The 251,070-nt window shown below is 47.9% G+C and overlaps 4 protein-coding genes, 3 long non-coding RNA genes and 1 other non-coding gene across 8 annotated transcripts; 4 read left to right on the top strand and 4 right to left on the bottom strand.

Moving 5' to 3' along the window:
- Positions 1–11,091: 11,091 nt before the first annotated feature.
- ATP6V0E1 (ATPase H+ transporting V0 subunit e1) lies at positions 11,092–42,972 on the bottom strand. Its single transcript, XM_058723506.1, has 4 exons — positions 42,791–42,972; positions 36,331–36,378; positions 19,660–19,789; positions 11,092–11,585 (listed from the first exon to the last, which is right to left on the bottom strand). The coding sequence occupies exons 1-3, from the start codon at positions 42,892–42,894 to the stop codon at positions 19,696–19,698; spliced, it is 246 nt and encodes an 81-aa protein (XP_058579489.1). The 5' UTR covers positions 42,895–42,972; the 3' UTR covers positions 11,092–11,585; positions 19,660–19,695.
- Positions 42,973–52,431: 9,459 nt separating this feature from the next.
- RPL26L1 (ribosomal protein L26 like 1) lies at positions 52,432–61,266 on the bottom strand. The gene is made up of 4 exons (XM_058723485.1): positions 61,175–61,266; positions 60,599–60,775; positions 53,546–53,686; positions 52,432–52,796 (listed from the first exon to the last, which is right to left on the bottom strand). The coding sequence occupies exons 2-4, from the start codon at positions 60,764–60,766 to the stop codon at positions 52,668–52,670; spliced, it is 438 nt and encodes a 145-aa protein (XP_058579468.1). The 5' UTR covers positions 60,767–60,775; positions 61,175–61,266; the 3' UTR covers positions 52,432–52,667.
- Positions 61,267–68,697: 7,431 nt separating this feature from the next.
- Positions 68,698–170,194, bottom strand: ERGIC1 (endoplasmic reticulum-golgi intermediate compartment 1). The gene is made up of 10 exons (XM_058723482.1): positions 169,977–170,194; positions 122,550–122,611; positions 115,798–115,870; positions 104,581–104,675; positions 100,889–101,013; positions 92,303–92,407; positions 87,407–87,467; positions 83,125–83,225; positions 80,230–80,352; positions 68,698–69,004 (listed from the first exon to the last, which is right to left on the bottom strand). Exons 1-10 carry the CDS (start codon positions 170,177–170,179, stop codon positions 68,897–68,899), a joined length of 1,056 nt encoding a protein of 351 aa, XP_058579465.1. The 5' UTR covers positions 170,180–170,194; the 3' UTR covers positions 68,698–68,896.
- Positions 111,360–119,715, top strand: LOC131508419 (uncharacterized). The gene is made up of 3 exons (XR_009260005.1): positions 111,360–111,674; positions 118,266–118,316; positions 119,027–119,715. It is a non-coding gene; the product is annotated as an uncharacterized LOC131508419 (long non-coding RNA).
- On the top strand, positions 125,643–125,745 carry LOC131489723 (U6 spliceosomal RNA). Its single transcript, XR_009250695.1, has one exon. It is a non-coding gene; the product is annotated as a U6 spliceosomal RNA (small nuclear RNA).
- Positions 170,195–171,422: 1,228 nt separating the features above from the next.
- Positions 171,423–175,687, top strand: LOC131508412 (uncharacterized). The gene is made up of 3 exons (XR_009260004.1): positions 171,423–171,852; positions 173,380–173,657; positions 173,893–175,687. It is a non-coding gene; the product is annotated as an uncharacterized LOC131508412 (long non-coding RNA).
- A 22,853-nt stretch (positions 175,688–198,540) lies between these two features.
- Positions 198,541–223,083, bottom strand: LOC131508378 (uncharacterized). The gene is made up of 3 exons (XR_009259987.1): positions 222,595–223,083; positions 216,473–216,554; positions 198,541–199,778 (listed from the first exon to the last, which is right to left on the bottom strand). It is a non-coding gene; the product is annotated as an uncharacterized LOC131508378 (long non-coding RNA).
- A 130-nt stretch (positions 223,084–223,213) lies between these two features.
- DUSP1 (dual specificity phosphatase 1) lies at positions 223,214–226,286 on the top strand. The gene is made up of 4 exons (XM_058723470.1): positions 223,214–223,835; positions 224,118–224,263; positions 224,616–224,835; positions 225,256–226,286. The coding sequence occupies exons 1-4, from the start codon at positions 223,469–223,471 to the stop codon at positions 225,624–225,626; spliced, it is 1,104 nt and encodes a 367-aa protein (XP_058579453.1). The 5' UTR covers positions 223,214–223,468; the 3' UTR covers positions 225,627–226,286.
- The last annotated feature ends 24,784 nt before the right edge of the window (positions 226,287–251,070 follow it).

Genomic DNA, 251,070 nt, shown 5'->3' with positions numbered 1-251,070 from the left:
GAACCCAGATCTGTTACCATAGCCTGTGCTTCCAGACTCTTTATACTTCTTAAGGGCACAGAATTTATCTTCTGAGCACAGAACAGAAATATAACTTTAGTAGCCATGGAGAAAGGAGGATAGGAGAACAGAAATGCTTGGCCAGATTCCCTCAGGCTGCCATATTTCTCTTAGGAATAATTGCCTTAGAAAATGTGGCTCCTCTTTGCACAGACCTAGGAAGGAAGTATAATGTCAATGTCAAAACCACGGACTTTGTAATTGAAAGACTTCTAAAGATCATAAACTTCAAGAGGGCAGGGACTAGCCCCGTTGTTTTACTCTACCTTTCATGACATAGACAGTCATTAAATACTTGTTGAATAACATGCTGGATTTGAATCCCTGCCTCTACCATATGTGAACCAGCACAAATTATTTAACTTCTGTGAGCTTCCTCTGTAAGTACCTCATGGGGTTGTGAGAAGTGAGTGGAAAAATTCAGGAGGTACTTACCACAGTGCTTCGCATATGGTGAACAGTTAATGAATGGTAGTATTATCAGATTGTTTCAAAGACATCATTTAGAAGATGTACTGTAAACTAAATAGCAAGTAAGGGTAACTCTAGACTTTAGCAGTTTAACAGCCACTAAAATAATACCTTTGTAAACAATATTAATAGGTGGGCATATGTAGATACCTAAGGGGAAAGTAAATCTCACCTCTGTATCCTTCAAAATACTTTAGGGTCTCAATGCCCAGGGAAGAAATAAGTCTTTTCCCTACTGCACAGGAAGTAGCAGGATTGTAATTATTTTTTTTAAGTCTAACATACCACATTCTAATTTTCCATATCAACTGGAGTTTAAACTTGAAGCATCAATAGAAAAACTGGCTTGGGAAATTTGGGCCAGTTTCCTCTCACTTGTTCACATTTTGATTCATGTATTAAATCTCCATGGAACACATCACAGACTATCCTTTCACGTAATACTATGTTTGGAAAAACTCCAGCTGATGGTTAGCTCTTCCATTGTTCCACTGCCCTTTTGACACATCATTTTCACACTTCTGCTGGGCAACAGTTCGCTGGGATCAAGGAGCAGCCTGATTCTTCTAGCACGGGGCTCTGCCATTGAAGGGGTTCACTAGTGAGTTACATTGGATTCCCGACTTTGCATCTTCCCTTGTCTTGGAAAAGACAGTTTTGACTGACAGAGACATCACGGTTTGTTAATGACCATATCTTGCTCTGAAGTGAATGAAATCACTGACTGCTAATTGATTTGTGTTTCTCTGGGTTTTATCCTGCCAGATTGTGCCACAATCAAAATTGGCAGGAAGTTGGGACTCTGGAATAGCATTGGCTTGAGGCTCAGGAGCCTCTTGTTCTAGCCACAAAGTAGAAACCAACTGCCATCACCACTTCTCAAGTGCTTAACCTTGCTTCTGCAGAATCATTTACATAACCTTAGTCAAAAAAAAAAAAATATATATATATATTTTTTACACAAACATGACACAATGGGGGACACAATGCAATACTTAGAGGACTCCGCTGAACTCTTAAAAATAAATTATTTATTTTTTGATTAGGTAACATATACACAGCACAAAATTCAAAAGGTACAAAAAGGTATTCAGCGAATAGTAAATCTTTCCCCTACCCCTGTTCCCTGGCCATTCGTTTTCCCCTCTTAGAAGCAAGCACAAATGCCCATGCTCTGTGTAACCTACCAGCGATATTTTTTTTTGGATATGCTGACATTTCACCCACTTTAAACCTTAATGTATTTGAAACATTGTTCTTGGACCCAAGACTTCAATTTGAGCCCACTTACTATAGGGTCCAAGGTGAGGGGCTGGACCTCTCTGGGTTCCGATTTTCTCCTGAAAATAATTAAAATAATTTAAATGGTTGCCATGGGTCCTAGCTTGACTTACGACCTAAAGTTTGCAATTCTTCATTCGAGCACAGACTGAGCCCTGCCTGCTGATTATGTACATATTTAAATGAGTGTTATCCTTTTGAGTCTAAGTATTTTCTTTCCAGGCCCCTGTGGACCTGTATGATACCTGAAGATTTCACAGCTTCAGAAGTGCGATTGATTAACTCAAAGCTGGAAGCTCTCCAGGAAAAGCTGTGTCCTTCTCGCACTTTTAAAAACTGATTTTATTCCTGAGGACACTGGAGCATTGCTGAGGGTGAATCTAAAAAATACTAATTGATGGTTGGCAATCGGCACCCATCCCTCCTTTACTTCTCCTAAAAAACATTCTTTGGGGGAAGAAGAGTTCAGTTCTTCCCCTGGCCTAAACCTCTCCGTAGGATGCAGTATTCTTTATGTGACAGCTCTGAGCTTTGGTTTCTTCTCCCAGAAAGCCCCCAATTCTGTGCCAAGGCTCTTCTCCACTCTATCCGTTACTTCTTTACCCTGATTCCTCACTCCCCATATGGAGAACCAGGCCTACCATGGGATAGGAGCTTAATAACCCCTTATGGTCCAAATCCTATTTATCCTCCGTGGCTCAAGATCCCACATCTTTTATGAAGTCTGTTTCTACCATATCTACTACAGCCCTCATTAATACCCTTTCCTCTACCACCCAAATGAGCACTTAATGTACTTATTGCTTTGTACTATTCATATCATGTGTTATTATGTCCTCAATGAAATCGAGGCGCATACATTTGCAGCAATTTGTGGATGGAACTGGAGGGTATTATGCTAAGTGAAATAAGTCAGAGAAAGATAGATATCATATGTTTTCACTCCTATGTGGATCATGAGAAACTTAACAGAAGACCATGGGGGAAGGGAAGGGGAAAAAAATAGTTACAACAGAGAGGGAGGGAGGCAAACCATAGGAGACTCTTAAATACAGAGAACAAACTGAGGGTGGATGGGGGTGGGGGAGAGGGGAAAGTGGGCGATGAGCATTGAGGAGGGCACTTGTTGGGATGAGCACTGGGTGTTGTACGTAAGCCAATTTGACAATAAATTATATTTAAAAACATAAGTTAAAAAAAATAAACCAAGTGGCATAAACACTAATATGTCCTTGAATTAGGGAGAATGCAAAGCACGTCACTAGACAGCATAGTCAATCAAGCCTGTGCTTAGTGGTGAGTAGGGGAAGAGAAGAGAGAGAAATAAAATGACAAGTTGAACGTCTCATGTGTGCGTGAAGACACAGTCCTAGCCCTGGAGGAACCCAGAACCTGAAGGAGACTGACATGAAAAGCTTCCAATAATAACAACAGAGTTTATAACAGGGGAGGCCGCGGTGCAGGGGTTAACAACAAGATACCTATGTGTTTCAGGGCCAATTTCTTGCTAACGTATTGGGGCAAGGCACAAACTAAGCTGACTGTTCCTTGATTTCTGGCATAACTTCCCTCAGGTTGATTTTGAAAATCAAATGCAGAACCTGATGCATAATGGTGCTCCACAGTGTTGGCTCTCCCCTCCTCCACCTTCTAGGGAGGAATGTGACCAGAAGCTTCTTAGAAGAGAAGCAGCAGCAAAGGGAAAGTAGCCTGGCAAGAGAAGGCAGCCAGCAACTCAGACTGTTTGGTGATCCCGTTATCTTCCAAGGCGGCATTCCTGTCAAAATTGTTTTGTCTGTTCCACTAAGACTGAAAACTTCTAGGACAACTAGCAGTTCCTGTGGGATTTTGTTTTTTGCTTTGGTTTGGTTTTTTTGTCAGCACTGAGCTGAACATACATTGTTAGTATCAGCAACTCTAACTGATAGCAAACCAGGAAGCCAGAGAGTGAGAACAATCTAGCATTTGTTGTAGGAAAGATTCCCAAAGGACAGGTACAACAAGACATTCTTCTTGGTGAGGCCCGAAGTAGGCCGATAAAAACAGCAAGTGGAGGAACAGATTGATAAGCAGCAGGAACCAAGACCTGTAACTCTGATAATAGATTGCTGAGCTACGGATGGAAGTGTGCTCCGAAAGCCTCAATCCAGTGTAAAACTATGAAGCTGGATTTCCACATCCAGGAAGTGAACAGTCTAGAGAGGTTGCTAGAAGACAGAAATAAATAAGAATAAAAAGTTCAGAGAACTATGGGTGAAGTGGGGGGGGGGGGTCCTGTGTATCCCCGGTTTTTTTGTTTTCCCTGCAAATTCGCAATGTCATAAATTTCCCTGCTGTGACAGCAATACCAGGGAAGGTACCACCAGTGTTTTCACCCTGGCCTCACAGGGTCCAGCCCGGGAGTGAAATGTGTAAAAGAAATGGGTGGCACCCTCTACACCTGTTCTTACACACCAGTCACAGCAAGACATAAAGCACGTTAACAAACCTGAATGCCAACTGCAGGTACTATGGGGAAGATGCATGCCTTGGCCCCCATACCTCAGTGCCCACCTAGGCCCCTGCAGGGTGCCTGCCTTTCCATATAGACCCTGAGGACATCTTAGCAACCTGGTCGGCCCACCCATCGTCACTCAGGCTAAAGCCAGGATCATGGCTGCAGGAGTCCTGATGACCTGGCCACAGCTCTTCCCTGGTGCCCCTACAACCAGTCAGCTCGACATGAGGGGGCTTCTTGCCCACTATCCAAGCATCTCTTCCCAGCATGGCAAAACAAGGGAGTCACCTTTGGGAAAACTGGGAGTCGAGGTGGAGACTGAAGTGAGATTAGGACAAAGTAGGGGGCACTTTTCCTCTCCTTCTAAAAAAGGGAAGTAATAACAGTAAGCGGCCCCTGTAAACACCAAGGGAGAAAAGAGGACCAGATTGGCGGTCTTTTCTCCCGCCTGGGGGTTGGGGGGACACAGAGGAGTTGAGACTATTAGAAAGGGGAGAGATGTGCAATACTGCTCTTTGCCCTGTCCTGCCCCAGTTACAGTCTGGTGAAGGGTGAAGTCCTTAGGGCCTGGCACACAGTAGGCACCAGGGAAGGATCAGCTATTGTTGGTATTATTTTCTTAAGTAAACTCTTTGCCCAACATGGGGCTCAAACCCATAACCCTGAGATCAAGAGTCGTATGCTCCACCAGCTGAGCCAGCCAGGTGCCCCTACTGTTGATAGTACCTAGTAACAGTGGTTCTGAACTTTTCCAGAGGTTTCATGAAAGCCATATACTTGCTCCCCGGAAAAACACAGACAAGTGTACATGCACCTAATTTTGCGGATTTCAGGTGGTAGCCTCTGGGTGAAACTGGCTAAGTCACGTAACCGCAGTATCCCCAACTGTAAAATAGGAATATGTCCCACTTACTCATAGGATAAGGTATGTGAGGAAGCTGGAGGGGAGGGTGGTGCTGACTGCTGTCCAAGCCAAGGCGGCATTTACCATGGGTGCCCTTTAGATTCCTCTTTCTCTGCCCACCGCTTAAGAGAGGATGCTCCTAGCCTCCAGCCCAGACTGCGTCTCCACTCACTCTACATGCTCTTCCTGGCCCTCGTAGCCACACTCACAGGTTCAGTTATCTCCATGCTGGTGCCCCACACCCCCACCTACAGCCTGGGTTTCCTGCTCAACTTCCAGAGCCACATAACAATTGCCCACTGGGTATCTGCACGTGCATACCTCTGGTGCCGGCAAATTCCATCTGTCTACAACTAAACTCCTCACTGCCCTCATCTCAGTGAAAGGTTCCAGTGTCCACCCAGCGGGGAACCTGGACTCCTTCCTGTCCCTTAATTACCCCCACCCCTAACATCCAATCAGTCACCCACCTGCATATGCTAGTAAATATGCGCTAGCCCCCAAAAAAACACTACTTCTCTGACTCCATTTCATTCCTATTACCATAACCCAGGATACTTCTCTCTCGCAGACTCTTGAAACAGCGGCATCAGTCTTTGGCCTAGCTCTTCATCATCCTTTGGGTTTACCCTTAAAGGTCACTTCCTTCAAGAAGCCTCCCGCTACCAGTGTTTCTAGTGCTCTTACCCAGCAACCAGTCCTGGCTACCTCGGCACAGGACCTGGCTACCTCGGGCTCCACCCACCAGGGACACCCAGTGCCAGTTGTCACCCTGCTGAATTCTAAGCTCCAGGAGCCCAGGGGGAGTTTCCTGCTTCCCACTGTTCCGAGCAGCTAACATCGGGACAAAGAACAGGAGCTGGAAATACCTGTTGAGTGTTGCTGAGAAGCTTTTGTGGCTTGCACAGTCACACTTAGCTTCTCAACTCCGGCTTCCTCAAATACATCGCCTACTTTTACAAAACATCTGCTCTGCTTGTTCTGTTTTGGAGTGGCAACCCACAGTGTAGTACCACACTTTGGACAGTGTAAAGAAACTATGGAAACCATGTCAGAATCCTGACTGGATTCACGTGGGTAGCAGTATTAGTCGTTGAGCATCCTCAGCCACTAGAATACTCCCGTTTTACGGCTGGCCGGGGGGGGTGGTGGTGGTGGTGGTGAGTATTGGGGGGGAAAATGGGCCAACACATTTCAAAAGGAGGAGGTTTTAACTGAAGCGGTGACACAGCCTGAATAAAAGACTTGCTTGGAGCACTTGGGAGGGAAAGAACAGTGGGGCTTATTTTAACGCATGTGGGACCCCAGAACATTAATACCCCAGGCTTCTACTTTTCTATGTGGGCAGAATCGAAATCAATGCTCCCCTTTCATTTCACCATGCTGTCACTGTGAACACCTATACAAAAGGAGGCCAGAATTTTATAAGCTGAATGCTCTGTACTTTGTCCTGCACAATGGAAACAGTTAATCAGAATTGCTGTGTGAACTTGCTGATTTTTATTGATTCAGAATAGCTTCAGTGTTTTAATAGAGCTAGTTGACTTCATTTCCCCTGACCCTGAATTGCTCTCAAAGAAAAAAAGAAAGTGGGTGTGTTATATAATGTTTGAAGGAAGTACTAACACTATTTTGACAATGGTCCCCTCCAAAATGCCTTCCCTCTTACCCCCGATTATGAAGTTAATACCATGCTCTTTTTGGAAAATATACAAAGCCATAAAAGAAATAATCATTATCAACATTTTGGTCTGTTTCTCACCAGGCTTTTTGCTATGTACAGAAGTTAAAAATCCTTTTTCTCTTAATATTCTATTATCTTTTGTTATTAAAATAATTGTTATTTTTACTCAAGTATTACCTTTTCATAGGAGAACATGCTAAAAAGGAAAAAGAAAATTTTAATCACTTGTGATTCCCATCCAGAAGCAATGCTAGTAGTTTTCTCTTTTCAATCTCATTTCTAGGCATATGTTCCAGAAAAAAAGAAATTAATTCCATCCATTCAACTGTTGAGAAGCAGTTGAAATAAAGGGGCAAGAAAAAAAAATACATAACTTTTGCCTAAGAGCCCATCTTCATTTTAAACACATTTGTTCTCTAGGGGCACCTGGGTGGCTCAGTCAGTTAAATGGCTGACTTCGGCTCAGGTCATGATCTCATGGTTCATGGGTTCGAGCCCCACATCAGGCTCTGTGCTGACCACTCAGAGCCTGGAACCTGCTTCGGATTCTGTGTCTCTCTCTCTCTGCCCCTCCCCTGCTGGCATGCTGTCTCTCTCTCTCAAAAATGAATAAAACGTTAAAAAAAAATACATTTGTTCTCTGAACAGGAGGGAGCAAGGATAGGATGGTGAACCCATTCTAAAATGCCTAAATATGTATTTTAAGATATAATTTAAATATAGTTAATAAAAGAGCAATTGACTCTTCAAATTTTTGGAAAAGGAAATCCAGGGCCAAATCTCCCATGAGTCCACTGTTGTTAAAAAACTGCCCAGAAGAAATGCACAAAATGGTGCTATATCTGAAGCAATGTCAAAGTAACATATGATAAAATTCTGTTGGGTCAGTAATAAGGATATAGACATCATTCTATGTTGAAAGAAAACAAGGAAAACATTGTTAAAAGCAACCAGTGCCCCTCAGATTACATCTTCAAATCATGCTGGAAATACTCCTGTCCTGGCAGAAGGGCTCACAGAACTTGCGTAGAATCTGGAAGGGCAAGAAGGATGTGGTCCAGACACTTATGCTATGATGGTTTTTAAGAGATCTATCTCCCTGCTGAGAGCTCATGCCTGGAGCCTGGAGCATGCCTTTTCTTTTTCTATGACCCAAGCACAAATGACTAATCAAAAGGTAAACCAAATGTAGAAGAAAACATCAGTTGGCTGCCCCTCTGGGGCTTATCTTAATAGGAAAGTCATCAGGGGGTCCCAGCGGTTTTGTCGTTTCTTTGCAAAATACACTTTGTGTATTATTAAAATTTACAGATCATCTTCACCACCACCATCTCATTTGGTAATAACTTGGATAGCAGAAAGGGCAGGTATTGCCCCATTCTGTAGAAGAAAAAATTGAGGCTCATAAATGATTTGTGCAAAGTTAATCCAGCTTGCAAGTGATGCAGTAAGATTGCAAACCTGGGGCCTCACCTAGTCTAATGATCATACCAGGAGTCCACACTGTGTTCACCTGGACAGGCTTTGTAGAAGGACATTTCCAATATCCTCTTAAAGGGCTGGATGGAGCTCCTTCTAAGCTGGGGTCACGGCAATCACTGGAACAAGTGAACTGCCAAGCAGAATGTGATTCGCGGCCATCCATCCATCTCAGACAATGGGCCATGCTGTAACAAAATGGGTCAGTTACTAGGAATGAGGGGAAGAGAAAGCATGTATCTGAGTTTATATACTGGTTAATATTAATATTCTCAACACTTTCATAAACAAGGAAACAGGCTCAAGAGTTAAGTGACTTCCTGGGCAAAGGGAACTCGACAAGTTTCCCTCCCGGAATCTGAGCTGATTCCCTCATTTCAGCAATACCAATAAAGCTATGAGGTGACAGAGTGACAGTACCTGGCCTTTAGGGGCTTGCGATTATCTAGGAAGTCTTTGATCTCTAATTTGGCTAGGAAAGGAGGTCCTTTCCTCTTCTTCGTTTAAAAAAAAATTTTTTTTTAATGTTTATATTTGAGAGAGTGAGCATGCGCAAGTGGGAGAGAGGCAGAGAGAGAGACACAGAATCTGAAGCAGGCTCCAGGCTCTGAGCTGTCAGTACAGACCCCAACGTGGTGCTCAAACCCACGAACCGTGAGATCATGACCTGAGCGGAAGTCAGACGCTCAACCAACTGAGCCGCCCAGGCGCCCCTACTCCTGTCTTCTTCCATAGGCTTTATGCTGAGGCCATTAGGGCCTCACTAGCAGTAAGTCCCAGTAGGGTTTGGAGAACTCTTCCAGGTTCAGGCCTGAACTATTACCTCACTAGGGCCTCTTCCTTCCCTAGAAGGCTTACTGAGCAGAATGCTCCCTTCTGGGGGACAATCAAAACCTCCCTGGCACAGAACCAGGCCCTTCAGGGCTCTCATCCTTGTGTTTCACACTGTTACTAGTGCAGCCAACATACTAATCTTCCTGACTCGTGTCTGTAGGAATTGGATCCCAGCAAGTGGCAAGCAAGCCCTAGTGCAAATAGCAATGTCATCCAGTTGGTTTCCCAATGTCTAATTGAGAGCAAATGGCAAGTAAAAAAAATGCATCAGTACAAAGTAACAGAACAAGGCAGAAATCAGGGACTTGGATCAGCCAGGGTCATGGCCTCTGCCTGAAACTAGGCCATTACATTGGAAATGTGTCAAAACGTGATCATGAATGCTGCTCTCCATCACTGCTGCAAGCACGCCATAGCTAAGGTCTGCTGTCCTAAAACTATGTAGGCTCCCTATTGGCTAATGCAGCATGCTGAACTCAAGCCACGTGAAAGCAGCACTCAAAGAAGTGCCACTACACTAGAGACATCACAAGGCTCAGCTTCAAAACCGTGGTGGTTTGCAAGAAAGCAGTGCAGGGTGGCAGTGGGAAGGTTTTAGACGGACTCCCCCGCCCCCAGGGATAATGGGGTGCAGAGCCTGGCGAGAAGAATCTGGGTGGAGAGCTGCAATGAATGGAGTCACGCTTCCCCCACGGCTAGGGCTCAAAGACTGTGGCATCCTTTTATGTGGCCACCGTAATCACCTGCATTGCCTTCTTAAATGACAGATATTAAGGGTCAAGTGAACTGCTCTAATGGGAGACAGCCTGGCAGAAGTCTTCCCTTCTACTCGAAGCTCAAAGTTGGCTCCAACTCTGGGAGAGTCAGGGTAGCAAGTGAAAAGGGCTTTCGAATAGAAATTACAAAACCAGGGATCCTACTCCCTGGTCTGCCTCTGAGCAGCTACATTTAACTAGGCAAGCGATTCTCCCTGTCTGGGTGCAGATTGCTTATCTATAAAACGATGGGGTTAGCTAGCATTTGTTACCATGGTCCCCTCCAATGTCAGATCTTCAGGGTTTTATGGATTCCATGAAATTGGCTACCCTTTTGCTGGAAATGTAAAGTGTGAAGTTGCCTCTCAGGAAAATCTGAAGTTCAAAAAGTAAAGAATGGAAACAAAGAAATGAAAGCAGGACGGTCATTTCAACTCGAAACTCTTTTGTCCTAAGAACGGCAAAGCAATGAGTTCAGATAGTCGGGGAGGAATAGAAAAGCACAAACTGCAAAACAGGAAATCCATTCTTGGCTTGGCTGGTTGTCAAAAAGCCATGCACTGGTGAAAATTTAGATCCATTTAAAATTTTAATTTCTTAAACTTTAAAACTAATAAAGTCCCCAAATTAGTGAATTATTCAGATGCCTGCTACCAAAACACAGAAATACTGTCCTATACCAGGCTTTTTAATCTGCCTCAATTTCTCCAGTGCTATTTCTGGGGGTGTGATGATACAAGGAGCTGCTGTGATACAAGGAACCTTCAATTTGCTCACCATCATGACCACTTTTTTATGGACCACAGTCAGACATGGCTTTGCATTACAGTTCTATGTATACTGACCTTATCTCTCCAAACTGTGTATCAGCTCTTGACCTTGCAGGGACCTCAATTTCCACACCTTTGATTCCTCCAGTGCCTTGCTTGGCTACAGTAAGCGCTGAAATGATTACTAATGATTCAGGAAAGTACTCACCAGTATCTTCAGGTATGTCAAACCACATGACCAGGTTTACACTTCCAACCTAGTTTGAACTACAACATCAGTTTTTTTTTTTTTAAAGGCATCATATCTAAAGATAGAAAAGCTTCCAAAAATGAACTTAACAAACACCGAAACCAGATTTCCACAGAAAGCAGAAAAATAATTTATTCCAATAGATGGCAGAAATAAGAAAGTCGTCCTGAAAATATACTTTGGTGTAATTCTGTTAGCACAGATATTCCCTCTGAACGTGCTCTCCTACGGACTGCCCCACTTGACTCTACTGGTCTCACGACAGTTTTTAAACACTTCGCAGATTCCCATGTTGTGACCAGGCAGGAGTGGTCTCCAAATGCACAGGCTCCAAGGAGAGAGCAGCACGTTTCTCAGAAGTACAGCGCCTCCTATCTCAGAAGAGTGCATAGACATTTTACAGAGCCAGCACAGTTTGGGTTAAGTAGGCACATAATTCATCAAAATGTAAAAAAAGGTGACAGGAGAAAATACTGCATTGTAGAAGGAGATATTCAAACGTGGTGTGAATGTTTAAGGCAGCTGATGGCCAACACAGGCGAGTCAGAGGTGTTCTGGGTTTGGAGTTGATTTTGCATCTAGAGGAATTCTCTTCGTGACCTGCAAAACAAAGCCGTTCTAGTAACTAATCCTTAACCCATCCTCAAGTGGGCAAATGGCTAATAACATCAATAAAAGTCAATCAGGCCAATAATTTAAAATATATAGGTGCTCAGTAAATACTTGAATAAAAAGTTAGCTCAAATAATGTCCCAGTTTGGACAGGTTTCGTAGAGCTGTGACAAGAGGTCCGATTACCAAGGACATTGCTGAACTGAGGGTCGTTAAGTAACAGTTGGACTGTGTCACAGAAAGCAGGAAGTTGACTCAGACCAATCCTACTGGCATCTAATGGGTTCACTTCAAGAATCTGTATTTGCCCTTCCCCTCCTACAGCAAGGAAGCACGGTTCCCACAGCCATGGCAAGCTTTTCTCTTATGTCAGACTCCTAAAGAGCTAGCTCCTTGGTACTCGAGGTTGCTCCTAGTTTGCTCCCCATCCTTACAGGTATAGGTGACAAATGAGATTTCTTTTTCTGGAAGCTTAAAGCTGTAATATCACCTTTGCAGAGCTAGCAAACATTTAAAATATGTATCTTCACACATCAAACTGGTAACAGTGGTCACGTCCACTCCCTTAATATAGCTTATTTTATTTATTTTTGAGAGAGAAAGAGTGTGTGTGGCGAAGGGCAGAGGGGGAGAGAGAATCCCAAGCAGGCTCCATGTCAAGCGAGGAGCCCAACTTGGGGCTTAATCCCACGACGGTGAGATCATGACCTGAACCGAAATCTAAGAGTTCGATGTTTAACCGATGGAGCTACCCAGGCGCCCCCATAAAGCTTATTTTAAAAGACTATAAAAATAAGGGTGCCTGGTGGCTCAGTCTGTTGAGCGTCTGACTTCAGCTCAGGTCATGATCTCGTGGTTTGTGAGTTCGAGCCCTGTGAGCTCGAGCCCTGCATCGGGGTCTGTGCTGATAGCTCAGAGCCTGGAACCTGCTTCGGATTCTGTGTCTCCTCCTCTCTCTGCCCCTCTCCTGCTCATGCTCTGTCTCTCTATCAAAAATAAATAAACATTAAAAAAAAGACTTAAAAATAAAGCCACATATGTGGCTTTCAAAATTAAAAAATAAAGAGAATAGAAAAATTAAGTAAATAGTGGCTTTCAAAGGCAATTTCCACACAAGGCCTGAGTTGGCAGATAAGAAAACAAGCTGGTTATGACACAGAATTTCCCAGAATGTTGAGGGTTAAGTGCAGGGGGGCAAAGGGCTAGTTAAACTGAGAAGAGACACGGTTTGTGGCAGGCACGTCTGACAAGACTGAAGGTCAAGTAGTACGTAGGAGATCTGATGGGTCCTTAAGTTTTTCCAGATCAGTGGGCACAAGCAGGAGAATCCACAGAGCAGTACGGTAAAATGATAGGTTTCCCAGGGTCCACAATGCCCAGTAGCAGATACAAGACGGCCGCTAAGTCTTACTGGTGCAAGCTGGGGCAGTCCAACCACCCTCCGCATGGGAAGTACCAGACTGCTCGACCCACTAAGGCAGGCCACTGCAAACAAAATACATTCAACTCGAGATATAATCAGAGGACTGTTTTTATAATGTACTAGGAAAATAACCACATCAGGCCAGGGAGGGGCAACTACGAGAGTTACTGGTTTCTTGTGCCTCACTGCCTCATAAAACCTTTAATCTAATGATCATTTCCTCTTCTCCTCCTTAGGCCACCGGAACAACCTGTCTGCACAGACCTGTGTTCCACGCAGATGAGAAATTTTACTTGAGAATACCGAAGCAGTGAATGCAGATGTTTCGTGTGTTAGTTTTTTATGAAGCATACAGGTTAGACCTCCTCATCGTTTAGGCCTTTTTGGACAAACGAACAATAACAAAAGTAAAAAGTAAGTCTTCATCTTTAGAAAACCACACTGAAACAGGGGCTAATTTTCACTTAGGCTCAATGATACTAGCTTGAGATAAATGTGAGTGGGCATTATATTAAATGGCATGGACTTGTGGTTTGATTTGGGGGTGAATTAAAGAAGCACATACTCTAATTGTCTCTCTGACATGAAACCGCCGTTGGGGGTGGGTGGGGAGGACCTCAACCAAAGGGTCCACATTCTCATTCTGTAAAATAAGGGAATGACTAAGGCTACTTTCAGATAAAACTGACAGTGAAGACAACATAAAAATATTAAGGCCTGAACCAGGAAATCTTTTCAGAGGAGGATGAGTGTGTGTGAGTGTGTGTGAGTGTGTGTGTGTGTGTGTGTGTGTGTGTGTGTCAAAGAATAGGTTTTATTTTTATCTGTTTTTTCATTTTATTTTTATTTTTTTAATCTTTATTTACTTTTGAGAGAGAGAGACAGAGTGCGAGTGGGGGACGAACAGAGAGGGAGACACAGAATCCGAAGCAGGCTCCAGGCTCCGAGCTGTCAGCACAGGGCCCAACGCGGGGCTCAAACTCATGAACCATGAGATCATGACCTGAGCCGAAGTCGGACGCTTAACTGACTGAGCCACCCAGGCGCCCCTCTGTTTTTTCATTTTCGATAAATTCACACAACAATTCCTTTTTTACGATTATGTGCAAGATATGTGTTTATTGCAGAGTAACTACAAGAGATATTTAAGCAAATGAAAAGTATGTGTATTTAACGAGTCAAGGCAATGTACCAAATGAATAGCTAAATACATTTACGGAGAAATGAAATCACTTTGAGACCAAGTGGCCAGAAAAGCTGGACACTCAAAGAGAAAACATCACAAAGAATTGAGAGAATGGGTGAACGGAGGGCAGAAAGAATGTCTGCAGAGTATGTGCTTACTAATCTGCGTCCTAAATTAATGAATGTCATAGGGTAGTAAGAGACAGGAAAAGCTAAGTGAAGTTAATTAGACCAAGAACACGGAAATGGCAGGGCTGGAACCAATAGGTCACGGAGGAAAGTAGCGAATAAGTAGGCTGCAAAAGTGGTCTGAGAGCAACTGGCAAGGCCTTGACGGCCAAGTGAGGAAGCTGGACATGATCTGCAGGTTAGTCATTCTTATCTTTTGTGGCTCATAGGACCTTTGGTGACCCTGACAAAAGCTGTGCTTACAACATGTTACAGAGGCAGGTACTCACTAACCTCAGAGACTTAAAGTTTAAAAAAAAACCCTACAGTAGCCTACGGAGAACTACTGAAAGCTTCTGAGGCAAGCAGTGATCTCTTTCCGGGAGAGCTGCATCAGGAAGACAAACAGGGTGGAGTTTTGTAGATACTGTGACTACAGAGCAGGGAGACCTGAGGAAGAGCCACTGTAATAACTTGGAGTCACATTGATCTGGGTCAGAAATTAGGGTGCCCAAAGGAGAAACGGGAAACAAAAACAGACACAAGAGCCATTAACAGGATCAAATGGATTCAAGGAAAAGGAGAAAGGAGTGATTAGAGAAAGAAGTGAGTGAACAGGTTCTGACTCTAAGTGACGGGGAGATCTATGACATCAGGAATTGAAACAGAGACATGACAGTTTGAGTGGCAGCAGCAAATCCGGTCAGAGAGAGCCGAGTAAAAGATAACATTTTCAAAAAAAAATTGTAATGTTTATTTATTTTTGAGACAGATAGACAAACAGCACGAGCAGGGGAGGGGCAAAGTGAGAGGGAGACACAGAATCCGAAGCAGGCTCCAGGCTCTGAACTGTAAGCACAGAGCCTGACATGAGGTTCAAACTCATGAGCGGTGAGACCATGACCTGAGCCAAAGTTGGACACTTAACCAACTTAGCCGCCCAGACGCCCCTAAAAGATACGCTTTTTAACCACAAAACACCTTGCACTGTTTAACTTTTCACAAACATGGCTTACTTTCAACCTCTCAACAAGTCACAAACTTCTTTAGAGCCCACAGCCTTCCCTGAAATCCCCACTCAGTACCAGGCACCTCGTGAGCACTCAAATATTTTTGGAATGCATAGAAAAACAGCTCCCCTTGGGGCATAGGCCTAATTACCAATATACTTTATTCCTCTCCTGTCCAGACTCTGTAAAAAAAAAAAAACAAAAAAAAACAAAAACAAGGTTTCCCCTTTAGGACTGCAGTAAGCCATATAAGTTCATCTAAAATGTTACAATGCTGTGGTAAACTAACTTGTAGGACACTGGGGCCAGGCCAAATCCACTCCAGCAAGATTCCACACTAGCATCGCACCCCCAGGGCAATAGGAAAATGGGCCATGACAAAAACAGCAATCTTGATGTGACAGTTCCAGAAGCATCTTAGGAATCTAGGAAAGGCAGACAAGGTTGGCAGGGGAAAGAGAGGGAGTTGAGCACCGTTCTTAGAAGTACTGGGCAAGATTTCCAGCCAATAAACATAATGTGCTAGAACTCAGCCTATCACCACCACATGAGAGAAAATCGTGGCAATTAAAATGACTAAAGTAGCAAAAGATCAGCTAGGTGTTTAACTGTGCTGTTGAAATCAAATCAGTTCCATCTATATAAAATTATCCTAAAGCTTTCATGGCTGTTCCTCATTTTTCTCTGCTGCATACCATGTCTGGTTTACACCTCCTACTTTCCAAATCTGGCCTCTAATCATGTACAAAATCAAACATTTTTCCTTACCAGATGAAGACAGGCCTAAATCTGGTTCTGCACTCCTTTATCATCCCACTGTTGTGTAAAAGTACAAAGTTCAAAAGGGAATTTAGCTCCATCTTTTGATTTACCACAAAGAAAAATGAAGTCTTGTCACAAGAGTTCTATTTGCTCTGTTAGGCAGAGATTAGATCTCTTCATGTGATAATTCCAAAGGCCTACAGTTACTGTACTACCATAGTCATGACCTCAAATGCAGAACAAATGTGAAGACATTCCTAATTAGAGTTTGTCTGGCTCTGCCCTCCTGCTTCCTGGTGTCTGCTTGTAAAGGAACCACCTTTAATACAAGTTTTAAGCAGCCCTGGTTTGTGCTATGGACCAGAGTGCAGACAGAAGGTATTTGTCAGTCAGGTTAACTTGAGACTGAAAATGAACAAATGAGGGACGCCTGAGTGGCTCAGTCAGTTGAGCATCTGACTCTTGGTTTTGGCTCAGGTCATGATCTCACAGTTCGTGGGTCTGAGCCCCACATGGGGCTCTGCAGCTGGCAGCATTGAGCCTGCTTGGGATTCTCTCTCTTTCTCTCCCTCTCTCTCTCTCTCTGCCCCTCTCCTGCTCAAGCTGTCTCTGTCTCTCTCAAAATAAATAAATGTAAAAAAAAAATTTTTTTTTTTTAAAGAAAATGGACAAATGAAACCTCAGATCTACACCCAGTGTTCTTCAGGTCCAAAGCGCCCTTTTTCATTACACAGGAAGGAAATGAGGCTCAGAGAAGTTAAGTGAAAGGCAATGCTGGAAGGATTGGAATGCTGGATAAAAATATATATATATATATATATTATATATATATATATTTTTTTTATCCATATATATATTATATAATATATATATAATATATATATGATAAATCAAAACCCCTTTGGGCAAAGACAGAACTCTAAGAAAAAAGAAAAAAAAGAAAAAGCTGACTACTTAACTTATCTCGATCGGCAAAAATCCAAGCTGTGAGGAAACAAGCACTCTCCTACATTGTTAGTGGAAATGTAAAAATGGTATAATCCCTATAGAAGGGAGTGTAGTAATAGCTAGAAAAAGCATACACCTTTAACCCAGAGATCGACTTTTCATGGAATCTAAGCCAAAGATTTCCAGCAAAAATAGAAAATAAAATGTCATATGTATAGGATGATACTGTGCCTCTATCGATAATAGCAAAAGACTAGAAACAATCTAAAAGTACACCAATGGCTATAAAAAGAATTGAAGAAGATCTCTATACACTGATAGGAGCGGTCTCTAAAATACATTGTTCAGTGAAAAAAAGCAAAGTACAGAATAGTATATGCAATATGATATCTTTTCTGTAATAGCTGTGTGGGGGGATATACACACATATACATATTTATGTGTATGTATTTGCTTATATACATGTTACGTATATACATATATATACCTGTATGTATGTATTTGCTTATCTTGGCAAAATGAAATACTGGAAAGACAGACATCTCTGAATGTATCTTGTTTATAATTCTGACTGTGAAAATATGTTTACATATTCAAAAATAGTAGCAAATAAAAATATTACTATGAATTGAACACAAAATAAAACAACTTAATCTGATTATGTATCACATTGATAATGATGAGAGAAAATAATTATTTCAAGTGACCTCAGAAAACAACATCTTTTCTTTATTTGTTCTAAGGACAAATAAAGCAGCAAAGAAATCCTAAATTGCATTCGATAAACTTACAGTTAGTAGTTATCTGGTGTTATCTGGAAACCATTATGTATTGCAGGATAATGAAAGTAAGTTACTGCCTGTAGGAGGCAAGATTTTCAGCATGTATGAATGATAATCAAGTATAAAACCAAAGAAGTCAAAACCATGTAATGTTAAATTTTAATTAGAAATATTAACATAAACTCATGATTTTTTTTCTTCTCAGAAGAATGTAATTCCTGGCTCTGTCCACTGTAAAGGCTTAGAAGCAACATCCCAGCAGAAATGGATGTACCTAGCAATCAGATCTTTTCTTTTTTTAAAATTTACTTTGAGAGAGACAGAGAGAGGGTGAGCGGGGGAGGGGCCGAGAGACAGCCCCCGAGAGAGGGGGAGAAACCAAGCAAGTTTCAAGTGGTCAGTGGGCAGAGCCCAACATGGGGCCAAACCCACAAAACCGCGAGATCATGACCTGAGCCGAAACCAAGAGTCAATACATTTAACCGACCGAGCCACCCAGGCGCCCTTTAGATCTTGGTTTTTAAATACCATTCCCACTGAAAGGAATGAAGGCCAGCTGGGCTTGAGGACTGACTAGTGAACCAGGTATCCTTTCAGTAGGAAACAGCTGATTCCAAGTCTGGGACAGGAAACACACAAGAGGGGTCTGGGACATCTTGATGTTGCCAGTAAGTGAGGAAACTACCAAAGACTAATAATAAAAGGACACAGAAGCCAGTTTACACAGGCTCTAGTAGGCCAAAGAAAGAGCAACTGACTACGAAAATGGTAATAAATGTAACTGATTAAAACTCAAAAGGGAAGAAAAGACAACCTCACTGGATACCCTGGAAGTAACTTGGACACCCAATATCTCACTCTGAAAATTAAAATAATTAAATACGGACACTGCTCTTCCTGTATGTTCTATATTTCAAGGTTACTAAATAACCTTAGAATGAGGGTTAAGTTCATCTTGGTAGAGACGTTTTATCTAATCAAATGTAGAAGTAATAATGGAACTAGAAAATCACCATTTTGCATTTTCTACCGAAACGTTTACTTCAGGCTAAGATTATGACAATTAACGGGTAAAACCCCCAGATAAAAGGCTGGCAGAGAACTTCACAATTGGAGGGACCAGGCTGTCATTACTTGAATTCACCGATCATCATAGCATTACTAAAGACAGGAGAGTCAGACACTCTGTGTCTCTTGCTAGGACTTCATAGTACCACATAAGCAGTACCCTTGCCAAAAAAGCTGAGCCAGATCTAGGCAAGCACTGAGTGCTAACTTCCATTTATCGAAATAATCAAGAAAGAGGAACAAACTTAATGACAGGTTTCCTGACTCTGGGCCAGTGAATAAATCTTTCCACTATACTACTCCTTATGTCTCTGAGCCTGTGAACCAAATAAAAGCTACAATTTTCATTCCAGTTTTCCAAAAGCACCTGTCTCTCTCTATCCAAAGCATTCAGAAATGCTCTTAATTTAAAATCTGCCAGCAACTCTTAAGAATCCTGCAATATCAAGTATAAATAATAGCGCTCCTGTGTCTGAAAGACTGCATGCAAACTTTATTTAAATGGCTGGGTAACAGCAGAATTGAAAAGAATCTCATGAATAAATCCTCTGGTAAGGTGAATGGCCTAAGTTCCAAATTCTGTCCTTCAGATGTTTGCTTTCGGCAGCCTGCCCTTGCCAAGTGTTAAAATGGCTGTCGTTTTCTGAGGAAGAGCCAAGGCAACCTCTAGCTGCCTGATGGACAACACTGATGTGAAAGGTTCAGGGCATAGTCACCTCAATGACTGAGCGCTGGAGAATAGGTCTTCCTCCTCAAGGCCAATGATACTTGAGGTACCAGATGGTTTCATTTTTCAACTGTGGTCCGAAGAGAGGGTTGAGCTGGGCCAGAATTGCAATCAGCCAACTAAAAGAATAATGGGGGAGGAAAAAAACAACAGAAAGTGGTGAACTCATGTGGGAACAGGACCATCTTCAATTAGGATGGAACGAGTGCTTTAGTCAAATTTAGCAGTGAGGTTTCACCATAGTCTGCTCTGTCTTTTCTTCTCTCATTACCTTAATTCCAAGTATCCAAGATTTCCTGCATTCATAGGAAACCTTTAACCCAGAGTATTTTTACCTAATCTCAATTTAGCATCATCACAACTTACAGGCTCAGGAAGAATGGGTGTTACTTTATCCATCCTCCAAATGCTAAGACCCACACTGATATGACACACCCATTTTTACTGGCACAGCCAAGGTTAAATTTCAGCCCCCCATCTTCCAATTAGACTGTAACACTTGAGCTCCCCTTCTCTAATCACCATCACCACTAAAATATGTAACACGTCTTTTGGGCCCCAGTGGAGCTGAACCAAATGGGAATTTAATTCCCCCGGCTTACTTGAGAATCTAAGCAACAAGGCATTCCTCTGTACTATATGGACTAATTATGGAGGAAGTACAGTGATGCTACATTACCTCAGGGTTAGAAGCGAAAAAATAGCACCTAAATTGTCTTTAAACTTTTGTTCTACTGCTCCCAAAATTCTGAATAAATGGTTTTGTGTCTGATAGAGGAATACACATAATCCAGCAAAGTTTCAGAATCACTGAGCTAAGACTAAAGCAAAAACAACAAGAAAGATAATACACAAACGTCTGGCCGTTCAAACCATTCCATGTTTTACTTAGTGAACAAATATTTAATGAGCACCTACTAGGTTCCAGGCACCACGGATACAGAGGAGAAAATGGAATGTCACCACCCTCACGAAGCTTACCTAATATAATATCAGGAAGGAAAGAAAGTGGGACGAAGGAATAGGGAATGATGGAGGTAGTGAGGGAAGACCTCTCCAAGGAGGTAACATTTGAGCAGAATACACATTGCCTTTCATTCCTATTTAATATATATGAAGTGATTGGAGACTCTCATTTTACGGGGCAAGGGTATGGTGAACAAGCCCAGCCTCCATGGACTGATCTGGCAGAGTGGATTTTAGTAACATGATCTGACGCAGCGATCCTCTCTGCATGGAATAGAAGGAACCGCTTTGCAAGGAAAAGGAGAGTTATTGCTGCAGGAGTCTCTTTCTAAAATTTTAGCACTTTAAATTCCCCTATTATAAGAGGGGAACCAGCCAAACCCAACCGGACTGTCAGCTGGTTGCACCTTTTTTCTTCCACTTGCTGTCGTTTTTAGAACTCTGCCAGCCAACGGCTCAAAAAGCCGATTCTGATCACCAGCGACTAGACTGCCACAGAATCTGCCAGCACCACACCAGAAGCTTGCACCTACGGAAACAAACATACCTGCCCGCCCTCCTACCCTGCCCCACCCCATGTAAGGTGGTTTTGTGACAGGAAACATGATACTTGAGGAAATGGGGCCAAAATAGATACCCTAAGCTGACTCACTTTATAACAAAAAGTTAATTCAGGTGAGATTCTCTGATCTGTCCTTAAAACGAGAGTGTTAAACACAAAAAAATGCCAAGACTTGTAGCTGAGATCGCATCTATCTGACACTGTGAAAAAAAAGGAAGAAGACAGCACAAGCAGACACACTGAAGAGCTCTGTGCCTGCAGTGAACACTAATTGGTGCAGAGCTAAGAGTCATGGAAAATTCCACAGACCCAGGACTTCCCCAATCCCAGCAGGCAAGAGAGGCTGACCGTAAAAACAGTCGTTCATCCTTTCGTAAGAGACTGAAATAACTGGCCAGTACTTACAAGTACTAGATAAAAAAAATATGCTAGAACCTATGCTAGTCTGTCTCCTTTCTTCATCAAAAACATATAGAATGAAATGAAAGCACCATCTCCCAGCACTTTGTATGATGTCGTATAGCTGTGCCTCTCGATCCTGGCCGCACATTATAATCATCCAGGGAGCTTTAAAAGATACTGACGCTACACTTCACACATAATCTTTCTTTTAATTCTCCCACGATACAGTTAAGGAAACTGAGGCAGAGAGAGGCTAACTGGTTTGCCTAGGGTCACAAATCTAATTAGGTGGTAGCAGCTCCTGAACCCAGAAATCAGGTTAGACTAATGTTCCTAACTACGTTTTGTAGGTAACTACAAGAGTTATCTCTGGAAATCTATTTTAACAGGTAACATTTCAGAAGGCATCTACTTAACTAAATTTAATCTGTCTGGAGTTAAGGAAACAAAGAATCCATCTACCGATTATTGATGAAGTCTATCACAAAAGCTTTTGTTACCTGAGGTAAAGCAGAAATATCTCAAGTCAAAAACAAAGTCCACTTTGCCTGCTCAGATCAGGATTCAGAAACTTTTTAAAATCTAATCTTACATACTATTCTTAATGTTTCAAATCCAGCAAAACATCTTATTACAAAAACAAAACAAAACAAAAAACACCAAACACACAAAAAAAGAAAGAAAACAAACCAAAAAAAAACCCCAACAAACCACAGTTCAAGAAAATTCCTTGGGAAAAAGCCCAGGTCAGTTCACTTGAAATTTCATGGAGGAATTTTCCCCCCTCCAACCAGCTGAGCTCTGTGCCTGCCCTTCTGACTACCGCCTGACTTAAAATTTCCCTTTAAAGCTGATAAACACGTTGGAAAACTGGAAGAGAAAAAAATCCACTCTGAATTGATGGAAGTGGGTGGAGGAAGAGATCATATTCCAATGAATCTATTACTTCATGTGTCCAAGAAAAGAGAACTAAGTGTACCCTTCACATTTGCCCAAATTGTTCCACATGTCTCCATAACCTGAAGGCCAGCCTAATAACTTAACTAACCATCTGAAATTATTCAAACTACTGAGGCAGCTATGGTGTGGTAACATATTTCAGAGAACCGCAGGGCTGGAATGGCCCAGAGGTCAAGTCCATGTTCCTCATTTTAATGACAAAGAAACTAAGTGCCAGGGAGCTCAATACCACACTGAATCAGTGACAGAGTTGGAAGAGGAACCCACACCTCCTGAGTCCCACTCTACCAGGCTGCTTCCATAGCTTATTAAGGACAAAACAAACCAAGCAGTCCAGGAGCTCCCAACTAATTCCACAACCAGTTACCAAGACCATGCTCCATGTCAGGCTGTGAGGACACAAAGAGGAACTGGTTAAGGGGCTAACCCCCAAGGGGCTCATGAGCTTGTGAGACAAAACAAGGTTAGCAGTAGAGTGGGCTTTAAATAACATGCAGAGAATTTCATTCTACAAATACTCCCTGCTCACTTATCATGAGCTCAGGTCTTGGTTATTAGAATTCTCCCAAGCACAAAATACACCCTCCGCACAGAAAAGACTATAGCCAGCTCTCTCAAATCTTGTTTGGTTTTTTTGTTCCACACTCAGATATGAGAACAGGGAACAAAAGGATGATTACTTCCCGGTGGCGCACAGATTAAGCGAATAACTGCTTGGCTTCCCTGTTGGAATGGGTAAGTCCAGCTAGGACTACTCTTCTGATCCACTGTCCCTCCAGTGAGAGCCATAATAGGAGTGACCTCTATTAGTGGGTTCATGAAGAAACAGCAGAGATGCAGGAGAGCGACCTGCCTTATCCCCACAGAGATGACCCCTGTCATATCCCCTCATCCCAATCAAATGACACAAATTCTTTCAAGGGCAGCAATGTTATTAGGCACTACTAGAAAATATGGCCTTCATCAATGAATGAATGGATGAATAGATAAAGAGATTGTAGCGTATATATATATATATATATATACACATACACACAATGGGTTATTATTCAGCCATAAAAAAAGAATGATGGGAATGCAAGCTGGTGCAGCCACTCTGGAAAAACAGTGTGGAGGTTCCTCAAAAAACTAAAAATAGAACTACCCTACGACCCAGCAATTGCACTACTAGGCATTTATCCACGGGATACAGGTGTCCTGTTTCGAAGGGACACATGCACCCCCATGTTTATAGCAGCACTCTCAACAATAGCCAAAGTACGGAAAGAGCCCAAATGTCCATCAAGAAATGAATGGATAAAGAAGATGTGGTATATATACACAATGGAGTATTACTTGGCAGTCAAAAAAGAATGAAATCTTGCCATTCGCAACTACGTGGATGGAACTGGAAGGTATTATGCTAAGTGAAATTAGTCAGAGAAAGACAAAATCATAGGACTTCACTCATATGAGGACTTTAAGAGACAAAACCGATGAACATAAGGGAAGGGAAACAAAAATAATATAAAAACAGGGAGGGGGACAAAACAGAAGAGACTCCTAAATATGGAGAACAAACTGAGGGTTACTGGAGGGGTTGTGGGAGGAGGGATGGACTAAATGGGTAAGGGGCACTGAGGAATGTACTCCTGAAATCATTGTTGCACTATATGCCGATTAATTTGGATGTAAATTTTAAAAAATAAAAAATAAAATTAAATAAATAAATAAAATCTTAAAAAAAGAGAGGGAAAAAAAAGAATGAGATCTTGTCAGTTGTGACAACATGAATGGAACTCAAGGGCATTACGCTAGGTAAAATAAGACAGAGAAAGTTAAATACTGTATGGCCTCTCTTATATGTGGAAAAATATATATAACATATATATATATTTATTTATGATATGTAAATAAAACAAATTTTTATATAGGTATATATATAAAACCAGATGGGTGGTTGCCAGAGGTGGGATGTAGGGGATGGGAGAGATGGGTGAATTGTGTTTTGCTTTATTTAAATAATTTGAATTTAAATATTATTACTATAGAGAGAAAAACAAAGAAAATAGGAGATTCAGCATTAGGCAAGACTGGCTTTCAATTCCAGCTACACCAAATATTAGCGGAGTGACTGCAGGCAATGACCTTACACTGAGCCTGTTTTCGCTTTTGTAAAATGAAGATAATAATCTCTGCATCAAGATGTTAATGTATGAAAGTGCTCTGTGTAGTAGCTGACACCTAGACGTTCAATAAATACTAGTTATTCCTTCATTTTCTCTGTGAGACAGCCACAGAATGAATAAAAGCCAGTTACTTTATGAAGGAGTTTCTCATGTAACAGTGAGTCATTGTCGCCTCCACCTCCTCTCTGCCCCCAGCCCTCTGTGGTAGGCAGAATTCTAAGATATTCCCCCAAGATTCCCGTCCCCTAGTGTACATGCCTTGTCTAAACCCAGGATGGTAGGTACGATGGGACAGCCGCTCCCAAGATTAGACTGTGTTAAACAGTACTGCTGGCTTTAAGAGAAATTATCCTGAGTGGACCTGACCTAATCAGGCGAGTTTTAAAACGGATGGGACTCTCCCTGATGAAAGACATTTGAAGTGTGTGCCTCACTTATGAATTTATTGCCGATCATCTCTGAACACACCCTTTAATATGTGCTCTATAATAAGCAACTGAATTCCTCTCTCTCCTTTACAGTGAACAAGATGTTAAGCTTTCTCAGGAGAGGGGGCTAGAGGGGCATTGCAGGTGTGGGCTGGAAGTTGGAGTGGGTATGAGAATATTCCGTGGAGCCTGTACTGATTCAGGCCTGGAAAACAGTCGCTCTTTGATCTGATAGCATCAGCCTGGAAATAACCTGTCTGCTGTCCCCCTGACAAGGAAACCAGAGCCCTTGCATGGCCTACATGCTTTGAAGGTCTCCTGCTCACACGGATGCAGGGAATCCCACCCAGGCCATGAACTGCCCACTCTCCGGCCTGTACTCCAGAGGGTGGGTGGCCTACTGCTTGCTCACCAACTCTAGCCTGGCCAAACCAATGAACTTCTCTGCTGTCAGGTGGGCTGAGCCATACTTTCTCCAATGAGGTCTGATTCCCTTCCAAGTCTGTCCTTCCTTGGGTACTCTCCCTCAGCCCCATGCCACATATGGCACTATGAGTGAGAGGGACCAAAGTTACAGCAGAGAGTTGACACAGATCCGCAAGGACATCATATATGGGAATGATCAGATGTGGACTATAAATAAACTGTCTACTATGTTTCGAGAAAGAAGTTTGAATATGTGCAGGGAGAAATGAGGAAGGGAGGAAGGAAAAGCAAAACTTGTAAAAGCAGCAAAACAAACACCTACAGAAATGAAAAATAGAATACCTGAAAATAAAAAAGTCAGTTGGTGCAATTCTGGTCTGGTACAGCAGAGTAACTTGTATCATACTGATCCTATAGAAAGTGATTATAAACCCTGAATAAAATATGAAAAATAACTATTTGATGATACTAGAGAATGTCCAAACACAGGCAGAACCTGGAGGGGATTCAATCCTTGAAAGGAGGCCACAGTAGTACCTTTATACAGCATTTCTCCTGAGAACATTGTCTAGTCCATGTGTGGAGCAAATAAATAACTGAAGCTCAAGAAAAAGGCTGCAGTCTTACTGGCTTGGGGTATCGAAAGATGAAGTTCAGAGCTGCCAGGGCAGCTGGAAATTAAAGAAGGAAATCTCAAAAAGGAGGTGCCAAAAAGGGGAGCCCCGAAGTCTGTGTATAAATTTCCCTTAACCCCTTAGCAGATCCCTGAACCGTGTATGCTCCGGGAAAAGGGCTGTGGAAAACACCTGGAAGTCTGAAAGGATGTTGGGGAAATTTCAGCTGCTGCCTACCACAGGAGAGAGAGGGTTCGGAATCTGAAGTTAGAACACTCAGATTTTCCACTGAAATTCCAGAACCAGAAGGGCCAAACTTTAATGGAGAATTCATTCTAATCTAAAGGCAAAACTGACATAGATCTGCCCCAACAAAGTATAAAACCAACCATCCACAAGTTTAAAGTGATCAATTAATAATTTCACTGTTTTTTACAAGAAAATTTAACCTCTCTCAGAGAAACAAAGTAGAATCCAGAGTCTCTGTCATCTACAATATCCCGTATTTAGTAAAAAACAGTCATGCAAAAACATAAGAAATCTAATCAGCAGTCAAGAACAAAGGGATCAACAGAAGCTGATTCCAAAATGATACAGATGTTGTAGTTAAAAGACAATGACTTTACAGCAGTTATCATAAATGTGTTTAAGGACTTAAAAGAAAATTTCTATAAAGAATGAACAGATTGGGAATGTCAGAAAATTAAAAAAAAAAATCAAACAGTCAAACATAGGTACAACTGGAGTGTCAGAAGAAAAAGAACACAGTAGAAAAAAAATAGAAGAAATACAGGCAGAAATTTTCTCAAATTTGATGGAAAACATTAACTTAACTTAAAGATTCATATAGCTTAGCAAACTTCAATCAGAATAAATTCAAAGAAAACTACACCTACACACATCATATTCAACCTGCTGAAAACCAAAGATAAAGAGAAAATCTTGATAACATCCAAAGGAAAAAGAACGTATAAAAGAGAAATAATTATTCAAATTATAGCTGAGTTCTCAGCAGAAATAATGGAGGTCAGAAGACAATAGAAAAGCATCTTTATTTTATTTTTTTTTAGAAAAGCATCTTTAAAGTCAGCTAAAAGAAAAGAAAAATCCTGTCAATTCAGAATTCTATATCTAGAAAAACTATCCTTCAAAAAATGAACATGAAATAAAGACATTTCCAGGTAAATGAAAGATTAGTAAACATGTATCAGCATACCTGTCCTACAACAAATACTACAAGAAATTCTTCAGACTAAAGGGATATCAGATAGAAACTCAAATCTACAGGGGCACCTGGGTGGCTCAGTCAGTCAACTGAGTGTCTGACTTTGCCTTGGGTCATGATCTTGCAGTTCGTGAGTTTGAGCCCCGCATCAGGTTCACTGACAGTGAAGAGCCTGCTTGGGATTCTCTCTCTCTGCCCTTCCCCTACTCATGCTTCCTCTCTCAAAATAAACTTTTTTTAAAAAGAAACTCAAATCTACAAAAATAAGGAACTCTAAAAGGCAAAGGCAGTCAGAATGGATAAAAAATAAGACTGAGCTATATGCTGCCTGCAAAAAGGCACTTTCTGAATATAAAGACAGATATAATGCACAAGAAAGGTGGTATGATTATCAGTATCAGATAAAGTAAAAATCAAGTCAAGGAGTATCACCAAGGATAAAAAGGGATACCTTATAATGATAAAATGTCAATTTACTGAGAAGACATCATCATAAATGTGTATGCTCCTAATAACTGAGCTTCAAAACATGTAAGACAAAAGTAGAAAGAATTAAAAAGAGAAATAGAAAAATCTACCATAGCTGATGACTTTAACACCCTCTTTCAGGAATTAATAATAGTGACAAAAAAACTCAATAAAGCTATAGAAGATTTGAACTACCTTGACCTGATGTTTATAAAACACACCACACTTAACTTCAAAATATACACTTTTGAAGTGCACATGATATGATTATAATGATAAACTCTTATGCTGGGTCATAAAACAAACCCCAATTGCAAAAGATTTGGAATCTTACAAAGCATATCTTCTTCTTTTTTTTAATGTTTATTTTTGAGAGAGAGAGAGAGAGAGAGAGAGAGAGAGAGAGAGAAAATGAATGAGTGGGGGAGGGGCAGAGAGAGAGGCAGACAGAGTCTGAAGCAGGCTCCAGGCTCTGAGCTGTCAGCACAGAGCCAGATGTGGGGCTCAAACCCACGAACAGAGAGATCATGACCTGAGCTGAAGTCAGGCACTCAACCCACTGAGACACCCAGGCGCCCCCCAGAGTATATCTTCTGATAAGATATCTAGAAAAGTGCCAAATAGTTGGGATGAGCACTGGGTGTTGTATGGAAACCAATTTGACAATAAATTTCATATTAAAAAAAAAAGAAAGATGGGGCGCCTGGGTGGCTCAGTCGGTTGAGCGGCCGACTTCGGCTCAGGTCATGATCTCGCGGTCCGTGAGTTCGAGCCCCGCGTCGGGCTCTGTGCTGACAGCTCAGAGCCTGGAGCCTGTTTCAGATTCTGTGTCTCCCTCTCTCTGACCCTCCCCCATTCATGCTCTGTCTCTCTCTGTCTCAAAAATAAATAAACGTTAAAAAAAAAAAATTTAAAAAAAATGCATTGTTAAAAAAAAATAAAAAAAAAGAAAGAAAGAAAGTGCCAAATATTTAAAAATTAATGAAAAATACAGTGTCACCAAAATTTGTAGGCTGTGGCTAAAGTAATGCTTAGAGGGAATTCTACTGAATTAACTGCACACGTTTTAAAAAGAACAAAGGTTTAAAATCATTTAAGTTTCCACTTAGTACTATCAACAACAGCCAAAGTATGGGAAGAGCCCAAATGTCCATCGACAGATGTATGGATAAAGAAGATGTGGTAGATACATACAATACAGTATTACTGGGCAACCAAAAAAAATGAAACCTTGCCATTTGCAACAACATGGATGGAACTAGGCAGCATTATGCTGAGCGAAATCAGTCAGTCAGAGAAAGACAAATATCATATGACTTCACTCATATGTGGAATTTAAGATACCAAACAGATGAACATAAAGGAAGAGAAGCAAAAATAATATAAAAACAGGGAGGGGGACAAAACATAAGAGACTCTTAAATACAGAGAACTGAGGGTTGCAGGTGGAGGGATGGACTAAATGAGGAAGGGGCATTAAGGAAGACACTTGTTGGGATGAACCACTGGAAATACCCCTGAAATCATTGTTGCACTATATGCTAACTTGATGTAAATTAAAAAATAAAAAAGAAGTTAAAAAAAAGAGCAAATTAAACCCAAATTCAGGAGAAGTAAGGAAATAAATAAAAGAAAACCTAAGTACATGGAAAAATACACCATGTTAAAGATTAGAAGACTTGGTACTATTAAAACGTCAGTTCTCTCCAAATTGATCTATAGATTAAACACAACACCAACTAAAATCAACAGGCTTTTTTTGGTAGAAACTGACTAGACTATTCTAAAATCTATATGGCTATTTTAGAATAGCCAAATAATCTTAAAGAAAAAACATTAAGGACTTCAACTTTTTGATTTTAATGTAAAACTAAATATTCAAGAGAATGTGGTATTGTGATAAGGCTAGACAGAGATCAACCAACAGATCATCTGGAAGTAGGCTCACACACATATGGGCAAGTCGTTTTGAACAAAGATGCCAAAGCAGTTTAAAGGAGAAAGGAAAATCTTTCCAACCAATGATGCAGCAACAATGGAGTACCTGTACTATGAAAACAAACTGGCAATAAAAATAAATAAATAAAAAATAAAAAGCCCAGGGCACCTGGGTGGCTCAATCAGTTAAGTGTCCAACTTCGGCTCAGGTCACGATCTCACAGTTTGTGGATTCGAGCCCCATGTCAGGCTCTGTGCTAACAGCTCAGAGCCTGAAGCCTGCTTCAGATTCCGTGTCTCCTTCGCTCTCTGCCCCTCCCCCACTCATGCTCTGTCTCTCTGTGTCTGTCAAAAATAAATAAAACATTAAAAAAAATTTTTTTTTAAATCTGCATCTAAGGGCGCCTGGATGGCTCAGTTGGTTAAGCATTCCACTTCAGCTCAGGTCATGATCTCGGGATTTGGGAGTTCGAGCCCTAAGTCAGGCTCTGTGCTGACAGCTCGGAGCCTGGAGCCTGCTTCAGATTCTGTGTCTCCCTCTCTGTCTGCCCCTCCCCTGCTCATATTTTCTCTCTCTTTCTTTCAAAAATAAATAAATACTTACAATTTTTTAAAAACTCTATGTATCTATAAAGTCAAATACAACCTTCCCAAATCACACACCCTCCTAGGACCTGTTTCATCTGATCTCATCTTTGGAGATGACAGAGACAGACAGTCCACCTATAAAAAAAGCTCCTGAAGGAGCTTCAAAAGCTAGAGGTGAAGACAGAGACTAACAGCCAGCTAACAGAAGGCCAAATAAAACACGTGCTTCCTCTGGCCAAAAATGGGACAATTTGAACATCAACAAAGATTAATTATACTGGATTGAAATACATCAAATATGTTTAAATGTATCAGATCACAATGATACCAACACAAAACAAAACTTATTGTTCATCCTCAGAAGATGCTAGGGAACACAATTCATTATTTTGCAAATGGGTAAGTAAAGAGAAAACCAGACATATAACCTAGCTTTCCTTTATGAACAGTTTTTAGCTATCTGGATAATGAAACAGTTGAGTAAGTAAATATTTATGGATGTATTCTAGCTAATGAATAAATAGATTACAGAAACAGAATATTGCCAATGATTCCAACAACACAAAGAAAACTGAGACGTTATGTACCCCCTGATGAAAGCATCAACACCATTTACGAAATAGACATCAAAAATTGAAACTGAATGTGATCTAGCCCCTAGATACGACCACCAACTTATAGGAAATACAGAAGAAAGAAGAATATGTTAAACAATACTACAGGTAGGTATGCAATTAACAAGGACCATTCTCTGGAGAACTATGGGACAAACAACCCAGTTTTTTCCTATTAAAACGTGCAAGAAAAAAGAAAGAGAAATGGAGAAGAAACTGACACAGACTTGACAGGCACATCTACCAGTTGCAATGCGTGGTCTTTACAAGCATCTTCATTCAAACAAAATGTAAAATAACTAATGAGACAACTAGGGAAATTTAAATATATGTGATGATATAAAGGAATTAACTTTTTCTGTGTGATAATAGTATTGTAGTTATTACATGAAAAAAGAATGATTATCCTTTAGACATATATATTGAAATACATGTATGTCTGGAATTTGCTTCAAAATAATCTGGGGAGGAGAGGGAAAGTGTGTGGGGATGAAACAAGATTGGCTGTGAGTGGATAATTTTTGAACGTGAGTAACAGGTGGGTAGACAAATGAAGATGCATTGTTCTATGCCCTTAATTTTTGTAAAGAGCATACAGTACGTTTTAAAAGTTCAAGACCATGTATATATGCATTATATATATATATATATTATATAAGGTATGTATATATAATATATATAAAGTATATATACAGTATATATATAAAGCATAAAGTATATATACAGTATGTATAAAGTATATATACATACAGTATATATATAAAGTATTTACATGTATATAAAGTATATATGTACATAAAGTTCAAGACTATATATATATGTGTGTATATATATATGTGTGTATATATACACACACACACACACACACATATACATACACACACACACACATATATATACATACACACATATATATATATATATATATATATATATATATATATATATATATATATATATATAGCACATCCCAGAAACTGACCAGCTTGTGGCTACTTGGTTGGAAACCAAAGTGGAACACTTTGGGAGGTGATCACATCTTGTACTCAAACTGGCTGTACAGCCAGGACCAAAGCAAGGCTATGCTCAGCTGTGGATGTGCACATCCCTGGACAGGCTGGGCAAAGCTCCTGTAGGCTGTGTAGGTCCTTGTGCAATGGGCAGTATTAGGCGGCTGGGGGAGTGAGTGAGGGCGACTCGTCTGAAGTCACAGAATAGGGGCTTGTGGGAATAAGCAGATGAAGGAACTACTTTGGTAAGTGACTGGGGTCTCTCTGGCTCTTTAGTTGTTTACAGTCTCCCCTCATTAAAGAGGGCAGGGGGATATGTCTGTCTTGTTTCTTCACTGCTATACATCCAGTGCTTGGCACACAGTAGGCTCTAAATAAACATGCTGAGGGGGCGCCTGGGTGGCTCAGTCAGTTAAGCATCCTACTTCAGCTCAGGTCATGATCTCATGGCTTGTGAGTTCGAGCCCCGCATCAGGCTGTGGGCCAACAGCTCAGAGCCTGCAGCCTGCTTCGGATTCTGTGTCTCCCTCTCTCTCTGGCCCTCCCCTCCTCACGCTCTGTTTCTCTCTCTCTCAAAAATAAACAAATATTGAAAATAATAATAATAAAAATAAAATAAAACTCACATAACCATACTACCACATAAACAGGCCACATACTATTCATCCTAAAAAAACCAAGGACTCCTGCCTTTTGGTCACTATTTCTTTTTGTGTATCACTCTGCGGGTGAGATGTACAATTAGTCAAGTGCTAAAGATATAGCATGTTTTCCAAGAAGCAATTGTATCTTCATAATACAGTACTGAATTTCTAATTTACCCTGAAGATGTTAAGTTTTGTGATTCTGGGGAAGCTACATGCATAAGTCAACATTAAAAACTAACCTAAGACCAAGAGAAAGTATGGAACAGCAACTAACAGGATTGTATGCTTAAGGAACAAAAGTGACCTTGTGCCTCAAAGAGGGAACCAGATGTATAACATTCAGACATTCCTCTGGTCAACTGTTAGCACAAACTGGTTGTACTGGCAGAGATCCTGATTTTTCAGAGCTCAAACAAGTCACGCCCCATGAATCTAACCTTAAACCATAAACAAACTGGAAAGAGAAAAAAAGTGCCATAAACCGAAGGCAATGTAGAAGTCCATGAACGTATTTCAAAAATGTGACTTCGCTTAGGAAATCCAGTTTGGGTGTCTCTTATTTCAAGAGGTAGTTTCAAAAACATATACAGTGAAGTTGTCTTTAAATTTCAAATTTATTACAGAATCCTGTCCCTTTGTGGAATAAAGTATTTGGGATTTGAATTCAAGTTATTCATGCATGTTCCAGGCAGCTATTTTGCTAAATAGGATATATGATCGGGTTTCAAAGAAACAAAGGAAAAAAAAACAATTTCATAAAGTCTATGCTATACAGCTCATTTCCCCATACAATGGCCTCCTTTCTGGACATTTCTAACATTTAATGTTAGAACACTGTGTGCTATGTTTAATACACTGATGACAGAACTAATCCACTGTCAACAGAGAAGTCACCCATATGTTTGGGACAAAGGAAAAAATCTAGACAGCAAGAGGTAAAGGCTCACAGATACTTCTCACCTGACTCACTAAGACTCCCAAGATGTATAATTTCCAACCAAGTCCAGTTATTCATTTTACACTTGAAAATGAAAATAAGAGGCATGGAAATGATTGGAAAGGCTTCTTGTTTGTTTTAAAGAAAATATTATGAGAGGCGCCTGGGTGGCCCAGTCAGTTAAGCGCTCACCTTGGGCTCAGAGTTCGAGCCTGGCACTGGGCTCTCTATCAGCACAGAGCCCACTTCAGATCCCCTGCCCCTCACCTCTCTCTGCCCCTCCCCCACTCATGCTCGCTCGCTGTCTTGAAAATAAGCATTAAAAAAAAGAAAACATTATATGAAAATTAAGCAAGTTTCACACACGACGGAGGACCAGAAAGTTATAAAACATTTCTGCCCTATCTTCTTAATCCCCAGTCTTTCTTCTGTGCAGTAATTTTCTCATTTTTAAAACCCTACTACCAAGCTTGCGGCTCAAGTAACAGAGATCTTCAAAGGAAGAAAAACAAAGGACTTTTGACCATTCCTTGGCTCCTGGACTGAAAAACAGCTCCCTTGTTGAGATTGTGATAGGAGATTCAGTGGTATAGACTGAAACTCAATCACCTTTACAAAAATGAGAAATTCTGATGACGTATGTACTTCTTCACTCTTTAAAGCTAAACACAGCTGGTATAAGAATTCTCCATTCTTTCATTCTGGAAACTGAGCTATATCACCTAAAAAAGCCTTTTACCTTTTTATTTTTTTTTTAATTTTATTTTAGAGAGAGAGAGCACGAGCAGGGGAGAGAGGCAGAGGGAGAGAGGATCTTAAGCAGGTCCCACACTCAGTACAGAGCCTGATATGGGGCTCAAGCTCATGATGGTGAGATCATGACCTGAGCCAAAATCAAGAGTCGAATGTTCAACCAACTGAGCTACCCAGGCACCCCAAAGCCATCTACCTTTTTAACTAGAAAAATACAGACTAAACAAGCCAACTGTTGAAAGCCTCATCACCTACGCCCTAAGGTTGAGGCAGTCAATACCATCGTCAATTAGCAAATGAGCTTTAAACCTTCAAGTTGCACTCCAACAAGTGACTGAATGGCCACATAGCTAAAATTCATGGTAATGACTTGTTGTCAGGAGCAAATTTTGACCTATGCCAACAACTAGAACTGGGTCATCCCCACAAACCTCTTTGAAAAACCTTAGTGCAAAAGCCCTAGGAAATAAATGCACAGATTCAGAGTCACAAAGAACCATGGCTTTTCGTCACATGATCAGAACTGCTGTTTCCTCCCTCTTGTGGGAAGTTCCACCAACACTGACACTTCCCATATAAAGAAGTCTCAGGAAGCTACAGAGATCTTTTTGAGAAAAGATAACCTTTGGTTCTAAACTCTAAAAAGAAGTCAGTAAGAGGATGAATTTTATGGAATGTGAGATAGCTCTCCATGAAAAAAAAAAAAGGAACCATACGGCCTTTGAATACATTTGAAATGGTCATTCTTTCCGCAAACTGATTAATAATCAGTTTTTTCTGGGGCTTGACTCATTCCGTACTTCAGGGAAGGGGAGAATGTAGACAAGCATTGGAAACCTCTTGACAATAGTTCAATTACAGGTCTGCCATTGCTGACACTCATGAGGATTAAGAATCCTCGTTAGCGGGGCGCCTGGGTGGCTCAGTCGGTTAAGCGTCCAATTTTGGCTCAGGTCATGATCTCGTGGTTTGGGAGTTCGAGCCCCACATCGGGCTCTGTGCTGACAGCTCGGAGCCTGCAGCCTGCTTCGGATTCTGTGTCTCCTCTCTCTGCCCCTCCCCAACTTGTGCTCTGTCTCTCTATGTCTCTCAAAAAATAAACATTAAAAAAAAAAAAAGAATCCTCGTTGGTATTCCAAAAATATATGTTGAGGAATTAACTTACATACCTTAAAATAGCCTTCAAACAATAATTTATACAAACTATGTTACCTCTTCGACTAGGTGTTATTACCATACTTTGATACAGTATGTTAAAAAAATTATCTTGATTGCAATTCTAGCTCATCTCCTGTTCATCAAATAAACAAGTCATAATAAAGAATGGCTACTGGCTTCAGAGTGAGATATTTAAACAAAATGAGTACGCCTAAACTCCTCACAACAGTAAAGTATAAAGTAGTACAAGGGCAATTTCTGGCTAATTATAAGATTTCAATTTGTGCCAAATAATTTACACTTGTATTGCCAGAAGAACAAAGCATCTGTACAGTTTTTATGTAAATGTACTGAGCGGCAGCAAAGTGTGTTCTTTTCCATCTTAGGATACTATTTCTAGATGTTACATAAGGGAACAGCTCCAATGACATAAAACTGTAAAAGTTTCACAACAATCATGTTCCACAAATTTCTTTTTCTCTCTTTTTTTTAATGTTTATTTATTTTTGAAGGAGAGAGAGAGAGACAGAGTGTGAGCAGGGGAGGGGCAGAGAAGGAGGAAGATACAGAATCCGAAGCAGGCTCCAGACTCTGAGCCTGCTGTCAGGACAGAGACAACGAGGGGCTGGAACCCGCGAACTGTGAGATCATGACCTGAGCCTAAGTGGGATGCTTAACTGACTGAGCCACCCAGGTGCCCCCACGAATTTATTTTTCAATCACACACGTTATAAATACCAAGAATAACTTCCTGTTATCTTGGGAAAAAAGCTACTCACAAGAGAAACGTACTTACAAGAGATAGCAGCAAACTGAACAGGTTACCAGCATGGTGATGATAACTCTAAAAACAAAACAAAACAAAACATCATTAGATAACCAGCAAACTAAGCAGACACTGCAGGATGGTTTAAGCCTCCATCCCAAGTTATCAAACTGGCAAGGACTGTGCACAAGAAAAGTGATCTAAATCTGTTCAAACATCAATAGACTGTACTCGGTAGGGGTTTAAGTAATTAACATTTTTATTTAAAGGGATATGTATCGAGGCCAGAGTTTAGATGGCTAATCCCAAACCCATCTAAACTGAACACAAAAGGCTGCAGTGACAATTAGTTTTGACATCCAAGAAACTTCATTTTTGGTAGTTTTCAATGAAATGACCCTATACTTGTATTTTACTTTACAGGTTTTTTAAAAAACATATTCATTTACTATTTATTTTGACAGAGAGAGAGAACTTGGTGAGTAGGGAAGAGAGAGTCGGAGACAGACAGAGACAGAGAATCCCAAGCAGGCTATGTGCTGTCAGCACAGAGCCCAATGTGGGCCTTGATCTCACCAACCATGAGATCATGCCCTGGGCAGAAATCAAGAGTCAGATATTTAACTATTTGAGCCATCCAGCCACCCCGACACTATACTTTTAAAAATATGACTTTCTAGGGGTGCCCGGGTGGCTCAGTCAGTTAAATGTCCAGCTTCAGTTCAGGTCATGATCTCCTACTTCGTGAGTTTGAGCCCCACATCAAGGTGTGTGCTGACAGCTTGGAGTCTGGAGCCTGATTCAGATTCTGGGTCTCCCTCTCTCTCTGCCCCTCCCCCACTCACACTCTTGTCTTTCTCTCCCTTCCTCAAAATAAACAAACATTAAAAAGGGGGCGCCTGGGTGGCTCAGTCGGTTAAGCCTCCGACTTCGGCTCAGGTCATGATCTCGCGGTCCGTGGGTTCGAGCCCTGCGTCGGGCTCCGGGGTGACAGCTCAGAGCCTGGAGCCTGTTTCGGATTCTGTGTCTCCCTCTCTCTGACCCTCCCCTGTTCATGCTCTGTCTCTCTCTGTCTCAAAAATAAATAAACGTTAAAAAAAAAAAAAATTAAAAAAAATTATATATGACTTTCTAGGGGGCACCTGGCTGGCTCAGTCGAAAGAACATGGGACTCTTAATCTCAGGGTTGTGAGTTCAAGCCCCACGTTGGGGGCAGAGATTACTAAAAATAAGTAAACTTTAAAAATATCAGAACTGCATGGGTTCACAATGAAAAAGAGAGGATTCTTCAAAAAAATTTTTTTAATAAATAAGTAAATAAGTAAACAAACTTTCTAATGTTGACCTCTCCCCATCTCCAGTCCCGTCTGAAAATAGTTAAATCTGGATCTCTGATTAGCTGAATCTCAACATTTAAACAACTGAACTCATGATATCCTCTTCCCAATTCCCTACTCCCCAGAAGAAGCTCTGTCATTTCCACCCATCCCACCCACTCCACAAATCTGTCATCTTTCTGCTCACACCTCCCCTTCACCCTCCATCACCAAATGCTAAAAGATTCAAAACTTTCTTCCTTCCCTTTCATCCTATCACAATCACCTCAGAGTCTTCTTTCTAAAATACTCTTTTTTTTTAATTCTTTTGATGTTTATTCATTTTTGAGAGACAGAGGGAGACAGAGCATGAGCGGGGGAGGGGCAGAGAGAGAGGGAGATGCAGAATCTGAAATAGGCTCCAGGCTCTGAGCTGTCAGCTCAGAGCCCGATGCGGGGCTCGAACTCATGGACGGTGAGATCCTGACCCGAGCCGAAGTCAGATGCTCAAATGACTGAGCCACCCAGGTGCCCCTAAAATATTCTTTTCATTACATCACTCTACAGCTGACCATCTTTCAATACTCTCCATCATCCATAGGGAGTAATTTCCAAAAAGGGGGTCTCCACACCCCACAGAATAAGCAAGACTATCTTCTAGGATGCAAGAAGCAAATATCAGAATTCCCATTTATCTTATTTTTAACTCATCCTTTAGAAGTTTTGTGTGTGCATGTGCACTTTCTGTGGTTAATATTGGCACATCCATTCATTCATTCAGCAGATTTTCAATGAGAATCCGGTATGTACCAGGCTTTGGGGAAAGAGGAGTAAACAAAATGGATGACAACCCCCATTCTGGTAAAGTTTACATAATAGTGGGGGAGAAAGACAACAAACAAGGTAAACAATAAACAAGAACTATTTTTTTTCATGTTTATTTTTGAGAGAGACAGCATGAGCAGGGGTGGGGAAGACAGAGAGAGAGAGAGACAGACAGAATCTGAAGCAGGCTCCAAGTTGTCAGCACAGAGCGGGGCTCGAACCCATGACCTGAGCCGAAGTCAGACACATCAAGAACTATTTATTTATGTACCATTAGTATGCCAGATGGTCAGTAAGTGCTAATAGAGAAAACTAAAGCAAGAAAGGAGAATAAGGGTATACAGGGGTTGGAGGCTGTGGTTGCAATTTTTTAATTTTTTTAAATGTTTGTTTATTTATTTCTGAAGAAGGGAGAGAGCGAGCGTGAGTGGGGGAGGGGCAGAGAGCAAGGGAGACACAGAATCCAAAGCAGGTTCCAAGCTCTGAGCTGTCAGCACAGAGGGGCTCGGACTCATGAGCCATGAGATCATGACCTGAGCCGAAATAGGATGCTTGATGACTGAGCCACCCAGGCACCCACTATGGCTGCAATTTTAAAGAGGGTAGGACCCGGCAAGTCAGTCCTGAAGGAGGTGAGGGAATGTTCCAGACAGGGGCAATAGCGAATGCAGAAGCTCTAGGGTACCTGGAGTTAAAACAGGACAGAGGCCCGAGGGGCTGAGCAAAGCCACGGGAGCCTGGTAGGAAGTGAAGTCAAGGGAGGGGAGAATATAGACAAGAATTGGAAACACCTTCAAAATAGATCAACTGTAGTTCTGCAATTTCTGACACTCAGGAGGATAAAGAGCAGTGTTTTGGTAGCTTCTAAAGGAAAAGGAAAGCTATTTGGAGGGATCCAAGAACAGGACTGACAAAATCTGATTCCGATTCTAAGAGAATCTCTCCAGAGTGGAAACAACCTGGGGGTAAAGAGGCAGAGGGAAAAAGCTGAGAAACCAGTTGGGGAGGGAACTGCAATAATCCCATGGACCAGGCTGGTAGCACAGGTAGGGAGGACTGGTCAGACTCCGGATATATTTTGAAGGCACATTCTTCAAAGTAACTGATACATTATGCTTCTAATACATAAATAAGTATGCATGAGTTTGTGCTACAAAACTTTGCCAACTGCAGAATAAAAATGCTTGAAGGGGTGCCTGGGTGGGGCGGGGGGCTCAGTCAGTTAAACATCCGACTCTTGGTTTCAGCTCAGGTCATGATCTCGCTGTTCGTGAGATCAAGCCCCCACATCAGTCTCCTTGCTGACAGCGAGGAACCAGCCTGGGATTCTCTCTCCCTCTCTGCGTGTCCCTCCCCTGCTCGCACTCAAGTACACTCTCTCTCAAAATAAACACAAAAACTTAAAAATGTGTGAAGATCTACACTATCAAGTCCGGCTCCTCACCTGTCACCAGTTCCCTCCACTCATCCTCACCACTCTCCACTTTCAAACAGCAACCTTTCATTCCCAAACGCAGGGGGCCTCACTGTCCCCCAAAACACGTCAGGTTTACTATTCTCCATGCCAAGCTTTTGCTCATTTTCTTCCATCCCTCTGCCTCAACGTGGAATCCCTGTATCTTCTGTCTTCCCCAAAGACCATTTCAGAGAGCTGAAAACAGCTGAGTCTCTTCTGTGTTACCTGCTTTAATAGTTTCATAGCAAAAGCCCCCCCCCCCCACCGCCCCGCCTTCAGGGGTGCCTGGCTGGCTCAGTCAGAAGAACGTGGTGGAACTCTTGATCTCAAGGTCATGAATTCGAGCTCCATGCTGGGGGTAGAGATTACATACATACATGCACACATAAAATATCGTCTCCAAATATGCCACTTAGTTGTTGCATGCTGAAGTGTTTAGGGGTAAAGCATCGTGATGAATGCAATTTACTTTCAAACAGTTCAGCAAAATTATATATGTGTGTATATACACACACATACACATATTCACAGATATAAAGCAAATTTGAATGTTACCAATTGTATCTAAGTGGTGGTATCCAGCAGTCTCTCTATTCTTTTATGTTTGAAAATGTTCTGTATGTTTGAAAAAATTGGAGCTGACTGAAGTCCCTATGATCTAGCTCCAACCACCCCCCCACACACACCTACTGCTAAAGGAGCCACTGTGAAAAACCGAAGCTTTTAGAGCATCTGTGGATTCCTGAAGAGAGTGAAATCATAAAAACATGAATGGTCAGGAAAGCTGATTCCAAACACAAACTTGGTTTCACCTGGCCCTTTTTCAGTGTCGAAAAGAATGAGAACAAGGGGTTTGATTTGGGTTTTACAGAGACTTTTCTGCATTCTGATGTGCTTGGGACTTACAGGGGGAAAGGATTTAACATCAAAGTCTCTCTTCTTCCCTTGTCACACAGCCACCTTTACTTATCTCCTTAACAAAGATATTTTTAAATCCTTCAAATCTGAAATGCTCTCCTGATTATTCACCTAGTCCTTGAAGCAATCAAACTTCACGGCACTAAAAAAACAAAACAAAACAAAACAAAAGAAAACCCATTTGCAGCCTTTCAGGAGACAAAGGGGAACTACTACTAATTCAGTACTAATATTTTCATCTTAGAATAAGGAAATGGGAACATTGAAAAGTTAATTAAATTGTCCAAGGTCACAGGGATCATCCAGCTAGGAGCAGTGTTTCTCAAAGTGTAATTACAGTAACTCCTAAGAGACACTTTGTGTTCTAAGAACTGCTCAATCCTGCCAAGAGCAGGAAACACAAGGATTGGGGTAGAGGCTGTGAATTAGGCCCAGATAACATATCACTAGCAGGTCAAACCTGAATCATGACACTACGGCTGGAAACTGAGTAGTTCAATGTACTACAAGAAGCATTTCATTACCCTGGATAAGAGCAGCAGCATGAAGTCCCAAGGTTGGGCATGGGGAGTCCCAAATGGGGGTCTTTCAGAAAGGAGTGGTCGTTGTTACCAGCACATTAGTAAATGCTTTTTTGAGTATTTAGGCTGGAGAGGCAGACAGTAGAGTAATGAAATAACTGAAGAAAGAAACACAACAAAGAAGTACTTCGTTGTTCCTTAACTCTAGTAGAAGAAAAAAGTCTAAGAAATTAAATTTGGTTAATACCAATTGTTTTAATAACCCAAGAACTGACACGCTGCATCATTTATTATAGGCTAGAGAGATGACCCTCTATAACTGATGTTATGGGGGGGAAGGGGGAAGGGGAAACCCAATACCACCAAATGGTAGAAATTCATCTACCATTTTAACTCTTTAAACAAACTGACTGACTTTCAAGGTAGATATAAGTACCAAATATAAGTACCCAGACAGCAAATGGGGTTTGGGTCACAAAATATTAAGGAATAATGGCATTTTCTTTCCTTTAATAAAGGCAATAGACTTATCCATTCATTCAATGGATAGTTACTGAATGCCTCCTATGCATGCAAAGCACTGTAAAGCCACCGATTTGTTTCAAAGAATAAAGCAAGAGATGGTGTTTCTGACAAGCTCTGTCTTCAGCCTAAGTTTCATTCCACGTGATTTTGTGCTGAGAAAAAATGACTAAGAGGCAAAAGAGGAACCAGAAAGAGGGTGTTCCAAAGCTCCTATGAAGATAAGGCTCTATCTCATGCTTATAAAATAGATTACAAAGCTCTAATTAACAAAGAAGTCTAGGAGAAAAGTCTTAGTCCATCATTCTAAGAACTTGGTACATTCAAAATACAAGCGCAGGAGCGCTCTCCAAAAGGTATGACGCAGGGGTTTCTAAACAATACCTCCTGCTCTTCGGTAATTAATCTCGCTTTAGATCAGGCCCCAACTACCTGGCGCCCACTAGATGCAAGGCCTGGGCTCAACGTTGCTGCACAAGCTTGTCCTGTGCAACTGCGACAACATGTGAGGCACAAAGGGCATTTCTGTCTTATTTGATCCTTTCCTTTAAAGTTTAGGCAAACGAGGCCTCATTTGAGTGGAGGGCAGGGCTAAAGGGGCGAAAAGTCGTCTAGAGGCAAACCCCAACTTCTCCTTGAGTCGATATAAACCTATTTCCGATGCGCCCTCCCCAGACAGGCCCGTGATGAGAACAAATTTCCCTAAAACCCCTTGCCAAGGAGGGTCCGTCGGAAGTCACCCTCCTCACCCTCGGCCCGGCGAACACGGAAGCTGCTGCGACAAGACGTCGGGGGGCTGCAGGAGATAGGGGCCTGACTCTGGAGTCCAGGGCCGCCCCAAGGTCTCTGACCGGTGCAGGTCGCCCCCTCCCCCGCCCTGCCTGGCCGGTCCTCGCCGCGCGTCCCTCCCAAGGCGGGCCTGGCGCACTTACCCCCGGTTGGGACCTTTAGGGATGAACCAGGGTACCAAGAAGCCGACGAAGCCCCAGAACACGCTCATCACGATGAGAGGCACCGTGAGGCCGTTATACGCCATGGTTGTCGCGGAACCTGCCAACCCCTGCCCAGCCGCCTCACTTTGGTCCCACCCGGAAGTGTCAACACCCGGCCGCGTGACCAGCGCGCACACAGACCCGCCTCCCGCGCCCCCACGTGACCCGCGCGCCGGACTCCGCCCCTCCCTAAATCCAGTGTATTTTTATCGTGGACCACCGTTTCCCTGCACTAGCCACGTTTTCTTACCTCGAATTGCCTCCTGATTTCTTTCTTCACTTAGCAGAATAGATTCTTGGATTAAATAGGAAGTTGGACCAATAATCTTTAACATCTGTACCAACTCTTCAAACACGATTCCAAGCTTTTGATCTGACCAGTAATATGGGAAACTAGGTCATCGTTGTGTATATACTGCTCCCGGAAAACTTGCTAGTTAGAAACTCTGTTGTCCTTAAGTTCCAGTCCAAGCACTGCCTTCTCCGAGATCTATTTCATTCTATTAGTGTTTCTTTTGTGGCCGTGTATCTTAACCAACACTCTAGTAGAGGGCAAACTCCTTCTTGAGGACAGGCACTGTTTAACTGATGGTTGCTCCTCAGGAGTACTTATATGTAGAATGTGCTCAATAAACACTTTGTATAACTGAACTGAGTAGTTTAAGGGTGACGTCAGCCATAACTAAATTAGAGAAAAAAGTTTACTGCTTTCTTCCGATTTTTTTCTTAATTTATTTTTAATCATGGTAAAATATAATACAATTCACCCTCCTAACCATGGAGGGTAAAGCCCAGTAGCATTAAGTATATTCACATTGCTGTGTGCCCAACCTCCAGAACTTTTTCATACCCATTTAACAACTCCCCATTCTCCCTGCTCCCAGTCATTGGCAACCACCATTCTATTCTACCTTGTTTCTGTAAATTTGACTACTCTAGATACCTGATATAAGTGGAATCATACAGTATTTTTCTTTTTGTGACGGTCTTGATTCACTTAGCACAGTGTCCTCAAGCTTAAGCCATGCTGTAGCATGTATCGGAATTTCCTTCCTTTTTAAGGATAACATTCTACTGTGTGTATTTGCCACATTTTGTTTCTCCATTCATTTGAAGATGGACATGTGAGTTGCTTCCACTTTTTAGCTATTGTAGATTTTTTCCTGTTTCTTAAATAAAGGCAAATATTTTCTAAGTTGATCCCACTAAGTCTGATCTTTTTTTTTTTTTTTTAATGTTTATTTCTTTTTGAGAGAGACAGAGACAGAACTTGAGTGGGTCAGGGGCAGAGAGAGAGGGAGACACAGAATCCAGAGCAGGCTCCAGGCTCCGCGAGCTGTCAGCACAGAGCCTGACGCCAAGCTCCAACTCAGGAGCCGTGAGATCATGACCTGGCCGAAGTTGGACACTCAACCGACTGAGCCACCCAGGCGCCCCAACATTAAGTCTAGTCTTTGCCTCACCCTCTTGGCAACTTCTTTAAAAAGCAGGTGTTGGGAAGCACAGGGATGTGGCTCTTCAGACACCAGTTTTGTCTAAATCTGTTTCACGCTCTGTGAAATGAGAAAATTCCTTAATCTTGGTATTACAGTTGTGGGCTAGCATTGGCCAATAGCTCCCTCTATCAGTCAATCTGTCAAACACATTTTATCACCCACTTTAGATAAAAAGTGGTATCGAAGGCCAGGAACTAAGATTCAGTGACCCACCAAATGAAGAAATACTCTCTGCCTTCAAGGCACTTAAAAGTCTACTTCTGGAAATAAGTCAGTATAGTTCATGGACCCCAGGGAAGTCCCTGAGACTCTCCCAGGAGACGTGCAAGGGCCTCTCTATTCTCCAATCTGTGTGAAGCTCAATTTTCTTCCTGTGCTTTACCCAAAACATGTTGCAACACATTGAATGCAGAAGCATTGTTAAGAATCCATTTGTCTTGCACTAAGCCAGACTTTAAGGAATTTTGCAAAAATGCAACACAATGTCACTCTTCCCACATTTTCAGATTTTGCTTTGGAAAAGATTTTCCATAAAAATGTTATTTAAGATTTTATGTTTATTATTGTTATTTTAAAATGAATCTAAAATATGTTAAATTTCTGTTCTAATTTATAATGTAGTAAATAATATGACATAACTCATATATAAGTAAGATTTGGGGTCCACAATAATTTTTTTTTTTTTTTTCAGATGGGGGTGGATGGGAGAGAGAGAGGGAGACAGAGGATCCGAAGCAGGCTCTGCACTGACAGCAAAGAGTCCAATGCCGGGCGTGAACTCACAAATCTTGAGATTGTGATCTGAGCCAAAGTCAGATGCTTAACTGACTGAGCCACCCAGATGCCCCCCACAATAATTTTTAGATGTGTAACAGGTATTTAAATGCATAAACAGGCTAAGTGTCCAACTCTTGATTTCAGCTCAGGTCGTGATCTCAGGGTTCACGAGATCAAGCCCCACATCAGACATCAAGGAGCCTGCTTGGGATTCTCTCTCCCTCTCTTTTTTCTGCCCCTCACCCCCCTTGTGCTCCCTCCCCATCCCTCAAAATAAATAATTTTTTTTTAATGTGTAAGCAGGTATATTGAGACCAAAAAGTCTGAGATCAACTGCTAAAGGAAAAACCTCCAAGACAATCCCAAAAGGATAAAGTAAACAAGAGCTGACTAAAATGCTCTAGTGCAACCCCGAGGATCCCTTTTCCTAAACTCGACCCTGTAAATAAAAACAGGCACGCAGAGTCACAAAGCCATGCAATCATAAAGTTCCTTTCCTGATCTGGAAGCTTGGAGGTTAGTGGAGGAGCTGAAAGCCCCAACATGCTTCACAGTTCATTTGCTCAGCACATATGCGTGGGCAGCCACCACTGATGACAGGTTTCTTGAGTAGCAGCCATATGCCACTGAACTAGGTGCTTTAAATTACCTGTCACTCAATAGTCATAGCACCTTATGGACCTTATTAAACCCATTTTACATATTAGCAAAGAGAGGCTTAGATCTGTAACGTGCCCAAAGCCTGTTTTAAGTAACAGAACTGGGATCTGAATAGAAGTCTTTATAGCTTCTGTTCATCCCACTAAGCCATACTGCTTCTCCAATTTCAGACAGTAAGTCAACCCAAAAACCCTGAATTCTACACAGCTTAACAAGACAGAGACATCTAATTCCTAAGATGAGAACTGTGAAAACCCTATTTTAGAATTAGTGGCTCTCCAGCTAGGGGTAGGCGAGGATGTGGTTGACTTAGTTATTTCTTTTTAGAGTTTTATTTTAAATGTTTTTTATTTATTTTTGAGAGAGAGAACATGAAGGGAAGGGCCAGAGAAGGAGAGGGGGACAGAGGATCCGAAGCAGGCTTTGCACGGACAGCAGCAAGCCAGATGTGGGGCTTGAACTCAAGAATCATGAGATCATGACCTGAGCCGAAGTTGGACACTCAACTGACTGAGCCATCCAGGTGCCCCCCAAAATTTTAAGGAATCTCTACACCCATCGTGGGAATCAAACTCAAACCTTGAGATCAAGTCAAAAGCTCCACTGACCAAGCCAACCAGGTGCACTTAGTTATTTCTGAAGACCAAAGAATATATGTTTATGAATGATCATTTATTTTTGAGAGACAGAAAAAGAAAGCGTGTGAGCAGGGAAGGGGCAGAGAGAGAGGGAGACAGAGGATCTGAAGCGGGTTCCGAGCTGATAGCAGAGAGCCAGATGCAGGGCTGTAAGTCACAAACCATGAAATCATGACCTGAGCCAAAGTCGGATGCTTAAAGGAGCCACCCAGGTGCCTCAGCCAAATATTTTACTTAATATTTGTGCATGTTTATATTGTAATTATGTGTTCAAACAGTAAATCAACCTTATAGTATAGAGCTATTTACATTTGGATGATCTGTCTTTCTCAAGAAGACTTCTTCATAGATCAGACTTCTTTTTTTTTAATGTTTATTTTTGAGAGAGAGAGAGAGAGAGAGAGAGAGAGAGGGAGGCAGAGCTTGAGCGGAGGAAGGGCAGAAAGAGAGGAGACACAGAATCCAAAGCAGGTTCCAGGCTCGGAGGTGTCAGCACAGAGCCCAACGCAAGGCTCAAACTCACAAGTCGTGGGATCATGACCTGAGCTGAAGTCGGATGCCTAAACGACTGAACCATCCAGATGCCCCACAGACTTTTAATAAGCGCCCAATCATATAGGCACAAAATATTTCTGGAAAAATACAAAAGAAACTGGAAACAGTGACTGCTTCTGGAGAGAACTGAGTAACCGAGAACCAAGGTGACAAGGAAACTTAACTTTTTCACTGTATGCCTTGTGTTATCATCTAATGTTACACCATATGTAAGAATTACTTCTTTTTTAAAAAAATTTTTTTTTCAACGTTTTTTATTTATTTTTGGGACAGAGAGAGACAAAGCATGAACGGGGCAGGGGCAGAGAGAGAGGGAGACACAGAATCGGAAACAGGCTCCAGGCTCCAAGCCATCAGCCCAGAGCCTGACGCGGGGCTCGAACTCACAGACCGCGAGATCGTGACCTGGCTGAAGTCGGACGCTTAACCGACTGCGCCACCCAGGCGCCCCAAGAATTACTTCTTAAAAAAAAAAACTAATATAACAGGACAGTGAAAAAAGACACACGCTGTCAGATGGGAACTGCTCAGTCTGTAGTATCAACAGAGGACGTTAGAGTCTCGGTGAGTAGAATTGTCTGGTTCCCAGAATTTTCAATCCCTTGCCTGCCCAGCTCACACTAAGAGCTCTGTAGCTGAACATGCCAGAATGCAGTATGAAAACAGACATTTGGAAGCAGTTATCTGAAGTTTAAAAGTTTGGAGGCTTCCATTGGGGCACCTGGGGGGACCAAGCAGTTAAGCATCCACTTCAGCTCAGGTCATCTCACGGTTCGTGAGTTCAAACCCCACATCAGGCTCTGTGTAGACAGTTCAGAGCCTAGAGCCTGCTCATATCCTGTGTCTCCCTTTCTCTCTGCCCCTTCCCAGCTTGTACTTTTGCCTCTCTTTCTCTCAAAAATAAATAAAACATTTAACAAGAAAAGTTTGGAGGCTTCCCAAAATAGCACAGGGGACTCACTCAAGTGAATGGACATCTGCATAATGAGGTCGGTAGGAAACTGCTTAATTCAAAGTCATTCCAGGAAACACGCTAAAATCCTTGGGTCTGAACCTTGATAGGCAGGCCCACCCATGTGGCATTCTCCAGTCCCCATTTCCTGCAGCAGCCAAAACACATTACTGCCCGTACATCTCCCCTCCATTCAAGAACCAGCATTTGGAGCACCTGGCTGGCTCAGTTGGTAGAGCATGTGACTGTCAACTTCAGGATTGTTAAGTTTGAGCCCCACGTTGGTTATAGAAATTACTTAAAAATAAAATCTTAAAAACAAAACAACCAAACCAACCAGCATTTATCTGAGCTCCCCTGAGAAAACGTTTTCCCTCAGCTCCTACAAACAAACCTACTGCCCATCTCCTTTAAAAGAAAAGCTAGGGGCGCCTGGGTGGCTCAGTCGGTTGAGCATCCAACTTCGGCTCAGGTCACGATCTCACAGTTCGTGAGTTCGAGCCCCGCGTCGGGCTCTGTGCTGACAGCTCAGAGCCTGGAGCCTGTTTCGGATTCTGTGTCTCCCTATCTCTCTCTGACCCTCCCCCGTTCATGCTCTGTCTCTCTCTGTCTCAAAAGTAAATAAACGTTAAAAAAAAAAAAAAATTAAAAAAAAAAAAAGAAAGAAAGAAAAGCTAAAGTTTGCTGAGCTCTCTGCGCTCTACACGTGGTATCTCGGGTATTAAGCCTGACAACTCAGTGAAGTGGGCACTTTTTACTTCCATCTTGTAAATGACAACACTGAGGCCCAGAGGTTGAGCAATTTGCCCAAGGGCGCACAGCTGGGAACTGACAGCACTGGGATTAGAACTCACATGTGATGCTGAGCTCCTGCTCTTCACCATGCACTATTACTCACATGGCTCAATACAAGCATTCTGGCATGATCTGGTTGCCCGTGGGGGGCTGGCGGTGGTGGGAATGACCGCTCTCAAAGCTCTGGTCCGTCATTTGTAGTGAACAGGTTGCTGAAAACAAGCAAAGACCGACTCCTAGGAAACACCATCACTTAAGTTTATTGATGAGAATTAAGGCTAGAGCCGAGGGCCCAGACCAGGTATCAGAATATGTCGTCCGTGCTATAATCTAGTATGGAATCTTACTTTTATGCAACTTCTGGGTACTAAATCATGTGTTGTTTGAGAATAAAGACAAAACTCAAATTCGGAAAAAACTACAGATCTCACTAGACTACTAATGGTAACATAGCTGCCATGTATGAGGCACCTACTCTATTTTATGTGCTGTGTGTATATATATACTTTACACGTATCCTAATCCACAATCCCCAGAGTTAACTGGTTGTAAATATCACACAAGAGCCACCTCAGAAATACACATTCACATAAGACCTGAAGAGGTCTCTCTCCATTCTTACTGCATCACGGAACCTCCCAGCAAAGGGGTAGAAACTATTAGTAAGCATCCAAGTGACTCCTAAGGGCAGAAGAATCTGGTGGACCACTACTTTAGTTTTCACGTCTGATAAAGCATTTTCACAAAGAGAAACATTTTTAGCTTCTCACCTATACGGGGAAACAAGCTCATACAAATGGCTGCCCAAAAACCAGAGCAGGATTTGAACACAAATCTCTCTGGCTTCAGAGCCAAGACAAGTATCATTCTGCCTACTCTTAAATCAATGCCTGAGTCAGAGAATGCATACTGAATTTTGTGGTTTGTGCTTCCGCTTCCACGGACTTGTTTGGTAAAAAAATCATTACCTCTTTCGGTGCAAAGCAAATCTTAGATTGGAAATACAGTAAAACAACAATAACGACAAACAATATTAGCATTTGTACACTCACAGCTTTCAGGGTCCTCAGAAAGAGCCTATTTGATCCTGCCATTTTCCATGAGGCGGGAAGGCAGTGCAAGTATTAAGTATGATGCTTCACTACCGGGAAAACGGAAGCACAGAGCTAAGTAACTTGCTCAAAAGCTTACAGACTGTCCCGTGGAGAAATGGTGACAATGCTTTTCCCACCAGGCAGCACTACTGCTATAAATGTATAGCTTCTTCTCCCTTGTACACTGATGTCTAGTCTCTTGTCAGACTCTGGGAATGGGAGTGAAAAATGACAGGGTGAAAAAATGACCACCAGGGATGGATGGTTTGAAGTGGGATGTGAGTGGTCTCTGACGCAGTGAGGTCTGGGTTCAAATACTAACTCCATCTCTTACGTTCTCTGGGATCTGGACAATTAATCTGAGCTCATTTTTCATCATTCAAAATGGGAAATAATGGACTCAATCAACATTTACTAAGAAACTCAATGTGTCCAGCCATGTGTCACTAGAGGCATTTTATCATTTTATGCATTTTTATCATGCATTTTAATCAATAATTTTTCACAGAAGCAAGGGAGGATTTTAGAGATGGATCTGGTGCTAAATCTTGAAGGGTAAATAGAAGTTATGCAAGCAGAAAGAGTTAGGGGTGCCCAGAAAAAGAAAGAGAAGTCATTTTAGGGGTGCCTGGGTGGCTGTCGGTTAAGCATCCAGCTCTTGAATTCAGCTCAGGTCATGATCTCACTGTTTGTGAGTTTGAGCCTGTGTTGGGCTCTGTGCTGAAACCACAGCGCCTGCTTGGGATTCTCTCTCTCCCTTCTCTGCCCCTCCCTTGCTCTCTCTCTCAAAATAAATAAACGAAACAAAATGAAACGAAACGAAACGAAACGAAACAAAAAGAAAAAAGAAGTCATTTTAGGTCCCAACTATTTTCTATGATATATGCCTAACCAGCTCTTCTTCTTCTTCTTTTTTTAATATTTATTTATTTTTGAGAGAGAAAGCCTGAGCAGGGGAGGGGCAGAGAAAGAGGGGGACAGAAGATCCAAGCAAGCTCTGCGCTGACAGCAGAGAGCCTAATTCGAGACATGAACTCACAAACCATGAGATCCTGACCTGAGCCAAAGGTGGACACTTAACCCACTGAGCCACCCAGGTGCCCCCAAGCATCTCTTCTTGCTCTAGCACACTTCTTGTAGAACTTACAAGGTGTCAGAATTACAAAGGAATGCAAAAAACTCAATAGCTAAGGACTTTAAGGGAAGAATAAGAATGCAAAAACTAACAACAGATTCAACTAGGCCAGGAAGTAGCCTAACCATATCAGAGATAATAATGAATCAGTGGCAAAACTCCCAGGGCTGTTTCAAAAGTAAGCAAGGCCTTTCACTGCTTCCCCAAGATAAGGAGCCCAAGACCCAATCCAGTTTATGGCTCTTCAGCAGGCCCATAACCCCTTCCCCAGGTCCAACAGTTACCTCTGCTTCATTAGAATGTTAAAATCTTCACCCACGGCAGAAACAAACTTCATTAACACAACAGACGATGCTAAATCAGCAGGTTTCCTTAAGACAAGTGTATGACCTTATACCCACCTCTACCTATAATAATGACTGAAACTCCCCTTTCTGAATATCCATCCTAACCCTAAATGAAAGAAACCCATTCACCTTTACTCAGGGGTCACAGATTTCAAAGTGATTTCCTTATTTGCTGCAAATAAGTTTCTGTTGTACAGCAATTCCACCTTGGGACGCCTGGGTGGCTCAATCGATTGAGCATCTGGACTCTTGATTTTGGCTCAGGTCATGATCCCAGGGCTGTGGGATCGAGCCCCGCATTGGGCTCTGCACTGAGCATGGAGCCTGCTTAAAATTTTCAATTTCTCTCTAAAAAAAAACAAAACCCAAAAACCAAACAACAAAAATCAAAACCACAACTCCACCTGGTATAGTCTCTATGTGTAACTCACCAAGGAGTGAACTCATATTAGTTTGGTTGCAGTTAGACCAGGAGTGTAAAACGCAGATGCCAGTGGGGGCCAGGCAAATTGGGCACATGGGCAGAGCAGACTGGATAGAGCAGCCAGCCCCGGGCTCCACACAAATGACGCTATGCAGGATCAGGGCCCCATGCAACCAGATGAAGCAAGATCCAGATTTCTCTGTGGAATGTCTCAAGTTTTAAGTGTTAGAACTTGGCTTCTAAGAAATCATGAGAACAATAGAAGGACAAACATAATCTGTGAGCCACATCTTGCCTACAGGCTGTCGTCAGTTTCCTGAGTTAGCCCCAGGAGAGAGGAAGGACACTTCAGTTACTTGGAAATACACTTACAAAGTCAAGACCTTGGGAAGGGCAGCTTGGTCAGGGAGCTGCATGCCATTTGGCTTGGTTGGAGCACGAGGGACAGGAAGCTGGCCAAAGGGCAATCCATCGAGACCTGAGACATAAGCGTGCAAAGCAGCACCAGCCACTGAGTGAGCTCAGTCCTGTATGTGCCAGCTCACGTAATGACCATCACTGAGTGGGACACACCCCTGAATTAGGGACGAGAGCCCTGTCCTGTCCACCCCATCAGCATGAGGGTCCAGGCAGGAGCACAGCCATCCTACCGCTGCTATTTTGCTGCTCCGTACGTGATAAACACATGAAAGAATGGCATCAAGGAACTCACAGTAAGATGGATTTTATCTACAGAACAATGCAAATTCCCTCTGCAATTAGGAGACATTTTCAACGATTATTCATAAAATTATTAATCAAAACAGCAAAACCAGATTTACAAAGCTACATTATCAACAACAAAACAGGAAGGAAACGTTTGACAGACATCTTGAAAAGTTTCAAAGGAATACACACCAGACTAAAAATCTACAGTTAAACCGTGGTTGCGTAACAGGTTATATTCACTCCTGCATTTTCTCGGTAAGTTCTTCCTTATATTTGCCTTTCTCTTTTCCAACTTGTCGAGACTTGGCTTTGCGTTCAAGAATTTTTTTCCGGTCTTTGTCCAGTTTTAGCCTGGTGATAACTACCTGTTAGGAGCGAGAAAATAAATCTTTATTTATTTATTTTTTTAAGTGGAAAGGATTTATAACGATGTAATTATTCTGTACAGCAGAACTTTTCCCAACAATAGCAGTTTGGTTCCTTCCGCCGCCCAACTCCTGAGGATCTATGAGACCAGTTAGTTTAGTGATATCAACTATCATTTGGGCTGGGACAAACAAATTATACTACCAACATGTTTCTGGTTTGTTTATCATCCCTTGGCCAGCAAAACGCATTGCTTAAAAAACATCGTTTAAAAAGCGCATTGCTTAAAAAAGCATTCCCACCAGCTACTAGGCAATAGACATCGTAAGGATAAGACGACCGCAACCATCCTGCCCTCATCTGAAACTCTGGAGGAGAAAGACCCTACAATACAGTGCATGGAATGGAGTGCAAATGAGGAACAGCATATTCCGCCAGGTGGGTGTGAGGGCCACAGGAAGAGATATTCCTTCCCTCTCCTCCCTCTGGATGTTATCTAGTAGGAGAGGGATGCCTGGAACCCTCCTGCAACCTGCTGGAAGGCAGAGCCTTCACCGAGGATGATAAAACAGGTAAGAAAACAATACGGATCCTCGATGACTAAGCCAGTGAATCAATCAAGCCTGCCCCACCTCCCTCTAGAAGTCCTTGCCTGGGCCACCTGAGTAGACACTACCAACACACTGAGAACTTACAACAGCACTAAGCTACACTACCCAGCCACTACCGCCACTCAATCCCGCCATACCTTGCTGGGGTGAATGCCCACATGAACAGTTGTACCATTAGCCTTCTCACGTTGCACTCGCTCGATGTAGATGACATATTTTTTTCTGTACACCTGGACTACCTTGCCTATTTGCTGACCTTTGTAGTGTCCTCGAACCACCTAAGAGAAAATACAGAAGAGAATTTTCCCCCATTCTCATGCATGAACATCACCGTGAGGAAATTAATTATCAGGAACACACAGACTAACATACAACTTTTTGTACAAAGCAGATTAACCCTGGCAGTTGAGAGTCAGCTTTTTGGGGGGTATAAATCTGCTCTGTGTTGTTCCAAGTCAGGTGAAAATTCACTTCAATTTTTTTCTTATCTGAAAACAAAAAATTCCTTGAACTAGAATGGCTATCACAGAACTAGTCCGGAGAGTAAAAAGGTAAATCACTATACACGCACAACTAACAGAACCTTATATATCAATTATATCTCAGTTAAATAAAAGTAAGTAAAGTTTAAAAAAAAAGATAATCACTCTCAAGACCTAAATGGAGAAGAATGGTTAAAGACAGCATCCTGAGATTCTTATGCGACCATTTAAAATCCCGTGTTCTTTTTTTTTTTTTAATGTTTTATTTACTTTTGAGAGAAAGGGAGAGAATGTGTGCGCGTGAGCAAGGTCGGGGGAGAGGGGAGGCAGAGAGAGAGGGAGACAGAGGATCCAAAGCAGGCTCTATGCTGACAGCACAAAGCTGTATGTGGGCTTGAACTCACCAACCGTGAAAGATCATGACCTGAGCCAAAATCGGACACTTAACTGACTAAGCCACCTAGGTGCCCCTAAAATCCATGTTTTCAAAGAATAATTTATCACCGAGCAAAATGCTCAACATATGACCTTTAGGAAAAAAAAACAAAGCTTGATATGAAATATAGTCTGAATCTTGTATGTTTCATATATATGGCATATAACACAATGGGATAGAAATATATCCAAATGTCAATAATTGTTGCCATTAGGCCAGACATAGGATTACAGATGATCTTTTCTTTTTTCTTTTCTATTCTATTTGAGAGAGAGAGAGAGAGAGAGAGAGAAAGAGAGAGAAAGAATGAATCCTAAGCAGGCTCCATGCTCAGAAGGGCTTCATCTCACGACCCTGGGATCATGACCTGAGACGAAATCAAAAGTTGGACACTCAACTGACTGAGCCAGGAGTGAATATAACCTGTTGTGCAACACGGTTTAACTGACCCAGACACCCTAATTATACATGGCTTTTTAAAAAATGTATATTCTTCCAGGGGCGCCTGGGTGGCTCAGTAAATTAAGTGTCTGACTCTTAATTTCGGTTAGGGTCATCATCTCACAGTTCATGGGACTTGAAATTTCAAGATTTCTATAATTAACACAAATATTTTATAGTCACAAAAAACAAAAATGTTAAAATCTCTTGGGCTGTTTTCATGTACTAAAAATCTACTATTCACACTCCAATGCTATTCAAAACTAACTATAGATTATGGCTTCCTTGAAGGCACAAGCCTATTCAATAGGAGCCATGATATAGCTGATGCTGATAATAAACAGAGAGGAAATACCACATGTATTAAAAAACTAGAGAATCTCAATACTCCTGAAATGTCATTTAGATTGTTCAACTTACTTACCAAGGTGATTTTCAGGTTGAAGATCATGCCTCACTGGAACTCCAGCATACTCTCTATGATCAGAGACTTTTACATGGAAAAGTCTATGAAACAGCCTCTCTTAACCATCATCAAGATTCAAGAAAAGATGTTAATAAAACAAGTCCAAAGGAACACCCAGTTAAACAGAACTGGACAAACACTAGATGAGGAGAGGGACAAGGTAAGACTAAACTAACTGGCCTGGAAAGGGAAAAGAGAAGAGGCAAGGACGGTACCCAGAGTCTGACTGGGCAACTGGATGGATGGATATGCCTTTCCCAGAGCGGAAAGAAATACATGTTAGGAGAAAAAAGTTTAGTTGGGAACATGTTGAATTTGAGGCATCTCGTGACATTCTAGTAGAGAATTCTATACATAGCTGGAAGACCAACTGGGTCAGCAACAAAGACCTGAGAGTCATCCAGAGATGGCAATTCAGAAACCTGATTTGGTTCAGGGAGCTGGTCTTATGAGGGCAGAATGCAGAAATCCAAGGAAAAGCCAACATTTTGGAAGAGCTCATAAGGGAGACTGAAGTGGCCAGAGAATGGGCAACCAGGGGAGTGTGGGGTTATAGTAGCCAAGAAGACACTGTCAAATGCCATGGAATGGTCAACTGCAGGAAGGATAAAGGAAAAGATGTGACAATAAGCTGGTCACTGGTAATCATGGCTAGAGTGCTTTCAGTGGAGCAGAGAGACTGAAGGCATTTACAGTAAGACAATGAGTTCCCCATAGAGAAGGTGAAGGTGAAAAACAGTCCCAAGGAACCTGGCTGTGAAGAGGATGACAGAGAATATCTACTAGAGGGTGATGTGAAGGTAAGTGATAATTTTTTTTGTTTTTAAAGAGAGGAAAACACGAATGTGTTTAAATGCTTATGAAAAGGAACAAGTATGGAGGAAAAGTTAAAGGAAACTGTACAGAAAAGGGATAATGGAGAGAAGAATCTAAGAGAATGGAAGGCCACTGAATATAGTGGGTCAGCTCCAGATAGAAACAGGAACATTTCTGTCAATACAATAGGAAAGCACAAAGACGCAGGGGTGGAACTGGAGGTAAGTTAGAGGGTTTGGAACAGGAGTTCTGAAAGGTCCTGGGTGATAGTTGTAATTTCCTCTGTGAAGCAGGACAGGTAGTCCTGAGCAGACAAAGAAAGTATGTGAAATTTGGAAGATCCCAAAAGAGAAGAGGCAGTTTTAACAAACCCACTTGTGACTATTTTACTCTTCTGGTGGAGTCAGACCTGGATTCCTGGCCTAGACGTGATTTTCTTCATTTATTGAACCAGAGTTTCAGGTTCTATCTACAAGGGAAACAATTCACACCTCACAGACACTGAAAAAATGGCCACATCTTCTTCTCTGCCCTCCTTTTCTTTCTTTCACGTCTTAATTCCATCCGCTCAATAATTTTTTTCATTCATCCAACAAATAGTGGCTGTGCCCCTGTGGGTGCCAGGCTTTGCACTGAGGTCAGGCAACAAAAAAGAGAAGCTCTCTGGCCTCATCTTAATGTAATAGGTAGCAAGCAGTTAACTAATAAACACGCAAATACATGATCACTAACTGGAACAGGGCACATGGGAAGTGACTGGGATCATAATTGTGGTGACAGCTATATGGCTTTACGTGTGCCCAAACTCACCTGTGCATTTTACTGTCTGTAAATTATGCCTCAGTTTTATTTATTTTTCTTTCATTTGTGGAACCACTGAGTAATTCACCAACATGGCACAGAAGTACAACAGTAAGTGCTAAGGGGGATGCTGGGATGACTGAAGTGACAGGCACAAAAATTAGGACTACAGAAAGTTTCAGGCTTCAGAAGGGGGTCGGGGGGAGCGGGGAGCGATCTCACGTGTTTTGAGAGAAGTATTCATTTGGTGCCCAAATGGGATGGGGGAGCTCTGAGACATACATTGTGAAGGGGTGACCATAAGAAGATCTGAAAAACTGCCCTGTGTCTGGGAAAGTAACCAAAAGGTTTTCATCATTTGGCAGCAACTGGAGGCTACTACAGATTTCTAAAGAGAGTGATGTGTAAAAAGTTGAGAAGCTAGAGGCAGGGGACTCTTGAAATAATCTGGATACAGAATCCTGGGAGCTACAAACGAGTCTAGAGATGACAGGCTGCTTTAAAAAAGTGGTAAATACTGGGCACAGCGTGAGGTTGAAGGAGATGGGTTAGAGTACGTTTAAACGTGCAAGCCTTAGAGGAAGCGTGAGAAGGCGGCAGCTGTCAGGCACAAGTGGAAATTGGGTCAAGCTGAAGTGCTCTTGTGGAGATAATGAGTTCTGAAAAACCAGCCCAAAAGACTAGAGGAGCGTCAAGAAGGAGCAGGGATACAAACCGAATTGAATGTGCAGATTTGGAGATGCATGTGTCAAAATGAACGCCACAACTTCAGGGGGGTTCGGGGGAGCGCGCTGCAGAGAAAGAAGAACTGGGCAAGGGTAGATGTTCACAGGCGAAAGGTGAGGCAGCTTCACAGGTGAGAGAGAACTGGCAAAACCCTCATGAGGAGAACACGGGTGTGACCTTAACACGGAAGCCAGAAAGGACAGTATTCTGATGAGCGTCTCCTTGGCTATTAGTCTTGGCTCCTCTGAGCTTAACCTGAACTTGCCTAGAATCCTCAAGAGTTATCAAAGGCAGAAAAGATGTGTTCCTCCCATGAGTCCGGCTTTGAATCAGTGCCTTCAGAGAGAGAGAATAGGTTTCAAAATTCTGACCTTGAGAGTCAGGGTCAGAGATTGCCCTCTCCAACCGTGCTGGGATGTGGCAGGCAGTTCACATCTATCTCAAGAGGCAGCTAGGGCTTCCATCATTTCCTTTCAGTTCCATGAGCAGAGTGGTGGAGCAAAAGGTCCAGCCTGGCCGGGGCCGAAAGGATTTCCCACTGTGATGTCATGACTTGGCACGCCTGTTCTGGAACCACACCTGGATCCTGGGCTCAGGGATGAGCACAGACAGGCACTGGCACAGGTGGCTTTCGAGGAACAGAGTCCGGAGGAAGATGAACTCCAGCTACTCCAGGCTGAAGGACGCGTGCTCGTGGCCCTGTGACGCCGACGGGGCAGCCACGCCTTTGGGGGGTGCAGATGGGCCCGGTATGCCTCAGTTTAAAAAGAAATAAAATCAAATTGAGTTCACTGTTATGAAAGAAATGTAAATAGAGGATGCTACAATAGAATACTGGTTAAAGTATCTGGGAAGGCTTTTCTGAGGAACTGACATTTAAGGTAACAGTGAAAAATGAGGGGTTAGTCAGGTAAAGGGGAGAAGGAAGAGCACTTCAGGCAGAGGGACCCTGAGGAAGGAAAGATCCTGGTGCAAAAGACCCTGAGGAAGGAAAGATCAAGATGCATTTAAGGACCTGAAAAGGTCAGTATATCTGAACTACAGAGCAGGTGGGCATTAGAGAATAAGGTGACGTTGGAGAAGTAGACCACGACTGGGTCACACAAGGCCTTGTCAATGATTTTAGGTTTATAGTAACCAATCAAGCAACACTGATAGGGTTTAAGTAGAATCTGATTTGCAAAAAATACCCCTCTGTGAAGAACGCCTGATCAGGATTAAGAGTAGAAGCTGGAGAAGTCTTGAACTGACATGGAAATGGAAAAGAAGTGATCAGATTCAAGACACATTTTAGAGACAGAATCAATAAGATTAAGTGACAGAGTAGAAATGGGTCAGGGAGAGAGAGATATTAGAATTCTGAGGTTTATGGCATAGGCAAGTGAAAAAGCATTGCTTACTGAAGTGTGAAAGATGGGAGGAGAATCCGATTATAGAGGCAGTAACAGTTTTTTGATCAAGAGCACTCCCAGATTAGAAGCTTGAGACGACATGAGGTTTTTAAAGCGTTTATTTTTGAGAGGGAGAGTGCAAGCGTAGGAGGGGGAGAAACAGATGAGGAGAGGATCCGAAGTGGGCCCTGCACTGACAGCAGAGAGCCTGATGCAGGGCTCGAACTCATGAACTGTGAGGTCATGACCTGAGCGACCTGAGCCGAAGTTGGACACTTAACCGATTGAGCCACCCAGGTGCCCCTGGGACGACTATGAGATTTAAAAAAAAAAAAAAAAAAAAAAAAAAAAAAGATGTGGGGCGCCTGGGTGGCTCAGTCGGTTAAGTGGCTGACTTCGGCTCAGATCATGATCTCGTGGTCCGTGAGTTCGAGCCCCGCGTCGGGCTCTGTGCTGACAGCTTGGAGCCTGGAGCCTGTTTCGGATTCTGTGTCTCCCTCTCTCTGACCCTCCCCTGTTCATGCTCTGTCTCTCCCTGTCTCAAAGATAAATAAAACGTTTAAAAAAAAATTTAAAAAAATTAAAAAAAAAGATGTTCAGCGGATATTCATATCTACAGGTCTATGCTCAGAAAAGTGGTTTGGGCTGGGATATAAAAGAGGGAACTGTTAGCATAGGACAGACATTTAAAGCTCTCAGAGCAGGTATTATCACCCAGGCAGACAATGTAGGTAAGATGAGATGTTAGACCAGGTGCAGGAGGCCCTGACTAACTCCAGCATTTAGAGATCAGAGGAGAAACAGCCAGCAAAAGAGTCTGAGAAGGCAGAAGTAAACTGAGCCCCAAATGGTCACAGGAGCCAAGCAGACAGACTATTTCTAGAAGTGAGGCAGTGCTACCTATGCCAAATGTTGCTGAAAAAGTCAAGGATGATGAGACCAAGATGCGTCCACTGGATTTTGTCATAAACATGTTACTGATCTCAGCCAAAAACAGTTTCTATGAAGTAGTAAGAAAGAGATCAGATTGGAGAGGGTCTAGAACGGCACCTGCTCCGTACATATTCAATCCACTCCCTGTCTATTTCAGTCATCCCCCACGCTCCCTTTCTTACCACACATCCTAAGCTCTAGGAAGAACAGAAGGCTTACACTCTCTCACATGGGTCATTCTCTTTCATAATTTCATGCTTCTGACTTGCTGCTTCTCTGTTCTCTCTGCCAAATCCAGTGCCACCAAATGCCCAGCCTCCACTAAATCCAATGTTACTGAAACATGAATTACTCTTATCGTAGCACTTTCCCCTGGAGATGCTGGTTCAAAGAGCCACCACAAGCAATGCCTGGCAAACTTGGAGCCAACGGACTAAACCGAAAAGCAAAGTTTTGCTTGGCTGGTATACTATTTTCCTGAACAATCATGATTACTAAAGAATTGTATCTGAATGCTCTCGGTTAATCTGGGTAGGCACACCCTGGGGGCTGTGGACACATCTGCAAGGTTACTTGCCAGGGGCCTGGCGGCATGGGAGTCTACGACTCCCCCACGTCCAAGCACACATGGCATTCTTAGGCAAAGCCGGCACCAGAGTGACACGCTTCTGGATAACCAGAGCTCGAGGGAGACGAACCTGGACCTCGTCGTCCTTGCGGATGGGCATGGAGCGGACGTTGTACTTCTGCCGCAGCTCCTTGGAGAGCGGGGAAGACATGATCTTCCTGCGCACGTGCGAGGGGGCATTGAAGTGGCGTTTGCGGTTTTTGCTGCGGTCCGAGGTCACGAAGGGGTTGAACTTCATGCTGGCCGTCTGCAAAAAGAGGCGTGGGAAGGAGTGATGGGTGCTCAGTCGGGTACCATGGCCCGCTCTCCATCCAGGACACTCCTCCCATCCCTGCGCAAGTGCTCTACGGGAGGAGATGGCCTCAGAAGAAGGTGACGGAGGGAGGGCAAATGAGGGGTCTGGCTGTGACACAGTAAGGCATGCGTGGGGAGCGCGTGCCTGAGCAGAGGAGTCGTGGGAACAGGGCGGCAGTGGGGCCTCGAGGCTCACTGTGAGAGGAAGGTTTGGGCGGCTGGAGAAGAATGCATGCTTGGAGGTCACGCAGAGATCTCTGGGGAGACGGTCGGCCCCGCGGCACGTTGGGGAAGAATCCAATGGGGCGGAGCGCTTCTCACTCGGACAAAACACCCGCCTCTCTCTACTCACCTTGCACCAGTGAGGCTCAGACGGCGCGCGCGCAAGGCCGGAAGTGAGGCCTTCCTTGCCGCGCAAGCGTAGAGAGGAAGCGGAGTCCCTTTCCGGTCAGAAAGAGACTGAATGGCGCCCCCTGCGACTTGGGGTGGGATCGCAGTGCCTCATTCTAAGGGAACGACCCCAGGGCCAAGCAGCTTTTGGGGGTCAAGCCAGAAACCACGAAGAGTTGGCACCGCGGGGGAGAAGGGGCATATTTCTGTAGGGCCTGCAACAGAGGTCTATTGGTGTGTTAAAAATAGGTACACCAATAGTCTGTTTCTCATCCCAAACTTTCTTTGCCTGTGTTACCCTCCGCCGAGAGGCATATTGAGCATTCCTGATGATCCAGATGCAATCGGCTGACTTGCTTCTTTAGAAACACTGAGAAGCTTGTTCAAAACGAAAAAAACAAAAAAAATTAATTAAAAAACAATTTTTTTTAACGTCTATTCATCTTTGAGAGACAGAGGGAGACAGAGCATGAGCGGGGAAGGGGTAGATAGAGGGAGACGCAGAATCTGAAGCAGGCTCCAGGCCTCGAGCTGTCAGCACAGGGCCCGACGAGGGGCCCGAACCCACGAACTGCGAGATCATGACCTGAGCCGAAGTTGGACGCTCAACCGACTGAGCCACCCAGGCGCCCCCAAAATGAAAATTTTTGTGCTCCATCACAGTCGTTAGAAACCACGCAGTGGTAAGTGGGGGGTTTTAAAGCAAGCACTCCTCTCATCCTGCCCACCCAAAGAATTTGAGGTGCAACAATAGGGCATTGAGAACCAACCACCTGGTCTTGCAAAACTTTCCCCCAGTGTTTTAGCCCTGTTGGGGAGGGCTGGGGTTGTAGAGTCAGACCTGAACCCAAGTGCCTCTTCCTGTGGCTGGATCTTGGGGAGATGCCTGCATGTTTCTGAGCCTCAGTTTTCTCATCTGTGAAATGGGGATGATCTCAGTAGGTGCCTCATAGAGTTGTTATGAGAACTAAGTGATCTAATCCGTTGGGAATGTTTGGAACAGGGTCTGGCGCATAGCTCTTAATTACAGTAAGCCGTTATTCCTAATGAAAGCAGAGGCCTATGTGTGGGGCTTCCTCCAGGCCAGCCCTAAAGCCGGGCCTCACATCCATGAGTCCTCACATTCAGACTTTCACCATTAACTACCGATGACGCAAACAGTAAGCTTTTTGTGTTTGAAGTAAACACATTCAATGCACCTTGGGGAAAAACCAGCTGGGGCCTGGGCAGTCAGAGCTCGCCTTCAAGTTTGTGGCCGCTGCCCCGCCCTGCTCATCCCGGCCACGCCCCCCCCTCCCGGATTCCAGCCCCAACCTCGGCCCCCAGCGTTCCCGCCTCGCCCCGCCCAGTAGTGTCCGAGCCCCGCCTCCCCTCCCGGGCAGACTGCCCGGAGACGCGGGCGCCACCCTACGGGCAGTCAGCCTGAGACACCGCGCGCGCGAGGCAGCTGGGAATGAAAGGTTTCGTTCTGCTCGTAGAGTTTACATAGTTCATATGTATTAAGCACCTACTTTATGCCACATGTCAGAAGACGTTGTGGTGCTCAATCAACAGGCACCCCGAAATTCAGAGAGAGGGTTGTCTTGCTAGACTCAAGCAGGTCCCCTGCTCTCTCCGTTTATTAGTGTCCCCAGGCATATGGTGACGCAGTTGTTAAACACTAGCATTTTACTCATGATCAGCCAGGGCATCTGCCTTGATCCCTGAACCCGATGGGTCCTATTTTAGGTTTCACTCTAGAACCCTTGCAGTCAGTGTTGGAGACTTCTGGCCTTCAGACTTAGGGAGGATGGCCAACATCCGGGCTGTTTGTAGACGCCAGGGCATTAGGGTGAGCGGTGCCAAACTTGTTGAGGCAGTGGCGACTGGAAAGCCACCCGTTGTGTGTGCCCCAGACTCCAAGAGTAAGGAGGTTGGAGGGAGAAGCATAAGAAAGGAAGACTTTCTTAAATGTCTCTGCCACAAAGGAGAAATGGCAATTATGTGAGGCGATGAAGTGTTAACTAAGCTACTGTGGCAATCATTTTGCAGTAGCAACTCAACCTTAAACTCATAAGGTTACAGGTCCATTATAGCTCAAAGTTGGGACCAAAAAAATGTCACTCACCACGGGAAGGCAGGAATAGAAGCTGTTATGACCGACTGCACATAGAAAGTCAGAGGGTTCTTCTCAAGCAGCCCTTACAGTGTTCATCAGACCCAAGGTCCCTTACCTCCCCTCCCCCACAAGTTCATTTAGTCACTCACTGGCATAACTCATTTGCCTACTCATTTATTCCATTATTCATCCATTTGTGCATTAATTTATTGATAGGTACTAGTAACTTAGCCATAGTATGGGCCTAGATGAAGGAGCTCTGGGGAGGAGGAAGATCTATCTAGTCCCTGATTACAGTGAGGAGCGCAGTACCTCACTGGTGCAGGGCAACAATGAGGACAGATCATTACAACCCAGGATAATCAAGGTATATTCATGATCAACCAGGGTGGGGAGGCGATACTCGATACTCCTTCTCCCACGGCTCAGTAAAATTAAGACCGGTGCAATGACATCACCAGATAAGACCCTGAGAGCCTGAGGCTTTGCCACTCTAATGAGGACTTAATGGGTTTGGCTACTATCTTGCCCCATGTCCACTCTTGGTAACATGCATGGGAACTGGTATAGAAGCCCCAGGACCTAATACAGTGATAGCACAGAGGAAACGCCCGGGAAATATTTTTATGCCTCTGCGGTAGAGGGTGATGTGGTGGGGAAACATGTGCGCCCTGATTCTGACTGCCTGGGTTTGGATCTCCATCACTTCCTGGCTGTGTAGGTTTGGGTAGGATATTGAGCCTCTTAGAGGTCACTCACCTTCCTCACCTGAGGAATGAGAATAATGATAGTACTTACATTATTGATCTGGTGTCAGGATTACATGAACCCTTAGCACAAGCCTTGGCACAAAGTAAGCACTTAATTAATGGTAGAAATTGTTGTTTATTAAATGAATGAATAGCAACGGCTAATCTTATTTGGCTGCGCATTTAATGCCAGGCATTGTGCTAAGTTTTACAAACACTACCTTACTTAATCTGGTAAACAATCCCCTGAATTGGTCCCTTTTGCAGGTGAGAAAACAGGTTCCGAATGAGATGGGAACAGGCTGAACACGATCCACCATTACATACTCAACATGCTTATTGTTATCTTGTGGCCACTAGAGATCATGATGAGATCTATCAGTAACATAGGAGGATGTCTACTGGAAAAGAGTAAACTGCAAAATAATATTTACAGCATGATCCCATTTTGTTTGTGGGAGGATATGACTAAAATGTTAACAATGATTATCTCTGGCTAGTGGAATCAGGGGTCCCTTTAATTTTTCCTTTTTTTACTTTTTGCCTTTCTGATTTTCCTCCAGTGGGGCCATGAGCATGTCTTATTTGTGTAATTAAAACCATGTTTTAAGGGCCTTAAATTTTTAACAAGATCTCCAATATTCAAGTTAGCTTCCCTTGCAGGCTGTTTAGAAAGAAGGAAACAAAACACAGAGTACCCTCACCACTTTCAATTTCCCCCATTTTGGGGGGGGGGGGTCGGGGGTCAGTTTTCTCTTTTGATATGGACAAGGTGACCTTGGGGACCGAGGCAGAACCATAACCCAGAGTCAGGCGGACAGGAGTTTGAATTCCAACTTTGCCACCTGCCAGCTGTGTGACAGAGAAAAGTTACTGAGTTTGTCTTGTCCTTCGTAAAAAGGAGGTAACTTCCATGGGGCAGGACTGCTGTGAGGATAGAGAAAGACAAGGCCTGAATGATCACTCCTTGCAGGCACGTGGAGAATGCCCAACCTTGGGTAGCTTTTTCTACGTGAGTTAAGATAAAAACAACTTATTTTGGGCAGAATAAAGTGCATGGCCTCGTCACTACACGACTGACCAAAGACAACTGTTGGGGAGGGAAAAAGGTCTTTAATGAGCCCATTTCTTAGGAAGGCGTTAGGACTACCAGTGGCCTGCCACATTGAGGAAATGTGTATCTTTGTCTCTGGCAAGAATCGAGAACTAATTTGTGACATAGAGTAGTAAGAAATGCACCTGCCACTTCCAAGCCCCATTGCTACAAGACACTTCTCCCCAAACTTCACACCCACTCTGATACCCGCCCACCTCAGGCAGCATGGGCTGCGGGACTTGAGCTTCTCTCTTCCTTGATGCACCTCTGTAACCTCGCCCCTTGCTCAACTGCAAGCCCCCCCCCCACCCCAACCCCGCCCTGCAAGAAGCCATTTCTGCCCCAGCCACCATGTCCCCCAAACTATCAACTCCCCCTCTACGAGTCTGCGCTATAATCCCCGATTGAGAAATCCTCTTATGCGAAACGCTGTAATCTGCTCTTGGTTAGATAGTTGAAAGAATTGGTTTCAGAGAGAAATCATACAAATGGCACATACTTTAAATGTTTTACGTCCACTTAAAAAACATTTGCCAATCTTTTGACCCTGGAGCAAGGTTTTCTCATGGAGAAACCTCCCCATTGGAGTTCTCCTTCACTTTCCTTGCATAAACCATGTCCTTACATAAGCCAACTTGAGAGAGTTCCAGTTTTGGGTTCCTTAAATGTGGAGGGAGAATTTAGACCCTTTCCATGTGAATACAGAATCTTCAAGGACGCCCCCCCTCCCCCGCACCCCTTCTTCCCAGGTCTTTTTAGTAAGAGGTCTTGCTCGTATCTAATTTGGGAGCATTTTGAGGAGGGGGGTGGCAACTCGCCTTTATCAGGTCTCTGCAAAGTGTACAACTTAGTTGTACTAGATTCTTTCACTTTTCTTTTCTTGTTTATTTATTTTTGAGAGAGAGAGAGCACAAGCAGGGGAGGGGCAGAGTGAGAGGGAGACCCAGAATCTGATGCAGGCTCCAGGCTCTGAGCTGTCAGCACAGAGCCCGATGCGGGGCCTGAACTCATGAACCGTGAGATCATAACCTGTGCCGAAGTCGGACACTTAACCGACTGAGCCACCCAGGCGCCCCGATTCTTTCATTTTTCAATCCTGTTTCACTGGTTGATCACATCATGACAGCATAAAGCACGGCTGGCATAAAAAGGTTTGGGAAGACACGTAATTGACCACCGGCAGCCTATTCCTCCTGACCTTCAGCTTTGAGTGTCACAAGAACTCTAGTATCAGGATGTTACAGGGAGAATCCGTGAAGTTTCTTGCAGAGCGGTTCATGCTGTTCCAGGTGAGGGCCTTGAAGAGCCGAGAGCAGGGTGGTAAATAGCCATGTCAATCTCCTATTCAGAGCTGGGATAGTCTCCCCTTTGCTGAGATTAAGTCTGAACAAGGATTGCCAGATTCTTGGAAATCAGGGAGACTTTATGAAACACCTTTAATTTATTGCAGCCCTTGGTTCAAAGCTGTGGTTGAACATGTTAGTTAGCCCTGTTCCCTGTTCTCAAAGAGACTATATTCTATTTTGGAATACCCGTATGAAACAACTCTCAATTTTGAAAATTTACCACATAGCCCTTTGCCACATCCACAAGCTCCTTCTGATCCAGTGTGACTTACTTGTGCATATGATAGATTTAATTTCTGTAACAGCCCTGATTGTTTGATTACTCTCCCTATTTTCACCTGAGGAAACTGAGGCACTGAGTGGTTAAGAACCTGACCTGAGGCTACACAGCTAGAAAATGGAAGATCCAGGAATATTCTGTAGGGATTCGATAAAGAAGGGCTGGTTGCAAGAGATCTTGACTTTCCAATCATCCTCACGGATCTTTTCCACATTTCCCCATTTTTCTCCTCTAGAATTAAATTCCATTCTGACTGTGTGCCCAGCCTCTAGGCTACCCAGCCACAATCAAGTAGAAAGAAACACACAACAGTTCTGAAAATCAGCCTTTTAATCTATCTGAACCCAATGAGTGGGGAAAGAACTAAACCATTTTTTCCCTTGAGATTGTTTATAAGAATAACAGATCAGAGGTGTCTCTTCCATAGGAAACTGACATCCCCCATGTCCTCAAGAGTCATTATTTTTTTTTCTGAAAAAAAGCATAAAAGTGGAATTTCAACTCATGTGCATGCCACACATTTCCCCACCCCCACCCTGCCCACCCTCTACAGGTGCAGGTATTCACACACCAAAGAGACTCCTTTCTCCAACTGGGGAACAGAAGGTGAAAAAAAAAAAAATCCATCCAAGTGGCCACAGATACCAGAGATAACCAAATGCAGTTTACAGTCACAACATCAGTCAACTCATATGCAGAAGGGGACACTTTTCTAACTGGAATCCAGAGCCAAAACTTACAAATGGCAGAGACTTGAGCTATCCATAGAGATAATTTAAAAACTTCCACCAGACACTCCCCTTAATTACAAAAGTATGCAAACAATCTTGATATAAATGGAAAACAGGCAGGCGGCTCTCTCCCTGGGACAAAAGGGCATACCTAAAATTCCCCCGGGGTGGCATTGGTGCCTGGACCATTGTAGCTCCCTTTCTGGAGTGAAGGGGAAGGATGAGGGTGAGCAGCGGGGTAGGGACCCACCTCAGGAGCAAGTGGGGAGACAATGGAGCTGTCCCCAGGGACCAAGAACCTATATGGCCCCTGATGGGGGGGGACCTCAGTGGCAAGTGGGCCACAACTGAGCTGCAGAGAAGTCCGAGTGCTGTGCACCCGCTGGAAGCCCGGAAGGTAGATGTCCAAAGACAGGGCTGATCTGCTCTGCTTGCCCCACCTAAGGCCTTGGGACTGATGACAACTGTCCAGGAGAGGGTGAGACATGATTCTTTCAAGGCTGCAGAGAAGGATGCCTTCCATCTGGACATGAGTGCACAGACCATGTCTGGTTTTCAAAGGATGATTCCCCAGTGACAACCAGCCCCTCCACCAAGAGATGCTGCTGCCACACAGCACAGGGGCTGAGGCACATTGGTGGGGGTGGGGATGGGGTTTCAGAGAAACAAGGTGAAGAGAGGAAGGAGAACTTGCCACCCGCCCAGTTTCCAACGGGCAGACCTGAGTTTCCACCGCTGCTACCCAACAACTGGGCGTCTGCTTCTCAGGAGAAAAAGAAATGGGTGGGGGTGAGGGACTTGAGCCTGAACTCTGAGATGGACAAGAAGGGATGGAGCAAAGGCGAGGGTTCCGCCCATAGCGCCACATCCCAGGGATTTGCCTGGGAAGTACCATCCATACTGAAGGCGCAGAGTGGAGGCACCCGGGGGCAGGGTGGTCCAAAGCTGAGAGCCCTGGTCTGCAGGCCGGCTCCCCAGGGGAGAGGCCAAGTGATTAGTGCGTCCAAATGGTGGGAGCTTCGAGATTGTCAAAGCCTGGCTGTGAGCTGGTCGACGTGGATTCTGGGCTGTTCCCCTAAGAGGGAAGGAACTGCAGCCCTCCCAGGAGTGGTCCCCAATATCCCCGCACCTCCCTTGCCTGACTGTGGTGGTCTTGAGGCTCCCCAGGAAAAGGGGCACCACAACTTCAGGCAGTGTAATTCGTGTCAAATTAAAGATGGGGAAAAGAGGTAGCTGCGAAACCGTGAGCCGCCCCCTGCCTCCCCCCACCCCCACTTTGGGATGCAGCCAGATCCTGGGCCAGATAAGAGGGCAGGAGGAGATGGGGGGCCGGAAGCAGGGCTGGCAGTCTCCCGGGGTCCTTGGCCATTGGGCTGGCGGGTCATCAATGCATCTTGCCCAGCTGGATCTTCTTCCAGGCCTCCGAGGCTGTGAAGATACAGGAGTCCAGAATGCCGGCAACAGTGAAGGTCCCACCGATAATGGCACAGATCTGAAAGGGCGAGGGGGGGAGGGTCAGAGGTCAGCACCGGATGGAGCACCAGGCCAGACCCCTCCCAAATCACGAGCTCTGCCCCATAACTAATGGGGTCTGGAACATATGCAGGGTTCAACAAAACCCACTTATTGCATGATGAATTTAATAACAATAAAAGTAACCATCAGCAGCTCCTTTAAATCCCATACCAACCGTCTGAATGAGGAAGGGGATTAGTAGACCCGTTTCATCGGTGAGAAAACCAAGGTTTAGTTAGGTAACTGAATCCACACTGGAAGTAACACAACTGTGACCTGAACTCAAGTATATCTTGACCCTGGAGCCTGTGGTCCTAACTTCCACTCTAAATTTATCAGATTTTTACAGTCCCATTTGCAGATGAAGGAATGGAAGTTCAGAAAGGCAGTGGCACTGGCCCAAGGTCACACAGCCAGGAAGTGGCAATCCCGGGAATTGAACCTGGCTCTGACAGGTCCAGGCCCAGCGCTGCCTGTGACTGAGATCCGGGGTGGGCCGAATAGGCAGCATTGGCCTGGATGGACGGGAATGAGAAATAAATCTCTCACTCTCCAAAGCTTGTAGGAGATCAGTGGGATGGGTAGTAATCAAATAATCATACCAACAAATGCAAAAGTACAACCAGGGCAAGAGCTACAGAAGAGAGGGAGCCTCTGGCACTACCGGAAAGCTTACATTACGGCCAAGTTTCTTACGGCACTATTTACTTTGGGGACCAGAAAATTCTTTGTTGTGGGAGGGCTGTCCTGTGCAATGAAGGATGTTTATTTGCAGCCTCTTAGGCCTCCACCCATGAGACTCCAGTAGTACCCTTTCCTTCCTGTCGTGACAACCAAACACTGTCAAGTGTCTCCGGGGGGTAAAAACTGCCCCCAGTTAAGAACCGCTGCAGTAGGGGGCATGACAATGAATGGCACCTGTATGCTGGACTTCCTAACTCCCGGCCACACGATCAAATGCAATAACCAGGACAAAACAGCTTACATAACACTTTCTCTGTGCCAGGTGGGGTTTGAGTACTTTGTGCCTCCCTCCTCCCTGCATCCCCAGGCCAACCCTAGGAAGTACTACTCTGACGCAAATATTACCGCCAAGGAAACTGAGGCACAGAGACATTGGATCACCGGTCCAATACCACAGTGATCAGTGGGTCGAACTTGGGAGTCTGCACTCTTAACAGGACGCTCCGCTGCTTCTCAGGCACGAAACTCTCCACCTAACTGAATTCCTATCTTTGCTTGTGCCAGAACTCCACCTGTGACACATCAAAATAATGCTCTGTTTTACTCAAAATTTCCTGGCCTGCCTATTGGTTGCTTTCTGGTTCCATAATAGAATCAAAGTATGGATGATGGAAGATAAAAGAACTTCAGAGGAGATTTGCAAGGCAACTTTAAATGAATTTTTCCTCTTGGGGCGCCCAGGTGGCTCAGTCGGTTGAGTGTCCCAACTTCGGCTCAGGTCATGATCTCACAGCTTGTGAGTTCGAGCCCTGCGTCGGGCTCTGTGCTGGCAGCTCGGAGCCTGGAGCCTGCTTCGCATTGTGTCTCCCTCTCTCTCTCTGCCCCCTAACCCACTCGCGTTCTGTCTCTGTCTCTCTCAAAAATAAATAAACATTAAAAAAATTTCTTTTGATGTATTTTTCCTCTTGAGCACATACTTTATGCCACTCAAAAGAGCCAATACCACCCATCACCCAGTGTGCCACTCAGGAGTCACGTACCCATGGCGCCCAGACAAGGAAATAACTTTTCCAAGGTCACACAGCGAGCCGGTGGCACAGCGAGGTCTGCCTGCCTCCGGAGCTCGCACTCTTTCCCCCATGCCACATGCAAGAAGCACTTAAATGACCACAGGACTCCGAAGAAGCCCAGAGGAACAGTTCTAGAGGGCCCCCGGAGGCACCACTGGGTGGCTGGCCCGCCACTGACGCTCAACCGCTGGAGGACTCTGAGAGATGGCAGTGACTTAATGGATCCTCTGGGGCCAAGTGCGGGAGGCCAGGAGACACGGCGGAGGTGAGAGGGAAGTGCAGATCGAACCAGTGTTTATTTTTAAGATGATATTTCCGCAAGATGAGCTAAGCAGAGGCCTGTGAGGCCCAAGACAGAGCAGGTCTGTACGGATGGGCTCTCAGTAGAGCAGCTGGCATTCCAGTAATAACAGCCCAAGAAACCAGAGCAGCCCCCCAGGGAGTGAAGAGGATGGGGGGCGCTAGGGGGATTATTATGAAGTGTTTTCAGCAGGCGGGGCCTCTCCCTGCCAGCCTCAGAGCATGACGCAGGGCCACTTTTCAAGGAAGATGACGGCAGGGGAGCTGGTTTATTTCGGTAGACTGGATCAGATGATAGGAGATTTTACACCACAAAATGCTTTTAGAGCTTGGGTCAGAGAAGAGGAAAATGTGACTTAAGTGCAATGGAGCAAATAATAAAAACAAAAAAACCACACCCACACACACACACACACACACACACACACACAGGCACCCTATATCCGCACACACGCTTTGGAACCCAAGCGTGCCTATGATTCACATACACCTGGCACCCAGTCTGAAGTCTCCAGGAGCAGGAGGAGACAGCACATGCACTGAGGTACAAGAAAACACACAGCTGCGGGGAAGCTGAGGCCCCGGGGCACGTAAGCTACTCGGCAACTAGCCCCATCAGAGTGAGCTGCCGTGAGCCTAGGGCTAAGGGGGCGCTGCAGTGAGGCCCCCTGGGTATCCCCCAATACCCCCCACACAGCAGCACATCCCCCTTTATCCTACATCTGTTAAAGGTGCTCGTCACCGGTCCGATGAGGAGGGGCATTTCTGGCACATTCTGGGGCAGGGGGAGGCACCTCAAAAGCTGAAAGAAAAATCTAGCAGCCTGTTTGACGCTGGTATGGCTCCTGCCTTCAGGATTTTGCCATTAGCCTGCTCCGGCCTTCTTGACATGCTCACACTCATAGGTGGTGACTGGTATGAGGTGAAGCAGGGGTCACGAGGGGAGGGGTCCCGGGGCGCTCTCAGGCTGTGGTGCTCCCTGGATTCTGACACGTGGGTGGCCACAGCGACCCTCAACACCAGGAGGTGACCACATCTGGACTCTCCGAGGAGGTGGCCAGTCTCAGCCATCTTGTGTCCCGGGAAGGCCACAGTCCCCGGTTCTGAAACAGGGAAATAAATGAAGCCACGAGGCTGCAGTGGACAGAATGTCTGTCTTGGGACTCAGGCCTTACACTGGTAGTGGCAAGGTGACAGGCTTCATCATACTGGTGGGGCAGATCTCAAGAACAGGCCAAGAAAAGGGCTGTTGAAAGGGCAGATGGTGGCCTGGCATCTCTCCGACCCACGATGGGGGATGTGCCAAGATGCACACACATGACGAAAAGTTTACATAAAGCCAATCATATGCATCCTCACTGTACATGGTGCAGGGGCCCTGAGCAGAGTGGGGTGGGGATGAAGCGCGTCCTGGGGAGTCTACCAGGGCCTCCCCTGCCATGGCAGCAGAAAGGGTTCAGCCTTGGGAAGCTGAGCCATGGCTGTCGCTTACTCTAGCCATGGGAGAGCCGTTCTGGGCCTCGGTTTTTTTCATCTACGACACGGGAAAACCACCCCTACCCTGCCAATTGTCGTACTGCAGGAGATGCCCCTGGAGCTCCCAGCGCTTAGTAGGTGCTCAGTAAACAATACCTAATCTTTCAACTGACTGGAAGGCTCTGACCTTGTTGCTGAGATCTGAGATTTTCTAAATCTCTCTGAGACCCACTCTAAGAACCACAATGGGTAAAATATCACTTACTCCTCAGAGCAACCCTTTGGGTCTCGATTTCCTTTTTTTCTAACTGGCTCTTTTACCGAAAGAACAAGCCCATTCATGGAAAGACAGGACAGCAAAGGTGTCCCTGGCACCACATGCAGATTCTTTGCAGTTGCCCAGGTCCTAAGCACTTCAAGGGCCCATTCTACAGATGGGGTAGCTGAGATCTTGACAGGATATTCCCTCAAGCACATGCCAAGAGGTGTTTGTGATGAAGCATATCCCTCAGGGGGCAGAGTACCTAAGCTGGAGGTTATTTTCCCTTCTCTGGCCAGTCAGGGAGCTCTTCACATCTGCCCAGGACTCTACGTCAACCACAACACCAAGAAGATATCAGAAGTACCTGATACAAAGGTATTTCTGGTTGGGGCCCCTCCTGTCGTGTACCCTTGCATCATCCTTACTTCCCGTACCTCAGTTTCCTTCCTTTAAAAAAACGGGAAGGTTAATCCTCACCCCTCAGGACAGCTATCAGACCGAACGAGTGTTTGTGTTACACACACAGCCGTGAATGTTCCCTTGGTCCCTCACCGCTGCCATGTTCTTGTACCTCCAGACCAGGCCCCGAGGCAGTGGGGGTGGTGAAGGAGCAGGGCCACTGAGCCAGAAAGGGCCACTAGACCCAGCACATGCAACCCCACTCTGGTCAGCAGCCCTGGCTCCAGAAATGGAAACAAGGACAATTCGATATCCAGGCCCCGGTGAGTCTGAGAGGAGCGCATTACTTTGTTTTCATCAGAAGTCCTCAATAATGTGCCCCTTTGTTCTTTGGCAGAGATTTCCTGTGGTTTCACCAGCTTCCCAGCCTCCTGCTCTGGCTAGAATGAAGTCAGTTTCTCTACCTTGAAAAGAAGATGTGTGTGTGTGTGTGTGTGTGTGTGTGTGTTTCCCTTACATTTTAATTATGGCTCTTAATTCCTTACAATATGGAAAGGACGCGTTCTAACCGCACTGGCTGGAGAGCTGAATCCCTCTGTTGTTCCACCAGCACTAATGCTTTCCCGATCCATCGTCCCTCCCCCGCATTTTCTTTTCCACAGTGGGCAACGGAGGAGCACAACACATACCAACACGGGGGTGGGGGTGGAGACTGCGGGCTCTGGAGGAAACATTCCTGCGGTCAGACGCCAGCTCTGCCACTCTGGCCAGGAAAGCCAGGTTACCCACCCCCCCGCCCGCGAGCCTCGGTTTCTCCCATCTGTAAAATGGGGCCCCCTGTGAGGACCAGGATGGCCTCTGTCTGGCTGTCTGCTGTACCTCAAGTGCCTGCGAACTGTTCGTTCACTTTCCCCGTGCAGTCAGCATTGCTTGAAAAGCTTGTGGAAAAGGCCCAGAATGAGGAAATAAATAATGAATCGGAGTCCCATCAGATGCTGGTGGCGGCAGACAGACTGGAGCCGTGGATGAGAACACCAAAGCTGTGGCTACGCAGGGGTGGGGGCTGTCGCAGAAGGGAAGCTGATGACTGGGCCCTGGAAAAGTGGGGGAGGAGAGGGTGTGGTGGTCTCCATCCCGTGGCGCCATGCCTGCCGGACCCTCCACTCCCACCCTCTAGCACAGGAGCCTGGTGGGGGAACAGAGCCCTCTTCCCCCCCCCCCCCCATTCTTCCAAGGGCTGAAGCTGCAAAATACTCCCCCTCCCTCCCCCAAAAAACCCCACCTTGGTTGAGCACCTACTGTGGGCCAGGCCTGAGACGGCATTCTCTTCTGCCTTCTCATTCAATCTTTGCAACTCCTCGGGGAAATGGTGTGATCCCCATTTCACAGATGGGGAAGAAGAGGCTCAGGGAGGGACTGGCCTGTTCAAGGTCACACAACTACCAAATAGGCGAGGGTGATGAGAATTAGGTCAGGAAGGCTGCAAAGGGCCTGCTTTTTTCTGTTAGACCACCGTACTTTACCCGCAACCTGAAGGCTCCTCTCAGTCCCCGCCTTCACGCGTGAATGGCTTTTTCTCAATTAAGTTTTATCAAATGTCCTGAAGTAAGGGGACCCCATCAATGAAGTTTAGGAAGTAAGCTGTGTGGCTGTAAAAATAAGTACAGTTTCTAAAAGGGAGCTCGCTCCATTCTGCTATTCCTTTTACGTCTCAGAATCTGCCTTCCAAAAGCAAGCACCAGGAACTTCTGTTGCTACCGAGCTATCTGTGTTCAGACCCAGTTGGAGCAATCTGTCCCTGGTACACAACCTTCTGGAAGAGCTAGCTCTGCTCGAACGTCTGGAAGGATCTGAACCAAAGTTTTTGTCCCCCCCCCCCCCACACACACACACATTTCCAGCCTTCAATAACTGAGCTGCTAATGTGGATTCTGTTCCGTTCCTCAGATACTAGGAACTTGTGCTATGGGCATGGACCAAGGTGTGCACCCCTCCATCGGTTTGCTCATTGTTTGACACCTATTTATCACCTGCCTGCACTGTCCCAGGTCTGGAGACCAGAGATGACGAAGGCCCCGCCCTGCCTTCCTGGAGCTCATGGTCCGGGTAAGAGAGATACTTCAAGGGAAGTCTGAGTAGGCGAGATTCAGACCGAGCTACAAAGCTGGTCTCTTCCCAACTCATACTGCCTTAGCGGGTAAGGCACTATGCCTGTTTTAAGTTTGTCTCTTCTCAGTTGTTTTTACTGTCTCCCTCTCCCCCACACCCGAGTATCTAATGCCTTTTGTCTATGGCAAATCCTCATAGGCGTCCCAACAGATGAGTGACAGGTAATCAGATTTGGGCAGGAAAATTTGCAAGTCACCAGCCAACCAGTCTTAGATGGACAGTTTACATGTGGGTGGTGGTGTTGTTTTAATGATTTGTGTGCACGAATGTGATTTTATCACTCGTGCTCACAACGTCGCCTTGTTTCCTGCTATCACATTTCTTCCTGATTCCCAGTATGGAGTCACTGTATCAAAAGATCCTGGTGTCCTATCAAGGGCTTCATGGTTTCTGGGGACTCTGTTCCTGGGACATCCTGAAGAGCCTTTGTTTTGGAAGGCAGAGGCTCCCAAGCTAGTGGCAGTGGTGGGGGTAGGGTGGGCGATGTGGCAGAAACAGGCTCTGGCTGGGGCGCCTGGGTGGCTCAGTCGGTTAAGCGTCCGACTTCGGCTCAGGTCACGATCTCGCGGTCCGTGAGTTCGAGCCCCGCGTCAGGCTCTGGGCTGATGGCTCAGAGCCTGGAGCCTGTTTCCATTTTCTGTGTCTCCCTCTCTCTCTGCCCCTCCCCCGTTCATGCTCTGTCTCTCTCTGTCTCAAAAATAAATAAACGTTAAAAAAAAAAAAAAAAAAGAAACAGGCTCTGGAGTCAGGTCCCAGCTTTGCCATTTACTGGCTGTGCCCTGGCACAGTTTCTTTAACTCTCTGGGCCTCAGTTAATTCGTACATAAAACAAGAATGATCTCTACCTTGGAGGGCTGCTGGGAAAGTTGAAGGAGATAATTATAGAATTACACAGTAACAGTAGATGCTTAATAAGTGTAGCTGTAGGATCCCTTCTTCAAGCAGCCGTCCCTTGTATATTTCTGAGTATCGACATCCAGGCTAGGCCCTGTGCTGGATGCAGGGGACACTGAGGGGAAACAGACTTGGGGCTCATCATAATCAGGCCTGGCAAGTACAAAGTACAATCTAAAGTTTGGGGAATTATTTCGCTGGCAAGGAGCACCTTGAGGCCAGGGATTACGTGGAATGCAGCTACTGAATTGCCATTACCAACTGGTCATTTTTGGTGGGCAAAAACTGTCATGGCCAAACTGATCCAAGTTGATACTTTTTGACTTCTGGCTGTTCCTCCCCGACAGAATAAAACACACAGGGAAAGCGACGTGACACTTCTGAAGTCATCCAATCTGTCACCACAACCCACTTGAAGGCAATCCCAAAAAAGGGGCTTCGGCAAGTGGCAGGGGCAGGGGACAAATGTGCGTGTGTGGGAGGGGGCGCTTTGAAGGGGATCACTTGCATGTTGTTACAAAACATCTGTTTATTCCATTAGTGGTGACATTTTCTGGAATGGCACAAAGTGGAAGTCTGAGCAAGGTTCCCTGGGTGCCCAGAGAGAGAAGCCCCAGGCAGCCTGATGGGGACTTCCAGGAGGAAGGACCCTCCTCTGTTTGGGCTCAGGATGTCCAGTTCCTTTCCAGACCATGAGACCCTGGAGGAGCGACCTCGGATAAGCCAGGGACTTGATAGGTACAAATGCATCGGGGAGGCCCCACCTGCCCCTCCCCGCCCCACCCACACCCCCTTGAACTACACCCCACCTCATTCCAGCCCACCCACAGCTGCCCCTGCAGCCCTGCAGCCGCCACATGACGACATCCTGGCCTCTGGCCTAAGCCCTCTCTTAAGCAGCCCCTGTGAGGAGCTATTTGCAGAGGCCCCCATTTGGGGCTTGGGGGCTTGGCACACAAGTGTTTGATTTTAAAAAGAGAGAAAGAGAAGTCACGGCAGGTGCCTCCACTTCCATCCTGGCCCCACCCTACCCTGCTAGGGCTCCCGGGGGTCTTTGTGCTGGGTGTGTCTGCCTGTGAGCGTCATCCCCACATCTGCCGCCTCGTGACAAGGGGCTTTGAAGCTCCACAATGACGCCATCTGCCAGGGACAGCCGGTTGGCTCACTTGGGGCTGACCCCACGGTTGCCGGGACGACCATGATGGTGGTGCGGGGCCACCAGGCTAATGATGTCAGGAAGACCCCTGCAGCATGGTCCGTGCTCCGGTAGAGGCGGATGGGACAGAGGTGGAAGAGACGCTGACGGCCAAAGGCAGGAGGAGAAGGCAATGGGGTCATGGAGGTGTCTGGCCTCTGAGTCAGATGGACGGGCTTTTCCCCTGTGACTTCTTGGGACCTCCAACTCTTAGAAGTCCACCCGCATCAAAAGAGGCCACACGGCCTTCACAAAACATGCTAAGCGGGGCGCCTCTGCACATACTACTCCCTGTGCTAAGACCCTCTCTCCTTCACCCACCGGTCTAGAAAATGTCTCTGCATCCTTCATCCCTGGGTTTCCTTCCCCAAATTTTCCGAACAGAAGGGAGTCTTTGCTACCACAGTGCCCGGTGCATAGCTTCAGTGGAGCCCCTGCTGGGTGGGCTTCCATTCTCTGCGTGCCAGCCCCTCTTCCCCACCAGCTGGGAGCAGCTTGAGGGCAGGGATGAAGTCAAATTCAGCTCTCGCCATTGCCAGGCACAGGGACTGGCGTGTGGTCAATGCTAGCGAAAGTTTAGCAAATAAATGAAGTCGCTTCGTTTCTCAGCCACCTGCCAAGGGGTTTTCACACTGGGAGCCTCAGTCATCTGGCATGTAGGAGCAAATAAGAAGGGGACATGAAGATCCTTCTAGACCCTACAGTAAGACATGGGCACAGGGGTTTCTCTGCCACTGTCAATGCCGTAGCCCCAGGGCCTCAGAGAAGCAGACCACATCTGCACAAATGTACCTACTTGTGTTGTAGTTTCTTACTCTGGGTATGCAGTAAGAGCACTGGGGTAAAAGGAACAACTTGGGGTCCTACCCTGCGGGGCTTTGGGTAAAACCGCTTGCTCACAAGTTCCCCGGCTTTGGGGTCAAAGGGTTTGCGCCTGACCCCGCCAGCAGCTGGTCCAATCTACCTTCATACCAGACAGTGCATGCAGGACCCCTTGCTGTGCATCCCCCCAGTCTCTATTGTGGGTCTTTGAGTTCTGCTAGTCTGATAGGACCAAGCTGGGTCTGGTATTTTGAATCAAATTCCTCCAGTTTCTAGGGAATTTGGGCACCTTTTCATGGCCAGTATGGTCTCTTCTATGAATGCTCAAGTCCTCACCCATTTTTCTTCATGGTCGCTTAACTTTTTCTTACTGGTCTGTAGGAATTCTTTATATATAAATTCTGAAACTCCTGTCTCGTATGTGTGATGAATACCTTTTTCCAATCTGTGTTGAGTGTCTTAGCTTTCTGTTAGGTGCCCTCTGCTGATTGAAAGTTTTGCGTTTTATGGAGTGCGAGAATGTTGTGAGGCTCCTAAAAGCACTAGGGTTCTGACACCCTTTGTACCCACATGACATTCTAGAAGGCAAAAAGCTTCCATTTGATGATCTCCTTTGAGCCCCATGAGGCCTGGGAGGCAGGGAGAGCAGGAACTGTTATTCCTTTTTAATGGATTATAAGACAGAGATGTTGTTGTGGACATCGGACCTTTTTGCCTCTTAGTATCCACCCCTCTGTTTTCTAGTAACTGACCCCTGATTTTTCTCTTGGGGAGTCCCACCCCCTCATAATGTTTGTCTTCTTCATCTGGCTGGGGTCAGCGGGCTGGAAGTCCTTTCATTCTTTAGGCCACAAGGCTGGCATGGGAATGAGGCAGGGCCAGTGACAGCACTACCTTATCCAGGACTCAGGTCCAATTACTGAGAAAGGGGCACTTTCTATGAGTGAATTCTATTTGAAAATGAAGCCGGTACGGAGGAAAGCAGGATTTTAAAAAAAGCCTATTCTAGACAATATTTGTGCCTGGATACAGCCATGCCTGAGGCTTACTTACCCCTCAAGCCAGCTGGACGTGGGGCTGTCTTTTCTGTAACAGAGTCCTGACTAATACAAACCTAGTGGGAGCCAGAAATGAAAGATCCGGGACTAAGACCCCTGATCTTCAATCATTATTAAGAGTATAAAGAGGTACAGGGGAGAAGGGCCTCTCAGTCTCAGTCTCCAAATCTGTGAGGTAGGGATAATCACCCCATCTCTTCCACCTCCGCTGCCTCTGGCTTACCAAACATCTCCGGGCCACCTGGCTGAAGCAGGATGCTGCGAGCCTGCTTTTCTGCCCCCAAGGACACTTTGAACGGAAGGCCAGGAAACAGTATACTTAATAGAAATACTCAGTATCAAAGAAAAATGACATCGGCCTGAAGCTGCTTCACAGAAAACTGGACTTGATGGAGACAACGGCAAGAAAGAAAAGAAAAGAGAGAGGGTGAGAGAGAAAGAAAGGGAAGAAGGAAGAGAGAAAATAAAGAGAAGAGAATGCAAGCAGGAAAGAAGGAAAAAACTCGACAATATCAGCAGTTATAGTTGGAAAATAGACATGGGAAAAAAATGAGTTAAACCTTTGCTGTAAATTTTCCACAGAAAAGGATAAACCCTGCTAAACCCATAAAAAAATAAAAAACTGGATAAAATCACAAACATCTAATTGACCCATATAAAAACCTGCCTAACAAACTAAATAGACTTAGTGATAAACCTCTTTGGAAAATATTTTCTGGATGACATGATTCTGATAACATTTCTAAACATCCTGGGGATCACAACCTCCTGTTTACAGCCTAGGATCCTAGCCCTGCAGGCTGCATCCCGTTCTTTGAGAACCAGGAGTGCTGCTGAGAGAGGGAGCCCACGGCAGGCGCCCCACCTACTCACCGTGGTGATGAACCTGTACAGAGGTTGCCGTCTCTCTGTGTATTTGACCGTGATGGGGCTAAGGTCATAGCGGAACCAGATGGCGGGAATGATGCGGCCTGTGTGGCTGTAGGCTACGTACTCCTGAGGTGAAGGAAGAGAGAACGGGGATGTGAGAATCAGATGTATGAGCCATGTCTCATGGTGGGTGGGGGTTGGAATGCAGAGGGTCCCCCGCCAACCCCTAAGAATGGGCTTTCTTCTCTCCCTCTTGCCTGGAGCCAGACTCTACCAGTTCATCTCACCCCTTTTCCTAGAGGCTCTGCTCTCAGTGTCTGGATGGGCAACATTCCTGGGGATATTTTCAACCCTTTTGGCTGCTTGGAAATTGACCGTATGACCTATGGAAGCTGCACCAGAATCAGAGAGCAGAGATGTAAAAGGACAGGTGTGATTTGGGCTCCATCTGAGTAAAGGCCTACTTCCCCCTTTAACTCCTGGGTATGCAAAACCCATTCATTTACTCATTGATTATTATTTTTTTTAGGTTTATTTATTTTGAGATAGAGAGAGAACAAATGTGAGCGGGGAGGGGCAGAGAAAGAGGGAGATAGAAAATCCTAAACAGGCTCTGTGCTGTCAGTGCAGAGCCCCACACGGGGCTCGATCCCACGAACTGTGAGATTATGACCTGAGCCCAAATTGAGAGTCAGATGCCCAGCTGACTGAGTCACCCAGGCACCCCTACTCATTGTTTACTGAGCACCCTTCCTGTGTGCTGGCACCCCTGCTGGCTGCTGGGGACTCTAAGGGTGGTAAGCCCTGCCCCATCCCCAGAGCAGGTTGTCAGGGGAGGTAGGTGTCACAATCTGGAAAGGATGCTGATGTAAAAGAGTATCTCCAATACTGCCACATTACGCACGCAGTGATACAGAGACATGGAGTGCTACAGGGCCAGGAACAAATGACCAATTCTCCCCAGGGTTTGTGGAAGGCTTAGTGAAGAGGGGGCATTCTAGGTCACACAGGACATCCTTGGGTGTGTGTGTGTGTGTGTGTAAGAGATATGAGCATAAAGGCCATGTGGGGAGTGGCTTTCTTCAAAGAAGGAACACAAACTGCAAAGAGAGAGGGACCCTAAGACAAGGCTTCCTGAGACGGCACCTGGCTGGGTAGGATTAGAAGGCGGCTAGGAGCTGAACTGATGTGTATCCCCTCTGATCTGGGCATTTGCTGGACACCTCTGGGCTACTCTCATCTGTCTACAATAACTGTAGACTGGACTCAACCACAGGGGAGCCCCCAATCCCAAATACTAGGCCCCAAGCTCTGAAGCTTCTCCAGGGATGATCCAAGACCACCCCCCCCCACCCCCGCCCACTGATGGATTGCCATCGGCTCTGACAGGCACGGCCCTGTCTGTTCCCAGAGCAGGCTGGGGCCAAGGCCACAGAGAGAGCTGAGCAAGCTGTCCTGGCTGCTGGGTCTTTGCCAAAGCCTCGGGGGAAGGAGCCTTGGACAAAACAAGATGAGCTTTCTCCAGGGAGAGCTGATGGGGCAGGGTGACTGTCTGGGTCAAAGCCCAGAGATGAGGGATAGAGGAAAATAATGAAAAGTAGCAGCAGTAGGTACCATTTACCCAAAGCCTCCTTTGCGGACAAAGCAGTTTTTAAGACATTGCCTCATTTGATGGCCATCTTATCAAGTGCACCATCCCCATTTTACAAATGAGTCAACAGAGGCATAGAGCAGTTGTGTGACTTGTCCCAGGCCATACAACTAGCAAGTGACTGAGCCGGGTCTGAACTAGCAGTCTGCTCCAGCCCCACCTCTTCTGCTCAGACTGTGTCCACATTCTCCCAGCCACTGGATGTTGTCAGCACTTGACAGTTACAATGAGCTGCCCTTCAAGAAACAGTGAGTGAAAGAAAGAGAACTCGCTTTGGAAAGTTACACCAGAACATCAGCACAGGGACCCCAGGTCGCCCGGGAGAGAGCAGCTCTCAGACCAACAGACTCAAGGGCCCCCGTTCAGACTGAGTGGGTGATGGGATCAAGATGCCAGGCTCTGGAGCCAAAGGAGAACCTTGTTCTAGTCCCCACTTGGCCACTTTGTAGCTCTATAACTACATCTCAGTGCCTCAGTGGCCAAATCTGTAAAATGGGGACAAACGGAGCTGTCACGGTGACTGAAAATGATGGTGGGGGTAGAGAGCTTAGCGTCATAGCTGACCCACAGCTAGTGCTCAGTAAATGGTAGCTACTACTCTATTATTATTAGCTGAGCTGAACAATGCATCACCTATAAGGGGTTTAGCAGCCCTGGAACAGAAGAAAAAGGAGAGTCCTGGTGATAAAGGGATCCACTGGGGGTGCCTCAACTAACATGTTTCAAGCATTCATGTTCATTGGCGGGGTCAACTCTGGGGAGGCCAGAGGCTGTCTCAGCTTGAAACAAATGTCAGTCACCCTATTCTGCTGGCTCTGACCATGCTCTGCTGCCCACCAACGCCTACCTGCTTCTCCATGACTTTGAGTGCTGGGGTCCTAGAACGTTCCTGTTAACCGATGGCCAACTGGTATGATTCAAGGTCCTTGTGATCCTGGATAAAGTGCTTGTACCCTGAGAACCAGAGCATCTGTCGTGTGTTGACCTATCAGGATCCTGAGTCTAAAGGACTGGGGCCAGATGCAAGGCTCTTTCTCAACAGATCACATCCTATGTCCTGGTTAGATTTCCTCCCTTTGATTCTGAGACTGGCCTCTCATCTTTACCCAGGGACAGAGCCTGGCCAGAGCAGCCACAGGAAAGGCCCCCAGATAGGACCCAGCAGGAATTCGCTCAGACACTTGTCGCCTCTGCCTTTGGCCAGCAGAGGGTGCAGTTGCACGCAGCTGGGCCCACCAACTGAGTACCTTGTTGGCCACCGTGTACTGGTAAGAGTATCGTTGCTTGCCACTCTTGTCCTCGTAAACCGTGGGCACGATCTTCAAGATGTAGTCGTGGGAGGCGAGAGCTGCAGGAAGGACACAGCAGGATGAGGCAGGGGGACAGGCACTGACCAGCCGGCAGCTCTTTCTATGCCACTTCAATTCTAAACCTGCTTGGCATTGCTGGGAGGCTGTTTCCAAATTTTCATTGCCAAACAGCCCTTCTTCGTTTCCCCCGCTCTGGACACCAGGAATTGAGAGACTCCATCCATCAGGATCTTTACTCCTGCATTGTGTATGATATTAAAATTCTGGAAACAACCCAAATGTCCATCAACAGGGCAACCGTTGAAAGGTGGGTACTGCGAGAAGCCACGCCCCAAGAGGTATTGTTACACAAAAAGAACTAAGTTGCAGAACGGAGTGAATAACCTGTTTCCATGTACTGGGGGGCAGGGAAAACTCACTCTCTATGCAGGAAGGTATAGAATTTTCTAGAAAGACACCCAAGAAACTATTAGCAATTTTAGTCCCTGGGGAAGAAGGCAGGATTTGATACAGATCACATTTCATTGTGCACCCCCTGGTCCTGTTTGAATATTGTTGCTTTTGAAGCAATAGAAGTTTCAAAAAGAAAGAGCCCACAAACCAGAAAAACAGTATTTACGAAGAATCAATTTCTTTCCCCATTTTCAGTGAACGGAAGATCAGTTCTCCCTCCGCCTGGCCCTGTCTGACCCACCACTGCTGGATGCGGGGAGGCTGCAGAGGGCAGGGACTGTGCCTTACTCATCTCTTGTCCCGGAACCCTGCACAGGGCCTGGCTCAGAGTGCACAGCATCAAGTGCTTACTAAATGAATGAACGGATGGAGGGATGGCTGGCCGGCCAGAGGTATGAATGGAGAACGGATGAATCAGCTTCTGATAAGCATGAGGTAACCGGAATCAAACACGAGGCGGATAGAATGCTGGCCCAAAGTGGCCAAATGTCACCCAGGAAAGGTATGAATTCCCTTGCACCTTCTGGGAGGTTCCGAGAAGCCCAAAGACCCTTCTGTGGTTGCCTTCTACAGTCTCAGGTCAGGGGTCATGGATATAAAAGCGCACGGGAATTTAGCCTTGAGTTTTCGAATCCTGGCTGAATCAGTTCTGAGTCCTTGGACTCCCTTGCTGTAAGAGGGTAGGGGGTGTAGATGACAGCCATGGCCTCTTCCTGCTAATACTGCATCTTGGTGAGAAAAGGGTAGTGCTTCCTGAATTGTCTTGAGGCCTGAGCCCTCTGAAAACCTCAGAAAAGCCCTGCAGCTTCAGGTCTGAGCCCATGAAGATCCCAATACCCCACTTTCTCAAACCTGCTGTGGTCCTCGGGTATCAGGAGCAGTAGAGTTACCCAGGATTTAAAAGTTACCCTGGGCCTCACCCCTGGAGGTCCCTGCTCAGTGGTTCTGGAGTGGGGCTCAGAATCTGCATTTGAGATACAGCACTCCAGATGCCCATCACCCCAGGTTAAAAACTTGAGGGAAGGAAAGAGTGAACGCCTTATGAAAAATCACACTCGTGGAAGTTCTGTTACAATTTGTACAAAATACAGAGGATCCTAAAAAGAAAAAATAAAACCACCCACAAATCCGCCATCCACAGAAAACCATGGGTTCACGTTCTTGCGTATAAACTGCTAGACTTATACATATATTCATGTCTTCCTAAAATTCGATCATACCGTACCTTTTTTCTAAGTACTAAACACCACAGATACCATTTTAGGCCCAAGACCCAGAAAGTAAGCTCTGTAAGTGTTTCTTTTATTTGCTGCAAAATCCTCTAGCACAGGGCCTGGCACATAGTACGTCCTCAATAAACGTTTGCTGCCTGAATGCCAGCAGAGGTCTGACACATCATGGTCAGTGGCTGCACGCAACTCCCAGCGCAGACCCGTAAATGTACTCAACCGACCCCCCCCCCCGACCCCGTGGCTAGACACTGACGCTGTTCCTCATTTGCACTCTTGTAAACAATGACCTAATGAACATTATTTTCCTAAATCTGTGCACACTCTCTTAATTATTTCCTTAGCTTACTCTCCTATGAGTAGAAATGATGACTCAAAGGCAATGACCATATTTAGGGCCTTTGATACCCTTTGCCAAATGCCCACTAGAGACACCGCACCTAATTCCACCCACATGGAGTCCTCGTCAGTGGACCCCCTCCAAGGGGCTGCTGGCTCCCACCTGATCCTGTCAGGCCCACATACCCTTTCGCTCCCTCCCAACAGCTTATTATGGAAAAATTCAAACACAGAAAAAATGGGGAATCATATTATGAGCCCCACATACCTTATTCCCCAGGTTCAGCAATTAACAACACACGGCCAATTTTTTCATCCCTACCCTACTGTTCCCCCCCGACCCCATTTTATTTTGAAGCAAATCCCAGACATCACATCAATTCATCCACAGATATTTTAGTTATGTCTCCATAAAAGATAAAGACTCTTAAAAAACAAAACACAACAACCACAATGTCATCATCATGGCTAAAACATCAACAATCACTCCTCAGGAGGAAAACAGGTCACTCCAAGTGGGGGTTACTTTAGACAAGATGCTCAGGGAGGGCCTCTCGGAGGTGGTGGCTTTTGAGCGGAGACCTATATGACAGCCCTCAGTGGGAAGGTCTGGAAGCAGAGAGGGCAGGCAGCAAAGGCAAAGCCCTGGCAGGGACACCAAGCTGGAGGGCCGAGGGAAGGAAAAGCCAGCCCTACCCCTGGCTGCCTGTTGTCTGATCTAATGCATTTTCCTTCCCACGGAAGCCAGCCCGGGATGGCTTTCGTCACTAGCCCTGGGGCAGGCAGGGTTTTCTGCGCATACACTCTGGTTCCTTCCTCGCTCGGTTCTATTTCAGTATCAGGCCGCCGAGGGGTCCATGCTAACTGCAAGTGCACGTGGATGGCAGCCTTGGGACGGTGTGCTGCCCTTACCCAGAACTGCAACGACTACACCATCACCCGAAGGATCATCACCCTCACTTACAATCAGACATTTGCATGAAAAGAAGAAGGCACTGCTCACACTCATATGCTGCAGGAGGCGGCACGGAACGGGCGCGCACCCAGGGGGAAAGCAACAGGATAATGTAAATAAAGCAAATACCGCAAATATCACAGACATTACCGGAATGGTAAAAAACTAGAAAAAAAATAGACATTTTCCATGAGAAGACAATGCCTTAATAGAGCACAGCAGAGCTGCTAGATGGGCAACCATGCCTCTGTCACCACTGGAAAAACTGTACAAAAATTGTGGTTAACGTAACAATGTCAAGTACAAAAATCAGAAGGTAAACTGCCGTCTACTTGCTTTGAAAAAATGACCTCTGCTGATGGACAAGGGTTCACGGGAACACGGAGAAATGAGAAGTGTGATTTGTTGTGGGGCGGGGGGGAAGGGTAGGTCATGGACAGCTGTTTTCTTTTGGGTGAATTTCTGACTGTCAGAGAGAACAGTGTATTTTAAGAAACAATGCGAAAAGCCTTATGGGTAAAAAAAAAGTGAGCTCAGGTGAGGAAATAAGTCAAGGTAACCTGTCTTGCAGGATCCAGCGGATGAATGCATTTAAGCAGACACGCCACCTGGACCCATTCTGTGCGTGCATCCGTGGCCCTAGGTGTGTGCACATGTGCATGTGTAGGTGTGTAAACATTCATTAGATGAGGCCACAGACAGGTGTGTACATACGTGTGTCAGCGTGTAAAGACATGGAGCCCTCTTTACTTAGGGCCAAGATGCCAGAATGCTGAGGGGGTAGACAGCTCAGGGAGGGGGCACTGATGGGTGGGAGGGGCTCAACCAGGAGGAGAGTATGGGGTTGGGGGGCGGCCCAGGTGGTCAGACCTGACTGGGCCATCCACAGCCCTGTTCTCACAGTGCCACTGGAACCAAAATAAATTCTGGCTCTGCCATGACTCCCTGTGGGGATCTTAGGTGATTATATTGCCTAAGAACAATCACGTGGCATGAGAACAATAATGATGATAATAGCTGGTATTCACTGAGCACTTATGATGTTGCCTAGGGCTGTCACATACTTTCCCCGGGGGGCACAGGTCCCCTCCTTTGTAAGACGGGGCTGGTTCCACCTTCCTCACAGGCCAGCTGTGGGAACGAACAAAGCATTAACAGCTCTGCTCACGGTGAGTGCTTGATAAATAAACGTTCCCTTCTTGTCCCCCTTTCCCCGCCCCCAGTTGGGATATGGGATACATACGGTTGGAGGTGAGTCTGTCTGCTCCCCCGAGAGCGTTGAAAGCTCCATGGACATTCTGGACCTGTGGAGAAGCACAGTGAGGGGGCTGACCTCAGAATGCCACCACCTCCAGGTATAGCCCTGGCCGTGAGGGGACGGCCAGGTGCGACCTGGTTTAGGGACCTTACCCAGCATGGTCTGTCTCGTAGAGAAGCTGTGGGGAGCAACAGAGAGACACGGGACGGGTCTGGCACCCGGCAGCCACTAGCTTGCTTCCCATCTTGGGTACCTCTAATGTGCCACTCTGTCCTGTGTACTTCTAGCCATCTCATTTAATGTCCCTAATGATGTACTGTTGACCCTATTTTACAGAAGATCAGACCAAGGCTTGGAGAAGCACTGAAGCACTTGTCCAGCATCACACGGCTGATAACTGGCTGAGCCAAACTCCAAATTCAGGTATCTGACCTCAAGCCTGAGCTCTTTCCATCAAGGCACTCAGGAAATACAAGTGCAGGCGAGTCTAGGTCCCAGCACACGCCTCCTGAGATCCTCTACAGCTCACAGTTCTCTGAGGACCCAGGGCTGCTGGCCTCACTGTATCTGCTACAGAGAACATGTAGCAGTTGTGGGGCTGAAGGCCACACCCTACCTATTCCCTGATGATGAGGGGAAACCACGTCAGCCATAGGAAAATCTAAAGCAGGGCAAGGCATGGGGCACATGGGGCATGCCACCATGGGCATGGTTAACAGGAGTTGCCAACGTAGACACGCTGGAGGGCTTCTTGGAGGCAGTGACACTGACACCCAGGAAAGTGGGAAGTTAATCAGGCAAGCAGCATGTGTGAAGGCATGAGCCTGGAGACTGAGGAATAAACAGAGGCCTGTGTGGCCCCAGAGGAAGGAGGTAAGAAGCAGGAAGTAGGGAGGTCAGAGAGGTAGGTGAGAACAGGCTCCTGCAGAGAGGGCCACTTCAGGAACAGTGGGAAGTAGCTGGGTGGCCTGATCTTTGATCCTGGTCTCAGGTGGCTGACGTCTATCGAGCACTTAACAGAGCTGCATACCCTTAACAAGTCCAAAGAAAAGGAAAATCTGTCCGGTGCTGCCTTAGGGAATGACAATCTGACGACTTGGTTTCTAACCCAAGAAGATGGTGGTTATGGACACGAGAGCGAGAATGTTCCCTCCCACAGTCACGTGTCATGGTTTTATCTCACATTCATTTGTATGATCACTTGATTAACTTCTGTTTTCCCCTCTAGACTGTAGGTTCCACAAGAGCAGGGACCGTGCTTGTCCTCAGCAACGTGCACAAGGCACATCATGTGCCTAATAGGTGCTCGAGAAATATTTGTTGCATGGATGATGGATAATGGATGGGTAGATGGAGCCTCAGTTGTTTTGGGTTTTTTCCACTTAAAGAAAATCCTATTTCCACCACAACCATGACCAAGAAGAAGGCTGTTACTGCCCTGTTCTGTCCACAGCACACAACAACACAAGACTGCCCCCTCTCCTACCCATCTGTCCCCTTCCTTTCTCCCTGCTACCCAGCCTCAGTCGGCGCCCTGGCTCCCCTGGCCCTGGCTGCAGCCCTTCCGTCACCTCCACTCTGGCCTCACGGCCATCCTCCACATAGCAGGTGGGTGCTCTAACACACCAACCTGCCCGAATCTAGTAAAACTCAGCTCTCTGCTCCCATTCCAGGACACTTCCGCGCCCTCTCTGCCACCTCCGAGGAGCGCTCACTTCCCAGGCTTCATTACAGAACACCATTCTGATGATGTGGACACCTGCTGATTCATTTTTTCTAAAATAACCTTGCGGCTCTTTTATATGAAAATGACCAACTGGGCGTGTCATAGAGTGGGAGATGTGGGAGATGCCCCTTTGCCCATGAGACTTCCCTGTGAGCCTGGCCAAATCCTCACTCTCAGGGCTTGACTTACATGTCACCTGAGAGGTCACCTCCCTGACCTCCCAGGCTGGGAGGTACCCTGTCCCTGCTCCCATATCACTGCCCAGATGATATGCTCATACCTCTGCCCCTCTGCCTCTCTTGTCCTTAGCCCTCCTTGTCCTATATCATCATGTTTATTTGTTTGATCTTTTCTTCTTTTGAGAGCAAGAACCCTGTATTGTTTACCCATCATGTAACCCCAGGGCCTGGCACAGAGCAGAAATCTCAAGAGGGTCTGACGGATCCATGACTATATGGGGCACAGTGACAGAAGACCTGGGGCCAGACATGTCTGGTTTCTTAGAAGCTGTGTGACCTTGGACAAGCTACTGAATCCCTCTGACCCAGTTTTCTCATCAGGAAAAATAAATGCCATCCAGTATCCTTGAGGGGAGTTTTTGTGAGGATTCAACAAGATGTCATCTGTAATGTTGCTCTCTAGGTAAGAAAGTGCAGGCTTCCGGGGTCAAAACCTCCCACAGGGAAGGAGTGTGGTGTGGTACAAAGACTGGGTTTGAACTCTGCCGGTGCAGAGCTGAGTGACCCTGGACTCACGACTCCACGTGTCAGTTTCCTCCTGTGCCCACTAGAGTTCACAGAGACCACCTTCCCAGGGCTGTGGTGCAGATTTGGTGAGCTGGTGGGTCCAAAGGCAGCTAAGAGACTGCCTAACACCTAGTATATGGAGGGCCCACTGCCTACTACATGCTTGTGGTTTGTCAGCTACTGTCCCACTGGGGGTGGTGACCACCCCACATCCTGTCTCCTTCATGGCCATGTGAGCCCCTCAAGGGCTGGCAGCATGCTTTTTTTTTTTGTTTAATTTTTTAATGTTTGTTTATTTCTGAGAGACAGAGAGAGACAGAGTGTGAGCAGGGGAGGGGCAGAGAGAGAGGGAGACACAGAATCTGAAGCAGGCTCCAGGCTCTGAGCCGTCAGCACAGAGCCCGACGCGGGGCCTGAGCTCACAAACCGCGAGATCATGACTTGAGCCGAAGTCGGACGCTTAACCGACTGAGCCACCCCGGTGCCCCAGGGCTGGCAGCATGCTTTATCTTGCAGGGCCTGGTGCAGAGCGAGGGTACAAATAGCAACAACAGTGGTAATAGCTCATTTCACTGACCACTTACTCTGTGCCTGGCACTGTTCTAAGGGCTTTGTGTGCATGAATTTGTTTTATCTCCACTACAATCCTATCAGGCGGGTACTATTACTGACCCCATTTTACAGATGGGATAACTGAGGCCCACCAGGAATAAATACTTTGTCCAAGGTCACACAACTAGTAAGTGGTGGAGCCACGATTTGAATCCAGAAAGACAGGCTGGGAACCTCCACACGACAACCCCCTGAATGGAGAGATAGGACGATATGCGTGGTGAACCCTGTGTGAAGTGAGTCCATAGTCCTGGGGCAGGCCGAGTGTGTAGTTAGGGAGTCTGGCTCATGGCACTCAGGGAGGCCAGGATTTCTCTGTTCCTAAGCCCTGTCTCCAAGAGGAAAAATCTCTGTGATTTCCAAAGGGACTGGAAAGGTGATGATTGGGCCACTCAGGCCGGGCACAAGGGGCCACCAGGAAAGAAGCACAAGCCACGTGCAGTGGAGAGAGGAGGTGTGAGCATGCACACGTGCTTAAAGGGCAGTGTGCACTCAAGAGGGTGCATGGGGACGCAGAACCAGCAGTGTGGCCTGAAACCAGACTGCTGATTCAAACTCAGGCTCTGTGACAGACCGCACCCTCCCTGTGCCTCAATTTCCTCACCTGTAAAATGGAGAAAATAAAGTACCCACCTCTTGGGCTGCTAAGCATGAAGAAAGTCATGCTTACAAAGAACAGTGCTTGGCAGGTTCACGTGAGTGGGGCAGTGCAGGCACGAGCGTGTATGTGAGACCTTCCAACGTGGGTGAGCCTGCGCACTTCCGGGTGGTGTGTATGAGCTGTGTTTGTGCAAGGGTCTGAGTGTGTGTCCATCTTGTATGTGTGCTTAGGGATGGATCTTAGGGTGTACGTAGGAGCACAGGTATGTCTGGGTATACCTTTCAGTGTGTGTGATGCGTGTGTGCATATAAGTGGCATAATGTTGTATGTGCTGGGCTTGCGGGCCTGTGTGAGCCCCATGTGCACACCACCATTCCTGGAGGGACCCCACCCCCCAGCACCCTCAACCAGGATCCGGGATTCTCATCGAGCAAGGCTTGGGGACAGGACCTGGGGTCCCAATCCCAGCACTGTGGCTGGAGCAATGACTTCCCTGCTCTGAGCCTCAATTCCAGAATCCACCTTTAGGACCACAGTGAGCAGTAGAAAAAAGAAAGAACATCCAAGCTCCCCTGCCTGCGGCTGGTAGAGAGTCGGGGGGGGGTGGGGCGCGCCTGTGTTCCGTCCCCTCACACTGCTGCCATGGGTAGGGAGCTGCTGGGCCAGGCCCGCCGAAGGCGACCCTCTCCATCATGACAAGGACTGTCAGAAGGCTTTGTCCACTGTGTTACCCCTATTTAGTGGCCGTGGGTACTGGGCTGGAAGGCAGAAAGGGCCACAGAGGGGACCAGGCCGGACTCTGGCATCAAACAGATCTGCTGGCAGACCCTGGACAAGAGGCTTCTCTGGGCCCAGCTCCATGACTGTAACACACGGTGCCTCCTTGTGCCTCATAAGGCTGTGCCAGCACGGAGAAAGCACCAGCGCTTAGTACTTGCTCATGAAAAGCAAGTCCCTTTCCCCAGCCTCCAGGTCTCAACCCAAGGTTCCAAGTCCAGTGCACTGTCAATAAAACTGCAGTTGCACGCCCAGAAGGAATGATACAGAGGAGCTGTTTGATGGAGCAGAGACTCAGAGGAGGTGACCCCTCTACACGTCATCTCTCTGTGCCCAGAGAGGACAGAAGGCTTCGGGTGACACAGCCGCCTCGCTGTATGCCCACCCCAGTCATGTCACCTTGAGTGTGCCCTGCTCACCTGCAGTGTGTCCCCAAAGGAGAGCTTGTGGATGACATGGGTCATGTCCGGGTTCTGTGGCTGGGCTGTGGCACTGTGTGTAGACACGTGGAAGTTGCCTGGGACCTGGGGGGAGAGATACAGGTTTCAGGAGTGTCGTTGGCTGCCGCAGAGGGTGCGCTGCAGGTCTTCACTCTGGTGTCGGACAGCTCTGGATTTGGATCCCAGCCTGGTCCAAGCCATGGGACTCTGAAGGAGCCGCCGCCCTTCCCTGAGCCTCAGGTTCCTCATCCGTAGAATGGGCGCAGTAGCAGAAGCTACCAGAGGGGGCTGCTGGGATTATGGGAGGAGGAAATACATGTGAGGCATCCAGCTGGGCCCCTGGCACAGGCCAGAGCTCGAAATGGCAGCTGCCCACCAACTTCCTGGCTGTCGGCCCCATAGCAGGTTGAGGCCCACGGACCAACCGAACCTGCTCAAAATCCAAATCAATACCACCGTTCACCCCAATTTGCCCCATCACCTTAGGCTGGGGGATCCTTGAAGGCACAGCTGTGGTGGCCTCCTCTCCTCCCTGGGCCTTGAGGCCCTGGCAGAGCACAGCCCAGGAGAGGCACTGATATCCTGTGACCAGGACCTCCCTGGGTTCTGCTGGGGCATCTCTGTTGCACTAAAAGGCCCCTCCTCCACCAAGCTACTCAGGCCAAGCCCTTGGGATCATCCTGGCCCCCTACCTTTCTCTCACACCTGGCCTCCTGCTCACCAGGAAAGGCTGTCAGCTCCACCCTCACGACATGTAGCACCTGACCTTCTCAAGCCTCCAGTGCTCCCCTGGGGCAGCTTCCTCACTGGGCCCCCAGCTTGCACCCTTGGCACCCACAGGCCCTCCCCCAACAACAGCCAGAGGGGTTCTTTTGAACCCTACCTCTGATCGTGTCACTCCTCTGCTCACAACCTCCTTTGTGTACTCCTTCTGGCCGGGAACGGCCTACCGTGGAGGTCCTACCTCGGTCCTTCGTACCTCTGACCCCTTCCTGGAACCCTCTTTGACATGGCTCTCCCCTCCCTGTTTTCCCTCAGGCCTCTGCTCGGGGAGCCCCCTGACCCCGATTCCCCAAACCCTTTGGTCTGCTAAAGCACTCAGAAACACCTGCCACCGTATCTTTATCTCGTTCTATTCTGCTTCCTCACCGGGGAACGTAAGCTCCACGCTGGTAGGGAGTTGTGTCTGATTTGCTCTGCACTCCCCAGACCCTGGTAGATGCCCACTACATTAGGTACTGGATGAACGAACAAACCAAAGAAAGACATTAATTCTTAAAATAGCATTTGTGGGGCACTTGGGTGACACAGTCAGTTAAGTGTCTGACTCTTGATCTCGGCTCAGGTCATGATCTCACGGTTCATGAGATGGAGCCCCGCACCGGGCTCTGTGCTGATGGTGCAGAGCCTGCTTTGGATCCTGTCTCTCCTTCTCTCTGCCCCTCCCCGACTTGTGCTCGCCCGCTTGTGCTCTCTCGCGCGCGTTCTCTCTCTCAAAATAAATAAACATTGAAAAACTGTTCTAAATAAAAAGTAAATTCTGGAAATAGCATTTTTGATTGTGACATCTGGTAATTTCTATTTTACAGAAAAGAAAACTAAGGCTCGGAAAAGTGAAGACACTTGCTAAGAAACATGCCAAGAGCTGTGGTTTGAACTCAGGGATGCTGGCCTCCAGACTCTGCACACTGAAGCTGGACATGATACTCCCTCCCGCCATTCACCTCAGCAGCCCTGGGTTGATGGCCACACGCAGCCATCCTTTGGGACGTGCTGGTTTTGGGAAGACAGCTCAGACAAGAACCTGACCCTGGACGAGCCTCTGGCCTGTGGTGACACAGGTCTGGAATAGAAAATGAGACTGCGTGACCCACACCGGACCAGAGAGATGTAGACCGTGGGGGCCGTGGGGAGGGCCCCCAACTCAGTTGGGAGTGTTCCGAGAGGGCTTCTCAGCAGAAAGGACCCTGTTGTGCTAAGGCTGTAAAAATGAGTCTGCAGTACTCGGGAAGAGGGGGAAAGGCATCAGAGCTGATGGGTCAGCATGACGAGTACGGAGGTCAGAAACTGCCCGGTTGGTGGGCACGTGTAAAGAACTAGAACGGTCTGCAGGGGTGGTAGCGGCAGAAAATAAAGAGGCATAAGAGGGAGATGGGGCGGTTCAGTAAAGGCCCCAAATGCCATGCTGAAAACGCAGTTTATTTTATTCCAGTTCAACGAACTGCATCAGAGGAAGGAATATGGCTTAGAGCTTCTGGCTAAGCAGCAGTCCATCAAAGTCTGCTTGTTTGGTAAGCATGCCTGTTCCGAACACAAAGCTGTGGGCTGCTCATAGAAGTATTCCTGTCCTCACTAGGGCCTGGGCTTTGGACTCACCTGGAAGGTACCAGGCTGACAGGGTACGGCCTGGCCTCGGCTCACAGGTGAGGCTAGAACGGAGCCTGAGACGTGGGCCTCAGGGGCCCAATTACCCATGGTAGAATAGCAGCTGAGCTCCACACTCCAGTCCAGCCCCACTTCTCAGCTGGGGCACCTTGGGCAAGGTCAGTAACCTGTGTGCCTCAGTTTCCCCATCATCAAGATGGAGACACTAGCTGCAAAAGGTTACTGAGAGGATGAAACAAAGTGGGGAGTGCAAAGCCAATGGCAGCTGTTATTGGGCTGGGTTCCTAGCATGAACGTGTTTGTCATCAGAGCCAGGACAGAAGAACCCCCCTGGAAGACAGAACCACATGTACACAGGCAGGGCATGGGGAGAAGCCCACTGTATCTTAAAAAAATATGTTTAAACTTTATTTTTACTTATATAAATAATAAATTATACATTAATATTATAAAAAAAGGCACATGATCGGGGGGCCTGGGTGGCTCAGTCAGTTAAGCATCTGACTTGGGCTCAGGACATGATCTCACAGTTCATGAGTTCGAGCCTCGTGTCGGGCTCTGTGCTGAAAGCTCAGAGCCCGGAGCCTTCTTTAGATTCTATGGCTCTCTCTCTCTCTCTGCCTCTCCCCCACTCTGTGTTTCTCTCTCTTCAAAAATAAACAAAACATTAAAACAAAAATTAAAAGAAAAAAAAAGGCACATGATCAAGTGAGGACTAAAGGTCCCGTTGTCTATCACCTCTGGAAGAAACCAATAGCGTCCAGCACGTGTCCTTTGGCGTTCTTCCCTGAAGTGAGTGACACGGGGCCTCCAGTGGGCAGAGTTCAGAATGGGGTTTGGAGGCTGGGCCTCACGCTCCCAGAGTGAAGTGAGTCAAGGAGGCTGGCTCCCGCACCATCTGCCACCCGCTGCCTCCCCCCGAGGCTGTGACTCAGTGACCCACTCCCCCTCCACAAGGAATCCATCACAGGTGGCTGACTCATGCCAGCACACGCTGGGCTGAAGAAAGAAACGACGACGCTTTTAGAGCCTGTGACTTAGGAACCTACGTCAGTGTCTCTGATAGATTTTAGAAGCATATAGATGGAGCCAGGCCCCAAACCCGGGCCCATCCTGCCCTCCTCCTGGGGGCTGGCTGATTAAGCGAGGAGTCTGGGCTGCTGGGGGCTGCCGGGGCAGCCTGGAACACTCGAACTTGGACATCTGACTGCTGGCCAACTTCCTGATGGACAGATAAGGAAGCCATGGGGCAAGTGTAAGCCTGATGCTGGGAGATAAAGGGGTGGGGGCCAGCTACTAACCTCACCCATCATCAGGGCACACCGTCACGCTGGCTTTCTTGTCTGAGCACTGCCTGACTGAGAGCTCCTAGGAGGCAGGAACCCTGAACACAGGCAGAGTGGGAGTCTCCACTCCCTGCAAGGGTACGAGGACAGAGGGTGGCCTGAGCCGTGACCTGGAGTGAATGGACACCAGTGGTCACAGCTCGTGTGACCAAGATGCTGGCAAGAAGAAGCAACAGGGGGGCGCAGGGGGAGAGCAGGGGCCTGGTGCCAGGCTGCCTGGGTTCAAAACCTACTTAATCTCTTTGGCCTCAGTTTCCTCAGAGCTGCTGCAAGGAGTAAGTAGGTTAATACAGGAAAGGGCCAGGTAAGAACCTAATCGGTGGTAGCCATAAGGCAAGGGCCAGCTTCACACTTTCCTAGAATCCCTGGCCCTTGCCAGCCAGAGAAGACCAATTTCTTGAACGCCATCCACGCACATTTTAGGAGCACACCTGCACTCAGGTGACAGTGGGTGCCAGCTGATGAGATCACGGATGCTCCCACTGATGGGAGATAAAGCAGGCCAGGGAAAGGGCACCGAGGCTTGTTCCCATCCCCACAGAGTTAAGTGCTTTGTATTTTATTTTATTAAAAAATTTTTTTTTAATGTTTATTCATTTTTGAGAGAGAGAGAGAGAGAGAGAGAGAGAGAGAGAGAAAGCGGGCGAGGGTCAGAGAGCAGACTCTAGGCTCTGAGCTGTCAGCACAGAGCCTGACACGGGGCTCGAACCCATGAACTGTGAGATCACGATCTGAGCTGAAGTAGGATACTTAACTGACTGAGCCACCCAGGCGCCCCAAATGCTTTGTATTTTAATTTGCTCATGTCTTACAATCTGTGAGGGCAATGTTATTATCCCCATTTTTCAGATGCAGAAACTGAGGCTTAGAGAGGCTAAACTGCCCAGAGTCATTCATTCAATCAGTGAGCACTGTAGCCAGGATTCTCGACCACAGATAGGTCTGACCCCAAAGAGCAAGTCCCACTCCCCACTCTGGGGGCCCCACCAAAGCCCATCTGAGGGGAGCCGACCACAGCCTGGGCGTGTTTGCTAAGGGGGGAGGAGGGTGCGGTGCTGGGCTATCTCCTGGGTGGTGTTTCTCCTGTGTCCATCCCAGGCTGGGTGTCAAAATGGCCCCTTCTCGTTCACTGTCTGGGGCATAAATATTTGTTTAAGCCAGGTGATCATAATACCCCTGAGGGGAGGCTCCCACAACCAGGACTGCGTGTGTGTGTGTTCATCCTCCACCGTCACCCCTCAGACAGGCCTCCCCTTACACCCCAATCTCAGTGGTTTCTCTCCCTTATTCTCCACCCTAACACCCTCTTCATTCTCTTCACGGCTGCTTTACCAAAACCGCAATTTGCTTGTTTGAGTGTTTACCTGTGGGGTGGCTACCACCCCATAATAGACCACAGTGCCATCAAGGTCAGGGACCATGATCGTTCCTTTTAGCACTGCATCCCAGTGCCAAGTGTGGAGCCAGGCACAAAGCACTCAATAGCATGATGTATGAATGAATCAGCAAGGGGCGGGACGCAATGGTCCAAAGAAGTCAAGAAGTGAAATGGGGGTCAGAGGAGAGGGAAGGAGGGACTCCCCGGAGGGACTCCCCGGAGGGACCCACGTCAACGAGGTCTGTGGAAGAGCAGCAGTTCTCCAGGCACAGCAAGAGCCTAGGCCTGCCACCAACTGGCCTATCTCCCTGCGTGCCCACACGCCCGCCCGCCCTCCCTCCTCTCCAAGGCCGCCTCTCCAGCCCGCTGCTCTCTCCCACGTCATTGGCGTTCCCCTGCAGCTCCCAGGTCAGTCACCCCACCCACGCAGCACCGGCCCTTCCCCTTTGATCCACGTTCTCTTCTAGATTCTAGGGCCCGCCTAGGCCTGGTTCCCTCCTACCTGCCTGGCGGCTCCTTCTCCTACCTTTCATCACCCCCCTCATCTCCCCACTCCTCAACGCTGGAGCGTATCAGAAATCAGTCCTGAAACCACATTTGCATCAAGACTTTGGGTTCTTGCATTTGGTGCCACAGGCCCTTTGCCAGTCCGGTGACACGTGTTTTAAATGTTTAAGATGTGTTGAATATATCCAATACATAGGATTATGGAGGAAAGAAATGATGTGTAAGCAGTAATTAAAATACGAAAAAACATACTTAAATAGGCTTCTTTATTACCACAGCAAATAATAAGACCTGGTCACAGGTCAACTGATCACTCTGATTTCAAAGTAGTGATGAATGTAAACAGTATCTCAAAATTATCTGCAACTATTTTAATGTGATATAAATATCGGCAATTTATTGGTGACAAGTCACAGGTGCTGCTAAGGCTACTATGGTTTGTAGCCAACGTCCATCATAGGAGAAAATGCTGAATTTGAGTCAGAGCTTCATAAAAATCAACATGTCATTTTTTTCCCCCATGCAAGTTCATAGACCCCTTGGATTCAGTCTACACTCCCTGGGGTGTCAGTGAACTCCATGTTTGGAAAAATTTCTACACCTTCTCTCTGGATAGTTTAGCTTAGGCCAATAATCCGCAAACATTCGTGGCATTGGAATCCCCTGGAAGGCTCATTATAACACAGATTAGGGGGTTCTGAAGCGGGGCCCGAAAATCTGCATTTCTAGTAAGTTCTGAGGTGGTACTGATGCTGCTGGTCTGGGAGCCTACTCTGAGTAGCGCTGATGGAGACCTAGGACCCCAACATCATCTATTCACTGATGACCCCCCCCCACATTTACATTCCGGCTCAGAACACTCTCCCGAACCCCAGAAACACACCTCCGATGTAGTATCTCTGGGAGGAATCCCAAATGAAACACATCCAGAATTGAACTACAGTTTCCCAGCCCTACTGCCCACAGAATCCATGCTTGCCCAGACTTCCATATCCAGAAAATGGGACCTTCTGCTTGTCCAGACAAAGACCTAAGAGGTTTCTTTGATTCCACTCTTGCCCTCACTACCCATAACCAACCGATCGGCAAGTCTCGTTGACTCCACATCCCTAATCTGGCCACTTCTCTCCAACTCCACTGCACACCCAGTGACCATGACCTCTGCTCTTGGCCCCTCCAGTGTGCTCCCTGCACCTGCTCCTATCACCATGAGCTTTCTAAAGTTTTGCAGTCCAACAGAACTTTCTCTGGTGATGAAAATGTTATGTAGTACTAATATGGCAGTCACTAGTCTCACGTGGCTATTAAGTACTTGAAATGTGACTAGTGACACTGAAGGACTGAATATTTCACTTTATTTAATTTTAATGAATTCAAATTTAAATAGCATCACGTGGCTAACGGCTACCATACTGGTATAGTATAGGTCTTTATTTTTTTTAACTTTTTGAGAGCACGTACACACGTGCATGTGAGCAGAGGAGGGGCAAAGGGAGAGGGAGGGAGAGAGAGAAAGGGAGAGAGAGGGAATCTCAAGCAGTGGAGAGGAGAGGCCCCGAGACTACGTGGGGAGAGACAGGTCCAGTCACACCGGTGTCCCGGCCCAGTCTTGCAGCCACTCAGCAGGAATTGTGGGAAGGGAGGGCACATGCCCTGTCGAAAGGGGCAGCTCCAAATGTCTGTTGACAATGGGATGTGTCCCCAGTGTGGCTAGAGCCTCTGACTTTGAAAATCTGGAACTCTGGGCTCCCAGTCTTTAGCTTTTGGCTCTGACGTGTTTGAATGCTATACAGGACAAACGTAACTTGTCTTTGGGTTGGGTGTGGCCAGTGAGCTTGCAATGTCTGATTCAGATGTCGGGGACCAGAGGAAGGGTGTTCTGAGCAAAGGCTACAAGAGGGCAAGCAGAAGCCAGGAGTGGCCAATGGCTCAGTCTGGCTGGGACCGGGAATGGGAGTTATGGAACACGGGAGACAGCTGTGTGATCTTGGGTAAGACACTCAACCGCTCTGGGCATCCGTTTCCTCATCTGTAAAATGGTGCCACCTCACAGAGCTATTTTTGCAAGGCTCCGCTGTGATTAATACATAAGAAGAGCTGAAAAGGGTACAGCGTGTGTGGAGACAAGGTTGCTGGCTCCCGCCAGGGTTCCCTTGTACTCCCAAATGCACTGTGCTCACATCCTCGACTCAGGATCTGAAGTTCCTGGTTCTAGCAACAAAACCACAGTAACACCTGAACGGGTCCTTTGGGGGCCTACCAGCTACTTTCAAATGCACCCCAATCTCACTCCTCCCCTGCTTTATTCCTCGTCACATCGCCACCCACCAAAATGCTTTTCAGTTAGCGTGCTGTCTATATCCCTCTACTAGCACGGGAGCTCCGATAGCGCGGGAACTCTGCCCACCTACCCCGTTCCGTGCCACCTACTCAGAGTGGCCCCAGAGCTGACACAGAAGGTGTCCAATAAACGTTTTTCGAATGAATGTGTGATAGCTCATTTAATCCTCATGCAAACTTTGGGAGCTGGGTGGTATCATTCTATTATTACCATCATCGTATCCTCACCCTAAAGACGTAAAAACAGGCTATGATGGGTGGAGTGACTCAGAGGGCGCTGCTTGGCCAAGAGGGGGTAGAGCCGGGATGCACACTCAGGGCTCAGGACTGCAAATCCCATGGTCTTCTTAACGGCCGCTCCCTTCCCCGGCGGGAGGAAAAGCAGCCCCTTCCTGAACCAGCCAGTGGGGGCTCCGTGCCTCTGGGAGCCTGGAACCCTCACCCAGAATCTCAGCAGGAAACGCTGCCGGCCACCCTGATGCTTGTCAGGCCCTGGCTGGGTGGGGGGAGGCTGAGTGAGCGCACAGCTCTGAACACTCGGATTCTGGGAGGAAGGGGACCGAAGGGATGGGGAGTGGGGAAAAGGGGCCCCGTGCAGGGTCTCCGTACCTTGTTGATGCTGAACTGCCCCTCAAAGCGGCAGCCGGCCCCGTTGTTCAGTGGGATCTTCATCGAGTTGTCAATGTGCCCCACCTCATGCCTGCCCATCTCATCCTGTATGTCAAGTCCGACCACTGCAGGGGCCAAGGAGAGGAGAGAGTCACAAACACCCAGAGAAATGGGGATGGGGCCCAGCCCTTCATCCCTGGACCCCCTCCTCTCATCTACTCCATGGACAGGTGGGCCCTGGGCCTTCCAGGCACCCACAGCCTAGGGCCCATAGCCACAGAGAGGAAGGCAGCCATCAAGGCTGGACTGAAAGGGAGCAAGCCCACAAGGTCCCTGCCACTGCCTGAGGCTGCAAAGGAAGAGGGGAAGGAGGCCAGGGGGCGGCAGCAGCTAATGGGGCCAGGGATGGAGGAGTGTGGGGCGCGAGGGTGACGACTCTGCTAAACTCAAGACTGCAGGGAGACAGCAGAAGGTCGGGGTGAAAAGGTTAGTCTGAATCCTGGCCCTGCCTCTCGCCAGCTGTACAACCCTCGCCGAGGCACATAAGCTCCTGATGCCTGTTTCTTTCTCTGGAAAATGGGTGATAACAATTAGACCTTCCTTGGAGAATTATGAGGATCAAATAATATGTGTAGAAAATGCTTAGAACAGGGGCTGACGTATAGTAAACAGCAAGTGCTTAATGAACGTCAGCCCCTAATGGTTCTCAGTCTCTGGGTTTGTTGGGTAAGGTTTTAGGCAGGCATTCTTTCACTCATCATTCATTCATTCACACCTTTTTTTTACCCAATGCCTATTCCTGCAGGCCCTGCCCTCCCGGAGCTAAGGTACTTTTCTGGGTTCCTCAGTACACTGAATGGGAAACTTGGGACTTGGGGGTCCTGGTCTTTGACTCCAATGTGACTCTTTACCCGTGACTCAGCTTCCCAATCTGTAAAATGGGCAGGCCCACGCCAATTGCATCCTTTGAGATGGTTTAAGTGGCACGGCTTTGCAAACTATGAAAACACAGACATTTCCCTGAAAGAAGCACTGGAAAGGAGGTTATGACACAGAGAAAGAACTGCTGGGAGCAGTTTTATGTGAGCCAACCCTACAAGGGAAAAATGGGAACAAATGTATTCGTCAGTGGTGGTGGGGAAGCGAGGGAGGGCCCATCCACAGAAGGAAATATGATGTAGTCGTTAAAAACGACGCTCACAGGTCTGTAGTATGCGGGAAACGCTGATGCCATAACGTTTGGTTTAAGAGAAATGCAAACAGGACTCAGCGGCTCCACCCCTGGGAGCCTGTTGTCTAGATGCAGACATGTCCAGACGTGTGTGCGAGGCTGCTCTGGGCAACTTTATTTGAAATTGTGACGAGTGGAGGCAACCCAGCTGCTTGTCAACAAGGGACTAGTCAATGGAACAGTCCCCTCTGGAATGCGGTGCAGCAGGTACGAGAACTGAGCTAAATCCATGTGTGGGGAGAGGCAGCTCAGAGCAGGGCAGTGACTAAGAGCTTGGGCTCTGGGGCTGCCACTGTCTGTGGTTCCTGGCCTTGCCCCTTACCAGCAGTGGGACCTCGAGCAAATTCCCTAGCCTTCCTGTGCCTCGGTTTCCTCCTCTATCCTAGGCTTGTGAGGATTTCGAAAATTAAAATAGTACTAGGTGCCAGACACCCTTCTAAGTGCTTTCTACATAGGAATGCACCATCCGAGCATCCCTGTGGGGAAGATAATATTATCAGACCCATTCTATCCTGGGGGACACTAAGGCACGGAGAGGTTAAGTAACTTGCCTGGGATCGTACAGCTAAGAAACACTGGAGCGTGGATTAGAACCCACAGAGTTTCGATCCAGAGGCCACACCCTTTGGCCATTCCACTGGAGTACGTCTCATCTTAACGCACTAACACAGCCAAAGGATTCAGGACGGAGCCTGGTTTGGAGCAGGAGCAGAATCAATGGCAGCTGTGGTGATCATCTTACCAATATTATGAGTAACGTAAGAATAGCTCCAAGATATTAGCATAAAAAACAAGAAACCCCAGAAAGGTCCCACGCAGTTGGGTCCCAATTACATGAAAAGTAAAAAGAAAAAACAACACCCGCCACCTAAACATGATATGCGTTTGTAGACGGGGGGACAGACACACAAGGCAGGCACACAAACACAGGGGTGGAGAAGGGGTCCCGGCTGCTAGCACGGGCTTCCTCTGGGGTGGATGGCACACTAGGGAACACGGACTTCAACTTTTCTCTTTGTTTGTTTCTGTATTTTGAACGTGATTTTTTTTAAGCCAAAAAAAAAATATTCCTGTTATTAGTTAGCAATAAAATATCACTTTTTAAAGCAGGATAGGAGATTGCACACACAATGTGATCTCAGCCGTGTTTAGAAAGGCACAGAAAGGAAGGCCAACAGGATGGGATGGCGTCAAATGTCAACTGACGCTGTCACTGGGGGTGGAATTATGGGCGATTTCTTCTCCCTGCTGCTCTGGATTTCCCAAAGGTACAATGATGAACGTGCATTTTTTTTTTTTTTTTTTTTTTTAATAATAAAAATCTGTTCTCTTAAAGAACAGCCAGGGTGCGGAGGTCGAGTGTAAGATGCCTGGGTTCGGGTTATGGCCCCACAGAGAGGTACCACCCCGTGGGCTAGTGCAGCCCCAAGCTTAAGGTTGCCTGGCCCCTCCTGGGCCACTGCCCGTAGCTGGGACGCAGCCTGGAACCACATCCCTTCCCTCCCCTACCCCACTGGTCCCAGTCCTCTGGCCTGACTAAGAATTTCCTTGTTCCAGAGACACGACCTACTCCTGACTGAGAAGCTGCCAGATGAATTATTTTTCTAAGGGAAAAAGAAAAAATAAAAATAAAACCGACCTATTTCAACAGGTTCCCTGGCTTGGGGCCCACTGTGGATTCAAAATTGTGATGTAATTCTCACCAAAAGCAATAACAGAACTGAATCTCTCCCTATCTCTGCCTGTGGACACACCCAGTGTTCTGTCCTTCAGGAGGAAGGGCATGGGTGGGAGAAGGGCCTGCATCGGGTTATGTGCCAACCTGGGGCAAAGGGACACTAGACATCCCAGTCCAGGAAGGGACACCCAGTCCACTCAACAAGAAGTCTAGGGACCGGCTCATCAGACCCTCCCGGAAACCTCAGGCAACAGATAGCATTATAAACCCATTTTTATAGATGAGAAAACAAGCTCAGAGAAGTCACACCTCAGCCTGGGTCAGAGTTTTAGTGAGCAAAAGAGGTCTGAGGTCTCCTTGCTTTAAGATGCTTGAGAGGTTATATGACCCTGCCCCCACCCCCCCATGGCACCCTACAGCCTCTTGCCAAGATATGGGTAATAACAGCCCGGCCCCCTTGCTATGGGGCAGGATAAACTGGTTGTCAGTCACATGCCACAGCTCCCCGTGAAATCCGGCTGAAAACATGGCTACCCTCCAGAGGTAACCCCCGTTAGCCATTTCGAGGACTTTGTATTCTACAAAATCTCCAAATGCAGGCACATTTGATTACATTCCGCACCCCCCCACACCCCCAAAAGGAACAAGGAGAACCTTATGCGACCTGCTATTTGTAGCCTGCCCTGTTTGCTGACTTGTCCCGGTTATCTTGTCATCTCTGCACACTCAGCTCTGCCTAACAGAGGGGCCTTGCTGGAGCAGAGGGCTGTTGGGAATACTCACATTCGCAGTGCAAATTGGGTAAACTGATGTTCAGGCTGACGTCAATTTTGCCCCCGCTGTCCTTGTCCGGGTCATCGACATAGAGCTCATTCACGCTAAGGGAGACAAGTACAGAAGCCTTCACTGAGAGGGGGCACCCATCACAGATGCCGGGGACAGCCAGGAGCCATTTCCCTTGGTGACCACTGCTCAACCAACCATCTAGGGGAAGCCTATCTGCTCAGGCACAGGGGAGCAGGGCTCCCATCTTGAGGGCCTCTCCAAACACTGGCCTTACCACTCAGAGGGAGGGGGCTGGGGTGGTGATAACGGGCACGGCTTTTGGCGTTAGACAGATTCAAATTCCAATCCCAGCTCTGCCATTTTCTATGTGAGCTCGGCAGAGCCCGTCTTCGAGTGGGATATCACCACCTGCCGTTAATGGGGTGGTCTGAACACTTGAGTGAAAAATGGGAGTCTTATTAGGCCGCAGGGCCTGGTACCTCCAGGCATATGGTACCCTAGTCCCTACTCTCTGGAGCCATCTCCCACTCAGCTGGGAAGTGGGGATTCCCTGGGCGCTCACCCTCGATGCTCGGCCCTCACAAAGCCCTGGGGCAAACACCAGGTCCCAGATGCAACTAGACGTGACTAGTTTATTAGTGTCCTGTGGCTGCAGCATAAATTATCACAAAGCTGATGGCTTAAAACGAGTCACATTTATTATCACCTTGCACTTCTGGAGGTACACAGTATAAAACAGGTCTGCGGGGCCGTACTCCTTCTGGAGGCTCTACGGGAGAATCCTTCTAGAGGCTGCCTAAGTTCATAGCCCCTCCTCCACCTTCACACCCAGTAGAACCACACAGCATCTTCACTCCTCTCTGGCCTCCTAACTCCCTCCTACAGCAGCTCTGGTCATTTCATCTCGCCCACCAGATAACTCAGGGCCATCTCCCTGGCACAAGAGACTCGACACAATCACATTTGTAAAGTTCCTCTGGCCACGTAAGGTCACACGTTCACAGGTTTCAGGTCTTTGAACAGACAGGGGGCAGGGGGCCCCATGGACAGTCATGCCACCTTGCTATCTGGGACCAGGGCGCCACAACAGGACCTGTTGGCAACGTGAATTTATTCAACAAATACTTTTCGAGTGCCTGCTACCTGTCAGGCACTAGAGACAGTGGGTAACGCAGTCAGACACGGTCTCTGTCTTCATCAGCCTTAGAGACACCACTCGCCTCCTTAAAAAATACCTTCCACCCAACTATGATTATTGCTTGGTTGGAAAGTTGTGGGGTGACAAGGGAGGGATGACAGGACAAGTGACTTCTGGGAGAATGGGCCAGAAAGACTTCTCTGAGGAGATGGGAGCGGAGGCCTGAAGGAGGAGGAGGCTGCCCCAGCAAAGAGGTGGGGGTGGGCGTGGGGATCTTTGGGACAGAGTGTGCAGAGGCCTGGAAGTGGCTGTTTTGGGGAACTGAGGAAAGGTCACTGTGGCTGCAGCGCAGAGCGAAGGGAAGTGGGCTGTGTGATGCAGCTGGAGAATGGGCAGGGGCTGTGTCAGGGAGGCCCGGAGGCCCTGGTAAGGCCTTCACACTCCATCCAGACAGAGTGCAGCCGCATGGTCAGTCTTGCCCTTTAACAGGCTTCCTCTGCAAGGAAGACTGACCGGAGGGGCCACTGTGCACTGGGGAAACCACACGGAAGGCAAGAGATGGCCTGGATTGGGTGTGTTGTGGGAGGGGGGCGCGGGAGGGAGGGATGCCAGATATGTCAGCTATGGGCCGTGGGGGGCTCAAGGGAGGCATGCAGGCAGACCGCCATGTGTCTTTCTGGAAACATTTGTTGGGCTGGGAGCTCCTGGAAGAAGAGCAGTGAGGAGGGAAAGGCACTGAGTTGCAAGTGGCTGTGCTGAGCTCGAAGTGTCGTAGAGGCATCTTTGACGAGCCGCTGAGTGGACGCCGGGTGGCCATGTCTGAAGGCCACTTCTGATTCCCAGAGCACTCCCCAAGGGGAGAGGGGACCGAATCTAAAGGCTCGGCCCAGTGGGCAGGTATGGGGGCCGTGCTTGAAGTGGCTGGGCTATGGCTACTGGAAGAATTAACTAGGGTCCAGCACAGGCTGTAAATAAAGGCTTGCAGCTCTAAGCAACTAGACTCTAAGAAAGCCCTGTACATGGCCACATCTCTGGGAAAGAATGAGTCAGGTCAGGGCAAGGGCATTTTGTTTTTACTCAGAGCCTGTCTTTATGCCCCTAGCATGTAATATGATGTAGCTGGTGCTCAATTAAGAAACAGTGGGGTCCAGGGGCACCTGGGTGGCTCAGTCGGTTAAGCCTCTGACTCTTGGTTTCAGCTTAGGTCATGATCTCACAGTCTGTGGGGGTCAAGCCCCACATGGGATGCAGAGCCTTCTTGGGATTCTCTCTCCCTCCCTGCCTCTGTCCCTCTCCCCTGATCTCTCTCTCTCTCTCTCTCTCAAAATAAATAAATAAACTTAAAAATAGTGGGCTCCAGTCGTGAGACTGAGCCTCACATCAGGCTCGGTGCTGCTTGGGATTCTTTCCCTCCTCTCTCTCTCTGCTCCTCCCCCACTGGTGCACATGCACGAATTTATGCATTCACACATGCATGCTCTCTCTCAAAATTAACAAACTTAAAAAAAATGTGTAGGAAAAAAAAGAAACAGTGGGCTCAAAAAGTCACCTGGGGCATGTTTCCTTGCACGGGTCACAAGGATGCTCCTGAAGACAAGAGAGTGACAGATGTGGTTTGGCCTTCAGACTGTTGGGCCTCCAGCCCATGAAGTCAGGAAAATCCCAACTGGGCCTATGTGCATTCATGTTATTCCCATCTGATCCTGTGAAAATGTCCTGATCCTCATTTTACAATCAGGAAACTGAGGCTCAGAGAGGTTGAGTGCCCTCTCCAAAGTCACACAGCAGGAAATAGCAGAGCTAAAATCCCACCTAGGTCTGCATTCAGCCTGAGCCCCAGGCTTTCTAGGGCTCATGCTGTCTCCCCTCCCTCTCGCCCTCAACATCTAGGATCAAGGGAGGAAATGGGGGAGGAGGGCTGGCCCTCTGAGGCCACACACAGGGTGTGGGGAAGAGAGACAGGGGTTTGTACTTGGCAGGCTCATAGTGTTGGCCCCCATCGGAGAACAAAGAGAACAAATTAGCCAGGGGGAAAGGAGCAAGCAGGACCACAGGAGGGTATGCTGGAGGATGGACATCTCCACAGCCAAAAGGGCTCTTCCTCGGCCTTTAGTGCCCAACTTCTACCCCAGCCTTGATGTGCAACTCCAGAAGGTTGTTGAGTAATGACACTACTGGGTGATTAACAGAATGGTCACCGAGGGAGAGGGAGAGCCCCCGGCTTCCTTTCCCAAACTAGCGAGACTCTTCCTTGTAGCTACTCACCTTTCCCACCTCGGAGGTGGGGCCTCAGCACATCACCAGCGGATTGTGGGATGATGTCATCCCCTGGCAATCCTCTGGAGGTGACCTCAGTGCACAGAGAGGTGAGTGCCAGGTGTGGCACCAAGGTGAGCCCACCCTCGAGGCCCCAGGGGGCCTCTCCTAGCCCATGGAGCCCAGGCTCTCCAGTGCCACCTAGAATAAAGGGGCTGAGGTGCTGGGGAGGGGTGGAAAGCCCACTGGCCTGCAGAGCGTAGGCCAGTCTGGTTATGTAAGGCCAGAACTGGCTGTTCCCAGTGCATTCCTGAAGGGCCCCAGGCTGCAAGATAAATGAAGTTCAATCACCTGTGCCGCCTGCCCAAGGAGGCCAAGAGATCCACCTTCTGAATCCAAAGCGGAATGTTCCAGGGCTGCTGGCGTCCTCCTACCCCCAGCCAGCACCGCAAGCCCTCCTTTAGCCTGCCACCCGCAGACGCCTGCCAAGGCTAGCTAAACTGGCTGGGGCTGAACTGATTTTAAAAGGTGAACGGACAGCCAGAAATCAGCCCACCTGAAGGGACAATACAAGCTTTTTTGTGGATTTACTGCTATCTGGAGACTCTCGGGCCTGATTCCTCCTGTCACTAGCAAGGGCGATGAGAAGACTCATGGGGCAGTGGCAGATACATGTAGGCTCACCTCCTGCCACTAAGAAGCTGGGGGGCGGGGGGGCGGGGAACCTGGAACAAGTTACTTCACCTCTCTGAGCCCCGGTTTCCTTAACTGTAAAACTGGGAAAGTTTTCTATGAAGTTTGAAGACAGTCAAAATTAATCTACGGTAATAAGTCACAATAGTGGTGGTGGCAGGAGATACTGACTGGGAGGGGGCACGAAGGAACCTTCCAGGCGGTGGAGATGTGTTGTCTTGATGAGGTGATGGTGACACGGGTATAAGCGTTCATCAAGTCTCACCTTTAAGATTTATGCGCTTGGCTATTTGTAAGTTATAGATACGTCTTGAAAAGAAGGAAAGAAAACCAGGAGGGAGGGGAGGGGGAAGAGGAAGAAAGAGGGGAGACAGAACAAAAGAGGGGTCAGGATTCGGGCTGCTTCCCAGGGGTGTGAGCGATAAAGCTGCAGGTCCCCAGGGCAGGGGGGTGTATGTTCCTCACCAATCTGAGGGCCTGGCTCGGGCCCTTCTTGGTAAAGACCATAAGGCATCGTGATGCAAGTCCAGACTCTCAGTGTTCAAATCCTAGCTCTACCACCTACGAGCTGACTGACCTTATAATGCAAGGGGTTTTGCCTCTACCAGCCTCGGTTTCCCCACGTGTAAAACAGGGGCGGTCACAGGTACGGCACAGTAAGTGTCTGCTGCTTTTACTGTTCTTGTAATTATCAGTGTTTACAGAGTTGGTAGCAACAGGCATTCACCTCACAGCACTGTGGCAAGGATTCCTGAGGGGCCCACAGCTGGTGCATTACATCGAGAATATGCCGATTATGACCTGCTGAACGAGGGGGCACAAGCCACCCACACAGGGCGGCCAGGTAGCTCCCTCAGCATCCGAGCTCCCACTTTGGGGAAGTGAAACCCACAGGGTCGTTTTGATGGAAGGCACAGTTTCGATACACCCACACAAAGGAAGAAAGAGTCCCGAGATTTATTACTTACAGATCCCAGGAGTGTGTGTGTGTGTGTGCGTGTGTGCGCGTGCGCACGTGCAGGGAGCCAGGGGAGGGCAGGAGCCAGCGGGAGAGAGACAACAGGGTAGCAAAAGCACTTGTTCCTTATGATGGGGCAGAGGTCACTAACTCTCCTCCGGCTTCACTCTTCAGTAGCTATTTTGAAAGATGCCCCAGGCAAAATAAAGGCGGGAACTCATGGCGGGCATCCTGAACTCAAGTCCTTATCTTAGTGTCCAGACTGTGGGTGTGAGGAGGGTTATCACACTGTAAAATGCATAGGCAGCAACTCAGAAAAACAAAGTTCGTTCTCCTCAGAAGCTGCTTTTCTTTTCTTTTTTTTTTTTTTTAACGTTTATTTATTTTTGAGACAGAGAGAGACAGAGCATGAACGGGGGAGGGGCAGAGAGAGAGGGAGACACAGAATCGGAAGCAGGCTCCAGGCTCTGAGCCATCAGCCCAGAGCCCGACGCGGGGCTCGAACTCACGGACCGCGAGATCGTGACCTGAGCTGAAGTCGGACGCTTAACCGACGGAGCCACCCAGGCGCCCCAGCTGCTTGTCATAGGGATTAAATGTGTTCATGGATGCAAGGTGTTAGCACAGCCCCTGGTATATTCTAAGGCCCGCATAAAAGGTGGCCCTGCTTATAACGAATCGAAGATGTCCCAGCTCTAAGCAGCTGGCTGGTGCCAGGCACGACGCCGGAGACTTTCACATGTAGTATCTCATGTAATACCCACAGCAGGAAGATGTTTAGTAGGGTCACTGTTCTCTTCTCACAAGGATGAAACCGGGCTCAGAGCAAGACAGATAAAAGACTGGCCAAGATCACATGGCCAGGAAGAGGCAGAGGCAGGATCTGAACCTGGAGCCATGGAAGCCCAGAGCCATGCTCTTTCCACCGCATTAAGATGGATGGGGCAAGGAATCAATGAAAACCTGAGGGACAAGTGTCCCCCAAGGAGACCTGTGATGCAGGTGTCATCATCTTTCCGATAATCTGCAGGTGCCCATCCCAACTGCACCCATGGCCCAAGTGCCCACAGGGCAAGCAGGTGTAAAGGGTCCATCCCCTTTGTGCCCTACAAGCCTCCCTCTGCCACCTCCCCCTGCCACGCCCTGGTGGGTTGCTGCATCTGACCTCCCGACTGACCGGGACGAGGGCTCCCTGAGCCAGGAGCACAGAGCACGAGATCACCACCCCTGCAGAATGAACGGGGGGAGGTACCAATGTGTGCTGATGGAGGAGAGGGGGGCACATTCCAGTCGGGGGACACCAGACAGCGTCAGGGAGTTGGCTGGATTGCGTGGGGGTCAGTAAGCAGTGGCCATGTAGGGAGAGGAAGAGAGGGACTGGGGAGGTACGGGTGGGGGGGAGCGTAGGTGGAATGTAACGAAGGGCCCTGAAATTCTAGGCTGAGGCGTGAGTCTGATGACATCTATGGAAAACAATTTTATTTGCTTTTAGAAGAGCACTTGAATAGTTCAGATTCCTGCCCAAAGTCGCTGACCTCTGTGCTTAATAATTTGATTTAATGGAAACTTACACAGCAGTGAGGCCCACAGCAAGGGCCTGCGGTGGAAGGGGAGGGATGGAAGTTATGTAAGCAATTTCCCCAGGACCTTGTTTTAAATCCCTACCCTCCAGGTATAAGTAAGTGCATCTATTCCCTACCAGGTGGAGGGCCAAAACCACCCCTTCTCGGCCACCAAGTCCTGCCCACACCCTCCTCTCTACAGTTATTGTCCAGTCTGGCCTCCAGGGTCGCCCTGCCCCAAGTTCATCTTCACAAGAGCGGACCTCGCTGCAGCGTGAAGCCAGTCCAGTCGTTCCATGCTCAGATGCCTTCCGGCCTGTCCTTCATGTGACAGCCCTGGGTCTCTCACCGGGCCCTAGCTCACAACCCAGGCCTCAGAGTGGGTGACCGGGCTCTGAGGGAGACATCCAGGCATTCCTCCTGGTTGAGCTACCGGCCTCCCCACTGGGGGCCTGCTATGGAGCATCTGAGGACACAGTTCAAGGTAACCACCCAGTTCCCGCTAGGTGGGCAATGGCTTCCTGGAGTTCCAACTGCCTGCTCGGCCATTTCACCCTGGAAGGGTGTATCCAAATGTTCAGGTCAACTGTTCTGACCAAAGAGCAGCAGCTCCCATGCACCTGGGGGCCCAGAATGCTCTGGGCAGAAAAGCGTGGTATGACAGGGCAGGAGTGCAGAGGCTTTGACTGGAGTGGCCCCACCACTTACTAACCTCATTGTGGCTTTCGCCTCCTGGTGCCTCAGTTTTCCCAGCCGTAAAGTGGGGCTAAGACTACCCGCAGAACCCACCTCAAGGGGTTCTGTGTTGACGACATGAGACGATCACCGTAAAGTGCGAACCTAGGTGGCTGGCTGGCTGGGCATGTGGTTGCCCAGTATAAATCGTAACTGGAAGGTAGAATACATTGTATCGTACTGTAAATTATCAGTGGAGAGTTCCAGCTACTACATTTTCTTCTTACAGATCCTCATCAGGTTAATAAGTAAAAGCAGCCAAGCCTGGGAAGTCATAGACCGGAATGTGTTGCAGCCACGTTCTCTGAACAAGGGGGGGGCCTGCTCCCCTGGAAATGTGAAGCCACACAGCAACCCCTGTGGGGCCACTTTCCCAAGGATAATTAATGGCCTGTCTAAAGCCCACGTTACAGTCCAACCACCCAAACAAACAGGCCTCCTTCCCTACCGGGCTGGGCCAGAATACTGTCTTATGTCACTCACTGATAACCATGGGTCAGGGTTGGCGCAATGTGGATCCCACCAGCAGTGACCTCATTTCCTTGGGATACAGTCTCATGATGGGGGGTGTGGGGGGTTGACCCACTGTGGTCACAAACCTGCCAGGGAGGGCCCGACATCCATTACAGAAGACCTGGGACCTTCATGTGTTCCCAAACTGGCAGGCCTTCCCAGGGGTCAGAGAAACTTCTGATAGAAGGAAGACCAGGAACAATGCTTTTACCTCTGGATTCTTCGCTGAAGTCCTCAGTCCTCACCCATACAGACTCCTTTCGGGCAACTCCTGCACCGTGGTCACACGGCAGCAGGGGGAGAGGGGGCGTCAGGGCCACTGCATCATCACAGATGGAGCTTCTGGCCCCCGGGCTACCGACGGGTTTCTCTTCTCATTCCCGCCTCCCTCCCTCCTTCCGGCCACTCACACTGCAAATGGGGAAGAGCTCAGCAGGGGCCAGACAAATGGCAAACACACCATGAATGGCCCTCGTAGTCTGATTACCCCACTCCCCCCTCATCTTTCTTCCTCTCCAGGGAGGTGCTGGGACCAGAGTGTCCAGGATGCCCTCAGGGGTCAGGAAGGGAAAACCCTGGAACAGGGTAGAAGGCAGAGCGGCGGGAACATATTGTGCTCTTCGGAAAGGAGGGAGCCCTGTCCTGGGTAATGGAACAAGCTGTCCAAGCTCACCTGAGTGGCTCTTCACATAGCAGGTGGCACACGACCTGCTCCAGTCACAACTCACCTGTCAGGGGCCCATTGCCTCACCATGGGCTGAGCTGACAAACGGCTTAACAAGCTGCCCTTCACAATGTCAGCAGGAGGCGAGGGAGGCTGCTCTGAGCTCAAGGGAGGGGACAAGAAAATTAACATTCATGGAGTGCTTAGTACATGCCAGGTGCTGAGGGTGGCCTCACAACCTTTTTAGCATTAGATGGGGAATAAATGTGAAATGAATAAATGTAGCATGAAGAACTACAGACCCATATTAAAGTACATCAGGTGTGGCATTAAGTACCTTTCTGGTAAACAACCTTGTTTAAACCTCACAAATATCACACACCTTCTCTGTTTCCTGCTCTGTTTTTTTTTCTTCACAGTCTTTTTCACTAATTCATGTACGTTCTAGTTTTTGCTTGCTTGTTGATGGTCTGTGTTCACTGTTGGCATTTTCTTTTTTTTTTTTTTTTTTTTTTTTTAATTTTTTTTTTTCAACGTTTTTTATTTATTTTTGGGACAGAGAGAGACAGAGCATGAACGGGGGAGGGGCAGAGAGAGAGGGAGACACAGAATCGGAAGCAGGCTCCAGGCTCCGAGCCATCAGCCCAGAGCCTGACGCGGGGCTCGAACTCACAGACCGCGAGATTGTGACCTGGCTGAAGTCGGACGCTCAACCGACTGCGCCACCCAGGCGCCCCATTGTTGGCATTTTCAACTCCTCTGAGCAGGGAACCACTCAGCAAGGAAGGAGGCAGACCTGGTTTCTGACTTCTGGGAGCTCAGGACCAAGAATGAGGCCCATGAATACACAACAGTGTACAGGATCTACCCCAGCTTGGTCCTGGCTACTTCATATTCTACTCTCTCCACTTGCCCACTTTGCTCCAGCCACACTAGCTCTTTATCTGCTCTGTACATACACCAGGTAATTCCTGCCTCAGGGCCTTTGCACTTCTCAGTGGCTCTGTCCAGAATATATAAAGTCTCCCTAGTCCCTGGGACACAGTTGGGGCTCCCTCCTTGTTGTCACACATGTACCCCACTCACCTTGCTCAGAACACGAGGGACCTGAACAGGAGCCCCCCCCCCCCCCAGGGAAGGGGGCGCAGCCTGGAGAGACCAGCAGGTACATGGCACACAGTAGCTCTCAATCTCTTGCTGCTGTCCCTGTTTCTAATTCCAACTCAGGTGACCCCTGAGACATCCAGTGGCCCAAATTTACACAGAGCCACCCCCCATTAGGAGCTGAGTGGGGCAAAGAACATTCTCTGACCCCTGCGTGGTCAGGAGGTCATGTCTTAGGAAGCAGACAAGCCTCCCCAGACCTACAAGCTTTGACTCTAATGCACCCTCTCGTTTGGCCAGCGATACTGAGAGCCAGAGAGTTTGGAAACCTGTCCAGGGTCACACAGCAAAGTGGCAATCGAGCAGGGGGAACTGGCCCTGGGTCTCCCAATGCCTCGTCCAGAGCTCTTTCTACCACTCCGTGAGACCCTCTGGGCTCTGGTGCCATCAGGGTTAAAAACAGGATCAGAGGGACAGGGAAGGCAAACTCTCCCATACCAGTGTAGGCTACAACCAGAAATTAGTTGGCCAGAGGGTGATGGTAGGAAACAGACAAGACTGAGATGCCTGTGGATTCAGGAGACTGGTGGGCCTTGGGAGCCCCCTCCTAACTATACGACCCTGGGCAAATCCCTTCACCTCTCAGAGCCTTAGTTTCCTCATCCTTAAAGACAAGATAACTACCTCTCAGAGCTATCTGAGGATTAAAGGTGGTAACACTTACATAGCTACAACGCCCGTCTTGGGCTAAGTAACTATGTTTTTAGTTTCCTATTGTCTTGTGGCCGAGAGGGAGGCAAAGGAAACCAAGAAATTCCATGAGCAAAAAAGAAAATTCCAGTGTTGAACAGGGGAGTGGGTGGCCAGGGCCCAGCCCCATGATGACTTTCTGGGTTGTAAACACAGGAACGAAGAGCCTTGGAAGCCCTGAGCCAGTGGCCAAGGCAGGAAGCTCTGGGGTCTGATTCCACCTCAGGGCGGCCGCTGGGCTGTGACTGAATAATTCCAATGGCATTCTGTGTTACACATACCCCACAGCATTTACTAGGTTATCCGGGCAACGGATGATGCTAGAAATCGGGGATCGATTCACAATGCGTCAATCGCTGCCAGGAAGCCCACACTGATTCCTCACTAAGTGTGGGCCTGAGAACGGGGAAGGGGGCTCAGTTGAGGGGGGCTGGGCTCTGAGGTCAGCAACCCCACCCCCCTCGGGTAGGAAGCAGCACCGTTTCTCTGAACTCCTCCAGCTTTAACATCAAATGACCCTATGATGATTCAGAGGGAAAAAAGTCCACTGGCCAAACAAAGGGACAGCAGAGATGGGCAAATGATTCCTGTCATCTGCGGACCCAGGAAGCCCCCCCACAGAACGGAACCCAGATTTTCTCTTCAGCTTCAACAAAGCAATGGTTGCTTTTGCTCTAACTTCAAAACCCTTTTAAGAAACAGAGGAGCGATGGACGCCATGGGCTTGGAAATGAGAGAGTGAGAAGGTTCAGAGGTCTTGCTTCTTTTTAAAGCCCCTGTCTCCTCTCATCTGGGGTCCCAGAAAGCTCTGGAATGTTCCCTGTGGGGGAATGGAACTTACACTTCTGTCGTTATGAATCCGGTGAGCTCCGAGAGGAAGAGGAAGAGGATGAAGAGGCAGCAGCAGATAGAGACTGGAAGGAACAATACAGAGACACACAATTAAGGGTGGAGGGCACAGGCTGGGGGGTGGGTGGGCTGGCCCCTCCTCCTTCCCCTCTCCCCTCCCATTCCCATCCCTCCCCTCTCCACCCCTGGCCTCCAAGGAAAGCTGCTTAGAGGGAGGGGGAAAGAGGCCCCACCAACCGTCCAAAGCCCCTTCTTAGTCTAAGCAGCCCTGCTCCCGGAGGACTTCGTTTGGTACTGATGTGACCTTCCCATAGAGACTGACCTCCTACGTAGGCAGGTCCTCCAGGGGGCCAGACTGACTTCATTCCACAAGAGCATATTAATGCAGAGGTCAGTCAAAAATAGAGGTTGCATGGGGCGCCCGGGTGGCTCAGTGGGTTGAGCGTCTGACTTCGGCTCAGGTCATGATCTCACGGTTTGTGGGTTCGAGCCCCGCACTGGGCTCGCTGCTGTCAGCATAGTACCTGCTTCAGGTCCACTGTCCCCCCATCCCTCTGCCCCTTTCTCATGCTCTCTCTCTCTCTCTCAAAAATAAATAAATAAATAAATAAATAAGCATTAAAAAACACAGAGGCTGCAAATTGGTGGCCCACAAATGTGTTCTGTTCAGCTCCACTGAACAATCTGATTGCACATCAAAGTCCAGAACACTCAGGCCCTGGTTCCCAATGGGGTCTGAGGCTCACCAGTTTGCCACAGGCCCTACCACCCCCTCTTGACTCCCTGATTCCAAGGCCGAGGCCAACGGTCTGTCGCCATTTATCACCACCCCCAGTGGTACCATCAACGGCGTGCCCATGTCCTCATCAGAGGTCAGAAAGTGAGGAGACTGAACACTTGTGTTTCAAGAAAAGGGAAAATTCTTTATGGAAGGAATTCTTCTATAAAAGTCTGAAATGTAGAGAGTGGAAGAGAGTTCCAGAGTTGGCCCATGTCACTCATGTTTATCTGGTCAATGGCCCCTGCCAGGGTGGAAATCTGTGACCCCTGGGGCCACTCCCAGGGACAATATATAACAAGTGGTCCGGATCTGGCCTTGAACTCCAGCCCCAGCTCCTGATACTCCCCCAACATCTGACCACTCAACCACACTGAGCCACGTGCTGTTCTGTAAATATGTGTCTTATTTCTGTTCCTTTGTTCCTGTGGTTCCTGTCGGGAACGTCCTTCCCATCTTCTCTCCTCCTCTCCCTCCTCCCCCTCCTCCTCGTCATCCTCTCTGTGAAGTGAACTCCTCTCTATGCTCCCAGGCCGAGGTCCAGCTCAAAAGTCTCTCCTGGTAGGAGGCTCTTCATCCCCAGATGTGGAGCTGGTCACTCTTTCCTCTGTTCCCAGCCTCTATTCTCACACTTGCCACATTTTACCGGCTCTTTGTGGCTGTTTCTCTCACTAAACTGATATCCCTGAAGGCAGAAAGTCCACAGCTCCAGTGCCTGGCCTGGGGCTTGGCATACAGGAGGGAATAATAGGCAGGGAATACCCAAGAGCAGAGAGTGAGCATTGAGCACACCTCACCTGGGCTTATCACAGAGGCATGCAGTGGGCAAGGGTCTGCAAAATATGCCCACTGCTCACCTGCTACGGGTCTCTGGCTAAGTTACTTACCTCTCCCTGCCTCAGTTTCCTCATCTGTAAAATGGCAACAGGCCTTATGGAGCTGCTCTGAGAATTTCCACAACAGAGAAACCGGGCTTGTAATAGTGCCTGGCGGGTAATAAAGGCTCAAGCATTCGCTCATTATTAGGACTTTCATCAGGGAGTCCTTGGAGGAGTTGGTGATTTGGGGAAGGTGACTGACAAATGGGGTGACCCCTAGTTTCCTGCAAAGAAAAAAAAGTTCCTGGTCCCACTTGTTGATTCTGCTACATTCTTGATGGTTTGCTCCTGGACTGGCTGAGCAACTGTGACAAACACTGAAACCAGTCATTATCTATCTATCTATCTATCTATCTATCTATCTATCTATCTATCTATCTTAAAATGCAAAAAGATGCCTTCTAAGTAAAGAGGGAAGGGAACAAATGTTTGCTGGGCCACTACCATGCGCCCTGCTGTGGGAGTGTCACCAGCCACCGTGTCACCTCACACTCCTGCCTGACAGGGGCACGCACCCTTGCGCAGCAGGTAGAAATGGAGGCTCAGAGAGGAAGAGACTGGCCTGGGAAGGTGGGTGGGGAGACAGGCCTGGATCCTATGAATTCTACAGACAATGCCCTAAGAAAAGAAACCCCAAGATCTAGGACTCCAAGTGAAGAACAAGACAGGGACATCCCCACAGTCCCTACACCTCTAAAACCAGACCAATGTATGGGATCCTAGAATTACTCCCCAATTCTTCAAACACTAAAAGAACTATATAGGGCAGTATTAAAGGGTTTTACTTTTTTTGTTTCTTTTCAGAAGAGGTAACACATGCACGTGATGAGAAAAATCATGCAGCTGCATAAAAAGGTATAGTGTGTCAAGTCCCTTTCTCGCTCCTGATCTGCAGCCCCCTGCCCTAAGGTATCAGTGTTACGGTCTTGCGTCCTTCCACACCACTGAAACATATATGTACAATTCCTTTCTTTCTCTAAGCCAACTGCAGCATAAGCTATATACATCCTTTTCCACCATGCTTTGCTCACTCAGCAGCCTATGTCTGAAATACATGCCACATCAGTTTACAGGAGTGGCCATGTTTGCTTGCTTGCTTTTGTGGCATAGAAACTCATTTCAAATGTCTTCTCCAGCTGTTGGAAAAATCCACTGCACTCCTGCAGCCACCAATCCCAACTTCCTGGCTCATATCCTTCCCTTTCTCACCTGCAGACTGCAGCTATGATAACTGATCAAGAATCCCACTACCAGGCAGAACACCCTTCACCTGGAATCTTCCTAAACAGTATCACATAGGACCCATGTTTCAGAGTCATGTTCATCCCTCTCACACCTCTCTCAAGCCCCAGCAACCCATCACATGCTATAATGGACAGGCACAAAGTAGGGAGGCGTTTCTGAAGGTCAATGCTGACTTAGACCAATCCAGGCCTTCTAACTGCCTTCCTTGCCCTAAGCCTGCAAAAGGGCCCCAACACTCTAACTCTGTCCAGATTGGGGGTGGGAGGGGCGGGGGACAGGGATGGAAGGCTTCCTTCTGAAATCTGTGTGCTCTGTTCAAGGTCTGGATGAAGCCTGGTCAACCCAGCAGGTGGACACGATAAATGCCAAGTCTACTCAGCTGAAACCCAAGTGTCCAACAGCCCTGATCATACACCCTCTGTGACTGCTCCCCCTACCATTGTCCCATACTAGGTGGACAGAGACAATGTCTGGTACCACTATGGTCACAGGGTCTAGCCTGGCTCAGAGAAGGTACAGAAAAAATACTTGTTGAATGAATGAATGAATGAATAAATAAATGAATGAATGAAAAACACGAGGTATGAAGGCAGGTATGAAGTATTTCAACCAGAAAGGCCGTTGTGATACTGAAGGCTTGATGAGGGTTTTCAATCCATGTTTGGGCAAGAAGCTAAGGCTCTCTGACACCACACTTCTTTTGAAACTGACTCAGGCAGTGGACCATAGGAATGTGACCCCTAGAGAATGTGTGTGACTGGGAAACCTGGTGCAGCCAGCAAAGGGGGGCACTGGACCCAAGACCCGAGACCCAAGACTCTGGGAAGTCAAGGAATTTGTTCAAGGCCAAATGGCCACTTCAGTGAAGGAGGCAAAATTCAAACCCTGATCCGTGAGTGTCCAGGGCCTTTCCCTGTTCCTGCAGTTATTAATAGCACTTATCAAGATGTCATGAAATGGTGTGGCTTCGTGTCTGCTGCCCTGGTAGGCCATGTGCTCCTTAAGGACAAAGACGGGAGCCCATTCATCAACATGATCCTGGTGCTTGGTACGGGACCTGGCCCCAGGACCTAGTTAATAAATATTTGTTCACTACATGGTAGCTAAGGGCTGGTTTCCCATGCCTCACGCCTTTTTCCTCTCGTGTAAAGGAATTTGCCGTCTTGCACACTGTGGCCGGGACCGCAAATCAGACCACGTCCCTAGAGGGCCATCTGGCAGTACCTTCTAAATTTTACAACACACGTGCCCTTTGACCCAGTAATTCCTCTTCTAGGAAAAGTTACCTTACAGAAATAACCATACAAGGATATAAAAATATATGGACAAGGATGTCTGCAACAGCCATAAATCGGAATCGAGACTGTCCACTCCCAGGAGACTGGTTACATAAACTGTGGGTCGCGCAGATGATGGCAACCGTGGGCTGCCAGACGCGGCTGCAGGGAAGAATGCAGCGGGCCGTGTACGTGCTGGTAGGAAACGTGTCCAGCCTACGGCGGTTGAAAAAAGGGCCGGGAAGAGAGGTCCACACAGTAGGTTCCCGTCTCTGCTTAAAACAACAATATAGGTATATCAAAGCCTGAATGTGCTTTTTAAAAATTCCAGGAGGACCCAGACCTGATTGTTACACATCCATTAACAAGGGTGAGACTGCAGAGACTGTGAGGCAGAGGTCTGGACTACTGGTTGGTGGCAGGAAGGGGACAGGACACCTTACTTGAATTTTTGTGATCAGGCTCAGAAACAAGTCGAACCCCCTCTCCTCTCATGTGCCTTGGGTATCCTCTCCGTGGGGACTTAGGCACAAAGCATCAGAGCGTCTGCTGGCACGGACCCTCACAGGCTGGGGGCTCCTGGAGGTCAGTGACCAGAGGAGTGTAGTCCAGGCACTGAGAGCTTAGCACATACCCTACACTTGACGGGTCTGAACTCATTTATTCCCCATATCAGGAAAATGAGGATCAGAGAGGTGAAGTGAGAGGTGACTTCCCCAAAGTCCCCCAGCTACTAGATGGGAGAATGAACCCAGCTCTGCCACATGGGAAGCCTGCAGGACATGCATCCTGTGTCCTGGCTGCTGCATTCCCTTCCCCAGGGATGTGGAGACCCAGGGCTGGAGAAGGCACCCACGGCTTCAATGAGTAAGGGCCGGGCAGGAGCAGCAGGGGCGGGGGTGGGGGAACCCCAAGGCCATGCTCCTATGACCCACCTTGGGAGGCAGCAGTGGATTCCAATTTGATTGCCCAGCCCCAGGGCCCTGCTCAGGGGACAGCCCACGGGGAGGGTCCCTCTCTCGCAGGAAGCACTGGAGAGGCCGGCAGGGGGTCAGGCCTTTCGAGAGATGTGAAACTTGAGACAAGTCACTTCACCTCTCTGGGCCCATTTTCTCCTCTGGAAAATGAGGCTATGAGGTTTTCCTGCGTGCATGGCGCTTTTGGGTTTGTTTTGCTTTTAATAAACTTCTCATTGTGGAGTAATAGATGCAGAGACGGTACAGAGAGTTCCCATGCGCCCTTCATCTGGCTTCTCCTCACGTTAACATCTTACATAACCACGGTATGCACGTCAAAACGAAGTAACACCATACAGCACCAAAACTAAGCTACAGACATGACTACAGGTTTCTCTAGTTTCCCCACAAACCCCCTTTTTCCTGTTCCTGGACCCAACCTGGGATCTCACTTTGCATGTAGTCATCCTGTGTCCTCAGTCTTGAATCTGTTGACAGTTCCCCCTTCTTCCCAAGGTTTTCGAGACCTTGTCACTTTTGAAGCGTATTGGCAGGAGTTGCGTAGAATGTCCCCCAACCTGGGCCCCGATGATGCTTTCTCATGATTGGGCAGGCTTGGGCTGTTTGGGGAAGAATGTCCGGAGGGGAGGTGTCCTTCCCATCACGTCCCATCGGGGGTGCGTGACGTCCACAGGACGTCTCACTGGCTGATGTCAACCTTCATCACTTGGTTGTCTCTGGGCATCTACATAGGAAAGTTACGATTTCCTTTCCACTCTCTGCTCTTTCCATTCTCTGCATCACTGAGTCCAGCCCATACTCCAGGAGAAGAGAATTAGGCTTTACCTCCTGGAGGGGGTATTTATCCATCTACATTACTATATTACTTGGAATTCTTCTGTTAAGGAAGAGCCATCCCTTCTCTCTCATTGATTTATGTCAGTACACTCTCATACTCTTTTTTTGTAATTCTTTGGCACATAAGATAATCATGCCATGATCTGTTACTCTGACTACCCCTGTGTTAGCCTTTGGCCTCTTTCATGTTGCTCCTGTGTCCTGCTGATGCATCCCTAGCCCTTTTTTCCCCCCTCTGGGAGCTTCTTTGCTTTTTGGCCCAAGATGATCCAAGCTTATTATGCTCTCTTCCTGCCCCGGCCCTGGAACCAGCTCTTTCTTTAAGGAGACTTTAGGTCCTTTTACTGAACACTGGCATTTAGAAACCAAAATCTGGTGCAATTCTTCTTCTTCTTCTTCTTTTTTTTAATGATTAAAAATGTGCTTATGTCAAAAACTCCAGTAGTCTAAAAGGGAAGAAAAGCCCTCCTGACCCCTTGAGCCCCAGTCTCCCCTCCCAGGGGCAATTGCTACTGATGATTTCGGGTGTATCCTTCCAGAAACAGATAATGCCGATACTTTGCAGGGTTCTGGTGAGAACAGAGATGAGACGAGGAACTATACGAAGGGCTCGCAAGATGCCCATCCTTTGTCCTCTCCTCCCGTCTCTCCTTCTTTTCTCCCTGGTTCAGCAGTTCTGCACAGGGAGAGCAGGCCCGGGTACAGGAGGTGGGGAGGGGGTGAGGACAACGGCAAGAAGGATGGCTACTCACTAATGGCCCCGGTGTATGTTGGCTGCGTAAGGTCCTTGGGCACCTTCCTGTAGATGTCAAACCTGCAGAGAGCAAAGCGGACAGGGGTGAGGTGGGCGCAAGGGGTGGGTCTCAGGGCAGCAGGGAAGATGGTTTCAGCTTGCTTGCCACTTGGGCAGCAAGCCACAGCTGTTCCCAGAACCAGGTCCTCCTACTCCTTCAGGTCACCTCCCCCAGGAGGCCTGAAGGAAAGCCCTCCGATGGGACCCTGCCCCAGCCCCTGGTAGCGTTTCCTCACAACACTTAGAACCACCAGGCAGGACCCTCATTCGGTTACGTTTCTGGGTTGGTCTCCCCCCCCCCCCCCCCCATCAGAATGGAACTTCCACAAGGGCAGCGATCTTGTTGGGTTTTGTCCTCTGCCCACGTCCCCAGACCCTAGCACAGGCCTGGTGCGTAGAAGACACTCAGCAAGCCCTTGTGGAACGAACTGAACCCGCGTCTTGGGTTTCTCTAATGATGAAGGAAATAGGGAAATGCACCGTCTTTCCTGAGTTCCATGACGGCACTGCATTCTTGCCCGGTGTCACCTCTCCTCCCCCTCTTCCCTTTCCTGCCTCCCCCTCCCGTCTCCACTCCCCCCACCCCCCCCGACCCCCCCCCACCCCCAGCTCCCGCAGCTTGCCTGTGGAGTTCCTTCCTAACCCCAAGGCGTGAAGTTAACAAAATCCTGCCTGAAGCCCAGTCTCAGCGTTAGCTTGCAACGGCTCTGGCTCGTGTCTAATGGGGGTCTCCTCCCCACACGCAGAGCAGATGCCTTGATGCCTTTCTTTCATATGGGTCCCACCACAGCAAATGAGGGTTGTGGGGTGTGGCGGAAGAATCTGGGATCTGGGAGTCAGACAGACACAGCAGATTCTGGCCAGCTATTTAAGAGTGAGGATCCTGGAATCAGACCACCCTGGGTTCAAATCTTCTGGGCTGGTCTCCCTTGTTTGTGGCTACTGTTACCAGGTCCTGCCAGGCCATCGAGAGGAGTAACGGAAATAAATGTCTGTGGTGGATTTACACAGCATTCACAGAGGAGGCGCCTCACACACTTGGCTTCCTTCCTGTCACTTGAACCTGAGCAGGCAGTTCTCACAAAGCAGAGTTCTATCCACGCAGTGTTCCTAGGCTCCCGGGCAGGACTTGGCATGGTGAAGAGGCCGGCTGCTCCAGCCCTCGGGGGCTACCAGTTGGCATGTGGTTCCCCTTTGGTGATTGGGAAAAGCTGTTAGCACCCTGCTAACCTCAACGCAATGACTTGGAAATCTTGCATAAGATCTGATGCTTGACTACCGTGGGCTCGTGCTAACTGCATGTGAAACGTGCTGGGTTCCCTAACACGTCAGGGGAGAGGATATTCCTGTGGGCTGCCAAGTTAAAAGGTAACACTTTCTCTCCGGCCTGCTCAGCTACCAGTCTTCCGTTCTTGGGCCCTTAAGGGGCACTAGAAACCAGGGCTGGGAGTGTGGTTGAGCGGGAGGGGTCCACGTGACTCAGTTCTCCATACCTACTCATCTCCCTTATTTGGAAAATGCTGACCCCTTTAACCACGAGGGGCATGTAAGAGATAAGAGGCATGTATGTACTGTGGAATTAGCCCAAGTGGGCTCAAACGTGACTCCACCACTGTTCAAACTTGGGCATGTCACTCACGTAACTTCTCTGAGCCTCAGTTCCCCTGGCTGTAAAATGGGGCAACGATACGATCTCGTAGCATAGCGGTTAAGGCCAAGTGACTTAGTGCATAGAAAGCACTTAGAACTGTGCCTGGCACCCAGGAAGTACTATATGAATATTTATTTGCAGGCACTATTCTTTTTTTTTTTTTCCCCGTTACTATTGTTAATGTTTGGCTGACTAACATCTACGAGCACCTACTACATGCTAAGTCCTCTCTTAGGCACTAGGACACAGGTATAAGACTCAGCCCTTGGCCTTGTGTGCCTACAGTTTAGCAATAAAGACACAGAAGGAAATGGAAGGAGGGTACAATGGTGTTCCTTCATAAGGTTTGCTGAAGGTGCTAGGGGGACCCAGAAAGCGGTCCATGGGGTGGTCCATGAAGCTTCCGGCAGCAGGTGATGTCTGAACAGAGCAGGAGGATGGGAGGCAGGGTAGGAAGAGGCATAAAGCAGTCCACGTAGTGAGAACAGCAAAAACAGGGGCCAAGAAAGACGACCAGACCTGGCGTGCTGGAGCGTGGAGTTAGTTCACCTGCCCGTGACCCTGGGACGGGATGATGACCGAACCTGGCGTGATAGAGCGCAGAGTCCCCTTGCACGAGGCACTGGGACGGCATGGAATGACAGGCACCAGAGAGGTGGGAGGGGCTTACAATCCACCTTCCCTGTCCAGTTAATACCAGGTCGCCATCCAGGGCCCACAGGCAGAAACTGGGCCTCACAGTTTAAAAACTTTATCAACCACCACTTCAAAACTGGGAGTTTTATGGGAAGTCAGAGGTCACTCGGGGTGAGGAGGTGGGGGCAGCTGAGGGCAGAATGTCAGAATCTGATAAGGGTGAAGAGGGCAGAGATGGGAGACTGACACATGGGGGTGGGGGACAGTAATCAAATATGTAAATACAGTGAGGATAATGGACGCCTGGGGCTCACTGCTGGGAAAGGGAGGTCTATATGGAGGGAAAAGTAGAATAAACTCTGTGCTGCTAGAGTGGAAGTGGAGGTTTCGCTGTGGATTCATGATTTTCAACATCCACCAATACAGAAATACACATCCTATTCGCATGCATTTCCTGGCTCATTCCACAGGGAGGGTCCGGGAACCGTGACAGCCAGATAGCAAACAGCACATCAGGTACTCAAATGTTGGCTTCTAAATCGCCCTCTCTACTTGCAGAAATGGCTGATTCCAGGGCTACGTGAGGAAAATCCAAGATGAACTTGGAACACCTTCTTATGTCAGAAAGCAAGACAGTGTTCAAAGAAGGGTGGGGTCACTGGCCAAAGAAAGGACGATGTGAGCACTAAAATCAAAAATCACAGTAATAGGTTATAACCCGTTGGATAAAATAGGAAGCCGTGGATCTATATAAAGAAATGAATAGTGCTCGCTCCGGCAGCACATGTACTAAAACTGGAACGGTACAGAGATCAGCACGGCTCCCCGCAAGGACGACACGCAAATTCGTGAAGCTTCCATATTTGTCAATGCCGTTTGCAGCGACGTGGATGGAAGTGGAGGGTGTTATGCTAAGTGAGATAAGTCAGTCAGAGAAGGACAGATACCATATGTTTTCACTCCTTTGTGGATCTTGAGAAACTTAACAGAAGACCATGGGGGAGGGGAAGAGGGAAAAATAGTTACAGAGAGGGAGGAAGGCAAACCACAGGAGACTCTTAAATACAGAGAACTGAGGGTGATGGGGGGTGGGGGAGAGGGGAAAGTGGGTGATGGGCATTGAGGAGGGCACTTGTTGGGATGAGCACTGGGTGTTGTATGGAAGCCAACTTGACAATAAATTATATTAAAAAAAAGAGAAATGAATGAACCCAAAATTTGATGAGAAACAGGATATTTATATACCTTCAAATACCACCCCACAAAATCCTTACTAATTACAAAGGGAAAGAGAGTAACGTTACAGTTGAGAAACTTGACACCATCTTGACCAAGTGACCAAAGTGAGTGTCACCAATAAGGAGACATATCATGTGCCTCCTGGTCTGAGATATTGGGGAAGGCACACCATTACACTTGTGTGGGAAACTTGCTCAAAATGCACAACCTCAAATGAATCATGAGAAAGCCACACACAAATCCAACCGGAGGGTTCATGCTATAAAATGACTGGCCAGTACTTGTCAAAGGTATCAAGGTCATTCAGACAAGTAAAAGGCTAAAGAACTTTCAGAGATTGGAGGAGACTAAAGAGACATGACAACTGAATCATGCAGGATGTCCCAGACGAGAGAAAGGACATCAGGGGGACAATGGTTGGGATTTGAATAAGAGCCATGTATTAGTTAATACTACGGTATAGTGTTATTTTCCTGGTTTTGATAATGGTATTTTGGTTATGTAACATAGTAATATTTAGGGAAGTTTCAGTAAAGGGCTTATGGGAAGTCTTTGCATTAGTTTTGCAAATTTTTTTGTAAGCCAGAAATTATGGCAAGATAAAAAGTTAAAAAGGCTCTTTAAAATTTAATAGAATTATAAAAAAAAATTGTAAGGGGGAGATTTCACATAAAAATCCCACACAGCCTGCTTTCTTTATACATACCTGGTCCCTCTAGGCTTCTGATTTTGAGGTGCTGGCTTAACAAATGTTTACTGAGTGTGCTGGGTGTCAAGAATACATCTTTGTTGGGAGTGAGAATGGCGAGGGGAGGGTTGAATGAACAAAGGTCTAAGAGAGGAGGGTAGACTTGGACCAAACTACAGGAAGCAATAGTGATCAAAGGAAAGAGGTGCTCTAGAAAGAGTCACTGATGTGAAACCAAGATCACTGCCAGCCTGGGCACTTTTACATATACATATTTACATGTAATTCTTACAATAACCCTGGCAGACACTGATATCCCAATTTTTCAGAGAGAAAACCAAGGCTAAGCTATAAGCAACTTGCTCAAAGTCACCAAGCCCGTGACTAGTAGAGCTGGGATTCAAACCCAAGTCTGAGTCATAGGCCATGGCCCTTCCACTGCCCTATACTTGTGGGAACCAGTATAGAGGTCACTTACTGGTAAATTAGTCTCAGAGTTTTGCTTACTTTTCCACAGATGCTGCCCAGAGCAGGTGAGAATCTCCTAAAAGACAGGGACCAGCTCAAAATACATTAATTCACTCAACAGATATTTACTAAGTACTTACTGGCAGTATTCTAGATATGGGAAAATGGAAGTGGTCAAGGTAGACATGGCCCCTGCCCTCATGGAGGTGCCAATCTAGTAATGCTTTTGACTCCTTGAGAAGGGCCACCTAAACAGAATGTTCTCTAATGATTATCCCATTCCCATGCCATCAATCTAAGCTGTGGAGTGGTGGTGGGGTAAAGGGAGAGCTGAAAAAGACCCTGGGTTCAGAGCTGACCACAAGCCAAGTGAGTCAGCAGTGAATGTCACTAAGAAATGGGCCACAGGAAGACTGGTGAGAACCCAGGCATGTGACAGACAGGGAAGTGAGCCGTCGTCCTCTCTGGTTTACATTAGTCAGTCCCTCACTGCGGTGATGTGGTGATGTGATTAGCTGTGGCCACCCACTGTCAAGAGAATATGGAGGAAAGGGTAGAGGGTGTGGAAGAGGGGGAAGGGGTGCCTAGTGCATATCTGGTGTGTGCTCAGCTCATGCTATGCCTTTGGCTGGCATGTTCTCATTTAATTCTCTTGACCAGCCTTCAAGTTAGGGATTTTTAGCCCATTTTACAGATGAGGCTCACAGAGGCTGGTGGTTTGGCTAAGCTCACACACCTGTGAAGTGCCACAGCAGGACTCTGAATCCAGGCCTAATTTACGTTCTTGCTGTTTTTTTTTTTTTTTCCAACCATGTGGGGCCAAAACTGAGACCATGTCAGTGGAAAATGCTTAGGAAAAAAGGTTAAAGAACTAGAATTGATTAGCCTCAAACAGAGAAAGCTAAACTATGGATTCTTCATCACTGTCAAGCAAAAAAATGCTCTTTTCCTGCCCTCCCACCAGAGTATGATTTTCTTGAGGCAGGAGCTGGGCCTCCTTGTTGCCCAGCCCTGCCCGATCCAGGCCCCTGGAGAACTGACCTGAATGAATGAGTCAATGAATGAATCTGCACAAAGATAAGATCCACTGGCTGGTCTTAAAAACAAGATTAAGCTGAAATGGACAGTGGAGAAGCTGAGTCCTCAGGGGTTCCTTGTACTGGATATTGAGAAATCTTCACTTCAAAGCGGGGTGGGGGTGGGGGCAAAGTGGACTTAAATTAAAGTAAGAGAACCATCAATTGGACTTAAGGAAGACTGATCCAATGCCAAGTGCCAGGACAATGGCAGTAGTGACTGGAGCTAGGCTGGCAAGAGGTTTATCGTTGCTGGGACAGGATACAAACACAGAGACCCCACAGGGGCCTCCTGCCTTCAAAACCTTCCACTGTCAGGTCTAGAAGGTTCTCTAAGATCACTACGTCCAACCCAATCATTTTACAGATGAGAAAACGGAAGCTTTAAGAAGAGTGACTTGGGGCGCCTGGGTGGCTTGGTCGGTGAAGCGTCCGACTTCGGCTCAGGTCATGATCTCACGGTCCGTGAGTTCGAGCCCCGCGTCGGGCTCTGTGCTAACAGCTCAGAGCCTGGAGCCTGTTTCAGATTCTGTGTCTCTCTCTCTCTCTGCCCCTCCCCCGTTCATGCTCTGTCTCTCTCTGTCTCAAAAATAAATAAACGTTAAAAAAAAAAAAAAAAGAAGAGTGACTTGTTCAGTTCGAGGTGAATTAGACACAGAATATTTAAATCAGAAACAAGCCAATAAAAAGCTGATGAAATCCTTGTTATCTCTCATATGCTAGCAGTTCCCAACCAGGGGCAATTTTGGCCCCCCAGGAGACATCTGGCAATGTCTGGAGATATTTTTGGTTGTCGCACGGGGGACTGGGGGTGTTACTGGAACCTAGCAGGTTAAGGCCAGGGGTGCCAATGCATCCGACAATCCTGCAATGCACAGTAAAAATCCACCCCCCCCCCCACAACAAAGGATTACTGGCCCCAAATGTCCAGAGAACTGAAGTAGAGAAACCATGTTGTACGAGACCAAAACTTCACATGTGGGAAGCTCATTTTCCCACTGAGTCTGTGTTCTGTCTGAAAGGCAGCCAGTTGCCTCTGCTCCCGCTGGGTGAAGTCATGGCCACGGCCTCGATTGCCCCCACGGAGACCAGCGATCTGGATTAAGCAGTCTTTCCCTCTCCTTTGTGCTCTGTGCCTGAGAAAGAAGAGCTCACTTGGAGAGACCTGGGCAAAGGAACCCACAGAGAAACAACGAGGTCCACCTAGACTTGTGGCTTACCGTGACAGTCGAGTAAGTCCAAGGGTCACTATTTTAATAAAACGCGCTGAATCTGCGCCTCTAACACATCTTACCTTAAGATCAAACATACATCAACATTGGTACGAGGAGTTGATGAGAATATAGGATTTACTTAACAGAAACTACTCTACAGGCTGCATCTAGCCTACTGAGTGAGGAATGGCCGCATAACCTCACCCAAAATAAACACGCATACGTCTTCCTCTGCTCCCAAGCAAGGAAATTGCCGCTGGAAATCTCTGACTAATGGATTTCTTCTGTAATTTCTTTTCATAGCAGAATGCCTCAGCTTTGCTATTTTAACTTTTGCTGCTTGGGACCTCACTTCTCCCTTGCTCTTGGAGACGAATCTCAGATCACTCTGTGGTTCGCCATATGTGGGCGGCTACCAGGCAGGCAGGCGCTCGTGATGTCACTGTTTCCAAGGCTTAATGAAATTAGACGCCATTGAGGAGCAAGTCATTGGAAGTGGTGGGTCACTGGTCCCAAAAATAGCCAGCAAGGCTTTTAGTTGGTGCTGTGGCCTGGTCACCCCTGCCCACCAGCCTGTCAAGAGGCTTCAGTGCCAAATACCAGGGAGTTAGGTGAAAAGTGTGCTTGCTTGTTCACTTATTCATTTCTTCCACCTTACTGAGAACCACTGGTGTGGTGTGTGTGGGGGGGGGGAGGGTGCACGCGCACGCCTACGCACACGCGTGTGCATGCTGGAGGGCACACAGAGGTAAATGAATGTGTCAGAGCCAAGCACGGGCAGGGAAAGAACCCTACAAGCACCAGTTCTCTTGAACCCTAGAATCACTCTCACAGCCCCCTGAATCCTGTCCTTGACGTTCAAACTGCTAATAAGAGCCCACACCAATCCTTCCTCTGTCAGAAGGAAGGGGAAAAAAATCTGTCTCCCTCTCCAGCCCAGATAGAAGAGCTTAGAGGGTGAATCATGGCCATCACAGCTACTCTGTGGCTGTCCCCTTTGTGAGGGACCATTGTGCACCCAGTCGTGGACTCAGAGTTTGCGTTCATTAACTCAAGTCCCTGTGTAGTAGATTCCATCATTCTTCCCATTTCACTTGCCCAAGATGCAGGACTCGACGCCTGCCATCTAGCTTCAGGACATATGCTCTAACCGCTGTGCCACAGGCCTGCCTGAAGCACGCAGACAGGCTGGGGGCTGAAGGAGTGGAGGTCTGGGGGATGACCCTCTGCACAAAGCACTTCCACGTGAACAGTTCTCCCTCTCCAGCCCATCCCCTGAGGCTCTCTCCCCAAATCTCGGTGCCTGTGTGGAGGTCTCTATCTATAGGCTGTTCTCCCAGCTCCAAATGCCTCCACTGTGACCTTTCTCATCCCAGAATACCCTCTCTGACCACAAAGTCCTGGTCTTCCCCCTCTCTTCCTTCCCACAGAAGCCACTAAGTCTGGCCAAAGAGGAAGAAGAGCTTCTAAAAGGCACCCCCTGACACAGCCTGCCCCACCTTCCCAGACTCTGTGGACATATACATTCCTGGCACAGCCCCAATATGGCTGCAGGGTCCTCTACTCTGACTGGACCTAGTCGAGCCAGATTTGTTCCACAATCTGTGGATCGTGCACGGCCTGGCCCATTAATGGCACTCAGCAAATTCCAGATGAAAATACAAAATGACATATGTGCAGGCTATTCACCACAGCACAGCTGTAATAGCAGACAACTGGGTACCATCCAAATGTCCATCCAAGGGGACCGGTTAATGAACTATAGACCAAGTGGAGGATGATCCAGCTGTAAAGGGGAATGAGGAAGGTCTCTTTACATCAAAAGAAAAAAGCAAACGGTGGAACACTGCTTCTGTTAAATTTTAAGCATATGTTTGTGGGGGGGGGCGTGGATAGTGACAAAAAATGATTTATATCCTTGCTTACATCTTCATATTTGTGATGTTATAGCCACAGATTTAATTTGTAAGAGCCACAACGTCCATCAACAGGCAGAAAGATAGGTAAATTATGGCATATCCGCACAATGGACTATTACCCAGCAATAAAAAGCAATGAAGTATTAACGTGAGCAACAACATGGATGATTCTCAAAACAACTGTACTGCATGAAACACAAACTAGGGTACATGTGGTATGATTCCATCTATATAAAATTCTCATCAGTGTTTAACGGGGTGCTCGGTATACGGGTCTTGAACTTCTTTTGTCACATGTATCCCTAAATATGTAATATTTTTTATGCATCGCCTAAGAATGGTAAGAGTAACCATTTTGGTTACACCTGTTGTTTCTTTTGGAAGCTATAAAATTTTAGACAAGTACAAACTAATCTAGAGTGACAGCAGGCCACCAGTTGCCTGGGGACGAAGGAAGAGGTGGGCACAAGGAAACTTTAGGTTCACTATGTTGACCGTGATGATGGTTTCATGGGTGGATACATGTTAAATTCCTCAAACTGTCCACCTTAGGTATGTGAAGTTTGCTGTATGTCAATTATACCTAAATAAAGCTGTTAAAAAATGGTAATGGCTGGGGCGCCTGGGTGGCGCAGTCGGTTAAGCGTCCGACTTCAGCCAGGTCACGATCTCGCGGTCCGTGAGTTCGAGCCCCGCGTCAGGCTCTGGGCTGATGGCTCAGAGCCTGGAGCCTGTTTCCGATTCTGTGTCTCCCTCTCTCTCTGGCCCTCCCCCGTTCATGCTATGTCTCTCTCTGTCCCAAAAATAAAAATAAAAATAAATTAAAAAAAAAAAAAAAAAAAAAAACGTTGGAAAAAAAAAATGGTAATGGCTAAAACACATCAAACAATCTGTGAGTGTATAACGACACTTCAAAAAACAAAACACAACAAAAGCTTCTTTGGACACCTTTGAAGTTACTAGGCCACCAACTCCTTATTCTGAAAACTAGCAGATAGAAAGTACTTATTCCGACTTTTTTTTTTTTTTTTTTTGGTACACAAATGCATTTCTAGGTAACCAAATAGATGATGAAGGTGAAGTTTGTTTTACAGAATAATTTCAAAGAACAATGCAGAAAGACTAATAGAAGTAGAAAAATCATCATTGTGTGCCCTTAGATAAAACACTGGATCTTAGCAATGATCCGAAACTTAGTAATAGATAATTATAGTGGCTAAAATAAAAATAATAGTGGCTACAGCCCCTGGAACCCAATGATTAACCTTAGTATCTCAAAGAGAAGACAACCAGTTATTCTGTACCTCTCAATGCAATGCAATTGGAAGTACACGGCATACTTCTTAATAACTGGCCTAGAACAACCTCACATCTCACCTTCCATGTAATCCTTATCTCCCTTATCTCACAGCAGTCTGGCCTCTGACATCAGCACCCCCCCCCACACACACACACACCACTCTCTCTTCCTGTGCTATGTAAGACCACCCAAGAGTCACTAAGGGCCAGATGCCATTGGCTCTCCTCAGTACTGCCCCTGCTCTGAACCTGTTAACTGCCCCTTCCTTCCTGGATCTCTCCTGGCTGCCTAAAGTACCATGGCATTCTCACTCTCCGGCATCCTCTCTGTCTGCTCCTTTTCCTTCTGCTATCCCTGATATCCAGGTGTGCCCACAGGGGTCTGTGTTCAGGCCTCTTCTCTTTTAGGTCCCACAGCCAACTCATCCATGCCTTAATTTCCCACGCCAAGTTCCAGAGAGATGGGAGAAAGTCAACAAGACAGATGTGGATGTGGTCCCTCTCCTCAAAGAGTTCATACAGTAATGCCCAAGGAGCTTCCTCACTCCCTGGGGTGTCCTCCCTGCCCCCCCCATACTTGATATGTCCAGAAGAAAACGCAACAGCTGCTCACACAAAACCTGTTCTTTGGGTCCCAGAAGGAACCTCAGGGATTGTGGAATCCAAACTCATGCAGCTTCAAATAGTTAAAGTAAGAGAGAAAGGGCAGCAGCATTTTGTGTTAAGAGACAAGCCCTCCTGACTCTTTCCAAGTCACCATCAGTGTCCTCCGGGGGCTCCCAAACACCTGAGAAGTCGTGAGGTATGCTGTGCCGGCTGCAGGGGCCACAGCGAGGAGCAGCAGTGTCAAACTGGCTAATCGGGAAGAGGATGAAGAAATTCTCAAGGAGTGTTTTAGATGGTCTATCAGAAAAAAGGGAGTGGCCTCACTGGGCTGGACAGTGCCCTTCACCTGTTACCTGGACTCGTCAGGAGAACAAAGCTCACGCCCAGCAGGGAGGGAGCATCAGCCTAAGAGCTCTAAATCCCAATGCAATCTGTTCCTTGAACAGTCAAGCAAGCTTGCTCCCATCTCAGGCCCTTTGCCCTTGCTGTTCTCTGTCTCTGGAACATTGTTCCCTCAGATAATCTGCATGCTTGCTGCCTCACTTCATTTACACCTATATTCAAACATCACCTCTTTAGACAGGCCTGTCCTGGCCACTAACTAAAACGCCTCTTTCGACCTCCTTACTCTACTGTCTTTTTCTGTGTAGCACTTAAGATCACTGCCTGAATTTATGTTGTCTTATGTGCATTTGTTCATTGCCTGATCCCGCCTTTAGAATATAAGTTACAGGAGAGCAGGGACTATGTCTGCCTTTGAGTTCCACTCTATCTCCAGAGCCTAGAAAAGTGCCTGGCACAAAGGAGATCTATAGAAATACTTGTGGCATGGATGAAGGAAGCAGCTTTTCTCCAAGTGTGGTCCTTGCACCACTGCCTCAGAATCTGCCAGGTGGCCGATCAAATATGCAGATTCCAGGGTCCCACTGTAGAATGAATGAAACCAGGATGGGGTGAGGATGGCAGGCATTTGTGGAAAAAGTGCCCTTCAGGAGATGCGGGTGCATGCTAGAGTTGCTAAGGTATCAGCTGTGTGTTTATCTCCAACTTCAAATGTATTTCCTAAGGACCCCAGGTCAACAGAGGGATGAGAAAAGGGACTGGCATTTCCTGGGCTCCTTACCCTGTGAGCCAAGCATTACTGAGGACACTTGACCTACTCTATCCCCCTGAATTCTTCCTACCACTCACGAGATGCCATCGACAAATGTGTAAACTGAGGCTCAGAGAAGCCGAGCCACCTGCCTAAGCTCATACAACCAGCAAGAGGCAGAGTCAGTCTGGAACCCTGGTCAGCCTCACCCAGAGGCTCCTAAAAGCTCTGCACTAGCCCCTGGGCCCCTTGGCTGTCCACGCTCACCACTGCCCTCCTGTGCCTGCCCGCAGCCTGGCACCTGCTGTGGGTGCGGTGGGCACTTGGTGAGTGAGAAAGGGAGGTTTGGAACTGTGGTGTGACGCCGCCCCGAGGCTCTGGCAGAGCACAGCTGGACGGGGGGCTCCTCACCCTCACTTGCCTCCCATGCGCTGTGACAAGTCAGTGAGTCCACGCTCGCACAGAAAGAGGAAAGGCCTGGTGTCAGAGCCTCGGGACATCAGGCAGCCGGGGCCTGGCTAGGAGTCCAGCTTCCCACCGTCAAGGCCACAGGGAGCACAGGCCAGGGGACGGCAAGGGCCCCCAAAGTGTTTCCAAATCACTGGAAACAGGACGCAGCCGCCGGCCCCACACCAGGACACAACATCATCCCAAGTGTGGAAGCTATAAATGGAAATGTATTCTTAGAGGGGCAGAACATGAGTGGGGGTTTTTCAGAAATGACCCATCATCGGATAAAAATACAGATGGCATTTAAATGCTGAGCGGCAGGAGCTATTCCGGGGATTGGGTTCTCATCCCTGCGGCTCCCAGCCAGGGCATGGCCTTCAGCAGAGATTTAAAAGGAAGAAACTACTGATGCCGGTGTTTTTAAGTTTAGGAGGAAAGTATTTGGGAGAAAGACAGCCGTGCCAAGACAGCTGTGGAAGGTGCACCCTTTGGGGAGAGCCCAAATGTCACCTGACCTCCACCTGCACCCGCCCGGGGGACTCAATTTTGCTCTCTGCTATGAGACCACCTTTTGAACAACATTCTTCGCTACCTTAAGAAGTGAGGGCTGAGTTCTGGTGAGGCCTGGGGATAAAAGCCCTAAGAGAGGATCAAGATTTTAAGAGGTTGGCCGGTCAATGAAAGTATAATAAAGCCATAGCTGAGGTGGATCTGATGTCATGGAAAGAGGAAAGAGAGTATTTATTACGCCCGCCTCTTGGCTCATGAGTCCAAACCGTCCAAGACACAAAAACTAGGTTCAGCTGTTTTTTACAGAGAAGGAAACTGAGACTCAGAAAAGACTGTGTAGAGTCGCAGACTCTCAGGCTGAGACCCTGAACCTGGAAAGATAAGCAGAAATGAGGCTGGAAGAAAAGGGCAGAAGGGTGCCTCAGGGAGAGCAACAGCTTCTGCTAAGGTTCATGGCTCCAGAAGCCCAAGGTCACTCAATCAGCATATGGCAAAGCTGGGATTTGCACCATCATCGACCTGAACACGAAGTTACTGTGCCAGGCTGGGAAGCAGCAGAGTGTTTTAGAAAACGAGATCTGGCTGACCAATTAAAAGGTGAATTTTTCAACAATCCCAGGGATCAAAGTGTTCTCCTTGGTGACCATTCTCATTTGGACACGTCTCAGTATTTTTCAGTCGTTCCATAATAAACAGGTTACAAATGAAAAAATAAAGCCAGGGAGGGTCTTTAGGAGAACCGTCTTGGGCTGGCCAGTCCCCGTCTATTACCTGCCCTCCCTCCCACGCACCTCGTGTCCCCACCAACACTCTTTGTTCCAGCAAGGCCCATTCTTTCCCAGCTCTGTTTATTTACATGCACTGCACCCTCTGTCTGCGTCACCCCTTCTCACTCCTCCTCCACCAGCTCATTCTTTCTGTCATGAATGAGTACTTACTGTGGACCAAACACTGTTCTAGGTGCTAGGAATACAACAGTGGTCAGACACAAAACTCCCTGCCTTCACCTAGTTTACATCCTAGTAAAAGAGACAAACAGTGAATGAACATGTCAGTGCCCATGAGTGTCATGAAGAAAAATAAACCAAACTAGGAGACAGCATATACTATAGGTGTTGTTTTAGACAGGAGCAGGGGGATAGCTCTCAGAGAAGCCCCATTTGATAAGGTGACACGCAAATGCACATCTAAATCAAGTGGGAGAGCAGCCACACAGCTATTCAGGGAAGAACATTCCAGGCAGAAGGGATAGCAAGTGTAAAGGCCCTGAGGCAGGAAGCATACTTGGAAGGTTCCTGGAATACAGTAAGGAGCCTGGTAGAGCTGAGGGGCAGGAAAGGGCAGAAGTCCCAGTAATTCTTTAAAACTCAGTTCACACATCCCTTTCTTTGAGAATCCATCTCTGATTAGCCACAGGCTGGCTGAGGCTCCACCTTCTGGGCTGCGCACAGTCCCTGAGCTTCTCTCTGTCACCATCCGGCACATGATGTGTTGTTACTAAACATGTGTGGACCACAATCATGAATGAACAGCACAGCGCACTCTGTCTCATTAATACTATTTGTGTTTTCCCCTAGAAGTTGTGGATTCCTGCAGTGCGGGAACTGTCCTTAGTCTCTTGGGGTCCCTAGTGTCTAGCACTGAAATCTTAAGTGGGGAGCCTCATCTTTAAGTAACAAGAGGCCCACTGGGCTGCAGAAACTGGGTCTTTCCTGGGCCAAGAGCTCACCTGAGATGTGCAGGTGAGTCCCCTTCGGGAGCCACTGGCTTCCTAACCACCCACCAGCAATAGGACTTCATAGAGGGGGTCTACAAGAGGCAGGGGGGGGGGGCGGTGAGAGTGGGATGGGAAGGGGATGTCCTTCCCACCCCCAGATTTCCAATATCTGCCTCACCCTTGCTTTCCTCAATAGTCCACGGCTTATCTAAGTCTTTAAGGAAAGCCCACATGGGAAGATAAAAATGTAAATCCAATTTACTAGGGAGTGACTACTCATAGACAGAAAATGCCTTTTCCCTCTGAAAAAGATTCCAGGAAACATCCTGAGAGTGTATGTGGGGGAGGGGCAGAGAGAGGGAGAGAGAGAATCCCAGGCAGGCTCCGCACGGTCAGGGCAAAGCCTGGCATAGGGCTCGATCCCGGGAACCATGAGATCATGGCCTGAGCTGAAATCAAGAGCTGGATGCTTAACTGACTAAGCCACCCAGGTGCCCTGACACTGTATGTTAAATAATGAATTTAAATAAAAACTTGAAACTACAAAAAATAAAAGGAGAGGCATCTGGGTGGCTCAGTCGGTTAAGCATCCGATTTCGGTTTAGGTCATGATTTCAAGGTTTGTGGGTTCGAGCCCCACATTGGGCTCTTTGCTGACAGCTCAGAGCCTGGAGCCTGCTTTGGATTCTATGTCTATCTGTCTGTCTCTCTCTCTCTCTCTCTCTCTCTCTCTCTTCCTCTCTCAAAAATAAATAAACCAGGGGGCGCCTGGGTGGCTCAGTAGGTGAGTATCTGACTTAGGCTCAGGTCATGATCTCACCATTCGTGAGTTCAAGCCCCGCATCAGGCTCTGTGCTGACAGCTCAGAGCCTGGAGCCTGTTTCGAATTCTATGTCTCCCTCTCTCTCTGCCCCTCCTCCTCTCTCTCTCTCTCAAAAATAAATAAACATGAAAAAAAATTTTAATAAATAAAACATTAAAAAAAAATAATAATTTTAAAAAATGAAAGGAGCAGAAAGAACCAAGCTTGGCTCTTGGCTAAAACAAGGAGGCCTAGAGTGGCTAAAAATCAGGAAGAAACAGAAATCTTGGGTCCTATTTGAAATCACCAATTTAAAAAAGATCATCTTTTTTAAAGTCAAACAATATGCAAATTAAAATACTTATGTAGCTCATATTTGGCCTGGATACCATCAAATTTATGAACTTCGTCTTAAATCTTGAGTTTTTGTGTCAGAATAGGCAGTACAACTATAAAGATAGCAGAGGGCAAAGATATCTAAATGTTCTAGAGCCAGAAGAGAACTTTGAGATCACGGAGTCCCCGCGTGGCCAAGAAGGTTCGTCTCTGGGATCAATTCCAGGCTGTCCAGCTGTGAAGGCTGAGATGGATCAGCAAAGTCTACCAAGGCAACAGGGTCACCAGTGACATGCTTCCTGGGTATTTGGCAAGGCTAATTTAGTCCAGATCCATTTTAAAGGCAGAAAGACCGAGGCCCAGGAAGCTACGCTCAACTGCCTAATGTCACATGTGAGAACTACCTGTGAGTCCCAACAGAGCTCTTTCCACAACACCCAGATGCCCCAAATCTATGGGCTTTGGCAACTTTTATCTACCAAAGACTCATCTTTGAGAGAAGTCATCTTTAAACCGACAATGCAAGTCAATAAGAAAATTAGATTTTTACAGTGATTCATTTTACCCATGGCTTCTTAGAGACAAAAGCTTTTCTAAACCATGAATGGGGTCTGAGCCCTGACGCAGCCATTTGAGGACGCTGCCCGTGGCACACACACGGTCCCGGGTGAGGGCCTTGAGCTGGCCGAGGGGCCTGGCACCCGAGGGAGCCTGGGCCCACTGGAGGGCTGCAGCCTGCCTCCAGCTCTCCTCCCTCCCTCTCCGTGTGAGTCAGGACTCCTGACTTCAGTGTGCTGGTGGCAGAGCCTTCAGTTCTACTTGGCTCTTGAGCAAAATGTACTTTTCCAAAAGCCATTGATCCAACCTCGCCTGAATTTTGCAATGCCCTGGCCAGCCTCCTCTGAGCACATGCTGTCCCAGGGAGTAGGGACCGAAGTATGTGGTTATCACCTCCCCTTACCTTCTCCTTCCTTCTCCCCAGATGGGACGGAGCAGCGGCCCGTCTCCTAGCAGAGCCCAGTGGCATGCCTGCCATCCCTTTGCTTCCCCTGGTCACCCGACTGCACCATTACCTCCCTCTGGCTCCCCATGCGGTGCACGCTCCTGAATTGGATTTCAAACCACACCTGAACGCAGGCCTGGAAGAACGCCTGGAAGAGACTAGCCCCCAGGCAATCTATCCAGGGAAGCCCCCACATCCTGCAGCCACCCCGCCCCCCCTTTGTATCACTGCTCGGGGAAGTGGGAAGAACACAGGTCAGGGGAGAGGCTGGCGGCAGCTCAAGCATTAACAAGTGCCTTGTGTACTTGCCTGCCTTTTGAAAAGGCTATTAGAGCAGTTTCAGATTTCATAGCAAAACTGAGAGGAAGGTAGAGATTTCTCATATAACCCCTGCTCCCCACACACGCAGGCTCCCCCACCGTCAGCAGCCCCCACCAGACTGGGACACTGGTCACGACGGGTGAACCTGCATTGACACATCATGACCTCCCAGTGCCCGCAGTCTCCACATTCGGGCTCACTCTCGGTGTGGACAAATGTAGGGTTTGGACAAATGTAGAATAGCATGTATCCATCATTACAGTCTCATATAAAATAGTTTCGGTGCCCTGAAAATCCTGGGTTCTGCCCATTCGTTCCTCCTCCCACCCCCACCCTCCCCCCCCGCCCCCCGGACACTCATCTTTTTACTGTCTCCAGAATATTTTTACCTTTCCCGGAATGGCATACAGTTGGAGTTATACAGCATGTGGCCTTTTCAGACTGGCTTCCTTCACGTGATATGCGCTTAAGGCTCCTCCGTGCCTTTTCATGGCTTGGTAGCTCATCTCTTTCTAGCACTGAGTAATCTAATCTCAGTGTCTGGATGTCACAGTGTACCTGGTTTTTCAGTCCCCAAGGTGTGGATTATGCAGGGCCAGGGGCACTACTGCCTCCTACATTAGCTGTATGCCTCTGGACAAACTGTTCTCTGAACCCCCAGTGTCTGTCATTTGTAAAATGGGGATGAAAATACTGCCTGCCTCACAGGAGTAAGGGCTGCATGTGGAAGCGCATGCAGGGCATTGATTACAGTTCACAGCACGGAGCAAGCACGTGACAGATGTTAGCTGCAATTATCATCATCGCTGGCACTGTGACTGCCTCTAGCGCTCACGGGTCTATTACCCTTTTGCCTTCTCTGCAGAGGAGCATGGAAGGAAGTGGAGACAGGCCAGGCTTTGGACTCACACGGGCTGGGGTTCAAATCCTGACTGTGCTTAGGCAACTGGCTAGACCTCTCTGAGCCTCAGTTTACTCATCCGTAAGGTGGAGGTGGGGTGGGGATTGCAACCCCCCTCCTAGTGCTAGGAGATCAGTAAGCAGAATGCAGAAAAGAGCCCCTGGCGCCCAAGAGGCACCCACGAAAGGTCAGTTCCCAGCTATGAGGGAGAGGTCCTCGGTATCTGCTATGGACAGCCCTGCTGAGTCCACAACGCAGAGAAGGTAAACAGCGGGTGCATCTGAGGTTGGGGACGAAAGCCTGCTGGTCGGTTATCAGGGCCAGGAGGGGTGTCTACAAAGCTGAGTGAGTACAAAGAAAAATGAGAGCTGTCCTGCCTAGCTGGCACCCAGAGGATGTCAGCCAGGATCAGGGGCAGTCACGCCTCCGCAGCCGGCCAAGGCCTGGCTGGCCATCTTCTTAGCGTCAGATGACAGCAGAGGGCTGAAACACAGAGGCAGCAGCCAAGGCCAGCTGGCGGCTGTTCCTGTGGCCTCTAAGAGGTGGAACCAGGGACACAGGGAAAACTCACGGGACAACATCAATCAAAAAGCTCACACGTGCCCACCAGCAGATTCCGTGGAACTGGTGGGCCTGAGCAAGAACGCTAGCGTCCTCCCATGAGACCATCTTGGCCTTTTACCCAAACAGAACCTGCCCACCTGGGAGGCCCATTGCCCCCTACCTGTGGCCAGAATAGGCAGTGAGGTGTCACACCCTGACCGCGCAGTGCCAGTGACCCCAGGAGGGAGGGACTGTCAGGATCCCCACTTTCCAGATGAGGAGGGTTAAGGCCGCTGTGAGGGAGCCTCAGAGCTGGAACTCAAACCCGTGACTTCTGGACTCCCCACAGCTCGGAGTCAAGCCCGGAGTCTGCAGAGGCTCCACTCAAAGGCCTCCTTGTGGCTGGTTTCCCACCACTCTGCAACTGCACTGTTGCCCATTCACTCATTCGGCATCTATCCCACAGACATCACTAGCATCTACTCTGTTCTGGATGCTGGGCTGGGCCCCTGAGATACGACATGGGCCAAACGAAGCCAATCCCTGCCTGCCGCAGCTAAAGTCAAAGAAAACTCCGCAACGAACGTGTAGTCAGAGGAGGAGGTGAGCGCCTGGAAGGGACGGTCCGCGCACCTTCTGCCCTCTACCAGAAGCGAGGCTGGAGAGTATATAGGTCATGGTGGGCTGGAGCCGGCCTTTCTGGCGGTGAGTCCCAGCTTTACCACTTCCGGCAGAGGGCTTGGGGGATTCAGTCAAACAGCGCCCATCTCATGGGGTTGCTCTAAGAGGGGCCATGTGTTAGAATGCGGGAAGTGCTTACTTAGGGTCGTGCCTGGCCCTGAGACTGAGTGCTCACTACCTTACCCATCACTGGCCACAGGGGGTGACGTACAAAAGGCCACAAGTATTTGCTTCCTCCCAAAGGAGAACCTTGTTCTCCCCTCCAAGTCCCTCTGAGAGCTAGCTAGCTGCCTTGGCAGGCGTGGCACCAGCGGGCCCAGAAATCAGGTCAGAAAGAGGGGCACGTGGGCTCCCTCACAGGTCCAAGAGGAGACACAGACAGGGGCTGCAGGGACCCCCAAGTTACAGCTGCTTCACACGGGTGGAAGCGTCTTCCCTGCATACCCACTTCCCACCCCCCCCCCAGGACTCTTAACTCCTCTGCTCTCTTCCTGCTTCTCCCCAACTGGCCTTTCCTTCTGGACTCTGCTCCAACTCTCCTGACCTCAATAGCACAGAGCTGAGGTTCTGAATTCGAGAAAGACTTGGAATATTAAAAAAAATTTGTCTGGCTCAGCAATGAAAAAAGCGTGCATGCTCTCTCTCTCTCTCTCTCTCAATTTAAGGACCCATTAAGAATTCATACACAGGCAGTAAAATCTCCTGACACACACAGGAAGGATTAATACACACTTAGGAAAGCAGTCATACTAGGGTGGTGGTAGGGATACATCAAGTTGGAAATGTGAGAGCTGGAGAAGAGGAACATGGGGGCCTAAGTTTGCTCCTTACAGGGGTGTGGGGGGGGGGTGGATTAATCTCTATGCTATGTGTCTAAAATATTCGATGAAAAATGGTTAAGAAGACTGAAAGTACCAAAAAGAATCAGACACTACAATACAGAAAAAAATGTATTACTCACCTGTGGGTGAGTCCCACAATCTCACAGATGTCACGCTGAATGAAAGACCCCCACGTTTCATATATAATTCCATTTACGAGCCATGGGGAAGAGGCAAAACTAACCAGTGATGAGGGAAGTCAGGAGAAGGACCCCCCCCTCGGCAGGGGCACTGGCTGGGAAGGGGCCCAAGGGAGCCTTTGGAGGTACTGGTAAGGTTCTGTGTCCCGATCTGGGGGTGGCCCTGTGGGTGTATGTATGCAAAGAGCCACTGAGCTGTATGCTTAAGATGAGAGCATTTTACAGTGAGCCATGCTATGTCTCAATTTAAAAGTGAATTAAAAATTTAAAAAGAAAAAAAAAAATCAAATCACTGGCCAAGTTTGGGAACCCTCTGCACTGGCTTAGAATAATAGTGAAGAGACTAGACTGTTTTGGAATTTCTTTCCATATCAGCTTGACATTTGATTCCCTCACTCATGTATCTATTGATGCCTCCTCTGGGAACAATCTTGAGCAAGGCCTAATGGCAGATACACAGGGGAAATGTTCCAAGACCCAAAGTACATTCACACATGTCAGGCTGACCGAGACGGGAATCCTGGTTCTGCCCTTACTTGCTGTGTGACCTGGGCTTGGTGATGCCCTCTCTGACATCCGGTGACCTGATATGCAAAATGTGGTTAAGATCAAAGAAGACCGTGTTCACCACTGTGCCTGGCATGTACTATGTGCTCCCCGCCCCCCTCCCCCCCACCAAATAGGACCTGCTAGTATGGTTCATGCTTTAACCCTCCAGAGCAGCGTTTATCAACTGTATGTTATAACCGATTAGTGGGTTGAAAAATCAATTTAGTGGATTGCAACCAGCATCAAAAAAAAATTAGATTACAACAGAATAGAAAATGCCTGTTTGCACTGCCCATAATAAAGGAAAGCACTGTTGTATTATGCTTTTAAACATTACAGGCTAGGTTACGATATAAAACGTATTTCCTATAGAAGGTAAATGTCAACAACAATTAAAAGCCCTGTTCCACTGGGGCGCCTGGGTGGCTCAGTCGGCTGAGTGTCTCACTTCGGCTCAGGTCATGATCTCGCGGTGAGTTTGAGGCCCGTGTCGGGCTCTGCGCTGACAGCTTGGAGCCTGGAGCCTGCTTCTCATTCTGTGTCTCCCTCTCTCTCTGCCCCTCCCCCGCTCATGCTCTGTCTCTCTCTCTCTGTGTCAAAAATAAATAAACATTAAAAAAAAAAAAAAAAAAAGCCTTATTCCACTGAACCCCACACATCACTGTGACATGGCAGGTACCAGCTCAACGTGACAAAGCCCAGTTCTTTGAATAGTACGGGAACAATAATGCATTATAAGAATAATTCTAATACCTCTAAGAAGTCACGCTTTTTTGTTTTAAGGTCCCAAATGCTCTGAAGTTGAGGGAAGATCAACAGAACCCTAGGACACCACAGAAAACAAATCTCAAAACATGAAATTAACTTTGGAACAATATTATTAAGTAAATCACAATTGGGATTTCACCAGTTTTTCTGGTCCAGGGTCCAACGCAGGCCCCCACGCTGTATTTGGCAGCTGCGTCCCCTCAGTTTCCTCCAATCTGTGACAGCTGCAAGTTCTCCCTCATCTGTCACAACTTGTGACACTTCTGAAAAGTGTGTGCCAGCTATTTTGGAGAACGTCTCTCAAACTGAGTTTGTCTGATGTTTTCTGGTGCTTCTGGCCAAGGCGTGCATTTCTGGGAAGAATCCCACCATGATGTGCCTCCGTCAGCGTACCACATTACCGGTGGTGTTAGGCTAATTCATTTAGCTAACAAATATTTAGTGTTCACTGCTGGTGTTGGGGAAATAGAAGTGAACAAGGCCCACGAATTGAGGAACTTCCGTTCTCAGGGAGGGGACAGATAAAATTCGTGATCGGCAAAAAGGAGATGTGATTGTTTTGAAGTGTGCGGAGAGCTACGACCCTTCCAGGTGAGTGGTTGGGCCAGGCCCCTCCAAGCAGACAGCTGCAGGGGAGGCAAGGAGAGGGTCACGCCCAGAGGCTGCAAGAGCATTCCAAGCAAAGATTCTGAGGTGGAGGGTGAAGTCAACCTGGTTAAGGAGCCGCAATGGTCAACAGGGCTGAAGCACAGGGAGGGGATGGTGGCACAGGATGAGGTCAGCGAGGAGCGGGGAGGATGGATCACACAGGGCCCTGCAGGCTGGGAAAGGACTCTGGACTGTTCTCCACGGTGGATCTGAAGCACAGCACTGAGTGCCCAGGAGGGTGGACCAGTTTTCACCCAGAGTGACCCCAGCGGTCAACAACAGAACCAGGCTCCAGCCAAGGCTGGCCTAGTCTGCGTCCGCCCTGGCCAGGCCCTTCCTCCTCCACACAACACCGGCCCAGGCCCTTGGGCAGGGCTCCAAACACCGTGGAACTCAGGGTCTGGCTCTGGAATATGTTTTTGTGCTCACAAAGAAATACGGGTGTGGCTAATGCCACTGACTTCCTCCTCACACGAGATCCTCTGCATCTCCTGCTCCGGAACGTCCTGGGTCTGGAGCCCACGCTTGACACCAGCCCAAGGACCGTTCCCACCGAGGCACCCGCAGGCCTCGATTCTGCCACACAAACCTCAGAGCAGTCTGGCTCCTTTGAGTCCTGAGATCTGCACGTGCGGTTTCCATTTCCTTGTCTAGCAAGCTCACATTCGCATAGTACAGTGCAGCGGTTAAGGGCACCGATTCGAACCCAGGCATCTTGGCTCTGCCGCTAGCCGGTGGCCCTGGGCAAGTGAGCTCCCGATAACATCATAGGGGTGGCCATGGGGATGAAATGTTAATAGGGACGAGAAGGCAGAGTGGCGCAGGTGCCCTGAGAATGTTATTTCATTTCAGTGTTGGCTGTGACCATTATCAAGCCCCCCCCCCGCCCACCTGCTCAGGCCCTCCTCTGTTCCCCAATGGGAGAATTGAGCCTTAGGTACCTGTGGGCCCGCAGCTCACCTTTCCCTCCCTGCCCTGGCTTGGGGCCGAGCACTGAATAAACGCGGTTTGTCGAAAGAATGAATAAATAATGAACAAACATGTATGAGTAGGGGATGAGTAAATATACGTCAAAGGTAAGATTTAAAAGTGTATTACTCAGGACAAATACTTTTCAACAAAAGTGCTTCTGGCAGAGTTGTGTGATTAAGACGGAGCCAGTAGGCACAGGGAAAAAAAAAATTAACAGAGATAACCTGGCCAACATGTAACTGAGAACCCCAAAGAATAGACTTAGGAATTTGGAGGTGGAGAAACCTGGCTTCCCAATCCTGGGGCCACCACGACTACTACTGCAGCCCTGGAAAGGCCACCACGTACAGATGGGCAGGCTGTGCCCTGTGCAGGGGGCTGGCAACTAGCCCCCACTCAGCTGGAGTTGGTGTGGGGACTGCGTAGGGCTCTAGGAGCCCTGAAGAAGGGAAGTTTTTTAAGCAATTCCCACAGAGGTGGCAGAGAAGTGACCCGCAGCTCTCGGCACCCTGTGGCAGCTCTCTGAGCCTGCAAAGCGGAGCCAATGACAGCAGCTACACCTCTCCTACCGGGCGGGTGGACGGCGTGTTAGCCCCCACCCCTTCTGTGCCCAGTGCTTGCAGCAATGCCTGGCACACAGTAGGCACTCAGTGCCACCTGCTGAACGAATCGATGGGCTAACGTTGTTAGCCCGGCCTTCCCCTACAGGCAGCCTGTAAGTCAGGTTCCAGTGCAGTGGGCTCAGAGGCGGGCGGGACTGTGAACTGTAGTAAACTCTCACACCCTTCAGTCTGGAAGAAAACAGAAAACAGAAAGGACATGGGGTGGGGGGTGGTAATTTGGGGCCAGAATGCAGCCTTTTTCAGTCAGCTGGGAAAAGTGATAAGGAGGTGGCCGTGGGAACCATGGGAATTGGGGGGGGGGGGCGGTAGAACGGGCCCCATTCACACAGAGAATGAAGGTTATGGCCCCAGCGGAATGTGAGTTGGGTGTGGGGCTGGGCCTGAGAGCAAAGTTCCTGAATGACCAGCTGGCCGGGCCGGGGCCTCAGTCCCCTCTTGGGAACCTGCACGGCCAAGAGCAGTGTTTCATCAAAACAGGAAAAATCATAGAGGAAAAATGCACATGTAAGGGGACTGGTATTTACAGGGAACAGCCCTGCCTCCACCCAAGGCCTGAGAGGATGGACTCGGGGAGGGGACACAGGGGAGCATGCAGGGGAGCAGAGCTCTCCCCAGTAAGGCCACCCACTGCCCACCCGGGCCTGGGGGCTCCTGAGAATCTGAAAGTGAGCTTGGACCAGGTGGTATAAGGAGAAGGCAACGTGAACCTCACAAGTCATGCCCTCAGAGCACGTTCCTCCCCGCCATAGGCCTCGTGGCTACATACGGAACTTCTTACCAGGCGTTACCCGTCCGAAGTGCTTCAGAGCACGGGCGCGCTCTCCCTGCTGTTACCTACAGGGTAGGAGAGCTCGGACTGTGGCCCTAAACACCTGGCAGGTAGGTGCCTCAGGATCACAGATGCCCAACCCTGTTTTCTTTCTTTGGACAACAGGGCACTCCCACACCTGCCCGCAGAGTGCTGGGAAGCTTAGCTGAGATTACAAATTTGGACCCGGGCATACAGTAGGGTCTAAGTAAACAGCCTTTTCCTGGGTTCATCAGGAGCGACCTACATTATAATCATCATGGACACGTGGCACCCGGAGATTGAGCAAAGGCTCCATCCTACCCCCAAGCTTCTGGGACACACAACTCTAGCGTCTGTGACGTACCTGTGTATCAGCACAAGGCTTCTGCCTTGATGACACCAGCTGAGCTGCTCCTCTAGTGGGTGATTAAAGTGATTAAAGAAGGACCTGGGATGTGCGATGGCACAGACCGCCACCACCCTCACTTGAACACTGCAGAAGGATCTTAACTGCTCTGCTCCTCCCTTTCAGTCCAGGCTGAGCTTTCCACCAAGATTTTAAAATCCGTCACAGGCTGAAGCCTTCTCAGGCTGAAGGACACATTCCCAACCATGCCCGACGAGGCCCTCATGGCCCGGCCCAGCTGACACCTCCAGCCTGGCACTCCCTAGTCCTCTGTCCCACAGCTATTTCCACCGGCCACAGGGTTAGTTACCTCTCTGCCTCAAGCCTTTGCCCATGCTGTTCCCTCTACCTGGGCCTCCCTCCCTTTCATCCCTAACTCAGTGAACCCTAAGCATCTTTCAGAGCGCCACTCAGTCACTGCAGTGAGGTTTCCCTGGTCCCTAGAAGACTCCGGTCCTAGAGCCTTCTGTGTTGTCCTACACAGCCCTCATATCAACTGAGAACTACAAGCTTAATTGGATGTTTGACTTAATTGTTGAAACTGAAGACTCCGTGATGGCAGGGGCTATGTGCCTCTGGCTCACCGCTGGACTTCTAGTGCTCAGTGCAATGACCAGCATGAATATTTGCAAATAAATGAGTGAATGAATGAATCAATGAATGACCAGAGAGCCTTGAGGGATGAAAAAGGAAGTAAAGCTGAAAGCAGACCAAGAGGCATAGATTTGATTATTCCTGCTCGAGGAACCCTGATGGGAAGGAGGAAGCCAAGTCATGTGTAAGACAGCCGGGCTCACAAGACCCCAGGAGGAGAGGGTCAGTCACCTGTTGGCCAGGGAGAATTCATGTACATGATCTCATTCTGCCTCACACAATGCTGGGGTAGGGCACTATTATTAGCCCATTGTTACAGACGAGGAAACTGAGTCCCAGGGGGATGATGGACCTGTCTGGGGTCCCACAGCTGGGAGGGGGTGGGGCCAGGGCTAGGACTGTTCACACAGGGCAGTGAGTTCTAGACTTAAGGGACAAAGTCTCTTACTCAAGGCATCCCTGCAAGCGAATGAAACAAATTGATTAGCATCTTCCCGAAACTGCTGGAACAGAAATGGTTACACCTGTACCCAGGCAGCATGGTAAGGGAGAAAAAACTGGATTGTTTTAGGCACATTAACCGAGAACCTACTCCCGCCAAGTCCAGTGCAGAGCCTCTCAGGTGCGTCAGCCGTGTGATCCTCAGCACTGGTGCTATCATCACGCCCATTTTACAGATGAGGACGTGCCGCTGAAAGAAGCTCCTCTTATTCTCAGTTTCAGGTGCCTAAAACATCAAGGGAAGGTATTCCCTCCCCTGTGTTATCTTAACGAACTTCAGATACATCAACATGTTCCTAATGTCTACCAGTGGCCTTGGGGCCCCAATTCTATTTCCCAAAAAGCTTTTCAATTTTCTCAATCCCCCAACTGTGAATTTCCTGCGGTGGGATCTTCGGGGACGCCAACCCTCGGCTACAATTCCAGGGCTACACATATGTCTGCAGTGTGCTTTAGGCATTTTACATGCACGAATTCAGTGTCAAGTTGGCCTCCACACTCTGTCTTCTGTCTCCATGAGAGTGTGAATAATATGTAGTCATCCCATCAGGGAGCATACTCGCCTGACTTCCCTGGGAAACATACCAACCCATGCCAAACGGCTTTCAGTTCCCCTTCGTCCATGCCCTCGGGAGTTCTTATATTCACTTGACCCCTGTCTTTCTCCTAAGCACCGCCTCTGCTCAAGAACCTGCCATGGCTCCCCACTGTGTGATGTGAAACGTGCAGCCCCCGAGCCAGGTCCACAAACTAGGCCCACTTCACCTGCCTTTGTCACCACCACTCTTTTGGACACCACTGCCCCTGCCTCCCAATCTCTCATCAGGCTGCAGAGCCCCTCAGCTAGAATGCCATCCCTTCCCCTCCACTGATCTCCCCCGCTCATCTCTCAAGTGTCCCTCCTCCAGGAAGCCCCCTAATTGTCTCCTGGCTTGCGCATGTTCTGCCGTCGTCTTCTCTCATCGAGATTACCGCCTACACGGCCGCCACTCCCTCTCCAGCCTGTGTGAACAGAACCCACCTTTCCAACAGGACTCTGCTTCTTGCGAGCAGGGCTCAAGTCCACCCGCCTGGGCTGGCATTCCAGTCGCGTCTGAGCCTCTCTAGCCTAGCTGGTAACCCAGCCTCACCCTCCGTTCGCCCAGCCTCTCACAGAAATGACACACTGCCTACCCCCAGGGACACGATGGTGGGGGAGGTCACTGATGAGGCACCTGTCTTGTCTCTGGCCTCAAGTACCATCAAGTTGCCTCCTGCCAACAGGCCATGAACCAAGTCACAGGTCTATTGTCCTTTTTTTTTTTTTTTTAAACTGAATAGGATGTGACTTACAATTTAATAAGCGACATTTGATTAGTTGAAGGTCAACATTTTCCAAACATCAAGTCCGTGTGGAAAATCTGAATCAAAGAGGCCTCTTGGCCGAGAGACCGAATGCCACAAGAGCTGGCAGCTGCTCGTCGGGCCCCTGCTGGGCTGCACCCAGGCCCGTCTGTACAGCACAGCCTTGCAGGCCGCCACATCACAAATCGAACTTGGCTCCCCCGCTCAAATTCGTCCTCACTGTGCTGAGGGGCAAGCACACACACTCATCGGGGCCCGGATGCACTCTCTGGTTCACTGCGTGCAGACACTTCACTCCCGCCCCTGCCTCTGGGCAGGACTGGACCCCTCGTGCCGGCATCTGCCTGACTCTGTTCATCATTAAGGTGATGGGGAGGCCCCCCTCCAGCCCTGCGAAAAGTTCCATCAGAATCCCCGGAGTCCCGGGGCGCCTGGGTGGCGCAGTCGGTTAGGCGTCCGACTTCAGCCAGGTCACGATCTCGCGGTCTGTGAGTTCGAGCCCCGCGTCAGGCTCTGGGCTGATGGCTCGGAGCCTGGAGCCTGTTTCCGATTCTGTGTCTCCCTCTCTCTCTGCCCCTCCCCCGTTCATGCTCTGTCTCTCTCTGTCCCAAAAATAAATAAAAAACGTTGAAAAAAAAATTAAAAAAAAAAAAAAAAGAATCCCCGGAGTCCCCTGGACGTTCTTGCTCAGAAAACTCTTGCTCATGTAACTGTCCATCTGCCCTGCTGGAATGGAAGCTCCAGGAGAGTAGGTGCCACGTCTGTGGAGGCTCACAGCAGGTGCCATGCTCCCTGGATCCAGACCAGGTACGGGAGGCAGAGGGCTGTGCTTCCCCTCCTGTCCCCACTGCCCTCTCGGAAACCAGCATCCCCATCCGTGCCCAGCAGTGTGTCCTGGTGTTCCGAGAAACACCACTCACGGGAGGGGGTGGGGAAGTGGGGTGACCTGTAACACCCCAGGTATTACACAGACAGAGTTTTTATTTGTTTCTTAAATGGCTTTTGTAACAAATCACATATGGAATAATAACAACAAATGTGTCTTCACTGGACCCTAAGAGTGCTGCACGACTGCTTCTAGAATTTTCACGTCACTAGAATTTCACCATTATATTCTCCCTACCTCACAGCTGAGGAAACCGAATCAACTGGGGGCAGGGCACAAATGTGGAGTTCCTGCGTGGGGTTCCACTGTCCTGATCATTACAAACCCCAGAGAGGCTGCTTAAAATACAGAGGCCAGGGCCCTGATGCCCCACATCACAATCTCCAGGTGGGGCCATGGGAATCCGAATTTTAACCAGCAAATTGCCCCCAGCCAGCTGGGCAGACTGTGATTCCTTGGGCCTCAATTTTCCCAACTGTGAAATGGGCTACTCCTTCCCTACAGGGCTACGATGGGGGACCAATGAGGGAAATGCTGGGTGTGTGTTCTAAAAACAGTGAAGAGGGGGTGCCCGGGTGACTCAGTCATTTAAGCGCCCAATCCAACTTCGGCTCAGGTCATGATCTCAGTCTGTGAGTTCGAGCCCCGTGTCGGACTCTGTGCTGAAAGCTTGGGGCCTGGAGCCCGCTTCAGATTCTGTGTCTCCCTCTCTCTCTGTCCCTTCCCAGCTCACACTCTCTCAAAAATGAAGAAATGTTAAAAAGAATTAAAATAAAGTAAAAAATAAATAAAAACAGTGCAGAGGAGCCTGGCAGGAGGTTCCACTGAGGAAGCAGCAGACCCAGGAGCCACTCACAAGTCACGACCTTGCTCGGTCCAGCTCACTTGATAGACATTCCTACATATGACAGCTTCTGCGCAATATCCATCCAGGCGACACGCGCACATGGCAAACCAGTTAAGCAGGGTGGACACCAAGTCCACATCCCACACCCCCACACTCGGGAGCCCCACACTGTGACACCAGCTGGGGCACTGATGGCCACCCCATGGGCCTTCAGAGCTGTCATTCAAACACAGCTGCAATTCGAACTCTGCTCACTTGCCATGCGACACATTTGTTACTGTGCCTAGTACTGTCCTAGGTCTAGGGGACCCAGCAGCGACCACAGTACGGCAAGGCACTGGCAGCCTGGGGGGAGACTCAGAGACCAAGCTCTTAACCCTGGTCTCTGCTCTATCCCAAAAGGCCACTGGCTCCTTCCAAGGGAGACCTCCCTGCCTGGGTCCTTGGTGTCCGTTGTGGGCCTGAGGCCCACAGGAGGACCCTGGGCGGTGGGTGGTGGATGATACTGGCCAGCAGAAACCAGGTCTGCCGACACAGGGTACCTGGACAGAATGCACTAGCATTTTGGAAAATGAAAAGCCACCTCTGGGCCTCACTCTCCTCCTCTCTCCTCTTTCGGCATGGAGTGTCCTTAATAGAATCTTTAAGCCCTGGGCTCAAAAGCAGAGGCATGAGAAAACTCCGCCCCCAGCCCCAACAATGATGACAATACACCTGATTATTTGGCAATTTTGAGCAGGAGTAGACTCAATTACACTAGTTTCTGTTTGGGATTTCTAGGCACAGGACGATCTCCCCAGGAACCTTTCCAGACCATCTCCAGACCAACCAGAAAATTTTAGGCAAATCTCCTGTTTGGGGATGGGATTATTAGCCACTGACATTTAGAATGCTTACCAGCTGTCAGGGCATACATATGAATGACCCATCATTCTCGTTTTGCAAATCAGGAAAGTGAGGCACAGAGAGGTTTAGTAACTTGTGCAAAGTCACAGAGCTGACAAGTGGAACACTTGAACCCAGGCAGTCTTTCTCAGGAATCTGACTCTTCACCTCCATTTCTTCTCTATTAGGTTAAATCTAGGTGGCTTCTTGCAAGAATATCTTCACATTTCAGAGAGGTTCACAGGATGCCCGAAGCCCCGAACCCAACTCACCTCCCTGTCCAGGCCCTGGGCTCTGATCCCAGCTCATGCACCTCCCTACCCACTTATGGTCCCAGCACTCTGCCCAGCCCACCTTCTGCCTGTGGCCTGTTTCCTCCCAGACTGCTCTGTGCCCATAAGCTGGCCTATTAAGAACTAGGATGGAGGTCTCAAAAACTAAGGGGAGACTGCTGGGTACAAGGCAACAGGGAGTGGGGACGCATGCGGCCACTCCTTAGCGACAGCTACGTCTGCCACCTGGCCACTGAGGCCAGGGAGCCCCCACTTTTCTGGAGGCGATGATAAATCAGATTTTTATGTGAAATCTCCTAACTTGAAAATGCTGGCATTAAAGGGGCACCTGGGTGGCTCAGTCGGTTAAGTGTCCGACTCTTGGTTTCGGCTCAGGTCATGACCTCACGGTTCGTGGGATCAAGCCCCGTGTCAGGCTCTTGCTGTCAGCACACAGCCTGCTTGGAGTTCTCTCCCTGTCTCTACTGCTCCCCAGTTCACATGCCAGCGTGCTCGCTCTCAAAACAAAATAAGTAAACTTAAAAAAAAAAAATGCTGGCATTTAATTCAGTTTTTTAAAAGAACGTGGGGATGAAGGAGTATCTGTGATGGGGCAGAATTCAACCCCCAGTGCTACCAGTTCAGTCTCTGCGTTAGCAAAGCAAGCCTGTCAGGAAGTTTCATAAACGGGGGAAGGAAAGACAGGGGCCATGACACTGAATTAGGACTTACTATGAGCCAGGAGCTGCTGGAGGGAGGTTCTCTCCTTAACTCTTCTCAGCAACCCTGGGGCAGGGGGTTGGGGGGCGGTCAGGATTCATGTCCCCATTGTCAACCAGAAAGCAGGCTCAGAGAGATGAGTTGAGCTGCCCAAGGACACACACAGCGTGGGTGGACACGCCAGGATCCAAAGCCCAGCTGTCCCAGGTGCAGCATGCAACGGCAGTTCTAGAACAAGCTGAGTCCAGGGTGGCTGACTCGTCATGCTCCAGTGAGTACGGGACAGGCAGAGGTCCAAGTGGGATGACGTGCCTGTGTGGCCCCGCTGCAAGGGGTCTGACCCAGGGCGGGGCAGAGGTGGGTGGGTGAGCCCTCTCGCACCTCCTTTGACTCAGGGTTAACTCAGCTCTGACAAACCACCTGGCTTTGAGTGTAACCCAGTTTTATAGCTTGGACAACCAAAGCTGAGTTGGGGAAAGTCGGGCAGGTCCGTGAGCGAAACCAGCCCCCTGCCACCTGGCTTGCTCTCAGGGCCCCTCAGCTCTCAGACTCTTGGGTCCCCCCAACTCCAAAACCAAGGGGCTGGCTCCATCCATCTCGAGGACCTCCCAGCTCCCATAGTTGCTGATTCTAATCAGCCTAGAACCTTAACACACACCACCGCTAGAGCAAATCACTTGACCTCAGTTGACGCGCCTGCAAAATGGGGAAGTAAAAGCCCCCGCTGCACGGGTTTGTTGTTAAGAAGCGAATAGGATAACCTATTTACGGTGTGTAGCACTGTGCCCCATGCCCAGGAGACACTCAGTAAGTTTACTTACTCAGTTTACGTCTACCATCACCTCACCCCTAGCTGTCTAGCACCTGCAGCTTCTCACTTCCCTCCTTCCAAAAACATCCGGCTGCAGAGAATAGCTTAGGTCTAGGTCTCTGTACCAGGGACAGAGGGGTCAAAACTCACGGTCGTGTCATTGGGAAGGGTCTGAGGGCTTAACTAGCACTCACCAAGATGCAAACACTCCTACGGCAAGCTAACAAAGATGGGATTCAAGTTCAGGAAAGCTGTGTTCCTGAAGCCCCTTTCCAGCTGTGTGAACCCTCTGAACCCCACTGTCCTCATCTGCAGTGAAAACAATCATCTCGAGACCACGCTTCGTCGTCTAAGGTCTTTCTAAACTCTTAAGTCCCTGAATCAGAACAGTGAAGCCTTCTTCGGGCTTTTCCCAGCCTACCTGATGCTAAGAATCACTGAGGACACTTCGAAAATGTAGACTCTTAGGCTCCCTCTGGACCAGACAAGGCCATGGGTAGGGACACAGAGCTGAGGTGACTAGGGAAACCTGCCCATTCTAGACTGAAATTGAAAATGGACAAGCTGAGCCTCCGGGGTCAGGTATCTAACAGAAGCATCATTTTGGGAAGGTCAGAAAGCCTTGAGTTCAGTTACTTTGCTAGCTGTGTGAGTTTGGGCCAAGCCCTCAACCGTTCTGAGCCTGTTTGTTCAAAATGCGAACGATCAGGCTGAAGCCCCAAGCTGGGGTGAGCAAGGAAGGTCAGGTGTCCTCTCCCTCCCAACTTCCCCACCTCAGGTTCAGGGGGCTAACATGCCATTTCAAGCAAGTGAGCCAGTGAGGGCGGGGGATATCCGGTGGCCTCCCGTTAGGACCGGCAGCCGGCCACCCATTCCCACTTTGGGCAGGGCCTGAGTAATGTGTGTCGTCCCCATTCCTCAGGACATTCGGAAGGGAACGTTTTCCATTCTCACTGCTAGAGTCCTTTCAGACAAACTTACACCGTCAGGAGAAAACTAGAAACTTCTCCAAATGCAGAGATAAGGCAGCAAAGCACCCAATCCCAGTGGAGCTGGACCCCTCCTCCCTGCCTCTATTTCATTTGATAAATATTTTCTCAGCGCCTGCTGTGTGTAGACCCTGACCTCACCACCAGGACCCAGTGATGAGCAAACAGGTTTGGTCCCTGCTCTCAAGAGCTTAGACTCCATCCACACAGAATGTTAAATGACGAAGTGCACGCACAGATCATTACAACTGTGTTAAGTGATCTGAAGGATGTCTCCAGGTATGATAACAAGGTTCAGCCAGGGAAGGGGTGGGAGGCGACCCAAATCAGACTGAAGAGGCAGTCGAGGAGGATCTTTGTGGAGGTAGAGTGCCAGATGGCCAAGCTAATCTGGTTAGTTCCTCCTCCACAAAGTCTCTACTGCCCCATCTACTTGTCCTGCCTTCTCAGTACTCCCCACAACGGAGAAGAACTTTTTATGCCATTGTCGTCTGCCCATATCCCCCCACTAGCCTGGAAGTGTTACGAAGGTAAAGACAAAGTCAGTCTTGTTTTCCCTGGAATCTTCCCCAATAAATCTTTAAATGAATGAATGAACAGATGGATGGATGGATGAATGAACCCCACTTCCCTGGGCCTCCACCTCCTTGTCTCCACTATGGGAATAACAATACCTTTTGGCCGTGTGCCTGGAGGCCCTGGGCACACTGCCTGTTCTCAATGGGCGGAGCTTGGTGTTGCTATAATTGAGGAGGGTGGGACATCAGGGGTGGGGAATTAGGAGAGGAAGCTGACACCTCTACTCTGTGAACAAATCACTCTGAGGACTCCGCCCCAGTCAAGAGGGCAAGACAACGTCAAACAGGCATGCCAGGACACACGGGGAGTCTTCCCTTCAACAGCACACAGCTAAGCAGTCCCCTAGGTGCCAGTACCAACTGATGCTGTCACCGGACAAATTTATTTCACCCACTGGGCCAGTGAGTGGGTGACGTTCCCAAACAGGCCCAGGCCGCCTTCTGATTTCCTGGCTCCTCAAAGCAGGCCTGGGAGGCTGGCACTCCTGTGCGAACACAGCCACGTGCACCAGGCGGGTGACAGAGAGCTGGGAGAGCAGCAGGAATACACAGAGCCCTGGCCTGGTGCAGTCACACCTCTCAGAGGAATCCTTCCCTAACCAAGGACGGGAGCCAGGGACAGCGGAAGGAGCACTCAAATCTGCTGTATGGCCTTGGTGGCATGGGTGTGTGGGGGGGGGGAGGGTTGGGGGGGATGGAGAGGGTCATGTCCTGCCCTGGGCATCAGTTTCCCCAGATCAAGGTGCAAACTGTAAAGTGGTAAGTGCTACGAGGTGAAAGGGTGCCTCTCATCCACCTCTCCCTGCACCAAGTTTTGGATTTGTACATATTGTGGGCTAGTTGTCCCCTAAGCCTGCATTCCCCGCCACGGGTGTGACCTAGGGTGATTTCAGATAACATTGGGGGGGGGGGAAGGGAGGGGAGACCTGGCAGTTAGGTGGCATTAGACTTCACAGTGTGGTTAATCCCTGCTGAGCGGTCATTTGAATATTCTGCGAACACTGAAGAGGTCTCGGGCGGTGCTATTCCATGGGCAGCCTCTCATCTTTCCGGCACTGGCCAGTATCCCTTTTCTAACAGACTCGACAATTTTGGCAGACACAAGGTAGTGAGAACGGGACAACCCAGCAATTATTTGTCTCTACTTATGGCAGGGGATACTGTTCTGCCATTTTCTTTTCTTTTCTTTTTTTTTTTTTTTAAGGTTTTATTTATTTTTGACAGAGAGAGAGAGACAGAGCATGAGCGGGGGAGGGTCAGAGAGAGAGGGAGACACAGAATCCGAAGCAGGCTCCAGGCTCTGAGCCATCAGCACAGAGCCCGATGCGGGGCTCGAACTCACAGACTGCGAGATCATGACCTGAGCCAAAGTCGAACGCTCAACCGACTGAGCCACCCAGGCGCCCCTGTTCTGCCATTTTCAAAGATGTTATAAAGCTACCTCTTATAAATAAGAATATTAAGTTAAAAAACTGAATACTTATGAGAAACGTTAAGTAAATAATACATGTTGTTTAGGAATATGCCCCCAAATTATGGACCTGGGACCAGAATGGTGGAAGGCTGAGAAGTAGTAGCTGGAGTTACGGCCTCAGCCAGTGACAGGCACATCTAAGCCCACCCTTTTCTCTTCCTCCCAGCACCTCACCCACCTGGATCTCCTAACCATTCCCACAGCTACGTGGGTGCGGGTCCCCAGTTCAGGTGCCACATCCACACCTTCCACCTAGCCCTCCACATCCTTCTCTCCCCTGTGCCAGGCCTGGGAGAGGATCCAACACACCCTTGGGGAAGACAGAGCCACAAGATGGAAGGAACCTGGGTCTCTGGGAACCTGTGAGGGGCAGAGCATCCCCAGCTACGCTGGGACTTTACATGAGTGAGAAATGAACTTCTGTTGCATTAAATCACTGTGATTTTCAGGTTGTTTATGGAGTGTAACTGACTCAGGCTGATATAAAGAAGCCATCTCTAGTCCAATCTCCTGACAACCTGGAAATCTTCTATGACAGTCTAGATTTCCTGGTGCTTTTTTCCTGTAGCAAATAATTACTGAGCACCTAACAGATGCCAGGGGTCTTAAGGGTTTTACAGAGACAAGCTCAATTAGGCCTCATGACAATCCTGGGAGCCGCACACTACTGATTATTTGCAGTTATGACTGATAACTTGCCTTGCAATGAGGCAAATGAGGCTCAGAGGTGTGAGGCATCTTGCCCAAAGTCAAACATGTAGGAAGCAGTGCAGCTGAAAATTGAACCCAGGACTGATGGAAATAGACAAAGCCCTTCCTTTGCCACAATGCCATGTGCCTCTGCAAAGCGCATCACCTGGGGAATGCCATGTCCTATGTGCCAGTCCCTAGGCTGGGTCCTGCAGGAGAGAGCACAAGTGTGACACTGTCACAGCCTGCAGTCCTTTGAGCCAGAGAGGAAGGAGCAAGGGAGGCACGTAGCAGAGAACCAGAGGGTGAGAGGAGGGGCTGGTATGGTCAGGGAGGGCATCGCCACTCAGGAAGAAGAGGAAGGGCTTTCTGGAGGAGGTAGTGCTTAAGGCTGGCTGAGGGGGGTGGGTGAGATTTCAGCTGGTGGAGACAAATGGGGAGATGCTGTCTCATCCAAGCCAACAGCCACCTCCTGGATCCACAGGAATTGGCTCAGGACAAACCACCACCCTGTGTACTGTTAGGGGGCCTAGAAGACTGTGAGACAAGTCATTAAAACACCTCCCTGCACGGAATGAAATACTCCTAGTGCTTTCAAGCTTTCTCTTACAGGCCTCGTTCTTAGCTCTTCCTTGAGTGGATCATGGTGTCAGACTGCTCCAAACCATGATGATACCTCTGACCTCTTCCAACGTGACAGGTGGTTCCCAATGCAGTGCCCTTCCCTACAGGGGGCTAACTCCACAGTGAGGAAGGTAGAGAAAAAGACTGCTGATCAAGAGGAACCTAGGGGGCTCAGTCAGCTGAGCGTCCGACTTCAGCTCAGGTCATGATCTTGCGGCTCATGAGTTCGAGCCCGGCATCGGGCTCTGTGCTGTCAGCTCGGAGCCTGGAGCCTGCTTTGGATTCTGGGTCTCCCTCTCTCCCCTATTCATGTTCTGTCTCTCTGTCTCTCTCTCTCAAAAATAAATAAAACTTTTTTTTTAAAGAAAAAAAAACAAAAAGAAAAACAACACAGGGGTGGCCTGGCAATGCTGCCTGACCCAGCTGAAGGCCAACACCCCCACTGACACCACGTGGTACCCCGGAAAGGATGCACTGAGAAAGGCACGCCACCCATAACCCGGTCTGATCATAAGAACACAGCAGACAAATCCAGACTGGAGGACATTCTTGAGGACACCTGGACAGTGCTCCTCAAGGCTGCCAAGGCCATGAAAGACAAGGACTGAGGAATTGTCTTCAACCATAGGAGATTGGGGAGACGTGACCACTGGATGCAACGTAGGATCTTGGATTGAATCCCAGCGCAATGAAAGGACATTAGGAGAAAACAGGTGAAATCCAGATAAAGTTCGGATTTTAGTTAATAATAATGTACGGATATCAACTTTTTAGGCATAACAGATGTGGTAATGTTTGGTGTGAACCATGGGGAGAGCTGGATAGGGTATGTTTATGGGGGTCCATACTATGTTTACAAATTTTCTGGAAGTCTAAATTATTCCAAAATAAAACAGTGTGTTTAATTTAAAAGAGAAAGGGAAAAGCAAATGCCAGAACTAAAACAAGTCTCATGAGTTTGGGGGCTGGGGGGAGGATTTCTGTTTGGCCCAGTGCTACATCCCCAGCTTCTAGAACAGAGCCTGGCGCACAGTAGGGCCCCAATAAATGTGTTCAATGAACAAGTGACTCCGCCTCTACAGTCCACTCCTTCCTCTGACAGGGGCTCCAGAGACCAGCTCCACTCGCTCCCCACAGGAAGGGCTGCACCCCTCTGCTTGGCTCCCCAGCAGCGGCTCACTGGTGGTAATCTCCTGCCCGCAGATGCATATGGTGACAGGAAATGATCACCCAGGTCCAGCCTCCTCTCCAGTGACCCGGAGCCCCTCCAAGGCTTCCAAAGAAATGAACTGTAAACACAACTAACTAGATGGCAGGAAACATCAGGTGTGTCCATGGAGAGGCCCCAAGAAATTCAAGAAACTCACCTTCAGGACACAGGAGGGTTGTTAAGAAAGCCAGCTCTAACACAGAGATGAGCTGTGTCACCCGCAGATTATGTGACCTTGGCCAAGTCCTGTCCCTTCTTTTTGCCCAGCATCCTCACCAGGCAAACGGGAATAATAAGTGGTTCTTCCTCGATGTGAGGATGAACTGAGGGCATCCAAGAAAGGCCTTTAGCCTGGCACTTGAAAAACGGGGACTACCATAGGGCACGGCTGTTACCACAGCACAGCCCTGGGAGGTCACGTGAAAGATACAGCCGGTGATCTGGAGCAAGTTGAGCTCTGGCCTGCCCTGGGACCACCGGAGGGGAAAGTCCAGGCCACAGGCGGAGCCAGCAGCGTCGTCCCAGGACCATCCACTGGGGGGAAGCCCCGTGGTCCAAGGCTGCCTCTGCCCAAACCCATGGGTCCCTCACTTCTCTGCCTTGGGCTCCAAGGCCAGGTCCCATAGACCACCTCTGAGAGTCCCGGGGGCTCTGCCCCAAGCCCTGTCCACCCAGCTAGTGCGTGGTCACCCTGCTGTGTGTGACACACACGGGCTGCGTGCTGTCAGCCACAGGCCACTGTCGGCCCTAGAAAGGTGTGGATTTGGCTCAGTATCATGTTCAACAAAAATAAAACTGGAAATGCTTACGAGCCATTTTGCCACAACTTCTAAGATTTTCATCCTTTCCTGAGACACTGGGCAATGTGAGGAGCAAAGAACCCCAGAGCTACACTGGAGCTGCTCCTTCCTGATGGGAGGGCTGCTCTCCCGTGAGCCACAGTGCACACCACATCACCCACCGAGCTACCTGCCTGGGCCCCGGAGGCTTCCGGGAATGCCACCAACCCCTTTCTCTCTCACCACAGGTCAATGCCTTGCTGTCTGGGGTCACTGTGTGGGTGCCACTGAGAGAGGGGCAAGCTCTGGGTCAAATCACCCCAGGGGTTCTCGCATGAGTGTGTCACTGGCCCTGAGGTTTCATGGTGTGCCCCCACCAGATGACCCTCTGCTGGGGTCTCCCAGGGCTTGGCAAGGAACGTGAGGACAGGGCTGCAGGTGAGATCATGAGGAGGGAGACATGCTCCATTTTCTAGACACACTTGTCTCACGTTCCACACGAGTGCATCTTGTCCTCACGACCACCCTGCAAGGAAAGTGTGGGTGCCCTAGTTTGCAGAGGAGGAAAACTGAGGTTCATGGACGCCAAGTATCTCGTCTAGGGTCCCCCAGCTAGTAAACGCGGGAAAGGCATTCGAATCCAGACAGATCTGCCAAATGGACCCACCGTGGGCCGTCCTCAGAGGGACTCAGTGCAGAAAAACACTCTGCAGGGGCGGCCAGGGGCGGTGCACCATGGAGCACTTTCTCCTGAAGATGTGGAGACGCTATCCATGAAGATGTTCTTGGACCCAGCAAAACCTCAAAACAGGCCAAGTATCACCGGGGTCTCCCAAAGGTCTTAAGGGACATCTTGGCTAAATTCTACATGCCAATAACTGCTGGCATGGAAGTGAGACAGAAAAGAGGACAGAAGACCGAGGGAAGAACCATACAAATTAACAATGGCAAAGTATCAGCTAGGCAGGAAGGGCGGCATGTGGTGAAGTACCCTGGCTCTGGAATCAGACCCAAGTTCAAGTCCAATACTGTACTTCCTCAGCTGTGTGCCCTGGGCCAGTCATGTCCCAGCTGTGAGCTGTGGCTTCCTGTTTTAAAACTGAATAGGGGCACCTGGGTGGCTCAGTCAGTTGGGCGTCCGACTTCGGCTCAGGTCACGATCTCGCGGTCCGTGAGTTCGAGCCCCACGTCGGGCTCTGGGCTGACGGCTCAGAGCCTGGAGCCTGCTTCCGATTCTGTGTCTCCCTCTCTCTCTGCCCCTCCCCCATTCATGCTCTGTCTCTCTCTGTCTCAAAAATAAATAAAACGTTAAAAAAAAAATTAAAAAAAAAAACTGAATAGGGGCGCCTGGGTGGCGCAGTCGGTTAAGCGTCCGACTTCAGCCAGGTCACGATCTCGCGGTCCGTGAGTTCGAGCCCCGCGTCAGGCTCTGGGCTGATGGCTCGGAGCCTGGAGCCTGTTTCCGATTCTGTGTCTCCCTCTCTCTCTGCCCCTCCCCCGTTCATGCTCTGTCTCTCTCTGTCCCAAAAATAAATAAAAAACGTTGGAAAAAAAAAAAAAAAAAAAAAAAAAAAACTGAATAAAGATGGGGTATCTGGGTGGCTCCATTTGGTTTTGGCTCAAGTTAGGATCCCAGGATCACAGAATCGAGCCCCACATTGGGCTCTGTGCCAAGCATGGAACCTGCTTGAGATTCTCTCTCTCTTTCCCTCTGCTCCTCTCCCCTGATTGTGTGCACACTCTCTCCCTCAATTAATAAAAAAAAAAAAAAAAAAAAAAGGATGCCTTGGTGGCTCAGTCAGTTGAATGTCCAACTCTTGATTTTGGCTCAGGTCATGATCTTGAGACTCATGAGATAAAGTCCCACATTGGGCTCTGTGTTGACAGCATGGAGCCTGGTTGGGATTCTCTCTCCGCACCCCTCCCTCTTTCTCCCTCTCTCTGTCCCCCACCACACATGCACACTCTTTCTCTCAAAATAAATAAACCTGAAAAAAACCAAAGTGTGCAATTCAATCGCTTTAAAAATAAATAAGTAAAAAATAAAACTGAATACAGGCAATAATTAACAGAGCAAAAAGGCAACTTTGTCACCAGGAGAACATTTGTGGGCCACAGATCTAAAAAAGGGGTTAATATTCAAAATACAGAAGAAACTCTTTCAACTCCTATAGCAAAACAAAACAGACAAATGAGCAAACAAATAACCTGACCTAAAAGCTGGGCAAAAAACTTAAATCAACGTTTCTTTCAAGAAGATATTCAAATGGGGAACAGGGTATATGAAGAGCTGCTCAACATCACTGAGCATCAGGGAAATGCAAATCAAAACCACAATGAAATATCACCTCACACCTGTTAAGATGGCCATTGTCACACTGTAGGTGTTGGCAAGGATGTGGAGAAAAGGCAGCCCTCATGCACTATTGGTCGGAATGCAAACTGGGGCAGCCACTGGGGAAACAGTACGGAGACTCCTCAAAAAATTAAAAATAGAAATACCATAGGATCCAGTAATCCTGCGACTAGACTGGGTATTTACTCTAAAGAACTGAAATCAGGATCTTGAAGAGATATCTGCACCCCCGTGCTCACTGTAGCGTTATTTACGGTAGCCAAGATGTGGAAACAACTTCAACTGTCCATGGACAGATGGACGGGTAAAGAAAATGTGGTATAGATGTACAGTGGAATATTATTCAGCCTTAAAATCCTGCCACATGCAACAATATGGATGAACCTTGAGGGTGTTACGCTAAGTGAAACAAGCTAGTTACGGAAGGACAGATAGACACGAATCCACTCACATGAGGTATGTGACACCATTAAACTTCTAGAAATAGGCAGTAGAATGGTGGGTGCCGGGTCTGGGGAAAGGGGGAAACGGGGAGGTGTTCTTCAAGGGGTAGAAGGTCCCAGTCACATAAGATGAGTAAGTTCCAGAGGTCTGCTGAACAATACTGTGCCTATGGTTAACATTACTGCACACTTAAAAATTTGTTAAGAGGGTATATCTCACCTTAAGCATTCTTACCACATAATTTTCAAAAACCTGAATTAGTTGCATCCCATACAGTGATAGCATGCACGTTTCCTAGGGTGACAGAACGGTTCTGTATCCACATGAGGGCAGGGGTGGCTACATGATATAAGGTCTTGAATTTCATAGAAGAGTACACAAAAAGAAAAGCCAATTTTTCGGTATGTTAATTAAAAAAAGAAAATAAATTGCTAATAATACTAATAATTGTATCTCGTGGGGCCAGGGTGACTGAAGTTCAGTGACGGGCCCAGCAGAGTCCTCGCCCATCACAAGCTGAGGAACCGTCAGGCACAACTAGTGAAATTAGCATTGCCTCCTTTCCTCCTCCAAAGAGATTCTAGCCCCTAGCCTCGAATGCAAGAGAGAAAAGTTAATGCCATGGAGGGGCTGCCACAACATCAGGACCCAATGTTTCAGGGATTGTGACTGTACTTTGGGTTTCATGACGGCCAGGCCTCTCGTCTCCAATAGGGTTTCCACCTTTTGGAGAGACAACATTTGGTCCATTTCAAATGGATCTTGCTTCCTGTCCAGCTGTGCTGCCCAGTAGGCTGTAGGAGGGAGGAGCTCAAGGGGAGGACTACAGTATCAGGGGTACGCTGGTCCCCAGGGCCCCTTGATCCACCGGCTGTGGGATCCATCATCTCTGAGGTCGATTTCCCCGGACGGAAATCAGGCATAATAACGCTTCCGCCTCAGGGAGAGTAGATTTGCAAAGCACCTATGTATCCCCTAGCTCTCGACAGTACGGGGAACCTTGAGTTTCTCCTGCCTCTCCCAATGGACAAGACTTTTTAAAACAAATACATGCTAGTGTTAGAGGGTTTTTTCCTGTCCTATACTTTTCCTGCATATACAACCAATGTAATTAAACTAACAGACCTGAATGTTCAAGTGGACAAGAGACAATTAGGCTAATTACTACTTCCTTAAAGGATCAGTTAGGGCTGTCTCCCACACTATCTTTGAGAAAGGGTACTGGGTGCCCCATGAACAACACGGTGGCTTGGACAATCAGTTTGGCAAAAGCTGCGCTGAACCAAGTGACTTGGTTTCCCCTCACTCAGGATTTCTTAGCATCTTTAGAAAGGTACATGCGTGTTGTGAGTCCACAGGCGGGGGACACAGTACGGAGCACTGACTGAGAGGGGCTGTGTCAAGTCAGGCATCCAGAGCAGGGCTTTGGCAACCTTACCACACATCCAAAGCACCTGGGGGTCTTATTAAACCACAGATGCACATTCGGGGTGGGCACTGAGATTCTGCGTTTCCCACAGGCTCCTGGGTGACGCTGAAGATGCTGGTCTGGGGACCACACTCTCAAGAGCAAGGACATCAGTGGAAAAGACCACTTATTGACCACTTTACTGGTGAGGAACAGTCCCAACATAGGGAAGTGACTTGCTGAAGGTCACATAGAAGTGACAAGTGGGACTAGATCCGCTCCCCAGCCTTCCCTCCAAGTACCTACTCCACCCTCTGGCTGCCCTACAGCTCTTGGCCCTGCTCCCCACTAGTTCTCTGATTCTGAGCAATTTTCCTAGTCTCGGTTGTGCGCTGGAGTCATGTGAGGGTCTTTAAACTATACAAATGCCTGGGCCCCTCCCCCTCAGATCCTGATTATTGGGTCTGAAGTGTAGCCTGAGTTGGGGAAGTGTTTTAAACTCTGCCAGTGATTCTAATGCAGAGCCAGTGTCGAGGATCACTGAGGCAGAGGTGAGCATCACCCCAAATGCCCTCCTCACGCCCTGCCTGCCCCTCTAATGCCTGATGAAAACAGCCCAGCAGCAACTCCAAGACAAAACGTGAAAGGATTACCAGATGGGAAGTGGCACTTAATGAGGCCACAGCTGGCTAAAGCCCTATCTCAAGACATTAGGTATCATAGTCAGGAATCCAAACTGCCTTGAGAGGACAGATTTTTTCCATCTTAGCCTATGTCCAGGTGAGCAGGTAAACTGATGTTCTATGCTTTAAAGCCCCAGTGGCCAAAGTGGGAAAATCTGGACCCTCCAGAGTGAGATGCTCTAAGTTAGTGCAAGACCCTTTAACTGGCATCTTTAAAGACAATTTCCAAATCAGGTGTCAGACCAAATGAGGCTGGTAAAAAAAAAAAAGGGGGGTGGGGTGGGGGGGGAAGCTAGTGACTTTAAGCTTTTTAATAAGCACTGTAGGGAAAGAATTAGAGATGAGAAACCCAATGAATCCAGTTAAAGGAGATATCCATTCTCTCTGCACTTGGTGAACGGGAAGGGGAAAAGCTTGAGAGAGGAGCCTACAGCATACAAGTGGGGCTCTGGAGCCAGACGGCAGCATTCCACCCCGAGCATCTTCTGCTGACCCACATTGTTCCTGAACTCTGCTGCACCTCAAGTGGCTTAGCTGTAAAGTGGGACAACAACAGGGTCTGCCTTGTAGGCGTGCTGTGGGATTAAATGAGTGGATGCACATAAGATCCTTAACAACAGTGTCAGGCACTAGAACTGCTCCATAAACACAAAACACTGGCTTGATTTTCACATCGTTTTTTCTCTGGTCTAATCATTTCCCTTTTGACCTCATTTTTAAGCCCGTGTGTATGTGTGTGCGTGTGTGTGTGTGTGTGTGTATCCTTTTAATTTACTTTTGAGAGAGAGACAGAGAGAGAGAGAGAGCGAGAGAGAGAGAGCGAGCATGCCTGTGAGCGGGAGGGACAGGGGCAGGGAGAGTGGGAGACAGAATTCCAAGAAGGCTTCACACTGTCAGCACAGAGCCTGACGCCAGGCTGGAACTCACGAACTGTGAGATCATGACCTGAGCCTAAACCAAGAGTCAGAGGCTTAACCGACTGAGCCAGCCAGGCACCCCAGCCCATTTATATTCTTTAAAAATTGATGTAAAGTATGTTTCTGTCAGTTTCCTCGAGTAATTTCTGGAATGAGGCAGGATAAAAATACAGACGCTCATGATAACTACTATATGCTGAGTGTTAACTACGTGCTCAGAGACCCCTGTGGCGGCTGGGGCTTAGCTTGGTATGGGGAGTGAGGAGGGCTCAGGGTCTGCAGGGCCCCACGCAGACAAAGCCACATGAGGAGCTAAGGAATTCATACTTGATCCTCAGAGCAACGGGCCTTGTTTGAAGGTTGAAACCAGGACATGAGAAAATCAGGTTAACTGTGGAAAGCTCACTGTAAAAAAAAAAAAAAAAAAAGGTCAACTTTGGGAAGCTCATTCAGGGTTCCTGAGGAAGTCTGGGGTCTCCTGGAGGGATGCCAAGGTAGGAGGCAATGGAGGCCAAACCAAGGCACCGCAGCAGGGCTGGCTGGCATCATGGGCGTGTGACCTACACAGTCACATAGGGTCCCACGTTCCGAGGGGTCCATGCTTATTTTAATGTTCTGCTGTGGCTGTCCTGAAATTCTCAATACGTTTCCAACAAGAGGTTATGCCATTTTCATTTTGCACAGGGTCCCACAAATTATATAGCTGGCCCTACCTTGCAGGGATACTTCGTTTGCCCCTACGTCTACACTACCAGGTGAGACAGTGAAGGTTACTTGTCTTTAAAATGAAGAAACGGAGGCTCTGAGAAGGTAAACTGGCCCACGGCATAGCTGGTCAGTGACAGGGCAGCAGCATACCCAGGTCTTGGGGTTTCAACTTGGGGGCCTCCACTGTGGGAAAGTGGCCACCTCTGCCTCTCAGAAAGCAGTGCTCAGGCTCGTCCGGGCCTGGGCTGCAGGAACTGCCTTCCACCCCCACCCAAGGCTGAGCTGACCCCTGCCAGCCGGAACTGGGTATGGTCAGAGCCAACGCCCACGGATCTGGGTCCACAAGGCCAGTTCCACAACAGCAACGGGCCAGCGATTAATGAAACAATTCACCAGGAGCAAAGCAAACACAAGTAATCTTTGCAGTCCCAGGATCCCTCCTCTCCCAACCCCCAAAACCAATTTAGAGCCAATTCAAGGAAGGAAGGGGGAGAAAATTCTCCACCAATAGCTCAAAATCCGCCTAGTAAAGGAAGAGTTGATATATCAAAGCACACCATGTCTTTGGCTTCCTTGACAGACTCTGAGAGGCATTTCCAAGGATGAGTTTGGCCCAGGTGCTGTTCCAGGCACTGGAGTTACAACAGAGAATAAAACAGATAAAAATCTTTGCCCTAAGGAGCTCATATTTTAATGGCAGGGAGAGAGAGAATAAGCATAATAATTAAGTGAATTATACAGTGTTAGGACATATAGGTGCTTACATGAAATAACACAAATGATGAAAATAGCGGCCAAAATTTATTGGGTGCTTACTCTGTGTCTAAATGCTTTACACACATTGACTCATTTAATCCTCTCAACAACGGATATTGTTCTCATGCCCATTTCACAGACAGAATACACAGGAGGTAAGTTGTGCAAGGTCCCACATGCAATAAGAAAACAAGAGTACTGATAAGAAAGGGCAGGAGACTGCCATTCCCCCCAGCCTCTTCCTGATTCTGGTTGGTTTTAAGGCACCACAGCAGGCAGGAAGCCTGGATTTCTTCCAGGCCTTGAACTGGGAGAGGGGGTCCAATCACAGGGCCCCTTTCTACTCCCCCACAGTTCTTAAGAGATCTAACAGGGCTGTGGGACCCTCCAAGCACTCCCTTTTCTCCCAGAGCTAAGGCTTTGGAGCTAACAGCCCAGAGTGCAAATCCCAACTCCACCAGCTCACCAGTATATGGCCCTGGGCAAACAGCTTCTACCTGGCAGCCTCCCTTTCCTTTGGTTTAAAATGAAGATGAAAACTCCCTCTCACAGGTGACAAGGGAACAGAAATCAAGTCTGGACCCTGCAGTGCCTATACAGGGGTAGATGCCCCAAGCATGCTGGTTCATAACATGCCCCCACTCCTGGGCCCCACAATGCTCTCCTCTCTTCTCTCCAGTGCTGAGAGGGCACGGCCACATGTCACCCAGCTCTGTACTGTGGGCCACGTGGCAGAGGGCTGAGCACGGTAAACATCTGATGAACACTGAAGAGGAAGAAGGTATGTGGGGTGGTGGAACCTTCCTTAGAAACTGAGCCCTGGAGTTAATGGATCTTAAAAAGTGCGGGTTGCTAGGCAGAAATGTCTTGTCCTTCAAAGTGCAAATGCAAAGTGGTGAAATCTATTCTCAACATTCTGTGGTAAGCCCAAGCCCTCAAGAAAACTTATTACAACACCTCATTTAGCTGGGGTCCCCGTGGCACCGGGGCACTCCAAATCTCCAACTCAAGGGGCACCAGGTCAGAAGCTGTTAGTGACCTGGGACCCTGGCCCACCCTTCAGGCTAGTTCTCATGAGGTCCAAGGCAAGACCCTCAACCTGGAGCCTCAACTTCCTTCTTTTAAGATAAGGGGCTAGGTACAGAGTGACAGGATTAAGTGACCCAAAGCAGTGATGTATCCAACAAAGTCAAAATCACCGGAACCTACTAAATAACATGGGGACGGGGGAGGGTGTGTGTGGGAAGGTCAGGAATCTTTATTATCAAAGGACTGACCCTGAATTCCATCAGAGGGACTTTCTTTGTTTGAAACCGCCCTGGGTCTGCAAGCATTTGTCTGAGACCCTAGTGCGAACCTCTAGGCTTCATGGAAGGGGCAGGAAGCTGGCAGATGTTTTCTAGATGGCATCGGTGCCCAGGACAGGCTAGAGTACCACAACAGCCAATGCATAAGGGTCACCGCCAGGCTTTTCCTTCTGGGAAGGCTGTCACTTTACCCTGATTTCACTCACACCTGTAGGGAGGGAAAGGGCAGGTGAGGAGGGAGACAGTTCCCTCCTGCGAGGCATTAGAATCCCTATTTGTGGATGAAGAAATGACCTCATGGAGAAGATCCTCATCTACTAACATCCTCCTCCTGGGCTCTAAACCCTACAGCAGGCTCTGACTTAAGCGCTTCTCATGCATTCAGTCCTCGCAGGTGAGGACCTTATTTTAGCCCCAGTCTGCAGGTGGTAAATTTTAGAGATACTGAGAGGGTTCAGACACTCGTCCAAGTTATCCCACCACAGAGCCAAGGGGAAGTCTGAATCCAGAGCCTTCGCCCCTAACTTCTAGAATATACGGAGCTGCTCAGTGGAGGGAGCAGAGCCAGGATTCTAATCCAGCTCTTCTCCTACACTAAAGTCCTGCCATTTTCCTGGCCAAACCCCCCAAAGTGTGTCTGCCTCAGGCCAGGGCATTCCCTGGGGCTCCATACCTCAAGGGAAAGCCTGGTTGGAGACCTCTTCCGAGGCAGGCTTCCAGAAGGCCTAACCCAGCACAACGTGGACCATGAGGCAGCTGGACCCTACAAAGAACCCATTGTAGTGACTGCAGAAAGCCCAGGCCAGACCAGGCTGGGTCCTCTGGGGAGCCCTGCCCATGACTCCTGGCCTCCTCCCCTTCCCATGGTGCCCCCATACCCAGAGAACAGGACCCGGACTGGCAGAGGCCTCCTGTGTTGCCCAGGCTGGGGCAGCCTCAGACTATGGAAACCTAAAACCCTCCAGCTGCTGCCAGGCGGTATGGGGCTGCAGACCCCCGTGGACTCACTGGAGGTGCCCCGGACGCACCTGTCAGCAGGGGCAGGGGCCACGAAAAGACTCCACGGACGGACGGCAGGAGGGGGAGGGCTCGTATGTTCCCATCGGGGGTAGGGAGTTAATCTGTTTCCCAGAATGGGGGTGGAGATGCGCGTTTGAGTGGTGTGGGGCCAGGCTGAGGAGGGGGCTCGGCGGAGGGGAGGGATGGGCGGCCCGGAGGTGGATGGCTTTGCCAGCCGCTGCACTGGGGGGCCCTCCGCGGTTCCGGCCGGCTTTGTGTGCTGCAGGGGTCCCGCCCCAGGTCCCCGAGGGCCTGCCGAGGCATGCACAGGGCTGGGGGCCGCTTCTGCGTGCCGGCAAGAGGGGTCCGCGTCGTGCCCGGGCACCCCCTGTGTCCGCGGTCGCCACACTCACCTCCTGAAGTCAAAGGGCATCGTGCCGCCGCTGCCGGGGGTGGGAGCGCTGCAGGCCAGGTGGGCCGCGGCGCCGCGTGGGTCCCAGCCCGCTGCCAACGCCTCCTCCGGCCGCCCCGCCCCCGCGGGCCGCCCACCGCCCCAGACACCCGCCGCTCGCCTCCCGCCGCCGGGAAGTGACGCTCCGCGCAGCCCATTGGGCGCTGTCCGCCGCCCCCCGCCGCCCCTTCCGCCGCCCGGTTAAAGGGGCCCGCGGGCGCGTAGGGGGAGGGGCCGACCTTTGGGGGCCGGGGCAGGGAACCCACAGAGACGCGTTTCTTCCTTCGAAGCCCCCACTGTGTTTTCCTTCACTTTCTCTCTGTGGCCTCGGGCAAACCTCAGCCTCTCAGAGCCCTGTTGCATTTGCAAAACGGTTTCCTTGAGTTGTAAGGATTAAATTGAATGAATGATCCAGATTTGGGTCGCGCACAGCGTCTAGCTCTGTGACAGGAGGAGATAAGGCAATCCTAGATTTATAAAGTGAACCCACCATCTACTTCCCTGCTGTGCCTCTCTGGGAAAGACACTTGGCATCTCTGAGCCCCCACCCTTTCCACGTATGCACAAAGAGACTGATGGCATTTGAGGGGCATTTTCCTGGGGGTCAGATAAGAAAGTTGGGAGACTGGCTTAGTGCAGTGCCTGGCACATGATATGGGCACAATCACCCGAAGTGACTGTGGTGGACCAGATAGCTGCCTCTGCCTGCACCTTCTGTTTATGGTTCATTCCAACGTATTCATTGAGAGCCGGCTGTGAGCCAGGTCCATACAGGACATGCTGATTGTCTTAGGCAGAGCGAGATTTGCCCAAGTCTGTGACCTGGCCGAGGGCAGACCTCTCTGAGCCTCAATTTCATCCTGCAAAATTCACACATAATCAGCACCTCCCTCCAGGATTGGTGGATTAGAAGAGTTGATAGTTGAGGTAACACAAGACTGGTGTAGAGGAAACTAATTCCGAACTTCCCCTGGGGTTCTATTGCTGGCCCCACCTCCAAGGTTTCAGTCATAGGGCTTGAAAAATCCCAGGGGAGGAAGGTGGGGGCTCGTGTTCTAAAAGCAGGACCAGAGGGCAGTTTCCTCATCTATAAAAAGAGGTAAATCATGGTACCTGGTTCCTCTGGGAGGATTCAGAATGCGCTGTGACAGCACTATGGGTGGGGGGTGAACCAAAATCTTCCCCTGGAGCATACACTACAGCCTGACCAGTTACCTCTTCCTCCCTCTGACCTCCAGCATTACCTTCCTTCCTTCCTTCCTTTTTCTTTCTTTCTTCCTTTCTTTCTTTCTTCCTTTCTCTCTATCTTTCTTTCTTTCTCCCTTTTCTTTCTCCCTTTTCTTTCTTTCTTTCTTTCTTTCTTTCTTTCTTTCTTTCTTTCTTTCTTTCTTTCTTTCTTTCTTTCTTTCTTTCTTTCTTTCTTTCTTTCTACAAGTGGCCTGGCACTTTGAAGTGAAAGAAGGACATCAGCCTAAACTGGAAGTCTGGGGTAGCAAGAAAGGTGAAGGGGCCTTGAGTGGCCTGCCACGGGGCCACTCTACAAGTGGCCTGGCACTTTGAAGTGAGAGAAGGACATCAGCCTGAACTGGAAGTCTGGGGTAGCAAGAAAGGTGAAGGGGCCTTGAGTGGCCTGCCACGGGGCCCAGACCACTGTTTGTGGGGCCTCAGCCCCAACCTATTGAATCAGGTTGCATTTAAAAGCATGATCTCCAAGAGATTTGTTGGCACATTTAATTTTCAGAGGCACTGCTATAAAGACCTTGCTCCCTGCAAGCAGACTGGGGTGGGGTTTACATTGGCTATTCCTTTTGCCTGGAGTACTTTCTTCTTTGTCTTCCACCCTTTTTATAGGAGCAATGTCTCCCAATATCTGTTCTCCCTTTCTTCAGGACTGTTAGCCATGTGGACAGAGCCCAGACTCTGGAGCCACACCTCATGGGTTCATGTTCCAGCATGTCCACTTAATGAGTTATTTTACATCTGTCTCTCAGTTTCCCCATCTGTAAAATGGGGACAATAGTAGTACCTTCTTCACAGATTTGTTAGGAGGGTAAAATGAGCTGATATAATTTTTTTTAATTAAAAAAAGAAGAAGAAGAAAAGAAAGGGGTGCCTGGGTGGCTCAGTCAGTTGAGCATCTGACTTTGGCTCAGGTCATGGTCTCACGGTTCGTGAGTTCAAGCCCCACGTGAGACTCTGTGTTGACAGCTCAGAGCCTGGAGCCTGCTTCGGATTCTGTGTCTCCCTCTCTCTCTGTCCCTCCCTCACTCGTGCTCTGTCTCAAAAATAAATAAACACTAAATAAATAAATAAGCATTAAAAAATTAAAAACATTAAAAAAAAAAAAAGAAATGAGTTGACATATGTCAAGGACTTAGGACAGTGCCTGGTACAGAATAATGCAAGGTGGGGTTGACTATCATTGCTATTTTTGCATGGTGATGGAGCTCCAATTTTTGGCTGGGCATATGGGTTCTCAGAATGAAAGTTGCATTTTTCAGCTCCCCTTGCACCTAGGTATGGCCTTGTGACTAAGTTCTGACCATTGATATGTAAGGGGAAGCATCTATGGCAGCTTCAGGGATACTTGGTATATATTATCCTCTGTCTCGCTTTTTCCACATAGCTGCCCAGAATGTGGATGCCACCATCATGGACCACGTGAAGAAGGTCATGCAGAACAGAGCAACAGGATAGAAGGAGCCTGAGTCCCTGTCACTGAGTGGCACAGTACCTGTCCTTAAACACCTCCCCGGATGTCTAAGCGAGATATAAATATCTATCTTATATAAGCCACCTTTATTTTGGATTTTCAGCTGCTTACACCTGAACCTAATGCTGATGCACCTGCCTCAAACTAGTTAATTACTTGGCAGTTCAAATATTATATATAGAATCATCCAGGTTCTTTTTTTTTTCAACTTTTTTTTTTTTTTGGGGGGGGGACAGAGAGAGACAGAGCATGAACGGGGGAGGGGCAGAGAGAGAGGGAGACACAGAATTGGAAACAGGCTCCAGGCTCCGAGCCATCAGCCCAGAGCCTGACGCAGGGCTCGAACTCACGGACCACGAGATCGTGACCTGGCTGAAGTCGGACGCTTAACCGACTGCGCCACCCAGGCGCCCTAGAATCATCCAGGTTCTTCCCCACTATACGTTTGCATGGCACCAGTAGTTTTCCTGGGGAAACCGTGTCACAATTTGTGATTACATTATCGTTAACTGGCCAATGTCAACCTCCCCATCTTGACTGGAAGCTCTCCAGGGAGCACGGATGTCCGTTTGCTCATTCTTGTATCCCAGCATCCAGCCAGAGCCTGCACGCGGTAGGGGTGCAATGCCTCTGTGTCAAAGGCTGGATGGAGGCTTCCCAGGGAAGTAGGCTTTCCCACAGAACAGAGGGGCTGGGGAGGGGAGCACATCCACAAGGATCTCTGTGGAGACTGTTGGGGTCTGTAAGCAGACCAGGCTGCCAGTCCCAGATGATCCATCCACCCAAAAGACAGTGGGAGATAGGGCTAAGGAAATCCGACTGTGCTGCGATATGTGGGAGAGCTCTGGGTCTCTTGGACCAGAGGAGTGACTTAATAAAAACCGAGCTTTAGGATTACTAATCTTGTAGGACTCTACGATAGCCAGCCTCCAATGGTCCTCACTGATGTTCCCATGCCCTTGTGTAATCACCTCCCACAACAAGCAGGACAGACTTGGGTAACCAACAGGACATTGCAGAAATGACAGTGTATGACTCCTGAGACAAAGTCATAAAGGGCATTGAGGCTTCCGCTCAGGCTCTCTTGAATCACTTATTCTGGAGGAATCCAGCGTCTGTGTTGCAAAGATACTCAGGCACTGTTATAGAGGGGTCCATGCGGCCAGAAACTGAGGCCTTCCATCAACAGCCTTGTGAGTGAGCCATCCCGGAAGTGGATCCTTAGCCCCAGTCAAATCTTCAACGCTGCAGTTCTGGCCCACAGCTTAACTACAGCCTCATGAGAGACCCTGAATCAGAACCACCCAGCCAAGCTGCCTCTGAATTCCTGGAAGGATGTGAGATAATAAACGTTTCTTTTAAGCCACTGATTACTGTAGGTAAACTGTAGGTAAACTGATTACTGTAGGTAATCAGTTACATGGTGGTTCAATTAATATAGACTCTATCCCCATTTGTTTTTCTACCAGCACCTTCTCCCTGCCTTCCTTCGCCTCACCCCAACTGGTCAGTCAGCACTCTGGCTGAGCGACCTGGACACATTGCCTAACTAGCTGGGCGTCTGAGTATGAAATGAAGGCTAATAACACCTCATCTGTGTCAGGAAGCCTCTAAACTCGCCACCCGAATCAATCCACCCCCTGGTATTCATATCCTTGTGCAATCCCCTTTCTTAGAGTGTAAACTGGATTTACTGACTCACTTCTAATGAACAGAATGTGGCAGGAGTAATGGCATGTTACTCCTAAGACGGAGTTACAAAGAGATCGCGGCTTCTGTCTTGGGCACTCTTGCTGTCACTCACATCAGCGGCCCGGGGTGAGCCAGCAGCCATGTGGTAAGGCAGCCCTGTGGAGAAGCCTGTGTGAGTTAGGCCGAGTGTGAGAGGGCCAAGTGTGAACCTCCTGAGGCTTGACCAAAACCTTGTGCGTGAGCTCGGGAATGGATTCTGCAGCCTCAGCCAAGCCTTGAGATGACTGCGGCCCTGGTGGACAGCTCGATTGTGGCCTCACGAGAGACCTTGACCCGGAGGTGTCCAGCCGAGTTCTGCTTGGATCCTGTGAGATAACAAAATGTTTGTTGCTCTAAGCCACCAGGTGTGGGGCGGTTTGTTATAAAGCGGAACAAATACATGGTCCTAAAACCTTGCTGTGAAGATGAAGTAACATGTGCCTGGCACACAGTAGGTGCTAATTAAATGCTTGCTAAATCAATCAATAAACAGACGAGTGTACTATAATGTGGAATGTTCCCTGGATCCAAATGCTCCCTGCCTCCACCGCCTCCTGCCGAACACGTCACTGAAAGGTGTTTTAAGCCGGGGAATAGCTGGCTCAGATTTCCTTTTCTGTAATGAGAGACTGATTTGTGTTCCATGGGTGTGGCTGGTTCAGATGTGGTCTGGATAGAGAGAGATTAAGAAATAATAATCTTTTGTCAGCTCAGAGAGGTCTTGAGGGTAACTTAGGCCTCTGGACAAACAGAGTCTCTATTAAAGTCTCCTCACCGGAGGACATTCATTCATTGTAAGTCATTCACTGAATACCTCTTTGTGACGGGACTTTTGCATGAACATGACACATCCCTGCTTTCAAGAAGTTAGGGAGGAGGTGACCAAAAATGTGGTACCACTGTAAAAAACCAGGGTCAGGGGCACTAATTTCTTGTGTGGAGGCATCTTAGTGTGGTAAGTGCTGTGGTGTGGGCAGCACCAGAGGTCCTGGGAGGCCGGGAAGGGGCCCCTGAGCTCACCTATATGGATGACTTGGTCTGAACTCTTTCGGTTGAAGGTGAAAGAGATCATCTCAAATCAATGCACACAGTCTCAGGGGGGGAACAAGTCCAGAGGTAGATTTGGGTTTCAGGCACAGTTGGATCTAGGCACTTCAACAATCACATCAGGAATCCCTCTCTCCATTCTGGGCTCATCTTTTTTCTTCTGGCTTCATTTCAAGGTAAACTTTCCCTTTGTGGTGGCAAATGTCCATCTGTAGCTCCAGGTTAACGTTTTCCTGCTCAGCAAGTTCAGTAGATAATGAGGACCAGGCTCCTGACACCTCCAGTGAGGTCTCCTGGGCTGACCCACGAGGGCCTGGCTTGGGCCCCAGCCCTGACCAGTGGCTCGAGGAGAATGGTGTGTGAATACCAGCTGCTCGTGCCTGAAGTGCAGTCAGCCCCATCCTACACACGTAGATTTAGATGGGAGAAGGGTGACTTCCTAAAGAAACATTAGGGCAGCGTTGACAAAGATGGGAAGGGCGCTGGGAGGCTAAATCATCAGGTTTCTTCTACAGGGATCAGGGAATGTTAGATGAACAAGTACCCATATATGTGGAGGGGGGATATATCTCTTGCCCCAGCACCCACCTCTGTATCTTTTTTTTTTATTATTATTTTTTAAACATTTATTCATTTTTGAGAGTGAGAGAAACAGAGCATGAGCAGGCGAGGGGCAGAGACACAGAATCCGAAGCGCGCTCCAGGCTCTGAGCTGTCAGCACAGGGCCCGACGCGGGACTTGAACTCACGGACCGCGAGATCATGACCTGAGCCGAAGCCGGACGCCCAACCGACTGAGCCACCCAGGCGCCCCCCACCTTTTTCCTTTTTCATGAGTCCTCACTCTGTCTCTGAATCCAGATAAATCTAGGCGGACCTAATTTCTCTTGCGAGTGTGGTTCAGTCTTGCCTCTTTCTTGAGATCCACCTGCCTGACCTTTTTCTCCTTGGCACATTAACTACTCACTGAGCTCCTGCTCTGTGGGGCTTATGACCCAGAGGGCTTTGGATTGTGCTAGCCTATTATCCCGGCTGTGTGACCATGAGTAGGTTACTGAACCATTCTGTGCCTCAGTCTGCTCATTGGTAAACTGTGTAGCGTTTATACCATATTAAATGCCTTGATATAGGGCCAGGATTTAGCATAGAATCAGGCACGTGTATTATGTCGATAAACTTGAAGTTGGCTCACACCCTTCCACTCTGAGACCTCTAGGGAGAATGAATGCAAAGGTAGTGGCATTAGGTCCATGCAGGAAGGGGGCCTTTGTCTCACACAGATGGTGGACCTCTGGTCAGCCTAGGGTGCAGCGTTTCATCCACACTTTTCAAGGGCTGTGCAGGTCCCGTGTCTGAGTCTCCCCCAGACAGTGCTAACTTCTGCCTCCAGCAGTCGTCTCCACGAGCTACGTGACTCAGTGCCACCTGCTCTCATCTCCATCATGTTTCTCACCTGACGCTCACCTGGACCCTTTCCTCCGTTGTCTGTGGGGTGGCTTGGGGTGGAGCGGGGCCTGCGCGGCCAGAGACTCAACTGTGCCCCCCTTCCCCGCGGGCCCCTCCCTCCATTCCGGCTCCTTGGCTGGCTGTGGGGAGACTGGGGAGGCTTCTGTGTGGCCCAAGCATGTGTGTGTGTGTGTCACAGTGTGTGGGCGTCACCATGTGTTGACAGTGCTGACGTCCAACCTGGGGCAAGTGGGTCTGTTCTCCCAGCTGATGACTGTGCTATGCTTCCTCAGGGTGAGCTGGTGATTGGCGGGGTGTCAAACCAAACTTGACTCTGAGAAGGAAATAGAAAAGGGAGGCCTGGGTGTGACTGCCGTGTAACCAAAGTAAGTCCCTTCAGCTCTCTGAGCCTTAACTTCTTTTTGTGTAAAGGGGGGAGATCTTAGAGGAATAGAGGTCATTTGCTCATTCATTCGCAAGTTGATGATGCACCAGTGAACAGGACGGGAACTCCCTTCACACATGTGTTTAGCATCCCATAAATAGTGATAAATATACAGAAGTCCAATAATAATACGTTCTAGGGGTTCCCAGCCAGATCCAAACAGTTTCCAAGGTGCCTGCAAATGGAAAAAGTCCAAATGAAAAGCTGGCTCACTGTGACCCCAAGAGTTGCATAACATGAGGTGAGGTCAAAGGCACAAGAGAAAGCTTTGGGGTCAGAGAGCAGAATCATAGACCTAGTTCCGTTGATTCCTGTCTGTCACCATGAGGTTGTCTCATTCTCTGCTATAGCCTCAGTTTCCTCCCCTGCAAAATGGACAGGGCACCCACTTCACAGGATAGTCGGGAGGGTCAAGTAGTTATCTTGTGGTCATATCAGAGCCCCCACTATTTTGTTTTTTAAGTAGGCTCCACATCCACTAGCTCAAGGTGGGGCTTGAACTCACAACTCTGAGATCAAGACCTGAACTGAGATCCAGAGTCAGCCACTTAACCAGCTGAGCCACTCAGGTACCTCTGGAGCCCCTACTACTTTCAATCTGGTTCTAGCTTGATCTCAAGTTTCATCCCCAGTCTGGTCTCATGGCCATATCGGTGAGGTGAGGAGATCTGTCAGAACACCCAAGGTCTCTCCTTGCTCTGTGAGTTTCCTCCGTTTTTTTTCCTCCTTTCCAAAACAAGTACATTTTTAGCAGACCCTAGACATGGCTTCCTACCGAGTTAAATTCAAGAAATCCTGACTGAGCCCTAGGAAGTGTTTGGGTGTTCTGGGTGTAGATGACAGTTGGACCCTCCTCTCCAGAAGAGTCACCCCATCAAATGACCTCTTTCTGCCCTGCCCACCCCCCAAGTCATATATTTATCAAGAACTCTCACCTGGTCTAAATCAGAGTTATTAAAATATAATTCGCTTTTGTGATTTCTTTTGTTTTCATGTACTAATCAATTAAAGGAATAGTAACTACCTAATTTAAAACGTAACATATGGAAAACAGATAGTCAAATAGGAAAAAGGGTCCACAATGGAGAGTGAAGTCTCTCTTGTCCCTCCCTCCACTCCCCAGCAGAGGTGACCACTGCTAAAGGTTTTCTTCACTGGACAGGGCTTTTTGGTGGCCAGTAGTGACCCCAGGCTTTCTGTGGGAAGAAAACAGCCACAGACATCGCTCCGCTTTCCCAGCCAAGAGCTCTGAGGCCAGGAAGGAGGAGCAGGAATGGGAGATTCCCAAAGAATTGAGGGTCCACCAAAAGGCCAGAGGGACAGCAGTGTCCTCGGGGGCCCGACTGAGGACCAAGTTCAGTTCCTCAAGCAGCTTCCAGGGCAGACCTTGGGGTCAGAGATTGGCCAAGAGAGAGCTTTAACCCACTTGCAAGAAGCCCGCTGACCCCATTGGAAAAAGTCTTCTACAAATATTTGTTAAATGACTATGACCGGCTTCCAACTATGATTGGAATTAGGGTGAATTAGGAAATGGAACTGGAAAGACCCCAAATCTCCCTATGAAAATAAGCAGAAGGGAGAGAACGTTGACTGAAAAATCTATTGTCTGTCAAGGGTTTTTTGTCAGGTTATTTAAAAATTAATTTTTAAATACACAAATAGCGTAGGAATACATTTTCCAGGTGAAAACGAAAACTTGACAGATAGGGCAGAGACCCCCTTTGATCTCTAGCTCCAGTCATGACTTTCCTCTGCCTCCCCAGAGGTAAGCTGTGTTTCAATTTGGTGTGAATCCTTCCAACTTTTTTCTCTGCATTTTTCATACATATATATTTTCTTTTTCTTTTCAGATTAATGCTATCATACATATTAATCTGCCTTTTAATCTTTGGATCAATAACATATCTGAGAGATTTTTTTTTCAGGCAAATACAGATCTACACTTGAGCTCATAGTGTTTTATTGGGTGATCACATCAGCCCCACTACAGGTGATCACACAGTGGCTCAGAGGACATAAGTGACTCACCACAGCCTGTGAGTAGTGAAGCAGGACTCAGACGTGGACATGTCTTTCCAAATTTGAACTCTACCTGCCCTTTACCTAATCTGCTTGTGGTTTGTACCATGTTTCTTTTGGCTTATGACATCATCAAATGGGCCATTTAAAGGAGATTGATCATAATGCATGGGACAAATTGGCCACCTCTCTTTCCTGTTAAAATACCTCCATGGTTGCCCAGTACCCGGGGCTGGGTCTAAGTCCCCCAACCTGGTAAGACAAGATCTTCTAGACAGGGCTCCTTATAAATTCCCCAGCCTCCCTTGGTCAATGTTCCATTCAGAATGTGTTCTCCAGCACCTCCAAGCAATTAACTAAATTCTGGCACTATCTACCTGGAGATAGCACCAGATCTCATGGATTAAGGACTCAACCCCACAAGACTGTCCCGCTTCAGGTGCCCTCCTCAAGTCCAGGTTGTCATCTGTGCTTCTGAGGGACCAGCTATAAATGAGAGGTTCCTGAGACCTCTTCCTTGGGTTAAATTATTTGCTAGGTAGGCTCACAGAACTGAGATGTTTACTTACTTACATTTACCAGTTTATTATAAAGAATATCGTAAAGGATACAGATAGCCGGATAAAGTACGTAGGGTAAGGTGTGTAGGAAGAGGTGACGAGCTGCCACTCTCCGAGCACCTCCACATGTTTACCGACATGCAAGGTCTCCAAACCCTGTGTCCCTTTGGGCTTTTATGGAGGCTTCATTACATAGGTATGATTGATCAAGTCATTGCCATTGGTGATTGAACCCAATCCCCAGCCCTTCTCCCCTTCCTGAAGTTGGTGGAGGGGCTAAATTACAACCCTGCCAAAGAAGTTGTTGGTTCCCCTGGCAAAGGGGAACCATCCTTAGGGGCTTTCCAAAAGTCACCTCAGTAATGCAAACTCAGGTGTGGTTGGAAGGGGATCATTGTGAATAATAAAAGACAACCTTATTGTGCTTATATTGTAGGAAAGTCTAAGGGTTTTAGAAGCTCTGTGTTAGAAATAGGATGAAGACCAAATACCTGTTTCTTATATCATAAAATCACACTCCAGAAAAAATAAACCACTGAAGGTTGCCTTCATGCCGCACCATTATTTCTCCCCCACTTCCTTGCCCATATGGTTTTAATGTTTATTTATTTTTGAGAGAGAGAGACAGAGACAGAGACACAGAATGAGCAGGGGAAGGGCAGAGAGGGAGGGAGGCACAGAATCTGAAGCAGACCCTAAGCTCTGAGCTGTCAGCGCAGAGCCTGACGCAGGGCTCATGAACTGTGAGATCGTGACCTGAGCTGGACACTTAACCTGCTGAGCCACCCAGGTGCCTGGACCTGCTCTTCACCTTAACCTTTCTTTGCCTCCTTTACTCATCCTTTACGCATCCCTACAAATCCTTTGCAACTTGATAGAGTCTTGGTTACCCCCAGGCTGGGTTAGATGTCCCTCCTCTGTGCTGTGGCCCACAATGCTTTCTACTTATGGGCTTCAAAACATTTTCCATCCCATTCTAACTGCCATTATATCTGCCTCCCGCTCTTGAGGGTGAGCTCCTTGAAGTGAGGGTCCCTGTCTCATTCATCTGTGTCTCCAGGCCCCAGACAAGCCCTGTACTCGTGGTGAGTGCCGCCTATATGTCTGTGAAAGACATGCCTGGCTCAAAACAGTGAACAGTGGAGTCTGTTGTCGTGTGTGGAGCTTTCAGTGATGATACGAGAGAGAAAGGAGATACATAAAATGATAGTGTGGAAGGAGAATCCCAACATGTCTGGAATTAACTTTACCAAATGGCAGCTAATACTATCCAGATATATGGTGATTGGTTGAGCCCTATTTTCTCAAACCATCTTCCAGCTCAACTATTTCTCTTAGCTCTGGGCTGTTCCTCTTTTTCTTCTCTCTCATCTGCTGAAAGGGGATGCGTGCCAAAATTTTCCTATGAAATCAATGCTGACAAGCGCTGGTTGAGCCCCGTGGCTTCGTCTTCTTGATTATGTCCCTCATTTCAAAAGGGCAACAAAACCCTCTGCCCACTCTTGAAACTGGCAGGGATTTCCTGAGAAGAGGGACTGGGGAGTTCACTTTTGGAGGAACCATTTCCTACCTCAACTGCAGTGGAAACTCATTATCTCTGAATTAGCATTTCGCCTCAAAATTTTAATGTCATCTTCTGCTACCACTAGAGTTAAGGGAAGCCCAAAGCTTTCACCCATGTCCCCTCATTTCCCCTTTCTCTGCACAAATCTGAGGGAAAATCTCTCTTCTTTTTTTCTTAGTATGATTTTTCTTTTTTCTTTCTTTTAATGTTTATTTTATTTCTGAGAGAGAGCACGCGCAGAGGGGCAGAGAGAGAGGGGGACAGATGATTTGAAGCAGGCTCTGCGCTGATAACAGTGAGCCAGATGCGCAGCTCAAACTCACCAACCGTGAGATCCTGACGTTCAATCGACTGAGCCACCCAGATGCCCCTAATATTTAATTCCTCTTTCACTATCAAAGTATGAAAGAATATTTTTAAAAATACAGGAAAACAAAAAGTAAAATAGCCTCCCTACTGAGACAACATCATGTGTAGAGTTCTTCCAGCGGTTTTTTTTTTTTTTTATGTATAGGTTAAAAAAAGTTTTTTTTAAAAAATATTTTCTGTGTATAGGTATATGCACACCAAAAGAGTATATAACACAGATGTGTAACTTGAAGAATTGTAGAATGAATATCCATGTATCCATCACCCAGCTTAGGAAATAGACCATCACCAATATCTTAGAAATCTCTACATGCCCCTCCCTCTCAATCCACCCAGAGGTAGTCACCATCTTGAGTTTTGTGTGAGTCATTCTTTTCTTTTCTTTTCTGTTCTTTTCCTTTTAATATTTATTGATTTGGGGAAGAGTGCAAGTGAGGGTGGGGCAGAGAGAGGGGGACAGAGGATTTGAAGCGGGCTCTGCGGGACAGACTGACAGCAGAGAGCCCGATGTGGGGCTCGAACTCACGAACCATGAGATCATGACCTGAGCTGAAATCAGACACTCAACCAACTAAGGCACCCAGATGCCCTATTCCTTTGTTTTTCTTAATAGTTTTACTCTCTGTACATGGTGTCCCCAAACGATGTAATGTTTTAAACTATATAATTGGAGTGTATTATTTTGCAACTTGCCCCTTTCATTTATTATGTTCGTGAGATTCATCCAGGTAGCTGTAAACTGGCGTAGATTATTCACCGTCACTGCTCTGAGGTACTACATTGCATGTGTATATTGCGCTCCGACTTATGTATCCATTCTCCTGCTCATCAACATGTGGATGGTTTCCAGGTTTTCTTTTTCATCTTTAAAATGTTTTTTTTATTAAAGAAAATGATTAAAGATCTATTTTTATTGTGGTAAAACCTATATAAACATAAAATTTACCATTTTAGCCATGTTTTAAGCATCCTGTTCAGTGGCATTAAGTACATTCACATTGTTGTGCAACCGTCACCACCGCCCTCCTCTAGCGCTTTTTCATCTTTCCGGGCTGCAACATTGTCCCCATTAAACAATAATTTCCCCTTCTCTCCTCCCCCTAACCCTTGACAACCACCATTCTAATTTCTGCTGTTGTAAATTTGGCTACCTTAGGTACCTCATTTAAATGGAAAGTCTTTGTCATTTAGTGACTAGTTTATTTTACTTAGCATAATATCCTCAAGTTTCATTCATATTGAAGCATGTGCTGGAATTTCCTTCCTTTTAAGAACAATGTTTTTTTAACATTTTTCTTTTTTGAGAGACAGAGTGGGGGAGGGGCAGAAAGCGAGGGACACACAGAAACCGAAGCAGGCTCCAGGCTCTGAGCTGTCAGCACATAGCCCGTCGCGGGGCTCGAACCCCCAGGCTGTGAGATCATGACCTGAGCCGAAGTCAGACGCTCAACCGACTGAGCCACCCAGGCACCGCTCCTTCCTTTTTAAAAAGATAAATAGGGGCGCCTGGGTAGCTCAGTCGGTTAAGCGTCCAACTTCAGCTCAGGTCATGATCTCACGGTCCGTGGGTTCGAGCCCTGCATCGGGCTCTGCACCGACAGCTCAGAGCCTGAAGCCTGTTTCAGATTCTGTGTCTCCCTCTCTCTCTGCCCCTCCCCTGTTCATGTTCTGTCTCTCTCTGTCTCAAAAATAAATAAACGTTAAAAAAAAAATTTTTTTTTAATAAAAAAATAAAAAGATAAATAATATTCCATTGTATGTATATACCAACTTTTGTGTATCCATTCATGTATTGATGGATACTCGGGTATTGTTTCAACCTTTCACCTCTTAATGCTGTTCTGAACCTGGGTGTACAAATATCTGTTTGAGTCTCTACTTTCTTTTTTTTTTTTTAATTTTTTTTTCAACGTTTTTTATTTATTTTTGGGACAGAGAGAGACAGAGCATGAACGGGGGAGGGACAGAGAGAGAGGGAGACACAGAATCAAAACAGGCTCCAGGCTCTGAGCCATCAGCCCAGAGCCCGACGCGGGGCTCGAACTCACGGACCGCGAGATCGTGACCTGGCTGAAGTCGGACGCTTAACCGACTGCGCCACCCAGGCGCCCCTGAGTCTCTACTTTCAATGCTTTCAGGTACATAAGTGAAATCGTTGGATCATATGTTAATTTATTTTTCATTTTAGAGAAACTGCCTTATTGTTTTCCACAGCAGCTGTACCATTTTACATTCTTATCAGCAATGCTCAAGGGTTCCAATTTCGCCATATGTTTGTCAACATTTATTCTTGGGTTTTTCTGGGATGTTTTTGTTTTTGTTTTTGTTTGTGTGTTTTTTTTGTTTTTGTTTTTTTGGAGTTGTTTTTTTTTTTTTTTTTTTTTTTTGTGTTTCAATAGTAGCCATCCTAATGTGGATGTGAAGTGGTTTTGGGATTTTTTTTTTCAGTTTATTTATTTATTTTTGATGGGACATTTAATTTTGTGTCCACCTTGATGTTTATTTATTTATTTATTTATTTATTTTAATATGAAACTTACTGTCAAATTGGTTTCCATATAACACTCAGTGCTCCTCCCAACAGGTGCACTCCTCAATGCCCATCAGCCACTTTCCCCTCCGCCCCCCACCTCCCATCAACCCTCAGTTTATTCTCAGTATTTAAGAGTCTCTTATGGTTTGCCTCCCTCCCTCTCTGCAACTTTTTTTTTTCTCCCTTCCTCTCCCTCCTGGTCTTCTGCTGACTTTCTCAGGATCCACATATGAGTAAAAACATATGGTATCTGTCTTTCTCTGCCTGACTTATTTTGTAGCAACTGGATGGAACTGGAAAGTTTATTTAGAGACAGAGATAGCACGAGCAGGGAGGGACAGACAATGAGGTAGAGAGAATCCCAAGCAGGCTCCAAGCTGCCAGCACAGAGCCAATGTGGGGCTCGAATTCATGAAACGGTGAGATCAGGACCTGAGCCAAAACAAGAGCCAGACACTTAACTGACTGAGAAACCCAGGCACCCTGGTTTCAGGATTTTTAATAAACAAAACAGTTATGACTATTCTAATACATATATCCTGGTGCACATGTGTAAGAGTTTTTCTATTAATATAATTAAGAATGAAATTTCTGGGTCATAAGATGTATGTGTGTTATTTTTCAGTGCAACAGTCCCAACATACACTGTTGTTCTGTGTAAAGGAGGTATATGAAAACGACCTCTAAAGGAGACATAAGATCAAAGAAAAAAGCTGACAAGCCCAGCCTGAGAAGTGGTTTATTAAGGGGACTTACAGACAGAAGTATGCCTTGGGTGTGTCTTGGGCAGCTGGAAGAGGAGGAGATCTCCGTGATCCCACCTCCTGCAAGACCTGCTTTTACAGCCTACAGACTGGACAGCACAGTGCTGGTAGTCTTATCTCCTGAGCAGATCAAGGATGTTATGTCCCAAGGGTGTATTTAAGGGCATGGTTAGACAAAAAGAAAGAATGTGTGTATGTGTGCGTGGCGGGGGGGGGGGGGGGGAGGGATGCTGGTGTTCAAGAAAGCTTCAGGTCTTAGACCGGTCATCATGGCGGATTTGTCCAAGATGGCATCAGTATGGTTCACACACCTGACACCAAGGGTAGGTGATCCTTCTATCTAGCTGCTCTCTATCCTAATACTTAATATTGTCACACTTACAATTTTCACTGGTTTGATGGGTGTGAAGTGACAATGTGGTTTTATTTTGCATCGTTATGAGTAATAACAAGATGAAGTACCTTGTCATAGGTTTCTTGGCCGTAATTGTTTCCTCTTATGTAGAATATCTGTTTAAGTCTTTTCCTCATTTCCCTATCAGATCGTTTTAGTTTTATGAATTTGTAGGACTTTATCTATTTTATATACTAATCATTTGTTGACTACGTGTTACAAATATCTTCCCCAAGTTTATCACTTGTCATCTCATCTCTTGGGATGCCTTTCGACGAACAGAAATTATTTTAAAATTTTTTTTTTTCAACGTTTTTTATTTATTTTTGGGACAGAGAGAGACAGAGCATGAACGGGGGAGGGGCAGAGAGAGAGGGAGACACAGAATCGGAAACAGGCTCCAGGCTCCGAGCCATCAGCCCAGAGCCCGACGCGGGGCTCGAACTCACGGACCGCGAGATCGTGACCTGGCTGAAGTCGGATGCTTAACCGACTGCGCCACCCAGGCGCCCCGGACAGAAATTATTTTAATCAGTTGGATGTATCAACCTGTTTCTTTGTGGTTTCATTTTCTATATTTTGCTTAAGAAATCTGTCTCTCCCAGAGATCGTAAAGATATTCTTTATTTTATTCTGAGAGGTTTCTTTCTCCCAGCTTTATGGAGATATCATTGACGACATTGGGTAAGTCTAAGGTATATGACGTGATGATTTGATACACATACCTATTGTGAAATGATTACCGCAGTGTGGTTAGTTAATGCATCCCTCCCCTTACATAGTTACCATTTGTGTGTGTGTGTGGCAAGGACATTCAAGATCCACTTTGTTAAATTTCAAGTATACAATGTAGTATTGTAAATAAAGTCACCATGCTGCAGTTAGATCTTCAGAACGAATTTATCTCATGACTGAAGTTTGTACCTTTCGATCAACATCCCATTTCCTCCACCCTCAGCCATCGGTAACCACAATCTATTTTTTTATTTCTATGAGTTCAATTTTTTTTAGATTCCGCATACAAATGAGATCATACAGTAAAGTATTCTTTCTCTGTCTGACTTATTTCACTTAGCATAGTGCCCTCAGGTCCATCCATGTTGTGGCAAATGGCAGGATTTCCTTCTTTTCTGTGGCTGAATCATTCTTTTAAAAGTTTTTAAGGTTTTTCTTTCACAGTTAAGGCCTTGACCCACCTGGAAGTAATTTTTTGTATACTAAGGGGTATTGTTCTCCCCATTTGGAGAGCCAGTTTTCACAGCCTTATTTATGGAATAAGGGTTCCCCACCTCATTGGTCTTTAGGGCATCCTCTATCAGAAATCAGGTTTTCTGATACATGTGGATCCCTCTATTAGAGCCTTTTCTTCTGTTTCATTAATCTATTTGTCAATCCCTGTATCAGTTTAATACTGTTGAAAATGCGTTTCCTTTATCATAAATTTTGGTATGTGACAGGCTAATGCCTTGCCCAGAATTCTGCTTTGAGAGTGTCTTAACCTTTCTTGGCCCTTTGGTCTTCCGTATATGCTGAACCTTCAGCTTGCTAAAGATTATAAGAAAAACTGAGTTGGGCTTTTGACTGAAATAGTGTTAGGACACTGAGGAGAACTGCCTTCCTCCCCAGGAACATGGTATGCATCTTCACGTATTTAGGTTTTCTCGGATGCCATTTAATAAAATTTTGTAATTTTCCTAAAAAGGCCTTGACCTCGTAGGTACCTTAGATTTGTGGTTGCTTCTATAGATAGTATCTTGAGTCCATGTGTTCTAACACGTTCTTGTATGTATGTACAATACACATATCCTAGGGGCGCCTGGGTGGCTCAGTCGGTTGAGCGTCGACTTCGGCTCAGGTCACGATCTCACAGTCTGTGAGTTCGAGCCCCGCATCGGGCTCTGTGCTGATGGCTCAGAGCCTGGAGCCTACTTTGGATTCTGTGTCTCCCTCTGTCTCTGCCCCTCCCCTGCTCATGCTCTGTCTGTCTCTGTCTCAAAAATAAAAACATTAAGAAAAAAAAAATTTTTTTAAAATACACATATTCTACATCACGCTATATATAATGTGCTTTTTCCACTTATATCATATTACATCAGCTTTTCATAGACTTACTGAGTATCAGTAGGGAAGAGTGACTATCTCACTATCACCGGACACCTCAGACTTCTGGTTTTCAGTTTTCTTGAGTCTCGTGGGATGTTTAGTTTTCCTCCAAGAACTTGGAGTTTGGAGTGTGACCACCTTGAATCCCAATCCTTGCTGTCCCTCATCATAGCCTATATCCTTCCTTCACCTTGCTGCACCTATGTTCCTCATCTCTAAAATGGAAATGATGATGATACCTCCTTCATGGGTTGATTGTGATGACTTAATGAGATAATATAATAAATCACCTAACACAGAGCCTGGCACCCAGGAAGAGCTCAGTGAAAGCTAGCTGTTATTATTTCTTTTTTTTTTTAATGTTTATTTATTTTGAGAGAGAGAGAGCGTGCGCACGTGTGTGCATGCACACACGAGTGGAGGAGGGGCAAACAGCCAGGGAGAAATTGAATACCAAGCAGACTCTGCCCTGTCAGCGCAGAGCCCGACGTGGGCCTTGATCCCACGACCCTGGGATCATGACCTGAGACGAAATCAAGAGTCTTCGTTAGGTATTGATTTTTCTAGCTGAAATCAGGGTTTGAAAAATCGAACAACAAAAGTCAAGATTTCTGTTTTCTGTTTCACCTTCTCTTCCTCTCACATTTTCCCTCCTCCTGCCACCTGCCCCCCACCCCCACTCTCATCCCTGGGTTAAACCCAGACGATCAATGTTGGACAGAGGGCTCCTTGACCCTCTAGGTGACAACAGTGGAGAATGAGGACACCTCCCCCTTTGAGGATTCTAACTCCAGGCCAGCTCTGTAATCTGTCCCCCCTTCCCCAGCTACTGCCTGAGCACAGGCCCCATGGCCGTCCTCTGGTCTCCCTGCCTCTTGCTTCTCTCCATCTTGCCACACGAGCAAGCCTGCCCACATCTCAGCTCCACCATCTGGTAGTGCCATCCCCGGTTTAGAGCCTTCCATGGCTCCCTACCACCTTCAACATGCTGTTCAAACTCACTCATCTGCTTTTCAAGGCCCTGCATGATCTGGGCTCCACCTAATAGCCATCACTGACCAAATTCCTGTTCATTGTCTTCCACGTGTTGTTGGTGATCTGTGATACAAAACTGCTGGGTAGGAATCATTCTTTCACTTTATAAATGGGGGCAATGATACTCAGATTGGTGAAATGACTCCTCAGAGACCCACAATCACAAAGTACAGACGCAAGATTTTCATCCCAGTCTCTGGCTCCCCAGCCGGTTGTATTTCCACTCACTCTGGCTCTCTGATTAAGAAACGAAATCTAGGCGCACCTGGGTGGCTCAATTGATTAAGCTTCCGAGTCCTGGTTTTGGCTCAGGTCACGATCTCACAGTTTCGTGAGTTCAAGCCCCACGACGGGCTCTGCGCTGGCAGCATGAACATGCTTGGGATTCTGTCTCCTCTCTCTGCCCCTCACGCACTCGTGCTATCTCTGTCTCTCTCAAAATGGATAACCTTAAACAAAAAAAGGAATGAAATCTCAAACACGGATTTGAGCTCATTCACACTACTTCTGCAGGGGTGACTAAGAGGGTCCGATATGGGTCAGGAAGAGGGTAAAGGTCAAAATCGCAGCTTGAGGTAAAAGGGAAAGTGTGCCCGCTGGTCCTTTTCCTCTAAGGCTGAACTGTGGGTACGGGGTGGGCTAAGCCTGGGGCAGGGAGTGGTGATGTGGCTAATGGGAGGGACTGGGTAGGGAGGGTGAATGAGGTAAAGGCTGAGGATGACGTAAGAGGTGATAAAGGAAGTGATTATGACCAGGAAATAAGTGTGCTGAAACCACCCTAGAAGGATCATCGAAATATTCCTGGCATTGATTGACATTTAAAAAATAGTAACCATTACATTTAAAAATCTTTGTGCCACTCATTTGCCTGGCCACCCAATCGTTCCGATAACCCAGAAAATGGTCATGACTATTCCCGTTTTACAGGCAAGGAAACGGAAGCTCAGAGAGCTTCAGTGGGTTTGTTCAAAGCCCTCAGCTGAGAAGTGACAAAATCCAGCGTGCTCTACAGATCTGTCTGATGCCCCAGCCACGCCCCCTCACTCTGCCCTCCACCCATGTGCCATTCTGCACATGGGAACCTCGGTTCCTTCAAATGTGGCTGAGTAATTTGGGGGCCACATAAAGGTCATAAATGTTCTGCTAGATGTTAAATGTTCCGACAGTACGGAGGAATTTAAGGGAAAGATGCTGGTAATCCTACTGTTGGGTAGAGGCAGTATTAACACCTCCTCACATGTTCTGGGCCCCCAGGACCTGTGCATCTCCTGCTTACGTATTCCCAAGTTCACTTCCAGAGCCGGCACAGGCCTCTTTCCAGGTCCTACCTAGCAAGGGAAGACCAAGAATCTGCTTTTGGCTCTGGGGGAGTTGGCAGAGCAAATGCAGGCTGGGCCGTCCCCCCACAGCCACCCAGAGGCTGGATCCAGGACAGGGAGGGAAGGAGAGGGTAGGCAGTGGTCACAGGCCTCCTTTTGCTCTCTCTTTCTGGGCCCTGCGATGTTAGAGATGGGCCTGGGTGGGATATCATTATTTTTTTAAATATAAAGTTATGTACATGCAAAGAAGAAATAAATTGTTCAAAAGGGTATGAAATGATATGCCAAAGCCTTGAGGCCCGTCCAGAAGTCATCACTGGAAGGAGTTTCTTGTGAGTACAGGTGAGACCCAGGACATTGAAGGACGGCAGTGCCCCAGCTTGACTTGAAGCCCGCTGCTTGTGTTGACAAATGCTCAGTCCCCCTTGGCTTTGGTCTTGCCAGGCAGGAAAACGGAAGGAGCAAGGAGAAAAAAAGGGTAGAAGTCTGGGAGCTTGGAGAGCGGGGAGGAGCGTTCACAGGTGGTGCTGGCAGTGGAGTGTTGGGAAGAGGTGGAGAGAGAGGCTTTGGGAAGGGGGCGGGGCTATTTCAGTGGAGTCTTCAGAAGCATCCAGAGCCCTGTGCCATGCATTGCCTTTCTCCATCTCTGTGGGGAATCAGCAGTAAATCTGATTTTGAGACTTCCAGTTCTGGCAATTCGGCAGACCCGACCGTTGTATACTTTTCATACATAGTTCATAATAAAGAAAATTAAAAACAAAATCCAGACACTTGGCCGTACTTTGGGATTGGGTTTGTGGTTTGGGGGTGGAGGGAGATGGTCAGGCTATGCTGGGACTAGCATCAGTGCAGGGGCGGGGCCACTGGGAGGCCAGTTCCCACCCTGGGTAACGGGTCTGTGTGTCTCTGCTGTTTTCTTTCTGCCTCCCTCCTTCCTTTACTTCCTTCCTTCCTCCTTTCTTTTTATGTATCTATCATCTATCGAACGACCGATCGATCTATCTTCTACTCATTTTTTCCTGCGACCTAACTCTTCCATTCGATGCTATCTCTTGGACAGCTGTGTCAGCCCATGATCATCTATTCCATCTCACCCAAAGGCTGCAGGTGTTAGCAGGCATCTTTTTGAAGGCTGAAGACATCTTATGTCCATGGATGGCTTCTGCTGCTGGAAGGACCTGCCATCCACCCATCCTTCGGTTTTTTAAAAATGCATTTATCGGACTCTTGTGGTAGCCTCTCACGTGGTCCCCCAGGGGCCCCCATGAGAGTCTGTGTTCAGCTCAGCAGCCAACATGATTATGCCTCTCCCGTGCTCACAGCCCCCCTCTCACGGGGCTCACGGGCAAAGGCCCTGCCAGCGCCCTTTCCCCCTTTCCTCTCCGGTCAAGTTTCTCCAGCCACACCGGCCCCTTTGCGGTTCTTATCTCAAGAACCGCATGCTTCCATCTCATAGCCTGTGCTTGGATCACCCTCCCCCCAATGTCAGCCGTGCCGCCTCTCATCGTCTTGTCGCCTTCTCATGGAGGCTTTTCTTGGCTGTGCTCTTTGGAATTGCAACCCCCCTCCGCTGCAAGCACCCTCCATTCCCCTGCCCTGCTTTGTGCTCCCACCACACCTAGTGCCACCCGACGGGCCATGCATTTTACTCGCTTCTTGGCTTCCTGGCTGTCTCTCCCTCTCCCCCACTGCCGGACTGCTAGCCCCACGAGGGCAGGCATTTTTGTGTGCGGCTTTCTCATCTCCGTCCTTCCCAGAACAAGGCCTGGAAGATAAGGAAAGCTCACGAAGTATTTCTTGAACCGGATGGAATATAGAAATTGACTTCCGTGGCTGTGTTTCATCTCTGCTTGTTGAAGAGGGAGAAGCATTTCCTTTAACCCACCACTGAAGCCCCTTTGTGAGTTTGCCTTTCAACCACTCTGGTTTCTTTGCCAGCCCTTTTCCTGCCTGCCACCTTTATCCCTCTACACCCTACGATGCCCTCCTGGTCACATCCAGATTCCCACAAAGGTTACATTTCTTTTCATGTACACCTGTCCAGAGAGCCCTGACCCTAGGTGACTTTGGGCCTTTCCAGACACAGGTGGCATTCTGGCACCTCCACCAGGTGACATGACCTCTGGGCTTCCCTGCCAGACCCAGAGGTCTGGCCCCTAAATATCGCCCCTCACCACAGAGGCCTACTTCTTCCTCTGCCTCCCTGGGGGCTCCTGACCCAAGCACCTGGCACACAGCAGGGCTCACACGTGGGTGCAGAGTGATAGAGTGAGTGGAGTGGGGCAGTGGGGGGACTCACCTGTGGCACGATTTGGTCAAAGGTGGCTCTTGCCCTGATGCAATCATGAAAGAAATACTCTATTCATGAAGGAATGGAGAAACAGATGAGCAATTAAATGCCTGGGTCCAGAGTAATGATGATTAAGGAATGTTGGGAAAGGACATTATTACAAGGCTCTGAAAGCATTTGAAAGCTCTCAGAGTTCAGGAGAGTGGTTTGAGCGGGCGGGACTCGACTTTTATCAGAAGATGCCGGGCCCCTCATTCCTGCCCTGTTAGGTCACTGTGAGCCCAGAGTAAGGCTAGGTGTCAACGTTTGCACCCCACCTTAGCTCACGCCCTTTTGAGAGGTAACAATGGGCAGATCTGGGGACGAGGGTCCCTGCAGGTGGATTCCTCAAGAAGGAGAATGTGGTTTGTAAAGTGGGATAACAGTTATGAGACATAAAACTTGTCTCATGAATTAACTAAGGAGATCGAATGAAATCCTATTGAGTGCATGGTACAGGACTCCTGCCTATAATAAACCCTCAATAAATGTGGTAAAGGGGCACCTGGGTGGCTCAGTCGGTTGAGTGGCCAGGTTCGGCTCAGGTCATGGTCTCGCAGTTCGTGGGTTCGAGCCCCGCGTCGGGCCCCGTGCTGACAGCTCAGAGCCTGGAGCCTGCCTCGGATTCTGTGTCTCCCTCTCTCTCTGCCCTCCCCCGCTCACGCTCTGTCTCTGTCTTTCAAGAATGAATAAATGTTAAAAAAATAATAATAAAATAAAAAATAAATAAATGCGATAAGACGTTGTTAGTGCGTATTTTTCTTCCAGAATGTCAACTCCCTGAAGTGGGAATGCTGGGTCTTTCCCCACAGTACCCTCAGAGCTTGAAACAGTGCCTGGCATACAGTTGGCACTCAATACACAATTGTCGAGGATGTGAGCAAACCGATTACGTAACTGTCTTCTGGTAACAGACTCGCGAAGATAGCTCCAGGGTCTGAGCACTTGGTTCTCAACGCACAGTGCCGCAATCCGCCCATTTCCCCGCCAGCCCTGCGCAGCCCTGACAGGCAGTGACCACACAGGGCGGATGACTCCCAGAGTACTTCTCTAAACGCTCCCCGGGGCCGGTGGAATCCCCAGGGCCTGGCTCATCAGGACAGGCAGATGACTTGGGGCCCAGTGTGGCCCATCTTCCCGTTAGCCCCAGTGCTGGTCATTAAGCCTGCCCGTTCTTGGGGTTCTGCCTGGGGAATGGAACAGAATGTTCAGTCCCAGGGAGGAGGGACACTGCACAGGTGCCCTAACGTGAGAAATGAACCTTGGCCTGTCCCACATGACAGCCCCTTTTTGAAGCTCCCTCCTCTCCCTCCTCTCCCTGCTCTGCCCCTGAGCCTGCCTTCATCCTGGGAACCGATGGGGTCAACTTTTATGGAGCACTACTCCGTGCCAGGTCCTGTGCTAAATGAAACGACTTCATTTCCTCTGAAGAGATGCCCAAGCGTTCCCCAAACAGTGTTCTTTGATGTGGCTGGGCCTTCACATAGGCTATTCCTCAGTTGAAAATGTTCTTCCGATGGGGCGCCTGGGTGGCGCAGTCGGTTGAGCGTCCGACTTCAGCCAGGTCACGATCTCGCGGTCCGTGAGTTCGAGCCCCGCGTCAGGCTCTGGGCTGATGGCTCGGAGCCTGGAGCCTGTTTCCGATTCTGTGTCTCCCTCTCTCTCTGCCCCTCCCCGTTCATGCTCTGTCTCTCTCTGTCCCAAAAATAAATTAAAAAAAAAAAAAATGTTCTTCCGGGCTTTATCCGTCTGGTGGATTCTCACCCTTTTGCACTCAGCTCCTCTGTCGCCTTCTCTTGGAAGTCTTCCAAAGTTTTCCCGAGACGATAACATCAAAGCCTCCAGTAGAGCCCCACAATCATCATTTGGGTCTATGTGTCTATCTACCCTTGAACTGTGGTCCCTCCAAAGCCCCAGGCTGTACCATTTTCACCTCCTTTTTTTTTTTTTTTTTTTTTTGAGAGAAAGCGAGAGAGAGGATGGGGAGAGGGGCAGAGAAAGAAACTTAAGCAGACTTCACATTCAGTACAGAGCCTGACATGAGGCTCAATCCCACGACCCTGGGATCGTGACCTGAACCTAAATTAAGAGTGGAATGCTCACCTGACTAAACCACCCAGGGACCCCCGTTTCCACCTCCTTATCCTGCTGTCTACCTCCATGCCTGGCACATGGTAGGGGCATGAAAACACAGGTTTTTCTCTTCTCAGTTCCTTGGAACTTCATCTCCTTCTCTTAGATGCTCCTCAGCCCTTTGCCTTCATGTAATATTTTTGTCTTTATTCCAAGAACAATGCTAGTTACATTGGAGGTACTGACAAACGTAAACTGAATGACACAAATGAACCCCTGAACTTATCTGCGGGGTACCAGATAGGAGGCATTGAATTATTTGCCTATAGAATCCATAATTATCTCCAGGAAGACATCATCAGAACAGGTAGGGAAGGATGAACTCAGAAGAAGGAAGAGAATGAGAGAAAGTGCTGGAGCTAACATTTTCCTTCTTTTTTCATTTTTTCATTTTTTTTTTTTAATTTGAGAGAGTGAGAGGGCATGAGTGGGGGAGAGGGGCAGAGGGAAAATCCTAAGCAGGCTCCATGCTCAGCGGGGAGGCCGACATGGGGCTTAATCCCATGACCCTGGGATCACGACCTGAGCCGAAATCAAGAGTCGGACACTCAACCAACTGAGCCACCCAGACACCCCTGGAAATAACTTATTCTGAACACTTGTGTGTGCCAGGCATGTGTTTCACTAACTCCCCACGACGATCCAGTGAAGTGAATACTGTGATTCTCTTAATAGACAAAAAAATAAAGGCACAGAGAAGTGAAGCGACTTGCCTAAGATCATACAGTAAGCAAGAGCTGAGATCTGAGCCCCATCTGCCTCGTTCCAACAGTTGGGCAGAGAAGGCTAGGGTGTCCCTGCAGTGTGAGAGTATGGGGAAAGGGAGGAGGGGCTGGCAGACCCTGGGGGAGAAGGAATGGGATGCCTGCCCTGTGGCTTAGACCCAGATCCCTGGGCATGTGTCGTCCCTGAATCCAGATGTCCTATGTCATGTTTCCTCAGGACAGATGTTTGCTGGCCTACAGACTTACCCCAGACTCTCCCAATACAGTTAACCACTTTGAAGCTCCACTTTTAAGTAGACCCTTTCTTTTTTCTAGTATCAATCCTGTCCGGAACACTTCCCTCTCAGTCCTGGACCAGGGTTTGGGTAACCATGACCCCACAAGATTGTGCAACAGCCACTGAAGGCTCCAGGAATCCACAACTTCTCAATAATGCTGAACTGGGCGAAATTTCCCAGTAACCACCTCCTCTGCCTGACTAACGCTTTCTTAGCTTGGCAATGCAATGTCCTATTTTTAAGGAGCCCAGTCATTTGGTTTAGATTCTTTATTTGTTTTATTTTAATGACCTTCTGAATCATTCATTTTTCTACTTTTGAACAGATTCACTTTTGGCCACTTCCTTGTATAGAAATTCAAACCTTCCTTTAAAACTCAGCACCAACAACCCCCTTCTCCTGAAAATTCTCACCCATACCATCCCCTCTTCAGGAAGAAGTATTCCCCTCCCCACCTTCAGTACTATTCATCTGGTATCATCATTATCATAATGATAAAAACGAGACATGGCAGACACTTGAAAAACTCCTCATAATTCTCTGGATGACCCTAGGAAGAAAGTAATTCTCATTTCCATTTTACAGATACTGAGACTAAGCCTCAAGGAGCTTAAGCCTCTTGTTCAAGCTCATGTAAAGTAAGTCAAGGAGATGAGATGTTAAATCAGCCCAGCCAAACTCCAGAACGAGTGTATTGAAAGGTAGCTGTTTGTGTGGGGGTGCCTCGCTCTTTCTGTGACGATGGTTTTGATGTCTGTTACCCCCCACCCCCAAGAGTGTAAGCTCGATGAAGTGTTTGTTCCCCATTTCATTGTACGCAATACATATCTGTAATAGATAGCTGGTGCTGACCGATGATTAGAAGACTTCCCGTCCCTTCTGTAGTGTTAGCTGCTTGAAACTTTGCACAATTCTGCAGTCTTACAACACCAAGAGCTGGGTCGCAAAACAACCAATGCATATTGAATGAAGGAAGTAAGAGATGGGCACACACTTGGAAGATTCCAGCGGATATATTTTCTAGCCCAACATCTTTGATAGAAAATTAAAAAAATAAATTTTCTCTGTAGCTCAGGACCACTGCTGCCAGATAAGATCTCCATATCATTTGGGGGGGGGGTGGGCGGAGGGGGTTGAACTAACAAAATCTTACTGACTAAGGGTTCTTAGCTTTACTCAACATGCCTTTAATGGGTACCTATTGTGGTCCAGGCCTATACTCATAAACAAGTGCTGGAAATGACTGTGGACACAAGTCACCAGGCAGAAGTCCTTTGGGTGTGTACCCTCTGCCCATTCCTTCTGGGAGACAAGCTCACGACTCCTCTGAGACCAGGCAAGGGTAGAGCCTTGGGAATAGGGGGAGGGAGGGGCCATAGCTCTGTCTGGTCAAAGAGGACCAGGCAGGAAAGATCTCAACAGGCCAGCAGTCTCTAAGAAGTGAATGCCAGCAGCAGAATGGAGGCCTGGAGGAGGTTGGCTCATCCCTCAGGGAATTAATATGAAGACAAGCCTCTGGGCCATGAAGTGACATTGCAGGAACCAGACAGCGAGGGAAAGGTCTGGGAAGGATAATAAAAATGAGAAGCCCGTTGGGGTGGTACCTGGAGACAAAGAGAGTCAAGAGTCCCCTTGTCATTTAGTGGAGTGCCTTTTACCTCAAATTCTGTTTTGTCCATTATCAGCATTGCTAGTCTGGCTTTCTTATTGTTTGTCTTTTCCTGATAATCCTGTGCCTAGCCTTTCGCTTACAACCGCCCAGGGACACTGCCCCAGGTGGGTCTTCTGTTACCAACATCTCACTGGCTTTTTGGGGTGGGGTTTGGGAGCCAAACTGCAAGCTTTGTCTTTTGATAAGAGCATCCCACCTGGGAAGCAGTAGGGCCCGGTGGCTAAAATGGGCCTCTGATGCCAGGCTGCCCGGGCTGGAGGGCCTGCCGGCAGCCTGCCAATATTTAATGGGGCATACCATGCACACCTAGCACTTTCTCTCTTGTTCCCAACCCAACAGTAAGGGAGAGCAGAGCACCCTCCCCGCTGGCAGATGGGGAAACTGAAGCTCAGAGACTTCAGTCAGTTGTTCAAGACCACATGGTAGGAACATTTAATTGACATGTCAAGGGACCCACATATTGGGGTGGACCGATTGACCACCTTTAATCCGAGAGCTTCTTGACTCTTGGATCTGGCTGAAAGGACAGAAAGCCCTGACCCACTTGTCAAGGTCAAGGATAAGACTCAGACATGTGGATGGCAAAGCAATAATAACAGTAGTGATAATATTACCAGCAAACGTTTATTCAGAATTCACTATGCATCTAGCATCATGCCGCACACTTTGTGGGTTTCATCTTGTTTACTTTTCTCAACACAGTGCTTAAGTGCATGGACCCTGAAGTCAGACAGCCTGGGTGTGAATCTCAGCCAGCTATCTACTGGCCATGTGGCATTAGGCAAGTTGTTTTACCTCTCTGGGTCGCAGTTTCCTCATCTGTCAAACGGGGCTAGTGATGGTACCTTATAACAGATTCCTGGCACATAGTAAATAGGATATAAATATTACTGCTTCATTTTTTTTAAAACTGAACTATAGTTAACACGCAATATTACTTTAGTTTCAGATATACGACATTACTGTTCCATTTTAAAACTCTAGTATCAGCTTCTTCTTTTCTTGGCTTATGGATGGAGTGCATATAAAAAAAGAAAACTGATAGGATGGAATAGTTCATTTTTCAGAGCTGCAAGCAAATGGGAAGAGACTCTTTCAATGAAGAAGGCATCAGAGTTGACAGCCACAGTCTCCATTTACAAATAGGGAAACAGAGGCTCAGAGAGGGTAAGCTAATTGCTTAAAATCGCACAGCTAACAAGCAGCAGGTGGAGGATTTGAACTCAGCTCTGTCCGGTGTCACAGCTCATGTCCCTAACCCCGACCCCATACGGCTAGCCCTGCTGGTCCTGGAAAGATCTGGTGCCTGGCTGTGCACTGAAAATGGAAATGCGAGTCCCCAGCCGCCCCCAGGGATGACTGGGGAGTGAGAGGAGCTCAGCTATGGGGCAGAATGTTCTGCCAGATGCTGGGGAGGAGCTGCCAGCAGCACTCAGTCTCTTTCATCCTGAGGAAAGGGAGGAGGAAGGCATGGAGGAACAGGGCTCACAAGCCAGCAGAGCGCAGCCTGGAATTTGGTGAGGTGACGTCAGGCTCACACATCTGGCCTCTGGAATGCTGAGGTCCCAGAGGACTGCCAAGCCTCTGCAGCTCTTCCTCTGCGATAACTCGGGCAGTTTTGCTGAGACAAGTCTCAGGTTTTCTAGACTCTCCTGAACACATTCAGGTGGTGACATGGGTATCTTCGTCCACGGATAAAAACGACCAGGTTTCTGTAGACACAGGGCTAAAAGAAGCAAGACTGCAGAGTCAGACAGCTCTGAGAAGGATTCCTGGCTCGGGGATCCTGGCCGGTGCCTCAGTTCCCTCTTCCGTGCATGAGGATCGGATCCCTTCTTTGCAGGGTCTGGAGAAGGGAGAGCACGGTGAATGCCTGACACCCAGTCAAGGCTCCTGACCACCCGCCTGAGTCGGTGAACTAATGAGCCAACTGAGCTTGTTGTATGGCATCCTGCATAGCGCCAGCCTGTAGCGGGCGCTCACTACCTTGCTGACCCATGTGGTTAGAGGCGTGGTGCCTGACTTTCCTTTTCTGATTCCAGTTTCCACTCTGCTCCAAGAAGAACGAAGTCCCATCTGGCCTCTTCTAAGCACCAAGCTGAAGGCGCACAGTAAGGAGGAGTTCAGCCTTTCTGCCCTTGATTGTGCCCATTGATGGGAGCCCCACCTGACTCATTTTCAGTGCTTTTTACCTGGGAAAGTTTGGGACTGGCCAGTGTGACTTGTTGAGATTGGTGATTCATTTTAGTCCCAAAGGGAACAAAAGCCCAGGTCTTCCCAAAACGCCCTCTGCTTGGGGTGGCCTTATCCCTTGGTCAGGGAATGAGTCACCCCATCCTTATGGGTCCTCCTGTTTTCACTCTGCCTGGGCCTTCAGAAATCAAACAGCAGCTTCCTCTTTTCTCTGCTCCCAGGGGGAAAAAGGTGAGTATATAAAGGGAGAATTGAAGAGAGGAACTAAGCCACCATTCATTCTATGGTGGCCACCTAAAGGGAAGAGACTTCTCAGGGAAGGATCACTTGAAGCTACTGCACGTCAGGATCTCTTTCTCTGCCTGGCTGGAGGCAGGACCTGCCTCCTGTGCCTCCAAATACCCTCTCCACAGGTGGAAAACCAACCCATCCTCCACGATCTGCTGGAATTTAAAAAGGTGTCCTTGGGGCGCCTGGATGGCTCAGTTGGTCGAGCACCCGACTTCAGCCCAGGTCATAATCTCACGGTTCGTGAGTCCGAGCCCCACATCGGGCTCACTGCTGTCAGCCTGCCAGTGCGGAGCCTGCTTGGGACTCTGCCCCCTCCCCTGCCCTTCTTCTGCTTGCACTCTCTCAAAAATAAATAAATATTTAAAATAAATAAATAAATAATAAATAAGGTGTCCTTGACGATAGAATTCACCTGCGGCACTGGTCACTGATTCCCTGCTTAGATAAAGCATATGACCTCAATTTTCGGCAAAATGAGGATTGTCGAACGGCACTGGCAAAGCTGTCCTGGCTGCGAAGATGACAGTGAGGGCACAGCACCAGTGAATGTGCCCCCGCGGGGTAAATCCCCTCCCCGGGTTTCGATGAGGGCCAGGCAGTGGATGGGGCGCGAGCTCCTGTGGCGAGTTCCTGTGATTCAGGGCTCTCGTATCTGGAAGTCAGACCTCCTGCCAAAGGCCGGACCCTCACGTATCTGGAGCTCAGCTGTGGGCCCAGAGTAAGCGGACAGGAACTGAGTGGGGACTGAGGGTCACAGGGCTCAAAGCGCATTTCTTTGATGTCTCTGAGATGGTCGGGATAAAAGGAGCTAGAAGGAGGATATCCTCAGAGCCCATCATCTGAAACAGCGTGACGTGGCCTGAGTCACTTCCCCTTTCTGGGCTGCAGGGTTTTTTTTTTTTTCCTTCTAATCAGTAGAATGGAGATAATAATTCTTACCTCACAGGGCTTTAGGGGCTTGGGCATGATCTAGTGCTTGCAAGCCTGGCTCTTGGGCTCAAACCCCAGCAGGATGAGGCCATCTCATCACACGGGCCCTACCTCGGGCATCCTTATGGTGGTGAGGAGGCTGGTGATAGCTTTGCAGAGGGTTAAATGAGAGAAGGGGTGAAGCGTTTACGGCTGGTGGATCCTAGCATTCGATAACTGTCAGCGGCTATTGTATCAGTCCGAGTTTAGTTTCTGGCATATAGCAGGTGTTCAATCAATGCTAGCTATTGTGGGGATGATGATGCCATTAACAGAGAGCACAAAAATAGAATAATGTCAAAGGGACAGTGGGCCGAAATGACAATCTTATTTTAGATCACCTCCTTATTTTACTACAGGGGACGTGGAGGCCCACAGGGGAGACGTGCCCAACCCGAGGTCACCTCGAGCTCATTTTTCTGTCTAGGGCTCTTCTTGGCCTACCTCACTTCACCCAGACGATTGGGGCCGTTTAGAGTGAGGACACTCATGGGCCTCAGTTTCTCCTTAGGAATTGCTGTGGGACTTCCCAGGGCAGGAATGAAGAGGCTTCAGGCTGGCTGGAGACATCCAGAAAGAACTGGAGGGTATCACTGGCAGCAGCAGAGAAATGCCGATGCCTTGCAGAAACCTCTGCTCCAGCCTGTCAAGGTGACAGCCTGATTTTGGAAGCAATCCCGCTATTGGGGAAGGCACGCGTGTGCGCGTGTCAGTGTGTGGCTCAGAGACAGCTATTCTAGACGATCACGACGGCCATTTGGTGAGCCCTGACTGTGGTCCAGGCCCTGTGCCAGGTGTGCATCTCACAGATCTTCATGGCAGCTCTGTGGGGGTGGGCGCTGTGCTATCCCCAGCAAACTGAGGTACAGAGAGGCTGAGGAAGCGGTTCGAGGCCCCCAGCTAGTCCATGGTGGAGCTGGGACTTGAATGTAGGCCATGTGGTCCAGAGCTTATGACCCTCCACACCCCCCAGCTGCCCCAATGGGCCATGCCTTACACCCGTGTCACCCTTCTCACTGTTTCACATGATTTTTACCTCTGTGATCTCCCGGTCAACTTGTGCACAGCCCTGTGAGGCTCAGAGGGTCATAGGCGGGCCTAGCACCGAGTACGGTCTCATTCACTCAGCAGGTTTTTCTGAGCCCTACCACTGGGGTCAGAGCTGGGACAGGAAAAAGTGGGAGTAAGACGTTGGCCATCATGGGGCACGTGGCCTGGATTGGGCAGAAATCAACCTGTTCATGGTCTATGTCCTTTGGGTACTGGAGGTGGGCACGGTGGCTTTGGTGGGAATGCTCAGCCAGGCAAAGGAAATGGGTGGCTGGGGTCAAGATTCAGGGATTCTGGTCTCTGCTCTGTGCTTGGTCATTAGCAGTCACCGTGGCCAACCCCTACCTCTCATTGGGCCTCTGTTTTTCCCATTGGAACTATGAGGCAAGGGTGAGTGGATAATCTTGAAAAGCCCTTTCAGGTGGCTGACACAGTGGGGCTATGACCTGCCTGGGACCTCCAACTTGGCTGATGTCAGTCTTGGGCTCTGGTCTGAGGGTCCGGGGGGTGGTAGCCAGTTCCCAGTCTGGCACCACCTGGGTCTCAGGCTGTATCCCAGATCCTTGGTCAGCCCCATCACATGCTGGTTCACGGAGTGATAACAAATGTCCCCATAAGTCCCTCCTTTGAGCTAACCATCTCATGCCTCCATCCTGACCTGGGCAAGGTCTCCTTTTATCTGTGTCCTTAGGCAGATCAGTTGCATCAAAACACGTAAGAAGACAGTGTGTTATGCTTTTCAATGTGTCTTTGCAGACATTTTCTTATTTCAAATGAATAAAACTCAAAATGTTGAATTAATTCAAAACGGTAATAAAGGTACCATTTACGGAGTTGCAGGTGAAGGGGCTTTTGTGTACGCCTCTAATCCTCACAGGGACGCTTTCACGTATTATTATAATTATTATCGCATTTTGCGACAAGATCGAGTTTCTGAGAGGTTGAGACAATCGCGTAAGGTCACAGAGCTAAGTGACAGGGCTGGCAAATAGGGATGTGTCTCATTCCAGAGCCCAGGTTATTTCCTCTCTGACATCTGCGGTATTCATTCTTCTTTCATTCAGAGTACTTACTCTGTCCCAGGCACCCACTAGGTGCTAGGGCACACAGGGAACCTGCCAGGCCTGCTCCCTGGGTGGGTCACAGTCCGTAAGAAGCCCATGAGGAAGTATAATTACTCAGAGAGGCAAGTGGAAGGTCTCTCTGCCTTGGTTCAACTCTCTCCCTCTCCCCCTCCCCCCCCCCCCGCCCCCATCTACCTAACACCTTTGTGACCTTGGGCAACTACCATCACTCTTTATGCCTCTGTTCCAAGGCTGTAAAATCAGGAAAATATAAATTTCCGCCTCACTGGGTTGTTGTGAAGGCTTCAGTAGGAAATGCACATCCAGCTGCCATGACCGTGCCTGGCCCAGAGAAGGTCTTTGGCACCCTGTCAAAGTCTGTCACTGCTCTATCTGAAAGGGTGCTCTGTGAAGCTGTTGTCATGATCAACCCCATTTGACAGCCAAAGAAATTGAGGCACTGAGGGCCCAAGTCTCTAGGACCACAGAGGAATAGGGAAGCTGAAATGGAGCCCTTGAGTGTCCCAGATGCATGTTCTGTTTCCTTTGAGCCACATGGCGCCTGTATTCTCAGGAGCCTTCCCCTCTGAGTTCTGAGTCAGCTCCCCAGGAACCAGAGCCCTGACTCAGGGTGGATAAAGGAATCCCAGGAGACAAGGGGTTAAGCAGGTTGTTGCACTACAGCAGAAACTTCAGGAAGTACAGGGCTGAGAGACTTCTAAGACAGAGGGAGCTTGAGGGCCAGAGGTCAGCCTGGTTCCTGGCCCAGAGGCTGGCTCTCAAGAGGGCTCCAGCCCCCAGACCAACTTGGCTCAGCTCATGCACAAGGTCTTTGAGGCCGTCTATGATCCACCTCCATCCAGATCCTTCTCCAGGCTTGCCTCTTGGCCTTCCCAGATAGGTTCCTGAGGCTGAGGCCTGGTGGGAGGTGGCCAGAGCTGGAAAGAAAGCCCACTGCCCTACTCGGGTCCTCTTAGAGCACCTTAGGGCCTGTGCTCAGAGGCCAGGGGTCTTGAGTTCCGGTTCTGTCCCTTTTCGGGGGATGTTGGTCATGTGCCCCAGTGGCTCTGAGCCCCAGTTTTCTCATCTGTAAATGGGGGAAATTATAGTACTGCTCCCCTGGCATCAGGTAAAGTCAATCTAAGTACCTGGCATGGAGCAAGGGCCCCAGTAATGCCAGTTCCTGCTCTTGTAGGTGAGGAAACAGGTGCTGGGATCTTAGCATTCTAAGGGCTGGGTGTGGGGCTTTCTCAGTGTTCCTGTGCTTCAAATTTCCTGGGGTCTCCTTTAGGTCACAGACATTACCAGGGCCCCCGCTCTGTGCATAGCAGGGAGGCCACTAGGCAGAGTCCCTCGGACAGCGTGGGTAGGGGGCTGACCACAGCCCAGCCACAGGGTACTGTGGTGTCCTGAAATTCTGCGGCCTGTGTGGCTCAGGACCAGCTCCCAGGCATCCCGAGGCTGGCCTCAGTGCCCTCAGCAGCAGCAGGAGGATCCTGATAGGGCCCTCACAGAGCACTGTGTGGCAGTGACATTAGATAACATGATCCTTAGTGGCTTCTCTGCGCCCAACTCTGTGGAGTTTTCTCTGAAACACCCAGAGGCAGGGCTAGGCGGTTGTGTCAGAGTGAGGTCACCAGGATGACTGGCCCCCCCGGACCATGGCCCAGTGGAGCTTCAAGGCTGAACTCCTGACTTGGGAACCCAGAAACCCAACCACCCCCGCCCCTGCTTCAGTTGTTAGTCTAGAAGCTCTGCTTCTCAGTTATGCCCACATACCTCAGGGTCCCAGCTGCCGGCCTGGAAGGGGCCTCGGGACTTTTGAAGGGATTTTGGAGGGAGGGCTGAGCCAGGCAGCTCAGCCCCTGCCGGCTTTGGTTCACTGACTCAGCCTCCCCCTCCCCTCCCCCCACCCACCGACCTTTCCTTCCCACTGGCTATTTATATGGGCATTTCCTGTCCCTTGAATAGGTAAAGAAAAGGGAAGCGAAAGAAGCTCAACTTGGGGCTTCTTTAACCACTGGCAAATCATTTTCTTAATTATTAATTACACAAAAAGTTAGGGGCTTGGATTGGAAACGGCCATGCCTGAGAAGCATGTACATCGAAAAGTGTAATTGCCTCTCCGACCGCATCCTCCTTCCAGAAGGACCTGTGTGTGTGGCTGGGGGCCTCCCAGGTCTGTCCTGTGTGATTGATAACAGGCCCACACGCATACATAGCCTTTCTTTAAAAGAGGGAACCTACATCGAGCCCCTGCTATGCACCAAGCATTGTGCAAATTCCTCAGCTTGCTTTTTCTGTCAACAACATGCTGGGTATTAAAGATAATTCTTTAGGTCAGTAGATTTTGGTCTTGGCTGAACATTAGAACCCTCAGAATGGTCTTTGAGGTGCCTGGGTGGCTCAGTCGGTTAAGTGTCTGACTACTCTTGGTTTCGGCTCGGGTCACGATCTCGCAGTTCACGAGTCAGAGTCCCGCGTTGGGCTCTGTGCTGACATGGTGGAGCCTGCTTGGGATGCTCTCTGGCCCTCTCTCTCTGCCCTGCCCCTGCTCGTGATCTCTTTCTCTCAAAAATAAATAAACTTTAAAAAAAAAAAAAAAGAAAAGAACCCTCGGGATGATTTTAAATCCCGTGCACAGGCCCCACCGTAGGCTGGTTACATCGGAAGTGCTGGGGATGGGACCAAGGTGTGAGGATTTTGAACCACCCAGGTGGTTTCAGTGTGGAGCCGGGACTGAGAACCACTGCTCTGGGCTACGGTGTGTGTAACACGGGAGCTAATGTCGCCAGCGGTCTCTGCTTTGAAATCTGCCAGTGCTGCTTTCTGTCTGGGAAAATGAAAAAGAGAAAGATGTTGCTTTTTTTTTTAAGTCAGAGAGCTATCCCTTTATTTTATCCTACTGTCTTATTGCCTTTCTCTCCTCTTGGGAAGGTGGCTTTGCCGGGGCCAGGACTTGGGTGAGGGATTGGGTATTTGCCTACCTGTTAGTCAAAGAAAGCTGTCACAAGGGACTGAGAGATGGACCCAGTGATGGTCTGTCTTGTGAAGAGCCTCCCCAGCTTATCCTGGAGCAAGTCAGCCCAGTGTCACCTGTCCCGTTCATTTCTACAGAAACGGCTCTATGAACACTCACCCGCGTTGTGGACTTTGGTGTGTTGATAATTAGGTAGCTTACCAATGGTGTGCGTGTATGTGTTTGTGGTCCCAGACAAGTGTCTCTTCTTCACCTTGTGTCCCTAACGTCCCAGCTGGTGTGGTCTGTGACCTGTGTCAATAAATACCTGCCAAATAAAGGAACCTGAATAGACAGCACTGTTTGTGAGACGCTGACTCCAGGCCCTGGGCTGAGGGCTCACTGGCTCTGCCTTATTCTGTCCCTTTAGCGAGCTCTGTAGGAGATGTCGCTGCTATTCTCCCGTCCCCTAGGTGAGGAATGGAGGAGGTTCAGAGGCCGAGGAGGTTGAGGTGGGCGGGCAGCACAGTCACTTGTACTCTGCCCGTCCTTCACTCCCCACACCCCTGCACTCCAGGAGCTGACCACCTGCCCCCGGGCTTCCCGTGAAGCCATGGGTCCCCAGGATGGACATCTGTGACCTTGAGAACATGTGCTTCACTTCTCTGGGCCTGCGGTGTCAGGGGACAAATAGTGATCATGACACTAACTACTGGGTTTGGTGCTTGCTATGCGTTACCATGCTGGGACTTTGCACTGTGAACTCATCTCATCCTCTCCCAGGTGAAGGAAGTCCTATCATTATCCTGTTGACACGCGTCCTCCCTGTCACTGTTCTGCCCACAGGCTCCTGCCCCACTCAGAGGAGAAGCCCAAGCACTCCGAGTGCCCACCAGCCCTACAGGGGCCGGCCCGCTCCTGCTCCATCACACTGGCTTCTGCCTTCTCTTTCTTTCTCTGTCTTTCTTCTTCCCTCCCTCCCTCCCTTCCTTATGCCATATTTTATCCAGACACAGCAGATTCCCTAACCAATATTTCCATTTAGCTATATTTCTCCCTTCTTACTTTTTATTCTCTGCCAACCTTTTAAAAGAAAGAGTACGTTGTTTGCTCACTTCGTTCACCTGGAAGTGGGCTTTTCTTCCTTTAGCCCAGCATTCTCTTATGTATAGGATAAAATTACATCATTTAATTTTTAATTTTTCTTTTACATTTTTTAATGTTTATTTATTTTCGAGAGAGCACGAGCAGGGGAGGGGCAGAGAGACAGGGAGACACAGAATCTGAAGCAGGTTCCAGGCTCTGAACTGTCAGCACAGAAACCGACGTGGGGCTTGAACTCACAAACTATGAGATCATGACCTGAGCCGAAGTCAGACGCTTAACCAACTGAGCCACCCGGGTGCCCCAAAACTGCATTATTTTAATACTTTATACTTTTTCCATGCTGTCTCTTTTTTATTATTTTGACACTCATGTAGGTCTCAAACATAGACCTTACTAATGAGATCAAATTCTCTTTCTATTCATAAATTTAGCAAGACTTTGTGGAGTCCCATATGAGTTGCATTTTGTTCTAGGATTCTGAAAATAAATACTAAGTAAGGTCCTCAAGAAGTTTATCCGAAAGTGGAGAGACCACTATCTAACCCCTACACAAAGGCTGTGCCATCATACTATGACCCATGGTTCTCTATGGCAAAAGTGTGGCATCTATCCCAGCTGTCACAGCTCAGGAAGGGCTCCTGGACCACGTGTAAACTGAATCTCAACCTGAAACCTTGAACTGAATTTTTGTAATAGCTTTATCGAACTATGTTTTAAATATCATAAAGTTTATCCTACTTGAGGATACAATTCAATGCTTTTTTGGTAATGTTACCAAGGGGTGCAATCACCCCAAAAAATCCATTTTAGAATGTTCTCATGGCCCCCCAGTATGGTCTCTCCCTCACGCTCATTTACAGGTAATCCCTGTTACCACTCCAACCCTAGACAAACAGTCATCTACTGACTGTCTCTATCAATTTGCCTTTTCTGGATGTTTCACATCAGTGGAATCATACACTATATCGTCTTCTTGTGTCTGGCTTTTTTCACTTATTATAACACCTTTGAAGTTCATCCATACGGTGGCACCTGTCATTCATTCATTTGTTCTTTTTATCACTGGATAGTGTTCTGATCTATGGATTTGCCACATATTTTCCTATCCACTGATCAATCGGTTGACGGGCATTTAGGTTGTTTCCAATTAGGACCTATTATGAATAATACTGCTATAAACACTGACTCATAAATCTTTCTGTGCATATGTTTTCGTTTCTCTTAGTAGACACCCAGAAGAGGACTTGCTGGGTCATGTGGTAAATTTATGTGTAACTTTTTGAAGACCTGCCAAACTATTTTCTGAAGATGCTGCCCCATTTTACGTTCCTTCCTGCAATGTGTGAGGGTTCTGTTTCTCTAAGTCCTAGCCACATTTGTTATTGCCTGTTTTATTTTATTTTACTTTATTTTATTTTAATTTTTTTTAAGTTTATTCATTTTTGAGAGACAGACAGAGCATGAGTGGGGGAGAGAGGGAGGGAGACACGGAATTCGAAGCAGGCTCCAGGCTCTCAACTGTCAGCACAGAGCCGGACATGGGGCTCGAACTCACAGACCACAAGAATGTGACCTGAGCCAAAGTCAGACGCTTAACTGACTGAGCCACCCAGGTGCCTCATTATTGCCTTTTTAAAAAAGAAATTATAGTGGGTGTGATATAGATCTCATGTCACATTTGCATTTTCTTTTTTTTTTAATGTTTATTTATTTTGAGAAAGAGAGAGAGAGCTGGGGAGGGGCAGAGAGAGAAAAGGAGAGAGAAAATCCAAAGCAGGCTCCACACTGTCAGCACAGAGCCCTATCTGATGAACCCACGAGATCATGACTTGAGTCGAAACCAAGAGTCGGACACCTGACCGACTGAGCCACCCAGGTGCCCCACATTTGCATTTTCTTAATGACTAATGATGTGGAACACCTGTTCATGTGTGTCTCAGCTATTGGTATATGTTCTTTAGAGAAATGTCTGTTCATATCTTTTGCTCATTTGTTGGATTAAGTTGTTGTTTTCTTCTTATTGAGTTGTAGAAGTTCATTGTAAATACTGGATACAAGTCCTTCGTGGGATTTGGTTTTGTAAATATTCTGTCCCACTGTATTGTCATGTCATTTCCTTAATCGTGGCTCTTAAGTACAAAAGCTTTGAATCATGATGAATTTCAATGTATTAATATTTTATTTTATAAACCATGCTAAGAAATGTTTGCCTAACCCAAGGGTTTGAGGATTTTTTTCCTATGTATTCTTCTGAAAGTTTTATTGTTTTGGCTCTTACATTTAAGTCAATGATCCATTTTGAGTTCATTTTTTTGTGCATGGTGTGAGGTAAGGGTCTATCTAAGTCCTTTCTTTTGCATATAGATGGGTAGCCAATTGTCCCAGTGCTGTTTGTTAAACAGGTTATCCTTTCCTCCAATGAACTACTTTGGCACTTTTGTCAAAAACTGACCACGATGTAAGGGTTTATTTCTGGACTCTTAATTCTGTTTCATTGATCTATTTAGTAGTCCTTACACCAGTACCACACTATCTTGGCAACTGTAGCTTCGAAATCAGCAAAAGGAGGCCCTACAACTTTGTTCTTCTTTTTCAAGAATTTTCTGGTTGTTCTAGGTGATTTTCACTTCCATATACATTTTAGGATCAGCTTGTCAATGTCTGGGAAAAAATCCTGCTGGAATTTTGAGATGGATCATGTTGAATCCATAGATCAGTTTAGGGAGTACTGCCATTTTAAGATCAAGTCTTAAAATCCAAGAACATAGCAATGTCTCTATATTTATTTAGACTTCTTTGATTTGCCTCAGTAAAGTTTTACAATATTGAGTGTAGGATCTTACACTTCCTTTGTTACATTTATTCCTAAGCATTTTATTCTTTTAGATACTGTTAGTGTATTCATATATTTTAAAAAATTTTTAACGTTTATTTATTTTTGAGACAGAGCACAAGCAGAGAAAGAGCAGAGAGAGAGGGAGACACAGACTCTGAAGCAGGCTCCAGGCTCTGAGCTGTCAGCACAGAGCCCAACATGGGGCTCGAACCCTCAAACCGAGAGATCATGACCTGAGCTGAAGTCAGACACTCAACCAACTGAGCCACCCAGGAGCCCCAGGAGTGTACTTATATTCTTAATTTAATTTTTGGCTTGTTCATTGTTTGCAGGTAGAAAAAAATTTGATTTCTATACACTGTTTTTGTATCCTGTGACCTTGTTGTGCTTATTAATTACATAGTATATGCTTTTAGATTCCTTGGGATTTTCTACATATACATACCATGCTGAGAATAAAGACGAGTTGTACTTCTTCCTTTTTTCCTCTTTGTTGTTTCTTGCTCCTGTGAAGTCTATTCCTGTTTTGGGATGTCTGCCTCGATTGTTCTTCCTCCAGATACTCCCTGGCTCACTCTCTCCCCCCGCTTAGGTCTTTACTTCTTGTTGAGGCCTTCCTGGAACACCCTACTGAAATCAAACCCCTTCTGCCCACCCCCAGTGCCTGCCTGCCCCACACTGTATAACCCTTCTCTTGCTTTATATTTTTCACAGCACTGACCACTTCAGACTTTGTACCTCTCCTCTGTCAAGACGGTCCCAAGAATTCCAAGAATGAATAATGTATCTGGAAGGAGGGCCCAGGCTGGTATCTGGCCAATGTTGGGTGAAGGAGTGTCCAGAAGGAGTTTCCTCTGGGGTGCTCAGTCCCCTGCCCCACCCTTCTTGGCTGGGAAGGGAAAGGTCTCTCGAAGCAGATGGGATGACATTCAGGAGGCATTGGGTGGGGGTACTAGCAGCTGCCAACGACACGAAGTTGAAGGGCATATCCACACGTGCCTGCCCTGGACACCCCACCCATACCAAGAGAAGGCCCTCGGGGATCCACCCAAAGCCTTTTTGCACTGGCCTTCTCCCGGATAGGAAATGCAGGTGCAGGGAGGTGGGGAGGACGGAGGAGGTCTCCCAGGGCCTCCTCCAGCCACCCATCCTGGTAGAGGGGATTCTGCTTTTGGAGACTGTACTTACTCCCTTAGGACCAGGAAAATACACTCCCTATTTGCATGGGATTGAGAAACAGGGTCTCTCTGCAGCCCCTCCCGTATCTGAAGCTTGCCGCAGAACTAGGATTGGGGCTGGGCAGGGGGGCTCCCAGACCAGGCATAGGGGCGCGGGGGGCTGTGGCGGAAGAAGCCCCTGACTAGATGCCAGGCAATCCTGGATCCGGTCCTGCTCTGGGTTTGTGCAGCAGAGTGAACTTGAGCAGGAGGAGTTGAGCCCTCCAAACCGAGGTTTCCGCCTCTACCAAATGGATCTGAGGAAGCCACCCAGGGGTGGGGGGCTAGACTCCCGCACTCTGGGTTTCATTTCTTCATCTGTACACTCAGTACTCCTCATGGGCTGGAGGCCCCAAGAAGATATTATCCATCAAAACAATTTTTTTTTTATCATAGTAAAACACACTCAATATGAAATTTGCCATCTTAACCGGTTTTTACGTCTACAGTTCAGTGGCATTAAGTACATTCACCTGTTGAACCCCAAGAAGATACAGTCCATTAAAAAGTCCTGTTCATCCCCCACCCTTCCCCCTTGTGGCCCACACCTGTGCTCCGTGTCACCTCTGCCCTTGTTCCTGTCGCCCTGAGAGGTGCCATGATTTAGGGATTCCTCTCTCTCCCAGGCTGGGGTGATGTTACAGAGTGGCACGGCAGGGCCAGCTGCCATGGGCGACGCTGTTGGGGCAAACTCGGGGCATCACTGGTTGGGCCCTGGTGGGCGTGTGGTCCAAAGCACACACCGTACATTTCAGCTCATTCATTCAAGTCCCTTATCCCTCCTGAGAGCTTTGGGGGAGGGCACTACTGTTATCTCCATTTCGGAGATGAGGAAACCGAGGCAAAGGGAGGCTATGGGACTTGCCCCCCAACACTCTGCCTTGTCACGTTACTGGCAGAGATGGGATTTGAACCCAGGCTCTTGGGCAGGGCCGCACTGCTGTCCTCCAAATCATAAACCATTTGAACTTAAACTTTTTACTCGATGCCAGCACTCTACCCTGTGAAATTTACTATGAAAGTGGTCCAACTTTGCTTCCATTGCAAGTTCTCTTCTATTCGCACACCTTCATTTAGAGAATCCTAGAACCCTCTCCACTGACGGATTGCTAAGTGAATCATTAGGTTGAATGCACAATTGCTTTATTACAATCCCCTTGTCCTCGATTTCCAAGTGGTGTCTGAAATTACTGAATCTAAATTAGAGCGCAGAATATTAGCCCTTAAAAATAACTAGTGCTTGTAAGAGTCATCAGAAAGATCCCTGTTAACTCTTGGGATGACTCATTAAGTAAAATAACTGGGTCCAATTTAAGGCTGTTTCTCTCCAGCCTATTAAGGATTCTCGGGGTCTGGGATACATATCAGTTTAAAATCAACCAGCAGAGCCGGGAGAGTGCAAACCTCCATGGATTTGACAGTTACCAGATTTGCTGGGGGCTTGGTTTCCTTGTCTGTAAATGGGGACCACCTCATGGGGATAGTATGAAGATTAATGAGTTGGCTATCTAAATAGTGCCTGGCCCCCACAGTAAGCATTAGATCATGTCAACAATTATTACTGCCTCAGCTGAGCTGGCTGCTTTCACGGACGGCTTTGGTTCACCAGGAGTTCACCTGGAGGCCATGTGACCGGACCCCATCTTTTATGATGAAAAATTTCAGGCATACAAAAAGGTTGGAAAACTATCATTCATAAACAGCCTTACATCCACCACATAGACTCAACAGTTGTTAATGTTGTGCCATTATCTTGTTTATTTGTGTGTTTTATTCTGAACATTTAGAGGAAGTTGCTAACATCATGACCTTTCACTGAGAAATTCTTTTTTTTTTCATGTTTATTTATTTATTTATTTATTTAGAGAAAAAAGCACGCGTTCAGGCACAACTTGGGGAGGGACAGAGAGAGAGAGGGAGGGAGAGAATCCCAAGCAGGCTCTGCACTGTCAGCATGGAGCTCGATGCTGGGCTCAATCTCACAACCATGAGATCATGACCTGAGCCAACATCAAGAGCCAGACGTTTAACCCACTGAGACCCCCAGGCGCCCCTCACTGATAAATTCTTCAGCATGCATCCTTTAAGAAAAAGATATGCTCCTAAGCAGCCACCAAAGGTAATAATTCCATAGTATCCTCTAACAACCAGCCCATAGTCAAATTTCCCTGGTCTCAGCAGAGGGGTGCCATCAAATGTTGGATTTTTGCCAATCTGATGGATGAGTCTCTCAGTGTAGGTATAATTTTCTTGTCTCTTATGATTACGAGTGAGAATCTTTGTACATGTTCAAGGTCCTTCAGCAATTCTGTTTCTGTGATCTACCTGTTCATGATTTTTGTCCATTTTAAGATCATATTTTTGCTTTTTCATCTCTACTTCTAATCACTCCTTATATATTGGTGAAATTAGCCTTTGTTTTTAAGTTACAGATTGTCTCCCATTTGTATTTTTTTAAAGCTTTTTTCGCTTATGGTTAGGTGTTTTTTTTTGTTTTTGTTTTTTTTGCCATGAAAAGCTTTTTTTTTTTTAATTTATTTATTTTTTTCAACGTTTTTTATTTTTTATTTTTGGGACAGAGAGAGACAAAGCATGAACGGGGGAGGGGCAGAGAGAGAGGGAGACACAGAATCGGAAACAGGCTCCAGGCTCCGAGCCATCAGCCCAGAGCCCGACGCGGGGCTCGAACTCACGGACCGCGAGATCGTGACCTGGCTGAAGTCGGAGGCTTAACCGACTGCGCCACCCAGGCGCCCCGCCATGAAAAGCTTTTTAAAAACTTTGCTTTAATTTTATGTGGTTGAATGTTTCAACTTTTTCTTTTATTGTTTCTGAATTTTGACTCCTAACTCAAAAGGAGTTATATCCCTATCACTTCTGAGCTATAAAGGAATCCCCTCAGTTTTCTCCCACAAGTTGTAAGGTTTCATTGAAAAAACCTGAATCTTTGGGGGCACCTGTGTTCAGCGTCTGACTCTTGGTTTCAGCTCAGGGCATGATCTCATGGTTCGTGAGTTCAAGGCCCACGTGCGGCTCTTTGCTGACAGTGCAGAGTCTGCTTGAGATTCTCTCTCTCTCCTTCTCTCTCTGCCCCTCCCCGTACTTGTGCATTAATGTGTGTGTGTGTGCACGCGAGCTCTCTCTCTCAAAATAAATAAATAAATTAGTTAAAAATTCTGAATCTCTGGTCCATTTGGTATTTATGTTTGGTCTGAAGTTTGAGTCTACTTTACCTTTTGTTTTTCAAAATGGCTATTCAATTGTCTCAGGATCATTTTTTTTAAAAGTCCGTCATGTCCTAGTGATTTGAGTTGTTACTTTCGCCATACATCAAATTTCCATTTGTAGTTGGGCAAATTTCTGGATTTTGGATTCTGTTCCATTGCTCTGTCTGTCTATTCATGTTCCTAACTATACCATTTTAATTGTAGAGACTTTATGGCATTTTTAAATATCTGGTAGGGATAACTCCTACCCCGCTGCCCTTCTTTTTTAGTTTTCCTGGCTATTCTTGATTGTTTATTATTTCATATCACCTTCAGAATCAACTTGTTTAACTCCAGGGAAAAAATTAAAAAAAAAAATCTTCAGTATTTTCATGAAGAGCATGTTAAATGGATCTCATATTTACATGAGCCAAATGGACATCTTTATGGTATTGAGTCATCCGATCCAAGAACATGTTATTTTCAGGGGGCTCTTTTTGGGGGGCACAGGCTTTAAACAGGTTGACTTGTGTAGCTCCCAAAAGGTATACAGAAGTCCTAACCCCCAGTACCCAGAATGTGACCTTATTTGGAAATAGAATCTTTACAGAGGCCATTAAGTTAAAATGAGGTCATTAGGCTAGGCCCTAATCCAATATGACTGGTGTCACTCTACAAAGGGAAATTTGGACACAGACACGAGCACAGGGAGAGCACCACGTGAAGGCAGACATCAGGGTGATGTCCCTGAAAGCCAAGGAACACCAAAGACCGCTCACAAGCCACCAGCCACCAGGAGAGGGGCTTGGAACAGATTCTCCCTCATGGCCCTCAAAAGGCAACAGCCTTTCTGGTACCTTGGTCTTGGACTTTTGGCCTCCAGAACTGTAAGACAAATTTGTTTTTGTTTTCTCGTTTGTTCATTTTAAGAGAGAGCCAGCACGAGACAGGGAGAGGGGGAGAGGAAGAGAGAAAGAGAATCCCAAGCAGGCTCCATACTCAGCGTGGAACCCCATGCAGGGCTCAATCCCACGACCCTGGGATCATGACCTGAGCTGAAATCAAGTCAGATGCTCAGACCAACTGAGCCACCCAGGTACCCTGACAAATTTGTTTTTTTAAATCCACTTGGCTAGTGGTGCTTTGTTACAGCAGCCCTAGCAATATACTAGAGCCCACTTCTCTTAGGGCAGGAGGGAGCCGTCCACCCACTACTTCAGGACATGGGGCAGCGTTTGTGTGCTTTCCTGTCCCTGACCCTAAGCAAGCCCAGCCGGGTCTGTTTCTTGCCTGCCAGAGGTTGGATGTGTGAGCCAATGAATGCATTGGAAAGCTGGAGGTGTGACTTCACTCTCAATGGGTGGCCAAACCCATTGAGGTCAAGGCCAATGAATGAGTCATCTGTGCAATGTGGCTCAGTGAGTCAGGGAGCGTCAGGCAGAAAGCCCAAGTGTGGGGCCTATTTTCTCTTCCCTTTCCTCTGGAGCCTAGAATCAGCCCCCTAAAAGTCATCAACTCCAGAAATAAACAGTGAAACAGGGTAACACATCACCTTCTTGACACACCCATTGTGTGCTGGGGAAAGATAAGGACAAAGGACTTAGAAAACAGAGAGAAAGAGTATGAGGCACCCGGCCGTGACACTTACTTGCTGTGTGCCTTTGGATGGGTTAGGTAACTTCTCTGGCCTCGGTTCCTCTGTCTCTTCACATGGGGGTTGGTAATGTTACCTGTCGGACAGGGTTAGTGTCACCATACAAGGAAATGAACACAAAGGACTTAGCAAAGGGCCAGGCTCAGAGCAAGAACTCAACAGAGATTGGCAACGATTATGAATAAGAACTGCCCCTAAGTAATGTACCCACAAAGACAAAACTGTGATCCACAACTGCTGAGTTTTCACCTGTGATTCTGAACATTCTGCAGGTAACTCTTCCCCCTCCTTCCCTCAGGGAAGAGTTTGGAATAGACCAGCCATGATCTCATTTGCTCCCTCCAACATTAATTAGTGTCTTCTAATTATGAAAAGGAAATTATGTCTCAATTCATACTCTAAGAGAAATTAACAACAGAAAGGTGTCATTTCTTAAGGTGGCGTCAGTTCTTCCCCCCCCCCCCCAGCAGCCTGGGGCGTGGCTTGGGGCTATGTTGGCAAGCTGTGTCCTTGGCTCAGGGACAGGTCTGAGTCATGGAGGCCTTCTACTTCCTGGTCCTGTTCCTGGGCTCATCTTCACGGGTTTGTTCAACAAACCTGCTTTGAGGTTTGTGCTGGGGACCAAGAGAGGCAAAGAAACCGTGTCCTTGCTCCCAAGCTAGTGGGAGAGACAGAAATGGTCAGCTATGGAGACTGTTCAACACAAGATGCTGGGACTTCATCTGGTCCCACAGCAAATCTGAGAGTTGGTCTCTTGGGTTATTGCTGCCCCATTTTACAGGGGAAGAAACTGAGGTTTCCAGAGGAAAGTGTTCGATAATCAAGGCCCATCTCTCAGAGAGACATTTTATCCAGACATTTCTATTTTATATCAGTCCTTCTGTCTCCAGGTAGACCTCCCCTTCTTTGGGTATCTTTCCCTCATAACCTTCTCCCAGCTGGGTGAGGGTCCCTTTTTCGGCCTCCCCAACCTGTACCCTGGCACTTAGCACCTGGCTTGTACTTACTTACTAACAAGTGTGGCCCTCTATGAGAATGTTTGTTAATTGAATGATGGCAGTGTTTTAATTTCTGTCCATCTCGAACCTTTTACTTTACTGTATTCTACTGGATCTAAGGTTTATGCACCATTAAGAAAGAAAAATGTTGCTAATTAGCTATGTAAATTAACTATTATACGCTTCTGATCGTAAGTCATGTAAGGAATATTAAAATATAAAAAGATGTGCCTTAGATTCCATGAGATATATTACAAAAATCAATTACTGCTTTTAAACACATCCTAGGGGAAGAAGATGCTATAAATATCCACATATTAATAATAACAAAGTTTACTAAACACCCTCAGCCAGGCATTGTTCTAAAGCAGTTTTCATTCATGATCTCATATCAGGGGTTGGCAAACTTTTCCTGTAAAGGGACAAAGGTAAATATTTTAGGCTTCGGGAGCCAAAAAGTGTCACAACTATTTACCTTCCACTGCGGTGCGAAAACAGCCACAGAGGATATGGAAACCAACAGGTATGCATATGTTCCAAAAGACTTGATTGACGGACACTGGAATTTGAATGTCATACAACTTTCATGTATCACAAAATATTATTCTTGTTTGATCTTTTCCACAACCGTTTGACCTATAAAAACCATTCTTAGCTTGTGAGTTGTACCAAAAGAAGGAGTGGGCTAGATTTGGGTCAGGGACTGTAGTTCAGTGACCCCTGTCTCATATCAACCCTACAAGATGCTATTATTATCCTTATTTTACGCATGAGAAAATTGAGTCTCTGAGAGGTTAAGTAACTTTCCCAAGGACACACAGCTTGTGAGTGGTCAAGCTGGGATTCTAACCCAGGCAGTCTAACTTTGTATCTTGTCTTTAACAAGTTACCCTAAATAGAGTGACTATGGTTTACCCTAAATACAGGTGGCCTCTCATGTTTTTCACTCTTTCTCCTGATCACAATAGTTCCACTCTTGTGCTGAAAAATTCGAACCACACAGAGTTATAAGGAAGAAAATGAAAGTAACTCCACCCTCCAGAGATAAATGCTTACGGGTGTTGAACACACAGCTTTCACAATGCTGACTAGATTTAGAACATTCTGAACACTGTGTGACTTTGGAGAGGTTGCCTAACCTCTCTGGGCCCTCCCAGAGAGGGCCTCTCAAGTCTCTTGTCTCTCAAGTGAGGGAGCTGGCTCCCATGACGCAGCCCTGCAGGCCCTCTCAGGCCTGACCCTGGATTTGTGTTTGTAAGGATTGCACAAGAGCAGCTGGCTCTGTCCTCACTGCTTGGGTGTGGAGGTGAAGTCACCCATTGCCAGCCCCTCAGGATGGGTCAATTGGTCCCCTCCAGTGGCTCCCCCAAATCCCAAGCACTGAGTGACTTCGGACAGCAGGGACACCAGGGCCTGACTCGGGCGTCCTAAGAGGTTCAGGCTCCCTCCAGGGATGGTGCCAGGAAGCCTTCTGCCCAATGAATAGAGCTCCAGGCAAGCAGGGAGTCAGAGACTTCAGCCAGCAAGCCTGGGACGGAACGGGCACAGGCAGAGGCTTAATAGACGGAGGCTCCTGTGGTGGGAGGCCTGGGCCCCATTCCATCTCTCAATCAGACAGGGCCAGGGTTTGGATCTGTGTCTGATGATCACCAGCTGCGTGACCTTGGACACATTCCCGCTCTGAGCCTCTCTCCTTGCCTGTGTAACGGGGAGAATAACCACCTCGGGGGATTACTGATTAGTTCTTCAGATGATACTGTAATGAGCTGGCACAGAGGAGAGGCTTAATAAATGGCCGTTTCTGTCCCCTTCTCTTCATATACTTTCCGAGAGTATGCTTGTATCTATTTATTTTTAAATGTTTATTTCTTTATTTTGAGAGAGAGAGAGGGGGGTGGGGGGAGAGAATCCCAAGCAGGCTCCTGGCTGCTGGCACAGAGTCCAATGCAGGGCTTAGGCCCATGACCCATGAGATCATGACCTGAGCTGAAACCAAGAGTCATACGCTTAACCCACTGAGCCACTCAGGCGCCCTTTGGCAGTATGCTTTGAAAAAGTTCTTCCACCGTGCCGCAGATTACGATGTACTATATGTCAGGGCTGCATCCAAGGGAGTACAGGTGTGGAGGCCCACAGATGAGAAAAACAGTCCCTGCCCTCAAGCAACTCAGGGAGGGTAAGATAAGGATCTAAGAGACTTTTATACAAATAGAACCTTTGGACAAAGTCCTCCAGGGTTCAAGGGAAAAAGGTGGAGAGACCAGGGAAGGCTTCCTGGAGATGTCACTTTGGCTGAGTCTTGGAGGATGGAAAAAAGATATGGCTGAGCCCAGCGCGAACAGCATCCTGGCCCGGAGAGGGGGAGCAATGTGAGCAAAGGTGTAGGGGTGGGGACACAATCCCACTGAATTTGCCTAGAGAACCAGAGAGCCAATGACAGTAGTGGGGGGGGGGGGCGGGGGGCTGGGCCGGATGGATGGGTGAGGCCAGGGGTGGTGCGCTTTGGATTTGGTGGGAAAGGCAGAGTCTTGGAGGGTACTGAGCAAGGGCAGAGGCTCTGACAGCTTGGCCAAAGACCTATGGATTCTGAAAGAGAACATGAACAGCAGGAGCCAGCTCCCTCTCCTGAGAGCACCCGTTCTGGGTGTGACCCACCCAAGGCCCTTTCTCACACATGGTCTTCCTTAGTTCTAGACGGATAGTATTCCCAGTTTACCAGCGGGGAAACCAAAGCTGACAAATGTTAAGCTGCTTGCCAGAGCTCACAGAGTAGACAGTGAGCTGGGCTGCTCTCGGACTATAATCTGTGAGAGTGCCACCCTCTTTCCTTCTGTTACGCCAGGACAGATCCAAAGTCCATTCTGAGGGCAGGATTTGGACAGGGCTTGTAGGGTAGTCATTGCTATTATCGCCATCACAGGAAGGAGGGAGTGGAGGCTCAGCAAGGGAAGTGACTTAGTCAAGGCCACATGTTAAGGGTGGGGAGTCCAGGCCAAGCCTTCAGAGTTCAAACCCTTCCCATTACCCCCCACTGCCTCCGGGTTTATTTCTAAGCACATCTAAAATGGCAAAGAGCCCAGGGGCACCGGGGTGGCTCAGTTGGTTAAGCATCCGACTTTGGCTCAGGTCGTGATCTCACGGCTGGTGAGTTCAAGCCCCGCATCGGGCTCTGGGCTGACAGCTCAGAGCCTGGAGCCCGCTTCAGATTCTGTGTCTTCCTTTCTCTCTCTGCCCCTCCCCTGCTCATGCTCTGTTTCTTTCTCTCTCTCTCTCTCTCTCTCTCCTTCAAAATAAATAAATGTTAAATGTTAAAAAATAAAATGGGAAAGAGCCCAGGTCAGAAAGGCCCAGTTCTTTCCCGAGTCAATACCCATAATTCATACTCCTTTATGCCCTGCCTGGCCCACGATTCCAGCCCCACTACCATCACCAAAGTCTAGATCATGTTGGGCATCTCTTGGACTCAATCCCCAATAAGAAGCAGCATCTCCACTGCCTGGACTGAGGTCTTCAGTGGCTACACCTTTACCACCACACTTCCTGAACTGAGCCACTGTGTTGGTTGGTCTCAAGGAGGGACCTTTTCCTGAGCTGTGCTTCTGTCCCAACTACACCTACCAGTGACTTGTGGTGACCTTCTCCCCAGGTTCTGATGCCAGACCCCAAAACACACGGTGGATGATGATATAAGAACTGCTTGCTGGGAAGGGGAAAACCAAGAGGTTTAGTGAATCATAGTGAGAAGGGGTAGGGTAGGGTCTGGGTTCCTTACAGTTACTGTCCTCTCACTTGGGCCTCAAACCACACACAGAGTAGACCATTGTAAACCCATTCTACAGATGTGGGCTTAGAAGCCCATAGGGGAAGAGATTAGCCTAGGGTCGCCCAGAAGCAAAATAACAGCATGGGGGTTCAAACTATGCTCTTTCCAGAAAAAGATAAAGAGGAAAACCCACAGAGCTCAGCAGACACCTGACTCCGGGGCCAGACTGTGCCACCAGCACTATAATAGCTGTAAAAAAAGTTTTCTTTTCTTTTTTTTAAATGTGGGTAGAGGAATATATAATGAATGCTGTTGGTTAAAAAAAAAACGGGGCAGATAAAGCTGGTATGCTGTGAAAAGTCAGCAGCTGTAATATTTTATGATTCAATGCAAAAAATATGTTGAGTTCCTCAGCTGAATAAGTGGTATAAACAAATAATTTTTTCTTTCTTTCCTTTTTTTTTTTTTTTTTAAGATACAAGGAGGGTGTTGCCATTATCTGAGGACCTCTTTGCTGTCCTCAGACAATGTTCATCTGAAGGTAGAAAATGCCCTTAACAGCACTCAACCCTGAACTTTTCTAGAACGTAGGCAGAAAGTTTGAGCATGTGTAGACACGGAAGCTAAACAAGGCAAATGCAGAAGTTGCCTCTGGTGATAGTCCACAGATCAACGATACACGGTACATGAAATCCCCATCCCATCCCCCCTCTCTGCAACAGAGGGGAAGAAACCGCAGAATGTTCCTGACTCGGCACCCTGGCGGGGTGGCGCAATATTTATGTTTGTGTACCTAGCACAACGGTGCCGCCCTCCACTGCCCAGGGGGCCGTCACTGACGCTGTGCGGGTGGCCGCGCGGGGTCTTCCCAAACGTTTGCCCTGGACTCTTGAAGCGCCCTAGGACTGGATTTCGGATTCAGTCCGTAGAGATGACAAGAGTCAGGGCTTGGGGGTTGAAGCCCCTGAGTCCAGCTCATCCTAAGCGCCCTAACAGTATATATTCGTGGAGTAGAGACCTGGAGAGGCTCGACCTATCTTAGGCGAACGCGACCAGAAACGTGTCCTGTGACCTCTGGGGGGCGCTGTCGAGCCACGCTGGGGGTCGCCTCCCCAAACGCCGAACCCCGAAATCCACACCTCGCGATCCCATACTTGAGATTTCAGCCCTCTTACTCGCCTTTCTCGGCTCAAAGTCCACTAGAACTACTTGCCTGGGGATATAACTTGTTCCCTGTGGTGCTTCGGTTGGAAGGCATTTGACTTGTTAAATGTATGTTTTTCTAAAGTAGCCGGAGAGCAAATCTGGAAAACAGGAAAACTTTTCCCTGAACTTACTTCTCCACCCCAACTCACCCCGGTTATCCTTAGTAGGAACGACATTTCCACCGACAGACTTGTTAATTTTTCTCCAACTCTCATTTCAGGTTCTTCTCTGTACCCCTACCCCCAGCATTGTGACATTGGTCAAGTAAATCGCTTCTCCTGGGGAGCCTGTCCGTGCCTGGTGGTGACGAGGCAATGAGCGAAAGGGGCACACGTGTATGCAAAAGCGCAGGAAGCCCCTTTCCGATCCGGGCGGTGGCGGAGGGGAGCGCGGGGAGGGGTGCAGGGAACGGGGAGGAGAGGCTGCGGGCACGCCGCCGCTTGGATCCTTGAGGTCAGCCCTTGGCTGGCAGTGCTCCCGCCACCTCGCCTCTGGGCCCGGAGAGCGGCGCAGGCCGGATCCCCAGGGACACGCCAGGCGCAGGCCGGACGGCCGGACTGGGGTCGGAGCCAGCAAGCAGCCAGCGGATCCCGCTCCGAGGCCGATGACGTCTTCGCCTCTGGCTCCGCCGGCGCCAAGCCGGGTAGGGCGGGTGACGTCACCACAGGTCACGTGAGCACCATTCAAACAAACAAACCCCCTCCCCCTGCGCGCCCACTTCTCCCCGCCCCGCCCCGCCCCCAGAGAGGCCACATATAAACGCGTTCCCCCGGGCCGAGCTCGCTGCGAAGGACGCTGGGCTGTACGTGTGGTTGGGGCCGGAGGGGCAGTCAAGGTAGCAGCAAAGAAGCCGAGGCGGCTGAGAGTCCCGCACGACGCCCCCTCACTCAGTCTAAAGGCAGTTTGGGGTTCGGCGCAGACAGAACCAGGGTCGGGCTCTTCCTCGAAAGCCGTTGCCCTGCCCTTGGCTTCCGAGGACAAAGAGCACCTAAAACAGGCACGCTGGGGGCGCTGGGGCCGGCCATGGTCATGGAAGTGGGCTCCCTGGACGCCGGAGGCCTGCGGACGCTGCTGCGGGAGCGCGCGGCGCAGTGCCTGCTGCTGGACTGCCGCTCCTTCTTCGCTTTCAACGCCGGCCACATCGCCGGCTCGGTCAACGTGCGCTTCAGCACCATCGTGCGGCGCCGGGCCAAGGGCGCCATGGGCCTGGAGCACATCGTGCCCAACGCCGAGCTGCGCGGCCGCCTGCTGGCCGGCGCCTACCACGCCGTGGTGCTGCTGGACGAGCGCAGCGCCGCCCTGGACGGCGCCAAGCGCGACGGCACCCTGGCCCTGGCCGCCGGCGCGCTCTGCCGCGAGGCGCGCGCCGCGCAAGTCTTCTTCCTCAAAGGTACGCCCTCGGGGAAGCTCGGGCGGCCGTATGCCCCCTCCCCTTCCCCGCCGCCTTGCCGCGGGACCCCCCTGGCCCTCAGCCCCTGCGGGCCGCCTCACCGGGAGCGCGTGGGCGCCCGAGTCCTGTTCTGGGGACCCGGTGGCTTTGTTTGGCTTTAAGAACAAAGACTTGCCTGGGCCTCTCAGGGGTAAACTTCAGCCCTGGTGGGTGGGGGGAGTTGTGTGAAGGTGCCCTGTCCCGGATACTAATGGAAACAAATATGTCTCTTTGTCTTCCCAGGAGGCTATGAAGCTTTTTCAGCTTCCTGCCCGGAGCTGTGCAGCAAACAGTCGACCCCCATGGGGCTCAGCCTTCCCCTGAGTACTAGCGTCCCTGACAGCGCTGAATCAGGGTGCAGTTCTTGCAGCACCCCACTCTATGATCAGGTTAGTAGGGACCCGTGCTAGAGGGGGAAAGGAATAGCTGGCAAAGAAGAGCAGTACTAGTGAGAATATACAAAGTAACCTGCAAGTTTATAACGGAGGGGGCACAGGGATGTTATTTATCCCGTGGTTAAGTGGTCTGATGGAACGGAGTCTAATTGCTGGCATTACAGAAATGAACTTGGTGGCTCTGCCCAGGCAAATGGGTTTATTCCCCTATTTATTTATACTCCGGCAACAATACTAAATTCGCTCAGTATCTGAAACTGACCTTTCCAGCAGGGAGTTTTTGTGGGGATGGGCTCCGGAATTGACTTTGTGCGAAGCTTGACAAGTGGATATTTCTGGATTTCAGGGTGGCCCGGTGGAGATCCTGCCCTTTCTGTACCTGGGCAGTGCCTATCACGCTTCCCGAAAAGACATGCTGGACGCCTTGGGCATCACTGCCTTGATCAACGTCTCGGCCAATTGTCCCAACCATTTTGAGGGTCACTACCAATACAAGAGCATCCCTGTGGAAGACAACCACAAGGCGGACATCAGCTCCTGGTTCAACGAGGCAATTGACTTCATAGGTAAATGGACAGATGCCTGGGACGTCTGCCTTGCTCCTCCCGTTTTAGTCACTGAGCCCAACTGTATGGCAAGGACTTGAATGACATTTGTCTGAGCCTTTCTCCGTACGTTAATATCAATCTGGGGCAGGCAGCATCCCTGCAAAATAGGGATTTCGTGCCCCATGTAATAAATTAGCAAACCGAGGTTCAGAACATGGAGTTGACTTACCCATCGGCTTCATGGAGATGCCTGGTTTTGGTTTAAATCCCTTGCTGTTCTTTGCACAATGCCTGTGTTGCCTCCACAGAACGCTGTGTGACGGCGTGACGTGATGTTGCCATTCTCTGGACAGGACACACGTTTCTTAGGCACCCTCTGCCTGGGGTTAGGGTTGTTCTCGTGAGCTCTTGAGTAACTGGCCACCCTTTGTTTTCCAGACTCCATCAAGAACGCTGGAGGAAGGGTGTTTGTCCACTGCCAGGCAGGCATTTCCCGATCAGCCACCATCTGCCTTGCTTACCTCATGAGGACTAACCGAGTCAAGCTGGACGAGGCCTTTGAGTTTGTGAAGCAAAGGAGAAGCATCATTTCCCCCAACTTCAGCTTCATGGGCCAGCTGCTGCAGTTTGAGTCCCAGGTCCTGGCCCCACACTGCTCAACGGAGGCTGGGAGCCCTGCCATGGCTGTGCTGGACCGCAGCACCTCCACTACCACCGTCTTCAACTTCCCTGTCTCCATCCCCGTCCACTCCACGAACAGTGCATTGAGCTACCTTCAGAGCCCCATCACGACCTCTCCCAGCTGCTGAAAAGCCACGGGTGGTGATCTCCACAACCCCCCCGGGGACTCTAGGCGCCCTGAGGAGAAATGCAATAACTCTGGGGAGGGGGCTCGTGAGGGCTGGTCCTTATTTATTTAATTTCACCCCGAGTTCCACTGGGTTCCTAAGCAGTCATGGTGATGATAGAACATCAAGGCGTTTGCTGAACTCAGCACGTTCGGGACCAATATAGTGGGTACATCAAGTCCCTCTGACAAAAAGGGGCAGAAGGGAAAGGACTCAGTTAAGGAGCCGGTTTCTTTTTGCTTGCTCCTGTGTTTTGTAGGAACTCTTCATGCTTGACATACCTACCAGTATTACCATTCCTGACGACACACACCTATGAGAATATACCTTATTTATTTTTGTGTAGGTGGTCTACCTTCACAAATGTCCGTGTCTACTCCTAGAAGAACCAAATACCTCAATTTTTGTGTTTTGAGTACTGTAATACCCTGTAAATACGTCCTAAGCAGGTTTGTGTTCAGCACTGATGAAAACACCAGTGTTGTTTTTTTTAGTTGCCAGCAGTTGTCTGTTTGATTATTTATGAACTGAAATAATATATTTCTTTTAAGAAAGACATTTTGTTACATAAGGATGACTTTTTTTTATACAACAGAATAAATTATGGCATTTCTATTGAAACCTCAATGCTTTGTTTCTTGGGCAGCCCCAACTGATCCCTTTCCCATCAGTGAAACAATCTGGACAAGGGCCTCCCTGACGTATGTCTTGGGATCTGGTCTCCTACTCCTTGGTGGCCCTTCCAGTCCAAGGTGGCTGGGTGGCAAGGAAGGTAGGAAAGTGATCTGTCGTGAAAAACCAGGTACTGTAGCTGAACTCTTAGTATCAGATCCAGGTGTCTATCCATGTATTCCTACCCTGTTACACAGGGAGCCCAAGTGTTCCCAGAGCCAAAAAGAAATGACCGTTTGCTTGGGTTGCTTTTTTAATTCAATACTTTGCCCAGGATAATATAAAAAGACGCCCTCTCCTTTCTGAGCTGTGCTAGAATTAGGAGGATGATGGTTTTCCAAAACCGCTGACATAAATGTGGTCCTACTATGTGTAAGGTAGTGTGCTACCTGCTCCCAGAACAACTCAGGACCGTTTTTGCAGACAAAGCTGCTGAGACCCAGCATAGCTAAGTGGCGGGGGGGGGGGGGGGGGGGGGGGGGGGTGGGAATCGGGCCCTACATCTATCTGTTTTGTTCCCTAATTCTATGTGGTTTGCACTTTATCATTTGCTTCTCTCATGGGCTCCCTTTTTGCCTTTGAAAAGACTTTTATTTTTGTGAAAATATGAAACACTCTAAGTAAAATACAACATGGACAAATTGCCTGAAATTCCCACCCCCAACCTGACCATTATTCGTGCTTTGGAGTACATCCATACCAGCATCTATATATATATATATATATATATATATATATATATATATATATAATACTATAATACACACACACACATATATATGTGTGTATATATATATATATATATATATATATATATATACACATACACAGAATTTTTGGTGGCGGCCTCCTTCAGGTCACTTGCTAGTCTGATTTCATAATTTTGTTGAAGATAGGCAATCAGATCTGACTTGCTCTAGGGTAAGATGCTGGATTTTTGCTCTTGTCAATCAGGCCAAAACAGATGGTGTAATTGCCTACCAACTCCTAATCCAGTCTATGATGTTGAGTTAAATAACAGTCAAGCTCTTGGGTCACTGGTCCCTTAGCTCCTGTCCCTGCTACTTGTCTCTGGATGAAGTGATGTAGGAAGCAGAAAAGGAAACCTCTCTGTTGACTTTAGTAGTGCCCTGAACAGTGGTCCTGGTCCAGCCAGGTCATTTAAGGCCTTGACACACAATCAGTGTCCTTGACCTTTACCCACTGGTTTACCATCTGCCGCTTGACTCTCATGGCCTGAAAGATCCTTGTGTTCTAAGTTCTAAGAACTTACCCTGAGCTGGCAAGCTCATTTCCTTGGCTGGGCTTCCCATTGGAAGTGTGTTCATGCCTTTCAAAACAAACCGTACCCAGTGTTTTTTTCAAACCCTAGAAATTTACTATTGCAAATATCTCCTTTCGTGGAAACGTACCAGCAACTTCAAGTCCATGGCAGATGCCGTGGCTGGCTTCCCCCGTGGGCTCAGGCCATCACTTTCTGCTTAACAGGCACTGGCTGAACCAGAATTAATCTCCAGTGTAATCCACGCAGTGGAAAAATACAGCCGCTGCCTAGGGGAGCCGCCAGTGAAAACAATTCACTCACTTCGCCCAGTCCAAGCTGCCCTACTCCCGTCAGCTCAGGAGAGCAGGGTTGATAACCATCTTTCTTCTTGTATCCGATTCCTGGTCTTTGGGCCCTCCGGAGAATGTCACTTTTGGCCTGATACTGCTTTTCTTAGGGGGGGAAAAAAGTACCTCGTGATGAGGAGAAAGATACTCAAACTATTAAAATGTTTGTTTCTCAATGGGAGATTGAAATAGAGACAACTCCATCATTTAATACTTATGATGTGGTAATAATAGCTCTCAATTTTAGAGCTAGCGCTGTGTTAACTGCTTCACACACCTTCACATTAAACCTTTAGCAGCAACACCCATCTTACAGAGGGGGAAACGGAGGCTCAGAGAGACGAAGGGACATATCCAAATTCACACAGCAAGTAAACAACATCGCAGAGATTGGAACCTGGGTCGGAAAGACTGGGAACCAAAGTCCGAGTTCAGTCCAAACATCTTGAGGGAGTGGGGAAAGGATGAATTTTGTAGCCAACCAGACATCAGCATGGTTTTACCACATAATTTTGGGGGTGGAAAAGCTATTTATCCTTTTGGGCCTCAGTTTCCTTACGTGTAAAATGAGGTCATAAAATCTTCACGAGTGAGGGGGAAATAGGCTCATGGATGGCAAGTGCCTGGCAGGTAATGGGCCCTGGGCCCTGGAGGAACATTTAGGTCCCATTCCCCATTCCTAACGACTTCTAGCGGTTCTCTGGTGTCAGTTTTCCCACTCCAAAAATGACCACTTTGCCCTGGATCTAATGGGTAAGATTCCTCCCAGTCTTAGAAGATGTACCAATGCATACTTTATGCTTTTCTGTGGTTTCCATTAGGATAGTTCCAACCGCAAACGCTTCCACCGCATCCTCTCCTTTCCTTGGAATTTTGCAAATCGTAGCTAATTTGCCACGGACTTGCAGCCTCCGGAGGCCATTTCCCTCCCTCCCTCCCCAGCCCATCCAGGATGACATCATGGTGTGTACACCTTTAAGATTATATAAATCTGTGATCAGACAGTGGCCTCCATCCCCATGGTAACGCGGAGGAGTTTCCCTTTTGTGAGGAAAGCTGTCATGTCACTTCCTGCTGCTGACAAATCAGTTTAGGAGATTAAAATACAGGGAGGGGGGCGGGGAGCTGGAGCAGGCCTCTGAGAACTGCCGGCTGCGGTGGTTTTTGGTTGCCATACACAGAGGCAAACAAAGCCGAGGCCACGCGGGGTAGCCCCGCCCAGCGCCAGGCTCCGGCTCCGGCCCCGGTTTCCCACCCCTCACCGGGTGGAGCCAGGTCACCCCGGGATGTTGTCCTGCGCAGGTTGCCTTCTGGGGAGCAGGTGGGAGGGCTGCCCACCTCTAGGGACTTTTCTGGGGCTCTGTAGGGCCCGCCAGCTGGAGAACAGCCTCTGGGTCCAGAGGAGCCTCCGCGCCCCTCTTATCAGCTCAGAAGGCGGTGTGGTGCTCGGTTCTCCGGAAAACAAAGGGTATGCGCCTTGGGGCACCAAGCAGACAAAAGTGCTCTGCTAAGGAAAATACCTTAAAACCACCTTTTTCTCGACGGTGGCTTTTTATGCTAAGCAGCAGGGCCGTTCATTCATTCATTCATTCATTCATTCAACAAATATTTATTGGCACCCTATGCCTAGGGACACTTTGGCCCAGGACAAAGTTCCCATTCTCAGGTAGCTAACAATGGGGGCAGGGGGTGGAGGGAGGGGAAGAAGGCAATATATAAAGAAGATCATTAAGAAATAAGATGAAGGGGTGCCTGGGTGGTTCAGCGGGTTGAGCGTCAGACTTCGGCTCAGGTCATGATCTCATGGTCCCTGATTTCGAGCCCCACGTCGGGCTCTGTGTTGACAGCTCAGAGCCTGGAGCCTGCTTCGGATTCTGTGTCTCTCCCTCCCTCTCTGCGCCTCCCCTGCTCATGCTCTGTCTCTCTCTCTCTCTCTCTCAAAAATAAACATTAAATTTTTTTTTTTTTTAGATGAAGACTATGAAGGTGGAATAATAAAAGGGGAGGCTCCTTTAGATTCTGGTGGTCAAGGAGGCCTCTCTGAGAGGTGGCCAAGACCTGAGAGAGAAAACCTACTTGCCCATTTGAGAGACAAGCTTGGAAGAGAGTTTCCTGCCAGGAGGGCAACAGAGACTTGAGGTTGGAGGGGGATCTTCATGGACCACTAGATAGAACCAGTGACTGGGAGTCAGCTAGACCTGAGTTCAAGTACTGATTCTGCCACTTATTAGCTGTGTGACTCACTGTGGATAAGTTACCAAACTCTTTAAACCTCGGTTTCCCTATCTGTCATATGGGCCACTAACCACCGACCTTCAAAGGCTCTTCAAGGATTAAATGAAAGGTGGATTAAATGAAAGGCAGTCACCTCTGGGCACATCAGAAAGGCTTGAGAAAGGCTCTTTGTCCTCTTGTGATTTAGCTGGTCACCATTCTGTCACTCAAGCAGCAGTGCCACTCCCCATGGTGTCCTGGTGAAAGGAAGCAGGGAGAAGTGGACTGTCTTTCCCCATCCTGACAGATACCCTGAGCCTGTGTTCATATCATAGTTCCCTCTGGGGCCATCAGAGCTTCGTTTGGGGACAGCCTTTACTTGGAGACCACCAACCCTAGCCTGTCGACTGTGGCGAGGTATGCCTTTTCTGGGCCTCAGTTTCCTCATCTGTAAGAAGCACCTGAAGAGACCTTCACGTGTTCTCCTTTCCCATCCAACTGCCAGCTCTAAGCCCCTATCCTCATCCAAGCCTGGGAATGCTCTGGAACCACTGAGGTTCATTTGGGCTGGCTCAGGGAGACAGAGGGAAAAGGAAATAGACACTACCTGGGAAGGGGTAGCAAGGGGTCTTGGACCTCTGGAAGACAGAGGTGTGATGGAGATGTGACTGGTCCCCATGGGAATGAGTCCCCATACAATCTCCTGCAAAGTATCACATACTCCCAGCCCCCTTTTCTCCAACTCCGGGTAATCCTTTGCCATGGGCCACACAGCAAAGTTCGGGTTTAAAAGCTTCATTAAGGCTGACACCAACGATCCCTTGAAGTTGGCTGCCTCCTTTCTCATTCTTCATATGTATTCATGTATTCATTCATTCAATAGATATGTAGTACTTACCTTTAGTTTTTAAAAACACTCCATATTTACCTCTCCACAGCCCTACTCACTCTCTGGAATTTGTAAACTTGTCTACACTCCCTTGACCAGACTCACTTTGGCGCATAATTCAAGGTCCTCCGAAGATGTGACCACTGCCTTCCTTTCCAGATCTTTTTTTTTTTTTTTTTTTTTTTTAATCCCAGCTCCTGTCCTCCATGCACGTTGAGACTTGTACTTCTCATAACAGGATATGCTCTTTCTTGCTACCCTTACCTCTGGACTTGCTAGGCTTTTGCTTGAATGCTCAAAATGTCTCTTGCTCAAATATCACCAAATCCATAAAGCCTTCTTTGACCTTTAAGACTTTCTCATCTGTCATCGGTATTCTGAAAACATATAGCTTTCATCCCACTGCTGTGACCAAGGGTCATAATCCAACTGCCCCCTGGGCCAGGTAGGCCACATAACTGAGAATTGGGCCACTGGGGACTGTGGTGACAGAGGAAGTTCATGCTCTGTACCACAGGGAAGCTGCCAATCAAGGAGGAAATGGAGGCCCGGTATTGCCAAACCTTACTGTGTTTGTTTTGTTTTGTTTTGTTTTGTTTTGTTTTGTTTTTTCACAGAGAGAGAGCATGGGAGTGGGGGGAGGGGCAGAGGGAGGGAGAGACCGTCTCAAGCAGGCTCCACACTCAGTGCAGCCCAATGCAGGGCTCAATCCCACAACCCTGGGATCTTGACCTGGGCTGAAATCGATCTGGACGCTCAACCGACTGAGCCACCCAGGCGCCCCTGGACCTTATTATTTGTAGTAAGGAAGCCAGGAATTGGTATTTTAACATAAAATCTTTTTTCAGAAACTTTGTATGGACCAAACAAGACAGCCGCAACCTGGATGCAGCCCACTGACTGTGAGTGTATGACTGCTGCTAGCCAACTTTGTAAACGTCTCAATGTAAGGGTGACTTATGTGACCCTGGGCTCCTGGGTCTCAGCCCAGGGGTTATGAACGGCAAGTACTTATATGTGTCTTCTGAATAAAAGAGTGACTAACGGTCATTTATCCCCTAGAAAGTGCTCAGTAGATGTTGAAAAAACACCAAGAAAATTCTGAGATTTTGTTCCAAGTGCCTGGGGCAAAACTGATAGATAACTAATATCTGTTGGCCTTAGGTGGATCACTTCTCTTAAAGCCTCAGTATTTACATCTCTAAAAAGGGAATGGGGGAGGTATTTGCTGGGATTGTCCAGATGAAATGACATAATGTGGAGAAAATGTTCTACACAGTACTGGACACACAGCACAATAAATGTTAACCATTTTAATGGTTATTATCATGATCATCATCACGCTTTGTTTCCCTCAGATGCCTGGTTATTTTCAAATAAAGTTTGGCCACTGTCTATGAAAAACTTAGGAGATCATTTGAGGTTTAGGTGCTGTTATCCTCTTCTCAAGAGGGTTTGCTTTCTTTTTTTTTTTTTTAAGGTTTTATTTTTTCAGTAATCTCTACATCCAACATGGCGCTAGAACTTACAAACCCCAAGATGGAGAGTTGCATGCCCCACGGATTGAGCCAGCGAGGCACCCCTCAATAGGGTTTACTTTGCTGCAGGTAGCTAGGGGCCTAGGAATCCCAGACCATCCAGACCAACCAGAGATTGAGATGGTTTGAGAGGACCCGAAGCTGGGTTTTAGACCCTGTGATAACTTGCTTCATTCTTATTCCAAGGGTTTATCCTTTAGGGGTTTCAACTAGAAGCTTGGGGGATTTACCTGACCCCCCGGGCCTTGATTACTTTTTGGAGGGTAATACACAAACAAGCATGGGGTGTTACTGGGTCCCCCAACCTCCACTCGCCTCTGTGTGCCCTGAATTCCATTATTTGTCCCATTAGACTCATGAGTCTTAAAAGCTCTGCTCCAGTTCGTAGCCTTTCAGCCCCCTGTTTCAGAATTGGCAGATACCCACTGGGGAGAAGAGGCCCCAAATACTGTCCCCATCTCTCTGGTTTTCCTCCTCCAGACTTGATTCCACAATTCTTCACTGTCCTTTTAGTGCTTGAATGTCTTCAAGTATTTAAACTTAAGTATTTAGAAATATTTTTATCTCACTTTCCCATTCCTCAGCAGTAGGGCAGTTCTGAATTACATGATCTGCCATGACTAGAAGGGAGTTAAACTTTTACAAACCCAGAGTGAAACTTCTAACATATCAGGTCATTTTCGTCCTCTACCCTGAGCTCTCTTATGGTTCCCATCTCACTCAGGCTCAAAGGCCGACTCCTTACAAAGTCTGAAAGAGCTAATGTGACTTGTCTTGCTGATGTGTCTCTGACCACATCTGCCCTTCTTCCCCAACTCCCACCCCCCCCCCTCCCCAACTCATCTCCAGCCAAGCTGGCCTCATTGCTCTTTCTAGCATGGGCAAAATCCACCCTTGCTCCACAGACCCATGCCCTTCCCTCCACTGAGACTGATGTTCCTTCAGCTTGGTGGGGCCAGCTCTGTCACTTTCTTTAGCTCTCTGGTCAAAAGTCATCTCATCAGTGGGCCATTTCCTGACCACCCTGCCCCAACCCTGGCATCCCGTACCCCTTTCTTTGCTTTATTTGTCAACATAGACTTACCACCACCTAATCTTTATTTAGTTGTATATGGTCTATCTCCTTATTAGAATGTAAAGGCTTGAGGGCAGGGGCCTTGTCTGTCTCATTCACTGTGGGATCTCCTGCTCTTAGAACAGTTCCTGGCAAGTGGTGGGTGCTGAATAAATTTCATGAATACATGAAAGACCTCTGAAGGCTCTGGATAATTCCTCCCCTTTCTGGGTGAGTCCTGGGCCCAAACTAGAGGGAAGTGATTCTTCTTTGTTCAGTCAATCTCTTTCCCTTCCACATGAAGCAATTTCCCTTGGAGACTTTCCAGTCACACAGAATGGTGTGCAAATGAAATAAAGTGTATAAAAGCACTTTGAAAGCAGGAAGCAACATGAGAGTCCTGGCTATCTAAGACCTATGATCCTGGGGCTCCATTCTTGTGATCAGGGCTGTGATTCTAGAAGGGGTGCTGGTGAGAAAACCTGCTCAGGGACTCCACTCTGAGCCCCATCCTCCCACTGCTTCCTTCCACAACTCCTCCCTCCTGTCTGAAGAATTCCCCATGGCGTGTGCCTCTAATGAAGAGAATGGGGCAGTAGGTGATTCATGGGGAAGTCTGTAGGCCTGCTTGGGGCTTATGACTCACAGCTTCTCCTCTAATAGGAGAATTAGATATCCATATAGCATATCCTGGAAATGTCCTTTGGCAAGGTCTCTAGTGACCATTGGGGATTCTCCCCAAAGAGCTCTCAATAACACCTTCCTGGCACTCACCATGCTGTGTAAATGTATGTCTGTTGCTCCATAAGTACACATGGAAGGAAAAAAAAAAGGAGTCAAAAGAGGAGGAGGAGAAAGGGAAGCAGGGGGAAGGGCATCTGCCTCCCTCCCACCCCACCAGACTGAGACACTGAGGGTGGGATCATGCCCTTTTCATTTCTGGGTCCCCAGCTTCCAGTGCAAGCCTTGGGATATAGTTGGGGAAGTGAATGGTTGCATAAATAAACAAACACTGGGGGTCTTGAGGGACTTTAGTCTAGGATATTGCCAGGCCTGACAGAGCCTGAAGTCAGTAGCAGGGAGAGGGTTGTCAGTGGGAGCCTGGTTGTAGTTTGGCGTCCCCTGTGGATGACACTGGAGAGGCTAACATAGATGGTCCTGGTTGATACAGATGCTCTAGCCCACAGCCCAGTCATGCTAACTCATGCTAGGCCCCGTGCTGGACGCTGGATCCGCAGAAATGGAGAAGCCATGGTCCTTGAGCTTGGAGTCTCTTGACAAGTGGCAGAGATGGATGGTTTGTCCGGATTTTAGGTGGCGAGGTAGGGACAGGACAAGGGGCAGGGAGATGCAGGGGGCAGGGGAGCAGGAAGAGGGGGAAACAAGGAGGAACGGCTTTCCGCAGGGGGCAACCCTTGCGTCCTAGCAGCCAGAAAGGACTTCTGTCTGCAGGGTGATGAGTAGTGGTCTGCAGCCAATTTATTATTCAAAGGATTTTATGGAAGAAAGAAAGGACCCTACTTGCCCTAGAAATGAATTTTCAAGAGCACTCTTAAGAGTCCCTGCCCTTGTCCCCTTCTTATACATAATGGACCAGAGCCTTGTGCCTCCTATGGTGGGAATTTCAAAGTGTGGGCACCACGGTGCCCTGAGTGAAGCCAAGGAAATGACCTCCAAGGAAGAAAGACTGAACAGTATTAGCTTGGACTTTGGCCCCCACTTCCTCTCAATGTGATCGATCATTGGATGAATTGGGCTGTTCTCCTTTCATTGCAGGCAGGGGAAGGGTTGCTACAGGCTTTGCTGGCCACCCTCCTTCATCACATCATCATCATCACCACCAACGGCTAACACTGTCTGAGCAGGAGTCAGAGGCTTCAGGCGGGAGCTTTACGTTCTAGACCCAAGTATAGCATCTCCTTGCTGTGTGACTCTCAGCAAGTTACGTAGCCTCTCTGGTTTTGTAGTCCTAAAACGTGGAGAAGATGAACTGAGAGAGACCCCATGGACCTGAAACCTGCAGAGTACAGTGTCTCATGAAAGTGAGATAACTTTATTGTGACCGCCTTGTCCCCCCAGCACTGAGTGAGCCATCTGGGCTCCCACTCTTACCTACTTTGAACTTCATGGGGCAAAGCTAGCATTGAACCCTGGTTACTCTACTAAGAACGGTTTCCCTAGTGTGAAGGGCCCTGCAGCCTTGGAGGCACAAGACCTGGGGTCCCATCTGGACGTTGCTCACCCTATTGTAAAGTCTATAAGAGATTGGGGATGACTTTGTTTCTCGTGTCAGGCCAGAGCTAGTGCCTAATTTAGCCATGACAGTTCAGGGTGGGAGAAGAAAGATAAAGGAAGTCTTTCTTTCTTTCTTTCTTTCTTTCTTTCTTTCTTTCTTTCTTTCTTTCTTTCTTTCTTTCTTTCTCTCTGCCTGTCTCTCTTTCTTTCTTTCTAAAATTATTTATTTTGAAAGAGAGAGAGAATCCCAAGCAGGCTCCGTGCTATCACTGGGCGCAGAACCTGATGTGGGGCTCGAACACATGAACCGTGAGATCGTGACCTGAGCCGAAACCAAGAGCCAGATGCTCAACCTACTGAGCCACCCAGACACCCCAGAAGTCTCTTCTGTTGAGCACCTGCTAAGACTCTTTGCTTTACATACGTGATTCATTTAATGCTCTTATCTGGCTCTCTGGCAGGGCTTAGCATTATCACCATGTCACAAAGAACAGTAACTGAGGCATAGATTAAAGGACTTGCCTGGGGCCACAAGTTGGGCTGAACACAGTGTCTAGTCCAAGGCTCAAGAGTGTCAGGGTCTTTCCCCTGCACCAGGCAAGACTGGAGTGAGTCCAGCCCTTACTCTGAGGTCCACTATCCTGCTTTAGAATGGGGGAAGGTGGAAAGTGCTAATGATGAACTACTAGGTGAGGCTTCCCTACCGAGGGGTGAGGAGAGGATTATGGAATCTTGGGTTCTCAGAACCTTCAATACATTCACAGGCCATGATTAAACCACGTAAGGCATGGATGCCTGGTTGCCCCCAGTTTCTGTTCTTCTTTCTTCCTCAGTAATAGATTTTTAGCCAGGTACCTGTCTTACATTTCCCAGTCTCCTTTGGAGCCATTTGAATATAAGCCTAGGGTGTATGCAATTTCCAGGGAGCTTTCTTAAAGAGAGGGGAAATGTTTTTCTTCCCCCTTTCATCTTTCTTGTGGTCTGAAACACAGATGTGATGGCTGGAGCTAAGAGCAGCCATTTTGAACCACAAAGCAATGCTGGGCATGATGGCAGCACAGCAAGATAAAGAAGTCTGAGTCCCTGAGGATTTGTTGGGGGATCATTCTCCATGGAATTTTTATACTTCTTGTGATACCTTTTGTCTGGAGACTTTTTTTCAAGAACATTTGTATGGCAAATAGCTGGGGGGTTGGCGGGGACAGAGATAGTGTGTCTCCTAGAACAGAGAACAGATGTGTTTCCTGACCAGGATAATAAAAAACGTCATCATCCAGAGCAAATGTTGGCTAGATTTGCTAGCAGTTTTTTAGAAGATTAGGAGTTTTCTAAACTCAGTATGTCTCAGCTCTGACACACACCCACAGTGTGCACACCATCCATCTGGGCCTTCTGTATGGGCTCCATGGAACTTAGGGGACCAGGAGAACCAGTGTAAACATGAACCTCATGCTCCCTGCCGTGCTGTAATAAAATCCTTTGTCTCTGACCCAGGAGTCTTGTGTCTTCTGTAAGCATCTGTGAAACTACAATAGGCTCACTTGTTAGTTTGCAAGTAGGAAAGAAATCTCAGACTCTTCGTGTTTCTAACAAGGACTTCAAGGAGCAGAGCACTATCATTAGCTCTAGAGGGCTTTTTTTTTCCTTTCCCTAACTTTATTGAGATAAAATTTGTCTCTATAAATGCATCTATTTTAAGCTTCAAGTTTCATGAACTTTGACAAGTTTACACAGTTTTCTATATTTTTGACTTTTGACAGATGTATACAGAATGTATGATGCCTACCAACACATCCAAGATATAGAGTATATCCATCACAAAAATTCCCTCATGCCTCTTCCCCGTCAATCTCTACTCCCTATCTCAGCCAGCTAGGGATATGCTTTTTGTCACCATAGATTAAATTTGTGATTTCTAGAGTTTCACATAAGTGGAATCATATAGTATTCTTTCTCTTGTGTCTGGCTTCTTTCAAGTAACATCATTTTATTTTTTTTAATTTTTAAAATTATATTTTGAGAGAGAGAGAGAGAGAGAATGTGCACAAGTGGGGGAGAGGGGCAAAAGGAGAGAGGGAGAATCTTAAGCAAGCTCCACACTTGGTGTGGAGCCTGACACTGGGCTCTATCACGAAACGTGAGATCATTACCTGAGCAGAAATCAAGAGTCAGATGCCCAACCAACTTCGCCACCCAGGCGCTCCTCAAATTGCATAATTTTCAGAGATTAATCTATCTTGTGTGTATCAGTATTTTTTTTTTCTCTCCTTGGTACCTGTATCTTTACTCAGTTCTTTCTCCTAATCCACAGACACCTGCATTTATTTATTTATTTATTTATTTATTTATTTATTTATTTATCTGGCTTATTTTATTTTATTTATTTTTAAATTTACATCCAAGTTAGTTAGCATATAGTGCAATAATGATTTCAGGAGTAGAACCCAGTGACTCATCCCTTATATGCAACACCCAATGCTCATCCCAGCAAGTGTCCTCCTTGATGCCCATCGCCCATTTAGCCCAAACCCCCACCAGCAACCCTCAGTCTCTTCCCTGTATTTAAGGGTCTCTTATGTTTTATTCCCCTCCGTGTTTTCATATTATTTTTGCTTCCCTTCCTTTATGTTCATCTGTTCTGTGTCTTAAATTCCACATATGGGTGAAGTCATGTGATATCTGTCTTTCTCTAATTTCACTAAGCACAATGCACTCTAGTTCCATCCATGTTGTTGCAAATGGCAAGATTTCATTCTTTTTGATCACTGAATAATATTCCATTGTATATAGATACCACATCTTCTTTATCCATTCGTCAGTCGATGGACATTTGGGCTCCTTCCATACTTGGGCTGTTGTCAATAGCGCTGCTATCAACATTGGGGTGCATGTGCCCCTTCGAAACGGCACAAAGGATACATCCTTTGGATAAAAACCTAGTAGTGCAATTGTTGGGTCGTAGGGTAGTTCTATTTTTAATTTTTTGAGGAACCTCCACGCTGTTTTCCAGAGTGGCTGCACCAGTTTGCATTCCCACCAGCAGTGCAAAAGGGTTCCTTTTTCTCGGCATCCTTGCCAACATCTGTTGTTGCTTGAATTGTTAATTTTAGCCATTCTGGCAGGAGACACCTGCATTTATTATTGTTTCTTGTTTGAAGTAACACACAGTGTTATATTAGTTTCAAGTGTACAATATAATGATTCCATAGTTCTATACCTTACTCAGTACTCATCATGATAAGTGTACTCTTAATCCCCTTAATCTATTTCACCCATCCCCTCCACCCTCCATGTATCAGTAGTTTTGGAAAAGTTTTTTAAACAGATTTTATTTTTTAGAGCAGTTTTAAGTTCTCAGAAAAATTGAGTGGAAAGCACAGTGAGTTCCCATCTGCCCCTGTCCCCAGACAGGCATAACCCCCCACCCCCACTATCAACACACCACACCAAAGTGGATGTTTGTTACAACCTACACCGACACATTATTATCACCCTAAATCCATAGTTTACGTTAGGGGTCGCTCTTGGTGAGGTACATTCGATGGGTTTGGATGGATGTATGATGACATGTGTCCACCATCAGAGTATCATACAGAGTAGTTTCACTGCCCTAAAAGTCGTCTGTGCTCTGCCTGTTCATCCCTCCCTCGCCTCCAACCCTTGGAAACCACTGATCTTTTTACTGTCTCCATAGTTCCATCTTTTCCAGAATGTCATTAATGATTACCCAGGATGTAGCCTTTTCAGACTGGTTTCTTTCACTTAGGGGTATGCATTTCAGTTTCCTCAGTGTCTTTTTGTGGTTTGATGGCCCATCTTTTTCAGTGCTGAATAATACCAGCACTGTCTGGATGGACCATAGCTTGTTTATCCACTCATCTACTCAAAGACATCTTGCTTGCTTCCAAGTGTTGGCAATTATGAATAAATAATTGTACGTATAATTCATAAATAAATATTAGAGATAGCTACGAATAAAGCTGCTATAAACATCCACGTGTAGGTTTTCAGCTTCATCGGGTAAAGAACAACAAGCCCGATTACCGGATTTTATTGTGAGAGAATGTTTAGTTTTGTGAGAGACGGCGAGCTATCTTCCAAAGTGGCAGTACTGTCTTGTGTTCCCCCAGCAGTGAATGAGAGTTCCTCTTTCTTCCATCCTCATGAGCATTTGGTGTCGTGTTTGGGATTTTGGCCATTCTAATAGGCACGTAGATGGTATCTTGTTTTTACTTGTGATTCTCTAATGAATGAGAGTTCCTCTTTCTTCCATCCTCATGAGCATTTGGTGTCGTGTTTGGGATTTTGGCCATTCTAATAGGCACGTAGATGGTATCTCATTTTTACTTGTGATTCTCTAATGACATATTTGCGATCTTTATATCTTCTTTGGTAAGGTGTCCGTTCAGATCTTTGGGCATTTAAAAAAATCAGGCAGTCTGTTTTCTTAGTGTGGAATCTTAAGGGTTTTTTTTTTGCGTAACAGTATTTATCGCATGCGTCTTTTGCAAATATCTTCTCCCAGGCTTTGGCTTGCCTCCTCTTCCTGTTGAATCTGGTGAGCTTTCATTTGTGTGTGAGAAAATTGTATTTCTGTCTTCCCATGTTGTTTGCACCACTGTAATGCCGGGCATTTCTTGCACCCAAAACTAATTCTACCCAATACATGAAGTCGTACTTCTGCTTAGAACCTTCCAGTAGCTTCCCATCATACCCAGAATGAAGCCCAGCTCCTTCTGTGGCCTCCATGGGCCCGGTTAGTCTGGTCCTTGGCTGAGTGGTTAAGAGCAAGGCCTTTGGAACCGGGGTTCATGTTCTGGTGGTGCTGTTTCTCATCTGTGACCTTGGGGAAGTTATTTAACTCCTTGGCACTTCAGGTTCCTCATCTATACAATGCATGAATAATAGGCCTACCATATGGAGGTGTTGTGGGGCTAAAACTGCAGCAGCCACAGTGTTTGGCACATGGCAGGTGCTCAATACATATTGCTACTGGCCTGGAGCCTCTTCCCACCCCCCCTCCCCCCCGCCACCTGACCACTGCAATGAACCGCATTGATTTTCTTTTATTTACTTTAATAACTGAGCTCGTTCCCACTGTGGAGCATTTGCATTTTCCCTCTGCCTGAAACTTGAACCTCCACACCCATCAAACACACACACCACACACACACACACACACACACACTCAGGTGCATATGCTCACGCACTCACACCCACACATTCACAAACACTTCCAAACATGTGCAGCACGCACACAAACACACACAGTCAAACACAGATGCGTATCCAGGGTCATCCACCTATGCTTGCGAGCACACTCCTCCCCACGCAGGCTCACATTCACAGGCCTTGGCTCACACTCACGCGCGCACGGCCGTGCATACTCCTCTGTGAGGCTGGCTTCCTCCCCTCCTCCAGAGCTCTTGCCTGAACACCTTTTCTAGCACAGCCCCTCCCTCCACTCATTTCTCCACTTGGCACCATGCTCGTTGACTTCATGGCCCCTTTCCACCATGGTTGCCCCCATGCAGCCAACATTCATTAAGCAACAAGAGGCACCGGGCGCGGCCCTTGCTTCTGTTCCAGGGTAACAGTGGTTTACTGTTGCACCCCATCTGGACTGTAAGCATCTTTTGGGCAGGGGCCCTATCGGTCTTATTCACAGTTGGAGCCCCAGCCCTAGCACAGGTCTGGAACATAGTAGGTGCTCAAAAAATATTTGGGGGAATGAATGAATGAGGGGGCCCGGCTGTGCCTTGACTCCCTTCTTGGATGCTCAGGTTTTGTCAAAGCTCGGTGGGCAGTTCTTTCTCTGCATTTCCACAGGGACAGGGATGTGGCCTCCAGTCCTTGGTGGAGTGGCTGGGGAACACCCTCCTTCTGCTTCCATTTCCCTCAGAGAAATGGAAGACAGGCAGGCTTCGGGCAGCAGCAGAGAGAGAGCCCAGGCAATGTGGTAGTGACCCCAGGCATACTGGCCTCTCAGGCCTGGGCCCTCTCACTGTGCACAGCACTTTCTGCCTTGCTCCCACCTTAGACCAGAGCTGTGAGGCTCAGGCCGGGAGGCTGGGCAGGAATCTGGAGCCCCCACAGATGCTCCCCAGGCGTCCTCCTTCTCTGTTGCCTTTGGGTTCTCGCTGACTCGATGGGAAATGGATAGAGGTCAGATATCAAATCTCGGGAATGGAAAGTAGTTTGGAAATAGTTTGAAAATGCATATTCAAACTTTTTTTTTTTTTTTTTTTTTTTTAAATCCTGTGTACCACCAACAAAAAGCGAGTTTGACAAACATCCTCTTGGGGGTAGGGTAGGGTAGGGGTGGGGGACAAATCGAAGCAAAGATGTTAAAGATTTGGAAATCCTGCCTGAAGAATGGAGAGACATCTGCCTAGTGAAAATGAGAGGCTCGGTGTGAGTGTGTGTGTGGCTGCTTAGTGTGTGTGCAGGTGCAGGTAGGCACAGAGGGAACAGCTGGGTGTCCCTGCTTGTGTGAGCACTGCTGAGGCCCTTGTGGGCTTGTTCAGGTGTGAACACGTGTGATGTCTTTTCTGGATGGAGGGGAAGGACGTGACATGGGAGGAAGGGGCATCTCTGAGTGGCAGGGCAGGGTGGTCCCGGCCCAACAGCTGGCCTAAGCGGAAGCCAGCCTTTTCCGTGTCCTTGGTCAGCCAGACCAGCAGAGCGCATGGTCATTTAAGGCGCTGGCTGGCGCAGGCAGCTCATAGGGTGTCGGGCCACCCTGGGCCAAAATGGGGCAGGCCTTCCAGGGGGGGCCCTAGGAGCTATTTTTAGTGGCCTGGGCTAACTCCCAAATCCTGCTGACTATTTCTGGCAGCAGAAGATTGCCCTGAAGGATGTGGAAAATTTTCATGTTAAGAATGTCTGGTTTCCCTTTGGCTATGCCAGGGCAGAGCGGGGAGACCAGGACAAAGGGCTTGAGGCCCGAGGGCTTCTGGGAAAATTCACCAGCACTGAGAGCATGAAATGGCCTTATTCCTGCCTGCCCTGTGGAACGTGTCGTGGACTTTAAAAAACACCAGAGTCGTTATGGGTGACCATCCATCCTGGTTTGCCTGGGATGTCCCAGTTTTAGCACCAAGAGGGCATATCTGAGACACCCTTCAGACCCAGGTAAACTAGGACAGTTGGTCAGCCAAGATCCCTTTCAACCCCTTTACGTTCCAGAAGTGATATTAGTAAGAACTGAACGACATGCATCATCTTCCAGACTGTCAACAATCATCCCGTGCAGTCGGTACTATCATCTCTGTATTACACACTCGGAAACTGAGGCACAGAGAAGTAGAGCAGCTTAACCTATTGCAGGACAGCAAGCTAGCTGCGTAGTGGAGCCAGGATTTAAATTCTGCTGTTTTGGGGCCAGAGGCCCCCAGGATGTTGCCCAGAAATAGGATGGCTTTGGACCGAAGAAAATCCGGGCTCACCCATTTTTCAGCCAGACCCTTAACTTGAGATAAGTAATACCTATTTGGCCAGGTGGTCATGAGGGTTAGATGACAAAGTGTCATTGCACAAGGCCTGGCACTAGAAGGTACTCAGGAAGTACTGGCTTCATTTTCCCCTGGTGTCCCTTTTGAGATGGCAAGACCTGGCTGTGTAAATCTGCTGGTCTAAGTTGTCCTGAGGCCAACCCCTTGCAGTCCAAACAGTATGGTGCCTGGTCACCAGAGGCCCCCAAATTGCTGCCCTCTGGGGCTCCCTTGCCAGGCAGCGAGAGAAGCAACGCAGGGTAGCGAAAGAGAACCGGAGCCTAGGAGCCCCCAGCCCCGTTTCACCTTGGCCTCCTTGTGTCCCTCCGGCCTCCGCTTTCCTCAGCTGGGGAATGGGCGAGTAAGCTCACCCTCACAGGGGTGGGGTGGGGTTCGGGGAGATCGGGGGGGCGGGGACCTACCGTTTCCCCCCTCACCCAGGCCCGCCTCTAGATCACCCCTCCCCAGGCCCGCCCAGAGCCCGAGCACCCCGAGAGGGCAGCGGCCGGGACACAGGGAGGGGGCGCGGGAGTTGCGGACGTGCGTGAGGCCGGCTGCCTGGCACGAATGGAATGCGCTGGCCCTGCCGAGAAGCTGTTCCTTCCGCAGGCCTCACGTCAGCGCCCAGCAGGAAGGGCCGGGCTGCCTCTCATTCCCAGCCATCCTCCTGGCTGGGGAAGTGGCTGAACAATAGGGCCGCCAGAGGGACCGTGCCTGTGTGTGTGTGTGTGTGTGTGTGTGTGTGTGTGTGTGTGGCCTGTGTATGTGGTGGAGTGTCTGTGTGTGGGGGGATGTCTGAGTGTGTAGGGGGGTGGGACATGTATGTGTGGTGTGTGTGTGTGTGTCAGGGAGAACAGGGAGAGGCCCCCTCGCTGGTTTTACTAGGGTGCCAGGCCTACGACCACATTTACTCATTTAGCACCTAGAGCCACCCTGAAGAGAGCGCTAGAATCCTCACTGCACAGGAAACTGGTGCGGAGGGGGCCACCGGAAGCCAAGCGGCTGTGTGCGCTGCTTAGGGAAGGCCCTGCTGGCTTCTGCCATCTTCCAGCAGTGCTTTTGGACCGAGGCTGGGGCAGGGGAGAGTCTGAAGAACCTTGCTGCGTGCCCTGGTTCTACAGTTCGTAGACAGTATGTGTGGACACAGCCTTTGGTAAGAGAACTAAGAATAAGGCTGTGAGTCCACCAGCACCCCCATTTTACAGGCGGCCACCAGAGGCTCATAGTAATGTGCCTACTCAAACTGCGAGTACATATTTATTGTACCAAAAAGGATTTAAGCTCCTAAAGAGAAAGGAAGAATTGTAATTAGCCTTACCCTTTCTGTATGAAAGGTACCTGAGGGTAATGAAATGGTTGATGCAGGGAAGTTTCTATTTATAGATGTATACCTGCTTAAAAGTGTAGAAGGAATGATAGAATTAGAGACACAACATTTGTGAACTCCTAGTGGATGATTTGGGCAGCCGCAGTGGGTCACATCGCAAAAAGGCGCCTCCTGATGGAAGGATGTGCGTCGCCCATGAAGTAGCCTTGCCCCAAACTCAAATCAGAATCTGATCAAGTCCCTAGATTGGAGCAAATTACAGAAACTACAGGGGACAGAGGAACATGTTAAATGGTACCACAGGGATGTACGTGGTCAGCCAACTTAGATGCTAAAAAACATAGATGGACAGCTGGTTTCTTCTACAAAAAAATTTAAAGAAGAAACAATAAATAGGTATGTAAATACATAAACGGGGGAATCGAAAGGGGGAGATTTGGAGACATATCAAACAATTACCAGGTGTAGACCTTATTTAGGATTCTGATCGAAACAAACAGAAAAAACTCCAATAGATGAAAACCATTCATGAAATAAGAAATTTGAATGTATCCCTAAGAATAGCCTAGTTAGGGGCTCGTGCTCTACTTTGAACAATGCTCCTAAGATGGGATTCTTGGGATCAGGCAGCTTTAAGACTCTCGACTTCTTCTTCGAGTGAAATGAGAACTGTCCCAGGACACTGATACTTGCCTGCCTCCTCCCCCTGGAGGATGTATTCTCTATCTGTCCTCTGCCCTCAGGGTCATCTTTTCGTTTTTTGTTTTTGTTTTTTTAAGTTTATTTATTTTGAGAGAGAGAGAGCAAGTAGGGCAGGGGCAGCGAGAGAGGGGAGAGAGAATTCTAAGCAGGCTCCACAGTCAGTGCAGAGCCCGATATAGGGCTCAAACTCCCAAACTGTGAGATCATGACCTGAGCTGAAATCAAGAGTCGGACACTTAACGGATTGAGCTACCCAAGCGCCCCACGGTCATCTTTTTTTAGTGCATGCATCTTGTAGGTAGCCAGGATCTGCTTTTTTTGTCTGTCTAGAACCCAGGGTTTAAAATTAGACCCCTTGAGCCAAGGGCTACTATGATCCTGCTCCCTGGGAAACAGTGTCAACAACAAGGTCCAGTTGCTGGGGTGTAGAGCATGTGTCCAAATCTGGTGTGGCCCTGGATAGGGCCTGGATGGGGACTGATGTCCCACCCCTCTGAGGACAGCCCAGCTGAAATCCAGCAGGGGCCCTCAGGCCAGGATCATAGTGGTGGGTGCTGGAATGTGAGCTCTATGCTCTCTTCTCTGGATGGTCTTTCCATTTTAAAGATGGGGGTAATGGAGTTGCCGGGAGCCTTGCCCAAGGTCAAACAGCAAGTTTATTATTGTTATTAATTCATACGTATTGGTTTAAAAACGTTCTTATTTAAAATGGTTTGCTTTCATTATAACAGGTTAGGTCATGTCCGTGGCAAAAGATTAAGAAGTACCCAAGAATCTGATCTGTGATAAGTGACTTCTTGCCACACCTAACCTTAGTCTCTTGTTGGAGGAGCTGGTGTTATCAGTTTCTCATGGGTCCTTCCAGAGATGGTCTGGCCAGCCCTTCCCAGCTGGGTTCCATGAGAGAGCTAGGTCTTAATGCCCCTTGGGATCATTGTGTATAAAGAAATAGCCTTTCTCCTCTGTATCTTGTGTGGTACCAGTTATGAAACATCCATGAGTGAACTGAGAATTTGTCTCATGTCATTTTCCATGTTCTGGATCAGATCCTGATCCCCAGCTGGTCAATTCAACCAAGTGTCCCATACCTTTCTTTCCCCTGTACTTTATCTTGGAGATGGATATTGTTCCCATATGGAGAGCCACACCTCTTGGTTCCAGCTATGGGGTACCCCACCACGGAGATATATGTAATTCATTAATCTGCCTCCTCTGGTGGGCATGTGGCTTGTTGCTTTGGTTTCTCTCCATGATGCTTTGCATATACTCTCATGCACATAAGTGAGGGCATCTGTGAGATAAATTCCTGGAGGAACGGGACCTTGCTGATTTATATCAGACCTGGTCCTAGTGCCCAGGCTTCTGGGACAAGGATCAAAAGGTTTTGCAGCCCAGTCTGGGAACCTGGCCTGGTTTTGCAGTCTGGAAGTTAAAGGAGGGCAACAAGAATTCCAGATATTCAGGGAAGGGAAGGAACAGTTGTTGTGGGCCCACTACATGTTAGGCGTTTCCATGTTGGCTTTGCTAATTTTCACGGCAGTCCTGTGAGGAGGTACGTATTCCCGTTTTACTGCAGAAACTTAAAGAGGTTAAGTCACTTGCCCAGGGAGCACATCGTGGGTAAGTGGCAAAGCTGGGGTTCGAATCCGAGTCTGAATCCAAAGCCTGTGCCCTTCCTGCTCTACCATCTGGTGGGCTGCAAGGGTTTTTAGAATGGCCAAGGGTCAGGCTGCCCATCTCCAGAGGGTATCATCGACATTGTAGTCTGTGTGCAGATGCCCACGCTCTGCTCTCAACCACAACAGAATCACTTCAACTCAATTGCTGCGTTTAACAGCATGCAGTGGCGAATCAGCTAATTCATTTAAAATTTTTTTCTCATGTGTTCATTAAGAAATCATTAGTAGGTACTGATATCAAAGTTGAGAAAGAGGTGGTGTTCTGCCTTCCAGGGGCTCTTAGTCATTGTGGTTTAGAGGTCCTTTTTGATGGAGGAGGAGGATTGGACTGACCCTGCTGGGCTGAGGATCAGGGAAAGCTTCTTAGAGAAGGAGGCAGTTGGCTGGGCCTTGAAGGATGAGTAGGAGTTTGCCAGATGAAGAGGGGTGAAGGGGGAGTGAGTGTGGAGGAAGGGCATTTCAAGCAGAGGGACTAGCCAGCAGAAGAAAGAAGGTGTGAAGGAAGCAGGCCTGCCCTGAACTGCATGTGATTCCTTAGGACTTGGGTGCAGGGACTGTGGGAGAAAGGGGCAGGGGGAGGAGGTAGGGGGGGCCTTTGGAGGGGATTAAAACACACATATGTGTGTACAGTGGGCAAGGAAGGAACCCTGGAGTCCCCGGCGTGGGTTTAAACCTTGATCTTCACTGAATGACCTTGGACAAGCCCTCCCCAACTCTGGGCCTCTTGTCTGAATGTTGAGGGACAGGAAGTGTCGTGGTAACATTCAATGAGGGGGTCCTTGGCTGAGATTGTGCATGCTGAGCCCTGAGCACACAGGTCACTCGGCTGTCCTTAGCAATGCGCATGTGCCTCGTTTGCCATGACCCTCCCTCCTGGGGTCAGGCCCAGCCAGTCAACCTGGGAACTCCCAGGGTGTGGATTGGGGCATGGTGGGGCAGGGGAAGGACAGGCTGGTTCAGCCAGTCTGGGAACTGGATGGGCTGGGCATGCAGACAGCTGGGAGACTCCTTCCCATCATCAGCCACCACACAGGGCTGTGGGCGTGGGGCAGGGGGCAGTGGGAGCCAGAAGGAAGCCAGGTATTGAGTACCTACTGGGAGCCAGGCCTGTGCCCAGCCCTCCATTCACACGGCCTCATTTAACTCTCCCTGAGGCAGGGACCTTATTCCCGTTTCACAGATGAGGGAAACCGTGGCCCCAGTTTGCACAGATGAAAAGCAGTCTTAATCCCGCAGCCACTACTCCAGAGTCTGGGCTCTTTCTGTTCTTTATATATTCCTCACTGATTCCTTTACCTCCACTTCGGGCAGGGGTCAGAATTCACCGTCCTCCGTGGGTTTAGATGACTTCTAAGCTTGAGGCCAAGGTTGAACCTGGGGTATCTTCTGCAAAGCAGCCTCTTGCACTGGACCCTCTAGCAGTTTCCCATTTTGGGCCTTCATACCTTTATATATGCTGTTCCCACCACCTGGAATGTTGAGATTCCTCTTTATCTAGCTGGCAAATTCTGTTTTAACCATCAAAACCCACATGAGCCAGCACCTTCTCCTGGAAGCTGACTATGACTGCCTTGGACAGAACCAATCCCTCCTCCCTCTGGACTGGTGCCCCTTGTAACCTCCTTCTCATGCGCCCCCATTACAGATGCTTGTGCTTTTACATGTGGGCTTGTCTGCTCCCCGGCTAAATGATCGATAATCTAAGGCAGAGACCGTTCTTCTTTACCTCTGGACTCTCAGCCCTTAGTCCAGGCCCCAGTACACAGTAGGTGCTTAGGGAAGCCTGCATTTAATCGAGGTCTGTTTGATTTGTGAAACTAGATAGTGTTTGGTTGAGTCTGTACTGTGCGTGGCACTGTTCTAAATACTTCTCACAACAGCTTCCTGACGATGGGTTATTATCCCCACTTCACTGAAGAGGAAACTGAGGCCTAGAGAGGTTAAGTAACCAGCTGAAGGCCACACAGCTGGTAAGTGGCATAGCCAGGTCCTAACCTAAAGTACCTAGTCCTAACTTACATGTTGGTACTTCTCAAACCAGCTTGTGATGATTTGAACTGGTACTTAGGTTAGCGTTTTTGTTTTTTTTTTAATTTATTTTCATTTGTATTTATTTTTTATTTTTAAATGTTTATTTTTATTTTTGAGAGCGAGAGGCAGAGAGAGAGGTAGGGGCACAGAAAGAGGGGGAAAGATGATCCGCAGAGGGCTCTGCACTGACAGCAGCGAGCCCGATGTGGGGCTTGAACTCATGAACTGTGAGATCACGACCCGAGCCAAAGTCAGAAGCTCAACTGACTGAGCCACCCAGGTGCCCTCCTTCCCCTCCTTTTTTAAACGACTGAGTAGGTATTTGAATGGGTATTAGAAAAAAATAACTAGTGTATCAAATTCATGTGTTACTGGTAACTTTTTTTCTTATAATTTCACTATTCACCTTTAGTCTTCAGATAATATTCACTTATTCATTTAAAAACCTTTAATAGTTGTATGTTTATGTTAATGTGTATTAGGGAGAAAGTCATATATCAGATTCATGGCCTTTGGCTGTGATATAATTTCTTTATAAAAATATGTTTTTTAAATAAAAGTAGCAATTGATTAAAAACATTTTTTTTTTTAAATTTTTTTTTTTTCAACGTTTTTTATTTATTTTTGGGACAGAGAGACAGAGCATGAACGGGGGAGGGTCAGAGAGAGAGGGAGACACAGAATCGGAAACAGGCTCCAGGCTCCGAGCCATCAGCCCAGAGCCTGACGCGGGGCTCGAACTCACGGACCGCGAGATCGTGACCTGGCTGAAGTCGGACGCTTAACCGACTGCGCCACCCAGGCGCCCCTAAAAACATTTTTTATGTTTATTCATTTTTGAAAGAGAGAGAGAGAGCACAACCAGGGGTGGGGCGGAGAGAGAGGGGGACACAGAACCCGAAGCAGGCTCCAGGCTCTGAGCTGTCAGTACAGATCCTGACGTGGGGCTCGAACTCACAAAACGCGAGATGGTGACCTGAGCCGAAGTCGGACGCTCAACCGACTGAGCCACCCAGGTTCCCCAAAAGTAGCACTTGATTTAAATGACAATTTCAAATAAAAACAGTAAAGGTATGGACAAGTCCATTCCAGTGATCTAGAATGGGAGGGGATCTCTTGCCCATGACCTTGTGGCCTCCTGGACACAGTGGAAAAGATGGAGGACAGAGGCAGGCAGACCCTTTAGGCAGCTGTCCTGGCCTCAGCTTTCTCCATACCTACCACCTGTCCATTCCCCTTATCTTCCCCAACAGCCAGAGTGTCCTTTGAAAAACGTAAGCCCCATCCTCTTCCTCTCTTGCGAACCCTCCGGTGGCTTCCAGTTGCCTTTACGGAAAGAAAACTCTTCTCCGAGGCTGAGAAGGCCCTACGTAACCCAGCCTGCTCCAACCTATTTTCTCTCCTTACTCACTGGCTGTTAGGTGGAGACCACGTTGGCTTCATTACCAGTCCCGCCTCGGGGTCTTTGCACATGCTATTTACTCGGCTCAAACCATTCTTTTTCCAGATCTTCACCCAGATGGCTCTCTCTCAGCTCCCTCCCTAGAGAAGCCACTCTCCCCACCCTCTACAACTAAGAGAGGCTCTTGGAACTGCTCACAATCAGTTCACACTGGTTCGTTAATCTCAGCCGCACCCTCTGCTACCACGTAGATTTTTTTTTTCTTTCCTTTTTCAAAAGCACGTATAATTTTCGTTCCATTAGAGCAAGAACTCTGTCTGGTCGCTGCTGTGTCCCCGGAATAGTGTCTGGCGCATAGTAGGTGCTCAGTAAATATTTGTTGGGCATACGCGTGTGGACTGGTGGCTGAAAGGGCCGGGGAACGGTTTTAATTAAGTTCATGCGTCCACAAGCGGGAGGCAAGCTTCTCCAAAAACAGCTGAGAGGTTTGAGGTTCTCCAGCTGAACAGTTCAGGCAGCTGAAACCGAAAATGCAGATGGAATTAGTCACCCTCGGAG

Source organism: Neofelis nebulosa, chromosome 1, assembly GCF_028018385.1.
Source record: "Neofelis nebulosa isolate mNeoNeb1 chromosome 1, mNeoNeb1.pri, whole genome shotgun sequence".
Lineage (NCBI taxonomy): Eukaryota > Metazoa > Chordata > Mammalia > Carnivora > Felidae > Neofelis > Neofelis nebulosa.
The sequence above is the reverse complement of the archived record's forward strand: the minus strand, read 5'-3'. Positions and strand labels throughout refer to the sequence as shown.

What these genes read in the sequence shown, in the direction of transcription:
- DUSP1 (XM_058723470.1), top strand. Translation starts at nt 223,469, where the DNA reads ATGGTCATGGAAGTGGGCTCCCTGGACGCCGGAGGCCTGCGGACGCTG. An exon ending in GCAAGTCTTCTTCCTCAAAG is followed by an intron (nt 223,836 to 224,117) that starts GTACGCCCTCGG and finishes TTGTCTTCCCAG; the next exon opens with GAGGCTATGAAGCTTTTTCA. An exon ending in GCACCCCACTCTATGATCAG is followed by an intron (nt 224,264 to 224,615) that starts GTTAGTAGGGAC and finishes TCTGGATTTCAG; the next exon opens with GGTGGCCCGGTGGAGATCCT.
- ATP6V0E1 (XM_058723506.1), bottom strand. Translation starts at nt 42,894, where the DNA reads ATGGCGTATAACGGCCTCACGGTGCCTCTCATCGTGATGAGCGTGTTC. An exon ending in CCTAAAGGTCCCAACCGGGG is followed by an intron (nt 36,379 to 42,790) that starts GTAAGTGCGCCA and finishes TTTTGTTTTTAG; the next exon opens with AGTTATCATCACCATGCTGG. An exon ending in TCAGTTTGCTGCTATCTCTT is followed by an intron (nt 19,790 to 36,330) that starts GTAAGTACGTTT and finishes TTATTCTTTTAG; the next exon opens with TTGGCTGATTGCAATTCTGG.
- ERGIC1 (XM_058723482.1), bottom strand. Translation starts at nt 170,179, where the DNA reads ATGGGGGCACCATGGGAAGGGGAGGAGGCCAGGAGTCATGGGCAGGGC. An exon ending in AGTACACGGTGGCCAACAAG is followed by an intron (nt 80,353 to 83,124) that starts GTACTCAGTTGG and finishes CCTTCACCTCAG; the next exon opens with GAGTACGTAGCCTACAGCCA. An exon ending in TGTACAGGTTCATCACCACG is followed by an intron (nt 69,005 to 80,229) that starts GTGAGTAGGTGG and finishes TCGCCCTTTCAG; the next exon opens with ATCTGTGCCATTATCGGTGG.
- RPL26L1 (XM_058723485.1), bottom strand. Translation starts at nt 60,766, where the DNA reads ATGAAGTTCAACCCCTTCGTGACCTCGGACCGCAGCAAAAACCGCAAA. An exon ending in GCAAGGACGACGAGGTCCAG is followed by an intron (nt 53,687 to 60,598) that starts GTTCGTCTCCCT and finishes ATTTTCTCTTAG; the next exon opens with GTGGTTCGAGGACACTACAA. An exon ending in TGGGCATTCACCCCAGCAAG is followed by an intron (nt 52,797 to 53,545) that starts GTATGGCGGGAT and finishes CGCTCCTAACAG; the next exon opens with GTAGTTATCACCAGGCTAAA.